The sequence below is a fragment of the Ischnura elegans genome, chromosome 6 (genome assembly GCF_921293095.1).
Source record: "Ischnura elegans chromosome 6, ioIscEleg1.1, whole genome shotgun sequence".
Taxonomy (NCBI): Eukaryota; Metazoa; Arthropoda; class Insecta; order Odonata; family Coenagrionidae; genus Ischnura; species Ischnura elegans.
The window spans coordinates 2,078,120-2,357,295 of record NC_060251.1 but is presented as its reverse complement, the minus strand read 5'-3'; the positions used below and the strand labels follow the sequence as shown (position 1 = coordinate 2,357,295).

The 279,176-nt window shown below is 39.7% G+C and overlaps 1 protein-coding gene across 3 annotated transcripts; it reads right to left on the bottom strand.

The window, feature by feature from the left end:
- Positions 1 to 37,683: 37,683 nt before the first annotated feature.
- LOC124160236 (zinc finger protein 628-like) lies at positions 37,684 to 208,196 on the bottom strand. Of its 3 annotated transcripts, XM_046536047.1 has the most exons (7): positions 144,823 to 145,088; positions 53,431 to 53,626; positions 45,831 to 46,014; positions 43,732 to 44,409; positions 42,745 to 43,340; positions 41,751 to 42,186; positions 37,684 to 40,587 (listed from the first exon to the last, which is right to left on the bottom strand). In XM_046536047.1, exons 2-7 carry the CDS (start codon positions 53,517 to 53,519, stop codon positions 39,664 to 39,666), a joined length of 2,907 nt encoding a protein of 968 aa, XP_046392003.1. In that variant the 5' UTR covers positions 53,520 to 53,626; positions 144,823 to 145,088; the 3' UTR covers positions 37,684 to 39,663. The 3 variants fall into 3 exon arrangements, with proteins under 3 accessions (XP_046392003.1, XP_046392005.1, XP_046392004.1); XM_046536049.1 differs by lacking the exons at positions 53,431 to 53,626; positions 144,823 to 145,088 and adding an exon at positions 206,680 to 208,196; XM_046536048.1 differs by lacking the exon at positions 53,431 to 53,626.
- Between the last annotated feature and the right edge of the window lie 70,980 nt (positions 208,197 to 279,176).

Here is a 279,176-nt window from a genome sequence, read left to right as displayed (position 1 = left end):
GTGGGTAGATTTCCAAGGGAAAATTTTCTAGTTTAAAAAATGCCACGTCAGTCTGCGCCTGTTTTCTTAAGTCCTGGGGAGTCCATTAATTACGTGATAAGGCGATTTTGGCGACTTTTGGACCTCTCTCCCCCATTAGCGAGATATCGTGAGGTTTGGCTTGACCCCACCCTTTAATCTCTGGTGATATTGTTCAAAATACTTATTTTCAGTGTAAATATGTTATTCTATGCTTCATTGTGTTGAATTAAAAAAAATTATTTTTAATACCAGAGGGTTAGTATTAACCCTTTGGTGCACGCGCCTGCAAGGATAGCACCAGTGCACGCTAGCGGCTTTTTTGCCGCACTTTTACATTTTTGATTTTCCCGAGTATAAATTCAAATTTGAGGGTATTTTAACGTATTTGGGTAACTTATAATAAATAAAAGCACTTATAATATTTTTCCCATTCATTTATAAACTAAAATATCGCATAATTATATGCAAATTTCTTGAAAAATACTTCGACTAATTTTTCTAAAGGAATTACAGACGACAATCTAGACAAAAGGAAATCTAGAATAAAGTCAAAAAAAGCACACACAAAAAAGGAAATGGATATGCCAAATCGTTAATGCAATAATTAAAATTTTTAAAAATGACAAACTATACAAGCAAAATTAATTTTTCAATTTTTTCATCCTTATTGGCCTTCACTGCCTCTGAAATGACATTTGGGACATTTTTTGACGCAGGTGGAATGATTATTGCATATTAATAGAAAACATTCGTATATTTACCGTCTTATAATTTTTACATTTTCCACAAGTAAAACAATGACCCGCCCTACATTGACGTTCATATGCAGAAGCAGATAATTCGGGGATTTTCCCAAGTCTAATTGCTAGAAAAGCCTGTGTGTCTGCTGGAAGATTACCTTTTTTCCCCCTGGACTTGAAATGTTTATCTACAAGGCTAAATGCGACAGCTTCCATGAACTCCATTCTTGGTCTTTGATGGATTTTTTTCAACATTCTTAGCTGCAAAAATAACGTGGTCGCTAAGAGTAGCAATATAAAAAAACCGAAGAAATTGTGATAGAGGCCACCTTCGTGTTCGTGTTGAAGGGGAGTAATTTACACACTTCTGGTTCACAGAATCGACACCTCCCTTGGTTGAGTTATGGTTCAGGTTCATTTCAGGTTTTTGCAGTTACTTTCGATGTCCTCTTTGCAGTGCAACATAGAAAGCACTTCAGAAGAATTTCACATATGTTTCGTTTAGTGCAGTACAGAACAAGAGTGCAGGTATCCTGGAAACCAAGAAATGAGGTTGCAGCCTATCGAATTTTTCAGGGTAGAAACTCTCTGTGGGTTTAAGGATTTTTTTTCACAGTACCTAATAAAATTAGACCATTTTCTAGCAAATAAATGGCTAAATGAAGACCTGAATAGTAATGATTTGCTGTTATTTTCCCATTCGAATTCATGAATTCCCGTTGCTATCCCGAACGCTGTTCTGCAAATCATCAGGTCTGTTCCATCTGTTTTAAAAGCTCTTCTAGCATCTCCCTTTCAACTTTTATTTACAGAGAGAGTGTATTAACTTCCAAATAAAGATATTATTTCTATACGAGAAGTAATGATGCAACCTCTGATTCTCGAGAACACATAAGATAACAGTTTTCCTTCAATATACAAGTTGGTATTCTCGACATTTTTTTCAATCACGTTCAGTAAAATCGTTTTCGGCAACAATTCGAGTTAGGTTGCGGCATTCTTAGGAAATGATGTTGGTCCTGGTGAAACAGGAACAATGTATTTAGCTTTTGTTTGGGTGTTTGCAAATTGTATCTAAGAGTTCAGCCAAAACGTTTCACCGTTTTCCGTTGATCTAGATAAACGTTGAAATTATGTGGGCGGCTAACAATATTATTATCATCAGACTGCTAACCCTCGCTGAAATGTAATGCGTCTTCAAAATAATTCTTCCTCCCCTTCACTTTCATGTGAGAAATCAAAAATATATTTTCCATATCGTGGTTTTCCTACCCTTCCCTCCCATCTTCATTATCAAGCTTTTGAAGCACTCGTCAGGGTGATAAATACGTACTGACCTTTGAATATCATATACTCTTCATTAGTCATCACCGGCTCAATTTGTTCACAATAGGGAAGTGCACTAGTGTTTCAAATGCACCAAACACATTTTTTAAATTAGAGTTTAGAATAACATAATGTCGTAAAACCACAGTTTAAATCCTAAAAGTGAATAATTGATTCGAGATAGCTGTCCGAAATATGGAAAAATTCAAAGGCCGCGAAAACGGGTGTCCATGTTGAATATTGGCCGTGACGTCACAAGGCAGTAGCAGAAGGCAGCTTCTACACCGTTTAGTTCTCCCACTATTATTGCATAGAAAAATTACAGAATTTGAGGGTATCTGTTTTTTGCTGTCATAAAATATCTTCAGATTATATATGTGGTTGCTTCTCTTTTGAGTAAACGACTTTATCATTGCGTAATATATTAATATCCATTTACGTGTCAACTTCAAGTTTGGAAAGAGTAGTACGAATAGCACATTGAATCTTTAATAAATGCATGATGGCATTTATTTTTCGCTGAGTATATTTTGGCACAATGCCGTTTATCATGCCAAAACTTTTTTTGTAAGAACCGAGTCAAACTAATAAACCTATTTCAGACGCTTGCTGCAAGACTTATTCGTTGCGTATGTATTCACGCCGGCCGGAACGTTCGCCCTTTGCTACTAGAATCATGGGATGTTAGCCTTATTTCCAAGCTGGCTGGTTGTTGCAATGGTTCGCTGTCCAGGATGGGTTCAAGAAAAGATAATCTTGGTTGGGAGAAGGAAAATTCCAACGATTTATAAATGGTATACCAAACTTTGATGTATTTATGGTTACTGAATTTTTGAATAAGGAGGACAGGTTCAACGCTCCATAGAAATGCCAGACGTTAAGGCTAACAAGGGGAGACTGCGTACCTTGCTGCATCTTTTTCAATTAGGGCGTTAGTTAGGCTGTAATTAATTAATTTCCATGCGTTACTTTTTACAAGTTATATATATAAATTCAAAATATCCACGATTTCCCAATGGGTCGGTTGGGGTAGTGGTAGCGTGCAAAAGTCAAAGGAAAGATGTTACCCGAAGGACCGTGGATCAAGTCTACGTCATGGCATTATTTTTTGTTGCCTTCATTGTGATCATACAGCGTCTAGTTTATCATTAATTATAATTGCAGTTATCATTGACATGAGAAAATTTTTTTATCGTCATTATGGCGTTTAGGTATTTTAGCAGTGTCATTACAAACGCCGAGATACGATGACTACAAGGGTTGGTGTGCGCTAAAATGTTAATTTTTTCTTTGCTTATACTGACCAACTTCCACATTAAAAATGAAAACCACTCTTGCAAGAGCACATACCATTAAAGGCTCGCGGCAAGCAACAATATGCGTACAGGCATAATTAATAAGAACACAAAGCGAATATAAAATGCCATATATCTCGAACACTTGTAATTCACATTACTCCAAAGGGAGTTTACTTACTCAGTACATACCTCAGTACCTTGTACTCAGTACCTACCAGTTTACCTCAGTAGCAGTGCTAAAAGAACCATTCTGAAATATAATTTCAACTAACAAATAGGATGAAATAAAAGTTGATAACCCTGGACCGGGCGCGCTGGCGTATAAAATACGTCAATCTTTGAAAACCAAGGATTTCGACATTGTGCGTACATTCTGGGCTATAATGGTCTCGTGTATTCTTACAATGTACTTTGACTGCCTATATTGCGAGTTTTCAAAGTTCGAGGTATTGTAGCTAATTTTTTAGATCAGCAAGATGAACCCGTCACCAGTGGAGTACAAATTACGCTGCGCGAACTGCCGTGTACCTTTATATCTGTATCACCTATAAATGTACTAATTTCAACAAATAAAGATTAACTTTAACAAAAATCGTTTGTTATCATATATGCACATATCATGGGAAAAGTATGCATTTTGCCCGGTCGTGTAAAAAAACAGTCGCGCCATAATTCTTTAACCAAACTACTTTCAGTTTATAAATTACGTAGGTCTACGCAGAAGATGCTATATTTTGACTCAACACACTTTCTGATGTGACTGAGGTACCTATTAAGTAAATTATTATAATATAAATATCAATTTGATCTTACAATACCTTCAAATGATCTTCAAAACAGAATATCATGGATAGGTAAGAGTCAGGAGCAGCCTTGAACCATTTATTCCGTATAGCTTGTGCTTAAGGCACGGGAATGAATATCTTCTCCAGGCTTTTGTTTCGACGTCGAGATGAAATTTGGAACAAAAAATCATTTATAACTGTATTTTGAATTCATGTTTTCGGTACTAGACGACGACGACGAAGCAAACTCCACCGATTCCCGGAAACTCTCGCCGCGCGAAAGCAGGCGACGGAATACAGCGATACTCCACTGGTGACTACTGCCTTGTGACGTCACATCTCAATCAAGATGGAGGCACTGTGTTTCAGCGCAACATGAAATTTTCCGACTTTCAAAACGTTTTAAAGTGCATACCCCAGATGCAGAAAATAAAAGTGACTATGCTAATGTTTCTTTTTTAGGCTAAACTTTCAAATTCAGCAATAAAAAAAATTAGTGCACTTCCCTATTCGATATAATCATTATACAATTTACGTCCATAAGGAGGTTACGATTCCTGAATCTTGATGTAATGCCTTTGCAGCATTATGTTCTTTTCCCGCAGGTAGATACAAAAAGTGCCGACCCTTGGCCTTCAAACTCCAATGCATAACACATTATAATAAACGTGCATCACTTATTTTTCGGTCACTAGATAAGTATATGTAACGCATTTTTAAATAAATGTAATGCATATTTGAGTATGAAGACAAATTTTTTAATTACGACATGTGGTTTGAGGTTGACATAAATTATTCAAATAATAATAGTAAAGAAATGATAATGCAAATGCTTACAAAAAATATAATAAATACGAGACAACATATTACCATAGTATTGCAAAAAGGATTATGCTTCCAAGTTTCCATGGTAACGACAGATTATCAGTAGTTCCTTAGTATCGTGTGAACACCATCTAGCGGTAAATCGCCCGAAGCTATGTCGTTCTCTGTAAGATTCTAACGCACTAGTTGGACATTGATGCAAACATATGTTCTTCTTGGAGGGAAAAATACAGAAATAGAATAACAAATTGTGCCACAAATGATCCATTCACAGTAAACGCACTATTTCGAATTTTTGAAAAATGCGGCAAAATCCCCGCCTAGCGTGCACCTAAGGGTTAATGAATACTAGTATTTAAGATGACTAATTAAGTGCTCCATTCAACCCAGTTTTCTCAAAATATAACACTGTTTCTAGCGGAAAAAATTAATTGATACTTGCCAGGACCCCCTCTCTCTCGCACTAGAGATTCGGGGAGAATCATCTTGAACCCCACTGGCCGTCATGTAATTAATGGAAAGCCCTTATGTGAGCCCTATAATTTATCCAGTCTGCTCTATCAAATGCTTCCCCCAAATCAAAATGCCTAGCGTGCATGCATTTGTTATATTTCAGGTTCCCATCCACTAGGTCATCAGCTGTCACAACTGTACTGCTGTCACAACACAGACTGACAGGCTGTCCTGAAATAAAACTGATTGTCGCCCCGATAATCATTTACCCTTGCCTCCCTTCATCTATTTATGATCCTCTGTACCAATTTTGCCTCATGTGATATTAGGCTTAATAGTCCTTTATCAATCCAGCATCAACAGTCCTTAAAAATAAATCCTACAAGTTTTACTCCTATCTCTAACGCATCCCTTGACTCCCACAATATTTTTTCTGCATACACAATAATCTGCAAAGGCGTTAGTGGATGGCTGTGTCTCATAGATTGATCAATCCCTGCCCACAGTGGCTCTGTTTGCTACCCTCCCATGAGTAATCTGAGACATAAATGAGTAAGACAGTTGGAGATGGGAGTGAGGTTCCCTGTGTGGGTGTAGGGAAAGAAAATGCACCTATGTGCGTGTGTGAAAGTGATGCAGTTGCAGTAGAGTTGTACTCAGGAGGTGTAGAACAAAAGGGCAGACTTTACAGCTGGAAAATCCTCCAAGATTCATTGCATCTGCTGGTAGTGTCACGATCCCCAGTTCTTCAGAACTCCAAGGTAAGAGCTTTAAAATTATTGAATCATGTAAACCCTTACTGTGTAGTAGGCACTGAGTTGTGGCTTAAAGAAAATATCAACTCGAAATAAATATTGCCTGAGAGTTTGGACGTGAGTAGGAGGGATAGGATAGAAGGGGGTATTCATTTGTGTCATAAAGTCAAACTTGTTGAAAGGCCTCGAGCTGTCCAGGGTTGGTTTTGAAATGTTTAGCAGGGCCGAATCAAAGGAGTGGCCCTGGCCGTCAGCCACTCACCAACTGTGAGCCTTCCGCCAATATAGAGGGAAATCTTTCAAAATTGGAAAAACGGGAAAGTTAAACAGTTATGTGTGAAGGGATTGGAAGTGAAGCTGGGTTGTTTTTTGGTGCTAATCAAGAATATTTCATCCGTTGGCATTGTGAATGTATCCCAGTCAACACGAAGGACTCACACATGAGGTCTATAGCTCAAGCATTTCCAATGACATCTCTTGTGTACCAAATGGCACGCAAGCGATGTCGTTGGAAACACAAGTTGCACGCTCAGCTCTTTGTGTAGGTATTTAGGGAAACGAAGAGCTCAATTTGGAATATTAAATTTGCTGAAAATTGTGTAACTTGCATTTTCCTTTGGTGCGTCACAAATTGCAACACCTTGAAACAGTGGGCCTCCCGCCAAAATGGTCCCCACGGGCCACCCTCATCCGCTCCTGATGCTTGTATTGTAAATGTATGTGTGTACCTGGGGAAAACAAAAAAGCCTGGAATATTTTTGCACTTCACTGAAAACCAGAGAGGGCATGAGCATCCTGGAAGCTTTGGTGGATTCGTTACATCCCGGGCTGTGCTAATTATGCGCTTATATAATTATCTAAGCCCATGACTCGCCCATAAATCCAAGGGTCCAAAATTATTTTGCTCGGAGTAACATTTGCTAATTTGTTTTGCTAAAAAAATATTGGATAGTGAACAATTTATTATCTAAACAATCCCTTTAGATCGCAAGGAGCTGCCTTCGTTTTTATTATGTTTTTCATCACTTGCACATTTGCTTTGATAGCTTGATTTCATTTTGGTTGCCATATCTGTTGGACTGCAAAGCGTCCGAATTAAGATTAAGTTGAATAATTTTACCTTTATTCTAATAACCGTTAGGATCGAAAAATATTGCAGTAGTAGCCTGCTGATTCTCTTAGGAATCCCCAATGTCCCTAATCTCATAGCCGGACGATACGAAAGAGGGCAGGCACGTCGCCTGAGCAATGGGGCTTGTGTGGTATGCGGGTTGCCTGCAATGATAAATTGCATTCTAATCACATGCATGGTGAACCCATTTATTAAATTAAATGAGCGATAAATTCTGGTCATATGTTTCTGTTATAACGTTTTAATAAACTCGCTTTGATATTTGTCATCTTGTCGGGGTCAAATCTTGCTACTCAATTTTAACCCACTTTCCGATTAGCTATCGAGCCGAAATTTTCAGTATAACTCAGATCCTGAAGACGAAGCAATATTCCAACACTCAGTGGCGTTACTAGGAATATGCTTTGGGGGGATGAGGGAGGGTGAGTGGGGGATACCCCCCCTGGAAACGCGGAGTTTAGGAAACATTTTTAAAATGAACATGCCTGACAATGCATTTTACATCATTCTGGCACTTAAAATTTAACTATACAAGCGCATGAAGTTATTATAGATCTAATCCAGAAAATATTTTTGAATAATTTTTTGATTTCTCTGATACATCCCCTCTTCCCCCCTCCCATAGTTACGCCACTGCAAACACTTCATTATGATTTTAACTGTCTCGATTGTTATTCAGAATTTAGAAATCAAATATGGAGATTAGTATAAAAAAAGGCCACCAAAATCCGATGGCGGCGCTGCGACCTTGGAAAGGCCCATAGATCTTTTATACAGATCTATGGGCCTTTCCATAGATCTATATGAAAGATCTATGGAAAGGCCTTGGGAAAGGAATGACAGAATCATGGCAACATATTTTTTTGCATCAAAGTTGATCGAAAAATTGGTTGAACAAGAAGTTACTTGTATTCTCTTTAGTTCGCGATAAAAACGTTATCTATGACAATTTATTTTTACTATATATTATTTACCACTTAGATGGCCACTGAAATTTTGACTGGTCTCCATTGCCTGTGGTTCCCTATCTGGCTGACATTTTGAGACATTTCATGCTTAGCGGCACGGACTAACTAATTCTATCTAATATTTTTAAATAAATATATATGTGCCCTGTTTATCAATAAATACCCTCGTATCGGGATTAAAATATTCTGAAAGCATCCCCAGCCAAAACATTCTGAAGAGATTAGGGGCGTTGCTAGGAATTAAGACAGGGGTGTGTGAGGGTATGGAATACCCACCAGGATAAGCGGTAGGTGCGAGATTAATAATTGCGGAATTTTAAGATAAATGGTTAAAAATAGTGAGTTTTACGGCTTTCTGAGGGATATTTTATTAATCCTTAAGCTATTCTATTAGTAACATCAATCCAATTAAGTAAAATGTATTAAAGAAAAATGTAATTAAGTAAAATGGATTAAACTTAAAAATTTCTCCGACCTCTGGGGGGGGGGGGGGGTTTAACCCCCAAAACCGCCCCCTCGTTGCGCCACTGTAAGAGATCGCTTAATAAATTAGTGTATCGTCAAATTCAAACCAAGCTGCATTGAGCAGACACGTATTTTTTAATTGTAGCTAAAACGAGGTCATTGAGTTCTCTGTCAGAGAATTTCTGCCTTCGGGCCAGTCGTATCTAATAGTGGCTATAGTGAACATGAGATACAAATCTTCGGTGGGCTGATACTCCGCACGCGTATGAAAAGATGGACAAACCGCTCATTAAATGGCTCCCTCGATTTTTTTCGCGCTAATGTCACGAGCGCCATCCAACGGTGAGCTGAAAAGCAACCGCTTGAAGATTCGTACGTTGCGCAGTGGGCTGAAATCGAAAAAAGCTGGCCAAAAATCAAAATGTCGACTTTTTCATTTCGAACCGGGAATAGTATATCATCATTTTAGAATGTCCAGGGCATGTAAAACTGAAGTTAATTTTTTGTCAAAATTTTTGTTTAATTTTTATAGCTCGCCTAAACTCAACAAAAATATATGAAATCGTGAGTGCGTGATTTATAAGAAAAAGTTCAACGTTTGTTCCCAATGCAATGGAATACAGTTAATAATTCAGAATATTTGAGTATATTTATTGATAGTACCACTCTTTTAGTTAATTAAGAGCGGGCTTTTGTTTTAGTCAATTGTTTTTTATGAACTTTATGATTTGTTAAAAATATCACTGTTTTTCGTTAATTTTTTACCTAATGTTCGGATAAAAGTAGTTACCGCCGCTTGCCGCTCCTAAGATATTTACACCAGGTGTTAGACTGAAGTCTATATTATTAGACGGAAAAGAAAAATCTTGCTCCAACTTCTCCCCTCCGATTTTTTCGTGGTAAAGCAAAATGATGTCGGGCGGTTGTCGCGCTCCATGACCCGCAATACACAGCGTAGACACTCGGGAACTTAGGATGACATGCGTCTTAGTCCGTTTGAGAGACTGGATTATCCCTTAATTGTGAGTGCATGGTACTCAACTAAATGTATTTGCGGTGTATTTATGGTTTGTACCCTCTTCTGACGATTATAACCCTGGGTCTTTCCGCAGGAGCCGCGTGCGGACGGCAATAAACCTAACGGTTCGCGCGCTCTCCAAGCCCTTTGTCCTCGGCGGCTACCCTTTATGCACCCAGATTTGTTCTTTTGCTATAAAAACGTGCAAGTGTATTCATTCTAAAAATTGGGTTTTCCCAAAATATGCCGTCTATGCGATTGGCACGCTTTCTAGCCGAGTGTTCAGCATCAGTCTCCCTTCAGTATTCCTTGTTGAAGTGGGTGCCGAAGGACGTTCACAGTTTAGTTGCCCAGTTTTGGATACAGCATTAGTGACTCGCCAATATTTACATAGTGTGATCTTGGCAAATAGAATGGGGACCATCGAGCAGAAGAAATCGTTAATATTGGAGTTTTTACCCAAAAAGAATCTTTTTTGGGAGGAGATGAGAAAATAAAAGTATTGCTTGCGGCCTTCATTCAAAAAGTGTTTTACATCAATACTTTCGAAAGTGGGTTGAGTGCACCAGTGTGAATAGTAGATTTCTGAAGTTGAATCATATTTATGAATGAATGAATGAATGAAAAAAATTGTTCAAAACGCATTCCTGTCCAGTATGGGTCTTACTGTTGATCTACCGAAGGCAGGTTTTGGTACGACCAATGACGGCAATACTGCGAGATGCTACTTCGTAAATCCAGCGCTATCAGCTGAAATTTAAAGTGAATTGTAATAGTTCCTTCCTTGAGTGATATGATAAGAGATACACGAAGCAGTTTATTCCAAAAATATTCTAATGTAAGAAATTGGAAGTTGAAATGAAAATTGTCGAAATTAGATATTGATTTTAAATGCCATAAAATAAATGGTAGTGGAAATAGTATTTTTACTCGTGGGAATTAAATTTTTCAGCTTACTTGGTTTTCTCAATCGTTAATGAGTCAGGATTTTATTATTACGTGAGTTGGTAAATTATTAGTAATCGACAATCATAACAGAACGCCATCTACAATTTTCCTCCAGGAATTTCTGTAGACCTAATTACCCGCTTCTTGGTAATTTTGAGAAGTGTCTCGACTGGAATTCGAGTAAATGATAAAATTTTCTCAGCTAATTGCCTTATAACTGCTAAAATCTATGTAAAACTCTGTCCATGGTTTCATATGCCGCCAACTCTTCACAAAGTTTAACTGCATGGAGCGGGAATTGTGAAAAATGTCATATTTTCACATTGGACAGCTTCCCGAAGAGGCGTTGGAAACCCGACACTAGTATACAAGAGAATTTCACGAAAAACATACCAGGGAAGCTTCTAGAATTGCCACAAAGTATCACCTTTTCCAATCGGCTTCTGCTTACGTTACATGCTTTCATTTCTTACTCTGCGGAGATTCCCCATAAAGTAAAAAAATTGGTGGTGAAAAATCTTTTGGTGAATAGCGAAAATATTTTAGAACATGAGGAATTTTTATCCTCAGTTTGAATTTAATGTGGCGTACCTTTGTTTTGAGAAATTTGCAATAAAAAATTTGTAAATGGTATTAATTATTATTATTATTATTACGCTTCAATGACCGAAATTTCAGGTTTTAAAGGCACAATCGCAATTTTCAATCATCACATACCTTATGAGAAGCTACGAGATAGCTTAAACATAGTTAAAAATGGAAGAAATTCTGTTTTTCCCTTGATATTCCCATATCAAAATTTCTACTTGCCCCTGGTAACAATGGTTCCCGCATAACTTTTCACTATTTTTAAATTTTATTGCCCTCCTAAACAATGTTCTGGACTAAATCATCCTAATTAAGTTTCATTGTGTCCGTAAAATACCCATTTCGCAAAGAGTTTCATTAATTTAGCAATACTTGATTAGACTACAGCGATTTTTAGCCAGCTTTTTTCGATTTCAGCCCACTGTGCGTCGCTGTAGATCTTATATTCTAATTTAAAAAGAGTTAGCGCTGAAAATTTTTAGACAACACATAATTGAGGCTATTATCTACAAAACTGCGTTAACATTACACCGGGGCCTTACAGGGGTATTTTTAATTCGAACACAACCATGTACCATGGTACCAGGTACCATGATTATATTTATATTTCTGGATAGTTTTCAATTGATAATAATTTCGTGTTAACCCGCGGATTGCGGTTTAAAAGTCGTCAGCTTCCCCCCCCCCTTGCTTCGCCACTGTTCAGGTCTAATTTGTTTCATTTTCATTCAGGACGGACTAAAGTTTAAACAACTTCATCTGGTAAGTTTATTTTCAACGGTGAAATTCTTCGTAGCAAGGATAAGTGTTGTCCAAAGGATATATTAAATATAAAGAGAAGTCTGTTTTATACCAATTTTCATGGGAATATCCCGTTATTATAATTGTCGGAGTCAATGATACTGGCGCCTGCAAGTGATCGACCAATTATGGAAACTCATGACGGATCCCGAATCGGACTAATTAGGGATTACAATCAGGGGTGGCCGGGTGTGATTGGGGCCTTCGGCTAGGGCTAATCATGGGATGATCCCTCCCGGAGGATTGGAAGGCCTTTCCCGGGAAACTATTTGGAAATTGCATGCCCAGAATTGGATTTTGACGATCTTCTGGCTCTTCATAAATATTTAAACAATAAAAATTAGCAATTTCGTAAGGAAAAATACTATGGAAGTGAGAATTTCACAGTACCTATATAAAATTTGATATGGTATTACGTGGTTCTATTATCTATTTACTTAATTTGTTCCTTGAAACTGCACTGAAATATTAAAAAAAACTTCTGAAATAACCTTTTCAAAAAAGCATTGAGTTCTTTTCCATCTTCTGACGCCTTTATTTTTTATTTAATGTTTTTTTTTTCACGGAGCGTGTTCTAAATATAGCAACTAGTAAAAAAACATAGTTTTATAATCGCAAAAAAAAACTTTGGCTCGAGCAATCTGAGTCTTTTTTATTACACCTTTCATATGTGCTTCTCGATAGACACGAGCGTTGAGACCCCCCTAAGATCGGGACCCTCGGCGATTGCCGACCTGACCAGACCGCCCCTGGTCACAATGGATTACTAACTTATACGTTTGACTTTTGTCCAGCCAGATCGGCCTCTCCGTCCCCTGTGCTACGATCCCCTCCCTCCTGGCTGAGTGCCTGCATGAGGCATCGAATCAAAGGTATACCAGCTGTTATCGCACAAAGGCATCTGCTCGCTAGGTGACTCGGATGACTGGGCGAGCGTTTGAGTGGATAGACCTGGTTGACTCGTGTGGGGACATTAGATTCGGAAAATTCAAATGAGCATGGAGTCGCCGCTTCCTAGGGCTCTGGGTGATAAGCCAGTGGAACTGGTATGATCGCTCGCTTTGAAAACGAGACCGTCTAGAAGACTGTACGCAATGAGGCCCTCTTGGCAGACGTAAGGCTAGGTGTGGTGAGTGTGAGTGCGTTGTTTTTAGCACCATGTTCATTTCAAGGCAGTCAGTCGTAGGCGAAGGTTGTATGGCTTTAATTTGGTGGCGGAATACGTAATGCAGGGGATCGGAAGCGGATTTTCTGGACGCCTCGTGGTCGATGCAGCTCCTGGAGACATCGCGGCCGACCGCACTGCGTTACCAACTCACTCAACAGCTGAGGTGAGCGCTCAAGAGATTCTGGGTTTTACAGGAGTAATGTGCAATACTTCAGGAGGTCAGTGGCGTAACTATGGGGGGGGGGGATGAGGGGATATACGAAGGTTGTACCAAAAGTAAAGTTCCCATATTTATTTACAAATACAAAGCTTTGTTTGTTGATATTAATTTTCACATCGTTGAAAAGCTTACACTTTTGCCTATTTTTCAACGTATTCTCCATTTTTTTCGACGCACTTTTAAAGACAGTGCTCCAGCTTTTCTATCCCTAAGTTGAAGAAGTCTCCCGCCAACCCGTTGAGGAAGTGTGTGACCTCTGCTCGGACTTCATCATCGCTCTTGTAGCATTTGCCACCTAAGAGTTTTGTTTCGGGGATATAATGAAATACAAACGCTTCATCTCCGGTGGCTATAGAGACCAACGGCTTCTCATTGTAGCCCTCCCCCTTAAAATTGTTGAAGAAATTTGCGAGCAGTGTCTAGGCGTTGCTCCGTGAGTCCGTCAGTCAGCATCCGCGGGACCCAGCAAGCACACATCTTGCGATAACCCAACGTTTCTGTTAAAGTTCTTTCAATTGTGCCGTGAGAAGCTTCAGGAATGCGTTCAACAAATTCACGGGCAGTGACCCTCCGATCTATGAGCAGCTCACTGTTGATCTTCTGGGCAATCCAAAACCGTCGGTCTTCCACTCTGTTCTTCATCGCGAACTTCCGTGTGGCCCTCAGCAAAAGCCCTGCAATATTTTCGGACGTGCTGAATGGACATGGACTCTTCACCATAAACGTCAGTCAGTTGCTGATGAATCTCCAATGGCGGTAACTTCCTTGGAAGGAGAAATCGGATTACTGCTCGATCCTCACACTTGGCGGGAACGGGGATCATCACTTCCATTGTTGACGGTTGCTAAGCCAATGATGAGCGACACAGTGAATCGCGGACTCGAGAGTAGGGGAACCACTGCACACCGCAATGTTGTGGGATTTAGCCTAGCACCTTCGCTCAACATTGTAGCTCATTGGGAACCTTACTTTTGGTACAACCTCCCTCACAAAGCCTATGAGAAATCAAAAAAATATATGAATATCTTGTCTGGATTTGATATATATTATAACTGCATCTGCTAAAAGTTAAATTTTAAGTGCCAAAATGCATATTCAAGCATGTTACTTTTCAAAGCTTTTCATGAAATCCCCGTTTCCTGGTGGGGGGCCTTCACTAACCCCCCTCTATCCCCCCAATGCATATTCATAGTTACGCCACTGCAGGAGGTGGTTGGGGAGACAAGCATTAAGCATTTTGTGACCATACACATGAGGTCGCGACTCCTAAGTAACTGAGATATGGCAACGCAAGCATCTTTTGAATGCACTCTGCAGTTACCATTGAAACGGGGTTCCTGGGTATGCAGCCTCTCCGATATTTTATTTAATACTCTGAATTTTTAAGGACATTAAATGATTGAGTTTGGAAGAAAATGTGCGATTATATCTGAAACAAATAATCTCTATATGGGTGAGATTGTGCAACCGTGTTGCTGATACTTACACTTAGTCAAAGCTCTCGTTTAATTTAGTTCAAAGTTTAATTTTTTCAGACAATTATAATCGCACATTTTCGTCCAACCTTAATTGTTTAATGTCCTTAAAAATCCAGAGTATTAAATAAAATGTCGTGTAAGCTTCATACGTATAGTGCTATTGCCTCGAAATCATAAGATGACTTGGTCCCAGGCCGATTTTCACTAAGCGTCGCGACGCTTCTTGCCTTTCTTTTGTTTTTGCAACGCAGAGCTGTGAAGGCACCCCGAAGCCTGAATCACGCGATCATTTTTTTCGTCACTTCGAGTGGTCATTATGGAAAAGATCGCCTCGCGCGTTCGTTTTTCTTCGATGGCTCCAATGATGAGGATACCCATCACTTTTTTCGTCACGTTGCTTTTTCCGTCGCTGAAACCATCGCTGGCACAGTCCTTCAGACAATCAGAACGCACGGCCGCTAACAGCTATATTGTAACGCTACGGTTGGCTTTTCATTAATTGGCAGTTGTCAATACGAAAAGTGACGGAGAAAGGAAAGTGGGACTGAGCGTGTTATTCAGTTAACAGCAGTGCTGTATTTGGGAAAAAATTTTGGGCGGTACTCGCCAAAAATTGCCAACAGCTGAACATGTATCGTACATCAGGCCGCGATTGAAACGTCAAACAACAACTCCTATACAGGGCAGGTATACAGACATAACTTCCTTTTTTGTAATACGCAGTATTCGGTCGGTTGGTGTTGTAGCAGCCCTAGTAGCACCAAAAGGATTATATCTGCATATTTTTAAGATTTCGATATATATCAGTACACAGATTTGCAAATCTTTATATTATACGTATTTTATACATGTCTGATGATCCACGGTTCTTGATGTTTGCCTGAATCTTGTATACTGCGATACGTATTAAATCTAGATATAATCCCTTTGATGTTACCAGGGAGAGCGCTTGTAGTCTTGTTCGACAGGCAGTGCTATAAAGTTTTGTCGGGGCTAAGTCCAGTCGCCATCATGCGTTGGAGTAGTGAGGAGCGTGCGTTTGCCGTTGAGGCCTACTTTTCGAGCGGATGTTCTGTGATCGCAACCAAGCAGGAATGTTACGGGAATTCTTTTCCCCACGGCTAAATGGGTTGGACTTGGGGGACATTTGGTTCCAACAAGACGGTGCAACTGCACACACTGCAAGAGCATCGATGGCTGTTTTGAGGGAATAGTTCCCAGAACACCTTATCTCAATCAGGGGCGATTTCCAGTAGCCAGCATGATCTCCCGATTTGTCCCCTTGTGATTTTTTCTACGGGATTTTCTGAAATCCCGTGTTTATGTGGACCCTACAAGATTTAAAGGACAACATCCAGGAAGAAATTGCCAACATAACGCCTGCTGTGCTTGAAAGGTCTTGACAAAAACCAGAAAACGGTATACTCAATGTATCGAGAATGAAGGACGTAATCTGCATGATTTGATCTTCAAGACTATTTAAAACAAAACTTTAGGTATTCACCTACATTTGAAAAAACAAATAAAAATTTTCTGGTTCATACAATACGTTTTATTAAGTTTTTAAAAAAGGAGGCTATGCTCCCCCACCCTGTATTAGTTCCAAGTTGCGCCGCGAGGTAACTCTGAACAAGTAAATAATCATTTTCGATTTTTCTTTCTGAAATCCATTGGACAATTTACAGATGGAACGAAACCTTGGGGCGGGCTCGCGGGTTACACTCCTGGGGCAGGGTCTATAAGCGCGAGCTTTTTACCTCTGCGCCCAGAAGCGGGAGGACAGAAAGGAAAAAGGATTGGAGGCATCGTCGCGATGAGAGCCCGACGATACCTCCAGGGAAAGGTCGGGGGAGGAAGGGCCGGGACGAGGAGTCCCGCACCGTCACAAAGGCGGGCGGGCCCTACTTTTAGCGAAACCAAGCGATACGCTATTAATATTCTACCAATTCTAGTAGATTTTCCTATAAGGAAGAAAAATCTATCGATCGAATCGGTAGATTGGACAATTTACAGTAGGGCTAATTTTTACAGATTTAAAAGTTAGTTTAACCAGTACGCTTATAATGAATTTGGATTTTAGGGGGTACGCCGTACCGGCCCAACTACAGCACTGGTTGCAACAGTTAACTGGTTAAACATCTTCATAATATCGCGAAATTAGTGATCACTCTGACTGTGAAATTCTATCATCTGACTTAAAAAACGTTCATTTGTGGAGCCAAGAGTGGGGACTCGAACTTAAACTGAGCAAATGTATGGCGGTACATTTCTTGCGGAAATCATCCAACTCTAACCATGTTTATGCTGTGGACGGTATTAACGTTAAGGCAACAGACGAAGTGAAGTACCTGGGAATTACGATAACCTCGAACCTCACGTGGGGAACACACATGAAGAATATTTGCGGCATAGCCCTGAAGAAATTAGGATTCGTCAAGAGTATTGTGGGAAGATTTTCGGATGAGAAAGTAAAAGAAAGGTGCTATTTCGCTCTCGTCCGACCGCACCTTGAATATGCAGCGAGCGTATGGGATCCGGCGCAGAAAGACTTAATCCACGAACTGAATAAAATACAAAGGAAGGCTGCGCGTTTCGTCAAAAACTGCTACGGGCGTACAGACAGTGTTACCCAGATGTTAAGCGAATTAGGCTGGGAGCCGTTGGAGACTCGGAGGCTGCTCGCTAGGCTTAGATTGCTTGAACAATTAAGAATGGATATCTTTAAGAGCGACAAAGAGAACATAATCTTAGAGCCACACTATATTTCCAGATCCGATAGAAGCGATAAATTAAGAGAGATGTTTTGCCGAACGGATAGATATGGGAATTCGTTTTTCCCCCGAACTATTAAGGACTTTAATAAACGCTAGTCCCAACCTCGTTAGAGCACTTCATTTTTTTTCTAGCTGTAAACGTGTCCTAACACCCCCTGCCACACGCCTTTTAGGCGGCTTGCGGGGTGTTATGTAGATGTAGAAGAATATCCTACGAGCCACCTGTAGGGTGTTTGGTAGGGGGGATCAATCACCTGCATTCTGTATGCAAGAGGACCGCCACATGCACACCGCACGGTCATAGAAATTTTAAGTATAATAGCAAAATATACGTGCATATTCATGCAAAGACAAAACTTGCCGATGGTTAATAATTCCTGTAATAGAAAATTCATGCAAGGATACAACAATGGCAGAAAAAATGTAATGAGTCGTCTTACTGTCTGTTAAAAAAAAAGCAAGAAAATGATGGGTTGAGCGATCACTCTTGCGTGAGCTATGATTCTGAGGGACGGTGAAAATGATGATGTAACTCAGGCTTTGCAATCATCCTCCCCTGCTCTTCTCATCTGCGAATAGGACCTGCGAACTGGCGCGATGGAGTAAGGGAAGCAGCGAGCCTTGAACCAGAGCACAGTGGGCTAGAATCGAAAAAAGCTGGCCGAAACCTCAAAAACGATTTTTTTGAGCTAGGAAGTTGAAAATTCGCATACATATTCTCAAATAAGTCGTGCATAACATTCCAGATTATTTATTTCCTGTGTTTTAACGTTAACAATATATGTGAGGTAAAAGTTGAACAAATTTAGCGAAAAACGACCACCCTCGATTTTTTTCTGAAAATTGCTAACTTTATCCTCGTGCAGTGGTTTCATGAATACTTTATCGACAAAAATGTTATACCATCTTAATTGACACTTCTTTTTATTCCATTTGAAGGGGTTTCAAAAATTCTGTTTCATCATTAACCATAGATATATAACAAAATGGCGGAGCCTGTTTCAGCCCATTTTTTTACATAAACATAGATAAAAAGTAGATATTACCACGCACTTCCACCAAGTGACTGATACCACGTCGTTTTATGAAGTTTTTACATAGTGGATTTAAAGTAAAACCTTGCACCAACTTGTAACCCCGAATTTTAAATCGTTTTTCGAGCGTACGGTCGACTCCGATTCTGGCCGGCGGCGGCGGAGATACAATAATGATAGAAAATAATCACCAGAAAGTAAAATTAATAAATATTGCTACGAATGACTCTTGTTATGCTATTGCTGGGCACTGCAAGAGGTGCACTGAAAGGCTTCTTTCTTTGAGTGCATTCCATGTACTACTGCGGAGAATGGACTTAAATCGTGTGGTTGAAGTAGGGAAACGGACTCTTATATTAACAAACAAACTCTATTTCTAAGCAAGGGCCGTCGATGATCCATGGCCTCCACTTCCTAACCTCCCATACATATTTAAAGGCCTGCTGACAACGGTCGTTTTATAGTATTGTTGAAATGCGGAGTCCTTCGATCTTGTTTTTGGTATGGTCTCCTGCTATCTGTAGAAGTTTCGAAAGGCATATTAGGTACTTACATCGGATAAATTATGCTTTCAAATAAATACAGTTAATTTTAATAAATGCCTTATACCCATTTTAAAGTATTGATTTAAATCTCTTAAGTTTATATCAGAGTCATTATTCTTAATTAACTGCGCTGCTGACAAAATCGTTATTTCTTAGAAATATTTTACCGTACAAACAATACATGAACAAAAATAACACAATTTACACTTTTCCCAACTAACATACTGCAATTAGCAATTACAGAAATAAAAAGTTACTGTTTTTAATTCACTATCTGACGAGTCCTTATCACTTTCACTATCTCAGCTCAAGCATGTTTTCCTTTTTCAAAAACAGATCCATTACCTACTTTTTTCGGCAAGGTGTATGTTTCTTCCAGTTTAATTGGCGTAATTTTTGCAATTATCAGATATGACGTTAGGACTTATGTCTTCGGAATAAATCCTGATTTGTGGCCAATCGTGATATTTTTCTAGTCTACCGTTCACGGAACTTTCTCGCGTCCTTATTGCGCGCCTCCATTGCTTCCCCTGACAGTTGTCCCAATTAAGATTGGACTCTTTTGTAATGTCAGCTCCGTGAATGAAGACTTTATGTACGGTCGGTGGCATACAATAATAGTTTTTAAAGTATCAGCGATGAATCTTTATTGAGGAAATCGAGAATAATTGTGATGACTTTTGAATGTATCATCCTTTACCTAACGAAGAACATCATTTACCTAAACAAGAAGGCACGAGGGTGCTCACGAGCAAGAATTCATGAGACATAGGCTCTCGTTCCAACGTGTGATTATATTACGCATGTCCTAACTGCTGTCAAAGCCGTGTTTGCAAATTAAAGTGCACTTTCTATGCGACGCGAGACTTGGATCTGTTGAAATGCTCGTTGTGATTCAAGACGCGGTATGTTCCAAAACCATTTTTGTAAACTTCATATATAGCCTCTGCTACAATAATTTCACTCGGGTGAATGGAATCCTATGCTCACCTCACTCTCTCATAACTGGGGTTAAGATTATATCCGTGGCGTTTCAGATTTTCGAAGACCCTTGTACTGAAATTTTGTGAGCTGCATGGACGCAATTACTTAGTGAGAGAGCCTCTTAATCTGACATCACATAAGACTCGGGGTTGCATTTTATTCACTTGGCAAGGGTTCTTCTTGCCTCCGAGGATGGTCACTGTATCTTCCTTTTGCATTCATTTTCCTCCTTTTAGTTCTCCCGCTACAACCCTGAAAACATTCGATTTGACGCCTACCTGCACTGGCTAAACTAAAGCAACATACACATTATACTTACTGCATAAGGAATAGTTATATATGACCTCATTTAATGACCATAATCGCCTCAATTCGCAATTAAAACCATATCTTCGATGCTGTGGCGGCTGGTGGTAATTTATCTAGGGTGTGCATTAGGGCGGATCGGAAAAATCGATTTTTTTCAAATCCATTCGGCCCAATGATAAAAAGTTGTGGGACCGATCAAAAATAAGGCCTGAAAAATTTGAGACCTCTAGGTGAACCCCTGACCCTCGCTCAAATGCAATTTAGGGGGGGAGGGTCGAAAATCGAAAAATATAGTATTTCATGGTCTTGACCTATAGATTTTGCCGAGTTACTGTCCCCTAGGACGAAAATTTCGTGCATTTTGACGTATCTGCCACCGTTTAGCCACAAAATGCCTAATTTGAGTCCGCGTCCGCGAAGAAAATATTCCAACGCCCACGCAGCGTCGCGGATAGAAGAGCCGCAGGCCGATCCCTTCCCCTCCACGCTCACTTCTCCCCCTCCCACGCCTCCAGTACAGCAAAATTCATCCCGCGCATGCTGCTAGGAGGTCGTTTATCTTTGATAATATAAATCGGAAGATGGTAGAAGGTAATAAAGGAAGCGTAGTGAGACGACTTGTCCCTTATTAGGCGCCTCGTCGGCGTTAAACAAATCGATGTTACCAACTTTTAGAGAAGTGATAAAATATTTTTAGATCCGAGAACGCAGGTAAGGAGCCTACGGTCTATGAAAAGTCCTCTCGAGTGGCTATAAATGTGTGCGAACTTTGGATATGCGCTTCAATTTCGGCATTGTCCGACAGATGTGACTAAATGGATATAGCGATACCACAGGAAGTGCTAAAACTTACGGAAAATGCGAATAGGCCAAAAGTAGGGTTTTTGTAGAAGTACAAAGCTCAAGGACTTATGAAGGAACATTTTAAATTATGCGATATATTTGCGTGTAAGTGCAAGAAGGAGCATAAGGTTCCCCCTAATGAAGAAGTATATTGAGATACCAGCGGACGAAACTAAAGATGATGGCTGCTGGATAAAGTCCTAAAGAAACTCGACAACTGTGGGAAAAAAAGGGAATCGTCGGAGAGCGTTGAGTCGACATCGTCAATTCTTGTATGGGAAAATAGTATCAAAAATTTTCTTCATCAATTCATCCGAAGAAAATTAAACTGAAGAGAAATCATCCGATTTTTATCTCTACGTTCCTCATGAAATAAACATTCAGGACTAAACTCAAACTGGAACTTCTGCGGGGAAAATGCGTCTGCCAAATGTGATAGAGGTATATGCAAGAACCAAGAAACAGCAATGATCGTCCCCGCAACTTTAGCTGACGCAAAAATAATAACTTTGTAAGATACATCCAAGGTAGTGTACCAGAATTACTTACGTAGACAGAAAAAGATACTAATCATTGTGAATACGAAAAGAGAGTTATCAAAGGGTGTCATCAAAGGGCTACATTTTGATGGAATGAAAGACTATACATTTGTCTGATGAAAAAAGGCAAGAGGACTTATCAATCCAAGTTTAGAGGGGAATGTGTGGTGTTAGTTGAAGAACCAGGGTCCCACTTGGGGGTTTGCCTCCCCCGTCGGAGGATTAGCAAAAGTTATAAAATCTGCAATTCTCGATTCCTTTCCTAGTGAAAATTAGATACACAAAATTAAAAAGGATTTGAATGCGATGGTACAAAGTGAATACCGCCCAAAAAGGAGGCATCATCCCTCTGCTACAAGCATAATTCCAGCATCCCTTGCTGTGTGAGTAAACTCTTCTCGGGATTTCCATCGGGTTAACTTTTCCATAATGGAATACCTTTCAAGCTCCGACTCGGGGCTCAACATCAGGGATAAATTTTGTTGAATCCCAAGAAGAATTTACCCACATCATTCGCCGAGAAAGCATCAAATCATAATTCATCCTTTACAGAGGTCTATTTGCTAATTTCACTAAGTTGACTTAGATTTGCGACATAAACATTGGGAGGGAAATCTAGGGACCGAATTTGCGTTGTTGCAAGGATGCGTTTGGCGGCCAATCCTAGATTTTGTTGACTGCTGGATTTTAATATCGACTTTAAGGACTACCCGCTGATAACATATTAAAGAGAGACCACAGTACCTGCGGCTATATCTGACCTTAGTGCTGTGGATTTTCAAAAATCTATTGATGAATGTTCAAATTTGAAGTTAAATATTTCTTTTTATTATGCATACGGACGAGGGATTCGTGAATAAATTTTCCAAAACTTTGTTGACAACAGCGAAAGACGAGGAATGACACTGACATAAGAAATACAGATTGGAAAGCAGATAATTGAGTAATTATTTCGCGATTGTTCCTCCACAGACGATACTGAAACATTAAATATTAGTTAGACTAACGAAGAAAGACGCACTTGGTGTGAATTTTGGTGGATTTGGGGCGTGAGAGAGGCGTGCGGGGAGGGGACGCGAGCGTTCTTCGCCAAAAATCCATTTAGTCACATCTATCGGACAATGCCGAAATTGAAGCGCATATCCAAAGTTCGCACACATTTATAGCCACTCGAGAGGACTTTTCATAGACCGTAGGCTCCTTACCTGCGTTCTCGGATCTAAAAATATTTTATCACTTCTCTAAAAGTTGGTAACATCGATTTGTTTAACGCCGACGAGGCGCCTAATAAGGGACAAGTCGTCTCACTACGCTTCCTTTATTACCTTCTACCATCTTCCGATTTATATTATCAAAGATAAACGACCTCCTAGCAGCATGCGCGGGATGAATTTTGCTGTACTGGAGGCGTGGGAGGGGGAGAAGTGAGCGTGGAGGGGAAGGGATCGGCCTGCGGCTCTTCTATCCGCGACGCTGCGTGGGCGTTGGAATATTTTCTTCGCGGACGCGGACTCAAATTAGGCATTTTGTGGCTAAACGGTGGCAGATACGTCAAAATGCACGAAATTTTCGTCCTAGGGGACAGTAACTCGGCAAAATTTATAGGTCAAGACCATGAAATACTATATTTTTCGATTTTCGACCCTCCCCCCCTAAATTGCATTTGAGCGAGGGTCAGGGGTTCACCTAGAGGTCTCAAATTTTTCAGGCCTTATTTTTGATCGGTCCCACAACTTTTTATCATTGGGCCGAATGGATTTGAAAAAAATCGATTTTTCCGATCCGCCCTAGTGTGCATGAGAGCAGATACGGGATGATTTAATTACACTAAGTTAATCCTAATTCATGAGCATCATATTTCGTCGTAATAGAATACATAGCAAGCAAAACATTTCACTGGTACATTCTACCCTTAAAATTGCATGGATAGAAATAATATTAGCGTGATAATGAAAATAATTATTCTAAACACACCTTTACAAGTGATGGTAGATGAAATTCATTCTCCTTTCCTTCTTCTGAGCGAACTTGTCTATCACCTTGTCGTTGAAACCTTCGATACAATCCTGGAACTTTTTTTCAATTGACAACATCGCCAAAGCAGTGAGCCTGTCCTCGTCCATCGTGCTACGTAAAAATGTTTTAACACGCTTAAGGGTTGAAAAACACCTCTCTGCTTCACTGGTTTTCATCGGAATTGTCACCAGAATTTTCAGTAGTTTACTTGTTTCACTGACTATGTTTTGAATGTTATTGTTAACAATGAATCCTAGTAGAGCAACGACACTAGAGACTTTCCGGAAGTCCTCGCGCATGTAAATTATTTCAAGCTTAGTCCACCGACGAACTTGTTCTATGAATGGATATGACTCATGTACACTATGCAAATACTTTTCTGGGAATTCCTGGTTGAAATTTGGGAAATTTTCGGAAGAGAAAAGGACCGATGCCATAAGATGGCCCGTAAAAGGGAATCGTTCCTTAGCCTGACTGAGTATTACATCACAAACCTCTTTTGCAGCTAGGTTTCTGGAGATGAAAGTGTCCTCACGTCTTCTTTTTTCATGTCTTGTCTCTGAGTTATCACAAAGATTGTCAATGCTCTCCCTGACACTCATTACTGCGGATTCGAAATCCTTAATGGCTGCATTTGCTGACACTGTGTCTATTAATTTCCTCTGTAGCTGATCGTACAGAATACTCACGTGTGGCATTACTCTATGGAAGACTTCTAGCCAAAACATAAAAACTGGCTGTTCAATCTTAACGCGTAATCCTCTTGCTTGAGCAATAGCACTACTTTGTCTACTGCTATTTTCAATCTTCTCCAAACATTCCAATAATGACTCTTTGTGGGCGTAAACGGTTTCCACTAACCTCGACTTAAAATTCCACCTCACATTTAACATGCCAGGAAAACGCTTTCCAACCACTTCATCTAATACGTTCACCCTCTGCGGGGAATTTGAAAAAAGGTAGGAATTTAATTTATATCAGCGAAAAATATTCTCACCGGGGTGTACTGACTGGTAGCTTGAGCCATAGTCAAATTTAATTTATGTGCGTAGCAATGCACATAATGTGCGAAAGAATAGTCCTCTTCATAGGCGGATCCAGGGGGGGGGGGGGCACGTGCCCCCCTCCAGACCCTCGAAAATATGCAAGATTTTTAATACGGTCCCATTATCATTGCGTTCGTTTTGTATTGCAAGATATCCTTGTGCCCACCCCTGAACAAAATCCAGGATACGGCCTTGCTTGTGCCCCCCCCTCCAGAAAGAATTCCTGGATCCGCCCCTGGTCCTCTTTCACCAAGGCTTGAACTCCACAGTGACGGCCACTCATTACACTGGCTCCATCATAACTTTGCGAAACAAGTTTTCTTTTGTCCGGAACCACTTCAGTCAACACTTCTTTGATATTCGCGGACGAAGTCAAAGCACTGCAGTCACTGGGATTTAAAAATGTCCAGAATCGTTCGACTGGTTTCCCATTTGGAAGAACATATCGAAATAAAACTACCATTTGATATAGCGAGGATAAATCTGTGGTTTCATCAGCTATAACCGATACATAATCAGCTTTATCAATTTCACTTTTTATTTCTTCCTGTCAAACTTGAAGCATGCATTGCAACAGGTCATTCTGGTTGTCTTTAGATGTCCCTTTAAAAACAGTAGCTTGGAGCAAATGATCCTTCAGAACCGAATCTAATTCTGCCGTGAAGTTGATCAGACCCCGAAAAACGCCCGGATTGGCGGATTCCGCAGTTTCATCGTGTCCTCTCAATGCCAGTTCAAATGCACCACAGAATCGTACACAATTTATGATCTGAGACAAGACATAACGATTTTTGGCAACTTCTGTATTTTGTTTTTCAAAATTCCGTCTGAAAGCACTGTCGAGTTGTTCTCTAATGTTGTATCTACCTAACATACTAAATTCTAATTCAGCGTTCATATGACTCTTAGAACTTGCATGCTTATCAGCCTTCTGTTTTAAATGACATAGATCGCAAAATCCACCATGCGTCCAAGTGGTGGATTTGTCATGAGCAAACATAAGGCATGGAAAACAGAAGAGGCGATTTGTCACATTACATCCACACAGCCATTCGTATTTCGCAAATGCATTTTCATTAAACTTCCTAGTCACATTCTCTCCTTTGCACTTTGTAGTCTGGATTAATTCTAATGTCGGCAAAGGTCTTCCATGCTGCTTTATTCGCAACTTTTCTTCAATCGTTAGTTGAGAAAAGTTCGTATTTTTCAATTCCTGGACCGTAACTGGATTCATGTTAAAAAATGTACCGGCACTAGCACGAATTATAACTATAAGCGAGTGTAAATATACGAAACGAAAGACTTTCACCTATTCCACGTAAAATTTAGAAATATCGACACTAATCACAATGCCGTATAGGAAGTACACCACTAATTGTAAGTAGCTACTACAATAGAAGCTAACGAAGGAAAGCATTTTTAGCATGAAGTTCAAATCATTGCCGCTAATTGGAACTGGATGCATTTGCAGGTTTGCAGACTAGAGTCCTAGAGTCCTCCGGATAATATATACACCCTATGAGGAAGTAGTGTAGAAAACGGCCATCCAGATGACTCTGTTACAGACGGAACTAGGATCCTGGGCGCAGGTAGTGTAGGTGGCGGCTACACCACTACACTACCTGCGAGTCAGTCACCAAAAATATGCGCGTGCGCACTCGCATCGTTTTGAGTCTGCTCCCATCGCCCCTTTGAACAGCACATACCCCCCCGCTTACTTCGTCCCGCCCCACAGTGGTCCGAAATCGGAAAAAGCCGGACAAAATTCCAAAATAGCGTTTTTTGAGGTAGAGACTTGAAATTTTAGGTGTATGCTCACTAATTATTGGTGATCATGAAACAATAAGTCGTTTTTCATAGATCTCATCCGTGGCTAAGATACAGAGGACCAAACACGACCAAATTTCCAAAAACACGCCCGATCTCATTTTTCTTCGAAAAACCTAGAAGTTAAGCTGCTCGTAGAGTTTTTGAAGGATTTTAATGCAGTAAAAAACATTATATTCCAGTAATATGATGCTTTATCTACATTTTACATTATTTTTAAATATTTTGGTTGATATCGAGGTGGTATAATGTCGCAAAATGGCGGCTCCGTTTTTATGGCAAAACCTGACATAAAGTAGACATTATCTTTAGTTTGAGAAATAATAGTTCTCCAATTTTTACTGAGAGTATTTAGTAGAGATAGCTTAAGAGTATAAAGCAAACATCTTGGAAAAAAGTTTGCAGCTGCGGAAATTAGCGCAACTTTTTTATCGCACTTCACGTCCCGGCTCCGCGACGCGGGGGCTTAGAGACTCTGAGACACTGTTGGATATTTCACTTTCTCTGGAACTTAATTATTTAAAGTCGTCGTTTTATGCACAGTAAATAGTCTCTATTGGCCCTAAATACTTAATTGAAGATACTGCTAAGATATTTGATCGATACACTATGTTACTGAACGCGTAAATCTGGTAAACATGCTTTAGTTTCCAAACTCAACGGAATCAGGTCGCATATTACGAACATCCTTTGAGTAGGATTGAAGTTTTCTCGCGTCGACTGACATGTACAATTACCAGGAAAGGCAACAAATGGCATTCTATCACTAATTAATTCCCTTTTCAACCTTGCCGTGGAGGTGCGTGCCAAAAAGGGACATTTTATCATGCCGCGCAGCCTTTGTTGTTATACAATGGATATTTAAGAAGACGGTTTTTCCGCTTCCTATCCTGTTTAGCATGCCATATAACCTACCACGAGGAAATTATAGTTATTAAGGGATAAAAACATGAATTAATAGCTTTTTTTAAAGAAATTTTTGTTATATAATTATAAAATGTGAATTCATGCAGTTAGTATAATTTTACAATTCAAAGTTTTACCTTTTTAAAATCCCGTCAGAATAGAGAATATATACAGTATATGCCTTATTCTATGCTAAAAAAATACAGAATGATAAAAATAGTGAAAACAATAGGAATAAAATGTTGAATTTAGACTCCTCGAGAGAATAGTTTGAAATCATTAATTTAATGAAACATTAATCAAAACAACTTAAATATAACTCCAACGTATGATTTACAATGAACTTGAAGGTTAGAGAACTAAGAAAGTGTACACAAATGAATTTATCTAACACCGCGCTGGTTTTTGTAATCATGGTCATAGTTTGAAACACTATAAATTCATGAATTCAGTCCTCCGAAGAATCTTGGCCATTACTACAATCTGATTCTTCTCCTTCACTTTCCTCTAAAACCAAAACTTCCCTCAATTCTTTAGGCATCTTCCTTGATATTTTTGGCTTTGAATTCACGGTAGACGAAATATACGGATCTGACGTAATCAAAAGTCTTTGGAAGATGTCGTGATTTGTGGCCACTCTTGAGTGCTTCCTGGTGAATCTTTGTCGAAATTTTCTGGTGTCCTTATTTCTTGCTTCTAATGCCTCTTCGGAAAGTTGCCCCAGTGAGAGAATTGCCTCCTTTGCAATTTCCCCTCCATGCATCAGTACTTTATGAACTGTGGTTGGCATATAGTACCACGGGTACAGCTCCACGTACAGTTCCGCCGTTCTCTGGCAGTATTGCGAGAATGCTGCATATTTTAGGCTTATTTCACAGGATATTGCCCTTAGACTTGACTTCCTTCAACTGTTCCATCATGAAAACTGCCGCCTATTCTGCTTGTGGGACATCAAGAAGGGTCAGCTGCTTTAGCTTGAGATACGGTACCATCTGAGCCCACTGCCTTCTCTCCACCTTTTTCTCGTGTGTCGTCACCTCGAGCCCCAAGTGTGTTTGGTCCGCCTCGTTAGTCCTAAGCGTCCTAAGCGAAGGGGCCATGTGCCTCGCTCTGCATTTATATTTTTATTTTTTTTACTGGACAGTAATCAACGAAGATAAGATTCCTCCTAAACAGTCAGCGTATACCAGGACCCCTTCGAAATGTTTTCTCGTCTCTTGATGGAGCTTCGCACGCGCTTCAGTCCACTAGAGTCGTTCATGGGAAATGAAGAGACTGCGTGTACTGGTGTGAAAAATGTGCAGTGGGATTATGTTTTGATTGCTTCAAATCAAGTCACACAACGCAGATTTTCTAAGGTAAAATCATTTGAATATTAACATATTGACGTTTGAAACATTAGCACGTGAATACCTATATGAAATGATACGGTAATTACAGAACAAATACGGAGAAATGGGCGGAGTGATAACTTTTCAAGTAGGTGTAACGGGTAATCCTATCGAAAGTATCCAATCTGTTATGAAATTTTCGACCCCAAATAGCTAAAATACATCATGTTTTGTATTTTAAAAATACATGGAATGTTGGAGACCTCAAAGCTTATTCTAATCCAAATTTAAAAATTTCAAAACTGAAAATTTATTCATGAGTTCATAGAAGGAGATACATAAACAATGAAAATTTATTCAAATCGAACGAAAAATTATTATATAGTAGAGCATTATATTACGCAAGTTTACAAAAATTTTCAATGATACTGATTGTATATTATGAAAGATATAAATTATTGAATAATAGTATGCCAAAAAGGTGAAGTCATTTAAATCTCATCCGGCCGTTGGGATGGGATTTAATTAAATGCCAGCCGCGCTTAAGGGGTTAAGTTTTGCGTCTGGTCGGTCAATAATGTGAAGAATGTTGCTCCGATTGATATTTAGCGGTAATTGAAAGAAATGTCGGGCTCAAAGTGTGGGGGCAATGGAATGACGAAAAACTGGAAGGCCTGTGTAGCGGAGACTATATTTGGGCATAAAAACAAAGCATGTTTACCAGATTTAAGCGTTCAGTAACATAGTATATCGATCAAATATCTTAGCAGTATCTTCAATTAAGTATTTAGGGCCAATAGAGACTATTTACTGTGCATAAAACGACGACTTTAAATAATTAAGTTCCAGAGAAAGTGAAGTATCCAACAGTGTCTCAGAGTCTCTAAGCCCCCGCGTCGCGGAGCCGGGACGTGAAGTGCGATAAAAAAGTTGCGCTAATTTCCGCAGCTGCAAACTTTTTTCCAAGATGTTTGCTTTATACTCTTAAGATATCTCTACTAAATACTCTCAGTAAAAATTGGAGAACTATTATTTCTCAAACTAAAGATAATGTCTACTTTATGTCAGGTTTTGCCATAAAAACGGAGCCGCCATTTTGCGACATTATACCACCTCGATATCAACCAAAATATTTAAAAATAATGTAAAATGTAGATAAAGCATCATATTACTGGAATATAATGTTTTTTACTGCATTAAAATCCTTCAAAAACTCTACGAGCAGCTTAACTTCTAAGTTTTTCGAAGAAAAATGAGATCGGGCGTGTTTTTGGAAATTTGGTCGTGTTTGGTCCTCTGTATCTTAGCCACGGATGAGATCTATGAAAAACGACTTATTGTTTCATGATCACCAATAATTAGTGAGCATACACCTAAAATTTCAAGTCTCTACCTCAAAAAACGCTATTTTGGAATTTTGTCCGGCTTTTTCCGATTTCGGACCACTGTGCGCCCGAGCACCTATAAGCAATCGCATAAACCGAATATGCGCCCGGCGCGATGCCACGGGATCTCACACTTGTAGAGCGGTGAATGCGAAAAGAGGATAGCTGTAGCGTTCGGAGGTTCATGTTTCTTACATATGTAGACAGGATTTTTATCCTTCTCGTTACAAAGGAATAGTTTTCTTTTAAAGTTCATTCATCTTTGGGTGTGCAATTGCTAACATGCGTATACGCACGCGCCGCCACTGCTTCGATGTCATAATCCCAGCTTGCCCGCCCTCGTTCATTTCCGCCATTTTGACTTCGCTCCTGACCGGTCCGAAAAGAAATTCTCGAAGCGAGCGTAGCGCCTATGGACGGTGATCCGGAGCACTTCCGTCTGTGGCGTCTGGTAGCGAAAGTAGCATTCATTGGACCAGGGGCGCAGCTAGGAATTAAAGCTAGGGGGGGGGGGGGGGTTTAGGCACAACTAATACTGGAGTGTCTGGGGGTGTGGAATACCCGCCAGGGTAAGCGGGAGGTGCGGGGGCTCTCCTTTAGAAAATTTTCAAATAAATGGTTCAGAATGGTGAGTTTTACGGCTTTCGGAGGGATATTTTATTAATATTTACACTATTTTGTAAGTAGTATTAACCCAATTAAGTAAAATTGATTTAACTTTAAAAAGTTTCTGAGCTCGGGGGGGTTTATCCTTCAAAATCCCCCCCTCGCTGCGCCACAGCATTGGACCGCAGCGTATGTTGCGTCGACGCGACGAGAGCTCCCGCTCCTTCAACTTTGCGCAAGTTTGCCCTCTGCGCAAGGAGACTGCATAGAGGAGGCCTAATTCCATCCCTTACAAGGCTGATTTCTGTTCTCGCCACTTCGGTGTCATTTTAATCGGTTTTCTAAAATGTCCACAGCGCGGTGATGAGTGCAATGCGATCCAATTTTTTTCCAATATTTTGGTGAATCATGTTTGTATTCGCGAGGAATAGCATTGAAGAGTCATGAATTTGATAAATAACATCATCATGAATGTAATTTTTGGTTAAAACACCGCTAATTATGCCTTATTTCCCCGTTAAAATCGGATCAATTTGTCCGTCGGCGACGCGAATGGCGACTTCTGTAAACCCATTGAAATGCACTATTATTAAAGTATTCTACCGATTACGGTAAGTTTCCATGGAGTGCTTTAGAAGAATTCTGGGAGCCTCCCCTTATATCATGCACTTCCCTCTTCAGTGCACAATAAAACCTACTACCTTTCAATCTATTTAAAAATCCTATTCTTTTCCTTCCCCTCCCTCGTTTACCTAGCATTCTTCCCTCTAACACTGTTTTCAACATCCCATCCCCGCTAAGTACTCGCTCCATCCATACCTTTCTGTCTCCTCTGTATCTCATCTAAAAGCTGTCTCTGCTCACCCACCATGTCCAGCACTTCGTCGCTCCTCCTCCTCTCCGTCCACTTCATCTTCTTCATTCTTCGCTACACCCACATCTCGAATGCCTCCAGTCTTCTCTCGTCCTCCTTCCTAAGTGTCCACGTTTCTGCACCGTAAAGCGCTACACTCCAGATCAGACTCTTCACTAACCTTTTCCTTAAACTCTTACATAGCGAACCTCCCAGAAGCTCCTTTCTGTTCATAAACGCCTCCTTTGCTAATGCGATTCTCTTCCTAATATCCTTATTACTGTATCCGTTTTCCTCTAACGTACTGCCTAAATAGTTGAACTGCTCAACCTGCTCAAGTTTTTCACCTCCCACTTATATCTTAAGTCTAACATTCCTCGCTCAAGATGCTTTACAAAACCGCATAACCTTGGTCTTCTTGTGATTAATCCTCATCCCATATTACTCGCAACGCTCGTCTAACGCATCCACTAGAGCCTGAAGCCCCCTCGCTGACTGGCTAATCAACGCCTGATCATCCGCGAATCTCACTGATTTGAACATCATTCCTCCCACTTTTACTACAGCTTGTAACTCATCCCACGCTTCCCTTACCATCTCTTCAGCGTACACGTTAAAGAGCAGCGGCGATAGAGGACAGCCTTAAGGATAAGCAATTGCTTCACTCCGCGGCCCATTCTTGCCCACTCAGATTCTCCGTCCGCTACCCTTACTTGCGCAGTCTGTGCCATATACAGATTACGAATCAGTCGCCTATCCCTCCAATCGACACCTATTTTCTTGAGAATATCCATTAGCTTTACCCAGTTCACTCTATCAAATGCAATTTCAAAATCCACAAAGCAGGCATACATGTTCTGGTTATATTCTAGGTTCCTCTCCATCAGGGACCTCAGTATCGCTATTGCGTCACGAGTTGACTTCCCTTTTCTAAAACCAAACTGATCATCGCCCAAATACTAGTTTTCCCTCGCCTCCATTCGTCTGTTCAATATCCTCAGCACCACTTTCGCCGCGTGAGATATTAGGCTGATAGTCCTATAGTCTCCGCATTCAACAGCTTTCTTCTTTTTCGGTAGCTGAATTAGAACCGTCATCACGAAATCTTCTGGCAAACACCCCTCCTCATAGATCCTTCGAACTAGCTCGAAAAACCTCTTCTTACCTTCCTTCCCTAGATTCTTTAGAAGCTCACACGGGATATTGTCCACGCCTACTGCTTTCCTGGCCTTCATATCACGAAGTGCTTTATCTATTTCCGAATCTAATATCCCCGGCCCAAGATTATCTTCCTCCACTTCACCTTCTTCCTCTAGAGTCACTCTCTCTGGTCTGTTCCTCCCTTCATAGAGATCCTCCACGTATTCCTTCCATCTAATCTGTACCTCTTCTCGCTCGGTTAGCATCCTTCCATCTTTAGCCTTAATTTTAGGCATGGTTTGCTCTCATTCGCCGCCCGATAGCGACTTAACTTTGGCATGTAACGCGCCTACCTCTCCTTCTTTCTGAAACTTTTCCATTTCCTCACACTGTCTTTTCCACCAAGCCTCCTTTCTCTCTTAGTTTCACGCGGTAATCGGTTATTAATTTGTCTAAACACTCTTTTGCCCTCTTCTGTGTTCACATTCTTCCACTTCCTCCTCTCCTCCATTTCCCTTATCATGTTCTCCGTTATCCACGGCTTCTTTATCCTTCTACTGTCAACGTAGCCAATGGACTTCCCAGCCGCTTGGACTATTCCAGTTTTAATATTATCCCATATTTCCTCAACAGTTTTTGTACTTTCAATCTCCCGGGTGCTATTTTCAGCAAGTTCCTGATATTCTCTCCTCATACTCCCCTTCAGAGCTTCTAAATTCCATTTCTTCGCCTTCCTAACTTTCATAAGTCTTTTGAATCTGACGTTGCATTTCATAAGTACTAAATTGTGGTCTGAGTCTGCATACGCTGCAGGGAAGGGGTGCGAGTTTTTCACACTATTCCTAAACCTCTACCTTACCATGATGTAGTCTATCTGATATCTCCCAATATCCCCAGGACTTTTCCATGTGTACCTTCACCCTTTGTGATGATTAAACCAAGTGTTTGTAAGGAATAACTTGTTTCTCCTTCAAAATTCTGCTGCTTCCTCTCCCCTGTCGTTCCGAATTCCTAATCCAAATTCTCCTATTTCGTTTCCATTCCTCCCTTCCCCGACTGAAGCGTTCCAGACCCCCATTACTACCAGATTTTTCTTACCTGGTGTGTCTCTAATTATTTCCTGGAGCTGTTCATACACCTCATATACTTCTTCTTCCCTATGATTGCTTGTTGGCATGTAAACTTGAACCACCACAAGGTTGGTGGGTCGTGCCTCAATTTCTACCTCAAGAATTCTATCGCTTACCTGCTCTATGCCTACCACACGCTTTCCCATCTTCCCGTTTAATACTAAAGCTACCCCTCGCTGACTTTCCTCCCCGCCACTATATGTAACCCTGTACCCATCACTCCAGTAGTCCCCACTATCATTCCACCTAACTTTGGATAGACCCAATATATCTATCTTCCCTTTCTGCTTTTCCCTTTTTATATTTTCTAGTTTACCCGCCCTCATCATTGTCCTCACATTCCACATCCCTACATTCATTGATGCCTTCTTCTTCTCTATGCTCTTGGTCTTCTTGTCCTGCTCCTGGGATGCTGCTGCTGGTAAAGATGATGATGATATGTCTCTGCAAGGATTTCCCATGATAAGGACCCTGAGGACCTTGCCGACCTCATTGCCACCTACGACATAGTGTGATCATGTTTTGCGTGGAGTATTAGATTGTGGTGGACTGTTCCAAAGACTCATTAGAGTATTAAATTAATCTTACGATAGGTACCTAATACACATTTGCACATTATGTATGCCACTACTATATGCTATTCAAGTGTTCTGTGGAAAGCAAAACCTGACCTAAGATCTTGGATTGTGGAGGCCCTCCTGTGATGTCCTTTCGAAATGAATTTTGTAGCCAGCCTCATGCCATGCATGTCCGGCAATTGTGGATCGGATTGAATGCTACTGCCTGTTGACCTGCACATGTTCCTCGTAACCATTCCTTGTCTCGTTTTTTTACCACTTAAGACTTCCCACAGGATGGATGCTTTCACGTATTTCTTGTGGGATGTTCTCCTCAGGTCCAGGCACAACATTTTGGGTTCTTGCCACACCATTTAATCTTGTGAGTACATCTATTTTTCTCGAGATTGTGGCAATTATTTTGTGGAGTGCCCGCGATTGTCAGGCATGCTTGATAAAGGTTTGTTCCATGCGTTTTTGTCAGTGGTATGGTGAATGGTAGTTCTAAATGTGTTCTGTCTATATTAAAATGCTAGTGATCGGGGGAGCATGTCAGCATTACCGAAAATATTGTTAATATCATAATAACTGTTGGAGTTGGAAATTGTATCTTGGTCTTGTCATGGCCATTCTCTTGTCGTGGCCTAGCTTCATCTCTAAATCGTCAATGAAAATGGTGAATGCTTGGAAGAGAGGTTGCAATATAGGTGTTTTGAGAGGAATAGTGGTGTAACATCACATTGAGGTAGCAGTTTGTGTTGGCCTTCCACCTTCTAATAAATGGCATATCCAAGTATGCCACTGCATTTCATATTAATCAGTGCGTCTACAAAGAGTGACTGACCTTCTTTCTCCAATTTCTTTGTGAATTAATGCTTTGTTGTTGCCTGTTCAGGGGTGCCAGGAACACACCCTCACTTCCTCTGCACAGTATGGCCTGATGATGAACATGCCATTGAAATTATGTAGCCTTAATTTTGATCTCTGGTCTTACCTGTTTAGAGTATCTGTCACGAAGATCTTCATAAAGGTTGACCTCGACAATGAGACTTCACAACACCATCCATGAATGCTTGGCTTCCTACGGGAGGGTCTTGGGTTATAATCTCGGGCGACGTCTTGGTACTCCCCTCAATCCAAAATCTACAAGGCACGAGTTAGCCCTGGGAGGAAAGCTGACACCGCTACCCTGAATGTATACATTCTTAACCTTATGGCTTAGAGTGTGAAAATTCCACAGAGGAAAAAAATCATTCACCTTGATTGGAATTTTGATCTCTTGTCATTCATATTTAGAGCATCCATCACAAAGTTCTCAATAAAGATCGACCTCGGCAATGAGATTTATAATTTTTCTCTGTGGAATTTTAGCACAATTTGTGCATTGGGGGTGACTCTGTGAGGTTGTCTCCATGTATAATCCCGGTATGCTTAAATTACTCAAGAGCAAACACCTCTTAGTGATCAAAGTTCGGGCTTTGCCCTCCAGCTGTGGTGCAGTGCCCACGACTTGGACTTCTAGCCGCATCATATGTTCAGCAGTCGAGACCATCTTGTCCGGCATAGCCCTCAAATTTCTACTCAGTTTCTTAACTGGCTAAAGCACTCGACCGGAAGTCAGGGAATCGGGGCTCGTATCCCGGTCAAGGCGTATGTTTTTTTTCCTCCGAGGGACATTCGCACAATTGTGCATTGTGGGTGACTCTAGAGTTTTCACCATGGCTACTCCCGGTATACTTAAAATCCCTAAAGTGCTTAGTTCAAAGTGAGCTCTACTCTCATCTATCCAAATCAACCTTTGGGTTTGTCAGGAATTAATGAGTGAGATGTGAATATTTAAACTTTTAAATGGAGTGATTGAGACAATAGAGAATTTTAAATATGGTTTACTGCACTTACTACTGACTCAAATCCTCATTGAATGTAAAAATACAGAGCATTTGAATAGAATTTGACGGAAAAATAATCGTGCATATGTGTGTGACTTATGGAAAAGTTCCAAATGTATATTTCACTCTGCCCGCATGTCCTTGCCTGCTGCTGAAAAATATTATTCCCCATGAAAACCTTATAACTTGCTGTATGAAGCGAATACTTCAAAATAGTTTAATCAAGATAAGATTTTTATGCACACATTATTTTATCTAAAAATTTAGTGCTTAAAATTATAATGAGTGAAATTGCTAAGAACAGTTTACCTGACGATACAACTTCTATAATACGGCTAAGGTAGAGCATGATCAGGTCATGTTTCAATCCCCAAAGAGGGAAGCAATGAAGAGTTGAAGGATTCAGAACTTTAATTCAAGTTTATGAGCATGAGATAAAATTAATGTAGATCCCGGCCAAGATAATCCTTTTTTTTAATGATTCCTTTCGTAACTACCCTTTCTTTGCACTCCATTTCATTTATTGACTAAGCAAGAGTCTTTGAGAGTAAACAAGATTTGAAGTCCATTCAACGCCAATGAAGTATAACATATGTTTGCGTACATAATTATGATTCCACCCTTTGATATACCAAAGAATGTAGTCGTGAATATTTGATCTTAAAACATACTAAGATTAACTTTATCGCCCCATTTTTTCAAATATGTGTATGGATGGGGGATTTACTTGCCAGCAGTAAAACAAGAATACATTTCAAATTCTGTATTAAAATATTCTTGCGGTGAGTTATTGGCCAGCATCTTAATGCAAGTGCGTAGGAACACTGTGAGATTAATAAGTAATAGTGAATTCCATGGTGGAATTTGTGGGAAAAAATTTAAATCCCTTGAAACATGAGCTTCAGAGATGAACAGTGGAAGAAGCCCTTAAAAATAGCTAACTTAGAAAAAGTCTCTGAACAATTAACAAAGCTCTTGAATTAAGAAAAAAAACCAGTTTTAATGTTTACTTTTTTCATTTTTATCATTTATACAACTAGCACAAATTAACAACAAAATGAGCAATATTCTGTAGAAACAACCAACTATTTACATTGAAAATATTATGCTCATTCACTCTTCGGTTTGAAAATTGATAATGGCTTACAATTAGTAAATATTTACACTCAACAATGCATCGGAAAAATGCAATGACTATCATCTGATTACATAGAAAAAAGGACGGATATATCATAAAACATAATCGAAAAATAGAAAAATTCTTGTCAACAATCCTTGAGCAATCTTTGAAGTAACCCGTTGTCCCGTGGTAAAATATTTCACCTCAATAAGTTTCACTATGCCATCAACTACATATATAAGTTGATATCAAGCTCCAAAAGCAAGTCAATTCCAGAGTTCCTGGAACACACTTTGGTTTTAAAATGCAATAGAAGTGTTGCTGGGATAATCATTTGAAGACCACAGTTACATTTTTCAGAGGCACACAATACAGGCTGTGACATAATAGAAGGGGGCGTAATCAACTTCATTATAGTCCACAGCAAATATGAGAAAGTTTATCCCAATATTAATAATGAAAGAATAAGTGGTCACTAACAGTTCCAAAAAATTAATGATTTGCTTTTGCTAGAATATTGTCATATTGGTTTCACAATATGTCCAATGCCTTTGATGGAATGTTAGCTGCTAAATTCTTAGAATCAATCAAAAATATGCTTTCCACTATATTTTGATCGTTGATGTAGTTAAATTTTCCATGGACGAACGAGGATAAAGCTCGGTGATGGATTTCTTGTTGCTTTAGCCATTGTCAGAGTTTTAATACATATGTCACCGGTATTCTTTAAAGTCTTTCTAGTGTGACTAAGACAGGTAAGTTTTAGCCATACTATGAGAATACTACTTAGCTGAGGACACAATTAAGTAAGGAGACTTTGCTGGAGAGAAGAGGAGGCTACCACTGATTGAAAGTCAACATTAGAAGACCACTCATTTGTACTTCTTCCATTGGATGGTGGCCTCACTCGGTGCAATATTTGCAGACTCAGCCAAATATTGTAGTTTGGTCATTCCATGTGGATTACGGCTACAAATGTAATCTAATGTTGGATAAAAATGTTAGACACTATTTTAATTCATTTTCCATTGAATTATACCGGTTATGTCTGTTCAGGATATGCTTTAGGATGTTCTCAGACTTCTGACGTTGTTGGCATTGGCGACTTTGTTGGTGAGTAATTGGGTGGCTAAGTGGTCCCTGGAAGCCACTGCTGTCATCCATATTTCACTAAAAGTGACGGTCCTTTACACTTTCAGCCATCACGTGTCATGGACCTCGAGCAAACGTATCCCTCTGCTGTTCAGGCAGTGTGGAGCATTTCCGGCCCTTTGGTGGCCCTTTGGAAGCCAGGGCCTGGTACAGTTACGCTTGGTTTAATGCTGCAGGCGTAGGCCGCAAGAGGCTTTGCAGGGAAATTTCTGACAGCAACAGTTGTCTTCAGAGCTCCATGTAGGAAGAGAAGCGCTGCACCTTACATATTCAACCATCACCCCTCCACTGCCATCTGCCGCCTTGTTCAGCTGCCCCACTGAAGAGATTGGCAGGGACACAGCCGAGAGACTGGCCTGACTATCTGAGGCAGTCATCACGCAGGTTGCAGCCATAGATCTGCACCCAGTCAGGCCCTGATCCTCGGTGCTCCTCTTTGGGTGTGTCCTTGTGTTGCTGGACCTGTTTAGGCACAGGCCTCCCTTGAAAGACAACTACAGTTCTCAAGTGATTTATGTCGGTGATTTCCACCAAAAATACTATACTGACAGTCAATTGATGTGCGCATCTTCAGCATATAACACTTTGCTGGGCTCTTTCCGCATTAGCCAGTGGGGTTGGCCAAAAGAGACAGCTAACTTTTTCAAATCGTTTGACCAGTGATTTAGCCTGGTCAATCCCACATATACTATGGTAGTGGTGGGTCTCTAGCTGCGGACGTCGTTGGCGCAGGAGATTTTGTGGGGGAGTTTCTGGGAGCCGCTGCTGTCATTAGAGCTTGACTAAAGGATACAGCCGGCACGATTGGTTGCCTTGCACTCTCAGCCCTAGCCTGACCAGGACTTTCTGTTTGCCCGTTGCTCTGCTCGCCGGCTGAAGTGTGCTCGGGTCGTTCGAGGCTGATGGGCGGCAGGGAGGCGGAGAGGCTTCCCTGGCTGTCTGAAGCCGCCGCCATCTCAGGGGTGGCGGCCGCGGATCCGCCCGGCCCCCCTTCTGCCGTGCACTTCTTCGCGTGCGTCCGCATGTTGCTGGACTGGCTGAACCGCAGGCCGCACTTTTCGCACGCGTACGGCTTGACGCCCGTGTGGAAGTTCATGTGCGTCTTGAGGTGGTGTTTCTTGGTGAAGGCTTTGCCGCAGAGGTCGCACGAGTGCGGCTTCTCGCCCGAGTGGAGCCTCGCGTGGAGCGCCATGTTGCTGCGATCCGCGAACGCCTTGCCGCACTGCGCGCACCGGAACGGGCGCTCCCCGGTGTGGGTGCGGGCGTGCTGCCGCAGCAGCATCTTGCGGCCGAAGCGCTTGCCGCACTCGCCGCACGCGTGCGGCTTCTCGCCCGTGTGGATGCGGACGTGCATGTTGTAGGCGACGCGCTGGTTGAAGCGCTTCTCGCAGTGCTCGCACGCGTACTCCTTGCGGTTGCGGTGGATTTTGAGGTGGGAGCTCAGGTAGCCGCGGTCGTTGAACTGCTTGCCGCACTCCGGACACGTGCACGCGAACTCGCGCGTGCCTTCGTGCACGGAGCGGTGGTACTTGAAGTTGCGCAGTTGGCTAAACTGCTTTCCACAGTCTTCGCAGCGGAACGGCTTCTCTCCCGTGTGCGTGCGGTGGTGGACCTGCGAGAGACGACGGAAAAAAGAGAGAGACGGATAATTGAGAAATTCTGGAAAATAAAGATGCTCATTGGTTGAATGCCAATACTTGGCGTGCAAACAATCGCTATATTTGCAAACTCTGATACTAAAAGTCACTACTCCAATTTTTTGACAAAAAAATAAATTTAGCCTTCTAAGTTACTCCTAAAATAAATATTCAAATCCACGAATGCCTTCACTTATTTAACGACATTGAAAAAAATTTGCTCTGAATTAAAATTATTAAAATTGATATTCATGCTCAGCTATGTCTCACTCGTTAATGATGCCTTCTGCTAATAATTCTGCTGATGGTAATTTATTTTTTCTTGAGTAGACGGCATTTTAGGAAATCCATAACATATTATTTGCACTTTTACAGCTGCATGTGTAATCTTTTCTACCCTAGTTTTAACAAAAGACTCAAGCATATTAAAATAATTGTCGAAATGCCTGGAAGAATAAATAAATTGGTGAAAATTATTCACTCGAGTAAGTGAAATCGCAGAGCCTGAAACAGAAAAATCTAAAATAGAATTAAATATATTATTATGCCCAATGTTTTGTTTCTATTTTTCTTATGTAAAGGTTTATGCTGAGTATCATTTCGTAGAGAGTCTATAAATGCGCTTACATGAATTTACAGTGCGCCTTTTAAAGTAGTAGTGACGAATTAAAATAATGGTGGTAATCAAATGAATTAATATGCAAAAATTTGGGTCTTCTTTTTACATGCTCCTACGTTATCAAAAAATCTCGAATCTCCACTTACGATAAGTACCACAAACTTCGTTTAAATGCATCGAGAAATGATTCAATGGAGAACTGAAGCTGCTGAAGTATTTGCAGAGCTCTCTCGAAAACCTTTTATGTACTGATTAAATTGTTAAAACTTTCGCGATCCATATATGCCTATTAATAAATCTTTTGGATTAAGGCGCGTATTATGGCTTAAAAATCAACATCTTTTCCCCTCTGCCGGGGACGTATTCGGGGTTAATTAACACATTAGGTCAATTAACACATAACACAATTAACACATCTGAAGAGGTCCCCGGGAAGACGCGTTAACTTTTAAGCCACGAGACGCGGGGCAACCCAAAAGTTTTATGAATGGTCTTCCGGGCGGTGTAAGCAGCGCTCACCTTGAGGGAAGCCCTGGACACGAAGGCCTTGTTGCAGACGGGACAGACGTGTGGTCGGGCTCCGTCGTGCAGCCGCTGGTGCACACTCCAGTGGCCGCGCTGAGTGAAGCTCTTGCCGCAGAGATCACAGTGGAAGGGCTTTTCACCCGTGTGAGTCCGTCGGTGTTGTTCCAGCAGCTGACGACGTCCGAACGACTTGCCGCAGGTCTCGCAAGTGTGTGGTCCGCCGCTCCCCGTGGGTGATTTGGCGGAGGGCGGGGGGACCTGCGCACTGCTACCGGGCGAGGACGGAGGAACCACCGCGAGGGATGGCAGCGCAGACGGCTGTAAAGGCTGCTGCGGCGATTCATTTCGGGCGTTGAAATCACCAACGTCACCCGTTGAAGTCTCCGGCGCGGATTGGGGCGGGGATACGATGATCATCGGCGCTTGGAACCTTTTAATCATGCAAGAAATAAGTGCAATTTTATTATTTTACAGAAACCGATGCATAGGTACGAATGTTAAAATGAATTAATATGAGCTAACTCATACGGAATTCCTATGGAGTTGTTAAAGAAAAATGTCGGGCAACGATATCAATCCAAAAAAGTCTCCATCAGATCCTATTATATTATTTGCCAGTCATCGATGCATAACACACAGGCAAGCATTATTTTATATGAGCCATTTCATAAAGAATTCCTTCTAGGAGTTAAGTGGGATGGGCTAAGAATTAGGATGGTCTAAAAATTATAGGATGGTCTTAAAGAAAATTGAAGCCTCAGCCTTTTTATGAAGAGTAACACCATGACCACGGGCGTCACAAGCTTGTGTTAATTTATATGGTATTCAATGAGTAGATAAGCTTTTTCTTCAGATCAAATGAATAGTAACTCTGAGAAGACACATCGTACATAAATTTGATACCAAGGAATTTGGAATTGTAGTGAATTTGCATACATCTCAGCGTTAACGACTCAACTTTGAGGAGCCATCGTGAACAAATACTTACGGTATCGACGGCTGAAACGCAGACTTCTTCGACAGTCTGATCACCGACTGCTCCATGGTGGGAGTCGAGGACTCCCCGGGCCACGGAGGTCTAGAAGGAGATGCCGAACCCATGGGAGAGTCCGGCACTATCAACGAGTCCTCCGCCTTGTTCTCCGCTGAAGGCTGGCCGATCTGCCGGTCGCCGCTCTGGGAATCGTCGGTGTTGGCTCCAGCGGACTGCAGGGATCTGTAGAAGTCCCGGAGTCGGCGCTGCTTGAGGGTGAATCGGGAGGGGGAGGCGGGGGGCGAGTGCTGGGTAGTCGGTGTTGAGGGAGTGGGTGCGGGTGGTGCGGGGTTGGGGGAGAGGGTGCGGAGGTCCGGGGACGCGGAAGGCAAAGGTGCGTTGCCCTCGGCCGGGGTCGCGTGGCTCTTTCCTCCGGGGACGACCGATAGGAGGGAGGGGGTTCGCGGGGACGCCAGGGACGGGGACGTGGGGGCCCAGGAGTAGGCGGAGGAGCACACGGACGAGGTGGAGGACGGGGAGGAACAGAAAGGCGAAGGGCAGAAGAAAGGCTTCCTCGGATCAGGCGATATCCCCGGAACAGACAGCAAATCCTGAAAAGGAAGAAAGATAATCAGTCCAACGGATTCAGGCGTTATGTAGAGGAGGTTCGACATATTGAAATGAAAGGTAGTTGCTCTTTTCCACTTTAATATGCTGCGTACAGTAAATGTGATCTGCTCATGTACTACACTGTCTTGTACCAGATGATGGCTCCGTGAGCCGAAACGCATCGTATGCATTTAATCATTGTGGGAAAGTGCAACTATCTTTCATTTCAGGAGATAGAAAGATTCTTCCCAGGAATATGAACCGGGACTGTCCCGGTCAAACCCGGGACGTATGTCCAATTCAAATATGGTGTGATTTAGGATTGCGCGTAACCCCCCGCAAAGGAAACTCGGCACAGAAATGGTTCTCGCGAGTAGCACTACTCCCACTTACCCTGCTGGAGGCTTGACAGACCACGGGCTCCACCCTCGGGATGGACGGCGGTGGCGTTGGAGGTCTGACGGGAGCTATCACCGTGGTAGGCCGCCATGGCGCTGGGCCGCCTTCCATTCTCTGACTCCACGGAGACTTGACGACATCCGCGGGCCGGCCCGGCGGTACCGGACCGGGTCTTCCCGGGACCGGCAGCAAACCGTCTCGGAAAGCGTGTCCCCACGAGTCCTCGCTCGGGTACAGCGACTGCTGGGATGCGCACGGCGACCTCACCGGTGCTCCGGTCGAGCAGTTCCGCCTTCGCTTGGGGCCGTTCTCGTAGCTCACCGATGCGTTTTCCGCCTCCGTCTTGACGCCAGAGGATTTGGAGAGGTCGTGCGGTTGCATGGGTTCCGGTGCCGCGAGGGGCCGCCTCGCTTGCGGCTGGGGGCTTTCCGTCTTGTCCGCCGTCTGCGGTTCGAGGTGGAAGGGAAGTTCCTCGGTGAGCGCGCGCTCCGCCCCCGGCATGAGCACGCTGATCTGCAGGGCGTGAGCGGCGCGCAAGAAGGCACGCAGACAGCGCCTGGGAAGGCTCGCCGACCCGGAGTACATGAACCTGAGCAGGGATCTCATTTCTTCGGCCCCAATGTCATGGAGGATTATGGTCGCGTGCTCTCCTGGGTTGTCCACGAGGACTTGCTGAAAAACGAAGGAAAACGATCGTTGATGCGAGAATAAGAAATAAGGAAGTGTTAAGAAGAGCGGGAGAAAAGGGAATTTCCATCGGAACCTTGAAGAGAGGACGGGAGCACTTAGTTGGCGAATTGTTGAGGCATGGCGGCCCAATGGAAACAATCGTAGACGGACAGGTGGAAGGGAAGAAAGGCAAGGGTTGGCCCCGAATGAGTTTCATGGCCCACGTTATAAAGAACGTTCAAGGGTAGAAATAAGTTGCTATGAAAAGGCTAGCGGATAGGAGAGAAGAATGGAGAGCTGCGTCAAATCAATCTTAGGATTGAAGACTAATGATGATGATGAATATTAATGTCTTGGATTCATTCAGCAAGTTCCCGAGAGCGGAAATGTGGTCATTTCATTTAAAGTTATCTTTTTAGTTTTAACACTGAATGTGCTATCGTAAAATATACCGATAAAATTATCAGTTGAAGACGATATGCAACTTTTTAGTGTCTTGTTAAAGTTCTAAGGTTAAAAGCATGTTTTACGGTAATATTTCACTACAATAGCTGAATGAAGTTTGCTTTCAAAATTGGTGATTTTTTCTGACTTGTTCATTGCGTATTTGAACAAGTTTATCATCGGGAGTCTCGCTTGCTTGAACCTGGCCCCTCCAGAATATTGAGTGCCGGTCGACCGTGACTCCCTTCAAGCCAGCGGCATAATCTCCACGTCACTTGTGCCTGAATAATTCATAGGCACTCCAATTGAGATCAAAGGAAATGTCTCCCTGGCCACGAAGCGATGCCGGAACAACGTCATTCATTCCACAGGACCATCCGACACGATTGATTGAAGGCATTGCGATGATTTTATTATCCCTATGTCCCTCTTAATACTGGAAATTATTTTTGATTAATTTATAAACGAAAGTTATTATTTTGGCTTACGCAATACAAAGCGTGCTTACATTTCCCTTCCGATGAAAAAGAGGAAACTTCATCAAACGAGCGCATACTCGCCGTATTTAAGGTTTTACCCACACGTCATTATCATTAAATTTGATGCCAAAATTATGTAAAAAAAATTATTACTTGAAGGATGATCTTATGTCCACTCAATTCTAGATTCTAGCAAATAGAAATTCTCTGATTTTGTGCTGGGTTTTAGGATGATTGACTTCAATTTGGGAGGTTGAATTTACTTCGAGCCATACTCGAAACCAGAAATCAAATACATTTTGGACGTACATAGATTTTTACACCCTTGGAAGGCAACCGCAGAACTTGACTTCAACCAAGCAATTTTACTGTGTTTCTTACACTGGCATGCACGTGAATCGTCGAGTAATTTGAATAGTCGCTGGAATCGAGTGACGAGAATTTTACCAGGTTTTAAATTCTAACCTTGGGTCAAGTGGCATTCGCTTTGTCGTTCGTTACCTGTAGGTAAGGGCTGCAAGCGGAGAGGACGACTCGGTGCGCTTTGAGCTTCTGTCCTTCACAGCACAACGTCACGTCCACGAAAGTCTCCGTCGCCTGCAGTTCCTCCAGGAATTTGAGGACGCCCTCCTGGTGGTGTTTCCACTGCACGTGCAAGTGGTTCTCCATGTCTCCTCCAGTTTGCCTGGGAACAAATAAGAGGTGAAAATAGCATTAAAATCAATGGGTAATTTCAAAACAACTACCATTAATACTGCACACGTGTATACAATACACGATTACCTTTAAAATGCATCGTGTTGCGACACGGAAATAAAATAATGCGGAGGAATCTTCCGTGCGAAAAAATGGAAAAAAAATCAGATACCGCATGTGTACAAAAATAATTTCATCGAAAAGCAATAAAATATTTAGTGAGAATCATGAAAATAATCGAGAAATGCAGGCTGATGCTAAAAAAAGCAGACAGAAATTATGAAGAAATGAGTACCGCAGATGCGACTCGATCTTGAAACCTTAGTATGAGAGTAGAGCACCGTAATCACGGGACCATGATAACATATTTTCATTTGTAGATGAGCATCGACACCTGCCGATCCTCGCGCCACTCGTGAAAAAATGTTTGAGTGCGCTTTTAAGGCGCGGGGACCAGGTTCACATTAGGACTGCACTTGTTACCTAAAGGGGCCTGTTAAAGTTAACATTATGGGAACTCTGTCGAGGAGGACCGAGTTCGTTCCGTAGAAGCAAGGTTTTTGCTGCCACTTATGGCGCATCTTAATCGGTTTTCAAAAATGACCGCAGGACGGCAAAGAGTATTTGAAATAGAGTAGGTACTCGTACTCACTAGGAAATAATGAATTAGAATAGATCACATCATCACTGTGCTACACAAATGATTTTTCACGTAATCACGAATATCAATGTCGTTTAAAAGCCCAAATTTATTTTCTCAAAAGTTTATTCTACTGTCTAATTGGGATCTCTTTACCGTCAGCGCCGCGAGTGGCGACTTTTGTAAACCGATCAAGAAGGCGCGGTGGGTGACAACATATTTAACGCTCAATTTTAATATTATTTTTATTGTTAAATTTATTATTTAAACCCCTGTCTACTAATACACTTTGAAACTGTCCTTTTATTTTTGGATTTAATACAAAAATTAGGGATTTTAAATTAAGAGTTGAGTTTAAAATGAAGAACTATTCTAACTGATAAATGGAATAATTAATATAAAAATGACAGTTGGATATTGAAAAAGACACTGAATAGAAATAGCTAGCGAATGCTAATAATCTATCGTGCTAATCGAGCATGATAGATCTTCGTCGATGATAATTCGTTAGGGTGAACTCATTGTTAGTGATATAGAGGAGATAATATCAATGCTACACATTTATATCGAAGTGCATGAGAAAGTATTCTATGCCTTAGTGGAGGTGGAGTATATTGATGGGCAATTTTTTTTTAAGTTATCTGCTCTCTGGGCTTGTGAAATACCGAGTCTGTGTTTAGGCATGGACGTAGCTTGCACTAAAGGGTGTTTATCCTAATTTTAGAATAGTCTTCACTCCTCAAATTCCCTTAAAAATCGTAGAAAAATATGTTTAAAAAATTTCACCCTATTTTAACTCTCAACTGCTGTCGCTTGGCAATATTAAGCATAAGTTTTTCCAGTTTTATTTTCTAATTACCTCCAAACTCCAATTTCTGACTGTGTTGAATTAAGTAGTGTTCTAAAATACAGAGAATCACTGAATTTTAGAAAATTCATATATGCTCCTTATATACCATCAATGAGAGAGGCTTTCTTTCCTTGAATCAATTCAAAAGACAAAACACAAGTTATTAAATTAAATTTAGATTAAAAATCCAATCCTCGGCAACCGATTCTGAGAAAGAAATACAAGCACCAAACTACTAAATGGTCCTTTTTTGTGATTCCACCGACCTTAAAGGTCTTCAGGTGAAAGCAAGTCTTTTTGATGTCTTATGCAGGACATTAGAAATTGAGCGTCCCACATTCGGCACGACAAAATGAACGCAAAGAATAAAAAAGGAAACGCGTTGCAACATTTTCAAATTAGGATCCAAATGTTATTTCCTCGGATTGCACGCGGCGCAAAAACATGCTGGCACGAGACAATCCGTGAACTTAAAAGAGGAGTTTGAAAAAGGCCTCACAGAAGCACTTTTTTAAAATGATTAGTGAAACTTAATGAATCCCAAATCCAATACCTTGTTTTTCTTGCAAAATTATTCTCGATTGGCTAAAAATGGGACCTTGCGTAAAAAAATATTCGCTTATCCGCCGAAATTATTAGCGCTGAAACACTCCGTGACCCCTTTCGTGAGAATATTCTTATTTTTTCTCCCAAAATACCCTTTTCGGATTCTACTAGTATGAAAGATGTCGGACATGACATCTGAACGCTGAAAACGTTGCTTTTCAACCTTTCTATTTTCACCTTAAGTTTTTATGAACAACGTCAAGACGTCATAATGAGAGCATTATCGTCCTCGGAGGCTTGCGTGTTGTTCCTCTGGGAGACAAAAGTGCGAGATTGGGGAAGAGAATTCTTCGCAAAGGTGGATGCCGTGCGATCGAAATGCTTGATTTCCTGAACTGAGGGCTGAAAATTCCGTCGAGCGAAGTGAACAACACACGGGCGGAAGAGGGCGCTTCGGCGACCAGGCAATTACGGACACGAATAGGGAACGCTATAATTCTCGAGGCATCAAAGCGTTTTGGCCGGAATTGCCCTGGAAGACAGCGACCAGTCAGGAAACACCAGCGTCCGAATATAAAGGGACGAGTTTTTCGAGAGAATCCGATGCTGTGACGTCAAATGACGATGGCGAGAATGGACGCCCATATGCACGCGATACCACGATCGCCATAAGTAGGGAATGATATTTTTGGCATAAGGGCCCTTTTCTACGATTTTTCAAGTATATTTCCTTTCCTCAGGTGAACAGTAAACTTGCGCACGGTAGCCATGGGTAAATTTTGTCGCGAATAGCTTCAAAAAAATAGGACGATCGCGATATATGGATACGGACACATTCGTACTTCAGGCTCTTTTTTCACTTCTGAATCGTATTTTCAGCACAGAGCGAATGCTATGATAGGCGAATAATTATGAATAGATAGTTATATGATGGGGTATCTTATAATAATATATATCTGGATAATATATCTGAGCAGATATTTTTGGAAAAGTGGAATGATCATGATATTTAGATTATGAATAACACGTTCGCATTTTGAGCTGTTTTTTTCCAGTTCTGAACCATAGTTTCAAAACAAAGATAGCAATTCTAGGCGAAAAGGAAGGAAAGTCAAAACGGCTTTTTAGTTACTCTACAAATTAGTTAATTAACTTGATATAGGCCAAATTCTGCGAAAATTCCTCAGAGAAAACCATTCACCTCGACCAGAACATGATCACGGATCCTCCAATTTTTGGTCGATTGCTTTAGCCAGTTAAGCTACCGAGGCGTCATTTCCCTCAGTGGAAATTTGTGGACTATACCGATGACACGATTTACATGAACACACCGAGTACTTGGAGATCTCAGGTGCTCGGAAAATATGATAAGCATTAATTATATTAGGAGTGAATACTATGGCGGTAGCAGGTAAAATAGTCTGAAGGAGTTTTTTTTCTTATTTGGAGGAGATCACTCATACGACTATATCGTCCGAACTTTTCGGGAAGATTTGAACCCTTTTTCACTGTGGTCTTCGTTAATTGCAATAATTTATTTATAACTAACGGGTAACCCCATTTATGAGTGATACACTAATGTACAGAGTACATAAAAATAGGAGTATAATAAAATAAATAAAAATAGCCAGACGAAGACACGATGTAAGGAGTCAGGCTAAGTAAGTTGCCTACTCTTAAGACTTCTCGACGAATCACAGAAGATAACGCCACCTGGATTGTTTTCTAGAAAGTCATTATCATAATACAAAGCATATCGCCCCGTTAAGAACTTCGAACCGTGTGACGTCCACCCATGTGGACTTAAATGGAAAAAGTGGAGTGTGTCTAGTTGCACGGGTAAAGGCACATAAATGTTTATTAAGTATCAGAGATAACTATTGCCTTCTCAATCCCGCCTGTGAATTTCATGGTGTTACAAAAATTCACTTAACAATGAGAGTTTTACCTGGAGCTGTTGATTAAGTTAACTAAGACGAAATTTATATCGAGGAAATTAATTCACTTATGGTAAACAAAGACATCGTACTGCCCACTACTTTTTTTTAACAGCTTACAACACGTTATTGCTACACAATCATATTCAGGTACTCAGGTACATCAGGTCAGGTAAACAGTAATAGCACCTGATGATGATCATGTAGCAATGGAAACAATTGTTGCAAGCTGTTAAAATACAATAATTGGGCCGTACTACATCTTTGTTTATCATTCGATATGTTATTCCACGATATCTCTCCGCAAAAAGTTAACTTAATTTACTAATGCCCAGAAATGTTTTTTATTTTCTCCAATTTTATATGAATCAAATGCCATTGTTTAAAATTTGTCGGTGTATTATTTTTCCGAACAAGATATATTAATGTTAGACAATTTTTTATCAGCGTTAATGAGAAAAAATAGCAATGTAATTTTGTTAATGATTGGCGTTTCCTGCAAAGTCCTTAAGAGTTTAAATTATTATTATCAGATGCATTTTAAAAAGATGAAGTGAAGTTGAATAATGAGCTAAGGAAACCAAATGCGTGCTCGGTCAACGAAACTTATGTTTAAAATGCATCTCTTCGCGCTATCGGAAGTCGGTTGAATGACCCTCTAGGGAAACGGGACACATGTCATCAAACTGCTTTGAATCCAAGCTTCGTTTCCTGTTTCAGCATTTTTGGGAATTTTATTCGTAATTGACGTCGTCTTGATGGTGTTAGAAATTTTCTTTTTAACTTTCGTAGAAGAGGAAATTCTTTTTGTCTTCCCAATAGCGTCATCCCTTTAGGATGCAAAACGCATGAATTTAGCATGTGAAAAAGCAAAACCTGGGTCAAATAAATATTGAAGTATTCAGGGTGCTTTAGGAGGATTCTGCAACACTTCGGGGGGTGGTAGGGGACACAATTTTAAGAATTGCTTGTTCGATAAACGTGGGGTCGCAACTCCTTAGTTACTGAGCTATGGCAAACGTATTTTTGATGTACTTTGCAGTTACCATGGAAACGGCCTTTCTTTGGTGTCTGGTAGCGCTGCGCGAGATTCTCGACCGCCCGAGACCACCTCGGCCATCGAGACGAGACTCTCGGAGCGGCGAGAGTCTCGCCTGGGCCTTGACGAGACTCGATCCATCAAGACCTCTCGACACCCATCGAGAATCTCGGGAAAGGCGAGAATCTCAAATGAGGATCACCATCAGTCGACAATAGAGTTTACAATGGCATCATTTACAAATTTGTTAACCAAATAATAATGTTTCGTTCGATGACTTTCCTTGTGCATCCATTTTAATAGTGCGCCGTCAAGTTGTAAGGAGAGCCTCACAGGTGGCCTTCCAATAACATTTAAATAGACTCTAAACGAATTATAATTGACGAAATTGATAGCGGAAGGGCTAAGGAAGTTGCCTCAACAGAATTATTTCTCCCGCTCCATAAAATAATCGCTTATGGCTGAAAAGAGAAAAAGTTACCACGCCGATCTGTGGTTTAAAAAATTAAATAACCACGAACATTTTTTAAGGAAATTCGGAAAAGTTAGAAAGGCACGTCCATCGAAAGTATCAAATGTATTACAAAAATGAAATTTAAATCAGCGTATTAAAATTATAAACCATCAACTCTCCCGGGCTAAGGGGAGACTCTCGCATTCAGCGGAAAAAATTGTAAGCCATTAAAACTAGATTGGAACAGCAAAGGGCACCAGTTTTTCCCACATAATTTCGCATAAGCCAGCAGAAAAGTTATTTCTTCTTGGTAACTCAATTCGGGCCTTGGCACAATATATTTTTCAAATATCTTATTGGATGCTCTATTAACTATTGCATAACAATCCAATAGCAGAAAATAAAATGGATTGTATTGGAAATAATATGATCATTAATTATTTGCAGTTTTTCCTCCCCGTATATCTAATATTAATAATTCTCCTGTCATGATTTTTTTTTGTCTTTTGAAAATACTTCAAAGCGGCTGGATCGAGTAGTTTTCCAGTAATTTTCTAGGTGGCCATGAGACCCCGTTCTTTCTTTCGTGTTAAATTTCATGAATTCTCTGAACACGGCGAAAAGGAAACCTTAGAACGTATACCGTCATGCAAAGCGACATTCCCCGCACAGTCATCGCTAGGAACTTGGACGCCACTGCCGAAATACACCCAGCTGCGTTTGCAGCGGTGGAGAATCACTTTTTCTGCTCGATGAGCGACGCATCCTCGCACGGCTTGATCCGCGCCGAATCGCCTTTATATGAACTGTGTCGATGCCGTAATAATTATGACATTCATCATGGCCGCGTTTCACATCTTGTGTCCATTGGGAAGATTTTTTTATGAGACTTGTGTCGCATAAATCGAGAGTTTGGATTGGTTCATCGGCTTTTTATGAGACCTCTCTCATATTATCTCGTGAACTGAAGTGAGGAATGGTGCGGGGAGGTGATGATAAAATTTAAATAATTCCGCTACATTTTCGGGAATTTATGAGCGTAGAAATTCATAGGGGCGATGCGAAACGGTCGGTGGAGGATATAAATGCCTCAATCTGCAATACAGACAGTCGCTCTGCGAGATGCGATGAAGCGCTGACCTTTGAAAATAATGCCTGTGTGATTTTAAAAATTCTAATGCTGATCATCAGATGCAGTGAAGCAGTAACATCTTTGTACGTACCTATGTGAGGACGAAAGATAATTATGAAAGGTTCCGATTGAAGTAGACTATCATGGAGCATTTTGATAATCCCCCATCCGTGTCCCCCTCCACAATCGATATGACCTATCTCTTCATATGAAAGTAAAGTAAAGCTTTTTATAACTTTATTAGGATGAAAAGCGTCTTCAGGGAAATGAGAAAAGTGATGCCATTATCATGGTATTCTCAGGTTCTAACTCTCAAACAAATTTCGGTAGTGAATGACCATATCTTAATTCATCTTCACCTCGTACATCATCTTCAAGGTACAAAATGAACCATTTGACCTTTGAAGGTGATATAGTAATAGCGAAACCTAGGTCGTAATGAATTTTATATCGAGGAAAATTGCGTTTTTATTTCAATATGGAATAATTCCACTCCATCACGCTCGGATTCGGACATTATATGTATTTCCTTACTTTCTTCCCAAAATTTCATTCGCATTTTGTACCCAACTTCAAAATCCCCCTTTAAACCAACTAAGCGAAAAAAAATGTCGTGAGGATAAGTCTAAAAAAGTTCATCATCGTAGTAAAAGTATATTATTAACTTTATTGAAACTAATAACTCAGAGAAAGAAAAAGGTACGATTTTCTCGGAAGGACTAAAGAAAAAACTCAAAAAAGTATTTTTTCTTGAATTATATATCTCATTTAAGATAGTTATGAGATTTGAAAAGGACCAATACTCACGGAATAAAGTATCGCGGGCACTCTCGTCGCAGTGCGTTGGGAAATTTTTCAGTGTCGTTTTCCTGCTGATTAATCAGATCATTTCTCATTTTGTAACATGAACCTCCCGGGAAAACGTCCGGAATCAATTTTGATGAAAATGTAAGTCACGCTCCGGACTTCCGTTAGACAGCCTTGGTCCTCGGATGGAAAACCCCTAGGTTACATAAAAAAAGAAATAAACGAGTTTGTTAAAAAAGATTTCCAGTGTGTGTGACGCATAGATTACCTGCACGAAAGTTGTGGCATTTTTTCGTACATCATCTGAGAATTAATAATACACTTATGGAAGTGATGAATAATTTAAAATTGCTTGTGCTAAGCATCCAGGAGATATTTTTAATTACATCACCTTATAATCATACCGCCTTGGCACTTGACGGAAGAAATACGAAAATAAATGGCAGCATTTTCAATATGCTTGCATTTCAAACAACAAATCCAAACACTTAGTATTGTGATCGGCAAAATGATCAATGTAAACGTATCTTGACTGGTAGAATACTTTGTTAACATTTCTTTTAAGAGACCGAGTTGGCTTCGTTCAATCACGAAATTCATATTTTAGTAATAGAAATTATATTTTATGTACCATAGTTTTTCCTGCTTGTAGTTTAATAGTGTGGAAGTTCTTTTAACATTTGTAATAGCACAGTATGATGCCATTTAAGTGGCTACACTTTTATTAATACTTTTTAAAATATGGACATAAGTTCACCGGAGAAAATTTCTTTTCCGGATGGCCCACGATTTTGGCTTCAAAGAACAATGTTAAACATTTTACGATAATTGAAGATAATTTTACGAAATTTAATTAAAAATATCATACTCGAATATGTGGATCACGGAATAACTTCTAAAGGAATTATGTATTTATTTGGTTTGAATTTGCATTTTGATGTTATAATATGAAACGCTGATTTAGTGAAGGTATTATCTTGACTGCCAATACATGATATCTTCATAATCAACAGTCACGAAAGATGCACCCACTTGTTTACCCACTGAAGTCGGCGGTAGCGGAGCATTGCTTGGATCTCGACCATAGAATAAATTTAAAAAATACGAAGGTTGTGTGCCGCGCGGATTATTGGGACCGCATTGTTAAGGAGGCGATCAAATTAACTATAAGAGACAAACGCTGCCAACTAGGCACTGCGTGGAATATCATAATAAATCACTCTATACGTAAACAAAAAATCAGGCCAACCAAATATACATAAAAATATATAAGCTAAATACATTTAAGAATTTTACTCTAGATTCTATCCCTGAAGACGAAGGCAGACGGAGAAAAACTAAAATTCTATAACAATCACGGAAATGAACCAAGGAGAAAGTAAGCTGAGGGACAACATTTCTGCGTCTTTGTTAGTACTGTGTACAAAACGAATTTAGTGACTAATTTACCACAAATACAATCCCTAGACTTCTACAGCTTCGTATTTTTTTACAGGTAGCACTTGTCGGTCTAAAACACTCATGCTCTGGAAGGGACTCGAGCGGGGAACGAACCCACGACCTCCAAAGCGATCAACACCTTGAGCAGAGATGAAAATCGTGAAGAAGAAGGGAGAACGAGGACGAATTGGTGAGTACTTGAAACGTGATACTCCGCAATTTATTGTCACCTTGCGAGGCTATGCGTCTATATGCAGAGGAACGTAAAACGACTACATATTGTAAATATCCCTGCTAGGGAAACTCGTATCGCTTTGTTATGCATGTGTTAATTATGTTGTGTTCATGAAGCGTCAATGAAGCGCCTAACTCTTATTTTCTTGGTAGCAGTAGTTTAGTGAGAAATTTATGCATTTTTTACCCTGTCTAGCAACGAATTTCTGAACTTTGTTGAAAATTATTCTTCTTTGAGCATTCTATACCAGTGAAATGTATTCTTTTCTGCATAATGATCGATAAAAGCCAGGGATGAAATAGGGGATTCAATGAAACTTCTAAAAATGAAATTCTGGTACCTAGGTAAATAATTCTTAATAGAATGGTGAAATTCGTTTTGATCGTTTAATTCGTCCACTCATACCTTTAACAACATTCAAGTCATCTTACAGATTATGAAAGTAACGTTTGATACGGTATAAACGGAAATGGTTCAGTTTCATTCCGCGGAGCGCCGTGACGATCGCAAATTGTTTTCTTTCATTGCTTACCGCGTGAGATATAGGTTCGCAGCATAATGTCTCGGAGATTTACTTAATAATTTATTATTTCAGTTCCTCCAACGATATACTCAAATAACAGGAAAAACATTAAAGCTATTACATATGAAAAATATCAAAGTTGCTCAGACCCATTGACTGCATGTCCTGACTTACATTAAGTAGATTCTCTGACCTTGGACCATATATGTCCAATTCTCTAGAATTTATCTCTAATATGTTGATCATCCTCTTGAGAGGGAGCTTGGAGACTTTGCAAATTGTTCTGGCCGCCTCTCATCCCATCCACGACATCCCTCTTCCGTTCACAATGAGGCTTTTTCATTTTCTCTATGAATTCTATCCTCTTCCTCCTCCTACCCCACCTGACAATATAGCACGCTTTTTAACATCCCCTGCCCGATCAGTGCTCGCTCCTTCCCAATTCCGTTTCCCCCCTAAGTACAGAAGCTTTCTCCTATCGCCCACCATGTCTAGCACTTCGTCATTGGCCTAAATCTCTACTCACGAGGAAAACAACGGTAAATTATGAAAAATAACGGCTTCATACCATTTAGTTTCGAGCGATAAGCATAGGAAAAAAACGAAATTTAGAAGCATTAATTTATCTTCGGGCCTAGATAATTGTGAAGTGATAGATATTTATCTATACTGGCCGACACAACTCCGAATATAGCACGAATTGCGCGAGAATGCGCTTTCTAGCCACTCATTTTTTCTTCTTTTTATCAGATCAAACTATCGGGCTGAGAGCTGTCTAATTACTGCACTCCCTTCCCTCCCCCCAATGGGACCCCGTCTCTTGATGACCCACGGCTGTTGGATAGAGCAGTTCTTTTCTCCCGCCGCCGAAACCGGAAACGCCGGGGCCAAATAAGGTGGCGAGGGGGATGGGGAATGACGTCAATTCACGGTGGACACCCGTTGGAAAAAAAACACATCAAAGAGCGCAGCAAAATGCCCCCTGGCAAGGAAGTTGAATGTATTCGGGCTTCCAGTCGAATGGGACCCGTTCGGAAGCTTGTGTGGTATGAACTTATAGCTGTCGGATTCGCGCTCCGATAAGTCTCCTCTATTCGTTCTCATACCTCGTATCCATTCCAACTATCCGCCTTCTCCGTTTCCCACGAATTAATTCCGTAACTCCTTGTTAACACCTTTCATTTCTCCCTTCCCGATGGCTATCGAGCTTTCTCAAACCCACCGAGTCACGGGGAAGACAGGTTTGTTCTTTTGTTTCTTTAAAAATTTAACCATTCCGCACGAGTACTGGTGAGTTCTCGAAATAATTTTTTTGTTATAGCTTTCGCATGCGGTGATGAGAATGCAATACTGGTTTAACGGATATTCTCTTAAAATAAATGATTTTCGAGTTTACCTTGTGGAATCGTGACACGATAGATTGAAAGTAAACTTCATATTGTATTCGACACAGTATTTATTTTATAAGATTCAACCGGTTTCAACCTTTTCAGATCATTTTCAAGAGGTAATAGCTGTTAAAGGTCGAAACCATAGAGATTTTTTAAATAATACTGTGTGGAATGCAACAAAGTTTACTTTTTAATCCATCGGGTATTTTCATCTTAGATGTCGACCTTTCCAATAAGGAATAAACGTTTTCATAAATGGAAACATTCCTTTATTTCAGAAAACGGCGAACATATTTCGTTTCGTGAAAATAGTGGCCAAAGTACTATTTCCTTGTATTGAATATATTTCATTCATTGAAAGTATAAATTGATGAAAATAGCTTCCGAAAGAAACACAACCTTAGTCAGCGGATTGAAGCAATCTTTATGAATTAAATAAGGTTACCGATAAATATTTCTGAACGACTTGGAAGTTGTATCAATCGAATCATTATAATCCAATTTTCTGATTCGAAATTACTCCCCTCATATTCTTCGCTAGAGTAGCGTAGTGCTTGTTGGGTACAATTCCTCACACCTTTTAAATGCCTCGCCGCATAGGAAGGTATCAGCCATAGCCATCAGTATCAGCCATCTGTAGGCAAACTGACTGGGGGAACTCTGTTTCTATAATAATTTCAGGAGATCTGATGACAATAATGAACGAGGAATTTAATAATGCCCGGGATGGGGGAAAATGGAGAGAAATATATTACACCAAATCTTAAGCAAGGAAAATGGCATTTTTTTTGTAGATACTGAGGTTAGAAACACCATCAAAAAGTTGATTTCGAAATGCGTGCTTGGGAAAGAAAGTATTAGCAGTCTGTTAGTAGCTATCAAGTGGATTGGTAATTTAAAGTTATTTGCACCATTAAGGAGAAAGTTTATTTCGGAGTCTTGCTGACACTTGCGACACGAGTTGACATTTTCCCGATTGCCTTAACCTTTTGCGTAAGAGATGAGACATTTTAGTTAGAGTACTTTCGACCACGCTGTCAAAAGGAAACGAAGGTGAATTTTCCATTGTAAAACTTTTACCTAAATAAATTTTTTGCAGATTCCTCTGCTGAAAATTTCGCTTTCATTCCAGCTTCTTTCGACTGGATTTTCTAAGAAGCTCGTCGGTCTGAAATTGAAAATAGCTGATAAATTAAATCAGGTTAAAGACAGCTACTTTTTCTTCTCCGAAACTGTTTTAATTTACTGATAAGCATGCGTTCCTATACCGTTGCATACGCTGCGATTGATTTCTCTAGAAGAATATATCTCTGATTATTTTGCAACGCTTTTTACGAAATTGATCGTATTTTTATTTGGATAAGGTTTATTAAGCTATTTTTTTTTTACTTAAATGAGGTAGAAGTTCCTATGAATTTTAATACTTTTTCAGTAAATACCAATCGACGTTTGAATACTTGAATTTTAACATATTTCTAGGACAACGGCTCTTTTAAATCGTTTCGATTAAGGAAAGTATATATTATTTCAAAGGTTTTACATCATAGCCGTGTCATTTCTTGAATCTGAAAATAACAGAATTCAGAATGGGCGCGGAGATGTGATTTTGCATAGATTTGCCCCGAAGTATTTGTTTCCTTGTAGGGACGGCCCCATCCTTACTTGAATCGTCGCGGGTCCGTACCATATGAAATCTCAAGGAGACACTTCAGTAGTGAGAAAGTCAAAATTTGCCAGTCATCTTTCAAAGCATTGGATTTCTCCTGCTGTATCGCCGTCGCCTTTTTTCAGAGAATACATTTTCATTACCATAGTTAACAGTTTTGGCATTCCAAATGATTCACTTAGTTTATTAATGTCTTATTCTTCCTCAAAGATGTCTTTCATTTGATAATACTTAGAGGATTGTTCAAATCACGGGTGAAGTCCTCGGACACACCTAAATATAGCTCTCCCTGAATACACCTGAGGTTTAGTTCGAGGTGAGCTTTATCCTCACTTATCTAAGCCAACCTGAATGAACCACCGATTTACTGAGCTTTTATTTCCGTGGTAATTATTCCATGATATACATATCAGCCATGAGATGGGGTAAATATTATTTTAAAATATTACGCAGCATATATTAACCTCGAAAAATATTTCACCGGACACAATGCAGGGAATATCTTGCATCAGCTGTAAGTGATCAGAATTTCTAAGTTGTTCAACTCACTTATTTTTGCGTATTACTGCGTATCCTTTTTCACATTGCAAATTATGGATAGTTAAAAATGTGGCACATTCGATGCCAAAGTAGAATACCAACTAGGCGCTGTCCAATTAAAAATGTAAAGGGGAAAAATTAATCACAGCTTACATTTTGAAAATCGTATTTCTCGCCACACAAATATTATTTAAAATAGAATAAGTTCAGATTTTATAATATGTATTTTCGAGTGTACTTGGAATGAAATTTGAATTAGAAATACAAACAATCCATTTAGTCTCTACTCACAATCAGTATAAAAAAATGCCTGAGCCTTGAAGGCTCGTGGATCATTACACGTGGATCCCCCCGTCCTTGGCTTCCATTCCAAGGCCTCGAATTTTCCAGACACGCATATTTTGGATATACATCTTTGAAGGGAGCGAATAAAAGTTGTTTTAAGAGACCCAGCTATGGCAATAAAATCAGAATTCAGATTGGAAGGTCATCGAAAAGCTATTGATTTAATATTGGAAGGGCCAACATTTGTTTTGACTGTCCTAGTCTCAATAAATTATGGCTAAATGATTATTTGTACTAAACAAATGAAACCTGCGATTTATTTAAGAAATAATGCTGTGTACCGAAAATATTACCTATTAATAGTATATCAGTATTTAAGATTCTAAAGGTGGGTTTTCATTTGAAATTTAATTTTCATTTCAAATTAAATATGACACAGGCGACCAGAATATTTAAAATCACAGCTTACTACTATTGCTTTTTGCCAAAAAAACTTACCCATTGGTAGAACATTATTTTTTCCTTAGTAAACGGAATATTTGAGCATAAGTGATTGAAATCTAACAGGACCGATAATTTTTGTTTGCTATTTCCACAACAAACCTTACATGTTGTTGACACATTAGTACTTCCAGCGTAATAAGAGGAACATTTTTAAAAGACGGATTTGACCTGAGAAGATAAAAAACCTTTTTTGACAGTTGTTTATCCTGCTAAGTATGTGAAACCGAAACAATATTTTTTTTGAATGACAGATTAGAACTCAGAAGAAGATAGAAGTATTTGATAAATACAACTTTTCGCTTAGGAAGGAAGAAAAAAATCGGTCAAATTCGTTTCACAGTGTCATGAATGAGGGCGTGGGTGTTTCTGAAATTGAATAGGAGGAAAGGACTCGAGCGAAACGTGGATTTTGGAGACCACTCTTTCACGCGTTGACACTTCTGTCATCCATTTCCCTGGAACCGGTCGAGAAACAAGCGGCAGTGATGCAAGTCCTGAAAATTAATCTATCACTTTCGATGACCACTTCTGAAGGAGGCTGATCCGAGAAGCGAAATATTTATTCATTTATTTATTTATTACTCCAGTTTCTTCAAAAACATACATCAATAACAGGAAAAAGCTGAAGGTGATTATCCAAAGGAAATAAAAATGAATTTTTATAAAAAAACAACGTTAATTGTACTATGTTATATATGACTCTATCATCTCGTTCCTTTGATGGAAGTGTTCGCAGTGCTGCCATCGGATTTTGGTCGCCATTTTTTGAACTAATCTATACATTTAATTTTAAATTCTGAATCACAATTCTCATACAGTTAAAATCATAATAAAATGTTAGAGTATTGCTTTTTCATCTGGTTCTGAACTATCCTGAAAGTTTCAGCTTGTTAACTAATTGGGAAGTGGGTAAAAATTGAGTTGCAAAATTTGATACCGAATAAGATGGCAAGCAATCGAGTTTATAAAAACGTTTTAAAATATCAATGTTACTCAGAATCACTTACAACATGTCCTGACATACTTTAGATTCTCCGACTTTGGACCGAATATGTTCACTTCTCTGTAATATCTGTTTTGCATATGTTGCACATTCTCCTTAGAGGAGAGTTTCGCCAAATTTAGTATTGCACCCTTTCCTCAAAAACAGTGTGCTGTTTCTGGAGCGCACACTTTGGGAGCATAGAAATCAACCATCTCTATCAATTGTGAGTCAGTCACACTATTTACAATACCATACAGATAAATTAAATCAATTTTTGGATGCTTATGCTCTCTTTTGTGCATCGCTCTTAGGAATCGTTTATGAACTTTCTCAATCACTTCAACATATATTTTGCATTAAGGGCACCAAATTGCAGAGCTATATTCCAACCTGCTCTTTACAAGAACTAAGTATATCTAGTACAATCAGGGGCACCTCCATGAAAATATTAAAAAAAGTATGCTCGATTTGATTCTAAAATTCCATTATACTCTAAAAAACACTATTTCTTATTTCAGGTCTAGTTGCGTATTGAGTGGGAGTTGTTGTTAAAGTATGGATTGTACTGTTTATTTTCTTTTGAATTTCATGTGTCTGTTGAAGTTGTTCGAAAGTTATTTTATTTATTATAGTTTTAAAATCGTAAAAAAACGCTAAATTTTTGTTTCTGTTAAGTCTTTAGGACCTAAAGGGTTTGCGACAATAATTATTACTCATTCAATCCAAAATCTCTTTAACCTCCGTGCCTCATACAGACGTTTACCTCCTCACCCACCATGCCTAGCACTTCGTCGTTCTCTTTCCTTCAGCCGAGTTGACGCGGATGAAGGCATTAAACCTCCATACCCTCTGCGTGATGCTCGCTCAGATAACTCATCCTGACCTTCATCTTCAGACCTGAATGTGCATTTTCCAAAGAAAATTTGCGCTTGCCTCATTTTTCTACATAAATAGGTCTAAAATATATTAATCCGCTTCAAAATGGTAATCTTAGCGATAGTCATCCCTTGTATCACCCATGATGCGTAGCAATAATGAAAAAATTACAAGAAAAGGGTTTTATGCAAAAATAAAAAAATGATGCATGCAAAGTAATGATAATAACAATAATATAAGGTCATGTTATTGAAATAATATCAATAAATAATAAAAAAGCATCAATAAATGATACTACCCTTTATTTAATAATGCCACTTTTGGGAATGCCATTTGAGAATAACAAAAAAACTGGAATATTTCGTCATCATCCACGCCTGAGATTCAAGAGAGAGATGGGAAACAGTTTAAGCGGTATGTTCAAACGCAGAATGTATAGAATACGATACAAAAGTTTTCCATATGTCGCTTTTTACGCGTCAACTGCTATGCAGAGACGTTTGTCAGGGAATGCCCGACAGAAAAATCTCACATGCTGCGTGGCGCTCTTTGGATGAAGTAGTGAATGTCCTTTTAAAACACTTTTCATTGATTCTCGAGCTTCACTCCTCATCATTCCGCGAAGTGGATCATTGCTACAGTTGGTTCCTTCATTGATTCATCTCCTAAGTGAATCCAGCAATTAAAAGTTTGGTTTTCTGCAGGCCATAATTCCTCCCTAGTAGTCAACTCCGAAATTTCTTCATTTCAGCACGAATCATAAAACTTTCGAAATATACCTCCCTGAATATTTCCACATTTCAAATCATCCAATAAACCTTTCCCTCCATTTCAATCTTCAGGAGATTTAAACGCCAGAGAATGAGACTAATTATTTTATTGCTCCTGCTCTTGTGAAGGAAAATAATAAAGCTAGTTTTCCACCAACTCTACACTTTCATTCGGCATAAATTATGCGATAGTTTTGGACAAGAGAAAGCGCTTGAAAATATCCCACCGTTTCTGTTAATAACTGGAAAGCAGGTATAGTGGTTATCCAGATTTAACACGTGCTATCATATTTCGCTTGTATTCTGGCAGGAAATGGGAGTAGACGTGATTTACCTATATATCGAATATATAAAATTTCCCTGTGATCATTGATATCGTGAACTCTAAAACATAGTAAAGTACAGCGATGTTTTGAAGCAAATTAACTCTTTCATGAATATTCAAAGTTATTAAACCCATTACTACACCTTTACCCCACTTTGAATAGATATTTTACTAAATGCAACATTTATTCGTAGGAAAAAATCGAAGACATACTTTTAGTAGCTCCAAGAAAACGCAATATTCCTGCCGAATGAACTTATGCTCTTTTGTTATTCATATATTGTTATAGCTTCAGTTTGTGTGAATATCCTATTCTTTTATTACGCATTTAAGGCATCAGTAAATTTTTGTCTTCAATAAATCCATTTCTTGGTGGCTTGAACTCTTCACAACTGTCAAAATTACAATTTTTCCCGGGTTAATTTCATTGCTAGCTGAGCACCTGTAGGCTTAATATGGATTTGCGGTAAGTTGAGAACCGAAGATAGTCTATTCCTAAGTAATTTGTCGGTTTAGACATTGGAAACATTACATTTGCCTAGCCCACAGTCCGTACAGAGAGTTTCACCGAATGCTTATAGGCAAGCCCAAAGGCTGTTTATGAAAGATTGCCTGAAAATTTTAGAGCAAAATGCATTTGTTATGTTACCCTTTCCCGGGAAATTGTTCGAGCGAATAAAAGACAGCTGTCATCTATGATAACGAGATTAAAAGTACGTATTTTACTCAAGATCTAGAGTTGTGTCGTGGCGGCATTGAAATTAATATACTATTCCAAAGCGAAATATGAAAAGTTTGCGTTACTTGGAATACCTTTGGATGAACCACGTTTTTACAATTGCAAACCACGGTTGAAAATTTTAATGGTAATACTTAGGTATAACTACTCAAGCATTACAACAGTAATAATTTAATTTACATATCTTTAAAGCAATGCATTATTCGCAAAACATGATATCAGATTGATTAAAATTATGTGTAGGGTTTTACACAAATAATAATTGTATAGTACTCAGAGCAAACAGAAATATCAATGACCTGTGCTGCAGCAAACAAATGTTCAGTCTAAAAAAAATCTTCTCGATGAATATCGAGAATGGACTGACACCGTTAAACATGGGATTAACATGAAGGTCAATTAGTGGATAGTAGTTTTCGAAGGTACCAAAAGAAAGCCGAAATATAATACATTATTTCAAAGCAGCTCAACACCTTTTGTACACCATTGAGCATGAAAATATCGTTCCCATCCGAGAAATCAAAGCATACGATCAGCCATAAATGACTCCTCGTGGCATCGTTTTCATGCATCAGAGATTTGAAGGTAAAGTTATTTCCTGCAGCAAATCGGTAGTGAAGAGCTTTAAAGTGTTCCGATCGGGATTTCCGCGGTAGGACAGTGCTTGTATCTTAATGGCTTACATCATGGCTGCGAGTGGTTGCGCAACAGCCCAATCAAATAGATGAGAGAACTGCCTCTGTGGGTACTTGACGTATCCCTTAATTATAACTCTCCAGTCTAGTCCTAACGCGCCAATTCCAGTTTTATGCGTCGGGAGATCCCGAGTTGTGTAGCCCTTACCTTGGCGCAGAATTTTTTGTCCATACTCAATAAGTTGGTGATTGAGGCTGGCTGGTAAGTCACTTATAAAAAGCATCCATATCGCTTGACCGCTGTTTTTTCGCTCCAAATTACTGGTGCAAAGATTTTGTCATCATTTTGAAAATTTCAGGATGTATTAATTTCGCTGTTGCCAATATTTTCCTCATCATAACTGGTTAAGCAATCTTAAGATTGGTTAGACGCAGCTCTCCACGTAACGCTCCCATCAGCTAACCGTTCCACACCCACGTATTTCTTCTATTACGTATTTTCTATACAATCCCTAAACAAGAGTGCTTTGCTATTGGTATAAAGAATGAGTCATAGAAATAACGTCAGAATGTAGAGTATTATGTGTCGGAGAAAACTTCAGATTGCAAGTCAGGGAAATAAAAAGTGGAAAATTTGTATGACCCTGTTTTATCACCTTATTTGAGACCACGCATTACGAAATACCGTAATGAGAATCAATCAGGCATATTAGAGAAGTACCTAAGAAATATCACGTGTAATTATTAATTTTTACAATTAAAAAAACTGGGGTTAATCTCTCTTTAACGACTACATAAGGACGAAAATTTTTAAAAGAGATAAGAGGTATAACACTGTTTATTTCAGCTCCATTAAAATATGTATCACGCCGTCCAAGATTAGATCCTACCTTAATTCGTATTGCAACTTTAGCTGATAGCCGTATCCTCACTGACCGGAGGCTTCTTAAATATTATTAACAGCAAATAAAGATCATCTGACCTTCTTTCTCTTTTCCCGCTTCGTGTTCCTTCGCGCACGACGAGGTTGAATGTCTTATTTCTTCGTTGTTTCGCATCTTTCTATCTCTAAACGCTCTTTTCTTCTTATCAGACTTCCTTCTCTCATGAACTCCTATTCCAAATGTGTTCCAAATTCCGATCATTTTTTTCATCCCTCATCCATTTTGCACCGTCTTTATCGTAATTTCCCCCCCCCCCCACTCCTCGCACCACCCGGTGAAGTCTACCACTCTTTGTTATTTATTTGTAAATACTGTTGAATATTATTTTGTTCTTTGTTGGTTACTTATTACCTTGGTTGGTTATTATTATTAGTACATTATTCTCTTGTCCTCTGTAACTGGCCTCGTGCTGTTTTTGGACTGAATTAAATAAATAAAAAAATCCCCTACATATATGGAAGCCAGACATAAGACAGATTCCACGAATGGCTTATCTTGTTCTTCCCATGTTCCCGAGGGGAGGATGAATGCATTTGGGAAAATATGTAGACCGTTATGTAGAGCGATTTCCGGAGAACGTTGATGTCTATCATAACATGGAGAGGCGTGAAGTTCAAAGTGCCTAAAATGCGAAATTAACCAAAGCAGAACTACTTGACAGGTCACATTTCAGAGCTTGTGAGCTTGCAATTAAGAAAATCATTCTCCTGGAAAGAAATAGAAGCCAAGAATTTACGCTCACTGCTTTCTCAAATAATCTTGGATACATTACAAAGAAAGCGGAAGCAGTCACTTTAATGAAAAATACTACGAGACTTTTTCCCAAGACTAATGGCATCGAGAAGACACGGGATGAATTATTATCCTTTGCATTATGACACTAGTAAATGACTAATAATTAGGATATTATTTTTCGTGTGACATTGCAGCTGGCTTGGGTAATTTTAAGAAGATGGCTTCCAAATGAGTTCAAGGGATCCACACCAATAAGGCACCACCCCTGTCCGTTCAAGCTTTATCATTGTTTCCACTTTGAGCAATTTTTATCAGTTTCTAAACATATCTGCGGTAAGCGTAGTGATGAGGAAATGTTAGTCAAATCGATTTTATTCGAAATGAAAAGCTTGTCTTTTCAACAAAAATCGTAATTTGGACAAAATAATCGGATAATTTAAAAAATAGACAGTTATTTTCTTTAAATGTAGTTCGTACAAAAAATGTTTATTATGCATTCGGAAAACACTAAAAATTCACATTTGAGATACAGAAAAAAATCCCAAAAATCTACTAAGCATCAATACGTGAATTATTAATAATAAGAATTTACAATGGACGCACATTAAAGTTTTGGGATCACCGCTTGGAACCATTCGGCTCCACTAATATTTTTAAGAACGATCAACTGATCGAGGCTGAATTCTTGATGGGGAGCCTTTCCAATTTCACCGGCCGGAGAAAAAAAGTCTTCCATATGCATTGTACGCATGACGCTATCATACGCCGGTAGGGACGCTACTGATATCCAACGAAATTATCAAAATCGAAGTCGAAAAATCGAGTTTTGATCGAAACTCGAAGATCATTGCTCAATCTCGATTTCCTCGTTCGTACATACATTCCCAATATTCACTACAAATAATTTAAAATCGTAAGGAATAGATTTGAAAAATTAAGAATTTAGATTGGTCACATGATGAATTATGCAAATTTCTGCTTGCCGCTGACGTCCTCCATTCATACTGCTTTTCATCCATAATTTCGACCGACGTTGACAGAAATTTGAAGGCAAGTATTAAAAATTTTGAAGCATCTCAAATAAGCACTGTCGAATGTTATAATTCTATGCGTACCAAGTGTGTTGTACAATTGATTTTGGATGCGACGAATTGATTAGAAAAATGCAATCGATATCATTAGGTAGGTATTGGCCGTAATGACTGCCAGCCGCACTGCTCAGCTTCCCGGAGTTTATCTCCGTGACGGGTCTTATGCAGGATTCTCATGCGTTGCTTGTGCTCGGAGCTGAGCGAGGTAAACCAGTAATCGACTGAACGAGGAACTAAGTCAATCATATTGTTTCAGACTCCAGGCTCCCGATCAAGTCTATATGTTAACGGTATTTCATTCTCAACTCCCAATTCATTTCAACACTTCCTCTATGACGCTAATATAGAAGATTGCAACAGTTAAAGATGAATATATTCCAGCAGGAAAGGATGGGTGTGGTATAACAGTTAAAGATGAATGTGCTACAACAACATTGTGTTCTTTTAAAGTGAGAAATTGTTCGTGCCACTGAGATAATGATGATAGTCCCCATTTTGAAGAGACAGTTGATAGAGACATTTCAAAGCGACAATTTATGATTAAAATGGCAAGTGCTGTCACCTCCGTAGGTACGCCCCACCGGTTTTGCTTTCCACCGGAGCTCATACCAGTTTAGATTCAATTTATTTACGGCCGGCTGTAATGCATATTTCATACTCGCTGAGTGGAACAAAGGATAGATCATAGATGAAAAAAAATCTCGATTCACTTTGTGAGTATCCACACAAAACAAAGGTAGAATATAAGGAATGCTTGAAGAGAAAAGTATCCATCATTGAGGATCGTTACATCGAATGTGGAGTCGACGCGGGGATTTTTCCGTTAACTAGCAGTTTGCTTTTCGACATTCTATTTTTTCATATCCACTACTCTTGAGCACTACAAATACTCATGCAATTTCACTCGAGAAACTCGTTTATAGATCTATTCCTACATATTTCATTCATATGCAGTCTTCATTTATAATTATTGTTATTATAAAGTCTGCCCGGTTGTATATCATATTTCTTTCTTGAGGAATCTTACAGAGAACAAAATCTTCCATTTCTTTTTCTAAATCGTGATCTTGCCTTATGTTTTAGATCGTTCCTACGTGGTGCTGGTGGTGTCAAATTCCGGTAATCTCAGCGATGAAACGGCTGCATAAGCCACCTCGAAACAATTCGTTTTAATTACCGTGATATTTGACGAATGAATGCTACTAAGAAACACTTTATGATGAAACTGATCCGTTTGCGTATTGCCTTTCTTAAAACTGTGAGGCCAAGAGATGAATTTTAAAAAGTTTATTTATTTTATCATTTTATGTATGAATAAATATCTATAATTATTACAGTCGTAATGAACGTTGATTATTGTTTTGGAGTGGAGGCATTGACGAATTAAATGAAAAATTTTTGGCCAACGTTTTGGTATATTTTTATACATTCAGTATCGCTTTTTTGCAATGAAAACGATTTGTTTATCACATACATTGCAAAAAAGCCTTAAAGAAAGTATAAAAATATACCGATACGTTGGTCAAATACTTTTCAGTGGATTCACAAAGAGCTCACTTCAAGACCAATGAACGTTAAAGCGGTTGAGGTCAGGAGAAAGAAAAAGGGCCGTAATGAAGACGCGAATGTCGGCAGGCGCAATCCTCCCATGAAATATTTTCCTTTTGAAATCGGATGGAAAGTCATAGTTGATGGATGTATGAAACACATGCATCCTGCAACATTCATGAGTGATCATCCAATGATTTCGACTGCAGATATAGGGCTCGCCATTCGCTCATTAGCGGGTTCTTAAAATATTATAACATAAATCATACTCGATGTTTCAGGAGGAATCTGCAATGCTTCAGAGGGCGGTAGGAGAGATAATTTTAAGAATTTTGTCCATAAAAATGGGGTCGCAACTCCTTAGTTACTTAGCTAAGCAACGCAAACATTTTATTGCATGCACTTTGCGGTTACTGTGGAAACGGTTTTTATTGGATATCCAAAGGCTCAAAGATTGATTTTTTCAGACAATTTTAATCGCACATTTTCGTCGAACCTTAACTATTTAATGCCCTTAAAAATCCAGAGTATTAAATAAAATATCGTAAAGGCTGGTAACTGCAAAATGCATACAAGAAAATGCTTACGTTGCCATGGCTCATTAACTGATGAGTTGCGACTCCATGTTTACAGGACAGCAATTATATGCTTAAAATAGCCTCCCCTACCACCTCCTCAAGCATTGCAGATTCCTTCTGAAACGCACTGTATACTAAAAAAAATGTTACCATAGAAGTCGCTTTGGCTCGAATTGGAACTAATACGACGGGATAAGGTCCAAACAAGAGGTCACGGGTTCGAGTCCCGCTTTGGCAAGTCGCACCTATCTGGGGCATGGATGTTCGTGTGCGTTTCATTATTAACTCTTTCCTTTTGGAACCTGAGAGAAAAAATGATTTCCGTGCTATGAGTAACACAAGAATATTTTCAACCTTTCAGTACTGAGCTCTTTTTTGGGAGGGAGTTGCTCAAGTATTATCGTCCCACCAATTTGGGATCAAGCTCAGCGGGGTGCTCGGCCAGCAACTCGTCCACTTGAATAGACCCTCCAATACCTATTTTAGAACGAGTCCACGGTCAACTAATTGCGTCAACAGTGTTTTTTAAAACCAAATATTGTTTTTCATTGTCAATAATTTACACTTCTATTAGAATAACTAATTTTTTTTCAGTATTGTAGAATTTTTAACGGATTTCTAGTCTTGAAAATAACAAAGTTAGCAAAAATAAAGTATTAATACCCTAACTCCAGAAGTTTGTAAGTAGCAACGCTAAAATTTCGTTTAAAAATTGCTTACCCACTTATAAAGACAAAGAATTCATGTCAATCCTATGAAATTAAATGCCATAAAAACCGCGATGTAAAGTGCAAATAGCGTTGTTTTCGGTGGTGTGGCATAAAAAATTCAAATATGCTGGCAAAAATGAAAAAAGGATGAAATTTGAAACAGTATGAGAGGGATAAACTTGCTACCATACGCTCGATTCTTGATTTCCAGAATCAGAAATCAATTCGAGGGTTGTTTTGATGAAAACCTGAGAAACATCATTAATAGGAAAACTGTATGAATCCATCGTTCATAACTATTGCAAGGTTTAAAAGTTAGAGATGCAGTATCTATTTCAAATGTCGGCTTGGGTAAAAGACTTGATACTTATTCGGCTGCAAATAAACGGATTGGATAAAAGTTTTGCCAAAATTAAGGAAAATGTCACAAGTTTTCTGGTCTTAATTTGATGCTCAGATATTTGGAGGAGATTACCGACAGCGAGGGCCATTTGTGGCGCAAGGGAAGGAACGGCGCACAGTGGTCCCAAATCGAAAAAAGCTGGCCAAAAGTCATTTTTTCGACTTTTTACGAGGAAGTTTTGAATTATGTATTCGGATTCTGCAGGATATGGCCTATAATATTTTGTACCTGATAGGTCTGTGAGATTATTATGTTGACCTATGTAACCCGTCAAACATGGGCATGTTCAGCCTAAAACGCCCGAGGCGTAGAAATAGTCGATTTTAGGGTAATTCAACTTAATAAATGACTATTTTAATTTCATGGGATTCATCTGTCAATTTTAACGGTAAGTTTGCATATTTTTTCACAATATTATGGTAAGTTTTGTTCGTTTCAGAATTTATTATAACTATATGTAATTATTTATAATGTTAGCTATTTTTGGGCCTATTTTTAGTCAAATGTGTCAATATAGTTTCGTGCCCCTCCGTGCCCCTCAAAGATTCCTATGCTTAATCCTTAGGAAGAGTATGTAAAACAAGATGGAGAAAAAAAATCTTGCCTATACTTGCCTATCCGACATCTAGAGGGTTATAAGTTGAGCGGTGCACCGCTCCGCTGAGGGCGGCTGGCCAGCGGCCGGCGGGAGACAGTGGCATTATCGCTCAAATATTCCTGTATCGGTAGGCAAACTTGCATGGTGTATAATTAGCATAATTCTACATCCTGTACGATTACATAAATCAAGTGCTTCACGCCTATCGTATGCACACTTCTCGTTTGTGCTCTCACCTTCAAATATTCATGAAACCAATGAGGGCCGGTTTTCATGCTCTTAACGAGAAACATTATGAGTGATCAAAAGTGACTACTCAGGTTCTCATGCGAGAACCTTACAGTAACCACAAGATGCTTTTCTCTGTAAAACTTTCCTCATATTTTTACAGAGAAGAGATCCCTTGCATGCTGTACAGCGTTGTCAGCACGTTATTCCGAAATAAGGTATTGGCGCTAAGAGAAATAAATGCTCCCTAATGCCAAGAATTATTCACAGAATCATTTCAACAGCCCATAGACGTAGATAGGATTGAATTCGGAGGGAAAAATTCGTCTAAACTCACCAATGGAGCGTGAATCTTGCTCGTGAATTTTTTAATAATAATGGAATGAGGATGACGGCCTCCCTCACCATAGCCATTGCATGGATGTGGTGAGCATTTCCCACTCAGTTTTACTCAATGATTTTCTATGTGAACAAGTGCTGTGCTCCGAACTGTGTTAAAACGGCTAACTCGAGAAACTTCTCCTGTCCAGATAATTAAAGCACTTGGTTTGCCAATGTTTGGCATGCAAATTTCAGGATACGCCGGAAACTCAGAGGCAAGTCTATATAAGCTTTATATCTTTTATTCAATGTCAAATCATAATTTCCGGTTTATTATTGGTTAAAAATAGACAACTTTTAGAAATCACATTAATCGTTTCAGCCGTAAATACTCCTGTTAAATTTGAATTATGGGTGCCGTAAATTTTTTCGTACCTTGCGGTGTACAATAAAAATACGGAGAGAAAAGAATATTAATAAGCGAAGAAGAAGGAATATGTCGTGGAATATTTGAAAACAAGAATTCGACTGAATGTAATCAAGCATGCAAAATATATTCTGACGCGTTTTGTGCGAATAATGTTTTCTCGAAATACCTGAGAAAGTGGAATCAAAGCTCGAGGATAGATGAGCATTGCAAAGAGATGTTCAAAAGCTGGTTGCAGAAGGAAATGAAATTCCCTCCAGAAGTGTATCAATATCTCCCTCTCGCATCTAGTGAGTGCAATTGATTACCGTGTATGCACATTCGGCGAATATATGCAGTGTATAAAAATAATCATTCATTGATCTCAAACATCATATTTTTAAAAGTGAAGTTTTGATTCAGGATTTCATTTCAGACAAGATGAAATTACGTGTAAATATAAAATTATAATCAATAAGTAAGAAATATTGGACCCGATTCTATAATTTTGAAAATTCTACGAATAAATGCTTTATGTGTATGAAATGTAATTATTAATGTGATTTGTAATTTTCACGACGGGTATCGATGAAAGACTTATTCATAGACTTTCAGTGATATTAAAATCTCTGTCCTGCGGCTATGAGATAAATAATGAAGCCTTCAGCCAGTATTGCATTGAAATAGCTGAGCTATGCATCGATTATGCTTGGTATTATATTCTGCTCATAGTAAATAAAGTGCTGATAAATGGAACAGCAATTTCCAAAGAATCCTTTCTTACAATTGAAGTTTTAACGGAGGAAGCATTGGAGGCCAGGAACATAGGCATGAGGAAATTCCGAGAGCATTGTACAAGAAAATACCCAAGAATGTTAAATTATGAAGATATCTTTCGAAGACTCCTGCAAATATTTGAATCATACATTTTAATTACATCAGGAGTTACAAAAAACGAGGTCAGCCTATCAGGCGAGGTGAAAATTTGCTAATTTTAAGTGATTCGCAGAACGACAATGATCCGATGGTGTGACATCGGGAGACGATTATTTTTAAATTTGTTCTTTGTGATACATGAAAGCCATTTTATTGCAATTCGAACATTATTTTCCTCAATGTTCTTAATATCAGTCATTTTATTTCATCTTATGCGACTTATCAAATATATGGAAGCCAAAAATGAGTGAGTGTGAGCACTTTTTTCCGATTTTGGCATCTCACCAACTATGCTGATGGTCGCGGGTTCGAATCTCACCAATTTCATGTCGTAAATTCTATAATGGGTTTTAACAACAATTTATACATCTTTTACCTTAAAATTATACTAATTTAAACTCTCCATGAACACCAAGTTATCACCAATCGCAATGACATCTATATTGAGATTTTCTAAAAATTGTTTAAATAATAACAGCTCAAATAATGATAAAATGAAGAGACATCGTAAAAATAATGCCAAAATCAGATTCAGACGATCAAAATCAGTAAGAGTTATCCACTTTTGTTGCTGTTTTAGCTAAAATTACGACGTTATTAATTTTGGCCAGCTTTTTTCGATTTGGGACCACTGTGCGGCGTCGGCATCAGCCTGCTCTTAGCGAAAAGCGTCAAGGGGACCACGGCTTAACGTCCCGTCTGGCGGACGGAGTGCTGTGCACGAAGATTCCCGGACATTCACTCTCGTCCCAGTTCCCTAAAAACTATTTTCCTTATCATACTTTTTACCTCCGAATGCCTTTTTTCCTAGAAGTAATTTACCCGAATGACCATTTACGCAAACTACGTATAGCGTGTGTTGCATGTCGACTGCTTCGCTCCCACGGGTTAAGTACAGGAAACCCTCAACCAAACCTCCAAACTATTGCAAGCTGATACCCCGGATGGCTTGGAACCGTTGGTGGGATATTTTTTCGAATTTCATGTCTTCGATCGCAGAGGAAGAAGATTCCCAGTTCCATTGCGGGCTGAGTACGAGTAGACTGACTTTGAACGGGCAGCGCAGAACCAACTACATAAAGCGAGGGTTGGCACAACCGGTTTCCACTGGTGGTTGGTAAAAACCGCCTCAATTTATATTCGCCTCTAAAGGAATTCCTGAAGGAAAACGCTAACACAGAAGCTCAAATTGTAGAGCTTAGTTCGGGAAAATCCTCCAAAGCAGCATCCGAAAAGAAATGGTTAAAGATGAAACAGCGGATCTGAAATATTGTTGAGAAATGTAAAAATCATCAGCCGCTCGAGCATCTAGAAGCGATTGCCCATTGCATCATTTTATAATTTCTTCGATTTTTATATTTTGAAAATAAATACATTAGGATTTTTTAAAATTCGGAAAATATTTTTTTGGGGAAGATCATGGAAAATGTCCGGTAAGGGTGTATGAAAGTCCCTCTACAAATTACTTCAGCGGGGATTGGGCAGTCTCTGAAAAATATTCGTCAACGCCGTGATAGGAACCGTGGCCCAGCAGCACTCTAGACACCACACCAACCCCATCCCTGTCAGAAACACTAGTTTTCGATTTTGCTGCGTCAGCACTTGAATGGACGGCTGCTTTTCGCAAGATGGCCACTGAGATTTGATTGAAGAAGAAAGCAAGCCCTTACAAATCATGACGGCTTAAATTTATTGGCCCGTGGCAATGAATTTTCTTTCAGTCAAATTATTCAAAGCACGAAATTTAAATTTTTAATTAGAAAAAGGGAAAACAGATTTCGACCTACCTCTCACGAATGGGTTCCTCTGCCATGACTATGGTGAAACGAGTGGAATTCAAGCCGCAGAAACGCGAGATTATCCACCACTCGTCGATTTTAACGGAGGCATTTGCGATGATTGCTCCAGCGATGCTGCTTGGCTACTGAGATCGAATAAAGGGATCGGGTAAAAATATCTCTTGGATTTCTTTGCCGCTCAGTTTCATAAGCCTCCGTATCGATCTCAAGGATTTGCTACTTTGCAACAGTGAGCTCTTTTTCAATTAGAAAAGCGTTGCCTTGGATGCGGAAGATGGGATTCCTGCATCGGCAGCACGTGGTGAACTCGCGGCGCAAGTATCCCGGCCAACGGACCCACACCCAGTCGAGGGAAACATCAGCACTGCCTTTACGTAAGCCAAGGAGAAGATGGAAAGGTGGAAACAATGTTTCTCACGACCAAAACGAATGCAGCATCATCGATTTCGGCAAGACAGGGACTGCAAGCATTAAACATTATTATCACGGACACACTAATACTGTATTTTCCACAATTTTTTCAACTTGACCTACCTTTTGATGAAGTCTTCACGGGAAATCAGCCGGGTCAAGATTCACATTGCTTCCAACGTTTCAATGGCCTTCTCTGCCATCGTCTTCAGGGCATCGTCGTCAGACGACGGCAGAGAAGGCCATTGAAACGTTGACAGCAGTGTCAATCTTGACCCGGCTGATTTCCCGTGAAGACTTCATCAACAAGATTCGCCGGGAAAGTACCAGATCCTTCATCATTGACCTACCTAGGTTTCGACGCCATACACAGTGTCCTCTCTAGTGGCCTGACCGAGGTTTGGACCCTATGAATTATGCCATCCTCAAAGGTCTCAAACTGAATCTCGTATTCCTGCGGCTAGATTCCGAATTTCAATGGCTTGAATTTCACACATTTCACTAGTCAAAAGGAACACATTGGAGAGAGGTATGTAGAAATCTGTTTTCTCTTTCCTATTTAAAAATTTAAATCTTTTGTTCTGAGTAACCTTATCGGAAGAAAATTCGTAGCTACGGGCCTGTAAATCCTAGCCGTCATGATTTAATATATACTATATCATTCTCACCTTTGAGAATGTTATAGTGCATAGTGTACAAATAAAAATTAAAAAAATTGTGGTACATACAATGTTAGAGTAGGTATCTGCGATTGTGTATTTTGTTACACAGTTCTACAAAATGTCGCCTTCCACCCCTAAGTTGGACTGCAAGCCACTGGCGAAGCATAGAGGGAGATTCTCGGCAACTTAACTTAGCGTGACTTAAGGACGGTTTACAGAAAAATTACAATTGATTGTCATTTGGGAGCGATTTGCGTGAGTATAAGTAATTATCGATCCGTGAAGGGAGGGAGGGGTTCGTGGAGAAAATTAGCGTAGATAACTTTCGGTGAAATTTGCCCAAATATTTGCTTAGGATTTGATCGATTTTGAATTTTAGGGATATTTATCGTTCATTTATTATTACTGCTATTTGTTTTGGATGTATATTTTCATAATGGGGAACTTGCATGAATTTTTTTTATTTCACAGGCGGACAGGAAATTATTTTCTTAATACAACAAAGAAAACCGCATGTAAATCTGAGTTTTCCTTCGCGAGATATTTAATGATAAATATAACGAATTTTAAAGCGCGGGAAAAACACCCTCACCCCCCAAGCCACTGCCGACGAAGCCTCGATGACGTCAAAGGTGCCTAAACATCACACGAAGCTATTGTTGTGATTGTTTGTAATAGTTGCCTGCCGTTGTGAGAGCTCCGTTTGTGAGACGTGTTGATTGTTTTCTATTTAAAGATAAATATCCGACAATAGAGGCTCGAAAGCCTCATATTTTGTATTATTTATAATATTAATATCTGAGTAAGGACATAAAATATAAAACTGAAGAAGTGAAACCAAATATTTTATAATATCTAATTGTAAGTAACATCGTTGTAGCAGTCTGAGCCACGGCCGTTGGAAGGGGGATACGTTAATTGTAAGTTGATGTTATCGACGGCATATCATTCATTTAAGTATGTAATTAGAACGATTTTGATGTTTACTATTGTCCGCTTAGCTTTTATATACAATAACTTCATCCGTTTATTCGTAGGTACCGGAGAATTCGTCGTTTAGGACTGTATGTGCTTGTATTATGGGGTGAATTCCAGTCAATGCAACTTTTGCTCGCTGATTGGAGACATCTAGGAACATTTTTGTGCCAAAATAGTGTTATTTTCAACGTGACATCTCCCGTTAAGCTACTACTAATAATCACAGTGCCAGTGGTTGTAATGCACAAAGTTTGACAAGGTTGAAAAATATCGGCCAAGAGTTATCAGTGTTCTATCGTATTTGAATTTGTAAAAAGTGCTATTACGCTATCGATAAATGTCTAACAGTAGTGTAAAAATTGTCAGTGGCGTGCTAATCTCCGTTGTTCACCGTAGATATGACATTTCACGATCACGCTATTGAAATAAAAACTGTGAGTGAAGTTTGTTATTCCATTATTTCAACGAATAGTAGTGAGAAAAGTCACTTGTGTGGGCTAATTTAAGGGTTTAAATCAGTGAATAAATAGTTGTTTTCATCATAACGAGTTCTGTTATTGTAAGTTGTACGTGATGAATATAAGAATGTGACAGTGACATCCAGTTTTTGATAAGAGCATTTGCCTATTTCCCACTATATTTTTATGGTATATGCTAGTATATTGTTTATGGATTTACCTATATTATTGAAATAGGTTATAGCTTGTGTGTGTGTTGGCAGCGGAACCGATTCGCGATCTCACATGTGGATTGTGAGCAGACTGTTTTGCTGTGAATTCGTACCGTAGGACGGATAGGACTACCTTCTCCGTTAATTCGGTGTTGCCAAATTCAACAGCACAGCTTACTCTAATGTCAACAGCACAGCTTACGATCGTTATCCTCCAGTATTAAAAGTTTCTTTTACAACTCGATTTGCCGCCGACGTATAGCAATAATTTGTCTTAACAAATTCCATGAGGGTCGTGGCATCAATTTTTGGTGTCCTAAAAAAAGGCTGGTGTCCTAACACCCCATGCCACACGCCTTTTAGGCGGCTTGCGGGGTATTATGTAGATGTAGATGAATTTCAGGTGTACTATTCGAACGAGTGGCAACGTTATCATCCATTTTTCTGATCACTAAAACATACGAAGTGAAACGCTTGTACTTCATCATCCCGATGCCGCATTATTAATATCCCAGGTAATAATTTAGGCACAATAGCAGTAGGAAAACTTTTCCAAGAATAACAGAACAAAATAAAGTGACGATGAGCGGCTAAATACTCCCTCAAAACAAATTTTACACCATGCGCTCAGCGTATTTCCCTACTCCCTACGGTTGTTTAGGCACCTATGACGTCACGCCTGGCCTCGGCAACGCTCGGGTGTCTTCGCGCAGTGGTCGGCTCAGAGAAATTTTTCTCGATTTTAAATGCAATTTTTTTATTTCTGTTGATGTTGAATGGAGAAACTGAAGGTATTTTTGCGAGCTAATGTATCCATATGACTTATTCAAAATAGTTTTTAGAGCAATCTACGACCCATGCAAGTTCCTCATTTGGGGAGTATGAGGCGAAATGGAAACTGAAAATTTACAAAAATACGTGAAAAATGGCGAAAAAAAGTCAAAATTGATCGTTTTTTATGTGTTTTTATTCATTTTACGGGGATTATTTCCCCCCCGAATCTACCTTATCACTATATAAGTTCATGTTTTAGAATTTTTAACCCCTCTAAACCCTTATAAAAAATTTAAATGCTTAAAATGATCATTTTCATCCCTCGAAATTATCGCATCGACTTCCCCCGAAAAAGGTGAGTGATGGAGGAAAGCGGATGTGTCACATTTGGATTCAAAAGGTCAGGTATATGAAGGAATGGCAAAGCTGTTCGATTTTTTTGCCGTAATTAGTGCGAACTTCAAGGGACGCGCTGGTTCATTGTGCTTTGTGCAAGTGTTTCAGGCTCTTTGTATCCGTATTTTATGAATTCTAATTGTGAATCAATGAAGAAGACGCCTTGGGATGAAAAATAACATGGATAAATAAGTTAACGATTTCATTATGAATAATATACATTTTTTCAATTTAAATTTGGTTATAAATAATAAACAAATGATATTCATTGAAAAAAGACCTGATGACGGTATAAAAATGTACCGAAACGTTGGCCAAAATTTTTCATTTAATTCTCTTAGTTACGTCCCCCGTGGACGTCATTCGAGAAAATTTCTCACTATAATTGAGGAACACAGGCAACACCTGGGGGGGGGGGGTGTATTGGGGTGAATGGGGTGAAGAAGGGGGGGGGGGCGTGGGGAGCGAGGACTGAGCGAGGACAGTGGTCTAAGGGGGGATGACTTTCCAGAAATTTTGAGTCCCCACCAAAGGCGTTTCGTTATTCTCCTGTTGACTTAAGTAAATCAAATTGTGACACCGTCCCACGTGTCCCACGTGTCGTGGGCAGGCAGTAAGCTTTCAGATGTCTTATGGAGCGGTTGTATCCGAGAGTTATTCCTTTTGTTTCGTAAAAATGCATCAATCTGAAGTTTGTGTTTAAATAGGGTAGTTCCTTCATCAAAGAAAACGAAAGGCATTGATTGCGATTCGATACCCGCCATTAGTGTATTCATAATATACAAATTATTTGGTTTTAGAAATTCCAGTTTAGACGAATGACAATGGTCAATTTTAACCGCATTTGAAAACGAACAGATTGGCACCCATGCGATGCCACTCCACGTGACGTCACAGGGGCCTAGTTTCTATACGAGTAGATAGGAGTATTACATCGTCTGAGATTACCAATGCATGCATGAGGCACAGAGCTCAGGGAAACATCTCTTAATAATCACCTATTAGAATTGCCTACGGTTGGAAAGTTTCCTTCGTTTGATAAGGTATTAATAATACTTATTTAAGCCCAGCGCTACCTGCTAGCAGGATACTCCGCTACTTCCTTGCATACTGTATCGTAGCGGCGCTCATAGCCGCGCACCAAGGTGGCCTCACACGGCGGCAGCCGGAACCAAAATGACGTCACACGGGCTTTTCCCATCAATTATACTTAGCCGTCGCGTTTTCGCGCGCTTGAAATTTTTCACTCTTCATTAAATCGCGAAAAATAGATATCGCCATTTAAAAATCTAAAAGCGTGAAATACGTACTCCAGTAGTAATAATCTTTCGATTTTGGCAATAAAAAATAATAAGAAACCATCCCATTATCGTGATTCGCATGGTCCTTCAGAATCGAATCTAGTATTTTTTTGCGTATATTTTGCTATCTTTCGCCCTCCAAATTTCTGAAAAATATTCGAGTTGGTTGAGGTTGTTGTTTTGGGCTCGTGTAGAGCGTAGTTGATTGACAAAGAATTTAATGAAGAAATGAAGACTTAAATTGAAGGTTTGAGAGAAGTTAAAATTGAATCCATGCCGAATGATAAATTTACATTCCTTTTGGTGTTGTGCTTGCACTCACGATATTGCTCGAATCTTTTAATTATGGTGTATTTCACTGCGGAGTTTCACATTCCGTTTTCTGTGACTTACTTCGCCGAGTGCGACGGCTTTCGTATACGATAAACCACAGGCTTTTCCACTGTTTTGTTTCTTATAAAAATGAATCCTTTCTAGAGAGTTTTAGTTTGTGAGAGCATCGCTTCCGATGAACGTTCCGTTAGATCACGTGTTTTCTGAAAAAGAATAACTTTCCCTCTAACGGCATCCACCTATTAGCATTTTCCTCATGCTATCTTTCCCAGTTTTCCGTGGCTGGGTTATTCAATCCATCAACCTCTGACGGCCTGTAAATCTTCATCCAGTAATGGCGGAGCGGCACCTGTCCACAGGCATACACACACTGCGTATCATTAGAGGGCGTTCACAGTCGGGCTGCATAACAGGGAAATACAGAGACACGAACGGAATGAACGTCCTTGATCGGAAAACTCGTTTTCCGCTGAAAGGAATTGGTCGACATTATTCACAGTAATGCAGCAGAATCCATTATCTGATAATGGGAAATTCTTTGATTGTGCATTCAATGAAACGAAAAGTATTCGCAAGATTTTGTGTGGCTTACCTTCGATCTAATGTCATGATTATCAGGAATGTGTGCAGAAAGGGTTCTCGGGGTTTCCACCGGATTTTGGCTGCATGTCTCCAATGTCAGCCAATTACCCGGGAATATATGAGATCTTACGTCAGGAATGGGTGTTCGAAAAATAGCTCAAGGTTTTCGCCACTGAGAGTTACGGAAAATTCGTGTATTATTTGCTGTAAAATAGAGGGAAAATTTGAAAAAATGTATCATGCTGATATAACTGAAAGAATATTGTGAAAGGCCTCTCATTTATTGCTATCTGAATTTTGGTATAGACTTAAGGAAATTATGGGTTTTTATGCTCCGTAGTTGTCAAATTTGTACATAGATTTTTTTTTTTAATTTTACGTAACATACTACTGCAATGTAACTTTTAAGTCAATCTGTCCTCTAATCAATGTGTGATTTTATAGAAAATTACGGAATTGGATTGTTTTTTATGCAATCCTAAGTAATCATTAGAAATGAAGTGGGCTCCACAGGGCAGAATTAACTCAGAATCATTAAAATCGAATAAATTTGCAGGATAAGAAACTTTCTTCTCGCCAAAATTGGCTCATAAAGTCGCCATTGTAGAGCAAATTCATATTTCACAAAGATAGACGCCAACTGTGAAAGTGTTTAATTGTTACGTGGGAAGGTAAGCGAAATTAGTGAAGAAGTCTGATTATTTCCACGGAAAGATTATCTTAAACGTAAGGAAAGAGAAGCTATGGATAGGATATGTAGGTACGGATTACCCCACAAAAAATTCAGGCAATGCCGAATAAATGAACGGAATATTGAAAAAGATGAAGAAAATCGCGCCAGCCCTTAACGGGAGATAGTCTAGTTCCAAAGTAAGACGTTTATAACGGTGGACTACACGTCTTTAGCTCATCCTCCATGAATCAATCCGCAATTCCCATCGCTTTCCTAAGGCAGTATTGTATAAGAATGCAATGAGCCATAAAGAAATTTTATGACATAATTTATTTTCTTTCCCGATTAGACGTCATCATAATCACTAGCTAAGAGGCGTGAATATTGAAGCAATACGGTAGCAACGAAGCACAACCATTACTGTCGCTATGGAAACTCTCTTTTGTGAATCAAACCCATCAATGGGATTGTTTAAATATACATAATTACTTACATCAAAACCGGATTTCATCAAGGAAAACTTGAATTCGTTCTCGTTTTCTTTTGAAATTGTTCCAAACCCTGCTTTTTTCCGTCGCCTTTTTCGAATCAAGATATGAAAATTGCAATATAATGGAGCAGTAATTAAGAGTGATACATGTCCTCGGTTCATAGAGACATTAACGGAGACAGTACTGGATAATATTTCACGAAAACAGCAGTTGTCCAACTTCCACGAGTGCATGTGTTGAGATATAAATAAATTAGGATAAGATAACATTAGTAAAGGGATATATGTGAAAGGGGTGTATCACACTTTTCATCTAGATCTACGTCTACATAATACCCTGCGAGCCACCTCCAGGGTGTTTGGCAGGGGGTGATCAATCACCAGCATGCAGCATGCAATTGGACTCCCACATACACACCACCCGGTCCAAAAAATGTCACACATACTAATAAATTATTCTACCATATGCTGTTAGAAATAATAAGAAAATTCAGGAACATGCATAAAGGTATACATACGTTAGTAGGCTACACTACAAGTCATCTAATCTTTTTGTGAGTCCTAACGCTGCCGTTATAATCTCTTATTGATCGAGGAAAAAAGACATTCTGAATCTGTCTGTTCTACAGTATCTCTCTCTTATTTTATTTATATGATCTGATATTCCGCAGTATGTTGGCGTTCGTATGATATGGCTAACTTCGTTAGAAAAGACACTGCTCTTGAAATTATCTAAAAGGTTTAGTCTATTTTTCAATCTACGGTCCGACAGAAATTCCCATCCGAGTTTATCTAAGAGGTCAGTTACACTAACAAGACTATCGTAACGACCTTTCACATACCTGGCAGCTCTTCTTTGCTCGCGTTCCAACTCTGTTATTAAGCCTTTTTTATGAGGGTCGCAGGCACTGGCAGCGTATTCCAAATGTGATCTAACGAGGGAAATGTTGCTAATTTCTCTCACTTTGTCGTCACACTTTCCTAATATTCTTTTACCTAAACCCATTTTACGATTAGCTTGACCTGTTATTTCCCGAATATGTTTATTCCACGATAGATCATAATTGAGTCTAAAACTTCGATATTTCTTTCGCTTTTGAATGGTTCTAAAACATAGTGAAATTTTAAGGCGGAATTTTTCAATCCTAGGGTGTGTCATGACTACAATATTTGTCAGTGAACAGAGCATTCTCTCTTTGCTGTTTTTGATACCGTAATAGCTAAGTCATTCAAGAACGGTGCACTGCGATAAAAATTGACAAGTGATACCAATTTATGCTATTTAAAAAAATAATACTTGTCAATAATTCAAAATTTCGCATTTTAATTCCTAGAGATAAATTTCATACGCTTCCGCCGAGAAGTGTCAATAACTATCGAAGAACTCGTTAGCGTGAAAAGTTTCTCGTTTCCATGTATGACGTATTCCATGCATGACGTATTTCATGTACGACGTATCTCGAAAACATGTATGACGTATTTTATACCCATACTTCCACCATCTGACGAAGGAACTTCCCGAAATGTCCAAAATAACGGAGGGAGCGGCATATGATAAGTTTTAGCACCGAAAGACCAATGCCTAACACTCTATTAACTTACCCACCATTCTCTTTATTAACAGTCTAGGTCACCAGCGAGGATATAATTTCTCACATCCAGCATCTTCAATTTTTTTATAGGTAAACTACTTGCAAAAACAGTTGTAATTGTTCAGCGTTTAAATAAAACATGGAAAATATGCAGCCAATTTCTCCACATTTATCATCTTGATAATTAGATATTTATTCATCCAGAAGTAGGAATTTGAAAATGCATCGAGTTGACTGCCAATACTTCCATTAATCTTACTCGCCAAACGGCGGACAAATATCCTTAGGATCTGGAGGGTATCCAGGAATAGTGATGTATTTACGACCACCCAAATAGTTGTATCCAATGCCGTCGCCCTTGATGGCACGAGTGATGGTCTAAGTTTAAGTTAAATTGTCGTGGAAAACGATAGCGCCATGCCATTGAATAGTGCCTTGAAATATATTTGCACATAAACGCTACTTTTGTTATGCACTAACTGAGGGAATAGTTACCATTTGCATGGCATGCTAATTTTTAAAGGCCTAAAGAACTGGGTGTTGATTCTCGTTCTCTCCTTTCGCCTGGGTCTTCGCTTCGCCAAGGCAACTCGAAGCGAAAATTTTCTCTGCGATTGTCGTCGTTCTTTTCGCCCCGCCTATCGATTCAGTTCTGGTAACTTCGTTCCTTGGCGAAAGACTGCGACGTAAGCTATGTATGACGAATTACCTATAAGTTAGTGGGCTTAAGATAATTTCGTCGATCAACACACCTCAGTTCGGAACTATTGAACAGCGCGAGGCACGTTGGTAAGTTCAAATCACATTTCTAAAATATATTATGCCATGTTTTGTTTATTCCGCGAAACTCTCAAATTGCTATATTTAGTATTGTTGAGCAATACCGCCAATTCATAGTCTTTTTTCATCGTTGAACATAAAATTTCTCTTTGTTTTTCATGTTTTTCGTTGATGTACACGATGAGTCCAAAAGTCACTCCGGTGAAACGTACTGGGTGAATATTTTCAATTTTAACCTAACCCAGATAGCACAAAATAAGATATATATCTATTTCTAATGGATATCTTACGGAAGAAAATGACAAGCAGCTTATCGTACGCCAAGGAACTTATGTAAGGCAAGGATAACATTAAGGGAAGAATGGTTAAGGAATGCAGTAGAATATTCTCATATTAACATAATTTGCTTGTGTGGGACGAAAACTAAAGGCGGCAGAACAGCGTAGGTACTACACATCCTATGCTGCCTACAGCTCTGCCAGACATGACTTTAAAGCCTGCCAGTGAGATTCAGTGAGTCTTTGTAAGAGCTGAACAATTGGTAAGAGATTTTCCTGTAAATAGAAAATATTTTGACAACTTTAAGCGACTTGCTGGTGAAGGTGAAAAGTATAATAGCCCTTAAAAAGTATGAGAACCCTTTTCTTGCGGTTGAGAGGAAAACAAGTGACTAAGAGAGGATTAGAGTTTACGACTTTAAGATTGGTAGCCAGCCATGCTATTCACTACACCACCATGTCAAGTACCAAATAATAATAATGCAGTTATATAGGAAAACTCCCGTCAATCTCTTTCTTATCGTTTCCGATAAAACGTTCACGAGCATAAGAACCAAAACAAAAAAAATCGCAAGAAATCCAACACATTAATATGCTTAAAATAAAATCACCCCCACAATAACACAATACGCTTATGAAACAAAAGCTTTTACGGTTCATTCAAATGCAAACCCACTTTTAATCCCATTTATTTAAGTACGTAGAACGACAAGGTATGTAAAACAACACACACAAAGGTTGTATCCCAAACCTCTTAGCAACAATCAAACTCATTGGGATCAAAAATACAACATAATAATGATTTAAAGCGGTACAATTACAAAATTAGCGGCAAATTTACAAAAAAAATAATACTTCCTTTGAGTGTTGCAATTCCGCAGGGAACTTGATAAATTCATTTTTAAGCCTTTTTCACGTCGTCATTAGAATTGCATGAACTTAAAGAACCGGCTTTATTGGTGACGACGCCCGTGACGCAACTTCCCGGCTACCTGTTAATGTGTTATTTTCATTCCAGACTGAATTTATGACGCACTTTATATAGCTGAAAGTGTCATGTTACACGGACGCTGACCCGCGGCTTTCCTTGACACTCTCTTTGACTGTGTACTTACTCGCTGGCGTAAATCGGATCTCTTGCTGCGAAACCAGAGGCCTTGGACAGACCACGCATAAGGGACAGATCATTTTATTGCGTGATTTCTGGAACACCCGACGGGAACTGAGTTTTATATTCTCTTTAAAAGTGAGTGAGCGAGTTCTCGAGTGCGTAACGACGTTATGTTTTACCGTCGGAGTCTCTTTTCCTGGGTGGTGAAATCACAATAGCGCGTATTGAACACGGTTGGGTTTCTTCTCGTCGTCAAGGTTACGAGTTCAAAACCCGCCTCATGACTGGAAGCTGGGTCGAAGGAGCTTGTCGATATGCCAGCTCAAGGTCGATAAACTGTCTCGGGCAACTATCTCTGTCTGCTTCGTGGGTTGAACGCTCAGAGATCGAAAAGCCTGCAACAGGGTGGTTTGCCATTATTTTTTTATGGCCTAAATCGAAAGATTATTACACCTGGAGTACGCATTTCACGCTTTTATATTTTTAAATTACGATATCTATTATTCGCGAGTAAATGAAAAGTGAAAAATTTCAAGCGCGCGAAAAGGCGACGGCTTAGTATGAATGCTGGGAAAACCCCGTGTGACGCCATTCTAGTTCCCGCTACCATCGTCCGAGGTGACCTTGGGGCGAGGATATGTTCACCTCCGCGATGTAGGCTGCTAGCAGGTAGCAGAGTACCCTGCTAGCAGGTAGCGCTTGGCTTAAATAAGGATTATTAATACCCTATCAAACGAAGAAAACTTTCCGACTACAGGCAATTTTAATAGGTGATTATTAAGAGATGTTTCCCTGAGTTCTGTGCCTCATGCATGCATTGGTAATCTCAGACGATGTAAAACTCCTATCTACTCGAATAGAAACTAGGTCCCTGTGACGCCACGTGGAGTGGCATCGCATGGGTGCCAATCTGTTCGTTTTCAAATGCGGTTAAAATTGACCATTGTCATTCGTCTAAACTGGGATTTCTAAAACCAAATAATTTGTATATTATGAATACACAAATGGTGGGTACCGAATCGTAATCAATGCCTTTCGTTTTCTTTAATGAAGGAAACTACCCTATTTGAATGTTACTTAGATATGCGATATCCATCAATTCTATTCACTTAATTACCGCGGATCTTTCTGGGACTTTAGGCATTATAAACATAATAGTTTAATTTGCAGTGAAAAATAAATATAAAAAATTGCAATCATAATAAGTTAAAAATAATTTCTTTGATTTCCTTGAGCACCATGAGTAAATAAATTGAACATCACTTTTAACATGTAATAGGAAGGAGTAATGCGAGAAAAACAACAATATGAAAAAAAGAAAAATACGAAAATCATTTTTGAAAATTTCAAATAATGAAGAGAAAAGAGGAGATTGAATAACAGGAAAAAACATGGGGTCTCTGTATCTTTCAAACCTTATCCTAATTGACAATACCTGGAAAAAATCCCATTCCGCTCAGTTGCAATTCCACTGCTTTTTAAGAGGACAATGACATTGCCATGGTTGCATAGAAACTGATTGCATTGAAATCGATGGAGCAGTTGGCACTGTGAGTGGCAGACGATTCGGAGCGGTCGAATCGGGAAGTGTGTTGTTCGTATAGAGCTCAGGCAGACGTGCGTGCAGATATACGGGAAGCCGGCTACGTCTCGTCCCGATGGTCGATTAAATGACGCGTTCGTTATTATCCCGGTAGCGCGCGAGTAACGCAGGTTCCGTTATCGCTCGTGGGCAGAATTACGCCACTGCGGCGATCGACGGTCCGTGACGAAATGGAGTGGGGGGGGGAGCTAAGTTGGGGGAGGGGGAGATTTACGGAGCGGGCGACAAACCCCGCCTCATGCGGCGTTTGGCGGAGGGTGCCAGGACGCCAGACGTTAAAAGAAAAATGAAATGCTCAAACGAAATTACGCCGAGCATCTATTGAAGTCCTTTCTTGTTCTTGCGAAAAACGAATATCCATACAAATCCGTTCGGCAAAGCAACTCTCAATTTATGGTTTCTCTTGGACCTAGAAATACAGGGCGGAGAAACATTTTGTCTCGAAACTTAACCCTGTAAAGCCGATGCCACCATTAACAAAAATTATTAATGCTGTTTTGGTCGAAAACGCACCTTTTTTAAACTACAGAAACTTTGAGCCAAGCGCTCCGGTTGGCCGAAGGTTTGCCCTATTGTCGGATACCTTTGATACGTCGTGATCTCCCGATTTGCAAAGCATTCGATGTCATGCGCTGTCTAGAGCATCCGGCAATAGAGCGAACTCGAGTTCCATTGGAGCACTTGGTTAAAAGTATCTGCAGTTTTAAAAATAATTGTGCTTTTTCTACCTAAACATCATTAGTAATTTTGGTTCCTACTGACATCAGATATCCAGGGTTGAATTTCGTGAAACCATTTTTCTCCACCCTGTATATAATTTATATGGGAATATTTTGCTCAAATATAATTCAAATCTCAGTCGGATCTAATTTATTCCATACAAAATTGCTCAGGCGGAAGATAAGAAGGCTATAAAGATATTTTTTAGATGGGATCCAAATTTTTGAATCGGAATGGACGATGCGTAAGCACATAAGCAGCGCTATTAACTTGAGGGGGAGCAGTGGCTCAATTAATCTCCCTGGACAGATTGCGATTCTGTTGAGCGCTATGGCAAATGCGGTTAACCAACGATCAGCTCTTTGCTTGGGGAATCAATTTAAAAGCAATTGAACGACGAGAGAGAATTTCGAATGCGAATGGAGGCAATGGTTGAAAGTGGTTCTCAAGTGGTCCTCATCGCATGAATAGAATTTGAATGGGAAACACCGTCGGTGTAACAAAACAGGGAGTCATCACCAATGTTGTCCAATTTCAAGCGTGGCCAACGACGCCATTCCCTATTCGTGATTCTTTATGCTATTTCTTCGAGAATACGTCTGTCATAATTTTGTATCGATTAAAAATATTATGACAAACGTTCGGGAACTTTATTTTTCCATGTTAAGGCTGTGAAAAAATAAGATAAAAATGTATTTTTATAAAAATAATATTAGAGGGTGAAAGCACGTCTCGCAATAATTTAGAATGCAAAAATGAAATCAATAAAATGAAATTTACTATTAGTTTAATCGAATAAAATTTATAATTTTCTCATATGCCTTTCATTTAGACAGTTTTTCTTTGTTATTAAAAGTTGCTTAACTACATGGCTACATAGCAATTCTCAACAATTACATTAAAATAAATTCTTCTTAATTTGTGGATCTTTTGTTCCTTCAGATCTTTTGTTAAAATTGTATTTGTTTTCGCGAATACAAACCATTTTCTTAAGTTATCATTTTGATGTATTAATTTATGAATTTAAAATTTTGGTATTTTAAAATTTGAAATTGTAGATAATCGAATCTCACTCATTCTTATGAGTGACTGTAGAGGTGAATTAATAAAAGTGGTGCGTAACAATGAACTTTTTTACTTCTTCATCCTTAATTAAACATTTATAGAGCAACTCACCAGCGTTTATAAGTAATATTTTCCGATTCAATATGAAAAAGTTAAAAAAAACTACAAAATACTCAATCAAATTTGAATAGCTGTTTGTATTCCAAAAATGACATCAAATTTGCTAAAAAAATACTAATCCATAAGGCGTCATTCTCGAGTACAAAGACAATAATCGTTGTAATAACCAATCCTCCCCTGCCTAGCGGATATAAATTGAGATTGGCCCAATTAATGTCTTTCTACTCGAGAATGACACCTTCTCGTTGAAACGCTTAAAAAAAACTCATTCACAGAAATCATTCAAATACTCAATATTTCATTGACAGCTTGAGCTAGAGTTTATAGTGTAAATTTCACTATTTATTCGTCTTCCCCATCAATATGTATAATTCAATCCGCTATACTTACTTCATACATTTTGACTCGCACGAAGACTCAGATTAAGATTGACTTTTTTTGCTTTGCTTTCGGCATCTTTTATGCAATAGCAAATATCATTAACGCATGATTAGATTTATCAAATTTTTATTTATATATCTATCAAATGAATACAGGAAGTATTGAAAGCAATATTTTCTTATCACTAAAAGCGAATATTTGTGTGTTACTAATATCATTTTTTTACCTTTATTAGTGTTATAATTCATTCCTCTACTTTTAGATGTCACCTTTTACCGTACCGTATTGACATAATCTTCGAAGAGGAATTGACAATGAGCAATATTTCCTTACCATTCAAGAATCATACTCATTTCTTTGCCGTTGATTGGCTATTTCATGAAAGATAGTTTTGAATGTGCCATCCTGAGTTACACGCTATTACGTTTTGTGTTAGAGTTATCTGTAAAAATTACATAATAGCTGATAGGGTATTAAATATGCAAAACTGAACAGTATTAAGGAGAATTAACGGTTGTTTTGATTTTTAGAGAGCAATTATTTTGGGTTTTCCCTAGCTGATGTTCTAATGCATTAAGTCTGCATAAATTCGATGGCGGAGTTACTTCGGTTCACGAGGATGTAATGTTGATAGAGAGATCTGGGAACTCACTCGTGATATTTCGTCAAGCAATTTTCTAAGCATCTGCTCCGTATTCTAAACAGGATATTCGTGCCTGCTTTCCATTTAAGGCGCAAGAGGCGTAATTGCCTAAAACTTTGGATTATAATTACATACAAAAGTGATTTATGGCACGAGACGTAAAATATTTCAATTAAAGTTAGATCACGGAGAAAATTAGAGTTTGAGCTGAAAACTCGGGAGCTATTAAAATTTCAGATGTAATAACGCCAGTCCAACCAGCGATTAAAATTCTGATTCTCTTAAGAAAGTATCATTCTCGCTCGACGGCCGCGTTTGTTTTTTATTTGTTCGCTAGGTAGTTCTCGTTTAAAACACTGCTACCCCTTTGGCATTTTTGGAGCATAAAGAAAAATCTTGTTAACTGTCAATAGTATGTCAAAAATTACGCACGTTCTATAAAAAATATGTAAATATTGAAATACAATTCACACATTTAAAAGACAAGGAAAATGTTGACTAAAGTCAGCAATAACATACATTGAAAATATAAAAGGCTATTGCGGAAGTTCTGACAGAGTAATAGATCACTAAAATGACCGGTCCAGCGGGAGTAATGCACCCTACCAAAGCCCAAAGTCAAGATAAATACTGCTAGATATGTAGATAGATGGACCATACGAAAAACATCATGAGGAAATTTTCCCCGTGCTTCCGACGATTTTGATTTCCAGCTACTCTTTTACCTTTAATTTGGTCCATTTCATTATAGATACACCGAAAAATCGCACTTGATGAATTTTATGTAAAAATCGATTTTTAAAAAAATAGATAAATACTATCATATTAATGGAGACTTTTTCCTGTATCGCGTTGTAATACCTCAGAATCCATATGTATTGTTACATTGGAATTTTGGAAATGTTGAAGATTCCTTTTTCTCGTTGTTTGTATTAACCATGTCACGTTTTCCTTGGAATCTTGGAATAGGAATTGAATTATGCTGATTTTTATGACAAGATATTTATCATGATATACCGTTCCGAACTGGTTAGTAAGTTAAAAATATATAATTACTTCAAACGAAATGCATCGTGATAAATCTGCCTGCACACAATAATGAATGCAATCCTTGACTTGTAATTTTATATATTTTTTGATGGAAAGGTTTCCAGTGAACCCATTTCAATAGGGTAGTTTCCTTCATTAAAGAAAACGAAAGGCATTGATTACGATTCGGTACCCACCATTTGTGTATTCATAATATACAAATTATTTGGTTTTAGAAATTCCAGTTTAGACGAATGACAATGGTCAATTTTAACCGCATTTGAAAACGAACAGATTGGCACCCATGCGATGCCACTCCACGTGACGTCACAGGGACCTAGTTTCTATACGAGTAGATAGGAGTATTACATCGTCTGAGATTACCAATGCATGCATGAGGCACAGAGCTCAGGGAAACATCTCTTAATAATCACCTATTAGAATTGCCTACGGTTGGAAAGTTTTCTTCGTTTGATAGGGTATTAATAATCCTTATTTAAGCCAAGCGCTACCTGCTATCAGGGTACTCTGCTACCTGCTAGCAGCCTACATCGCGGAGGTGAACATATCCTCGCCTCAAGGTCACCTCGGACGATGGTAGCGGGAACTAGAATGGCGTCACACGGGCTTTTCCCATCATTCATACTTAGCCGTCGCATTTTCGCGCGCTTGAAAATATACACTTTTCATTCAATCGCGAAAAATAGATATCGTCATTTAAAAATCTAAAAGCGTGAAATACGTACTCCAGGAGTGATAATCTTTCCATCTAGCCCATAAAAAATAATAGGAAACCACCCTATCGCACCTTGAAAAAGTGCATTCTCTTCCACGAATTTGACACGAATGAGGAGGGATAAGAAGCTGGCCAGAGTGCACATTCTTAATTTCTAGTTGAAGATATGATGGAGGAGTACCACCTTTCTGTTTTCGACTGCTGCCCTGCGCGCTCAATGCGGTCAATCCAGAATTTATCTCGTTCAAACCAGCTCCTGGAAATATCAACGATTCTGTATCCGCTTCAATCATATTGTTCGTTTTGTAAATTGGGATTTTTATGCGAAAGCCAGCCAGGGTTGAGAAGAAACCAACGGGTGAAACTGTGCAGGTTATTGACATTTTGCGCGGCATTCAAATAAATAAATCAGTTTCGAAAGGGAATTTTTATTTGAAAATTTTGGTGGACTCTATTATATATGTTGAAGTACGACAAACTCCTTCACTTTTGTATCAAAGTTATTCCGGTAGCACATGTTGAATGTTTGACAGTTAGGACTGTGGAGGAACTTTTTATTGAAGTCGTATTGAATCAAGATTTTTATTTGGGGGGCATACTTGCCGCATAACAAAATATTTTGGCAATAAATAAATCATTGCTAGGTTTAGGAGATATTGTTTGATAATACGAGGGTTGCCCATAAAGTAATGCACCATATTTTTTCTTGGACATTTATTAATTGATCGTTATGACAATCACACACACGAAAGAATGATTTTCAACTACACACCCTATTTTCTGTATAATCTCCGTTCCGTTCTATGGTCCTCCTCCAGCGGGAAACGAGGGCGCGTTTGCCCTGTTGGTTCGAATCCTCCTTCTGGTCACGGAGCCATTTCTTCACTGAGTGAATCACATCCTCGTTGCCCTCAAAATGTCTCCCTTGATGGTATCCTGTCATGGCCCTAGCATGTGGAACTCCGAGGGAGCTAGTTTAGGGCTGTACGGTGGATGGGGTGACACTGTCAAACCCTGTTTTGCCATGTGTTCAGCAGTCCACGAACTTGTGTGGGGCCGGGGGTTATCATGACGAATCAAAACATCTCCTCGGGGGTATGGCGCCAAAATCGCTGGAAGCACGTCTTGAGGCTTGTTAATGTGTTGCAATATGCTGTTGAATAAATGGTTCTGCCTCTTGGCAATAATGGCATGGCAATAGCAACATCAGCTCGCTGCAACGTGTCAAGTGCGACAGCCGTGGATAGTCTCCCTGACCGCTGCAAATCTTGGACCACCACCGAACTGCCTTCTGATGTCCTAGTCCTCTGAACCCAGCAACTAACTGTACACCTATTGACAGCAGATACTCCATTTACTCTGCACAAACATTTGTAAATATCCTCTACATTTTTTTCTCCTCAGTGAGAAATTAAAACACGGCAAGCCGCTTGTAACGTACATCATTAACAGATGCCACTTTGAAACAGTCCTACTGCTAATCTATCGGTCAGAAAAGCCGAAAACTTGGTGTGCGCACCCATAAAACTTCAGATAATGCATACGTAAAGTTTCGCATTCGCACCATTGTTGTCGGCTGAGAAAACAATTATGGTGCATTACTTCCTGGGCAACCCTCGTAGCTAACGAGTAAATGCTAATTCTATTTGGTATTAGAATGGATACACTCGATGATATTATATCCTCGACCAGTTGAAGCTTAAGAATCATCGAAAATCAAATTGTTATCCTCATCTATCATCATCATCATCATCATCATCATCATTAGTAAACATTTCCAAGATTGGTTTGACGCAGCTCCCCATTCCTCTCTCCAATCCGCAAATCTTTTCATAGTGACGTGTTTCTTCTTTTTTACATCCTTTATAAGCTGTCCTATATAACTCATTCGGGGCCGTTCGTTGCCCTTATTCCCTTCCACCTGTCCTTCTACGATCGTTTTCAACGGAAAATCATGCCTCATAATGTGGCCAACTACATTGTCCAGTATTCTCCTTAATATCTTCATCCATACACCGCATACTTTTAATCGTTATCGTCAAGTTTTATTTAGCAGTAGAATATTTTCGGCGTTAGCTTAGTCATCGCCTTTCTCCAGATATTTATGGACACTAGACAAGCGTAATTTTCTCCCGGAGTTGTACGACCCGTGTCATCTTTGAATTCTTTCAAGTCCACACAGAAAAAAATCATTCGTCTTCAAGGGGATTTGAACCCGGATCCCCCGATTGCCGGTCGAGTGCTTTAGTTTTTTTTTCCTCTGAGGAATTTTTGTACAATTTGACCATTGCGGGTGATTAAAAGTATAGTTATCACTGTGGTTAATAACGGCATACTTAAATTAGTGAAGAGCGAACACCTCGTTCTTTACGTTCTTGCACCTCTAAGTATTTACGTGCGGGCTTCACTCTCCGCCTCTGGCACAGAGAGCATGACTTGGGGCTGATAGTCACATAATTTGCTCGGCAGTCCAAACCATCTTGTCCGTTATGGCCTATGAATTTCCACAGAAGGAAATTACTGCTCTGTAGCTTAAACGGCTAAAGCGCTCGATCGGATACCGTATGATTCGATTTCGATCCATGAAATATTTTCTTCTCTGTGTATTTTTCGCATGAGAACGTCCGATCGACATACCACCGTTTTTTCGCTCATCCGGGGAACGTAATTAAATGTCTCGGCCTGCCGATTTATACCCCGAAGTCTGCAAATTTGTCTGCCAACGGCTTTATTTTTTCCAGCTGCCGATACATCGTATTCTCCTGTGAAATTTCTCACGGCGTGCACGCGAAAAAAAACCATAGATGGGTCGCCGATTAACGACGACCAGCGCCGTAACAAACGAATTCCAAACCTCCCCGACGCTTTTTGACTTTCTCCCGCTCACAGAGAAATCAACTGGTATGAGCTATTAAGGGGGTTGCCAGACGTAAAAAAACACATTTTTTTCACGTTATGTGTGGTCATAATCGAAACTAATTGTTCCAGAAATAATGATGCAAAATAAATATAAATTTTTTATACATAAGGTTTTTATCGCGAGCTAAAAGGAACACAAGTAAATTTTTGTTCAATAAATTTTTCAATGAACTTTGATGTAAACAAATTTGTTGCTACGGCTCTTATTATTCTCGTTTCTTTAAATGGTCGCAGCGCCACCATCGGATTTTGGTGGCCATTTTTTGATCTAATCTGGGCATTTACTTTTAAATTCTGAATTAAAATCGAGATACAGTTAAAAATAATAATAAAAGTATTAGAATATTTTATCGTCATCTGATTCTGAGTTATCCCGAAAATTTCAGCTTGATAGCTAATAGGAAAGTGGGTTAAAATTGAGTTTCCAGATATGACCTGAGCTACATGACAAACAACTAAGCCAGTTTAAAAAATATATAATACAAGAAACGCTGTATAAACGTTGTTGTTGTTTTAAAATATAGGCAGGCTACTTAGAATGCAATTGTGAGGTTATTCTCAGTTTATCTTGTCAGTATATTCTACTAAGTACTCTAATGTTCAACGTTTGGATTTAACCAGGCGCATTCTGGATAATCAGCTTGCGTGATTAGCATTTTGTAAGCACCGAATATCTTTCTCGCAAGAAGGAAACGCGATGGTGATAATTTGGCCATTATTTTTAACGTTTTTTTTTCTCCCTGCATTCAATTTTGCACTCATAGGAAACAAAAATTTGTGATAGTGAAGAAGAAATAATTTTGTTTAAAATATTTTGGCATCACAAAAAAATGTTTTGCTTGCGAATTATCCACAGGGTTGATTGGTTTATTGTTACCGTTCCTATCCATACATTTCATTTCCTCTTGAAGAAACCCTCATAGTCGAAAAAGGTATTCCTCGAATGCTACTTCGAGAAACAACGCGAATATAATTTCATGGTGAATATAAATGATAAATTTGAAACACACCTGGTAGCTTTTTACAAAACTTAAGGTGAACAGCTAAGTGTTTTGATTATTACCTGATGGTTACCTACGAAAAGACGTGTATTTGGTAGTTCCGCTAATTGAGATCTCAAGTTCCGGCAATCGCCTTATCTATTTTGTGCCACCATATATCACCGAAACGCGCGCGCGACACGGACAATAATACCGTGCCTCACAAATGAAGTTATGATAATTACAACCTGCGCTGAAATGATTAGGCATATAAAATCTCATAGATGTCTCCATCTTCTGGGTTTTCACCGCGTTGTTTGTCGTAGGTTAGGATATTTTCGCCGGGATTCCACCAGGTCGAAGTCTTCAGGTCAGCATATTCAGGAGGAAGTGCCAGGCAAATGTATCCAATCAAGAACGTCACGGAAGACTTCAAGACGTCATTAAAAATTCAATTCAGCAACACGAAGTAGGAAAACATTACCGTTACTTGTGAGCAGTTTCCGAATGCATTATTACATGTGTTAGTTTTGAAATAATTAGACATGAAAACTTCAATTAAAAAACGCGAAGAAGGAAAAACGTAACCTCAACATGTGCATAGTTTTTGGGCCAAAACACGGGGTCTCGTCGTGGGGTAATTTCACGCACTAGTCTGCATGTTGTTAGCCTTTCATAGCCCTGCGTCACGCCAAAAATACACGGGGCATGATAATAACCGGTTTGTGGTCCGAATAGTCCCTCCCGCGAGCGTTTAAACTTGATTTTTGGGTTTGGGTATGTCCCATAAAATACCCTGCCCGTCTGGTCCCCGTTATCTCGGGATCGACTCAAGGCAAAGCACCCTCTCTGCGCCGTTTCCCATTCGAGTGCTCCTCACTGCCCACACCTGCGAAAGTTACACATAAGAAAGTCCTCTGATCAATGTTCAAGTAAAAAAAGAAGCAAAATTAACGTTAAAATTTATTTTTTCAGTCATTACTTTGAAAAAGTAATCTCGACCCATTTCCGCCCACCGTATCCAAGTGACTGCCTACACCCGACCGTGCTGGACGAATGATGAAAAAATGCGTTTTATTTTGTTTTTAACTCGTTGCAAATATCCTGCTTGATTATTCGTTGAGCTAATCTGTCCATTCGATGATTTTTGAAGATGGTAGAAATAATCCCACTTGCTGACAGAGGAAATCGTAATTTCACTCAAGAGTTAATTTTTTCGATTGACTAAACTGATCAAAGTTCAAGTTAAAAAAGTAAATTTAGCGTTAGAAAAGTTAATTTTTTTCAGTTGCTTTAAAAAGTAATCTTAACCCATTTCCACCCATCGCACTGTGGCCATGTATACAAACCCTACCGTGCTTTGGGGGCCCTTGGTGAAAAAAATGGGCACTATTTTCTTTTCGAATTGATACAAATATCCTGCTTGATGCTGAGGAATTCTTCTCGGGTTCTGCATCAAGTTAATTCAGTCGATTATTCTAAGTCCGTGATTCAGTAGCATAAGCCGACGTTTCGGAAAACGACTTGTCTTAAATTTTCAAGACGTGTTACTCAATGAATGTCCAATTTCATACTTTTCACAATTTTCAATTAAAATCGTTTCTTCTGCTTGATTTTTTGTTAACCTAATCCGTCCATTGGTTAATTTTTGAAGCTGGTAGAAGTAATCCTAATTGCTGAAAGACGTAACTGGCACATCGTAATATTATTCCTAAGTTAGATTTGAATCAATTGATGAAAAATTTTAATGCATGCACGTTAACTTTTGTAAGAAGTAACTATTAAATTACACAGTAAACTACATTTTAAAATTTAATTTCAGTATGTAATTCGTTAAATCGATAATCTGAGCTATGCTCCTTCCTCGGAGTTGATATATTTCCTTTGGAACACCTTCTACGACGAAAGATAATTTGCCTTCACGTTAACTGAAAAAAATATAATTTTTTTATTCGAGTTTCCAAGAGAAAAATATAAAGTATTAAATTTCTTTAACATGTATAAAGTATTTCTTTAACATGACGAGCACCTGCGAAAGTTTTAACATAGAAAATTAATGGCGTTGCTCGGACGACTCTTTGCATGTTTTCTTACCATGGTTCTAACTTTGAATGGATTTGCTATAAGAATTACTAACCGTTGGAAAGTTTTGTCTTTTTATGAATATGTGCGTGTATTTTGTTATAATGTGTAATATTTCCATAATCGTGCGGTGTGCATGTGGCAGTAGTCCTGCATGCTGCATCCTGGTGGTTGATCACCCCCTGCCAAACATCCAAGAGGTGGCTCGCAGGGTATTATGTAGATGTATCGCCAAGGGTTGAAGGTCTTGCATGTCACTGTCAATATACACATCTGAAAATGAAAAACGGGAGGAATCTTCTGGCAGAATTAAACGCGTAATGCATTCCTCGGAAATGGCACGAATGAGAAAATCACTGTCATTTCTGTTTAATTTTGCTTTTTTGTTTTTCCCGACCATTTCAATTTTCCACCCTTATTTTTTGTTTCCCATTTCCCCCCACAGTCATTGCCCCCAGACACGTGCAGTTCATTATGAGGCCTTCTTCTCGGAGCCATCTCCCTGTGACGTCAAAGAGCGAGAGCGGGGTGTGTGTGGAGGTTAGGGAACGTACGTAAGTGGTGGTTTTGAAAGCGTATCCTTGGGTAATAAAGTTTTGAGTGGGGGTGACCTCTAATACCCCGAGGACAGGAAATCGACAATCAAATCCACGTAACTCGATCTGTTCATGATTTGAGACGGTGTATTACAATTCAATTATTTCTTTAATCTGTTTTAAAATGTCCGAGAGAGATTTTTTTACATTGGATTGACCACCAAGCAAATGAATAGCAGTAAGAAATCGTGAAAAATTAAAGTAACAGAAAAATGCATAAATTGAGGCAAGTACCATAAGGTCGGGAGGACAAAACCGATAAATACCAATCAGGGAGTAAACGGATGGCACTTTTCTCTATAATCTGAACAAACTCATTAAAATTTCTCATAAGATAGTCAATTATTTTTTAATCATCATATGCCCTTTTTTCAGTCAAGATAATGTATTCTTCATTGCCAAAATTCACTACTTCTTTCCAAATTGTCTCCGCAGTCCACTCGAATGCTTCAGGCATACAGTCAGGTTATTATTTAAGTATTGTACCGATTAAGGAAGGTCTTAATGGAGTATTTAAGAAGTATTCTGTCAATTTCTCTACGATTATGTACTTCCTCCTTCAATTCACAAAAAGGCCTAAGACCCTTTCATTCTATCTAAATATTCTATTCTCTTCCTTCCTCTCCCTTGTTTGCCCAACATCCTATCCCCTCTGGCACTGTTTTCAACATCCCCTCTCCGCTAAGTACTTCCTCCATCGATACCTTCTGTCTCTTCCGTATCTATGACTCCATGTTTTCAGGGAAGAGATAGTTGGTAGGGTTCCATTCCAAAAGTGTTTTTCTCGTCACAGCATCACGTGGACTACCTTTCGTCTGGCTCCTACCCTTCGACCTATCTTGCATGCGTAGCCCTATCGGGAATAATTGCGAATTAATACCCCGAGTGCAGCTCTAGGGGTCATAATGCCTTTCCTCCGCGACAATGCTATAACCCAAGGAAAATGATAAAGTCAGGTAAATTTTACAAAATTGGGACTTTCAACAGTCAGGTAAATTGAACTTTGACAGTTCTTATGGACCTTGATTGAGAGCTCGAATTTTTTTATTTTTGTCCGATTAGCGGTTGGCTAAATAGCATCAAAGAGAGGGAAATTCCATCGCACGGGTGGAAATCGCCCCCTTCGCCGCATTCCACCAGCAATCCATCTCTGTCCGCCGTGGCGTGGTAGGAAGAAGACAATGGAAGGCGGCGCGGCGTTCCACAGAGCACGAAAATCGGGTTCCTTCCGCCACGTTTTCCCAGTAACGTCGAAAAAAAGGGGCGGGTGACCCCTCGGAAATTTCATTCTCGAGAATTCTCGAGTGACGTCAATGGCTATCCCGAGATCTTCATTCGAGTGAACAACATAATTGAGGTAAGGCGTCTGTGCGTCCAGTGTTCCGGCCCGTGCAGCTCATTCGCCGATCCGAACAGATATCCAAAATACTTCCGCTGCATTGCATGACTGCACTTCAAAGGGAGGTGGTGCGGCCATAAAGGTGGCCGAATAATTTTATTCATTACGTGGGACGAACGTTGATTCTTCCCACTGATGCTATTTATCACTAATTATTACCACTGATTCAATTTTTTCCGTGAGAAAACTTTTTGTAACCGACTGTAAAAGGTACATGATCCACACGGAGTAGTAAATGACAAGAATCAGCAATTTTGGCGTCTAAATCTCTCTGGATCATTAGACTATCATAAGGAAAAAATCTTCGCTGGCGTCAATTCTGTCCATCATGCTTTAAAGCTATCTTGAAACGTGTTTGATACAGGGCCTTCGAATGTTCCCAACCAATATCATACGTGGGTTCTGAATCGCATCGATATCAATTAGTTAATGCGAAATTTAAATCAATGTCGAATTACTTGGCAGCTTACCAAGGCTTAAAGCATTATTGATGAAAATACGTGGAAGAAAGAGGCAAATGCGGCTAATAAAGTTAAAATTAGATATCATTTTTCAGTTCATTATGTAGTATAACTTTTCCCTTAAGTATCACAATGACATCAATGGAAGCGTTTTCATTTCTGTTCCATAAGGATTTCCGCCAAAATTTCATACAGAGAGCACCGTTTTCTCGACCCATTAAATGGTCGTATTTCCTTTTGAGGAATTCAGTGAAATTAAACGAGTACTTGTAACAAAAATATTCAATTTATATCGAAATCTCTTAGACAGATGAAAGTGTAAGGATTGGATCGTGTGCAGGGTGCTCGAGAGAAGGTATTTGTGTAAGCGAGAAAGGAGGATGATGAAGATAACGGAGTTCATGGATATAATGGTGAGTATGAGGTTTTATGCTGATTAGGTGAAGGGAATTCGATACGGGACAGTTGATAGGAAGTAAATAATTGTGCTGCATTACACGCATGCCTCCTTTCCCTTGGGCTACAGCCTCGTCGCGGTCGCGGTGAAAAGGCTTGCGCGTGCTTATGGCCCCTAAAGTGACACTGACGGGAGTGATTTTCCAATCTACCAGTAGGGCCACCCAATTCAGATAGATCGAAGGGTAGGAGCCAGACGAAAGGTAGTCCACGCGATGGTGACATGTGAAAAATAATTTTGGAATGGACGTGGGAAATCTTAAGGACTATCTCTTCCCTGAAAACATGGAACTGTATCAAACGAGCCTAAAAATAGAATGGCGGGACTCGGCCCTTGAGGGCGGGTGTCGAAGGCGGCAGCGAATTCGGCAATGTCCTTATCATGCGAAAAACTTTCGAAGATTTATCTTCATCAGCAGCAGTATGCAAGAAAGATGGAAAGAAGAAGGCGGAGAAGAAGAAGGCATCAGTGAATTTAGGGACGCGGAATGTCAGGTCAATGATGAGGGCGGGTTAGCTAGAAAACATAAAATAGGGAAATGGAGGAAGGGAGGATAGGTATCTTGGGACTGTCCGAAGTGAGGTGGAAGGATGGTGGGGACTACTGGAGTGATTGGGTTATACGCAATTCTCTTCCTAATGTCCTTACTGTTGTGTACTTTTTCCTCTAATGCGCTGCTGTTTCAACATCCTCTCCCCGATAAAGATTTTCACCATCCAAACCTGTCAATATTCTGCATAAAAATATTTTGCAACATAAAGTTATATTGATGGTTTCTGGTCCAGCCCTTGAGTGAAGACCTCTCGCCTCGAAATAAAATCCTCAAAGTTCGAGGTGGCCCAAGGGAAGCCCCCTTACCCTCAATACACCTGTGGCGAAGTCTTAGGTGAGCTCTACCCTCACCTATCCAAATCAACCTTCGACTGAATCACTTAAGTGAGCGATTGAATGTTAAGCTTTTTCCACAGTCATCTAATTCGTAGAAAAAGCGCTTCCAGTCCTTATCAAGTGGAAGCATTAATAACATTGGCTATAACATTTCCTGTTATTGTTATGAATTAATTGCCATAGTCTATTTAAAGTGAGATTTGTGGGACGCACGATAAGTGATATAAAGTATAAGGTACGGAGGGTGAAACTTATTGTTCTATCGATAGGAACTCATGGATAAGGACTGTACGCTTACATTCACAAATGTCATATATGTGTGTGTGTGTGTGTGTGTCAAAGTGCACAACAAGGGAGAAGAAAAGGCGCACATGTTTATAAAAACGTTGTAAATCGGAGTGAGCCCGTCGGATTTTCTAAATTTTTTTTAAGCCCTGAATATAATTAATACGCGGTAATAGCGATTTTCATGTTTAACAGTGGAAGATGCCGAGATATGGAGAGTGCACGGATAGATAGTCGATGGAAAACCATTTTCACGGTGCGTCGCCTCACGAACAGCACCTCGGGGTCAAAAGACAGGTTTTTGTTTTCTGTGTGAGGATCCTTCTACCCCTTCTGCCCGTGTGAATGCTTTGGCGGATTGAACCCAGTGGCCCATATTCCCAGAGCGTTCACCGCAGGCCGAACTTGTCACGACTCATCATGCACTTCACGTCACGTTTCTGAGGCATCGGCGCACATAAATCCTCATATGCTTGAGCAATTACAAGAACATATATCTTTCAGAGCGGCGTAAAATTCGGGGTTATCTGTATGAGTAGGATTTTACTCTTGATCCACAACGTAGAAGCTTCATTGATAGGCGTGATATAGGTCCCTTGACGGAACTCGGCGTAAGTATCTAATTTTTCTCTACGTTTATGCAAAAAGAATATCTTACAACAGGCTCCGCCATTTTGATAAAAACTGCTGTTAATAATATGATAAAATCTTTAAAACCCTGCAAATGGAAGATAAAGAAGTGTGTACATGGTAACTCATGGTCAAAGAGGCAATTCATGGAACCACTGAAAGAGGATAAAGTTGGCAATTTTCACACAAAATCGAGGGTGGTCGTTTATCGCTAAATTTGTTCAATTCATAACCCTTTGTCCCATACAACTCATTCGGGGCCGTCCCTTGCCCTTCTTCTCTTCCACCTGCTCTCTACGATTGTTTTCATCGGGCCATCATGTCTCATAATGTGGCCTACTAAGTTGTACCGTCTTCAGCTTAAGGTTTTTATAAGACATCTCTTTTTTTCCATTTCTTCTTAGTACTTCCTCGTAACTTTGCTTGGTCGATCGAAATTTCTTTTAAAAATTAGCAAATCGCGATTTCCGGTCTGAGGGAACGATCCTAATTGCATTTTTGGAAATTTTCATGAAAATGCATTTCATTACTCACTCGGTCGATCCATTATATCTTAATCTTTCTTTGGTTGCACCGCATTTCGAATGCTATCATTTTTCACTTCTCTGCTGCTGTCAACGTCCAAGCCTCGACGCCATAGAGAAATATGCAGCACCCATATCTTACGAACGCCAACATACATCGGAAGATCAGATCATATAAATAAAATAAGAGAGATAGACTGTAGAACAGACAGATTCAGAATATCTTTTTTTCCACGATCAATAAGAGACTATAACGGCGGCGTTAGAACTCACAATTAGAGTGGATGACTTGCATTTTAGCTTACTAACTTATGTATACCTTAATGCATGTTTCTGAATTTTATTATTATCTCCAACAGCATGTTTTTATGTGTTCTAGCATTATTGGCAGAAAAGCTTAATGAGTAGTTGGCAAGTTTTTCCTTTGAATGAATGCGGTAGTGTAATTTTTTAGTGTGCGTAACGTTTTTTGTGTCATTTGGTGTGCATTTGGGAATCCTTTTGCATGCTGGCGATTGATCACCCCCTGCCAAACATCCTCGAGGTGGCTCGCAGGGTATTTTGTAGACGTAGATCCACTTTTAGGTCGTAGTAACTTCCAGTTCTACCTACCGAATTCTTTTAATAAATAGCCATCACGATTTCCGGTCTGAGTGAGCGATACAATTTGCATGTTTGGAATTTTTCACTTGGTTTTGATACACTCATTGTCATTTCCTGCCGCGGCTACATCGTAACCTAGTGCAGAAAGGAGACCATCGTAGACGAAATAATGGCCTTTCATCCGAATTGAAGAGAGCCTCCTTCTAGTCTCATAAACTCTTCAGCGCTTTTCAAAGGCATCCTTTCCCACCCATGACGCAAGAATATGGGCCGACGGCCCATCATAAATCCCAAGAAAGATTTATTAGACAGGGAAGCTGGGCGTTGAAGAATCAGTGGTCCCCCGCAGGCTAAACTTCGTGTTCTCTAACAAGGTTCTCTTGTCGAATTAGGTGTAAATTTCAGTATATTCCCTCCCTAACACATTTATATACTACTCAATGTCAGTTAATTCGATCAACACTGAGCGTAATGAATTCCAAATTCATAATTCCTTTGTGAAGGCTTTCTTTTCTTCGGTAGACGTTGCTTAATACCCTTTCTATTAGAAATGCATTCGTATAGATACGTAAAAACCATGTAAGAAATAGTGAGAGCTATTTGTCGAACTATAATTCATGTCCAATATCATTTGCGTGAAAAAAGGAATATATATATCTTGAATTTATTGGACATAGGTCAGTATTAAAAAAAATACTGACCATTCACTACAATAATTAGAAGTTCTAGTGACATGGAGAGTTGAATATTTCGGTAATGTGTTATTTAAAAAGAAAACTCAATGCATGATGATGCAACTTAAAATTTACGCTACGATGGCAAGAAAATCGGATGATTTAAAAAAGTACTGAGCTATCTTAACAATGATATCAATTTATTTCAGTCAACAATAATCATCAGTCTAATAAGGGCAAAAATTATTAATTCATTGAAAATTTATGACACACTAACTTTCAATCCAAATATACATGCCCAATAATATTTATTCTACCCTGCCCATACCCCTGAGTGAAATTCCCTTTTCACTGGCTTACTACAGATTCTCTAACCGCTGTTTATAAAAACGTGTATTCAATTCTAGTTATCTAGTTCTTGCTCGAGAGCATTTTAATCCTCAGAATATTCTCATATTCATAAAGCTATTTACTCAGGCTACCCAACAGGCTATTTTTCTCACCTTTTTGTCGCATATTAATTGAAGCACGTAACGATCCGCAAATAATGTTAATTTTTTCACAAATTTTACATTTTTTGGAGCAATTAAGCTCAGACTGATTAAATATTAAGCACACACTAAGGTAATACAAAAAATCATCAAGAGATCTTATATTTATTTTACTATTGCCAAAATCAGAGAAAAGCCACCAATTAAACCATTCTTTAAAAGTATTATTGCGATCATCAGAAACCGAGAAATTACTCACATCAATATGTTCACCAGTCACAAGAGATGTCACCTGTTCATCTCAGCACATGAAAGAACAAGGGGCATTTACGAATGGTACCCCTTGTTTCATGGAAATAATTTTAACTTTTATAGTAACATTAAGAAGTTCAGTTGTGAAAATTTCTAATCCACTCATAACTAGCCAAATAATACATGCCAAACTTTTAAGATGGGAATTTTGAAAGATAAAGGCAAATTTAATGTATGATTTTGGGTTGTATCGGGGTAATGACGTTTTCAAATTTTTATCTTTTTAAGAGGGCAGATAGGATTCCATTTTTCCGCAATATTTACTCATGGATACATTAATCTCCCATGTGAACTCTTTCAGATTAAATTCCATCAGAGCTGCGCCATATTTTGGTGTTTGATGCGATACTAAACCAAAGTGTCAGGTTTTACTTTAAAGACCCAATAACCTCTCAATGAAAAAATCAGCTAGTCCACCAAGGTGATTCGTTATAAGTCAAATCTATTAATGGTAGTGGATAGAAAAAAAGTCGCTTAGGGATATATATATCATTGCGTTTCTTCTTTGATGAAGGTAAGAGCATTCTAGGCAACAATTTTTTTCTTTAAATCCTTCTGCTCCCCCATTGATGCTGCAGTTGGTGGGCGTGTAGGCGCTGCGCTGGAAAGATACCAAGTAAGCTTTCTCGGTTTGCATTTTTTCACATTTTTTAAAGGGAAATTGAAATCACTGGGATGGAATTGGAGACAGAATATCTTATGTCACTTGGTTGGCCAAGATTCAATGACAACGAGTGTTTTTTAAGGGCACGGTAATTTTTTTTCAGTATTTACCCGGAATGTTCAGAAACTGAGTTTCCTTTTTTAAAATTATGTTGATGTTTCTCTCATTATCTTACTAGGTTTGTCCGGTTTTTCTGGAGAAATGATTGGTACTTAACTATTCTGCACCTAAACTTAGGCAGTAATCCATTGATGTCACATTAGAGACGAACAAAAAACTATCTCGCTCAGTTTTCACGTACTTGGAATTTTTTTTCGGAATTTCGTTTGTTGCGAATTGGAATGAAACATATCATTTTTATTAGTGACAGCGGTAGTTAGACTTTTCCCAATTGTGTTTTCTTCCTTAGTTCGATAACGTCATTCTCCGCATCTTTTCCTCTAATTAAGCTTTCAGCTTCCTCCCTGGCGCAATACGTACTCACTCCATTCAAACGCTCTCGTCTCCTCCGTATTCCCTCCGACAGAAGTTTTTTCTCCTCAGCCACCCTCATCATATCAGCACTTCCTCGTCACTTTTTCTCTCGAGCCATCTATCATACCTTTTCCATTCTCTTTGACCACCAGCACTGCTCAACAATCCTAAGATTGGATTGACCACTCACTCCCCGTATCAGCCAATCTTTTCGAACCTACATATCGACGGCTAAATTCTAACAACACGTGTCTCAAAAATAGCGACTTTTCAGGAGAGCGAAGGAAACGATTTATATTTTTAGTTGTACTCTGAAATTAAAAACCACAAATTCATAAAACTGAAAAAGAAGCATACATCTCACATAAAGAGTTGTTTTTTTGCTTGAATTTTATTTTTTAAATGTCATTGCACTTTTTTTAAGATACCTGTATCAAACCGGTCGAATGTTGAGATACGTAGGGTTGTTGGAACTTAGCCATCGATATGCATTCTCTTTCACATCATTCTTTCCCTTTTCCATATATTTTATTCGAGTTTTTCTTTTTTCGTTCCTGCATTCCACTTGTTCTCCAAGGATTGTCGTCATCAGGTCACCATGTCACAGGATATGTATGCCTTTGAAGATGCTTCTCCTTTTCATTAAGGATTTCATAGGGGTTCTCTTCTCACCCATTCTTCTTTGGAATTCCTCATTGCTCACTCGGTCGATTCATTTTATCGCAAATTCCCTTCCATATCCACATTTTAACAGACTCGTTTATCACAACAAGAGTCCTCAATTGCATTGAGTGCGCAGGATATAGCAGTGTATACATAATCAGAGATTAAACAAGGTGGGTAGTGAAGTATTTCCCGTTTAACAGGAACGCATTGGAAGAACATGACATGTCTGAATCATGCGTTTATTCCTGGCGATTTCTTCCCCTCCAACCTGTCCCTCGTTTTTAGTTTCGTGGTAAAAGGGCCCGATCCAGTGAAAGCACTCCTGTTGAAGGACCCGAATAAATCCTGCTTCACAGGCTCAGACTGACATTCTGGTTATACCGTATTTCTGGGGGAAAAAACCAGCGTCGTCACAGAGAAAGCATCCGATGGAGAGTAGCGACTTTCACACTCGTAAGGCTTCTTGCCCGTTATGAATATCGCCTCTCACTCTCTGTCTTAAGGAATTGAGTGACAAGTGCAACTTATCGAGACTCAGAAAAAGCCAGGAAAATTAAAGAGAGGCCGTCACACATGGGAAATCATATCACGAAAAAGAGCTCGCGTATGAGAATAGTGGGTGGGCATCATTGTTAAATATAGGAGCTCAGAAACGGAGAATTTTTTTGTCGCTTTTAAAAGTGGGCTTATTTGCTGATGGTTTTCAGAATTTGTCACTTGTTAGGAGTAGCTGATAAAGACTTAGAAGTGAACTACCTACTGTTACAATAAAAGTTATTTTCATTTAATATTTTGAAAATGTACAAATTGGTTAATTCACGTAAATACACCGCGTAATATTTTTTCAGTAGACTTTTCAGGCACTTATCAAAAAACAGCAAATTACGACTCATTTATTCGTACAGTTCCCTGGAAAAGCAATGTTGTTCCAATACAGATAAATATACCCTTTTATACGACGCTGCGTCATTACAATTTTGAAAATGTGGCGATAGCTACTGTAAATTAAAGACAATACAATCGTCATAGGTGAACTAGTTACTTTGCCTCTGAGGTAAAAATATAGCTGATGAAAACACAATTTAAAATGATCCCTTATGATGAGGAGTAGGTACTTACCGCAATCAAGGAGTGGTTTCTGTGCGTATGGTGATGTTAAAATCTTTACCACTGTTTATTTTTCGAGTTGTATTGAAATTATTCCTTGAGCTACAACCTTGTCGCAGTGGAAAGGCTTGCGCGTTCCTATGACCCCTAGAGCTGCGCCGGCGGGATTACTTCTAAATAGGGTGGTTTCCTTTTATTTTTTTATTGCCTAAATCGAAAGATTATTACCCCTGGAGTACGTATTTCGCGCTTTTAGATTTTTAAATGACGATATCTATTTTTCGCGATTAAATGAAAAGTGAAAAATTTCAAGCGCGCAAAAACGCGACGCGTAAGTAGGAAAGTCCGTGCGACGCATTTCTGGTTCCCCCTCTCTCCTTGTGAAGTGACCTTGATCGAGGCTCTGAGCGCTGATAGGACGCAGGATGCTAGCGGATAGCTGAGTACCTTGCTGAATGGTAGCTCTTGGCTTAAAAAAGGTTTATTAATACCTTATCAAACGAAGAAAACTTTCCGACCTTAGCCAGTTTTAATAGGTGATTATTAAGACATGTTTCCCTGAGCTCTGTGCCTCATGCATGCATTGGTAACCTCAGACGATGTATAACTCCTATCCTCTCGTGTAGAAACTAGGTCCCTGTGACGTCACGCGGAGTGGAATCGCATGGGCGCCAATCTGGCCTTTTTCAAATGAGGATAAAATTTGACCCTTGCCATTCGTCTAAACCGGTATTTCAAAAACCAAATAATTTGTGTATTGTGAATACACTAATGGTGGGTAACGAATCGCAATCAATGCCTATCGTTTTCTTTGATGAAGGAAACTACCCTATTACTCTCGGTAGGACACACCCATGCCTCATTGGTCGAAGGGTAGGAGCCAGACGAAAGGTAGCCCACTTGATGGTGTCACGTAAAAAACACTGCTGGAATGGAAGTGGGAAAACCTACCAACTATCTCTATCCTGAAAACATGGAGCTTGATCAAACGAGCCTCGGATGGAGTCGTGGGAGCCGGCTCAAAAGGGTTACAAGAAAATGCGTATAGATTGGAGGGATAGGCGCCTCATTCGTAATTTGTAAATGGCCCAGACTGCGCAAGTAAGGGAAGTAGACGGAGAATAAGGGCAAGCATTTGCCGAGGAGTGAGGCAGGACTGCTACTTTTTCACGTCTATGCCGAGGAGATGGTAAGAGAAGCATGTAATGAGTTGGAAACTAGAGTAAAAGTGGGAATAATTATATTTAAAGCAGTGAGTTTCGCAGATTATCAGGCGCGTAGGGATTGCATTATTTTTCTCAACTCTTCCGAAGGCGTATAACAGGCGTTTTTGCTGTTTTATTTTTCTTTTTATGGCGTTCCTTAACGAAAGTGACGCTCGTTGATGACGCGGGAGGCGGCTCGCGAGATGCGGAAACCGCGACGGCGAATATATGTGCATGCGGACCGGAAGGTGAGGGTGCGGAGAGACGGTGGCGGAAAGAGAGAGGGGCGGGGGTTGGGGGGGGGGGTGAAAGGGGTGGGAGGGGAGGAGACAAAATGACGGCGGAAGGAAGAGAAAAGCGTGCGATGACGTCAATGGGTGGCCACCTGAGGAGGGGGTCACGCCCCCGCGGAGCCGACCTCTTTCAATGGCCAATCTCTCAATCTTCACTCTTTAAGGCGCCCACTCCCCCCCCCTCCCTCGTTGACCACGGCCAAGGTATAAAAGTTTCCACCATCAATATTCCCTGTTCTGCTTGGAAATGTGTAAGTACACAAAAGACAGTCACTATAAATATTTTAGAGAAAGATTGTCACACACTTAATTTCTAATGACCCACGAATGCTGATCGTTTGATTAATTTATCTGTTTATTGATATAATTAATGTTCATTGTTGCGTTCGAAGAAGCAATTTAGTCCTTTCTTTCACATTATTGTCTAACAACGTTGTTACTTGAGTTTTTTCACTGTTACTGAGTGACTGAGTTTTGCAACGTTTTTTTCTGGTTGAGTCGATTGATTTATTTGTTTATTGATGCGTTTATTTTAGTTCAATCGGTAAACAGATTAGAGCAAATAAGCCCCGAAGAAGATATAAGACATATATTGTAGCGTTGGCAAGCAGTTTTGCATTTTATTCTCAGACCCATACCCCAAGAAATTATTCGTTTTGATCCGTTTAGTTTTCATTTTTGTGTTAGAAGAAGCAATTAAGTTTTTTTTTCATATTGTTGACTGATAAAGAGGTTAACTTTATGCATATTGGTGACATTTACGGTGACAATTTCCCTAATGTGGTACCTCATCCTCTGATCGGCTTATTTCCGATTTTAGTTGTCTTCCACACCATTTTAAATCGATTCTTTGTTCGAAAGGACTCAACTCCAAAAACAATAAATGAATTTATAATTTTTGGTATTTTCCCGGCGAACAATTGCAGTGAAGTTGTCTAGGGTTTCGCACCGGTGTGAAACCCGAGAAAACTTCACTGCAATAAATGAATTTATCGTTTCTATTGCTAAAATATCATTGTCTCACCGGCCTCAGTGGCGCCGGGGTAAAGACCTCTCCTTCGAAACCGTAGGTAGCGGGTTCTATTCCTGCTTAGATGGGTTGCCCGGATCTACGGGATGGATTTTTGTGCACGTTCATTGTTATGTCACAAAAACCTCGATTTCAATGCTCACTAAAGTAAATTTTCGGTGGTGTAAACATAAATAAATGTATTTAAGTATACCGGGACTAGCCACGGTGATAACTTTTACGGGAGTCACCCGCAATGCACAATTGTGCGAAAAATCCACAGAGAAAATCATTCGCCTTGACCGGGATTCGAACCCGGATCCCTCGATCGGAAATCGAGGGATCCGGGTTCGAATCCCGGTCAAGGCGAATGATTTTTTCCTCTGTGGATTTTTCGCATAAATAAATGTAGTTGTGCTGCCATTTTTAGGACAAATATTTCTGACGAAACTTTTTGTTTTTCCCAATCAAATTATTGCTTAATTTCGAAAATAATTACGCGACACGATAGAAAAATATGAATGTGAAAAAATGCGAGTGAATTCACAAATATGTTTATTTTGTACGCAGGAAAAATCAGTGAAAATAAGTAATCAATCTCTGAAAAATTCTTTGACATATCGAGTGGAATTTTGCAAAGCCGCTCCAAAAATTTTTATCGAAAAATTGTGTAGCTCATTACTTAAATTTAAACACTGCCAAAAACCTAAACTATCCGACAAAATTTAAATGCTAATAACTAAATTATTCCCTGCCAATTTGTTAAGTGCATTTCTAAGGAAAATATTTCTTTCCAGTTCACTCTAGTAGCCCAAAATGTTTTTAATACTCGTCAATTTATTCAGAAACATTTCATTATGAATCGTTATACATGGAGTTTACGCCTCCACGCAGCTTTTACGCCCAGTTTACGCTCGCACGCAGATTCCCACGATGCCTCACACTAAAATGGTCTCTCCGTTCCATATCTTCCCTTGTACCAGAAAATAGTGACAGATTGTGTTCTTGATTTCGAAATAATTACTCACACAAAGATATTTGAATATTTTTCTTCCAAAAACGTCCCTTTAAATGTTAGTAGATGTTAACGTAGCATTCATATTTTACATATCAGTAAAAATAATTTAAAACTCTTCCCATAAAATCGCTTTTTTGCAAATTAAGAGGGAAATTTTCTTTTTTTTTCTGTTCCTGTATTAATAAATAGCTTTACTTCATTGAACATACTGAAATATCTGATTTTAACCATGACGCTTGTATCTACTAAAACATATAAATTGGCATTCATCATTAGACTACTACTTTGTTTAAAAACTTGCATTAGTCTACGAATAAAAAGGCGCATGTCAGGCTATATTTTCCTAAAAAAGAGTGACATTTTCATTCTATTCTATACAGTTTGTACACATGGATATTATTTCATTATGAATTGCCTTTCAACGTCCTGGAAAACAAAAAGTAAACATTCAATCCTTTTATTAATGGATTGCCTGTATATGGCTATGCATATTTCGTTGGTAACTCGTGGACCAAAATCTGGCCCTTGAGATCTCTTGTACAAGAATTCCCGGTCCATTGACTCGCTAATGCCCGCTCCCCTCCAGTGGCGCCTTTGTGGCCCTCGCGAGAACTTCTTGGCGCGCGTCGCCTCCATCCGTGTGATAACCGCGAACATTCGTTTCACGAGAACAAAGGTTCCGAGTTGCCCATAGAGATCTAGCGACGAAATCGAGGAGGCACAGCCTGCTGGCTTTGATGGATTTGAACTTCAAGCATAAGAAGTCCGTAAAAAAGTTAAAAAGGTTATTATTATAGTATTCTACCGATTAAGGTAGGTTTCCATGGAGTACTTAAGAAGTGATCTGGGAGCCTCCCTTAACTTGGGTCTGTCTCTGAGGACTTGATTTCAACAGACCCTATCTGCATGGATGAGGTCTCCAACGAAAGAGAAGAATATCAGGCTTAACACTTGGGCATTTCAATAAACAGTACTACTGCTTGATAAAAATTTTTACATTACAGAAGATTGGAATTTGGATTGGAACTCAAGTTAGAATTACTTTTTGTCAAATTAGGCGAGAGATTAAATAAGGGAGATTTTTACGAAGGTTATTGACCTTTCCTTTCATATGGAAGCTAAATTATACAATGAAGGGAAAAAGAGAAATTCATATCGCAGAGAATTCCATGGGGTTGGTGGTTAAAGGAGTTGATTTTGCTGCCTTTGGGACATTTTATGATTACATAGAATGTGCCGTTCAACCGGTCCTCCCGGCAGCATGTTCTAACGGCAAAAGAAAATCTCCAATGCAAACAGCCTCGTATTCGCGTGCTCACACTTGCAGAAATTCGTGACATTCCACGACTTGTCGAAAAAAACCTGTGTTTATAGCCAGAGGGCAAATATTAATTGATTTGGATTATTTGATATAGAAAATTAGATAGTTTTACGTAAGGAGGGTAGATAGAACGCTGGAGAACGTTTAATAACTGATCAATTTAAAAAGGAGAACCAATATCAGCCTCAGGCAGCGGTTCTTTCACGCACCGCTATCAATTCTCCAGAAACAAGTTTTGTGGCCTAATCTCCGAAAAGGAGAAGTCGGACGTCTGCAATTACCAATATTGTAGTTTGCTCCGAAGAACTACGGGCAGCAATACCTGAACCGCTATCGGGAAAGCCGGGTTCTTATCAGGGATGAAAACAGAAGCTAAACGAAAGTCAAAAACAGTAACATTTCAATAGTTTCGTCCCGGTAGCGAAATGTAGAAACGAAAGGGATTTAACCCCGGGGAGCTAAATGGTCAAATGGTCGAAACGAAATCGGAGTCGAAACTCCTTCGGGTCGAAAGTTAACTAAAACTCTTGGGCGATACGAAACACAGATAATGTTGGGCTTCGGAGGGACCGCGTGCTTCACCTTCTAACAGTTCAGTTTCGACCCACACACCCAGCATATACACGTACCATGATTGAATGAAGTAGGGGTTCGGCCCACCGCCATCAATTGCATGGGGCTCCCATATTTTTACCACAAACAGGAGAGCAGTGAACAGAAACTGGCCATTCGATTTTTAAGCTCAATGTGTTTCCCTATCTACACGAATGTCAAGCGTAATGGGTCGAACCTATTCCCTCATTTCCTCTTCCAATCAACTTTTGGGATCGAAACTTAACTACGAGCAGCGAGGTTTCGATTAATTTAGTTTCGTTCCCGGGGGTAAATCTTCGTCCCGGGTCATTTTAATATCGTACGAAACTGAACTTAGACCTCGTATTTTCGTTTCCCTCCGGGTCGAAACGAAACATTTTACAACACTACAGATAAAATTGTTACTTCGCACATTAAAAGAACAGTAACAGGTCTTCATACCGTTCAATACTCAATATGTTGAGATGCATGAATGTGACTATATCAACTGCCAGAATGCGCTTCGGTTTTACTGATAACAGCATCATAATACGCGGTACAGGATAAAATTTATTTCATTGAAAGTGGCATTCGTAACTCCAGGGTGCATTATTTTCTGGCGTAAGTGATCAGTATGATCCCTTAGTTTTATATCTATAACTACAAAAGAAGTGAAATTTTTCCTGCACCTCGAAATACACACTTTCAAAAGGTTCTGTAAATTAATATTAAAAATCTTCTTCGAATTTCTCCGTCTTTAACAGTTAAATCATTAGGAAAAAACTGCAAAATGTTCAAATATTTCGCCTATATTTCTGCACAAATATTTCCATAATTTTTCCATTAATTAACACGAATAATATTTGTTTATAATAATCATAATATATTGTTTATCAGACATGTGTTCAACATATTTTAAGTATTTTTTCAGATCGTGTCCTTGAGACATCGTGAATGGCAATTTAAAAAAATAAACACTCTCTAAATACCTGGAAAGTTCCCAAGAAAAACCGAATCTTAGCTGTTGAGAATCAAATTCGTGAGCTATTACTTCTCATCAATTTACGGCCACAATTGTGCGTGGATAGTTTAATTGATTTTTATTATCCTCCATTGACGTCATTCACAGGTTACACTTGCGTCATGCCACTCAGCACTCATCCAGGCTGCTTCATCTTCACATCGGACACTGACCTTATCCCAAAACAGGATTTTAAGACGAGCTGCATCTCCAACATCATCGAAAAATGTCGTTTGTTTCGTTATCAGCGATTTTTTAATCGTTGTATGCAATTGTATTTTGTGAGTTTTAATTCTTTTTGGATTTCGGAGGTACTGCTCGATGATGGTTACCTGCGCTAATTTTTGCACGTTGGACTAGATTCTTAAATTTCAAGTGTACCTCCTTTTATCCCAATCATTGAATGATGGCTAAGGCAGATAAAAATTAAGGAATTCAAAATTAATGATGTAGTAAAAGATAATTACTTCTTTCAATTAAAAAAATATCGCTAGTCATAATTTCAGGGCCACTTTATGACCTTTGGATTTCAAATTATATGTTATCAGCAATTGCGTGGTAAATTCGATAGATTGAAACACTAAGGTTTGCTGCACTAGTTAATGCGCAAAATGGGCTCACCAATGCACTTTGCTTCGCTGCTTTGCAAAAATTTGATGCATTGAATAATTTATAGTTAACTACCTTATTCACGACCAGGACGATATCATCAATAATGCATCCATTCATCTTCTTTGCGATTCTTTGATCGTAAAACCGGTAATTTTGTAGTGATTGGTAACAGTGGTTATAACTCAGGTAATTCAGATCAGTGCATTTCAATGCCATTAGGATGAGAAATCGAGGGAAAACTGAAAAGACGAAAAGAAATATAGAGGACATATTTCAATTCATTAATTACGCGCTCGTATATTACAAAAGAGGATCCTCAAGTCGTCCCGTAGATCAGTTGTCACCCAGCGTGCGTTTATATGGGTTTGAAAGTCACCAATGGCGGTCAATGCAAATTTTAAAGAGGAATAAGCTATAATCTATACTGTTAACCGAAATTTATATTCGGGATGGCGTTATCTACCAAATTTTTCAATGCCATTTTTCGCGATTGAAAATACGGTTTAATAAAACATCGGAAAATTGAATCGCTCTGGACTCCGTGAACATTTTTTTAAAGCGATCATAAAAAGACCGGACTGGCAAGAGCAATCAACCTTCAATGGGACAGAATGGGGTCTTTCCAATGCACTCCCCTCGATCAATCCACTTCAAAAGGACATTAATCGATGAAGATTGTTTAGCGTGGCAAAGATTAAGCAAATAATTATAAAACACTAGTAAAGGAACATGATGTTATTATGTTAATAAGGTGCTACATAACTGGTACTGTTATATCATACTTAACATTTGTCTTTATTGTAAAGGCCTGGTTACACTGTACATTAACACGTACAAGTTAAAGTTTGTGTGAATGATTTTGGTGGACCACGGAATACGTACAAATTAATGAATCAAATTAGAACACGTTCTATTTTCTGGGCATGCATTCGCATAAGTTGGGTGCATTTTGGCGTTCGTTCGCGCGTTCATACATTTAGACATTAAACCGTACGTTTTAGTGTATAGTGTAACCAGGCCTTTAGAAATAATATCAAAATGTTCCCAATCAAGCCTCAATTCAATGAGGAATCGATTTCCTTACGATGGTTTCGACATCCTCTGGCCCTTCTCAATGTTTTCACCATGAAAATGCGTCTGTAATGATTTCAACACAGTGGAGAAAATTATTTTCACGAAATTTGAGCCCTGGAGAGCTGATGCGAGTGGGAACCAAAATTACTAATAATGTTTTGGTTGAAAAAGCACCATTTTGAAACTAGAGTAATTTTGCACCAAGCGCTCTGATTGGCCGCGAGGTTGCCCTGTTACCGGATGCCTTGGATGCATTGCGATATCTGGCAGGCAAACCATTCACGGAAGTCGTTCGTTGTCCAGAGAATCCGACAACAAGGCAAACTTGCGGCCAATCGCAGCGCTTGGATTAAAGTTTTTGCGAATCAAAAATGGTGCGTTTTTGACCCAAAAGTCACTAGTAATTTTAGTTCCCACCGGCATCAGCTATTCGGAGCTGAAAATTTCTGACAATTTTTCTTCACTCCATGTAATTCGGCGCGCCGCAGCGTCGGAAACACATCGTCTACATCAGCGGTTCCAATTTTTTTCCCTCCCGTACCCCTCTATATGTATACAGCTAATATTGTACCCTAAATAGTGTAACGTGCACATTTTATTAGATAATTTCTCTAAGGGTAGGTGACACTTTTAGTGATAAATAATTGTGTAAGTAGAAACTTTGTTTTAAATACCCCAAGTAATGAGTATACATTCTTCCTGGTTAAAACTTACGACGCGCCACTGTTGCCAGGCTACCATTAGGGAGCGTATCGTCTGCCATTACCCATCATTTTCGGCATACCATCACCCCGACTGGTTCGTCGCGTACCCCTCAATGGGTACGCGTATCACCGGTTGGGAACCGCTGATATATATTCTTAGTTCTTGGACGGGAACGGCACAATCAGGAAGACATTGATCCGTTCAAAGTATTTGAAGGTGGGGTTTGGCGTGCACGGAACATGATTCATTTCCTAAGGGGAGAAGTAAAAAAACAAACAAGAGTTTGGGCGCCGAAATGACTGACTGGTTTCCTTGGGACCCGTCTGACCTATATTCGCCCCTGCTGCTGCCAACTCTAGTCTCACTTGCATTTGTTTCATGAAATTTTCAACCAGGTCATCATTATTCGGTTACAAGTCCGACGAGTACCGTTAGCGAAATATTTTTCTCGTCCAGTACAGATTCCATCCATCCCTGCTGATTATATGCCGCGTTGAACATGAACACGGAAGCGGGAAGGGAATTCCAAAGTCACGCTGTTACACGCCAGCTTCTATTCTGAATCCTCAACTTTTTTCCTCAGAAATGTATAAACTTTAAAATCCGTAAATGAAAAGAAAAATAATTTTTACTCCACCAATTTATTTTTAGGTATCCGAAGGTGAGACCGATGTGTCGAAACCTATTGTAGATACTTGAAAATAAATTGGTTGAATATAACCAAGTTTTTCTTTTCCTTTTTCGATAAAATGAAGTTCTACATGGTTGAGACGATAGAGGTAGCGTAAAATCCATATTAATCTGCTGTATGTTGAGAAAATGAATTCATGAAATCGATCGGATCAGTTACCGAATAGGAAGTGATAGAAAATCACTGAAAATATGTGGAAAATGTTTCAAATAAATAATGAACTATAACTATCGAAACCAAGAATGGTCATCCATGAAGATATTGTGCTAATATCGATTATAGAATACTAAATAATAGGGAATAGTTTCTGGCCATCGTTATGAGCGAAGGATAGAAAAATTGTAGGCGGTGTAAAGTTAAAGTCTAATCCATGATGCAGTCATACGTTTCGTTTTGGAATTAAATTTCGTTGAAGGAATCAACGAGGGTGTTAGTATTTCTTCGAAATAGAGTCACTACTAGAAATATTAATTAAAATGTCGTGCTCCCCTGATCTTCGAAGTCTTTAGCAACCAGAAAATCTGAAGTCATAATTTTGTTATGACTATCAATGCAATGCGTCTGGCGGAGAATAAAGTTCTAACTGCGGACAAGGAAAGCAGCGATGAAGCTCACGGCGTGGTGGGCGTGGTCAAAGAAGATAAGAAGAAGAGAGAAAGTACATGGATCTTATGCTGAGACGGCAGAATATAGGTAATGAGGACTGGGATTGAAAAATCAACGATATTCGTCTTTGTCAACCAATAAGGAGGAATGAAAAAGAAGAAGTTATGAGAAGAGTAACAGAGAAGAGAAGTCTCATGAAAACCTTGACAAGAATATTGAACAAGCTTATAGGCCATATCTTGAGACATGATAGCCTGATGAAAACAATCTTCGAGGGATAAGTAGATGGCAAGAACGGAAAAGGAAGACCTTGAATGAAATATTTACTATAGGCAAAGAAGGATGTGAATGAGAAGAAACAAGTGGGCGTGAAAAGATTATCTGATGGAAGAGTTGAGTGGAGAGCTGCGTGAGACCAATCTAATGATTGTTGATGTGATGATAATGAAGGAGGAAAATAGTGCCAATATCTCTCGATTTATCTCATAGTAAGCACAATAACTTCTTCGCTGAAAATCATTTGAGTGATCCAGAGACAAAGAATTCTGTATAAAAATGCCTATATCAAAAGCTTTGTAAATACACGATATGAGCTCAATGATTATTTTACATTCACAGCATTTTATTCTGAATAAAATTTGTCTGTAATGTCTGGACTGTAGGGCGTAAAATTAATACATACAGTTATGCTACACCACCACATATGCTACACGAATAGTTAACAAAATTCAGCTTGTACCTCCAACTATTGATGGAGAAAAGACCCCAACGTTTTTCCAATCACATGCGGAAGTGGATTCTAATCATAAGTATTCCATGTTTTGCTTGCCTTATTGTTCTTGCAATGTGAAAAACATATTCTTCCTGCCTGCCCAGCAACTAATCAGACATTATTCCATCGGAATGTTTAAAAATTCCTTTCGAGGAAATACGGAAATGGAATCCGACGGACTGAGAAGGAGATGGTATATTTGGTTTTCTTACAAAAATGAGCCTGGGAGAAGAAAGATAGAGGGCGTGATGGAGTGACTAAGCTTTCACAACCGCCTTTATGGATAGCTGGTCATTTGTGGTCGCCGCTCCTTCAACCGGTCCCACGCCTTCAACTCTATTCAACTCGATCTTGCAGTAGTACAGAGCTACTCAAAACTTCTGATGCAAACGGTGTTGTTTTATTTTCTGTGTGTTTTAATACATCTCCGCATCACCAATAAGACAAGCAGGTTATGTTGATGAAGACGAAAAGGAATTGAAACTGCTTGACACCCAAATTTTAATGTGAGCATTATGAAATTGAGTTTTTCCCCAAATTTATTCAAAAATGAAATCCAACCTTTCAGATACATATGAATATCATCCTTCTCAATAAATAGTAGTGTTTATTTATTTATTATCCACCGAAGAGAATATTTCCCCTTACTACCACAGTCAGTATTAGGCGCAGTATTACGTATTGTGATCTTAATCGCTTGTATTTTATTTTTTCAATGCATTCCTAATCGATAAAATAAAAGGCTAGTGAAGAGTCTGAGCTGGAGTGAAGCGTTTTCGGTGTAGAAACGGGGACACTCAGGAGGAAGGACGCGAGAAGACAGGAGGCGTTCGAGATGTGGGTGTAGAGAAGGTGATGTCCACGAAGAGGTGCAGGAACGAGGAAGTGCTAGACATGGTGGGTGAGGAGAGGCAGCTTCTTGATGAGATACAGAGGAGACAGAAGGTTTGGATGGAGATAGTTCCAAGCGGGGAGGGGTTGTTGAACACAGTGTTAAGATGTAGAATGTTGGGTATGCATGGGACGGGAAGTAAGAGAATAGGAATGTTGAAAGGACAGAAGTAGGTGGGCATTGAGGATTGAAGAGGGAACTACAAGTTGGAAGGCGAGATGGTCGGTGGTGATCGGTAAAATGGTCCTTCATCATGTTTCTACTTTTTGAAGAGACCGTCTAAGTGGATAAATGCTTTGCCAGGTTGAGGTTCCGCTTGTAGCAATTAACTTCATCAAGCCTCTCTCATCAAGCAACTCTTGATGTAAAAACAGGATTAGTGAATTAATTGAGGCTACATTTTATCGTATTGTAGTTATTACACAAATTGCTTCCCTTCAGGTTGTGACAATGATTAGGGCGTGAAGTTGAAATGAATTACAATGCACACTTCTCACAACGACGTCGACATAAAACAACGAAACTCTAGCTACATCATACTACCAGCTACACGAGTGACAGAGATGAGTTAAACCAAATATGGCGTGGGTCTATACGTCTTCCTCTTGATTGGTGACAAACTTCCTGATGCGAAGTCACGATGCCGTAATTCAATTCTTAAAAATTCTCTATTATCTTTCAGCTTTCTCGTGAGAATAATGCTATGCGTATTCAAGTGTGGTAACTTCTCCAAATACGTCTCGAGGTGGCGATGAGGAGAAAATATGAACGTTGAAGGTCTTTGTCCCTGTTGATGCTACTTTCTTCCATCTTATTTGATGGATCCTTTGGCGACTTTATCTCTTTACCCACAGACATGTCGAAAAAATTACCGAGTCACCACCAATGCAAAAATTCCGCCGATCAATCATGAACAACTCATCAATCATGAAATTTTCCTCGTGAAGCGCCCAAGCCCATCCAAGACTGTCCAACAAATCTCCTCTTTGTCGGCCTTTATTGTGTGTAGACGCCGGCCGAGTAAGTTCACGAATGCGCTCGCATTGAATGTCCTGCACTGAGGGAGGGGCGTTGCGGTGTGATTGGCGGCCCTCGGCTGGGGCTCATGATGGGGGCTCTCCTTGCATGGGGCTCGTATTGGGGCCCTCCTTACTTCCCCGGAAAGTTTTATGAAATCGCATGCCTGGAAATGGATTTTGACGCTATTCTCGCTCGTGAAACAACTAGATAAAAGTTAAATAATTTAATATGGTTCCATGATCTAATTAGTGAATTTGGTCCTTTAAACTGTGCTGAAATCTAAAATAACCTCTAAAAAAACCTTTTCGGATGACCCTTTCAAAAAGCATTAGGTTCTATTTTAACTTTATCGCATTTATTAGTTTATCTAATATTTTTACATAGTGTGCTTTAAAAAAATAACTAATGTAAACGCATAATTTTATAATTACAAAAATTCAAGTAATCTGAGGCCAGACCGCCCCTGCTCCCACTCCAGCATTAACCGCCGTGAATCCATGCGAACTCCATTCTTTTGAAACTCTTATGTCCACATAATACCGGTCAAGATAATCGTAAAATGGGTTCGGTTAAAAGAATATTAGGAAAGTGTGACGACAAAGTGAGAGAAATTAGCTACTTTTCCCTCGTTAGACCACATTTGGAATACGCTGCCAGTGTTTCTGACCCTCATGAAAAAGGCTTAATAACACAGAACGCGTGCAAAGAAGAGCTGCCAGGTATGTGAAAGGTCGATACGATAGTCTTGTTAGTGTAACTGATCTCTGAGATAAACTCGGATGGGAATCTCTGTCGGACCGTAGATTGAAAAATAGACTAAAACTTTTAGATGAATTCAAGAGCAGTGTCTTTTCTAACGAAGATAGCCATATCTTATACTACGGAAGATGAGATCATAAAAATAAAATAACAGAGATAGACTGTAGAACAGACAGATTCAGAATGTATTTTTTCCACAATCAATAAGAGATTATAACGGCAGCGATAAAACTCTAAATACTTGTAGTGTAGACTATGTAAAACTTAATGCATGTTTCTTAATTTTATTATCATTTCTTACTGCGTGTGGTAGCATAATTTGTTAGAATGCGTGATGTTTTTGGACCGCATGGTGTGCATATGGGAGTCCATTGCATGCTGGTGATTGATCACCTCCTGCCAAACACCCTAAAGGTGGCTCGTAGGGCAATTTGTAGATGTAGATACTAGTTTTTTTATCGTCGAAAATTCATTGGTGGCTTGATTTTCTACAAATATATTAATACTTATAGTAACTAAAGCTATGGATTTGACAATGAAAAATAGGTTCGGCATCATGCATGCGTCTATCTTCGTACTACATAGCAAGACACCTCGATAGGCGTGTGGCGGGGGATTTTTGATAATAGTCGTTTACGAATAAAAGGGAAATACTATAACGAAGTTCCGCTGAGCATTCAAATGATGGAGATTTTCATCCATATTGCGCCTTTGAAGCCGAAGAGCCCCATTTTCCATTTGATATTTACCTAGTTTCTTCAGAATGTCCAAAGCTGAGGGATATCATAATTCAAGCTGTTTGTTTTTTTTAAATCCACCGATCGCTCTGCAAAAACGGCGTGCAAGCGACAGACGGGAACGTACTTGATCGCAGAGGGCGACTGCGCCTCCTCCGTACCACATGCCCACTTATTTGCGAGCAGAAGTCGTCTATTTAAGGTTATTAGGAGTCTTATTAACAAGGTCGCCTCAATAGATTCTCCACGCGTGAACTCGACAGCCGCAAAACTCACCGAATGACTCCAGCAATGACATGTCCCGACTTTTATGTCTATGAAAGAGAAAAAATCCGAGGACGAGGATAAATACAGCTGCTCATTTTGAAACAGTATGCCGATAGAGCAGAGCCATTCCAAACAAAATAAGAGACATTCCGGCTGCTGGAAGTGTTCTTATACATGGCAACGCCCGTCCTCTCAGCGCTGGTGCAGCTCAACTGATCCTTGAGCAATTTCAATGGGACAACCACCCGCCGTGGAATTCCAACCTGGCGCCGCGTGACTCCGATATTTATGCTTAAATGAAGATTTGGAAGGGAGAGAATCGTTACTAAACGCAATATGAGCTTAAATGCCTCAATAGCCGAGGCGATTACATCGAAAAGTGACCAAAAGTGCGCTCAACATCAAGCAACAAAACAAATGCTAATCATTCACTTTGTCTTCTATTCATAACCTCTCGGAGGTTGAAAAAAAAACAACCCTCGTATTTATGGGTCCCTATACATTTGCTAAGGAAACAGTGACGAAAGTTTGGTGAGATGTTCCTCCTATGACCACACATAAGCAAGCGTCGTTGCAGTAACACTAAAGGTTATTTGAAATCTAGCTGGTTGCGTGTTGGGTAAAAAATACTCAGCCCCTGGCAAACACCCTCCAGAGGTGGATAGCATGGTATTACACTGATGTAAGTGTTATAATTTCCCAATTTTGCCTGCTACGTTTGACCCTCCCGCGTTCTGACACGTGCCGTACATTTCATTGAGATATTCCGGAGAGTCTGAAAATGAAACTCGGTGGGGTTTATGAGGCGTGGAAGACCAAACGAACCGTTCCTTTGCGTCATCAGACAAGCTTTGTCGAACAAGATACGCCACAATTTAACTGATGAACTAAATGGCGAATACGATATCTTTACGATTAATCTCTTGGAATTTATGGCACATGATTGTGATTAACTGTAGCGATACCTTTTTATTCCAGATAAAATAATTGAATTATTAATTTGTCGGATATAGTTTGATGGCCAAAGTCTTGGAAAGTTTGATGATTGTTAGCTCTAAAGCGGTTCGTCTCCTTATACTGAATTCACTACGATCATGCGAAGAACATTTTTTCCACGGTCTGCACTACATCTACGATGTCTAGCTGTTAATATTGTCTGGTAAAATTATTATATATCATAGGAATTTGGATAGATTTATTCGTCTCATTGGCTTTTCCGTTGAAGCAAGTTGTTTTCTGTTAAAATTTATTTAGTGGAAAAATGTTTTCATTTCCAGAAAGTGACCTTAAAATTGTCGAAAAATATTTTCTGCTCCGTCCCTATCTCGTCCAATGGTTTGTTCATTTAAACGTAAAGAAAAATAGCATAGATTGTCCATTCAGATAAAAAAACTCCGCCATTGGACTTTATCTGTCAATCCCTAATCATTTAGACCTTCAATAATTCACTTCAATCTTTATTTCCCTTCAACGGAGGTTTCTTACTCTATCTATCTTATCTCCGGCTATACTCTCGCGATGATATGCATGTTTTTTACGCCTCTGTCGCGACTAGGCCTGGGCTTATAAATATGCCAAGGTAACTCTTCCATTGTGTTGACCTTTTTTTACCGCCTAGCACCATTTGTCTACTCACATAAAAAACACTTAATGGAAGATGAATGAAACTTTCGATCCTTCAACTTTCATCATTGGAAACTATGTGGTTTAACCCATATACCATGGCTTTTTTCTGAGTGACATTCAAGGAAGACTTTTGCCTTAGCATGAATGTGCACGACTATTTTGTTATTGTGAGTAATATTTCATGACCGTGTGGTATGGATGTACCGATCATCTGGCATGCTGCGTGTTTGTGATTGATCACCCCCTGCCAAACACCCTAGAGGCGGCTCACAGGGTATTATGTAGTTGTACGGTGCCGAGAGTTTCGTATTCGCAGCGCGTCGAGAAGGAAGGCAGGTCATGAGGGAGTGATTCTTCCTCTTTAAGTTTTTTTTGTCCCTCGAAAACAATTTTTAACTTAACCGGTTAAGGGATCGGAGTGCCATAATAACTTGTCGCATAAATAACAGTTGCGTGTGGTGACCCTTTAGACGTGCATTCACGCAGGGTCACGAGCAGTGCATTGTCGACCCATTGACCCAGTGGCCGTGGCTTCTAAAAACGTTTCACTTCCTCGTTGCACCCGCGACGAAATTGCATTGTCGGAGGACTTGCATTCTGGACAGGCAGACAGGCAAGGGTGGCTGCTTGCGTAACATCTCTCTCGCCTCCATCCCCGCTACTACCACGCTGAGAGGTGAGTAATCGCGTTTTCGAGCCTTCCTTCCAACAGCCACTCTCGCCTTCGTTTTTTCATGACTCACGTTTGAATCTCTTTCTTATTTTCCACCACGTTAACTTGCGAGCGTTTTCGACGCGGTGTGCCTTAATAGCGTGGTGTACCCGTCGCAGTAAACTGCTTCAGCAGTAGCTACAAAAAGCGATGTCTAGACACTACTATCAACACAAAAGTATTCTAAATAGTATAATGCCTCGTTCACATTACGATTGTCCGAGCTATCGTCCTAACGATAGTTGCCCGAACTAGCCGTGTGAATGCATGACATCCTGACAATAGTTCACGTAGTTCCGAACGTTGCCACTTTACGATGGTTAGGCGCTGGGAGACCGGAAAAGGAAGCGACAAGAGAAAGACGAAAAGTTCGTTAAGCTCCCTCCGCTCTACTTTTTTTCATAGATTTGTCCAAGCAAGGAAGAATATGGGCGGAAGAAAAATTGTTCGTTAAGTACACGTTGACCACAGTAATATCATGGCCCTGCATACCTCAACAGCCTTGCTAACCGTCAATGTTGTCTTGGAGTCTTCCGTGGCGTACAGAATTAGTGGATTTCTCCATTTTCGGGTTATCGCCGCGTTTCGTGGTCAGAGGTGACGACAGTTTCGCCAGGATTCCACCAGGCGTCTTCAGGTCGAGGTGGCCAGCAGTTCACTTCGACCTGAAGACGCCTGTTGGAATCCTGGCGAAACTGTCGTCACCTCTGACCACGAAACGCGGCGATAACCCGAAAATGGAGAAATCCACTAATTGCTAACCGTCAATTTCCCGTTCACTTTAGGTGTCAGCCCTAGAGGGCAGCACATGTTTTAAGCATCGTTGTGTGAATGCACGATAGTTCCAACGAATGCTGGAACAATCGTAATCTGAACGAGGCATTAGACTTGCTGCTTTCCTGGCGCACGTTGTGGATGATTGCTTAATGCGATTTCCACCAAGTGAGCTGTTCTCTCAGAGTCGTCTTGTCAATGGCTAACTCTGCCATCGTCCTTAGGGCTGTGAGTGCTGGGTAAAGATTAGTCCGAATTTATTTGTCCGTTGTCGGACTTGTCTTTTGGGATTTTGAGTAATGCTGTGTCTGGAGCCGAGGTTTTCGGAGTGCGCGTATGACGCAGTTTTAGGGTGCGGTCCGTTGAACGCTACATCTACATCTACACAATACCCTGCGAGCCACCTCTAGGGTGTTTGGCAGGGGGTGATCAATCACCAGCATGCAATGGACTCCCACATGCACACCGTACGGTCCAAAACGTCTCGCATACTAACAAATTATACTACCATATGCTGTTAGAAATAATAATAAAATTAAGCAACATGCATTAAGTTTTACATAGGTTAGTAGGCTACACTACATGTCATGCAATCTATTTATGAGTTCTATTGCTGCCGTTATAATCTCTTATTGATCGAGGAAAAAAGACATTCTGAATCTGTCTGTTCTACAGTATCTCTCTCTTATTTTATTTATATGATCTGATCTTCCGTAGTATGTTGGCGTCCGTAAGATATGGTTAACTTCGTCAGAGAAGACACTGCTTTTGAATTTATCTAAAAGGTTTTGTCTATTTTTCAATCTACGGTCCGACAGAGATTCCCATCCGAGTTTATCTAAGAGGTCAGTTACACCAACAGACTATCATATCGACCTTTCACATACCTGGCAGCTTTTCTTTGCCTTTTTCCTGAGGGTCTCAAACTCTGGCAGCGTATTCTAAATGTGGTCTAACGAGGGAAAAGTAACTAATTTCTCTCACTTTGTCGTCGCACTTTCCTAATATTCTTTTAACAAAACCCATTTTACGATTAGCTTGACCGGTTATTTCTCGAATATGTTTATTCCACGAATTCGAATATGTTTACCAATGCCTCGGAGCGCCACCGACGAGCTCCCAAGCGGTTCGCTTCGGAGCGCTACAGTTTAAGATGTGACGTCACGGCAAACTTCATACACCCGTTTTCCGCCTCGCTTCAGACGCTCCTGTGAAAACTAGGGTCAGCGGAGGAGCGAGTCATTTTTTGGTGGAAATTCGAAGCGAATGCACTGAGGCAATGGAGAGTTTACTCACGTTGCAGTTGTTGGACGCTGAATCTGGACGCCTTTTTTCTATAAAGGTGACTACGAGGTAACGGAGTAGGCGCACATAGTAAATAGATGTAAATTTAATTGTGATTTAAATAAATATATAGCAAGCACTATCTCTCCGTAGACATTCTCGTATCTCCCCCAAAATGAACTGAAATGTCTCTGGAAGCAACCTTTACATTCAAAAGGCAACAAAAAAATATTAAAAGGAGCATGTAGTGTAAGGAAGGTTTGTAAGAACATATATCGACACATCAACTTTGCCATAAATTAAAATCTGAAGAAAAATATGATATACATGGAATGGATTAATGATTTATAATAGTCGTTAGCCATAATAAGTTAATATATTTCAAGTGAGAAAACGGTAGAGTGCCAACGTTTTCCTTTACTAGGGTAATGAGTTTCAATCAGAAGGGGTAGGCAAGGGTAGGTGTGAGAAATACGGTCCAAAGTTTCTTGCTTTACTTAGTGGAACCTCGATATTGGAAAATAAAATTCATTTTATTTATTTATTTATTTATTTATTTTACATACCACCGAAAACAGCACTGTTCGGCCTTTACATCGGGGTTGATAATAGTTAACAATCACAAACATCCATGCCCTGGATAAGGGTAACTTACCCAGGCGGGACTCGAACCCGCGACCTTCGGGTTGGCAGGCGAGGACTTTAACCCGCCTTTTAATGAAATTCGAACATACTTATCAATATCAATGACCATAATCGCCTCAATTCGCAATTAAAACCATCTCTTTGATTTCATAATCCCAGTTTGCACACCCTCGTTCATTTCCGCCATTTTGACTTCGCTCCTGACCGGTCCGAAAAGAAATTCTCGTAGCGAACGTAGACCGGTGCTCCGGAGCACTTCCGTCTGTAGCGTTTGGTAGCGAAAGTAGCATTCATTGGACCGTACCCTTAATCGGAGCTACCGATTACTCACGATTGACGCGGGCTTTTTGAAGCGTCTTTTTTTTATATTTCACTTTGTTCGCTTTCTTGTTTTTCTTTTGTGTTTGCCCTTGCCGGCAAAATATTGCTTCTCAAATTTCAACCACTTCCTGATTAGCTAGAGCGCTGGAATTTTCCGGATAGCACAGAACTGGATAACAATGCAATGTTCTATTACTACAATCGGAACCGTTTCTCGAGTAATATTCAGAAATAAAATTGAATTATGGCGATGAAAAAATGCCCACCAAAATTAAATGGAGGCGCTGCCATCACTACAGGTGGAATGAAGTATCCTCAGAGCTCTAACATACGAACGTCCGCTGCAACCCAGATGATAGAGTGAAATAAAATTTATACTTGCTGGTCAATAGATATCATCCTTATCTCTTAGAGGTAACGAATATAATCTTGCATCCGCACCGCGTTTTTAGTTTATGAAATGTTCTTCTTAATCTTATTGTAACTTTGTCATCAAGCATATTTGAAATTCTCAATAATTTAAGGGGGCGGACTGTAATTTTATTCTTTTTCTACAAAACATAACATTTTTTGGAATTCCAATATTCTAAACTTGCTTTATTTTGGTCGTCTTGTCCGGCTCAAATCTTACAGCACAATTTTAACCCGTTTTCCGATTAGCTATCAAGCTGAAATTTTCTCAGAATAACTCAGAAACAGATGCCAATGTAATGTCCTAAAACTTTTACTATGATTTTAACTTTTCTCGATTGTCATTCAGAATTTAAAATTAAATATATAGATCAGTTCAAAAAATGACCACCACAATTTGATGGCAGCGCTGAGATCTTCAAAAGGAATGAGTTCGTTTGCCACATTGAAATTTGTACTGCAATATGAAATGACTTCATATTATTTCATTGTACATTGTGGTTCTCTCTATAAGAAATTGATCAATTAAAAGATTTTACCTAAATATAAGTAGGAAATAAATAAAAAATGTTTATAAAAACACCGTTTTTCTCGCGAACTAAAAAAAAATGAAATAACTTTTCATCAAGCCTGATCACCACTGCTTATTTACCTAACATTATTTTTCCCGTGTATCTGGTTTTCCCTTCATCGATTCATTCCTTGGTTATCAGAGTCAAATTTTTCGGCTTGGAAAGTTGCAGTAGAAAGGAAATAAGTTTGAGAGCTATAGCACTTATAACTCTAAGATACTAATTTTCTATTCCTTGCTAATGCTGTATCGTCTTGGTGAAGGAGAGCATGGCGTCATTATAAAATTACTGCAGGAATTGCATTGATAGTAAGTTATGGACGTTGTAATCAAGTTAGAAGCTAACAACTTGTGCAGCTTCATTATATGCAGTGAGGTAATGGAAAATTAATCACTACCAAGAGAAGGGATCCATACCCTCAGCTACCAAGTCTTCGACCGGGATCCGTCAATCAAAGAAATGCACCTCCGCTGCAACGATGACTATAACAAATCAGCCGTCATGCTTTGCCAATTGGTTGATGCGTCAGGGAAAAAATGTCCTTGATTCGAACCTATGTTTACAGATTTCCAGACACCAATACTACGAACAGCCTAATTCATTTTCCATGATATTGTTTGTTGCTCACTCCGAAGATGTGACTCTATTTGCATGGGATAGTAAAATAGGTAAGAGGAAAGGAGATATTAAACGCCATATTTCGTTTAGAATTATTTATTAAAGTTTTATACCCATTAAAGTAGGTTTGCATGGAGTATTTACGAAGCAAACTAATGTACCTACTCCCTTTATGGACTTCTCTTCAATTCACAATAAGGCCTACTCCATTTTAGTCTACCTGAAAATCCTATTGTTTTCCTTCCTCTCCCTCGTTTACTCAACATTCTACCCTCCAATACTGTTTTCAACATCCACTCCCCGTTTGTAATGAAAGGTACTTTGTTTCTTCCACAAGTTTATGAAAATGTCTACTTTATTACCGGTTTCGGCTGTTACACCATTATCAAATACGGGTTTAACATTTGAATATGGCGTAACAGCCGAAACCGGCAATAAAATAGAAATTTTTATAAACTTGTGGAAGAAGCAAAGGGCGTTTCATTATTACTATAGTGTGAGCCCTTCCACCACGTACGTGCTTCAAGTATCGATTTAATCCCCTCCCCGTTAATTACTCCCTCCATCCATACCTTCCATCTCTTCTGAATTTCAACTAAAAGCCGTCTCTCCTCACCCACCATGTCCAGCTATTGGATGTAATTCTTCTTCTGCTCCATCAATAACTATTAGACACAGTATTAATGTAAATAATTATCTTAATAATCTCAAATTGTACACGCCGTTGTAGTCTCTTTGACTGATTGATCTTATCCTATAACTAAGCATCAACTTTTGACCCTTGGCAACCCTTTTGCTTATTTTAAATTAGCTATTGGTTAATGCACTAACTTCAACATCAGCACTTCGTCGTTCCTCCTCCTCTCCCATTTACACCTTTCAATCATACTACTGAGGGAAGTTCAAATTGAGTTTTAATCGGTACGGTCAAATGTTTTATCACATTGTGGGTGCATCTTTTCTTATGAATTCGTAGATGCATTTTCTAGCCATGTTGGTTATCGGATGGTGCACAGAAATCAATGTTACCTGACGCAAATTCACTCTCTCTATGCTGATTCATAAGATGAGATCGAACAAAATCATTTTCATTTTATCTCGTTGTGTCATTTCTTTTTTTGTGATGCTCAATTCTATTTATTATGTGAACTAAATGCTCTTATTCAAATATTAATACTTTTCTATTCCATTTCAGGTAAGTTTTCCTGTTGGACTTTCATTCATATTTCCATAATGTGTCGCAGCCTGGCAAAGTGAGTAGCAACTGTCACTACGACGTCATGAAGAAATATTGTTACGACCCGCAAGCAAGGCCCTGTGAAAGAAACGCACCTAAAATAGACACTTCCGTATGGAATAATTAGCGTTGAAACTCATTGAAATTAAAATAAACCATGATTTGTGAGGTTTTTAAGTATATCGGGACTAGCCACGGTGATAACTTTTACGGGAGTCACCCGCGATGCACAAATTGTGCATAAAGTCCGCGGAAAAAAAACCATTCACGTACAGCTGGATACGTTATCCGGTTGTGTCCACAAATATCCACAGGCGCTCGACCGGAAAACGGGGCATCCGGGTTCGTATCCTGGTCAAGGCGAATGGATGTTTCTCTGTGGATTTTTCGCACGATTTGTAAGTATAAAGATTAATTATCCACTATTCCTAGAGTCTCCCGTTTAATTCAGACAAAGCTAGCCAGCTTTTTAAATAAACCAAACCATTATCCCCAAATATGAAAAAAAACTATCATTCAAGTATCTTCTCGCTTTACTAGATTGGGATGTCTTAATCAACTTGTCCTCCTCCGTTGTAAAACTATACTTGACTTTCACTCCTCATCTAGTTCGTTATTTCGTTGATCTTTCCGTCACCTTAATTTAATTTCACCGCGGGAAAGTTCTCTTTCTAGCTGTAACAATATTAATTAACTATATTACTTAACATATCAGGGCCCTTAGAGTGAGTATCATATTCTCCAATACTCCAAGCGCTTTTTATATTGAACTATTATTTCAATTGAACTTAAAAAAGTTATTCCATTTGATACTATTTTTCAACCCAGAACGATGTATCTCGTTTATCTATTTAATTTTTCTTCATTCCATCCAAAGAATATCCGAAAGTACAAAACCGCGTAGGCTGTTTCTGCTTCACCTCGAAAGTTCCGTTTCCATTTTATAGAATATAATCGAAATGCTCGAGAAAGAGAGATCTTTTGAGGCAGCAGAACCTTCTGGAACGCCGTGGCACATTCTGTCCACTTTGAGAGTTTCCGAGCGATCTTGAAAATATTTTCAACATTCTGGAATGTTCTACACGATACCAGAAACTTCATTACGTTAGCATTCTAGAATATTCTACAAAAGTATCCATCGTTTCGCAACATTCTGGAACATTCTACGGTATTCTACGCCATTCTCTAACATTCTGGTAAATTCATTGAGGTATTTTGTGTATCGTGGAAGCTTCAAGAACAGTGTGTCTAATCTTGGCCACTTCGATTTCGGATTCTTCGCGACTTTCCCAACATTTTATTCCATTGTTACAAATGGATGCCTTTGGACCACTCGTACCACGTTAGCCAAACCCTTATAGTTTAAAATTGATCTCATCTGCATATATTATTCTGAGCTCCCTGTCATTAGTGTGGTGATGCAAGGGTAGTAGTTAGTGGTGGACGGGAATTTTAATCAATTACAGTTCGACGAACACTAAATCAATACGCATAGGATTTCATGATAGAGAATTCATATAAATACTCACAGACTGTGCGATAAAATTTACTTTAATGATGAGTGAATGGTACCAATCCTCCTATTGCACCATTAAACATGGCTTTATTTATGTACTGCCTCAGGGTTTTATCTACTGCATACTGAGAAAAGGGCTTGGCACTGGTAATTCCCATGATATAATAACCAGTCGACCATCGCATTATGAAAACAAGCCTTCGCAAACCAAAGATTAATGAATGCACTATATGCAGTAGTTTAGGGGAGTAATTACGAGATTTTTTTATAGAAAGAGAGTAAAAACATTTTTGCCTGTACTGTTAAATGGTTACCCGAATAACTAGCATTTTAATAAACAGGCGAAAGTAATGTTCGATTGAAATGATATGACGAGGTGTATCGCCCTTGAATGTGGAGCATCAAAATGGAATGCATAGCATTGAATGCGCATGCCGATCGAATGAGATCAATGAAACGTCGCCGATGGCTTAGCCGGAGGCGCTGGCGCTGATGGAGAACGTTTTGAGAGGACGATTTACATACGCAGCCCAAAGAGGCTGGGCAAAATGCCTCCGTTGAATGAAAACAAAAGTGAAAGGAGGCATGATCAGTCAGGATTTGCGCGTCGATAAGCGGTGTTCTTGGCAACCAGTTTTGATAGGGTAACAAATGATCTTCCTACAGTGAAGGATGAAATTGGAATAGTGTGAAATCTAATGGTATTCGCAATTCTATTAAATGGGATATATGAAATATAAATATGATTTTATCCAAGAACCTATGCATCACGGTATAAAAAATTAAAGTCTGCTCATCAAATATCATTACTACCTACACGAGAAACCATACGCAACTTACATGATGAAAATTTAGATAAATTAACTACGAAGAGAGACAGAGTCGTTAAAATGGCTTGTTAGTTGGCTTCCTACGCTGAGAGTTAAAGGTTCCACTCCCGGCATGGATAGAATTTAATCAGAAGACTCTCCAGTCCCGTTCGTACGCTGAATCGATAATAGCTAAAAGTTCAGCAAACCGTCCGTCATGTGGGACGCATGATTCTGGTCCCCTAGGCAATTTCGTTCGTGTGCAGTTCAGTTATCGTACAAATTTGATCATCTCTAATTAGTGATCCAGGTTGTCGAAGCCCTTAATTAACAAATAGTGGGACCAAGAAAATTCAATGAACCATTTTTAAAATCAATATTGATAAATTATTTTATCTTTTTATTTAGTTTCGTACGAGAAACTAAATAGGTGCATATCATTAGAAAACTTCAAAATTTCGTCGCCTAAATATATATTTCTTCGACTGACGACCACAAAAAAAATAGGCTTCTCGTGCATTCTTGATAGCTGATTCCGAAATTTCGTTACATACGTGGTGATTGCTTTATTCTTCTTAGGGCCCCCGCGCACTGGCAACTTTTACAAAGCAACTATTTAGTTGCTTTGAGGAAGTCCCATGAAACACACGGCAGTTGCGGCAACTAAAAAGTCGCCTGTGCGCGGGGACACAGTCAATTTCATGTGTTTCATTTGAACATCCACAAAGCAACTAAATAGTTGCTTTGTAAAAGTTGCCAGTGCGCGGGGGCCCTTACCCACAACAACGAGTTAAACTTCGTGGAAAATATCAAACTCATTGTTTCATATTACTTGGCGTGCATATTTGATTTCTAATATTGAACGATCATTCGTAAGAGAAGTATAGATTAAGCTGAACACTTTAAGTTTTCAAATGACGGACACGTTTCATCTTTCTTTCTTTCATGCTAAGAATCTCTTATAGGTGCTTATTATAAGTCGCTAAATAATTTTTTGGTGAAATAGTATGATTTGCATCATTGTTTACATTCGTTTTCCATGAAAATTCGATCTATCTTCACGCGTTAAAATGATTATTAAACTTTCAAATGGTATACTAGACCATCGAATGACTACTCCTTTTCTCCGCGTTTGATTGTAACATGGTTTTGATGGCATAGGGCTAGCTCCTTTTTACAATCTCAGCTATCCAAGAGTAGGCACTTGAGACATTGATTAATATCAGTGGAAATTCCATCATATATTCACGATTTAAAAAAATACCTATCACTTTTCCTATGCGTAGTTCATCAATGATTACATGCCAGAGTTACATATGTTTTCATTCTTGCGCTTCTCAGTGACATGATTTTATTTATAACGTTCAATTTAGCATGTCAAAATACGTAAAACTTTGACATTTATCATTGACGTTTATAACTTATCAGACCATCTATCTCCTTATTTTTCTTGGGTGCCTACATCAGGATGTTAGATCGTTTTTATTAACGATAGAAATTTTACATTCTCATTGTTTTAAAAAGTAGAATCCAATGGCCTTGAGTACAGCTGTTCTGCCAGGTGCTTGAATCATACACCTATTCACATCTCTGACAGTTTGAATGGTCTCGTAGTAAATTAACTACGCCGAAATTTTAGACAGTAAGATTATATTGAAAAAAAGACTTTTCAAAGAAATGGTTTACATATCAAAAACAAAAAACAGTTGTAATAAAAAAACAGACATTGATAACCTGGGTAAATTTTATTTTTATTTAATCAATCAAAATTGATGGTAACTAGGTGTGACAATACCTTAGTAACACAACATCAATAAATATGTACAAAGTTAAGAGGTATGTCAAAAACTTTTGTGTATTCTATTCTGTTCTTATATATACATTTGTATACTTTAAATTATATTATTGTATAAAAAACGCGATCGTAACATTTTTATGTAAAAATATTGTATATCGTTGTCATCTTTGTATTTTATATTGTTCATGTTTTCTCTTTCATAGCCCTGAGGATTATTTTAAATAAATCGAAACTTAACTTGGTTTACATTGACCTATACTCCATGAAATATCATAAAAAGTTATTAAAAAAGGTCAAGAATAGAATAGGAAAAGTATTAATAATACTAAATTTCAAAACTAGACAATAGTTTTCCATAATAAACGATTTTTATTTTCCCTGGTGAATACCTCTGACGAATATTTCTCGGGTTTGCAGCCAGGTTAATGCTTTTATACAAGCTGACGTTTCGAAAGACGACTTGTATCCCATCTTCAAGGCCGTGTTACTTTATGGAAGTCCAATTTCACACTGAACTGGATCGACCGTTTACCGAGGACAACAATACGGCTCAGGTGTCGTCCGATTGGCTGTAGGTCTTTTGAAATTCTTTACGTTTAACCCTAATGTTTTTCATACAGCTGATTACAGGTCTCCGTGTATTGCTAAGATGAAAGCCGGTGTCTCTATTGAAATTTTTGGGATTGAGGCGGATTTCTATTGCTTCCTTAATTATGCGGTCCCAGTAACGTTGTGCGTGGCTAAGGATTTTTGTATCTTCCCATCTAATAGCATGGTCCTCATTAATGCTGTGTTCCGCCACGGCCGAACGTGCGTCGGCTTGCATAAAAGCCTACATAACCTGACTGCAAACCCGAGAAATATTCGTCAGTTTTCATAACTTTTTATTTCTTTGCGGCTTGGGGGGGGGGGGGGGAGGAATCTATCCCCTCATCTCCCATCATATTTACGCCACTACACCATACCAGACCATACTAACCCGATCGCACGGGATGAGGTCTTTCAATTATGCTCTTTTCCAAGGCTTTTCCCAGTAGTATAGAAATAAGACGTTCATTCCTAAGCTTGTAATCGCTCTTTCTCTGCATCTCTTATGCATCTTTCTTCCTAAAACAGGTCACGCCTAGTAGAGTTAATACTTTTATTTGTAGCCTTAAGAATGTCTCTGATTTTTTTTTCCTTTTCCTTAAAGTATAAATAATAATTATATTTTTAGTTCTTCATTGCCTCTTTTACCTTCGTTATTTTATTTTATTGCGTGGATCATACTTGAAGACAATGGCATTGAACGAGTAGCCCATCCCAAAATAATTGACAAGCAGAAGAACTCGAGAAATCATCTTCTTACAATGATTGATCGCAAAATATGGAATATGTGGGTCTTTAACTCCTAACTGTTTGCTATATTTTCCACGAAAAGCTTACCTTTGGTATTAAAATAACAGGGAGTTCATGAATTTAGCTTTCTCTGCGTTTTGCTCTGAGGCGTTTGGTTTTATTAAAAATTTCAACTCTTACCCATTTTCTGTTCAGATTACCCGTTTAAATACAAGAAATGTGGTTGTTTAGTGGCTATGCTACCGATCTGGACGAAGAATATACAACTGAAAAATTGGAAATGGATAATTGTGTACCCTACTTAAGGGTTTTCTAAACAATGACAGAAGTTTTTGAACATCCGTCCAAAAATTATGCTATGATAAAAGGAGAATTAACCTTCCAAGCAAGCAATATTCCAAAGAGAGAGCGTTATACTCATATAGAAGAGGGTACTACATCAACGCAATAAAATCGATAATTTTATGGGGTCTTTCATGGCTTAAACCCCGTCGCAATATCTACAGTGGTGTGTAAGTATTTGATATGTTCATCATTTCCGTAGAATGGATTTTGAAGCCGGAATCAAAAGTGTAATGAGCAGGGTGCAAAGTAGAATCACGGATTTTTTTAGTTTGCTTGAAATCCGAGCGTTACCAGCTCCTGATTTGGAGACTAATTTATCAGACGTCTGTGGTTCTGCTTCCAAGAATTCTTGGGAAGCCCGTTTCCTGGAGGCAATTGACGGCGCGGCGTGGGAAAAAGGAAAGGTGGCAACAAGTGCAATGCACACGAAATGCAAATCGCTTCCGTGGAACAGGTGCGTGGCAGCGCGTTATGCCATCTCTCTCTCTGTTATCATTGAGTAGCAGGGCTTTTATTGTGTGACGTATTCTCGTGTGATTCCCGTAATGTCACGAGGTCAATTATGCCAGTCTTTGACTTCTGTGAACGTTGTACTGGCGAAGTAAAAAGCGAGGTTATGAGGCGACGTGGGAGTGGGGCATTTTCTGACCCTTTATTGTACCAAGTGATTGCCAGCATAAATGCGTGATTAAATGTCATAAAGATTGTCGTAGTTGTTATGGTAATTCTAGTACCGGCTCTTGAGCTAGTGTTGCGTTCACAGTGGTGAAGGGAAGTTTTCGTAGAATATCCCGGGATAAGTGACGTCGAATACTAAGAAAGGGAAGGGTTGAAACCTCTACGCCTACATGTCTGGGTTCAAATCCTGGGTGAAGCCTGGAGACACTCAAGAATATCCTCCAAGTGCGTGGCGACACAAGGAAAGTAACTGGCCCCATTGCCCTTAATGTGTCGTATCAAGTGAACGTTACTTTGCCTCGAGTAGCTCACCCGTGCATGTCAAGCCGGATTGAATCGATACGTGACCAGAGCAAGAAACATTATCGCAGAAGTAATCTGATCAATGACTGGAGAACCAAATATAAGGATCAAGGAATCTCTCCATTGAGATCTAAGGAGATCAGTCCTACGTCCGGATATTACTTCTGATTTCAATTATGATCATAGTTCCTGAAGAAACGAAACCGAAACACGCAGTGACGAAATTCAGCAGTTTACCGAACCTCAACTCTGGTTATCAGTCCTGATTTCTTCAATCGAATAACACCATCAACCCAAAAATTCGTATTTAAACCTAAGGCCCAAAAAATTAACAAACATTAAACCCATTAGATTAGTGTATTTCAAGAGAGGCATCCATTAACTATGTAGAACTGCAAAGAGTCTTGATCAAATTGTTTTCTTATATTTCTTCTCCTGTATTCAGAATATTAAAATATCACATGATTCGGAAGACATTTCTTTGGAGCAATGGAAAAAAATCATTGCTATGGACTTGTACAGTGGTATTATCTTACCTATATCCTTTATATAATCATAAATACTAAGAACTCCTTATCGGTGTATGCAGAACGTTAAAAATCTAAAATCATCTTTCAAATTGAAATTTTCTTAAATGTTCAATTCTTTCTTGGAGTAATACTAGTGATTGATGGTAGAAGTAGGTAGGGTGCACTGTATAGTTATGAGTAATAAAACTGTCCATTGCAATTTAATCAGGGGATTGTTGACTATTAAAGCCTAATAATTTCATTGAGCTGAATTTTCTTGATAGCAACACATGAGAAACTTTGGTCGATTGCATACTAGTTAAAATATTTTTTTTAAGTAGCGATATCGTTCTTCTCGAGTTATTCACTGTCGCCTCATTATTTCTCTGCTTCTACTCTTGGCATGGAGCTTCGGAAACAGCAAATTTCCCCCTCGTCTTCGCTTCTCGTTGAGCAGCGCAGAAGCGATCCAAGGACGGAAAATGCGCGATAAACGCACATTTCCCTGAAGTCCGTCCCACCGCGCGCTCGGGGAATTCCTAGCGGGTGTCAAGAAATGTCACGTTGAGCGAAGGGCTAAAGTAATTCTCGACGGCAGCAATATTTCATAAAAAGTCGTATTAACATCTAACTAGTAGCAGATGAGCCGCCTCGCGGATGCTTAGCATATTGTGTCAGGAGAATCACTTGATGTCAAGGCCGTAGCCAGAAAATATTTTCGGGGGGGGGGGGGGGGTTATGGAATAGTAGACAAATATAAAATATAAATATTTATTATAAAACCTTAAAGTAAAATATAAAAATATTATTATAAAATTGAATTTAGCCTTCTAGCTTTTTTTGCAGCGACCAAATGAATTAACTCCTCGGTGTCGATGTCAATTCTGCGGTCCCTCAGGAGGCTCATAAGTCACTCACCTCTCTACTAATTCACAGCACTATTATTTCACACACTGCACTACAACTACGCATACTGCACCTACAAATTCGCTTGGATAATTATGGACTTAAGTCGCATTGGACTACTAGATGTCCCTGCGCCGCTGTATAATATCGTCGTGTGAGCACCAAGCGAGCATAAAGTATCTATCCAATTTTTTTCATTTCGGGGGGGGGGGATCAATCCCCCTTGATCCCCCCCTTGCTACAGCCTTGCTTGATGTAAGCATAATACATATGGTCATTGATATAATATTATAATACTTATTTTATCAAAAATTGATCAACCAATTATCAGGGCCCGGTTCAACAAAGTTTTTCCTTATAGTTTTATATTCCAAAGATGATGAAGCAGTTACTTCATTAAAATAAAAGAAGTAAAAGATATTCTGCACCTTGAAAATCGTTTTGAAATTTGTTGCATTGACAATGAACCTTCTGGCCAGTTACAACCTGCTGGTAAAATTTGTTCCACTGTAATTTTGTTGAAATTACAATAATTCTTCCCGAAAATTACTTCCTGATGTTATAATACAATCATTTGCACCGATAAATGTGAAAAAACTAATAATTCCTTAGTGGAGTAAGAATGAAGAGCCCAGTGGCATTTTAAGTCGATATTTCTGCTCAAAGGTCAAAGAGTGCCGGTTTTAAATCTCGGCTGAGGTCTTTGGACACTTGAATAAATATCGCCTCGGAGGTAGATGACACAGGAAAAGGACCTGACGTATATATTTGGAATTGGGATTCTTACGCTGTGAAACCGATTTCAAGGAATTGGGAAATCACCCAGATCTTATCCACACCGTTTTAAATCACTCTCTGGCCGAGGTAATCGACAAGCCTACATTAGGAAATGATATATTAGAATTTTAGCAAGAAGCCATCTTAATTTGGTAAAAAGTCGACTTCCTTGGCTATGTAATTGATCACAGAGTAATTTTTGCAACCTTAAAAATTGGAATAGAGTCAGCAATAAAACCAAAAAGCCATATTTATTTACTTGAAAAATGCAACTTCATTAAAGTTGGCGAGATGCTTAATGATTTATGCCAGGAATTCGTGGCTAAAACACATGATGAAAGCGCTGCCGTCTCATGGAAATTTCGACTCCGGAAGATTTTCGGATGAAAAAGTAAATTCGAAGTACCGTTTCGTCCGACCACACCTTGAATATGCAGAAAGCATACGGGATCCATCACATAAAAATTTAATCCGTGAACTTCATAAAATACCAAACAAAATAGCACGATTCATCAAAAAATGTTAAGAGCGTACTATAAACTTTATACGGATTTGAAAGAGTACTTGGGAGCCGATATTCACCCGTAAAGGCTTGATCTGTGGTTAAATCTACACTTAGTGTTCTATATTAAACTTGAAGCTTTGTGCATATTAAAAGAAATATATTACTGTTCACGAAAGGAATGATGTAATATTGTTAAAGGAGAGATTGAAACGATCGATTTGTTATCGATCAAAGCAAATGAAAAATTCCTATTACTAACATTATTTCAAGTGAAAATTTTAATGCCTACTGTTGCTCACTCCGTAAATTACTCATTAAAAATTATTTAATCAAACATCCAATAACGACCAATTATGAGGGCCCGGTTCAACATCGCTCAAACGTTTTCTATAACAAAGACGACGAAGCAGTCACTTGTTTGCCGGCCTCGGTGGCGGCGGGGAAAAGTCCTTGCTTGCCAAATAGGAGGTCGTGGGTTCGAGTCCCTCCTGGGTAAATAACCCCTATCCATCCAGGGCATGGTTGTTTGCATGCATTAATATGTTAATAACCCCGATGTAAAGGGCCGTATAGAGCTGTTTTCGGTGGTATGGAAATAAATAAAAAAATTTAAACAAAGGAATTGAGAGATATTCTGTACCTGAAGTCTTGTGTCAGTACCTCAATTCCCATATTTCCTGTGAAAAACAGCGATAATTTACTGCCATCATTGGTTTTCTCGATGAAATAGCGATAAATGCTTAATTAATGATTTTTTAATCGGAAATACATCGTTGTTTTTAAATTTTACGTGAGTTTTGATCGTTTTATTATACAATAATGATTGAAACTAATATTTGAAGGCAAAGATATGAAAACTTCTCATTTTGAGAGGTTTAAACTGCTAGTAATCCTTCCCTGAGTATTTTAGAATCTTTCTTGATTATCTTAAGGGTTTACTAATGGTAATAGTATCTTATAGGCTTCCTTGAAGTTAAGCGTAAGGATACGTCAGCGGCAACATACTGCAGTGGAAAAATATACATGTATATTTATTTTTACGACATTCAGCTTTTTATTAGCTCCGACGTTGATCAAAAACAGTTTGAAATCTGAAAATCCGTTGAAATCAACCCGCCACGGGACAATTAAAGGTATCGCATCTTAGCCGCGAAAATTAATGGTAGTAAGCAAACACTCAAATATTCTTGGACGCACATATGGAAAATTGTTATAATATTCCAAATATTTTCTGGCGTCCGTCTTTGGCAAAACGAGAAACGTTCGTTAATGGATAAATATTTGGATTTTCACGTCATTCCCTCTGTCGTGAAATTTGTCTTTCCATTAAATTACACTTATAATTGAAGTTACGGTGTATTTATAAATAGAAGGCCGGTAAAATTGTTTTTGGTACGAGTTGAAATTCCATAGTCGGGCATTGAGATCCCCAAGGGTGGTAATCAGGTTCCATTGCTTCAATAAGAAAACTCTTAAGATTTCATTCCGTATTTTCGCTTGATGAAAATTTTGAAGGATTTTCACCTTAGGTAGAATATCGTGCGAAATATGATAATTTTTATGAATAATCCCGAAGTAACTTTATTTCTTGGATAACTTCGTAATATACACTCTACCTCCGTCCTTCGTAAATTTTACCGTAAACTTAAAGTTGACGTTTGTTGCGAAAAAGTTGATTCGTGTGAAAAAAGATATTATTAAGCTTAAAAGACGGAACGAAACTATGACAAATATTATGACAGGAAATGTTGAGCAAAATTACCACGACATGAGTTCAAATACACGAATATCGAAAATGTTTACATTACCAAATAACGGATCCCATGTTATCTTGAATGAATACGTAGTTGATAGTGAAATGTAATAAGTATTGTCCTGCTTAAGCCTGTCTAATAAAAATAATGACAATAAAACTTCAATGTTCAAACCGAGTTCCGAGTTTACGCACAATTGTCTTAACGGATATGTCCACCTAGTGGTTCTAGCGTGGTAACATACACTCGCGTCGACTGAATGTATTTTCGCTGATCAATGAGAAAATTTTATTTTCTTTCAGTTAATATATAATATGAATTATCTCACACTTTAGTTTCCGCATTTAATGTAATTGTCACTTATTCTTTATTTGGGATATTAAATGGGCGTTATGACCTGAAGAATTCTAACAGTATGGAGACGACTGTATCCCCTTACATGATTTGAAGCGCTCTTAAATACGCCTTATTTTACTGAGTAAGTAAGGCCTCGAGATTCTTGACTTTGCAAAAAGTATTTATCTACGCGCCGATATTCAGATGTTAAAAACTGGATCGGCGCATCAGTATCCATTTAGGTTCAGGTTAGAGAGCGCAATAATAAAAAAAAATATTTCCAACTTCCCAAATAGAAGGAAAATGACAAAAATTTGCATGCGATTTGGTTTCAACCACAAGAGGCAGTAGACGGGGCACTGACAGATTTCCTATGTTGGAATTAAGACGAAATGAATAACCATTGGTAGTTTTCCGTTGATATTACATTTTCAATTAGGACTAGTATACAACTTGATAATGATCGAAATCTTGACTGGCATTACAGTCAATTAATAGGTGGAGAATTGAAAAGCATGGTTAGTGTATTCTTTTCGGGGTTTCATCGGAGTTATAGCAATCTCCGTCACTGTCAACGCTTCCATGAAATCCTTTTCCATCGTCATCGAAACTTCGGCAGCGATGGAGATTGAGGATATTATCCGAATGTTACTTAGCGAAGTCCTACAATTGAAAAGTATTCTTTTAATATCACGGGATAAAAATCGGAATTCGGCGAGCTTTTTTCGACCGATGAGCGTGGAATATTTTGAGAAATTTTCCACCAACGTCCGGATGACCGTCACGTCAACCTGTTTGGAAATATATCCGTTCGGACCGATCCCACAAACGCTTGGCTCAGCAGTCGATGCGCCTCGTGGTCATCAGCTAATCGCAGTCATTGGCTGCACTGCAGAAACGCCTCCCGAAATAGCGAGGAGGCATATGAATGGCCGGAAATGCACTTCACACTCACTCCCCCCGTCCACCGCACTCACCACCGTGAAGCACTGCGCGCAGGCGAAGGCGTTCCCTCGCGGATTTCAACCCGGACACATCACCCACATGCCTCCGTATCGATGGCAACGCCGGTCGGATGCTGTGCTCAATTTGCGGTGATTTTCTCCGCAACCCTCCGTGTCCACCACTTAAAGCTTCCGAGGGCTGACGAACTGGAATTAGCCGCTCCTTCAGGGTTTTCACCACGTTTCCTTCGTTTTACGCTGGATTCTCTCTTCCGAACTCAAGTAGCTGACCTCAACGTCGGCGAAAACGTCTTCCGAGAAAAAATTGAGAAACGGCGGGTTATTGAGACTTTTTTTCAGTTTTTGTCCCACTCTGTAAGCTTCCGTGGAGTGAAAAATAATGATTTTAAAGTTTCGTGGAAATTCCACCATACGTTTGGTTTCACGCCAGTTTATCCGGGTTTGATGTTAAATTCGACTTGAAGAAGGAGACTTCAACGCCGGATATAGTCGCCCATTCAAAAATGGGCCAACGACAGGTTATTAAAAGGCTGTTGGTCCATGAAGGATGAGCAGAATCGCTAAGGATTAATTCCGGCGTTGTATTATCCCATACGAACAATATTCTTTTATTGGCAGAATCCGTAGTCACGAACTGCCAATCAATCTAGAATGTACAAGCATGCCTATGAAAAGGTCTAACGGTTATTGAGAAAAGCTATTCGCTTTTTGGAGTTAAAATAAGACGAGGTTTTCACATTCTTGCCGGAAATTTCACGAGTGGAGACGCCAAATTCACGTGAACCACTGCGCGCAGTTCATTCCAAAAAGTATAATTTTTAATTTAAAATACATCCTTAAATCATTGCGTAGATCACAGAAATAAACAATCGAATGAAAATTATGGAAATAAACTTTGTAAAGCTAATGAAATGAAAAACCTTTGTTGTATTCCAATTTATTTTAAGGCACGACTAGTTTGGACTCTGAGATCTCATCCCCGGTGCGTCGAAACTAGTCGTGTCTTTAAATTAAGTGATGGGATACAACAAAGTTTTTTTAATTTCATCAACACTTAAATGAGGTTGCTCAGAGTTGAGCCTGAGAAAATAGAGATTAAGTGAACTTTGTAGATCTGAACTGATACCGATATTAACTATAACTTTATGCCTTTATATATCAGGGTTGTTAAGTCTTCGGCTAGGGAGAGGGAATGCCAGCTGTTTCTTCACCAAGACGTTCCGAAAACCTATACGAGTTCTTCCGTGGACGAACGCGGTTGAAATCCCAGGAGAGACCGCCACCTTCGCACTAGTGGGTCCATCACATTTTCCCTCCGAGTACTCACTCAATTTCAGCCGAGATGGATAAATCCTCGCCCGGCTTGGATCCCCGGAGGACAAGAGGAAGGCGGACCAACGCTCCACGGCGGCCCGACCCGCCGAAGCGTCGAACCCCGTCCTCTGGCGGGGAGGGAACGCGTGCCAGTGGGGTGGATTGCTTCGAACCAAGTCCCAAGAGCAACGCGTCTTCGCATACAGTGGGAACAGCGTGCGGCAATGGATAATCCGCCGGCACCTCCGGCACCACCGACACCACCGCGATGTTTGCTGGGGCAGGGACAGAGGGGAACTGAGAGTGGTCGGACGTCAGCGCCCCCTCCACCGCTGCAGCGGCGTCCTTGCCGAGCCCCCTCACACCGCCCTCCCCTCCCCTCTCCGCCGTCTTCCCCCCTCGCCTCCAGAACGATCGCGACTCCTCGCGCTCTCGTCATAGCACATCGGGCGGGTGGGGCGGTCGGTTCCGCCGCCGCCGCCGCTGCACTCACCTGATGATACGTTGATGTGTACGGCGAGCGAGGACGTCACGCGGGTGCATCACTGAATGAACTAGGTGATCCACCTCAGTGGTTGCTTGGCGGGGGGCATTAGGACACCACCCGTTAAAGAATTTGTACTTTTATTATCTAAGTGTTCTATCGATCAAGGCAGGTTTCCAGAGAGTAATTAAGCATTCTGGCAGCGTCCCTTGCCTTCATAAATTCACAATAAGGCCTACTCTCTTTCATTCCATCTAAAAATTCTATTCTCTTCCTTCCTCTCCCTCGTTTACCCAACATTCTACCCTCTAACATTGTTTTCAAATCAGAACGTACCTCGAGGCGGAAGTTTTAGAAATATAAACCAAAGCGAATCGCTCGTTGCAGCGTTGAGCTACTAAGAGAGACTAAAATCCGATGATCCAAGCGTTATGGAGTGGAATGTTTCCATATTGAAATAAACACTCGAAATTTCCACGATTATAAGTTTTATTCCGGTATTCCGGTATTTCCATGCTTATAAATGTTTATTTAACTTTTTCTGGTATAAAAATTCCAATAAAAATAAGCGTCATAAATGTGGAAAAATGTTCCGAAATAAATTTTCCAATAGTGAAATATTTCAAGTGTTAATTTCAATCGAAAATGTACTATTAAAACTTTAATTCTGAAACACTTTCGTACATCTTTATGCGGGCGTGAGCATAAGAAAATGCATGCAATGCTACCCAAACACCATGTATTTCGTCGAAAATTTTGGAAGCTCACGTACACACCAGTTAAACATATAAGTCAAATATTAGGAGATAAGTTTCGAATGCGAGTATTTTAATCATATAAAAACCATTATCAGCCTAAACGTTGATCTCAGGTTGATAGCATACTAAAAACAAACAATATGGTCACACATTTGGACTATGTCCACCATGTTTCTTTAGAAAGGCTGTTTTAGGTCCGTAGTGCACCTTCAACTGTATCAGCCGTACTGCATTTTGTTTACATCATGGAGTTCGCCCAAAGTCGAAATAAGTGACGTCACTTCCGTAAACGGGAAATTTATGAACGTCTTGTATACCCCAAAGTGGCTGGGTATTTGGCCATAGAGGATACTTCGGGAGACTTTTCCTTCAAGTTTTCCCGCCAACGTATTCCTGACGAAAATGCTGTCTCATGACACAACAATCCTATGATTGTGAATTGCAGCCCTCCATTTGTTCATCTCCCTAGCTAGTTTCTTCAATTCTCCACTGCTATTTTTCTCATGTCCTTCTTTGTCTGCCTTAAGTACTTATCTACAGGTCTTCCTCGGGGCTTTTCCTTCAATTTATCCCTTCATCGTATTCCTCTCGTGATCGTTTTGTATATTGCCTTTCCACCTTTGTCTTTCTCTATGGCACGCATCAATGTGCAAGGCTCAATAAGTATTCACTCATGGTATTTGGAGGAGAGGTCCGACAGCTGATGTCATTTGCGCCATGAGGGAAGAGTATGAAAGGAAGGGTGGAGAGAAACCCGGCGTCGGCAATAGCCTACTCTTAACGAAAGGACCACGGCTTACCGTCCTCTCCGACGGACGGAGTGTTGCGCTTGAAGTGCCCTCCACAAGACACTCAAGTGGGGATCAGACAGCCTCTGAAACATCTCTCCCACCTATCTGGTTTTGAACCCGCGCCCTCGGGGTGGGAAGCCAACGATCTAGCCGCCGCACCAACCTTATCCCCCTTAGCCTTCCCTAATGCTTCCACCTGAAGGTTGGTTTGAAGACCGTTTGGTCATTTATAGGTTTCAGAGAGGGAACTTAAAGGCACAATAATCCCTTGGGCAATTATTTAAAAACCAATAGCTTCTGGAGTCAAATTAGTGGTGACAATAGCGACTCATGCTTAAACGGGCTTGTTAAGATTGGTTTTCAAGGAGAATTTTACAAATCTATCCGGCCAGTATTCCCCCTCTTCAGTCTACCTTCCTACTATATTTACTGCAAGACCTATTTCTTATCATTCTGTCGATAAATCATTTTCTCTTCCTCTCTCGCTTAATCTATTTCTAGCTCCCTCTCCCCGCTTATTACACCCTCCATCCATGAGTAGCCCCAAAGAGCCCTTGCGACTGCATACCCTAGCAATTTATTATTTGCCGCTCACAACGCAACTGGAACCGCATATTTAGGGACAATACTTGGACACCTTTAATCAACAGCATGAAAAACGTAAGGGAAGTACAGAAATATTTCGAAAGCACATCATCCAGGCAGACGATAGCGGAGCTTTATTGCTGAACTCGTCGAACGGTCAATACAGTTCAGAGTGAAATCCTACATTGGAACAGTGATACGCCTTGATAATTGAAAATAAGTCGTTCTCCAAAAATTCTGCCATTAGGATTGCAATAAACTGGTGTAGAGCTAGAGAGGAATACTAGAATTTATCCTCTCCCTTCTTCTCCGTCCAGTTTCCCTTCTCCATTTTCCGCCACAGTTAACTTTGAAACGAATGCAAACAATCACCAAAACATTTTAACTTGACACGCTTGTGCACGAACGCTTGTATCTCTTTCGTCAGCGTCCACGCCTCGACCGAAGAATCAAGCGGCGGCAACACATGAAATTACAGTCTTGAAATGAAACTACAGTCTAGAAAACATGAGACATTAATGGGGATCATGTAACGAGGATCAAAGCAGTTTCCCAGCAAACGGAGTTAGGCCACAATCGCTTTCGTTGAAATTTCACCTTGAATTTTCTCTTTACACTGCAAGTTATTCCTAAGGTTCGTTGCGGAAATTTGCCACATTTACCCCAAGTTAATTAAGCATACGGATTTCAAGTTATAGATGCATGTTATCTTCCAAATCGACGCATCAATATTCGTACACAATGAACGAATTTGTTTGCCACCAAAACACTCTCACACTGCGGCTCACTTGCATCGAGTCAGTGCTGCGCTGAGCGGTGTGGAAATGGAGGAGATTTTTGGGCGTGGATAAGGAATAATGGACAGAGAAGAAAAGGAACCAGGAATTGCTTGACAGAGTGGGTGAGGAGAATGAGCTTCTAGAGAGGATACGGAAGAGACAGAAGGTTTGGATGGAGAGAGTATCAAGAGGGGAGGGATTAAGGGATTGTTAGACAAATGGGGTGGTTGTGAAGTAATTTGGGAAAATAGGTCATACGGAAGTGATTGCGCCTTATTTGTCAATGGGGTCGTACACTCGGGCTTGAGAGCGTGATTCAAAGAAAGAAACCGATAGCTAGAATGGAAAGACAAGCCAAGACAAAAAAAGATTTCCCCATTTAGCCATTCACTCATAAACTCAGAATAAAAATACGAAAACTTTAACTTTCACTTTTCATGAGTTGATGACGTTATTATAGTTTACGCTCATTTACTCGTTGAGGTATAATCGCCCATGAGGCGAAGAATCCACTTAGAAGAGCGTGAACAACAATAGGGTAGTTTCCTTCATCAAATAAAACGAAAGGCATTGATTGCGATTCGTTACCCACCATTACTGTATTCATAATATAAAAATTATTTCGTTGTAGAAATACCGGTTTAGACGAATATTAATGGTCAATTTTATCCTCATTTGAAAAGGGCCAGATTGGCGTCCATGCGATGCCGCTCCACGTGACGTCACAGGGACCTAGTTTCCATACGAGAAGATAGGAGTTATACATCGTCTGAGGTTACTAATGCATGTATGAGGCGCAGAGCTCAGGGAAACATGTCTTTATAATGACTTATTAAAACTGGCTAAGGTCGGAAAGTTTTCTTCATTTGATAAGGTATTAATAATCCTTATTTAAGCCAAGCGCTACCAGCCAGCAGGGTACTCAGCTACCCGCTAGCAGCCTGCGTCGTATCGCTCGTCGCGCTCAACTCGCCTCAAGGTCACCTCACAGGGCGGCAGCGGGAACCAGAAATACGTCACAAGGAGAGAGATTTCCCGGCATTCATACTTACGCGTCTCGTTTTCGCGCGCTTGAAAATGTTCACTTTTCATTTAATCGCGAAAAATAGATATCGTCATTAAAAAATCTAAAAGCGTGAAATACGTACTCCAGGAGTAATAATCTTTCGATTTAGGCAATAAAAAATAATAGGAAACCACCCTATTATACACGCGATGACGAGCGTAGCTTAGAGGCGATGAACCTGTTGGCATGAGTTTGTGACGCTTCATCTATTTTTTATAAGTTGATGTCGTCGTTATAGTTACGGCTTATTAACTCGCTCAGAATGAACTACTCGTAAAAGGAAGCTCTCGGTCGCAAGAACGTGAACTACTAGCCACGCGAGTTCAATTGTTGTGATGAGTCGCGGCTTAAAAGCGGTGAGGCAGTCAGCACGACGCCATCAACTTATCGGCGAAAGGGACGCATATTATTCGCCTTCAATAGCTCGAGTAGGAAAGTGGCGTACGGATTGAAAAATGGAAAAATGCGGGTCTCTTTAATTTTTCAAACAATGTGTCAATGGGTCAAAGAGCTCGTTGGCGCAGTAATAATTTAAGATTTATAAACAATGCTTATTATTGGTTCATATCTTCCTAAAAATTTACCGTACATAGATTATTAATATGCAAGAGATTCCGTGTGTATGGGGGTCTCGTGACATTTAAAAGACCAAATGAAGGATATAGCTGAAAATGCGTATAAGGGCGCTCAAAGCAAGACTATGGCACTCTTAGGATGATGCTATCTCGTAATTACTCGCGGGGTAGAAGTTCTGAAGCCAAGACCTATTTGTTCGGATTGTTGTGGCGGCTAGTGCTGGCTCTCCACCCCGTGGGCTCGGGTTCAAATCCTGGGAGTGGCGTAGAGTTTTCAGAGCCTGCCCAATCATTGTTTGGGTGCTTTGTGGGTGGCTCTTGGAGCACCGTATTCCGTCCATAGGATGTGTCGTTAACAGTGACTTAGCTACGGGAGGGGAGGGGGGCGGAGGGGCTTTCGATTACACTCTTTGAGCGATTAAAATAAGCGCCAACAACTAGTCGGATATTACTTTTTTCAAAATTACTGTTTTGGAGTCCTAAAAATCACGTTTTCACCATAAAAAATCCCATTAATTTTATATGCAGCACCCCGGACCCCTCTTTGCCCCCGGGGTGTTTTCTATACACCCCGGAAGGGCCTCGAAATCTCCGGTAACCCCCGCCCCCCCCCCCAGATTCAAAATCCTTGCTACGCCACTGGTCGTTAAGCCGTGGTCCCCTTGGCGCCTCTCGTGAGGAGCAGGGTAATGCGATGTTGTGTTTCTCCCCACGCTTCCCCCCCCCCCTACGTCCCAAATAACCCCAACAGTCGGTCGTCCCCCCCAAAATGCCACATTATGTATTTACGTCAGCACCGGCGAGAGAGATGCTTAAAAATCAACTTTCATTCAACCAGCAAATATCCGATGCGCACAAAAGCGAGTCCTTACCTCTCCCCTCGTCGCCGTTGGGGGCGCCGTCCATTACGGACGTTCGTTTTTGCACGCGCTCCTCTCCTCCGACCTTCAGACTGCGTTGGTTCCCTTGTATCCCATCCTCACTCACCACGCCACCTTTTCTCTCTTTCTCTGTCTTCCCCAAGGGGGGGGGGGGGGGGGCTCCGTTTCGGCACTTCGCAAGACTTATGCCCTCCACCACCAAGCACGCCTCCCCCGCCTTAATCCTGCGCAGCCGTTCATCCCCTGATCCCCTTGATAAGAACGTCCCGAGAGCTCCGCAGTCGACCAGACACACGCAGGCAGAAATTTGCATCGGGGTGGGGGTGTGCCTACTGCGTAATTATGTTCTCACTGTCCATATTCCACAAAGTGATGGAAAAACGTCCATTTTTCGATTAAAAGCTTCTTAAATCGGAATGAAAAGCTCGAATTTTCCATTCGAACCTTTCGGTTGTACGAAATTCTTTAAGAAAGATCAACTGATTAAGATGCTTCATTGATGATCGAGGGGGTCATAGGCGGATCTAGGGGGGGGGGGGTAGGGCGTGGGGACACGTGCCCCCCTCAGACCCTTAAAAATATGCAAGACTTTTTATAAGGTCCCTTTATCATTAAGTTCGTTTTGTATAACGAGGTATCCCTGTGCCCCCCCAGAAAAAAATCCTAGCTACGACCTTGCTTGTGCCCCAACAAGAAAGAAATAATGGATCCGCCCCTGGAGGGGGCCCCTCTCCAATTTTATCGGGCTTAAATAAAAGTATTTCGCTCGGGACCAATGACCTTAGCATAGGCCGGAAGTGACGCTGTTAAGATCAAGCGAAATGGTCATGTTTGAAGCTGAAATCGAGTTGGTATCGATACCAGAACATCATTTCTCGATCTCAATTTCCTCGACCCTTGACTATTAAAACTCTATTTTCGATTTTAATTAAAAACTATTTTCCATTTCTAACTCCACAAACAACCCATTCACGAACTTCTCGTCCCGTAAACTCGGGCTGTGAAACGCGGGGATTTGCGAGCCCAACCTTGTACGTAATCGAGAGAGCACCCGCGCTGGCGAAATACGCACTGAGTAGTTGACAGGATTTTTTTCCGTTAAAACAATGCATTATCCTCTCTCGAGCAGTCATTTGTAGAGAACATTACTCCTTTTCAATTAAACTTTTATATGATTTTTCAAGGGTGTACATGTATTTTTTCTGACAAATCTGAAAAATATTTCCTCGGTATCATTATGTCTTTCCACTCTATCTATCACTGCCTTTCACTATCACTTTCGTTCTTGTGCATTCTCTCTAACGTGAAAATTTAATTTTTAAAATAACTGCAAATGGACCTGAAGGTCTACTCTGCATCGCCTGAAACTTATACTATGCTAAGTATTGCGTCAAGAAAAATACCCAAAATACGCACCGTGCTATAGAGATGATACGTCCTCGCAATGAATTAACGTAGATAATAAGAAAAACGAGAGGTAATATTGGAATAACGCATGTGTGGGAGACTATGGGGATGTGGGTGCAGAGGAAACTGGTGAAGTTGAAATGGATAGGGTGACATAGGGAATAGGAAGCGGAGGGACCCAAAGGCTTGCGATCAATGGAGTGGAAAACATTTTATTTCCCCAAAAATGCTGAGGTAAAATTTGGCATTTCAATACATAGGGGAATGGTTAGCACGACAAACGACATATCCGCATTCATCGCAAATAATCTAAGCCTAGGCTACTTGCTAGACTGATTGAGCAATTAAGAATAGATATTGCAGGCCTCGGTGGCGGCGGTGTAACGTCCTCGCCTGCCAAACAAGAGGTCGCGGGTTCGAGTCCCGCCTGGGTAGATTTCCCCTACCCAGGGCATGGTTGTTCGTGTACGTTTAGTTGTTAAATTTGTTGAATACCCAGATGTAAAATGGCTCAATATGAGCTCTATTCGGTGGTTTGAGAATAAAATTAAAATTAAAAAATTAAAAATATCTTTCAGAGCAACGAGGGGATCATCTATGTATACAAAAAAGGGTGTCTGTTTGTTTGTCCACTCTGAATTTCCATACGGCTGGACGGATTTCAACCAAAGTCAGTTCGTAAGTGCATCTCATGCTCTCAAAGGCCTAAGTGCTACTTTCGGTTGCGTCCAACGCGTCCTTTGATTCGTTTTCTCATTACCATTTGTTACGTCACGTCGTACAACTTCTGTGGTTGGAAATCCTGCCGGGTAGACACACCTCTTTACTCGCTCATAGAGAAAACATAACTCAAAGGGTACTACACTTCTCTAATAATCCTCTCGATGCAAATCTTTTTTGCTGGAGTCTGAGTTCACAAGACGCTCTTGGTCTACATACATACGGACACACATCACGATAAATGTCGTGGAGTGGGTTATAAGCTGATCCCGTACGCGTTTTGCGGAAATCGTTTTTGCTTTTGATGCTGTTGAGCGTGCCTATGAATCCTGCTATGTGACCATTAATTCCAGTATTCTTCCGGTGAGGGTAGGTTTCCTAGGAGTACTTGAGGATGATTCTGTCCATCTACACTTGACTACGGAAAATCGTAGGATTTTTCCTCCGCATAGGGAAATCTTTCTTTTCTGTAGAAACAGCAAGTCATGGTTTCGCTAGTAGTGGGCCCCGTCGTTTCATTAGCGGCGTGGGTATCCTCTTTCCTGCCCTTTCTTCCCCAGGAGTCGTCGTCGGGCTCCTGTCGCGGCGGCGCCTCCTTCCTTTTTCCTTCCTTGTCCTCCCCCTTCTGTGGTGCAGAGGTGAAAAGACAATCGCTTCAGACCTCGGCCCGCACGAGTTTAAACCCCGCGGGCCCGCCCTAGGAGTCTCTTTTCCGCTGTCCGTCTACACTCTTCTCTTCAACGAACAATGTGGCTTTCTTTGCTTCCACCTATAAATCTTATTCAGAGATATGTTTCCGAACGGATAGGTACAGAAATTCGTCTCCCCCCGAACAATGAAAGACTTAAATGCTAGGCACAACTTTGCTAGAATATTTCCTTTTTATGCGTAAACCGCTAGCGTCCTGACCACCCCTGCCACGTGCCTTTTTAGCCGACCTGAGGGGTAGTATGTAGATGCAAGTGTTTTGTATTAAAAGTTTTCTCACATACCGTTTCCCCCGTTAGATAATTACTGCTGAACTTTGACTAATCGACGGACTTATAATAAATAGGTTTTTTTCTTTTTTCCAAGCCTGATCAGTCATAAAATATAACCACTGTGAAAAATGTGGGGTGCTCTCGTGGAATATCATCGTTCATGAGCAGTTGCAATTTCGTAAAGGTTGTGCTCGGTGGGTGCTGCGCCAGTTACCGGAGAAACGCAAACTGAACAGAATGGTGAAACAAACAACAGTCTATCCATTCAGCATCTCATGGTAATGCCCGCCCTCGCTCAGCTAGGCAAACGCAGGAGCCGTTACAAACATTGCATTGGGAACTCCAGCGTACAGTCCTGACTTAGCCCTTAGAGATTTTCATCTGTTTGGGCCCCTAAAAAATTAGAGGCTGTTGTCCTAATGCCTCGTTCACATTACGATTGTGCGAGCGATCGTCCTAACGATAGTTGGCCGAACTAGCCGTGTGAATGCATGACATCCTGACAATAGGTCACGTAGTTCCGAACGTTGCCACTTAACGATGGTTAGACGCTGGGAGATCGGAAACGGAAGCGACAAAAGAAAGAAGAAAAGCTCGTGAAGCTATATTTTCTTCATGGATTTGTCTTAGGAAGGAAGAATATGGGCGGAAGAAAAATTATTCGGTAAATACACGTTGAACACAGAAATATCTTGTCCCTGCATACCTCAACAGCTTTGCTAAGCGTCAATTTCCCGTTCACTTTAGATGTCAGCAGTAGAGGGCAGCACAGCACCATCGTCGTATGAATGCACAATAGTTTCGACAATCGCTGGAACAATCGTAATGTGAATGAGACATAACATCCCGCCCCTCCACACGCCTCTTGAGGTTAGGGTTATTACGTAGATTTAAATCTATGTATTGTGTCATTTTAAGTTGAGTGCATATTTTCAAAACGAGAAACACGTCTCAAGAAAATCCCTCCGGTTCATGGTTACCTACATTTGGTTCTCACCTGATTTCATTCAAAGCCACAAACGCCTTGAGAATGTTAACAGTACTTTTGAGTTCATTCACTGGATCCGCATGGGCCGATAGAAGGTGCTGCCGGCTACGTCGTCATTAGTCATGATGCCGTGCTTTGGGTCCGTTCGGCCTTCGCAGCGGTCGTCAGTCGATATTCTACGCTCCACTCCAGCCATTGACCTCAGCTGCTGACATGAGTGCTCCACCTTCCCTCCTCCTCCCCAGCGGCCGCTCGACGCTTCCAGACGCTCTTCCCCAACCGAAAACAAATCCCCGTGTTTTTGTTGTGACTCCTCCTCGCCTCGGTGTCACACCCGAGCGAGCAAAACGGGAGACGCGCGCACGCCTTTTGCCGAATGCAAGAAGCAGGAGCACACACGCGGAAACTGGGTCTCCGGGCGAAAGACGAAAGATTGTGAGACGAAATGAATCTACTAGTCCAAATTCACTTTAAGTTTTCCTCCCTTTTTACAATAATTGTGATCATATAATGACTATTGATACATTTGATCCTTCGATTACATTTTTATTGCGTTTTTTTACGACAGCAATGAATCATTTTTCATTATGTAAATGCAAAACTTGAATCCTAGAGCCACATGACGTAACCAATAACTGGTCGCGCAATCCATTTTGCATTTAGTGGCTAATTCCGCAAGTATTTGAAGAGTTAATCGAGGCCTCTAATTCGGATAAAATCGTCATAATGATCCAAGAAGACTATTTACCGTAACGGTTGCGGGGGGCAGTGCTATTCCGTAGGCCATCAGTTCCAACATCCACGCGACCGCAATAGGCCTACTATAGGATGTGAGGAAGACTGCACTATCGACTCATTACATTTGTACAAGGCAGACAACAGAATTTCCTTCGTTTGAGTGGAATAATTTGCATGCAATACCTACTTCACGGGGCGCACCACGAATATTCAGTAGAGGAAGTCCACTGCTAGAATTTTTGTCCCTCCACGCGTATTAAAATCAGATTTCAGAATCACCACTCGCGGCGCTACCAGTCATCTGTATACACCTTTCACGAGGAAGTACACGGCAGTAATACGCAAATGAGCAGTAAATCATTTAAACCACAGAATAATCGCAAGCGAGTTGATTATCAACTAAAAGAAGACCTCTTCCTCTGCGACCAACAGCGAAAGTCTCACTGCTTGGGATACCGCGGCCATCTAGTAGTGGCTCCGCCGAATAAAATGCGCGCGAAACGGCAACAGATATAACGCATAACCACCATAACTACGACTTTACAAAATGAGCAGTTTTCTAGTCAACATTAGTGGCCAAAAAAAGAGAGGTAGACTCTTCCATAGCCGAAAATTGGTTTAACCTTTACCGGAGGATCAACGACCTTTTCATGCGTTTGACCGCGTTCGCCTGCCGCTCCTCACAAAGAGTCGTTAAACACATTTTTTTATGGTGCCGATTGTGAAAGAAATCGAAGACAAGAGACCCGTATGTTCGGATTCGGTTCCGTAGCCCACATCTTGAGTTATTAGGTATTGGTGAAAATCAACAGCCATAATTCTTTCGCATAGGAGTCGATGACGTCAGGAGCTCATGCCTGGCTTGTCATTGTTTTTCTACAACTCCTATGTTCCTCCTCGCGTGTATCTCCGTTTCTTGTGTGTGATTGTGTGTAACACCCTTGTGTGTGATTGCTTCCCTAAATGAGTGATTCTTCCAGTACGAGTTTACATTGGGAGAGCGGCATCGGATGAAGGCACGTGATGTACTCGGGCTACATATTGTTTACGCAAAGTAGTCGCAAAAAATTTAAACAAAAGAAAAAATAATTAGAAATGAAATTTGAGTGCAATTGTGCACCTCAGCACAATGCAAACGTCAAAACTTATTTTCTAAAACGTATTTTCAGTAGTTAACTTGACTATTTTCAACACTGCTACGAACCTTCGCACACTCAACCGTTGGCGAAAAACCTTAGCCAAAAATATTCGCAATCTAATAGGTAAATCCTATATAAATATATATTTATTTATAAACATAAGATATGTTTATGTAAAAGACGGGAAACTAAATATATTTGCTTAACTTAGGCGAAGTTGGTGTAGTGGTTTTCGTTTTGCGGTGATGGTACCAGAGATCCCGGCGGCCATCTTGCCAGGTTCAGGCGGTTTTTCGCAAATATCTTTCTTATTTCATCATAAACTTATACTTTCCCATACATATTTAGATTCGTCACAACACATTGCCTCTAATGAGTGCCGTATCGACAATGTCTTGTCACAAACAGCTTAGATATCTCGGAAAAACCGTACTTCTTCATAAGAGCCCACGTTAACTTATTCAAATTTTACCATCAAATATCTCCAAAAAGGGCCCATGGGAATTGCTTTCTCTTTCGATCATTGAAAGTGTGCCTGTCAAAGAATATGCTACCAAAGTTTCATCAAATCCTTGTTACTTTTAAAAAAGGCGCACTAACCACCTTAATGCACTTACTAGAAATTAACATACAAATAAAATCACTCTCTACGTCCCCCAGAAATTCTTGGTAATGGCTGTGTAACCTATTTCCTCCCAGAAAACTTTCTGCTTGCGATTGGAAAGATATTTAGGTACGTTGCTGCTACGGTCGTCTTTAGTAATTAAGGGAAATATTTCGGTGATATATCAACTGTTAAATTTATTTTTTAAGTCTAGTAGTTAACTTATGAGAAGGAGCTAATGTTCAAAACACCAATGGCCGTCGTTTTCTGGGAAAATTGCTCAATTTTGGCCCCGAAGATATTATTTATATGCAGTCAAACGAAGCACTAAAGCTATTACGCAGTGTGAAAATATTAATTGGGAATAGGGAAGTGCACTAATTTTTTTTATTGCTGAATTTGAAAGTTTAGCCTAAAAAAGAAACATTAGTATGGTCACTTTTATTTTCTGCATCTGGGGTATGCACTTTAAAACGTTTTGAAAGTCGGAAAATTTCATGTTGCGCTGAAACACAGTGCCTCCATCTTGATTGAGATGTGACGTCACAAGGCAGTAGTCACCAGTGGAGTATTGCTGTATTCCGTCGCCTTCTTTAGCGCGGCGAGAGTTTCCGGGAAGCGGTGGAGTTTGCTTCCTAAAAATGTCGTCTAGTACCGAAAACATGAATTCAAAATAGAATTATAAATGATTTTTTGTTCCAAATTTCATCTCGACGTCGAAACAAAAGCCTGGAGAAGATATTCATTCCCGTATCTTAAGCACAAGCTAAAAGGAATAAACGGTTCAAGGCTGCTCCTGACTCTTCCCTATCGATGATATTCTGTTTTGAAGATCATTTGAAGGCATAGTAAGATCAAATTGACATTTATATTATAATAATTTAGGTACCTCAGTCACATCAGAAAGTGTGTTGAGTCAAAATATAGCATCTTCCGCGTAGACCTACGTAATTTATAAACTGAAAGTAGTTTGGTTAAAGAATTATGGCGCGACTGTTTTTTTACACGACCGGGCAAAATGCGTACTTTGCCCATGATATGTGCATATATGATAACAAACTATTTTTGTTAAAGTTAATCTTTATTTGTTGAAATTAGTACATTCATAGGTGATACAGATATAAAGGTACACGGCAGGTCGCGCGGCGTAATTTGTACTCCACTGGTGACGGGTTCATCTTGCTGATCTAAAAAATTAGCTACAATACCTCGAACTTTGAAAACTCGCAATATAGGCAGTCAAGGTACATTGTAACAATACACGAGATCATTATAGCCCAGAATGTACGTACAATGTTGAAATCCTTGGTTTTCAAAGATTGACGTATTTTATACGCCAACGCCCGGTCCAGGGTTATCAACTTTTATTTCATCCTATTTGTTAGTTGAAATTATATTTCAGAATGGTTATTTTAGCACTGCTACTGAGGTAAACTGGTAGGTATTGAGTACAAGGTACTGAGGTATGTACTGAGTAAGTAAACTCCCTTTGGAGTAATGTGAATTACAAGTGTTCGAGATATATGGCATTTTATATTCGCTTTGTGTTCTTATTAATTATGCCTGTACGCATATTGTTGCTTGCCGCGAGCCTTTAATGGTATGTGCTCTTGCAAGAGTGGTTTTCATTTTTAATGTGGAAGTTGGTCAGTATAAGCAAAGAAAAAATTAACATTTTAGCGCACACCAACCCTTGTAGTCATCGTATCTCTGCGTTTGTAATGACACTGCCAAAATACCTAAACGCCATAATGATGATTAAAAAAAATTGTCTCATGCCAATGATTGCTGCAATTATAATTAATGATAAACTTGATGCCGTATGATCACAATGAAGACCACAAAAAATAATGCCATGGCGTAGTCTTGAACCACGATCCTTCGGGTGAGATCTTTCCTATGAATAGTGCACGCTACCACTACCCCAACCGACCCATTAGAATATTATGGATATTTTGAATTTATATATGTAACTTGTAAAAAGTAACGCATGAAAATTAATTAATTACAGCCTAACTAACGCCCTAATTGAAAAAGATGCAGCAAGATACGCGGTCTCCCCTTGTTAGCCTTAACGTCTCGCATTTCTATGGAGCGTTGAACCTTTCCTCCTTATTCAAAAATTCAGTAACCATAAATACATCAAAGTTTGGTATACCATTTATAAATCGTTGGAATTTCCCTTCTCCCAACCAAGATTATCTTTTCTTGTACCCATCCTGGACAGCGAACCATTGCAACCACCAGCCAGCACGGAAATAAGGCTAACATCCCATGATTCTAGTTGCGAAGGGCGAACGTTCCGGCCGGCGTGAATGCATACGCAACGAATAAGTCTTGCAGCAAGCGTCTGAAATAGGTTTATTAGTTTGACTCGGTTCTTACAAAAAAAGTTTTGGCATGATAAACGGCATTGTGCCAAAATATACCCAGCGAAAAATAAATGCCATCGTGCATTTATTAAAGATTCAATGTGCTATTCGTACTACTCTTTCCAAACTTGAAGTTGACACGTAATTGAATATTAATATATTACGCAATGATGAAGTCGTTTACTCAAAAGAGAAGCAGCCACATATATATTCTGAAGATATTTTATGACAGCAAAAAACGGATACCCTCAAATTCTGTAATTTTTCTTTGTAATAAAAGTGGTAGAACTAAACGGTGTAGAAGCTGCCTTCTGCTACTGCCTTGTGTCGTCACGGCCAATATTCAACATGGACACCCGTTTTAGCGGCCTTTGAATTTTTCCATATTTCAGACGGTCATCTCGAATCAAGTATTCACTATTAGGATTTAAACTGTGGTTTTACGACATTATGTTATTCTGAACTCTAATTTAAAAAATGTGTTTGGTGCATTTGAAACACTAGTGCACTTCCCTATAGAGGTATATGCGATTTTTCTCCTTCCTAGTCGAAAAAAGACGTTTCTAAAGGTTTTGGCCGGCTTTATTTCGATTTCTGCTGCCCGCATGCTATCTACGGAAATACATAGAAATTTCCTTCCCCATTGGTAATTCTTTCCTTCCTGTAAAACAGAATCACTTTTAAACTAACAAACCACTTTTAAACTTTGATCCAAATGCTCCGATTGGACGTGAGTTTTTGATATTTCCGGATGCCTTGGATAAAATCATGTACAGTGACGTAATGGCAAAATTAGCAGTGCCGGAACGCGCTTTCCTCAACTTTTTATGGAACTGAAATTATACTCTCTGCGTTTTTTTATTACAAGTTATTATTTGCATTTCATTACATTTTTTGTTTTGGTTACGAAGACATGTATTACGAATTTTGAGGCATCGAAATTGATAAAAGTGTTATTTGATTATTCTGCCTTTCGTTAACCACGGTCTGGAACGGCGTTCCGGCGCGTTTCAGCATCATGGCACCACTGAACATGTATGAAGTGAAGAGTTGTCCAGATGATCTGGCAACAGGGCAAACTCGCGGCCAATCGCAGCGCTCGGCTCAAAGTTTCCTTTGTTTAAAATGGTGCGTTATCGATCTAAATATGATGAGTAATTTTGGTTCCTATTGGCCTCAGATATCCGGGATTAAAGTTTCGTGACACTATTTTTCTCCAGCTTGTATTTCCATTGTCTTCCTTTTTCGATTCCTTTTTGGCATGACGGCAAGCGATGGGCATTTCTCGCCATATGAGAACTAGGGAGTAAATGGATAGAAGGTGAGGAAGTTGTTGACTCATCGGGGTGAGCGTTGTGCTTCTCATCAAAGGGTCTCCGGTTCAAATCCTGCAACAGCTCGGGGAAAGAAATGAGCTGGCCACTCAGACCCTCAATGAGTGAAATTGGCATGCCAGTGGCTTGGGTTGAGGTGAGGTTTCTTTCTTTGAGTGCATTCCATGGAAAATGGACCTTTCAGTGCACCTCTTGCAGTGCCCAGCGATTGCATAATGAGAGTCATTCGTAGCAATATTTATAAATTTTACTTTCTGGTGATTATTTTCTGTCACTAATATATCTGTTATCCACACATAAAAGTGAATGAGACCATATTGCATCCACCCGCTTGCCGCGTCGCCGTACTCTCCGCCGCCACCGGCCAGAACCGGAGTCGTCCGTGCGTTCGAAAAAACGATTTAAAATTCGGGGTTGCAAATTGGTGCAAGGTTTGACCTTAGATTCACAATATAGAAGCTTCAAAGAACGACATGATATAAGTTACTTAGTGTAAGCCGGTGATAATGTCTACTTTTTTTCAACGTTTATGTAAAGAAATGGGTTGAAAACAGGCTCCGCCATTTTGTTATGTATCTATGGTTATTGATGAAACAAAATCTTTAAAAACCCTTCAAATGAAAGAATAAGAAGTGTCAATTAAGATGGTGTAACAGTTTTGTCGATAAAACTATTTATAAAACCACTGCACGAGGATAAAGTCGGCAATTTTCAGAAAAAAGCGAGGGTGGTCGTTTTTCGCTACATTTGCTCAACTTTGACCTCACATACAGGCATCCCCCGAGTTACGTGAGAGATGCGTTCCGGCAGACTCTGCGTAAGTCGAAATTTACGTAAGTCGAACCTTTGCGTTAGTGCTTCAGAGATTGCGATCGGCGCGGTGAAATTCTCAGCGGAGAAATGCGCGGTAAATTCTCGGTGAAGTTTCATTCAATTCACTGCGATATTCATGAACTCTACCGTGTATTCTTACGTTATTAGATAATAAATCGATAAACATTAATATAGTCTGAGAGTTGCATCTCCAGCATTGCCAATCAAAATGCGTAATATTATTCCCAGAGTTGACATCGCGTGGATTCAGGAAAGTGCGGTATCTCAACGCTACATTACTAAATTGAATACTTAAATTCATTCATTGTGTTATACAGCGATCTAAGGCCCCAAAGAATGCATTGTCTACCTACCTATAATCATTATATCTTCTGCCTTTTATATATTACGTTGATCGATGAATCTGGTGGTTTCACTGTCACAGTTAATACACGTAGGAGTGTCTAGGATTACGAGCAAATAACACACAAAAAATACCAGTAACTTACTATATTCTTAGATTCACGCACATACACTCAATCTTTCATGCACGGAAACATACTGTCATTCTCTCGATTCTCAATAAAATAACGTGAAAATATCATCATTTGAATATTTACTTCGCTGGAAACATCGAAGAGTATTTCCAAAGCACGAAGCTAATTAAAAGTGAGCATTTATTCAGCCAACTCCGTCATAAATGTGCAACAAAGTTAGTGGGGAAAGCTATCAATGACGCAATATTAATTAATTTACTGTTGCACACAATATGAGAGAACGAGAAAATGCAGCTTAATAAAATTTTCCGCCAGAAGCATGTAAACAATTACGCAATTAGTATCGTGTGTCAACTTTTTCCTAACTTTTTCGCGGCGTTCATTGCCAACACTCAAATTTCAATGCCGTTACGTGGTTACTAAACAATTCTTTTCCGCGTTAAAGATTTCTGCTTGAACTTCATTTTCTTTTAATTCCATAGATGGAAATTTCCAAACTTAAGGATACAATTTTAAAATCGTTGAAAGTCTGAGTTCGGGTGTGCATGCTGTATAACAAGTTGTATCGTACAGGAATGAGCGCAACCACATCCATCGCTAGAACTGCAAATTTTCACGTTGATTGTTGGCTTGGGATTTATAAGCAATTTTTCTACATAAATTAATGAAAATTCTTTCGAGGAATGACAAAAATGGGTCACTTTGTTATTTGTAGCATGTAAAGAACTCGATAACTATTCGATATTTTTTCTACCATAGGTTGTACGAGCGAATATATATTTCTTCCTGCTCGCATTCGAAAATTAACCTAATCATTTTAAATGCGGTTATCGCTTACGTAAGTACGGATTTACGTAAGTCGAGACATACGTAACTCGGGGGATGCCTGTATATTGTTAAAGTGAAAACACAGGACCAAAATAATCAAGGTAGTTATGCACAATTTATTTGAGAATGTGTATGCGAAGTTTCAATTTCCTAGCTCAAAAAAATCGATTTTGAGGTTTTGGCCGGCTTTTTTCGATTCTAGCCCACTGTGCGGCGTTATATAATAAAAAACGAAGACGAAACGAAAAAAAAAATAAAACTACGTTATCTGGTGAATCGAAAAGACAAGTTGACGCACTATTTCTAGATTTTAAGAAAGCTTTCGACACTGTACCTCACAACAAACTTTAATACAAATTACAGTCATGCGGATTAAACGAAACAGTTGTAAAATGGATACGCGACTTTCTCAGAGATCGTAAACAAAAAGTAGTTCTTGACGGAATTAGCTCTGATGTTGTAAAAGTTACATCAGGTGTTCCATAAGGAAGCGTAATCGGCCCCCTGTTGTTCATTATATACATTAATGATCTTTGCTCCCGCATTAGCAGTAAAATACGTTTATTTGCTGACGATGCTGTCATCTATTGCGAAATTAGTGATCACTCTATGAAAGTCTTTCATTGAACTCAAACAACGTTCATTTGTGGAGCCAAGAGTGGGGACTCGAACTTAAACTGAGCAAATGCATGGCGGTACATTTCTTGTGGATTCCGTCCAACTCTAACCATGTTTATGCAGTGGGTGGTATTAACATAAAGGCAACAGACGAAGTGAAGTACCTGGGAGTTACAATAACCTCGAATCTCACGTGGGGAACACATATAAAGAATATTTGCGGCATAGCCCTGAAGAAATAAGTATTCGTCAAGCGTATTGTGGGAAGTGTTCGATGAGAAAGTAAAAGAAAGGTGCTATTTCGCTCTCGTCCGACCGCACCTTGAATATGCAGCGAGCGTATGGGATCCGGCGCAGAAAGACTTAATCCGCGAACTGAATAAAATACAAAGGAAGGCTGCGCGTTTCGTCAAAAACTGCGACGGGCGTACAAACAGTGTTACCCATATGTTGAGCGAATTAGGCTGGGAGCCGTTGGAGACTCGAAGGCTGCGCGTTAGGCTTAGATTGCTTGAACAATTGAGAATGGATATCTTTAAGATATAATCTTTAAGACACAGAGAACATAATATTGGAGCCACACTATATTTCCAGGTCCGATAGAAGCGATAAATTAAGAGAGATATTTTGCCGAACGGATAGATATGGGAATTCGTTTTTCCCCCGAACCACAAAGGAGTTTAATAAACGCTAGTCCCAACCTCGTTAGAGCACTTCATTTTTTTAGTTGTAAACGGCTGGTGTCCTAACACCCCCTGCCACACGCCTTTTAGGCGGCTCGCGGGGTATTATGTAGATGTAGGCGGGGAGGGGATGAAAAACAGTATTAGAGGGTAGAATCAGGGATGCCGACTTACAAAAAATATTAGGGGGGGCCCAAACCCCCGGGATCTTGCCCCGGGAAATTTTATAAGTTGTGGGTTTATAGTTTTTTAAAAGCATTTTAGAAGAGTAATATGATCAACATTAGAGCCCTGATAACTCGAATCTCGGTATCTGGACACTCCGGGGAAAATCGACCAGCCTGACACATTTTTTCCTCACGCCCATAACGAATTTTTGAGGGGGCTCGGGCCCCCTCAGGCCCCATGGAGTCGGCGCCACTGGGTAGAATGTTAAGTATATGAGAGATAGGAAGGAAAAAATAGGATTTTTATATAGAATGAAAGAGAGTAGGCCTTATTGTGAATTGAAGAGGGAAGTGGTTGATGGGGAGGGAGGATCCCAGAATTCTTCTCAAGTACTCCATGGAAACCTACCTTAATCGGTAGGGTACTTTATTAATAAGCGCATTTGTAAAAACTCATGCTTGAGTAACGTATTAAAATTTCATGTACCATAATGTGGAATAAATATATATTATTATTATTATTAAGCAAGTTTACAAAAATTTTCAACGATACTGATCATGTGTCATGAAAATCATCAACTATTGAATGATAGCGTGCCAAAGAGGCGAAGTCATCTAAATTCATCCGGCCGCTGGGATAGGATTTAATTAAATGCCCGCTGCTCTTAGGGGGTTAACATAATTTTTACATTTATCTTTCTTCTTCTGTGGATTTCTCTGTGTTAAATTTGTGTCTACATTCCCTTTTTAGAAATTATTCGTTTTAAGCAGAGGCGGTCTATCCAGGTCGGCGATCGCCGAGGGCACCGAGATCAGGGGGCCCCCAGAGTCCTCTGGATTATCGATAATACGCTACATAGTGCATAACATTCATAACGCTACGAGGGACTCGTGTAGAGAACTGCCATTCAGAAGACTTCGGGGGCCCCTACAACGCTTATACGAATATAATGAAGCGGCCGCCTAGCTTTGAGGCGCTGATGGCGTCTCTTCTCTCTCTTTCCTGTCCCACGCTTAGGCCAAATTCGACGACGAGTTCGTGTGAATATCCCTTGTGAGATGAGACCACGGTGGCAACAGCAAGTGTGACCTTGTATATTTCTGTATATATTGGGGCAACTACGGATCATTTGACATGCCATTTTTTCCCTCGTCCACTCTTCCCAAAATCTCAGTTCCGTCGCGAAACCCGATATCCCCGCAAGTAATGGATACCGTAATTCATTCATCCAGAAAAAAATATCAGATAATTTGTCTGGGTAAAGTTACCCATCTCACTTGTCTGATTTTTTTGAAGGGGTATCTATTACCGTGGGAACCAGCGCTAAGTAGTTCTCCCAGGACAGGAAGTAGGGAAGGAAGCGTTATTGGAGGGGGAAAGTTGCGCGCGCACAGCAAAAAATATTATCTTTTTTTTCCTCACATAGATCGCGAAATCCTTATGATCCCTTGGTAGTTCAGTGAACGCCGATGGTGAATGCTGGTTCGACAAGTGAGAGGGTTTCATGCTCAATTTAAGTGTTAATATGAAACGTGTTCACAAAAGCGGTGCGCAGTAAAGAAATGAGAAGAAGAAAAAACTCTTTTATGTTAATAATATCTCAAAAGCGTCAGTGCTTGGCTGAACAAGAACAGTGGTTCGTGTATCGGTTTACTACACCATGAGAGTTTAGATACAGATTCAGGTACGTTGGAATATTTGTATTTTCATTTTAATAGTTAGAAAAATACCGTCTTGTGACGCGCTTCGAGTCAACTTCCAGTGCGGTTCTTTCTTCTCTCCGTAATACCTTTTAATTTTTAGTTCGTTTTGTACATGCATTTTAATTATATGTGCGCTTAGTTTCTATTTTCAATAAGTATACATAACGCAAACAAAGGAAAGAAACGATCTACTACTGCAAAATCTGGCGTTATACACCTGATACCAGAGGCGGATCTAAGTACCGGGGGTCTGCCGAAGGGGTTTGGTAATATGGGATAGTTGGAATTTTATAGACTCGAAAACGGCGGATTTTGGCTAATTCTTTGATAAATAAAGACTACTATGCACACGTAGTAAGCCGATGCATTAGTAAAAGTTTTATGCTGGTCATCTACATCTGCATACTATCCCGCAAGCTGCCTCAATAGGCGTGTGGCGGGGAATGTCAGGACCCCCGCCGCATCCATTTATAAAGGAAATGTGTTAACGAAAGTACACCTAGCATCTATTTGTCCTTTGCTATTTAAGTCCTTTGTCGTGCGGGGGAGATAACGCATTCCCGCACCCATCCGTTCGCCTAAATATCTCTCTTATTTTATCGTTTTGGTCGTACCTGGAAATGTAGTGGGGTTCTAATATGATGATTTCCGTGGCACTCTTCCAATTTAAGATATCTATTCTCAATTTCTCAAGCAATTTAAACCTAGCGCACAGCCTCCAAGTGTCTAGCGGCTCCCAACTTGATTCGTGTAACGCTTATGTACGTCAGCAGCAGTTTTTGACGAGTCCCGAATCTTGATAGCTTGGAAGGAGTGAGGCCTTCAAGAGGACGGACTCCACGGGAACCTCTGCCGTCTATTTTAAATCTATCTTTGAAATAAAATGATCCGAAAAAGCTCTGAAATTGATCTCCTGAACTATTCTTCTGGATTTTCTGCGGGCACGTTGCTTCCCGTTTCTTTGACGCATGCATTTTCTCCGTGTTGATATATTTAAAACCCGAATTCATTTGCCGCTTGAAAGGAGTTCTCGGATAGACTTTTTAATTCAAGTTCGGCATCGAGTCAAATATCAGCAATATTTAAAGAATGTCAATAGTGTAGAATTGACCTTAATTGCTATTGTTTTACTTCTTACCTTAAGTGTGTAAAGTTGGTTGTATTACTACAGATATAATTATTTATATTGTGAATATTTTTTGTGAGTGCCAGAACACATAATCACTTAGTAAGGGAAGCACAAAAATAATCGAATTATTGATTGGGTCCATTAATATTTTACAATTACTGACCAAATACATTTTTCTGAATACAGCTTCTTTAATACAAAGATCAAAATAAATGAAAAAGTTAAAAACGCATCCTAATATTTTTCCTGTTATTTTCTTCTCCACCCAACAGTTTTAATTGGATAGCTGATTTATATGCACGAAACAAATTGTTACACATTATCCTTAGAGAAAATAGTTTGAGATATGTTTGTTGATTCAGGTTTAAATTTTCTACGAATATAGTACCTCAATTTTTGCACAAGTTTTTTGTACATTTTAAAACAATTTTAGCCATCGAGTATGGCTAAAAGCTACGTACTTGTGACTACATCTATATGTCATGCAAAAATTTATTAGACATAATTAGGAAACATAATGAAATACACTTTTGTATGTTCCACAAGAGTTTTTAATCCCGACCTAGGTTTCGGCAGTACACACTGTCATTATCAAGGTGAATATACAAACATTTTGCGAGCTTATATAGCTTAGGGAGAGGGGGTTAAGGCAGGGAGGAGGTGGTGATGGTGGGAGGGGAAAGCTAACGAGGAATAGTTTCCTCAAGGTCAGTGGGTTTACTTGCCGAGTCCAGCAGAACTGATAATAAAGGGGAGGAGTTGGAGGGGTACAAAAGGTCGTTAACCACCCTTACATTTTTGTTTCGACATGCTCTTAAAATTTCCAACTGCTCAAGAAAATCCATCTTTCTACCTTTACACACATTGTGGAGAACCTTGACATTGAAATCACTGCTATGGTTGCAGTCTAACAGATGTTTGGCAAAATTAGAGGTTGAATCGCCTCTTACCCAACACTTCATATGTTCATTTGTTCTAGTTTTTATGGCACGTCCGGTCTGACCAATATACACAGAATACAATAGAACTATCCACTATTAAGTTAATTGCTGTTCAAAACGGGTATAAATCTGTTACCATTGACAAAATCCTTAATAAGAAACTTAAAAAGCACGCAATGAAGACCGTCACAACGTTACCCTCAACATCTCATAACAGTGATAGACCTGAAACTTCTTGGGGGAAAATACCATTCCTTGGCCCCCTATCCTATCGAGTGACTAGTATGTTCCCGAAAGATAAATTAAGATTAACATTTTATAATATGACAACTGTTGGCAATTTTTTATTCAATTCAAAACCAAAATTTATTGACAAGGACCAAAGCGGTGTGTATAAATTGTATTGCAATAAGCCTAATTGTAATTCTGTGTATATTGGTCAGACCGGACGTGCCATAAAAACTAGAACAAATGAACATATGAAGTGTTGGGTAAGAGGCGATTCAACCTCTAATTTTGCCAAACATCTGTTAGACTGCAACCATAGCAGTGATTTCAATGTCAAGGTTCTCCACAATGTGTGTAAAGGTAGAAAGATGGATTTTCTTGAGCAGTTGGAAATTTTAAGAGCATGTCGAAACAAAAATGTAAGGGTGGTTAACGACCTTTTGTACCCCTCCAACTCCTCCCCTTTATTATCAGTTCTGCTGGACTCGGCAAGTAAACCCACTGACCTTGAGGAAACTATTCCTCGTTAGCTTTCCCCTCCCACCATCACCACCTCCTCCCTGCCTTAACCCCCTCTCCCTAAGCTATATAAGCTCGCAAAATGTTTGTATATTCACCTTGATAATGACAGTGTGTACTGCCGAAACCTAGGTCGGGATTAAAAACTCTTGTGGAACATACAAAAGTGTATTTCATTATGTTTCCTGCGAACAAGTTCCACCAAATATCGCCATCCAACCTTAAGCTAGACATAATTAATACATAACAACCAAGTCTTTTTCTGGCCCCAAAATATCTTTTGTAATATTGTACATTTTTACTTCTGCTGTTTGAAAGGATTATTCGATAAGGTTATTTTAGACTTTCATCAATTTCAGGGCATTTTCAAGGAACAAATTTACCACATATGTAGTTCATAGAACCATAATACATAATAAAATTTTATAGGCTGTGAAGTTCCTACTATTCATATTATTTTTTATTACAAAATATTATTTAAAAAATTTTATCTTGTATTTTAGAGCCAGAATAGCGTCAAAATCCATTTTGCGGGCATCCGTAATCCTAAAATTTTCCGGGGGAAAATGGGAGGGGGGGAGTGGAGGCAAGCGAATCCTCCGGTTAGGGGGGTCCCATCATGAGCTCCAGCCGAGGGCCCCCAATCACTCCAGACCGCCCCTGGTTTTAAGCTACAAGTTTATTCATTGATTATCGATAATTATTTTACTAGCATTGACTTGATTGGTGTCCAGATCAATATATATTTAAAATTTCTATCAAGGGCTTTCTTGTTTCGAGGTACCGATTCAGCGATTAAGTACGCAAAGGAAACGGCTTTTATGGTGCTAAATTTATTTTGGGGGCAACGAGACGAGACTGGGGTTCACGAGACGAGACTCGAGACGATACCCGAGGTCAGAAAACGAGACTGAGACGAGCCTGGCGCAAGTCTCGTCTCGTCTCGCGGCAGCACTACAGGGGACCTAGTTTAGAATATATTTTATTGTAATTCATGCCTCTATCGGGTAATTTTGGGCGTTATATAGGCGGATAAGGTAAAAAAATACTCAAAATTCAGACGAAACAATGCGCATGCATTGTCCGTATCTTTCGCATATTTTATTTTTCATAACCTCCGTCCTACCCTCGACTCGTAATTATATGACACACGTCGCAATACGGTCATCATCTCTGTTTCGTGAATTACTGAGCGAATGAGTGAGACATGAGTTAAAATTGAATTTCAGAAAACTAGTGACGTGTCTGATAATTCTAGCCAGAAGCAATGAAAAACGGAAATTCTCCGCTTGAGTCCGTCTCATCCCTGAAGGCATTGTTTATTGATCGGTCGAGCGTTTTGTGTGCCCATCCGATGTTTCCTCAACCACCACCAAACTTCTCGCCTTTCCGAGAGCCCCCTCCACGAGCCATCCTACCTTCAAAATCGCCATCAAGCCGAGGCTAGTCCACCAGGAGTTCTTTTTTTTCCTCGTATGTTTGTGGCCACAAAAAAAGTGTCGTCATCCCGAGAACAAAATGATTTGAGCACCCGCGTCGGGAGTTTGTGCTGTGTCATGCTCACCGCTGGTGATTTCGGGAGAAAGGATACTGCCGACCCCACCGTGTTTACTCTTCAACTTTGAAGCCTCTGCAAGTTAGATTTCTCCCTCCAGTCGGGAATATTTCTCCATCGCTGCTTTGTCGATATTGGCTCTGGACAAACGTAAACGCACTGATACTTTGGGGAATAGGAAAGAATGCGTGGTCAAAATACGTGTCGAAAATAACACTCAAGATTTTACACCTAAGATGTTGAATATCTTCTCTCTCCTGGATTTTAAAATTATAATACCTCTTCGTTATTCCTCATAATTTCAAATAAAATATGCTTAATCCGATATAAATATGCCGATGGACAGCACTATGCTAGAGTCGCCGAGGGAAATCTAAATTCGTAGACGCACTCTGAAATTTTAGGAAGCACATATTGACACCCGCAATTGACCCCGACGGGAAAGAGGTGGCAGGATGAAGAATGTAAAGGATCCCGATCGTAATAAAGACATTAATAAAGTGATAACTAGGGAAATGTATTTCAATGGAAATAAAACCGCCTACTAAGGTAAAAAAACAGCCGCAATAAAGAGAAGAAAATCTGGTTTTGCTACGCGGATAAGGGGACGGGGGATGATCTATCCGTTGCCGCTCATAAAAATCATTAGTATAGGATGTCTGTCCACATTAGAATTAATTGGAATAAGTATGAAGAATATTTCAGATAAATGGAAGTGACAATACACCACGTAGGCAAAAAAGGAGTTGGATATGTTTTTCATGTGTAAAAAAATCTTAAAATGGATACATACGTAAGCCTTTACGTGCATATATATCGTCATTGTACATTTGCATACTTTTGTATGTTTTGCTAAATATTAGTGGAACCTGCCACGCTGTGATGTTATTTTCCATCGAGTACAAACAGAAACAAATTTAATGAGGCAGTTGACTAATTTTTCAGTAAGATCCTTCACGATGGTAAAATATCAGTTACTTTACGCATAGTGTACATTGTATATGGCTGTGGACTACTTGCTTCCTGTTAAATGGATTTGACTTGACATATCGATACTATAATACACGATCAAATAATCTTGCCAACTCGCCAAACTTTATGAAACATTTTTTTCATTTTCCGATCTTTGACTTTGAAGAATACAATAAGATAGGAAATGTGTTTCTCACTAGCCATTTGCGACTTTTTTACGTATTCTATACTTCTAGGGGAAAATCGATTATTCTTTTGTAGAATTTTAAAGGAAATAATTATGTGTTCTTGTAAATCAAGGCTTAAAATGAAATTTAAAAATATGGAATTGCTAAAAAATTAGAACTTTCGCTCGTGGATAAAATTAAAATGAAAAAATGTTAAACCTGTTGTTTTAATGTCTTTTTAATTTCTGGACAGATATAACACAGATTTAGGTAGCGTGGCAACCTGAAGCCAAAAAGAGAGGAATTTTTGGTGGCCTATTTAACCCATATCGTGATTTTTTGGTCCACATATTAGCTTCGTAGCATTATGTGGGAGTATCGTGATCATTATCTCTTCTCGTACCTCACCCACTATTAAGACCTGAATGGTGTGACGGTTTTAGCGATATTTATCCTCTGCTGTGTCACAAGTTTTCTAACCTCTTTGGCACTCGACTGGAAGGAAGTGGTGTGCATATGACTGCATATGATATGTTAATGAAACAAGGGAGGTGGAAACTTTTCCATACTGACGCCATTGAGTATGAATGACACTCGTGTCGAATGGGAGTGATTCATCTACATCTACATGCTACAACGCAAGCTGCATAAATATACGTGTTTCAGTGCACCAGTCGTTCATAAAAATAAAAAGAAATGCTCTAACGAAATTATGCCTTGCATTTGTTAAAGTTGTTTGTTGCTCGGAGGAAAAACGAATTGCTATACCTATATGTTCGCATCTCTCGTTATATTAGCAAAATAATTGAGATTGTATAACTAATGTCTCCGTGGATGTTAAACCTAAATATGGTATATTTAAAAAAAATCCTTTTTGAGTTATATTCACCGTTCAGTTTTCGGAGATCTTTTTTTAATAAATACTAATTGGTATCTAGAAAGCTGTGCTTATTAAAGAATCTGGCTAGAAATCCCTGAACGACCATGGAAACGAATGGAATTCGGGAGAACTTTCTAGAAGATTTTGGAAACAACACTACGTAGAATATTCTCGAACTGTATAGAAATATTCATGCTCAGGTGTTTTTTCACTACTCTAGAAAAAAATTCTAAAGACCACTGAAAGTCAGCGGATCGTATTTTAAGAAAGCGGAGTTGGAAAGTCATCTAACTTCATCAAATATCGAACATTGAAGCTTGTGCGTGGTGGAGGGCTCCATATTAGCAATGAAAGATACTTAGTTTACTTTACAACAATTTATTTAGAAATTACAACCGGTTTCTATTACGTCATTATTAACTACATAGATTTATTATATGTACTTACTTATTAAGTTAAAGGCTTATGTACTTAAGAATGGCGTAACTGACGAAACCAGTTGTAATTTTTAAATAAATTGTGATAAAGTAAACGAAGTACCTTTCATTGCTAATTGCTTATCATAGTAAGCGATAGAGAGCGTTTTGATTCATTCCAACGCATGCTTACGCACATATTTTATTACATTCTTATGAGAAAAGTATTCCAATTAATAAATTTAATTTTTACGGAGGGTGCGTTTGGAATCTTCTGATACAGCGTCACAATTTCATTTTTTATATTTTCCTGATTATCACTAGCATCAATAATTTTATTTTTTTCACCTCTACAGATTATTGCCTGTTCCTGTTTGTAAAATTATGGTCAGAGTTCATAACTTTACAACAATTAAAGAAATTATGTCGATCAAGGGCGAAAAATACATATGTGTTCTGAGCAATTTGATAAGTAAAAAAAAGAAGGTTAGAAAATGTTGATCCGTAGAACCATGTCATTGAAGTTGTAGGAACATATTTTAAAGTAATACTCATTCACTAAGTGCTAAAATATTCAGCCAATGGGTCAGTTGGAAAGACTCCTCGCAATACAGTTCAGAGCACGTGGTGAAGGATTTCAAAGCGAAGCGTTACAGTAGTGCATATGCCTTGAATTAGAAATTTACGCACGAATTGTTTCATCCGTTGGAAATGTGCACGTGACCTTTGGCTAATAGACGGACGAACATTGAGGATTTTTATTTTCTTAAGGTCTGATCAGTCATAAAGCAAATCACAGTGAAAATTAAAATTATTTTATCTTCAGCTTTTAGATACAACATGTAGCTACTTCTCTAAATAAATATCGTTTGGACTTAGAAATGTATAATATCTTAAAATGCAGTAAAAAATGATACAATCTCGTAACTTTAAAGAAAAAGTTGTGATATTGTATGATCAAATTGTTTCTGTCCAATCGGAAATTTCCTGACTTCAGTCGCTGGTTCGTTTTAGCTCTTCTATTCGTAATGTGCTTTTCACGCGCTCAATAGCAGTCTATCTTCATCTTCTCCTTCACTTGCGCTGAAAAGGTTACACTGATATCATTACACGTGTCGTGCTATTTGTACCCTTTGTGCTTTAAAACGCACGTTTATCCACGCTGAAGACGTGGTTTCATTACACACCAGCAGAAGACCCTGCGCCCGAGTATATAACTTTGGAAGAAAATTGGCATGATCCCGTTACACCCAATCACTTCCGGTGTCCCTTAAGGCTCCATCCCCTCCCCATTCCTTTTCAACATCTATATCAATGATCTACCTTCTCACCAGAGCACCGAAACCTTCCTGTATGCCGACGATCTCGCCAGTATTTCCAAATCCTTCGACCCAGACACGGCCGCGGACCGGATCCAGGATCACCTCGACGATATAGAGGACTGGATGACAAATGGAAACTAAAATTGAACCCTGCCAAAAGCCAGGTAATGTAGTTTGCCAAAAGACCAAACGGTCACTTTCAACCCCCATATACTACGGAAACACCCGAATAAGTCGCAGTAAAACTAAAAAGTTCCTGGGCGTCACACTGGACGAAAAGCTCACATGGAGCGCCAATACGACAGCGGCGGTTCAAAAGGCAAAAAGCGCGTCTGCAGCCATTTTCCCCTCTTAAAAAGTCTCCACCTTGGACTACACACAAAAAAGATTTTATATACGGCTACTCCTCACCCTGCCTGGGGATCCATAGCAAACACACACACAAACTCATAGTCTTACAAAATAAAACACTAAGGACAATCACGGGCGCACCCTAGTTCGTCCGCAACACGTACATTCACGGAAACCTAAAAATAAAATCAATGGCACAATGCCTTAACGATAATGCAAAATCACTCTAAAATTCACTCAAAAAAACCCAAAACACTACAGACACCGCTTATCCACACTTTAAATATTCAAGATCAAAAACCGCAATTACAAGTCAAATACAGTAAAACAAAAAAACATAGCCAATTAGAACAATAACGCCACACATAAAATAAAAAGCCAAACGTCGATTACCAGCATCGGCTGAACATCGAAAACATAACTGATAGCAGTTATCATATTTAGCGTAGCGTAGATGAGAGGATTGTCGCTGTCGTTATTTGTCGTAGCGTATTGACAATATTCCGATATCCCCGTCATGGGAGGTAGTTGACTCTGCTCTCATCCAATACGTTCGCAGCTCCTTGTCTGTGGCGAAATGGTTTTCTCCCAGCCATAGATTTATACACGAATATTACGACAGAGGATCCTCATGTCTGCATCTAAATACGTTGTCAACCACCCCGCATTTAAGTGGTTTTACAAAAGTCGCCACTCGCGTCCCTGACGGACAAAATGATCCGAGATTCACGGGGTAAAAACTATAATAAGCAATTTTCACCGAATTTTGCATGTATATAATGATATGGTCTATCTATCAAATTCATAAAAGCTCAGTGCCATTCCTCGCAATTACAAACATTGCACCGCAAAATATTGGAAAAAATTGGATCGCGTTGCACTCATCGCCGCGCCGCGGACATTTGTGAAAACAGATTAAAATTCTCCCAAAGTGGCGAGGACAGAAATCACCCATCAATGGGATGGAATAGGGCCTCCTCCGTGCAGTGCCCTTGGTTTCATGTGAGCAAGGAGGTGAAAATCACGGGGCGTCCATCCCTCGACGCAGCAATTGTGAATAGACGATCCTCTCGAATCAACTGATATAGTGATGGAAAAATCGATTTCGAATGAAATCGGAAATCAAGTTTTAAACTCCAAAGCTCGAGGAAATTGAGATCGAGCCTTGATATTAAAGTTTCGATCCAAATTCGGTTTTTCAACTTTGAGCTTGACCATTTCATGTGATCTCGGCAGTGTCACGACCGGCACACGATAATGTCATCCATCCTACGAGGAACGCTTTTCTTTGAGACCGATAGCATTGGAGAGCACGCCCACGATCATCAAGGAAACAGCGCCATTAGTTGATTTTGGTTAAAAATTTTAGGGAAGCGGAATAGGGTAGTTTCCTTTATCAAAGAAACCGAAAGGCATTGATTGCGATTTGTTACCCACAATTACTGTATTCATAATATACAAATTATTTCGATTTAGAAATACCGGTTTAGACAAATGGCAATGGTCCATTTTTATCCTCATTTGAAAAGGGCCAGATTGGCGCCCATGCGATGCCTCTCCACGTGACGTCAAAGGGACCTAGTTTCTATAGGAGAAGATAGGAGTTATACATCGTCTGAGATTACCAATGCATGCATGAGGCGCAGAGCTCAGGGAAACAAAATATAATAATCTTTATTAGCCAGTCTTAATAATCACCTATTAAAACTGGCTAAGGTCGGAAAGTTTTCTTCGTTTGATAAGGTATTAATAAACCTTTTTTAAGCCAAGCGCTACCAGACAGCAAGGTACTCAGCTACCCTCTAGCATCCTGCGTCCTATTAGCGCTCAGAGCCTCGATCAAGGTCACCTCACAAGGCGGGAGGGGGAACCAGAAATACGTCACACGGAGAGATTTCCTTACCCGTCGCGTTTTCGCGCGCTTGAAAATTTTCACTTTTCATTTAATCGCGAAAAATAGATATCGTCATTTAAAAATCTAAAAGCGTGAAATACGTACTCCAGGAGTAATAATCGTCCGATATAGGATATAAAAAAATAATAGGAAACCACCCTATTGTTCCGAGTGGTGATCCTAAATCTTATACGTAAGGGCATTTGTAAATTTTTACCGCCACTAATTCAACCATGCATCCTATGCACGTTTTTTGGGATTTATTCTACATCTCAAATGTTTATTTTAGTGCTTCTCGATAGTATAATGTTTTTTTCAAATTGTGTTTAAAGAAAAGAACCGTCTGTTTTTTCGATTAATCGATCTTTCTGTTCAAATTTAGATGTTTGTTGAAAAGTCGATGTTTTAATTTCGATAAAAAATCGATTGCTTGAAAACTGAAGGTTGATCGAGATTCTTCCATCACTAACCTGATACACTCGCTGAACACGGTCATCGGTTGCCCCTCGCATTCTTCCCTGCCGCCTGCATTATGACCATCTGTAATTCAAGGTTCCACTGCCGTACGAAAGTTTACTAACGAAATGTTTACTAACGAAAGGTTCACAGTATACATTGCTCACTCGTCGACGGATTTCTTCAATATTGTACACCTCAGCTGGAAGAAGTCAAACCAGGGTGCGCGCTTCACACTTGCCGCTGTTTATGTAGGCGTGCTTAAGTTGTCACTGTGCGCTCAAAACTTACTACTGCGAAGTGAGGATTGTCACTGTGCTTTTAATTTTGCGATCGATTGGACCTTTATAAAAGTAACCCTCGTGTATTCCACTAATGCACGGTAAGAAAGCTAATTCTTTTCCTTTGGCATATTTAATAGTTGACAATGAATGTCGAAAGGCATTTGAACTCGGAGTAGTTCAAACAGTACAAATATTTAATCAAATATCCAACACTCGCCTCGCCAGTCCACCAAGCTCACGTTAACACTCTGACACTTCTAAATTAGCGAGAAAACTGCGGGCAAAGTATTTATCATTAATGCGTAAGACCTCAGTGCCCTATCCACTATTCCGAAATCAATAGGTACTCGAAATATGGGAAACTACGAAGTCTATAAACGATATGTGAATTATTTTCAACCAGTCATTATATCCATCATACTTATACTAGCTGCAAGTGAAAAAATATAATCTAAATGCTATCATCAGATCATTTCACAGCCGAATAACTATTTGATCTCTATTCTGAAAGCTGGACTACAACGCAAAAACGCTATTGAACGTTTTGGAAGGCTGGTATTGTTTTTGCTTGGAATTAGTTTTAGATTTTGCTGCCTCTTCTGATCATCTGACGATTTACGTATTACTTAGTATTTTCCTAAATAAAGAGTTGTCTTTGATGATGAAAAACAAAAACTGCTTGTCTTTGCATTTTGGAGATTTCAACTGGCGGTTCTTTTGGAGATGTTAACGCTTGCAGAGTTATAATGAGGTTATGGGAGGTTTTGAATTTTAGTGGAACCAATGTTCCAGCGTCAGCAAGGCATTTAAACATTTAGAAATTTTTGATATTTTGGGTCCATTTGTGTTGTAATTTGACCAAATAATTCATGTTACGCAAAGGAAAATATGGTAGATATTTCTTCTCACGAACTTTAGTATCTGGCATAGGTTCCTCTCGGAACAGAACTAGATGTGAGCATTTTCATGGCAATCCAGTATAATAAGTTCATCAGCGCAGCATATTATGATATTTTAACTCTTCAGTCCTCGTCATTTTATAACCACTGCATGAAGGAGATGATTGAATGAAGGCGGCATTTGTGCAAGTGATGTAAGCCTTAAAATGCACTTCTCATGACAGGGACGATTTCTTGTTTGCTTAGTGCGATATCCAAATACGCCTCGTTGTAGTAAATGTTAGCCAAGCGCATTCATTTTGACTCTACTTTTTTTAAAGCGTAATATGCCAATATTTACTTGCTCATTTAAAACGTGAGCGGAAAAATCAGGCTTTGCCGCTCCGAGTTGTGTGATTTTCCTTTGGACAAGCCATTAAGAGCGCACATGGACATGTAGGCCATAGTGACTTAGTATCTAACTAAAGGGAATATTAAGTAACCTGAACATTTCCACTGAACTGATTTGGAGGAATAGCCTCTTATTTGTCTGTGACGCAATAGAATTTACCTAAAGTACAAATTACTACCCTCACACTTACGATTTCAAAAGTTGGTGATTTTATTTTATATCTCCATCATTATACTTTGCGGACTATTGATTTATCTACTGTCAAATACTACTGAATTTCCATGATTAATTTTTCTTTGGACTAATAGTCTACTGAATGCCCCAAATATTGCGTAAACAAAAAGAGGAGGTGAAGAAGATTAAGCATAGAATATTTAAGTAACCTAATATATTTCTACTCCCTTTTTGTCACTTTATGTAGTTTCTTTAAGTGATAGCGAGTGTAGCCGGTTCTACCAATGTTTTATAAAGACCTTTTGTGTTTTCTTTAGTGACTTTTCATTTCTCAAATTGTGGGTGAGGAAGAATATAAGGTTTTCTTCTTTCAGCATAGACGCAAAAGTAGAAATAATCACATATGATGCTGAGAATGAAGTATTTTGATAGGGTATATGCTTCAATTTCATCATGAAAGTAATAATTTATTTATGCTATCGCATTCTTTTAAAGTGGTCGTTCTCAGTTGTCGAGATTTTTTTCCACCAACAAAATCGTAAAAAAGCCCTTGTTAAGTACCATTGAGGATGGATACCTACTTGAGTTTTGAAGAAAATATATAAACTTGTTAGCTTATATTAAAAATATTTCCATGATTTGAAATTACGCAGGTATAATATTGATTGTATGGATCCAAAATTCGTTCACCTTTCTTGTTGAGCAGGAAATTTGAAGAGTCTGAGCACCCTTTTTGAGCCTCGCAGTTTTAAATGGACGACATGTCAAAAAGTCGAGATTCCAACCAGCTGACCAGTCCCCACCCTGTCTGCAATTATTTTGGGTCGTGCTGACGCGTTAACCCACTTCAAAAGGAAAGCATTTGGAATCAATCGCGGAGTTGTCCAGTGAGAAACGCGAATTACTCATGGCACGACTTCAACTGAAATAAATTCGCATCCCCTTTTAAGTGTCGCTAACTGCTCTTTCAAGAACGTTGGCCATGTGAAAGTTTTATTTCATGAACGTGGATATTTGGATGGTTTGATACTGTTCTTTTACTGAATCTCAAAAACAAGTAACTTCCCAAGCAGATGTCACTAGTATACGACATATTTCTGGAGTTGAATTAATTTTTAAAATTATAAAGGTGAACTTTTATTCTTCCTGAATTAAATTACATCTTATTGTTTTCTAATTTTCGAAAACGATGGGGAAAATAACAGTCTTCTAGGGCCATTAGCACATTCAACTCCTCTGCCCCCATAATATTTTTCTCCTTATTATAAATCCATTATTTTTATAATACCAATGCATAAACTTTTCCGAAATTACAATAATCAAACAAACAATTTGATAAAATTACTAAGCATTATTTGTCACGAAAATAAGGAGAAGTTCACGAATTGGGCTGCACCTCTAAATAATTTACATTACCTCCACTTTAGCGTCAGTATGAATTTGGCAAAACCTAGGATTTACAGTTCCTGGATAGCGACAAAATCAAATTAAATCGCAGTTCATCTGATGCTGAGTTTGACTCCCCAATTCGTAATTTAGATTAGAGCATGCATTAATTTATTCTGTCCTTACAAATTCCGTTGCAAAGACTAGTAATTTTTTATTCTATTGACGAAAGATGTATCAGGATTTTTACCGGTAAGAGTAGTCAGGGCAGAACTCCAGAGGCCTAGGAGGCAGTTAATCGTGGCTGGACATGTTAAGCATTACTTCGTTCAAGCTTTGAGGCGATCATTTTGTTTTCATTCTTAGTGAGAAATATGGGAATGCTACTTGGTGCATATTGACTTCATTCCTATTGCTACAAAGTAATACTACTTGAGTTTATTTCTACGAGTTACTATTATTTCAAAGTAAACTTTGCTTCATACAATCATATAATTTCTCCGTATGATTCCTGAATGCGACTGACTAAATATTGATATGAAGTAAGGGAAGTTTTAAACATTGAGGCTGGGAATCAGAAAAAAACTGAGGGAAATTGAATGTGGAAAATTGATTTGAACCCTGCTTATGTTTACCGTGGAAAACTTTGAAATCCACGGTCTCTAAAATCGATACCGATGTAATGAAATTCATCACCGTCCCTTAAATGTTGAATTAACCTCATCTGTTTCCATCTTTACATGATATATCAATACCTGGTTTTGTATTATAGACTAATCAATCAATCTCGGACACCTCTGACTTAAGGAAAATTCTGGCTTAAGGACTGTATTCAATTCCCCGGCTGAAGTATATACACTTTTATAAGGACAGAACCTCTGGTATACGAACACTCTCACTTACGGACACGGACCCGATTTTTTGCATAATCTTGCTCTTTTCACAGAAACCATCGCTATAGGCTTTCTGAACGATCTCTCGCTTGTAGTAGCTGTTTGTTTTGACATGGTCTTTGCAGCCTTATGCTTTTCCCAGCCTCAAGCCGACAGATCAGTGGCGGATTATTTGGCATAGTTAAGCAAAAGTAATGGTACAAGAAATAAAAATAATGGCATCATTAGCTAAATGAGTTAGCAGAATAAAAACATTGATCATATAGAATTCATTCGCTAAAATACATTACATATAATAATACTTAACAGCCCAAAGAGCTCGTGAAATAGCTGGATTGGTCCGGGGCCGTATGACGGTGTGCAAAGGGGCATCTAAATAGCAAATAAGGTATCATTTTATTATTATTTTACACTAATAACGGTGGCTTTAACTTGAAAGGTGCGTCATGCTAAGATTTAATAATGTTTTTTCACATCTGTGCCTGTCGGGCAGATTGCGCCTCAACTCAGCAACTTCAATATTGCGCCTGACGAAAGGTTAAGCGTAAAAATGAGGTTTTATTAAAGTCACGTCTTACTCACGGACACCTCTCACGCATTTGTGAGCACATTTTCGAGCATCTTTTTGTGCCCGTGAATGAGGGGCTTCACTGCATTTCGTATTATGAAAAATTTGGCAATGCGCAGCCAATTGTGACAAAAAAAACTGTGAAAAATAAATGCAACTCGTATCTCAATTGAATTCCATGAGACAAGTGCGAGAGCAGAGGGAGTAAGATCGCAATATCCGATGAAGCTCCCTCTACGCCCTCTGTCCAGGTGAACACGTGATCGAGTCTCGTGACCTCATTTCGGCTGTTCATCGAAAGGGAAGGGAACGCGTGATTGGTCCACACGGCCGCAAAACAACATCACGTCAATTACGCGCGCCCTTCATTCACGTGGCAATCATGTCGATAATATCGGTTTAGAGATCGATTAGGGTATTGATCGATCTTGAAATGAGCACTGTTGAAGGTACTCATATTAAAGACTAGCTCAGAAAGTATGGATGGACGGCAAATATATATATTTTAGAAATTTAAAGGCGCGGTGTTTTGTTCAGATTATAGCCTGATAATAATTACGATCGTTAATTGACGAAAACTATCACATATCCGTTATTTATAGAATTTCTTTCCTTTTTATCGTTTCGCCCATTTATCATGTGCCAAATAGTTCAGTTGTGTAGATTCAAAGGCGATAGAGGTGTTGAGTGATTTCATCATCACAATTGATGTCGCTGATTGAGATGGTGCTAATAATAAGGATAAGGAATAGTGATTTAACGGTCTTCTGCACATACGCCCGTAATATACATATCTGAAGCTTCGCGACCTGCCGCCAGACCACTTAACTTTTATGAATTGGGTAAACTTTCTGCAGAAGGGCAGACATTTGATCAACAACTCAAAGCAACCACCTCATTTCTCGTGTTGAAGGTGGTTTTAGAACACCAGCCATTTGCCTAAAATATATAACCTAGGTACATATTGTTGAAATATTATGCGTGGTTCAATGTTTTTGCAGTCTAATTATTATGGAGCTTTTAGATGAGATACGGAGGAGACAGATGGTATGGATGGAGGGAGTACTTAGCGGGGAGGAAATGTTGACAACGGTGTTAGAGGGTGGAATGCTATGTAAACGAGGGAGGGGAAGGAAAAGAATGGGATCTTTTTTTAGATACATTGAAAGGGAGAAGGTCTCATGGTAAATTTAAGAGGGAAGTTCTCGAAGCAAAGGGACGTCAACAGAATGCTTCTTAAGAACTCTATGGAAACATGTCTTTTCGGTATAATACTTTTTTGAATTATCACGGCGGTCGTTATGATGAACGAAATCCTACGCATATCCGTTCGGTAAACAATTTCTCCCCCAAAATCTTTTGCATCAAACTTAAAATATAGCATGGTTTCAAAATCATCATCTGTATCTGACGGAAAGGCATATTTTTTCGGTGTCTCGAGCAATTGCAGCCTATTGTGTATCATCTAAATTAATCGCGTCCCGGCCTAATCCGTGTTTAAGTTGTATAATGTGATATCTCCCGTTGTAGTTTCCCTGTTTGCTCACTACACAAAAAATAGTCCGCTTTCTATAATATTCCATCTACGTTAGTTTACACTCCGCTGACCGGTTAAATTATTCATACTCGAATATAAATTCCTGCTATTTGCTGGTTCTATCCATATTACTATTAAAATTGTATCAGTGAGCTTATGTCTTTTGAACTTTCCTTCATTTTAGGTAAATTTAGGTCTATTTTCATGGAATATGTGTAAGGATTTGAATGTAAAAAACTAAGTATAATTAAAAGTTGTACTTTCCGATGAAATTAATTTCTAAAGTAGTATTGGTATTATTCCGATTGTAGCATTGTGATATTGCCGAAGTAGCATTGTTTAAATGATGGACGAGACTTTCTTTTACGTCGCAGCCTGGTCTGGCTTCCTTTTTTGCGCTAACTTTGAGGTAAGCTCTTATTTTCACTCCCAATAGGAGGTCATTTTCTGTTTCATCATCCTTTCACCCGTATCGGAAGGCCGCATCACTTGCATACGATGACGCTCAGCGTTGCGGTGTTTCATCGAGGCTCCGAGGCCAATCTTTTCTGACAATCCCAACTAAAAAATGAAAATAGTGACGAATTTCGAATATATTTCAAATATCCGTATCCAATTAGAGTTTTGATGCTTTTTAAATATGCACCTGAACAGTGGCGCAGCGATGGGGAGGGTTGGGTTATAAACTCCCCCCCAGAGCTGAGAGAAACTTTTAAGTTTAATCCATTTTACTTAATTTGATTTATGTACTTATAGAAGAGTGTAATGATTAATGAAATATCCCTCAGGAAGCCATAAAGCTCACCATTTTGAACCATTTATCTTAAAAAAATTCTGGGGGAGGGCCCCCGCACCTACCGCTTATCCTGGCTGGTATACCATACAGCCCAGGTCTAGTTGCGCCTAAAATCCCCCCTTGCCTTAATTCCTAGCTGCGCCCCTGCACCTGAATGCATTTTCTACGCAAAATGAAGGAATCGAGTGATTAATAAAATTCCATTCACTGGAGAAGAGGAAGGAAGAGTGGCACAAGTACTTATCTCACAGCTGGTTTAAAATGCCTGATAACGGTAAAGGAGAAAGTTTTTATGACGATGGACTTGTGTATCCTACTCTATTACAACGGCATTCGTAGGAGTGAGAAATGCTTCCTTGATCCAGACAATAGAGAAAGGTAGCCATTCAGGTAATCCAGCCCTCAAGCATCCATCGGGATTGTTGAACTGTGTGACGAATTCATTGATACTCACACTTATTGGCATAAACCTTTTTTGTGAAACAATTCTTGAATTAAAATTTCTCGTCTTCCTTCCCCAACATTTTGGTTTCCGTCGCCTCTTTTATTGATGTCGCATTCGTGGTCTTATTCTTTGTAATCTTCAACTGCGCTCCTCTTGTCGTCTCGTTCTTTTTTCAACTATCAACTACAATTTTGAGGCAACAATGTTTCTGATGAATCCTTGAGTTTCTGACGAGTCCTCAAGTATTAGTCTGGATACTTGAGCAACCAGACGAATTCATTTATCCTTACAAGAGTAGGTATAAACATTTTTTTTTGAGGAACAATTGCTTGAATTATCCGTGAGCACTCGATCACCTCGACGGATACAACTCCATGAGTATGTCTTATACCGCCGCGCACTCATCAATTTTCCGGGTTTCTCGAGTTCCCGTACACCACATGTAAATTAGAATACCAGACTTTGCATTCGATTATCTATCTCGCCACTCGAATACTGCATGAATACCCGAATGCTTGTGCTTCAGTATATTTGGCTTGCTCTAAGGCGCAACCTATTAAGTGACGCTGAGAATACAACGTAAGTATTTCATTTAACTTTTTATTCACTACCGGACATTGAATTTTTGAACGTGGATTTCAGCCTCCGAAACTTGAAGGCAAAAGTCGCCCATGGAACAGGCTTAGAAGAGAGCGTCACTGTGCTCCAGTGTATTTGGCGTACTCCTCGGCGCCACAAAGGAAATGCAACGTATTTCATTCATCTTTCCATTCATTCCCTGCTGGACGTTGGCTTCTCTACGTGGATTTCCGCTTCCGAAAACTTGATGGCAAAAGTCGTCCACGGAAGAGGCCTAGAGAAGATAGTGCTGGCAGTGCGATAAGGGCATCATCAACCGGTTGGACGGGGTTGGGGGGGAGGTAATGGGGGTTTGGGGGGAGAGGGGAGGGAGCTGGCAATAGCCGGTGAGGGGAAGAACGAAGAGCCACTAACCTATCTCTACTAGCAGTGTGGAAGGGAGAGGAGTGCAACGAGGAGAAGAAGACGCTCCGCTCCTTGCCTCACAGGGTCAGGGACGACGACCACCCCGCATTGTCAATCAATCAACCAGTCGAGGCGAGTTCCTCCGCCTTTGTTAAGCGATATGACCATTCTTCAACGAATTCAGACGACTGGCAGACGGCGGTATAGAGCGCTGAATGAGTTTCGATGAGGTCTCACACCTGTCTGCTGATATTTCGAAACCTGTCTGGGTCATTGTCCTCGCGACTTCCCAATCTGACACGATTTAGCTGATTGCTTCGGATCCCTGTCAGTCAATGCTTTATCTAGCACCTGAGTAGTATCTTTCAGGAGACACTGCGAAATGTGAGATACTTAGCAAAGCATGCGATTCCAAATCTTAAATTTTTTGTTACCAAGTTGTGAAACGTTGGCTCTATCTTGTTTTACATTGACCTAAACTCCAAGAAATATCATAAAATGTATTAAACAAGGTCAAGAATAGAAGAGGAAAAAAAAAAATTTATTATTATCTATTATTGAAAAATGGATGACCACATTAAGTATTACAGAAGATATATAGATGACAGCTATTCTTAACAGTTAGGACTGTATGGATCATGAGGCGCCAGCCCGTAACATCTCCATCGTGAATTTTCTCATTAAGAGGGCGCGTCACTCTCGCTTCAACACTCGTTTGTCTCTGTGACGTACGAACAACCGTCTTAATCCTTAAGCAGATTATATGACCCGGAGGTATATGTATTTAATGAATAAAACTTACATTCACTTAAATATTTTTTTCATATTTCCACCCATGTTATCTCATAATGTACCTACGTCTTTCTTTCAATGCCATTTTTTGTCCGGATATTTTCTTCATGTATCATAATTTAGCGTATTGACACGACGCGAGTGTTTACTTATCGAACAATACCACTTTTCGCATTGTCGCGAGCGCTTGTGATACGATTTTGATATACGAAGACAGTGTTTGCAAATTATCTGCATTGGACGACTGTATCTCACAGAAATAAACAATATAAAATTCATTATTTAGTCTCAGATTTTTATTACGAAAACCCAGATTTTATTTCCAGTCATGTGACCATTATTACTTTAAAGGTTTAAATTCTGGGTCAATGTGACCCGACGTGTGTAGTTACAAAACATTATCTCACGCGACTACTTAATGATTAAAAAGCTTATGATTTCGTCCAGAAAATTTCGGACTGACATAGATCTGATCGTAATAGACAATTGATTACATCTTGATTTTGAAATATTTAGGAACACTTTTCCATCAGTCACACGGCGGTCAACGTGAGGTTTTGCCGATTTCCCTAACGTCTCGGACGAATGTCGGAACAATAGCCATCCCGCAAGAAAAGAGTTCTTGATACTATGTATTACAATCTAGCGATTTGATCGTTGGATTGTTCTTCCTCATAGGATAATCCTCTAAAATCGCTGGCACAGTAATGGTTTTCCCAGGCTTCGCTAGCAGTAGTAGTATGACCCGCCCGCCTTTGTGACGGTGTGCAGGATTTCTCTTCCCTTCCCTATCCCGTCCCAGGAGGCGTCGTCGGGCTCCTGTTGCGGCGGCGCCTCCTTCCTTTTTCCTTCCTGTCCTCCCCCTTCTGCGGTGCAGAGGTGACAAGCTTATATGTAGCTTCAGACTTCGGCTCAAGTGAGTAACCCCGCGAGGCCACCCTAGGGTTTCGTATCCACAATGTATTACAATGCTGCTATATGTATGCTCATAAGCAAAAGTAAGCTTGAAATATCATGTTGGCAAGCCCTGAAGAGGAAATTTGCTAATCAGGATTCATTCTGTACATGTACATATCTGAAACTACTAACATTAAATACCCATTGTACACTGCCATGAAAAATAAACTATGTAGTTCTGCATTTAGGTTTTTCCCAGGGCCCTGAGTATATGGGCGGAGTTTTTCGGGACCAAGGGGGAGCCTGGCCCTCCCAAATTTAATAGTAATTTGTACGAAAAAACTGCGAAACCTGCGCATTCAAGTAAAATGAAAACAATAACATCAAAAGTTAAATTAAATTTTAGTCTTAGATAATACTTCAAATGTTATTTTCAGAGGCTAGTTTAAGTAAAATTTTCCGGGAGTACAGAACCAGGGTCTATGGAACACCACGTTTCACTGGGGGCTGTTCTATAGACCTGAACCCCCGGCAGCATTAATACCCCCCAGCACAAAACTCTAAACCTGGCCCAACCCTTTGACACGTTGACACGGCATTGACACGTTGCACAGTGGTCTCAAGATCCACTTTCAAAGCGAAAAATCGTTTTTGTCACATTTTTTATTTTAGGTCTTAAATTTTACTATTATGAATACAAATGTTTCATTCAATTTGAACGTGAGGAGTTTACGCCGTTTGTTGACTGCCTTTCGAGATAAACAGACTGGGACATCAGCGTCACCACTCGAAAATCGTTTTTCACGCTCGTAAACGGGATTAAAATTATGTCACATTAACCTACCGTCAACTGGAGTAACTCTGGCTTAACTTTTCATGATTTCTTGGAAAAAATAGGTTATATGAGTCTAAAATTAATAAACGATGTACATAAAGTGGTTAAAACTATTGACAGGCCATGTATCTTCAATTTAAGGCTGTTTCTGAATGTTTTAACAACCAGGATTTTTTCATTTTGGTCAAAGTTATCTTGCATTGGGGTAAATTTGGCCCCGTATTTCTACATCAATGCTGCAAACTTGAATCTACAACGCATAAAGCAGCGATGAAATCGATGTTGGGAATTTTTTATGTTGCATAACTTTTCTTTCACCTCTCAATCTTACAAAGCTAGGTCTAAACCATATTGGATCAAAGATTCCCCACACATAATATAACTTAGTGTACTATTTTCACGTGTCCCTTGATTTTAAGCCGTACATTTATTTTATTTGGATCCCATCACGGTCCTTAATTCAAGAGAGAATCGAGTAATGCCAACTGTCGACTGATGCAAGAAGCTTCATCAACTTTTTTCATGCAGTGCTTTTAGAAGCAGAGCGACGGAGGAATAATGACAATTTGATTTTTTGTCATGAAAGGAAACGATTAAATAATTCCTGGAGTATAGGTCATGTCATATAATGCAAAAATTGTTTGCCAACGTTTTAGTTTATATAAAAACATTCGTCAGGGCTTAGTTTTGCACAAATTCCTCATCTCGACTTCACGACTGTTTTATGCGTTATGGACTCAAGTTTTCGGCATTGATGTTGAGCAAAATGGAGAAAGGTAATATAGGGGAAGAAGGAAAGGAACGGGGGAATTGCTCCATAAGACGATGGGAGAAAAGTGCAAGATGAAATAAGTAAGAGAGGAGAGGTTCTGGAACATCGTTGCTGAGAGCGAAGATTTGCCGAAACATATCCTAAGAGGAACACCCAAAATAAGAAGGGGGCCTGCCATCCCAGGCGAAACGGAAGTGTTGAGGAAGTGTTGGGGAAGCGTCGGACGGAGTGTTCGGGAAGTGGCGGGCAAGTGTTGGGGTAGCGTTGAGGAGGTGTCGCGGAAGTGTTCGGGAAGCAGATTATGGCCCACTTGGAACGCTTCCGCGGAAGTGTTTCGGAAGCGTTCGGGGAGTGTCGACAACGGTCGCGGTCGAGTGTCGGGGAAACGTCCAGCGAGCGTCGAGGAAGTGTTTCCCACGCTTCGGAAGCGTTCCGGGAGTGTCGGGGAAACGTCCGGGAAGTGTTTCAACCACGAAGTGGCGAGGAAGTGTTCGGCAAGCGAAGGGTCGACAGTCAGGTAGTGTTGAGGAAGTGTTCGGGAAGCTGCCGGGAAGCGTTCACGTACCGTTAAACGCTTCCTGAACACTCCCGCAACACTACCCGGACACTTCCCCGAACGCTTCCTTTTCGACAGGGATACTCCCAACGCTTGGACATGACCGTGTGGTAGGGATGTGGGTCCTTGTATGCTGGTGATTGATCACCCCCTGCCAAACCCCCTAGATGTGGCTCACAGTTATTATGTAGATGCTGAGTAATGTTGCGCAGCTCATTATTCTTATTTTTTCCAACCGCAGCTTCCTTATGACTTTGACCATTGAAGAATTGTTTCGTTTCTCTGGAGAGCTGGGGCCTCTTCACTTCACTCCCATCATTGCGTCGATTGCACTGCTGAAGGGAAGGGTAGGGTGAACGTGGAAAAAGAGGAAAGAGTTTGTGCAATTGGTGAGTTTATTGCGCTATAAATTGAGCTAAAGGTGACCGTTGAGTGAAAGTCTGTTGAGTGAGAGTCTTCTGCTATGAATTCCTATAGATTCTTATGAGCCGCATGGCTAGCTAATCTATCGTGAACGCCTTTTTCACTTTTGAGAAGAGAACGGCGTTAATTGTAGGGTGTTTCAGAAAGAATATTCGTATTTCGAATGCATGTATTTCTTATACTTTAAGACGTACGAATATGAAACTTCACGCTCATATTTACAAACCTCTAAAGTTTAGGTTACAGAGGTTGATAAAACAAATGGATATTATCGACGGTATAAGCGATCACAGAGTAATCCTTGCAATGTTAAAATTTGATGTAGTGTCAGCCGTAAAACCAAAACGCAATATTTTCTTATTTGATAAATGCAACTTCAATAAATTTGGCGAGATGCTTAACGACTCCTACACAAAATTCGTAGCTAAAACAGAGGATAAAAGCATAGATGTAACATTGAAACACTTTTCAGAAATTCTGCGCCAAGGAATCAACGTATCTATTCCGAAAAAACCGAACAGTGATATTAAAGAACCACGCTGGTAAAAGAGCGATGCCAGAAGGGACCTCAGGAAACAGAGGAAACCATACAAATTGGACATCACGTTAGGTCATGAATCGAAGAAACTCGAAGCAAAAGAAAGTTATGTTGCACAACGCTCAATAACTAAGGAATCAATGCGAACGGTATTAAAAAAGTTCAAGAAAAAAGTACTCGGTGAAGGAAAATCTCAAGGAATACTCAAGGAAAATCAGAAATCTTTTTGGTCGTATACGAGAAGCTTCAAGAAAAATCTTCAACCGTAGATTCGTTATTTGATAAAAATGGTAAAATTGTCACCGAAAATATTGACAAAGCTAACACGTTAAATTCCCACTTCGAAAGTGTATACACTACTGAAGATACAGAATTTCATTTAGACATCCCATGTACTGAGGAACCGATGGAAGAAATTTCTATACAACGCGATGGGATAACTAAACAACTGCAATCGATAAAGAATAGTAAATCTCCGGGTCCGGAGGGAATACCCACGCGTGTCCTCCAGGAGTTAGCTCCACAGATCATATTCAAGAAGTCACTAACGAAGGAAAGTTACCGCTAGACTGGAAAATTGCAAGCGTTACACCAACATTCAAAAAGGGAAACAGACATGACTTAGGGAACTGTCGGCCGATTTCGTTAACATCGATTATAGGCAAGATACTTGAACATATCGTCGTTAGCAATATAATGATTTCTTGGACAGGCGTAACCTCCTCCATGGCTGTTAGCACAGAATCCGAAAAGGTAGATCATATATGACCTTGAATATGCAGCGAGCGTATGAGGCCCGGTACAGAAAGACTTAATCCGCGAACTGAATAAAATACAAAGGAAGGCTGCACGGTTCGTCAAAAACTGCTACGGGCGTTACCGAGACGTTAAGCGAATTAGGCTGGGACCCGCTGGAGACTCGGAGGCTGCGCGCTAAGCTTAGATTGCTTGGACAATTGAGAATGGATATCTTCAAGAGCGACACGGAGAACATATAATTAGAGCCGCACTATATTTCCAGGTCCGACAGAAGCGATAAATTAAGAGAGATCTGTTGCCGAGCGGAAAGGCATGGAATTCCTTTTTCCCCCGAACCATTAAGGACTTAAATAAATGCCGTTCGTAATTTCGTTGGAGCGTTTACTTTTTATGTACAAATGCCTGGTGTCCTAACACCCCCTGCCATACGCCTTTTTGGCGGCTTGCGGGGTATTATGAAGATGTTCAATATGTCCCCCATCAACAACATGGGCAATATTACATTCATACTCAAATTCCTCCTATGCTCTGGCAGGCATGCCCTTCTTGATTGATGTCACGGCAGTACAGATCCAGTTCCTCACCTCTTCAAGGTGTGGTGGTGCAAAAACGTTGTATTTAACACAAATCCTCTGAAATAAGTGTCAGGGTGTTGTTGTATGCAGTTCTAACTCCTGACTGGCAAGACGAGTTGATTTTGAAGGTCTACGCTGGGAAGAATAGCAAACTTTTCTTCATAAACACGAGGGCGGCCAGGACTCATTCCGTTTCATGTGCATCTTGTAGCTACAAACTGCCGATACCATCTGCAAATGTTTCGTCCTTTCGAAGGATCAATTTGGTACCCCAGTCTGAAACGTCTTTGCTTTGTAATCACGGTATTGCACTTCGCAAACTCGGACGGAAAACGATTTCTCCTGCGGAGCTGCTATTTCAAACTTATGACGATTACCAACCAAAAAAGAAGACAACTAACATCTAGCGGCTATTAATATAAACTAGACTACATATTCGTATATCCATTACCCGAGCTGAGAGGGAACGATTGATAGTTCGAAGAAAATTATTCTTGTGTCATAACAAAATTATATAATAAAGCACCCTGTATTTAGAAAAGTTAAAGATCTCCGTAATTTTGCCTAAAATTTTCATTATTATTTCCATTTTAAGGTAAAAAATGTTAATGCTATGGAAAAAAACGGCCAATCTACCAAAACTTTAGCTTCAGATGCTGTCATTTTTTAGGTTCTATCCGGCCTAAAGGAAAAAACCGTACTGAGACTTTAGGTATGCTTTTCACAATTATTTCATAAAAGACAGATATAATATGTAATGTTTATATTCACTTTGTGGATTTATTCCATGCTCTTTCGGAATATTCTCCAGAACATGCACTAAAATTAAAATTAAAATACTGCAAATCACATATATTCATTTCAATAGCCATTTCTTAGCAAAAACGCTTTTAATCTTCAGGTGGCCAACATTTTAGAACCTGTAATAACAAAATTTTATTTCGAAGCCATGGTCTTAAGATATAATCAAATGAGCAATAAAAAGTTCAATTTAAATTTTTTGACATGAAGACATGACTAAGTCGTCAAAAATAGTCAGCGCAGAGACTTATGTCTCTTAGAAAACCATTAATTTTTTTTCCAAAGAATATAAACTGATTGATTTCACAGCGGTCATTCCAAATAACAGTTTTGATTTATCAACGACCACTTTTGCATTAGTCGACAAGGTTGGTATTAATTTTCCACCACTCTTCTATCCATAAAATTTTATTTACCCGAATAAGAATCGGTCACAAATTTTTTTTCGGGACGATTTCCGGAAGCCATTATGACGCACGAGTCCAAAATTGGGATTCAGTCAAGATTTAGGCAACTTGGTGGATTGGGAACTCTCTTTCCGAGGGCATTGACCCCTGGGGTTTCTGAGTGGTGACTGAACGGACGGAAAAGACTACAGCGCCAATGATCACGTGATCACCAACTGCTTTGGTATGTTAGTGCATCTACGAGCAGTCAAGAGCCCATTTGAAAGCTGGGAAAGTTTGCTATCTTATCTCGATGGCACATTTCTAGAACAGACATTAAAAAATTGAAAAAAATAAAGTTAAAAACATCAGGGGAGGTATAGATGGTGGCATGCATGTTTATGACTATTGATATGAACTTTGTACTTCCACGGGATATTTAATTTTCGACCGTAAAAACCGTTTTCATCATTACGGCTATAGGTATCGTGAACACTCTCGGCACTAGAAACGTTGTTAAATAATAGTTCGCCTAATAATTCATACTACAATTTGGGATTAATATTCTTTTCCAAAATGTAAACAATTTTGCTTTGGCACCGCTGAATGTTAACCAAAAAATATGAGACAATTGGACTATTTTTATACAACTTCGCTTAGAAGCCTGTCCGTGGCTAAAACTACGCTGTAGACGACATTTTTATTGAGCGAATAGTGCCCGCTAATTGTCATCGGTCGAGAATTTTCCCATGTGGTGATACTTTGATATGCTCTAACTGCATGTACACTTCAAGAACCCACACTGAGAAATCTCCTAAAAGTTGCATTTGTCATATTCACAAGCCCTATATTCAGTTAATACAACATCGTACAGTTATTTCTTCCGTCTTATGGTACTTAGGATTATTTTAATCAATATTTATCAAAAATGAACCTTATTTTATATTCTCGCAGCATTACTGGCCTAATTTTTACGCTAAGTTCTTGAGTGGCGTCACGTTCAAATAATGGCAGGATTTCGAATCGAGGGTACGTTTGGATGAATTAAACCACTCCAATTATTTTTTTTAGAATCATAAAGGCGTTAAGTTATCTTCGAATATTATTGTCAAGAAAGAAGGTTGCTGAATTCAATTCCTAATTTTAAAGCTACTATTATCCCAATATTTTTGGAATGTTTTCAGTAAAGCAACCTTCTCGGATTGAAAAAGTTCAGACGTTGGCCAGAAGGGAACTCAGTCCATACAGTTGCAAAAATATTCCCTTAAATTGAATCAAAATCGTACATGTGTTGTTAGTCATTTAAAATGAAGCCACTCACTAGAATGTACACAGGATAGACATAATCAATCTCCAATGCTGTGGTTAAATTTTTCACTCAAGTCTTTTGGTTCAAATAAAAAAGAAATTTTTACTTTAATGACGGAGAAAATGATCCCAACGAAACAAAAAAATCACTCCTTAAAAGGCAAAAATTATAACTTTTGCAAACCCTTTACTCTTTAAAACACGGGCAATAGTTGTTTCATCCATAGATTAACAAAAAATATAGAAATATTTTGGCCTTGTTTTCTCTTCCCTGGCATTATGTTATTTTTTCAATTGGCAAATGAAAACTGCATTCCTGTTCATGAGAAAAAGATTGAAGTAAAACAAATTGCTCTCCACTGAAAATCTGTACTCACAGCCGAAAAAAAAACGCTCAGAAAAAGTTCGGGGAGCGAGAAGTGATTTTAATCTCACAGACTTCTCGAAGTAAGGTCAACGGGGCAATGAAAGGGAAGGCCATTTATTACTGGGAATGCAGCTCGCTGAGGGTAACCTGCCAAGAGCAGACGCGATAAAATTTTCAATTCGGGTTTCAAAAATAAAAGAGAAAATGACATTAAATTCGTCACACCGCTCCCACGAAAGGCCGTTAAATATGCACTCTGCAATTATGCGTTTCTTCAAAGTGGTCGCGTGCACTGTTATTAAGGCCGCGCGTTGGATTCCGCTTTGCACGATGTTTTTTAGCGAAAGAGAAACGAGACGGGTACTGAGCGATGACGGAAGATACTTCCAAAGATAGGATTGATAAAAAAATCCATTTCACCACAAGCTATGTCGGCTTGATTTTCCGGAAAGTCAAACTCTCAGTAGCTCATCGAGTTTTGGGCATTTTTAGCACATGTTATTTTTACATCGTTTCATAAGAGACTATTTTCGTCCCCGGTGCTGTCGTAATAAAATCAAGTATAACATATCCTTGACTTTATATATATAACATATATAAAGTCAAGGATAAAATCACTGTCATTTTTATAGTCTTTGGAGAAGGAAAAAATGTATTATGAGGACAGCCAGGAAGTTTCGAATGGTGAATAAACGTCTGATTATCGCTCCTGTAGTATTCTAGTATTACTCTATTATAGTAATTCTAGTATTTTAGCTCAATACCTTTGTAAAATCCCTACGTATGAATGAGAGAATCCAGGAAATATAGCAATAAATAATTGTTACTTTTTATCGTGTTGTACATGGTTTGATGGGGGGCTGGAACGCCTCAGTCGGAGAAGAGAGGGATGCAAGCGGAATAGGTGAATTTGGAGTGGGGATACGGAACGACAGGGAGAAGGTGAATTTTGCAGAAGAAACAAGTTATTCGTCACAAACCGGTAGCGGATACAGAAAAAAACTCAAGGGGGGCGCGAAGGATATGTTGAGCTACCTTTACTTTTATCGTAATGAAAAATTAATCAAGCCACGTTGCGAGGTTGAAGAAAGTTGTATTTGAACTCATTATACACATATATAAGACAATATCTTACGATACATAAAAATTGCAATAGGAAGGTTTCCTATTATTTTTTTATTGCCTAAATCGAAAGATTATTACTCCTTGAGTACGAATTTCACGCTTTTAGATTTTTAAATGACGATATCTATTTTTCGCGATTAAATGAAAAGTGAAAATTTTCAAGCGCGCGAAAACGCGACGGCTAAGTATGAATGCGGGGAAATCACCGTGTGACGTCGTTCAGGTTCCCGCTACCGCAAGTGAGGTGACCTTGGGGCCAGGGTTTGAGCGATGATACTACGCAGGATGCTAGCAGGTAGCCGAGTACCCTGATAGCTGGTAGCGCTTGGATTAAATAAAGATTATTAATACCTTATCAAACGAAGAAAACTTAACGACCTTCGCCAGTTTTAACAGGTGTTTATTAAGAGATGTTTCCCTGAAGTCTGTGCCTCATGCATGCATTGGTAATCTCAGACGATGTAAAACTCCTATCTACTCGTGTAGAAACTAGGTCCCTGTGACGTCACGTGGAGTGGCATCGCATGGACGCCAATCTGTCCTTTTTCAAATGAGGATAAAATGGACCCTTGCCATTCGTCTAAACCGGTATTTCTAAAACCAAATAATTTGTATATTATGAATACACTAAAGTTGGGTAACGAATCGCAATCAATGCCTTTCGTTTTCTTTGATGAAGGAAACTACCTTATTGTGGTTCTACAATGTTCGGCAATGGGGGCGGCCCCCCATCTGCATCCACCACCGTCACAAACGCGTGGTTTAACCCTTCACTGCATTTTGTATCACATATTTTCCATTAAATTCATTGGCGGTTATTTCTGAAGGGCATGATTCTTCCTCCCTAACGCATATTGTATCAGATATTATAGTAAACACCCAGTCGTTTTACGATGCTATGTGGTTCTCGAAGCAGTCAGTAGGTAAGTGTCAAAGGGGATCAGCTTCCAATTATGTTGAAGGAAGTCAGCTCCCCTTACGAGAAACGAGTAAGAGGATTTACTCAAGTGATATGTATGTAAGTAGTATTAAAGCTACGGGCGCCAATGAGAAGTTTTCAATGAGCATGTGAAATGAAAACCTTTTGTGGAAAATTTCAAAATCTGTAATACATATCTACTTAAGGTGAAATTTGTCTATAACGATAATGCTTCATATGTGATACATATTAAAATGTTTCCTTAAAATAAAAAAAAACAGCAGAAAAAGTTATTAAAATGTAGTAATTGAAGCGCTTCTGGAAATATTATATAACGAAAAATTTTTGGCACGCATTTAGAAATTCATACAGGTCAGGGTTCGTCATTAAAAAGGCTAAGGTACACATTTCCAGGGAATTTGGGGAGATATCAGATAGACTACACCATGGTAGGACAGAGGTTTAGGGATTCACGCAGCTTCCTTGCGGAGGATGCGGATTGACAATGAGACCACGACCGGATACGGAGATAGACACAAATGCTTATGAAATGCAACGTAAGGATAAAAAGACTAATGAAAATTAGAGGAGCAAGGAAATAGAATGTAGAAGCTCTGAAGGGGACTATGGAGGGAAAATATCATGAACTAGTGGAAAATAGCATCTTAAAATACATTGGGAGATTTAATATTAAAACTGGAATAGTCGAAGTGGTTGAGAAGTTAATTGGCAATATTGACTGTTGAAGAATAAATAAACCAAGCCGTTGGTAACGGAGAAAATGACAAAAGAAAAGAAGGAGAGAATGAAGTGGATGGAAACAGATGAGGGCGAAAGGACGTATGAGGTAAGTGCAAAAGATTCAAGCCAATACAGACAACGGTCAGGCAGAAACTGCGAGAAGAAGATAAAGTAAAAAAATACACGTTTCTGACGGAAATTTAAGGAAATGTTTTTTATAGCTTTTGTTCTAATTTTTATCGAAAAACTATTAACTTCAATGAATGCAGCATCTCTTTCTACATTAGAATGCAATTTTTAATCAGTGCATAACGCAACATTAATTTTCGCCATGTTATTGACAACACCGCGCTCCTGGTCTTATGGAGATTAACATGGGAAACGATTCTCCATAAGAGCCCATACTGTCAACTAAATGTGGAACGCTCTATAGGGTGCATTACTCCCGCTGGACCGGTCATTTTAGTGATCTATTACTCTGTCAGAACTTCCGCAATAGCCTTTTATATTTTCAATGTATGTTATTGCTGACTTTAGTCAACATTTTCCTTGTCTTTTAAATGTGTGAATTGTATTTCAATATTTACATATTTTTTATAGAACGTGCGTAATTTTTGACATACTATTGACAGTTAACAAGAGTTTTCTTTGCGCTCCAAAAATGCCAAAGGGGTAGCAGTGTTTTAAACGAGAACTACCTAGCGAACAAATAAAAAACAAACGCGGCCGTATTTATTATATAAATAAACTTTATAGTAAAAAATCGACTGCGTCGGAAAGCGAGAGGGTGGGGAAGGCTAGATGGAGGATATACATGACTACAAGGAGAGGCCAGGAAGATTGGAAATAGAGGAGGAAAGTGCAGTAGAGGATGATAATCTTGTGCCAGCGACGCGGGAATCGAGGGATATCTTCGTGATATGAGGCCGGTGATAAGAAAACGGTGGAGGTGGATCCCGTCCCGTGAACTCCTGAAGAATCTGGGTGAGGATGGTAAGATAAGGTTTATCGAACTGGCACGCAGGATCTATGAGGAGGGCTATTTCAAGAGGATTTCGTAAAAAGGTTCTAATTCGGATCCCGAAAAACGAGATGGATGTAAAATGCGGAGATAATGCGACTTTTAGCCTAACATCGCACGCGGCGAATGTGGTACTGTTGATAAACAACAATTTTAATGAGATGAATTTCCCTGGACCGGTAGTTGAACCACGGACAGTTGTTATGTGAGACATTTAATGGCCCTTCCGAAAACACTTGGCATGGAAAGCTAAATATTTTTATACGACAATTTTTTGAGCTCGAAAAGAGTATCTATATTTCGAAATTTTCACGGAAATGACATTTGGTTCGCTTCTTAGTGGAACCTTCTCGAAGCGCAATTCGAAGAAAATGGTGACGGAGAAAGTGGCGTTCAAACACGTAAGGAAGTGAAAGGTAGAGCAAATTAAGCTTTTGAAACGACATAAATTGGACTTGTAAGTATGAACCGTTGGAGAGGACAATATGGCGAATACCTATAATGTAGAACTTTATAGATATGATTGCTAGTAATGGACGCACTGTATCCCCACTTTTGCATCCAAAACTCGACTTTGCCAATTTTCCATATTTTAAGTCTTGTTGTAATGAAGAAAAATGATTGATTCACTGTGAACGCAATGAATTTGCCTCGCTTGTTGGCCAAGAGATATTGACGTACATCTTTGCCATCAGCGCCACAGCTCCAAAATTATTTCTTCACACTCTAATAGGGAATCAAGTTAAAAACCATATAACCCTTTTTATTTATTTATTAAAATCGATGTGTTGTAAGTGTGTATTTGATAATTTGATTAATTAAATTGTCTTTCAGTGTAGCAATTATAACAATAGAAAAGATTTTTCTACGCGTTGAAGTACCACGCATTTTATCGGAATAAATCGGGCAATTAAAGAGTATCTAACAACCTCATATTCAAAATATTTGAGAAGGATAGAAAATGGACTTGTATCTGTGTGGCAGTAAAATTTTGATATGAATAAAGAAGGACTCATCAAAAGTGATATGGAATTATTAACAACTAATAAGGAGCTACTTAGATTGCGAGGAGGCTTTAAGTCGGCAGGAGGTTGCCGTTGCCGATTCCGACCTGGAGTATTCAACACGAAAAAAATGAAAAAGCTCAACGTCTCGATTGGGGTTCAGTTCCGTCAACGCGATAGTTAAGTCTCATTGATCGCGATTACTCTTAAGGAGAGGGACACCTCTTATTGAGATTTTCCTTCAATTCTGAGACGCTTATCATGAAGACGCTAAACGGCGATACCGGAATTCGGATCTATTTAAAAATAAGGATCGTAATATCACAAATATTTGCGTCTAATTTGCTAACATTTCTTCGACAGTTTTTTAAAGATTCAAATTGTGATTTTGTATTTCCTCAGCATTATGCTCGTCAACATGCGCATTATTTGTGCTCTTAAGATGAAAATAATTGTGTGTGTGTTTTACCAATTGTATGAAGAAAACTTCAGACACTTGTTTGAGTATTTTAAATTAATTAATCCGTCTTTGTATTATACCATGAGCGTTCTTATATGGTAGCAAACCGGGTAGGCACTAAGTCGAGTTCGTGGGTCGAGGAATATTTATTTAGTGGTTAGGGATACCCGTAAAACTGCGAATACATTTCATCGTGTAGAGAACTGGTAGGGATCTCTTTGCACCAATGTACTTACTGAATCCGAATAACGTTTCCATGTTTACTTCAGTGAATACGCATCGTGGATTCATATCAAAAATAGTGATGGTGATAGGAAATTACGAATATGATAAGAGAAATTTCGAAAATAATTTTTTTATACATACAGGGTGCAGTTATTGATCCACTTTCTTTCAAGACTAAATGTTTAGGACGTGGTAACTATATGAATTTTGCACATAAATAAAAGTTTTAACCTGAGGAAACATTCTGCACAAATGAAGCTGCCAAAAATGATATGCATATAAGTAATAAGAAACTAATACTAATTTGTGAAGATATAATTATTTTTCAGAATGAGCAACGCTCCCGATTGAATTCAAGTTTTTATCTTTCCTTTACGACGCAATTCTCGTAGAAAACTTAAAATTTGGTCTTGAAATTATTAGGATATACTTAATGGACCTCATTATTAACATATTCTACCGATTAAGGTAGGTTTAAATGGAGTATGTATGAAGTACTCCGGCAATATCTCCCCCTTCATGAACTCGTCCCTCTTCCATTAACGGAAAGGCCTACTACTTCTCATTTTATCAAAAAATCTATTCTCTTCCTTCCTCTCCCTCGTTCACCTAACATTCTACCCTATATCACCGTTTCCAACATCCCTTACCCTCTAAGTACTCGCTTCATCCATGCTTTCTCTTTCCTCCGTATCTACACAGGAAGCTGCCTCTCCTCACCCACCATATCCAGCACTTCTTCGTTTCTCCTCTTGTCCGTCCACTTCACCTTCTGCACTCTTCTCCATATCTGCATCCCGAACGCCTCCAGTCTTTCCTCATCGCTCTTGCTAAGAATCTATGCCATTTTATTCAAGCTCTTACGTAACGATCATCTCTAACGGGAAAGACCCTGAAAATTTTAAATGGTAATTTCAAAGCAGGCTGAGTATACCTGCTTGTATCGCAAATGTAGCATTATTAACTCAGTTTGATGGCTGAGGAAAATCTCTCATATTAAAATGTATCAGCAAATTCTTATGGTCAGTTATAAGTCATTGGTGGAAATTATCGTTTCAGTTTGTTATCAGTGATATGCCACGAAATTAGACTGGGCGATCTGGGGATGAGAGCACCTCTATCGGCCTACTCTGAAATTAAATAAGAAATAAAAACCAGAGAACTGGCGCATCGGCATTCGCCAAATCTTGACAACGCAGCCTCGTACACTAACTCATGACCAAATACCTAAATTGTGATAAAATTATTGCTCGGCTAGGATGCTTGGTCGCATTTCTCAAGAGAATCAAATCTCGTTCGATCTATAACAATGGTGACCAGTTACTTAAATAAATATTTTCCATTATTTAAAAATCCTTTCCAGCCTCTGGCCAGTAGTGCCGTAGATTAGCAAAAATAGGGTAGTTTCCTTCATCAAAGAAAACGAAAGGCATTGATTGCGATTTGTTACCCAACATTAGTTTATTCATGATATACAAATTATTTGGTTTTACAAATCCCAGTTTAGACGAATGGCAATGGTCAATTTTGACCGCATTTGAAAAAGGCTAGATTGGCGCCCATGCGATGCCACTCCACGTGACATCACAGGGACCTAGTTTCTATACGAGTAGATAGGAGTTTTACATCGTCTGAGATTACCAATGCATGCATGCATGAGGCACAGAGCTCAGGGAGGCATCAGTTAATAATCACCTATTAAAATTGCCTATGGTCGGAAAGTTTCCTTCGTTTGATAAGGCATTAATAATATTTATTTAAGCCAAGCGCTACCTGGTAACAGGGTACTCTGCTACCTGCTAGCAGCCTGCATCGAAGCGGCGCACATACCCTCGACCGAAGGTCACCTCACACGGCGACAGCGGGAACCAGAGTGACGTCACGCGGGGTTTTCCCAGCATTCATACTTAGCCGTCGCGTTTTCGCGCGCTTGAAAATTTTCACTTTTCATTTAATCGCGAAAAATAGATATCGTCATTTAAAAATCTAAAAGCGTAAAATGCGTACTCCAGGAGTACGTACTCCAATATTTCGATTTAGGCAATAAAAAATAATAGGAAACCACCCTATTATGTGGCCTAAACGAAGTTAGCTCTTGTAGCCAAGCACTACCCGTCCATGAGGTTATTCCATTATTTGCCATCGTATCGTACTTCGGTCGAACATGCTGTCCCGGTAAGACAGGTTTTTCGTGGGTTGTATTCCTTCCACCCCGCCTTCATTACTCCCTACCTCTCAGTCAGAGTAATTACGTCAGCTGTTTATTTCAATTATTAGAGATTAACGGACGAGTGCTTCGTAAAGAAGCGATACTGACTTCACCTCGAACAATAGTAACCAGTTGTCTCTTTGGATAGTTTCCATAATTTACCCTTGTCGACTTCCGGTCAGCAGCGCCGTAGATAAGCGATAGTGGTGTGAATGTATCAAGATTAAACTTTGTTATATTCCGCAAAGTTTTCATGAAAAAACTTTACCGTTTTCGACATTTCCAGGTAGTTATCGAGGGGTAACAGAATTTTGTGATGATCTAAAGAGAGAAAGGTAGAGTTTTTAGTGATTTCTGTGAAGATAGTGGCAAAGTTTATTTTTTATCATATCTTATCACCATTTCATGAGTGAACTCTCGAACCGTTGATTTGATAGCAATATGGCCCTAAACTTAGTTTACCTGGCTTAGAGGTATCGGTGGGTACCGCCATCCATTATTTGTTTCCGCCTATCCCTCAGTCTGAGCAATCGCTCTAGTTATACTGTTGACTCCCATTATTTAATTAATGGTTTGCGTTTTTGCCGCTCTATCGCTCCTCTGCGACACTGCCGCAGAGGAGCGATAGAGCGGACCTGATTCAATCTAGAACAATGGCAACCAGTTACCTCCATGGATATTTTCCATTATTTATACACACTTTTCCATTTCCGTTCACATATTTATGACTAAATACCTACATTTTGATGCCATTATGGCTTGACTAGGTATCTTCATGGTATTTTTATAGAGAAGTAATACTTGTTTGACCTAAAACGATGGCAACCAGTTACCTCCATCGATATTTTCCATAGCTTACCTAAGGAGAAAGTAAAAAAAGTTAATAATTCTATAAGAGGGGGGGGGGGGAGGAAAGGGAGGGGCGAACGGCTCAGGTACCTGCTTCGCGGGCCCCTTGCGCCAACTTACGGTATACATACCATAAGTTAGCTCTTGTGGTGTCGACCATTTCTTTCCATGGAATTATTCCATTATTGACCATCATCCCGAGTGTCGATCGGCCAGGGGCGGTCTGGGATGATTGGGGGCCCTCGGATGAGGCCGCCGCCCTTACGGGGGAATCCGAGAGTCCTTCCCCCCAAAATTTTTAGGAAATTGCATGAAATGGATTACAATGCTATTCTGGCTCTTAAAAAGTATATTACATTTAGTAAAAAAATAGCAATTTCGTAAGAAAAAACACGATGAAATTTGAGAATTCCACAGCGTATACAATTTAATTATGAATTACGGTCAAATTATCGCTTATTTTGTTTGTTTCCTTGAAACTGCGCTGAAATCTAAAAACTCTATAAATAACCTTTTCAAATAGCCCTAGCATAAAAAGCATCAGGTTCTGTTTTATCTTCTGGCACTTTTATTTATTATTTATATAATGTTTTTACATCGAGCATGCGTGCAGTGTAAATCAACTAGTGAAAACATAGAATTTAATAGAACAAATTTGGCACAAGTAACCTGAGTCTTTTTCATGATACCTTTCATATAGTCTTCAAGAGAGGCTTGAGCGTTGTGGGGGGCCCTGAAGCTCGGGGCCCTCGGAGATTGCCGACCAGCCGACCCGGCCAGACCGCCCCTGCGATCGGCCACATGGACATGGATTATCAAGGCGTTAGAGTTATCGGTAGATGGCCCCTTCCCTTATTTCTTTCCGCTAACCTCTCAGTCTACGCAATAATTATAACATATTAATGTTTTTATTGATTCCTGAGGACAAGTTTTGTACGAGTATGGAACACGTCATTGTGCCTATTTGCCGTCAGCAATGTGAGGAATGCTATGTTCAATCACTCCTGTTATACTGTTGATTTCTATTGGTAAAGAACCGTTAATGTTTCACGGTAAAGAATGTCGCAGTATGTAGCCATAGGAACGGATTCAACCTAGAACAATCGCTACCTCCATGGATATCGTCTACCCTTATCCGGTCAGCACTTCCGTTGACACTGATGTGGTCGTGAACTTACGTTAGCTCTTGCGGTGTCAAGCACTTCTTTCCGCGGACTTATTTACCATCTTCGTGAATTGAATCGGTGGGCCATGTCGTCCAGTTGAGACAGGTATCCCAATCCTCCGTTCCCTCCCCTCCTTCCACCCGGAGAAGGGGGATGAGCGGGCAGAGGGGTGAGGGAGGGGGTCCTCCTCCACTCTCTATACGATTTGCCATACGATTTCCACGGGAGCGTGCCGCTCATCACGTACACACCTTTTGGAAAACGGCCTCCCGGGCCCTGGCCGGCTGCCTCCTCCGTCTCCCTCTCCCCGAACTCAACTGCGTTCCTCTCAAAGAAAACTCTTCGCCGGCTCATATATGTATGTGTGTGTGTGGTGTCCCGTTAAACAGTGTAAAGTCCTGGTTACACCATACATTAACACGTATAGGTTAATGTCTAAATGTATAGACGCGAGAATGAACGCCAAAATGCACCGTGTAACCGCCCAACTCGTGCGAATGCATGAACAGAAAATAGAACCTGTTCGAATTTGGTTCATGCATTCGTACATGTTCCGTTCCACCAAAATCATTCACGCAATCGCACATTAACTTGTACGCTTTAATGTACCGTGTAAACAGGCCTTAAGAGAGGACGAGTCACTCCCGCGCGACACATCGCATTCCTACAAAAAATATCAACTCATCCAAAATAAGGATTAACGAAAAATTTAGCCAAAATCGACCAACCATAACAGAAAACTGCCTCACGAATGACGTCGAAGTTTAGTATCTTAACCGCATCCATTTCTTTTCCGGAGTTAGCTTCAAAATTCCATTTGCTATCCATTATATTACTCATTCCTTTTCCATGATTCACGAAATAGAAATAACAAAAAAGGTCGCGTAGCGCAAGTAAAAAATTGAATGCGGCAGCGCGCGTTCCTAATTTTCACTGTAATGTTTTTGCAACATCGACCCAATCCCTTCACGCTAATTTTTGCTCTGATTTTCACCTTTTTTTTTTTTTGATCCGATGCGATATTTTCCATAAACGCCGGCATTGACGCATGGCGCTGGAATACCACGCTGCGTGTGCTCCGTACGATTGAGTTGCTGCTATTACTTTCTATACGACGGACTTTAAGCCCCGTTCAGTTGGAGTTGCAATAGATTTAAAAAATGAGAAGTACGGCTTGTGGTTCACAACGGCTTTAAGTGGCATAACTCATCTTTGAAAGGTCATTACTTGAAATAAGATCAAATATCTATTTGAAGTCGCCGGAAGCAAGTAAAATAATAATATCTATCGACAGCCTTATGACTCACGCATGATTAGTACGGCATTGGGGAATTTATTTCTTTAAACCGTTCAACGGCCGTAGTTCGTTCAATCACTTATAGCCTTATGACTTATTCATAGATCTCTAATGCCTATCGATTCTCGATTGATACACGAACTGCACTTTGATTGGTGGGATATTTCACTTATAGGTCTGGGTGATAGGCTTAGGCTAAGACACGAGTTGCTGTTAATTAGGATTTCTGTGGGGCTATGTGTTGATGTGGGACTCAGCTACAAAATCTTGGGGTATGTGGAGTATATCATTCTCTCCTTATTGATTTTTTTGCTCCTTACCGATGATTTATAGCTATGTAAACCAGACTTAAATCTTTTTTACTGACACATAACCATCGTATTTTGACTTATTTCTTAGCGTTGAGATTAAAAAAATAGGCCATCAACTTAAAATATTTCAGGTTACAAGCATCAAGAATAAGAGTTTTGTAGTTGGTAGAGTTTGACTACTTACCAAAGGACTTGGAGTTCGTATTGCGGGTGAAACCAGCATGAAAAATGCTTGTGTAGCGAGTCAGCACAGGGAAATGAATAAAACTCTCTCCTGCGATATAGCCTGATGTGAGATTTGACTTCATGCATCGGAAACACTCTTCGAATTGAAGCACTGAATGGCTGAAAGCGCACCTCAATCGTCACTTGACCACATCTCAGCCGCGAATAGTTATACAAAGAAAATTACCATGGTAATCTTTCACGTTTGACGCACAAAAATTTAATTACGAAGCTCTGCCATACACTACCAACCGTGAAAACTTCGAGCTAATGACGGAGAAATGAAACAAGCAATTCGAAATGAAAAAAAGACCAGTCTGGCGGGAGCGACGCGTTCTCTTAAAATTCTTCCTTTGCCATCACTCCTGCAGACATCCTTTACGAAAGCGGTACAAACACACCCCAGCCACGCACTCACGAAAAATACACAGAAAAAAAAACAGCACGCATGACGTTAACATTTTTAGCACTGCACTCGACAAACATAAAAAGCCTCCTCCTCCACTTGATGCACTCCTCGACGAGATGGTCGTAAAACAAAAATATCGCAAATCGAAAAAATAAGTGGTAAATGTTTGTATTTTATATCTTGCTCGGCGGCGACCACTGACCTTCACAAAGGGCGACAGGATCCTCCGGCAGACGTATTTATCTCTCTTCCCTTCATCCTACACTTGGTTTTTCCTTCCTCTGATGCGTTTCCTCAGGACCCCTTCGCTCACTCCTCTCGACGTTCGCACTTTCTTCGCAATCAGTTGAAGAGGTTTCGCGCATCGCGGGTGTAATCTAAGGGATGAAAAGTTATTGGTTGATATTTGGATGCTGTACTGATCGAACTGAGCTCAATACTTATCTCTATACTTCCTCATTTAATACTATCAGACTGAGCCCTCGAAAATTTATGGGTCATCAGCTAATCCGCTTTGTCAAAGAGTGTAACGTTCCGAGAAAATTGTTCTAACTTCTAATCTAGGGGTTGAGAAAGATCGGTTCATATTCACATTCCGTCTTGAATGGATCGAAATCGTGTCAATCGCTGTAATGGAGCGTTTGAGACTAAGCAAACTAGTGGGCATGATCCGGTTTATCGCGAATGTCCGAGCTTGTAGCCCATTAAAGTGAAACAATATTGGTAGAATATTCAGAATAACTGTCCTCGTATCGAATCTAAGAGGAAATCATGATCGAATCTTATAAGTAGAAAGCCTTTAATAAGACTCTCATAAATGTACCATCGTTTAATGTACCTTCCACCGTTCTAAAGACAACTAAATCTCAGGCCTAAATGTTCACGAATCGTTTTAGTATTAAATCATTGTTAAATAGTCCGATGCTTACCTGCTTGATGATATTATTAATTGATAAAAATGTGACTGATTGCTACGAACAGGTTTGACAAATTGATATAAATCTCAGATCTACCTCGATCTTCTACACATCGTCATTTGAAAATCAGCTGCGCAAACCCTATCACAATTCCACAGTATAATATCTCGAGTATAATTTCGTTGAAAATATCTGGAACTTATCGATAGCAAAATTGGAAAGCTATGCGAATCAAATTCTTTCACGAAACCCGTCCGCCCTCAATCGACACGGAGCAAACGAACGAGTCGCGAGAGATGAATCGGTCAGCTGACACGGATACATCAGTCTCCTCAAATGAACGGACGGGAAATAAAAAACACAGTTCATCCCACCACCATTTGGTACCTAATGAATTTGCGCCGCTTCATTTTGGATTGAGGATTGTAGACAGTAGAGAAGGACACTTCCCCTAGGTATATCCCTGAAGTGAACGAGTGGAGGTACACCGGATTCGGTAATTGACGCGATTCGTTGAAACTTCGCGAGAACCGATCGCACGCAGCCGATTCGCGATTGTTTCCGGAATCGCCGATGACCACAGTCCACACTGGGGGAGAGGGGATCACTGATGAGCGGGAGATTTCGGCTGGGGGAAATGGAACCACGGCGATGCACAGCCGGTGTGGTACGTCTAACACACGAATGAAACGCCCCACGGGACATGCGACGCACGAGAAACGAAGCGTTCTAGCTAACAAGAGAGGAGATGTGGACGTGACTAAGACGGCATAGCCGTTCCGGGGTTGAGAACCCGACTGAAGGACCCCGGAGATCCTTCCTCTCTCCTCATGAGCTAATGGCATCATCATCCACACACGCACGCACCAAAACAACACTCGCCTCGCCACGCAACAGTTCCATCTCAAAAGTTCCCATAACGGCCGCCCGGGCGTCAACGCCTTCCCAGGGCCAAGGTCTCCCCCAAAGGCGCGCGCTAGAGGACGAGCGTAAGAACTTTCCCTTGCCTCGGCCAGCCATTGATCCCGGCCAACTGCGTCTCTCTTCCGAGGGCAAGCTCTGCCTAGGAGGGGAGAATGATCACCAGGAATGCATTCCGGGCTGTGTTAGGGGTGCTTCGCTATCAGCTGATCGGTGAGTAAAAATGTCTCTTGGGGTGGAGACGACAAAGAGCGTTCCTGATGACTGCTTTGACAGTTGTGCGGCCAAAAATTAAATTTTTAATAATTTTGGAAAAGGTGAATAAATTACTAACTTCATTGTCAAATGAAATAAAATAACTATGTTTTATTCCACACTTTATTTTAAATCGAACGACCGGTTTCAACATCTAGTGTTATCACCTGATGATAACACTAGATGTTGAAACCGGTGGTACGATTTAAAATAAAGTGTGGAATAAAACATAGTTATTTTATTTCATTTAACATGAAGCAATTCCACAAAGTAACGCCTGAGACCGTGTCTTAAACTTCATTGTCATTATACTATTTATGCGTTATACTTCATCCTAAGAAGAGTCGGAGTGATGAGAAGTCTCATGAAAACTATAATGAGATGACGGAACAACCTTATAGGCCATATCTTGAGACATGTTGGCTTCATGAGTAAAATCGTCCAGGGACTTGTAACCACCTGTGTAATTTTGTATCTGTATCATCTGTAAATGTACAAGCTTGGACTAATTTCTGCTAGTAAAGATAAATTTTAACAAAAATCGAGTGGTATCATATAAATGCATATATCGTGGACAATGTACGGCACGCGCCCAGTCGTGTAAAAACATCCGGTGCGCTCGCTCGCGAGTTAAAATCTATAAGCTCAGGCATTATCAGTGGAATTTTTCAATCATTATGAAGGAAGAAAACAGCAGCATTAGCAGTTTCCGACGCTTTTATCAAACAAACACGGACCCAGGTTTCAACGCGTAACCGCCATTCTGAAGGTGTCGAACGTTGCCGCAGTTGAGAATGACGGTTACCCATTGAAACCTGGCTCCGAATTCGTTTCATTCAAGTGTCGGGAATTGCAAAATTCGGTCTTTTCTTCCATTCTCACAAGCAAACTGTATTTATCACCCTCTTCCCATCAAGTGCTCCCTCCATCCAAACTCTCTGCTGCCGATGACGTCCAGCGACGTATTATCCCCTAAAAGCGGGATCCCCAATGTACTACGCATCTTGATAATCACAATAAGTATTAGAGCGTCGACGAGTGCGAGATGGAAGACGGGCAACCACTGCAGGGGTCGCGCGTGTTCTTGCATTCTAGGGGCCCTGGCGGGGATTCGCACTCACACACCCTGCTTGTCAGAGGGCCCTGTCCATGAGCTCTTTTCTTCCACACCTCCCTCCTCGCTTATGCCCAGTTTACACTACGTAAGTACTGACCACGGTCCGTACCATCGTAGCCTCAAAACGCCGAAGGTTTTAGTACCTAACCCTGTCAAACTTACGATGCTTTGCGCTAGTGCGCCGAGAAAAAAGAGTAAGGTAATGGAGATCGATGCATGTACAATACTTTAGCGCCGTTGCAATCTCCAAACGATCATAGATATTTCATAAATGATTCCAATATATCAAAGATCAATGGCAAAGATTGAAGAACGTATTGAGCAGGTAATGGAAGGACATATGGGGAAAGTTTTTTTCTGATGCTCTATTTAGCAAATAATGGCGGATATTCTATAATAAACCAGTTTTATTTATTTATTTTCGGGTTAAGCCATTAACCATATTCTTACATTAAACTTCGCAAATTATGGGAAATAATAAACACACATATGGTACAAACCAATTAAAGTCGTTATATACATGATTGCACCATAATCTTGTCACAAATAACTGTTACATTTAGATAAAGACTTGGAGAAATCAATTCTTGAACCTAGTTTATTAATCTATGCCTATCTTAGTTAAATAATAAGAACTATATGTACAGTCCTTATTGCGTGAATATTGTTAAAATATTTGACATGGTCACTTGATAAATCTTAGATTCTTTAAGGCTTCACCGACAATTTGGTCCTGTTTTAGTTTTACCTCATCATTCTGTATAGTGGGGAATTGATGGCATAATTTGTTCTATTGTGATTCAACAAGCGGGTGAGGATTTCAAGAACTATGACAATGCCCAAAAAAAATTGAGTAATGAAAAGAGGCAGAAACGTTCTATGTATATACGAATAATAATTTTTTAGAGGAATAGGGCATCGTTGGAAGATCGTCTGTTGTGTACGAGTTTGAAATTTGCTAGGGATAGAAGATATGAAGTGTTTTAATCAGACAGTGAGGTTCCTAACTTTGCAATTATTAAATTTTAGAAATTTATTTTGGACGCGTTCAAGCTGGATTGAGTCTGTAGTATAATAAGATGACCAGTTAACAACAAAGTATATTCTAATTTGGAACGTAGCAAAGCGATATATCTACTGTCCTTATCGCATTAATATAGTTAAATTTTGGTCAAATTCTCTTAATGAATGTTAATTTCTTAAAATTTTTACACAGGGTTCGGTCTAGTGTTAGTTTTAGCACATGAAAACGCTAATATCCTTTCCCTAGGTACTTAATTTCCTGAATTTCAAATTCCTTGCGTTGTCACGTCGTCAGTTTTTAAGCGACCAAATTCCACAACGAGGGCAGCACTGTGAGTTACGATGGTAACTTTAGACGTGTAAACGCGCGAGTAGTTCCGACCGTGGTCGCTACGTGCGTAGTGTTAACATTAGGGCTTTAGCTTTCCCTCCATCCAAATTCTATGTTACCGTGGACGACGTAATGTGACGTAGCGGAACTTTCGCTTCTCGCCATCATTTGACCTTGAAAGATGCACCGCTAACTGCATTCTCTCGAAGGGGTCTCCCGTGACGTCACCAAGCCTCGCCTCGGAGGGGGAAATGAAGGCGGGGGATGCTCTGTGCTGTAACAGGTGCCCAACGGAACATATGCGCGGTGGATAAAGACTCTTTTGCACGGGTCATGCAATTGCGCAGGTTAGAGCTGCATTGATTTCTAAAATGGTGTTGAATTGCGCGAATGCACGAACGAAATTTGAAAAGGGGCTATTTCGCCATCTCACGTTCTCGCATGTGCTCTAGCAATTCAGGACGCAATTTAGACTGCGCCTTCGTACACGCGCTAGATTGTGCAATTACGTGCCCCGTGTAAAACAGCCATGATTAAATTTGGTCCTAAAAATCGGATGGAAACCTCTTAATCATCACTATTTTAAGCTAATACCTGTTATAAAGGTAAATTTTCTTTAAAAACGTTTTATCTTTCCCAGGCCTACCGATATACAGAACTTGTTCTTTAAAGGAATGAGAACCAAATTATTTAAATAAATCTATCAGAGATGTCGCCACAAAACGCTGATAATCGAAATATCCTTGAGATCATGCGCGCGAGCTGCTTAGACCGTATAAAGGGTCATACGTGGCTTCCATTGAGGGCGGTTATCTCTTTTTGGGTTTGAGAAAAAAACCTGCCGGGGTAAAATAAGGACTATATGAAGGCTATGGAAGCGTCACGATGCAATTTTTTAGCCAGGCGCTTGATAACCACGAACGCTGAATGTTGTCGTAGTGGCCGGCACTTTCAGGGAGTTCACTTCTAGGGAGGGTCTTCTTCTTCCTTCCAGGATTAGGCCACTATACAAGCCTGTTCCGGCTCCACAGTACCATCATTTTCTTGGTCTTCCTATACTTATCTTGCTAAATGGTTGATATTCCATTGTTTGGAATTCTTCCAGGGAGAGTATGAAGCGTAAAAAACTCGACTTCAGAAGTGTTGGATGCTTAAGCAGTGTGCTTTGGAGACTATTAGTTTATTTTAGTGATAGCTCTTCTTGACGCTAGTGCGTCAGCGCTCGAATCAAATGTGCTCAAAATAGAAATGAGACCAATTTGACTCTAGGCACGGTGAAATATCCAATCAACAAGAAAATTGAAAATATCGAATTTAAGTCTACGAACAATCACAAATGAAAACTATCAAGTGAAAAGGAAGTCTTTGACTCGAAAATATTTCTTGTGTAATAGCTATTTTTATAATAAATGTTGAAAATTACTTATGGTACTTATCATTTGCAGTATATTTTTATTTTACGCATTTAAACGAAAACAGGTGCGAAATTATAGGGTATCTTCCTCGAATCCGTTCTAAGCGTTGCATTTAAGGAAAAATGAACGTAGTCTTCTAGATTTAAGACGTTCTAAGTATCCATGCAATTTCAACCCCAAAAAGAAATGTACAATCAAGTCACGGGGGTAAGATTTGTGGGTGCCTAGACTGTCGGATTCCCACCTCATGGGGCCGGGCTCACATCCTGAACATGTCAGAGATTTTTCGGAGACTGTCCCACTCCTGCTTGAGTGCTTTGTGGGGGGCATTCCAAGTTCATCACTCCGACCGTCGGATGGGACGTTAAGCCGTGGTTCACTTGGCGCCTTCCCTTAGTTTCTCTCTACTGGCCCTTTCCAATGGCGCAAATGGCGTTCAATGTCGCTCCCTCCTCCACATACCACATTTTACCATTTCATATAAGTAAATACTAGGTACTTATGATGTTTTTAAAATTCCTCAGTCTTATCATCATCGGCATTAGTTAACTATTCTAGATTTTACTTTGAAATAAATACTTGCAATTTTCCACGACTATAAAATTTATTACCACCAAGGCTTCGATTTTACAACGTAATCTTCAAGGCGATGTAGTAGCCTTGAAACCTGAGCCGTAATTTTATAATAATGGAAAATGGAAAATATTTGATTCAATATGATATATGATTGGAATTCATCTGTTCCCTTAAGGTTCGGGTTATCCATGTTCTACTTTTATTTATCATAGCCCCCAAACCTAGAGTGTTTACCATGATGCGATTCGTGAGCGGGGCCAACCGCGGAGACTCAGCGAAAACTCATGCATATTGTAAATTAAGCGGGAATGGCAGAGTGGGGATGAGACGTAGAAAGTGACCTAAACCTACAGGAATGGAAAAAGTGGGACACGATTGACGTCATTGGAACCACTTGATGTCACCGCTTCGAAACAGCAGGAGCAACAGCCACTTGTTACGCGGTTCTGGAGCCGACATGCGAAGCCGACAGCCAATGAGTGACGACGCCACACAAATCGAAAGAAGCTGGCAAAAATTTCTAACGTCATTGTTTTACCCAAATTAGCAACAAAAGTGGCTGTTTCCTGTTAACTTTGGTGGCCTGAATCTGATTTTGAAGTCATTTCCACGCTATCTCTTCATTTTTAACATTTTTGAGCTATTATTATTTTTAAAATAATTATAAAATCTCGATATAAAAGTATAGCAAGTTGCCAGTACTAGTTTTGTATAGAGAACTTTAAACAGTATAATTTTAAGGCAAAATATAAATATATTAATTGCCGTTTATAGCCATTATAGAAATTACGCCGTGAAATCGGCTGGATTCGAACCCACGAGTGTCAGGACAGTTGGCGCGCAACCCAAATCTGAAAAAGTACTACATATTTATTAAAATTATCGCTTCCTTGTATTTGGCGATTTACATGAAATTATATAAATTGAGATAGGTTAAGGATACCGAGGAGAAAAATGTTTTGACTTGAATATAATCACATTCATTTTATCACAAAATACAAATTCAGAGAGAGTCGTCGTCAGATGTCACCACATATGACTCTTTGTCTCTCTCATAATCTCTTTAAATTAGCAGATATTTCAAATCAACTGGTATGCTGACCGCGTTTTTTTTATGGAGTTCTCGATGTAATTGAGATGCATAGGTCACAAATTAATAGGAGTCTGCGAGGTGTATCTTCATCATAAGAAAACTTTGAGGATTTTCTTGCGTGGTGCTCTCAGACTCCCCTCTTGTCTCTGGCCTCCTCCGATAGTGGATCAATGAGGAACTTGCATGAATTTTTTTTATTTCACAGGCGGACAGAAAATTATTTTCTGAATTTAACAAAGAAAACCGCAGTAAAATCTGAGTTTTCCTTCGCGAGATATTCAATGACAAATATAACGAATTTTAAAGCGCGGTAAAGACTCCCTCACCCCCCAAGCCACTGCCGACGAAGCCTCGATGACGTCAAAGGTGCCTAAACATCACACGAAGCAATTGTTGTGATTGTTTATAATAGTTGCCAGCAGTTGTGAGAGCTTCGTTTGTTAGACGTGTTGATTATTTTATATTTAAAGATAAATATTCGACGATAGAGGCTCGGAAGCCCTCATATTTTGTATTATTTATAATATTAATATCTGAGTAAGGACATAAAATATAAAACTGGAGCAGTTAAACCAAACATTTTATAATACCTAAATAACATCCTAGTCAACACAACAATTATGGCCACAATGTGGCCACACTATGGCCATACTGTGGCAAGGCACTATGGCCATAGTGGGTTGCCATTATGAAAGTGTGGCTAGCCATAATGTGGCTTTAGTGTGGATATCCACACTATGGCCACATTTTGGCTAGCCACAATGCTCCACTACTAATATATTAATATTTATACATATAATAATTCCTTTTTACTAGTATTATTATGCCTCCTTCAATCCTAGCTATGCCCATCAATGCAAAAGTAATGATTTTTTGGAAAATTAGATGCGAACCAAAAATTTTAATTTACCATCAATTTAAATAATAAATACGTTAAAATACCCTCTGGTTGGCACCCCATACCTCAAGTAGCACTTTGCGATATAGAGTATTAGAAAGGTGATTGCAAATAAAAGTTCCTACTTAGTAAATGATGTTTGTAAGTACTTTATTATTGCAGTAAATTCACCATCAATAACATAATATAACCATTAATGATCGCCTAGGTTAGCCACTAAAAAAATATAACAACATTGCAAATAAGCTAGTATTACAATATTGCCTTGGATTTGAGACAGTAACATGTTACACATCCACCTCAAGTTATTTTAGCTGGGCTTATGGACCAATCTGTAACAAGTAAAATCATATATTTAGTCATTACAAAATTTACGGTAGTCTATCTAATCTTCCCCACATTTCAACATCACAGTACTCACGGAAAGACGCCGAAATAGATTAAATCAATAAATAATGTGGAAGCCTTTAATACATATTATTCTTTCTTTAACACTTTCTTTATATCAATGAAATCAACCATCTCTCATTTTGATAACTCATCAACAAGTCTGAATCTATAGCAACCGTAAACAAACTTTATCATCTGTGGCAGCTGTGGCTTTCCAAAGTGTGGCCATAGTTGCATATGTGTTTGGCAAGCCACACTATGGCTTGCCACATGGCAACCACAGTCTGGCCATGGTATGGCAAGCTGTGGCTAGCCATAGCCATAGTTGCCACAGGTAAACCACAGTTCGGCCACACTGTGGCCATAATTGTTGTGTTGACTGGGGTCGTTGTAGGAGTCTGAGCCACGGCCGTTGGAAGGGGGATACGTTAATTGTAAGTTGGTGTTATCGACGGCATATCATACATTTAAGTATGTAATTAGAACGATTTTGATGTTTACTAAAGTCCGCTTACCTTTTATATACAATAACGTCATCCGTTTATTCGTAGGTACCGGAAAATTCGGCGTTTAGGACTGTTTGTGCTTGTATTATGAGGTGAATTGCAGTCAATGCAGCTTTTCCTCGCTGATTGGAGACATCTAGGAACATTTTTGTGCCAAAATAGTGTTATTTTCAACGTGACATCTCCCGTTAAGCTACTGCTAATAATCACAGTGCCAGTGGTTGTAATACACAAAGTTTGACAAGGTTGAAAAATATCGGCCAAGAGTTATCAGTGTTCCATCGTGATTGAATTGTAAAAAGTGCTATTACGCTATCGATAAATGTCTAACAGTAGTGTAAAAATTGGCGCGTTAACCTCCGTTGTTCACCGTAGATATGACATTTCACGATCAAGCTATTGAAATAAAAACTGTGTTTGAAGTTTGTTATTCCATTATTTCAAGGAATAGTAGTGAGAAAAGTCACCTGTGTGGGCTAATTTAAGGCTTTAAATCAATGAATAAATAGTTGTTTTCATCATAACGAGCTCTGTTATTGTAAGTTTTACGTGATGAATATAAGAATGGTAATGACTTTCAGTTTTTGATAATTGTATTTGCCTCTTTCGCACTATATTTTTATGGTATATGCTAGTATAGTTTATGGATTTACCTATATTATTGAAATAGGTAGTAGCTTGTGTGTTGGCACCGGAACCGATTCTCGTCACATGTGGATTGTGTGCGCACTGTTTTGCTTTGAATTCGTACCGTAGGACGGATAGGACTACCTTATCCGCTAATACTGCGTTGCCAAAATCAGCAACACAGCTCGTAAGCTTACGATCGTTATCCTCCAGTATTACAAGTTTCTTCTACATCTTGATTTGCAGCCGACGTGTAGCAATAATTTGTCATAACAAATTACAAGAGGGTCGTGGCATCAATTTTTGGTGTCCTAACACCCCCTGCCACACATCTTTTAGGTGGCTTGCGGGGTATTATGTAGATGTAGATGAATTCCAGGTGTACCATTCGAACGATCGGCAACGTTATCATCCATTTTTCTGATAACTAAAACATTCGAAGTGAAACGCTTGTACTTCATCATCCCGATGTCGCATTATTTTTTTTTTTTATTTTATTTTTATTTTTAAAGAGAAAAACCCTGATATTACAATATTTTAGAATAAAAAAATATTTTTACAATTAGGAGACCTTCTGAGCCAAAACAGGCTCATCAGCAGGTTCTCCATAATTCATTTACAAGAAGTTAAAAACATCTAAAAACAATGAAAGAAACGATAAAAAAACTTATGTCTTAAAATTAAAAATTAAAGTCCTCAAGTAGATAATTTAAAAGTTTACTTTTGACATCCGAATATGTGGTTAAACCATGCATTTCTTTAGGTAATTTGTTAACCCAATATAGATATCCCAAGTAATAATCGTGGCACAATAGCAATAGGAAAACTTGCCCAAGAATAACAGAACAAAATAAAATGACGATGAGCGGCTAAATACTCCCTCAAAGCAAATTTTACAGCATGCGCTCAGCGTATTTACAGACTCCCTACGGTTGTTTAGGCACCTCTGACGTCAGGCCTTGCCTCGGCAACGCTCGGGTGTCTTCGCGCAGTGGTCGGCTCAGAGAAATATTTCTCGATTTTAAAGTCAATTTATTTATTTATTTTGATGATGAATGGAGAAACTTAAGGTATTTTTGCGAGCTAATGTATCCATTTTACGTATTCAAAACAGTTTTTAGAGCAATCGACGACCCATGCAAGTTCCCCATTGGAAAAAGGGTTTCCATGGCAGTCGCTGATTAAAATTAATCAACGGTCACGTGTGAAGCTAAGTGTAGAAACCTAAAACTTAATCTGAGCAAATACACTGCGGTACTTTCTTTTGCGTAGATTATCCATCTAGACCTTTGCATATGCTATGGATGCGACAGATGAAGTGAAGTATCTGTAAGTTATGATAATTTCGAGCCCATCGTGAGGAACACGCATAAAAATATTTGTAGCAAAGCCCTGAAGAAGCTAGGATTCGTCAACCGAGTTGCGGGAAGATTTTCGTACGAATGAGTGAAAGAGAGGTGATTTGTTAGAACGTAGGTTTCCGCGGCGATGGTTTGATCTCTGCATTTCTTCCGGGTTTCCTTCCACGTCAGATTGTTCGTAGACAACAGTTTCGCTGGCTATCCTGCCAGCGTCTTTTAGGAAGACGCTGGCAGGATAGCCAGCGAAACTGTTGTCTACGAACAATCTGACGCGGAAGGAAACCCGGAAGAAATGCAGAGATCGAGAGGTGATTTTTCACACATGTCCGGCAACACCTTTAATGTGCAGCGATGTATTAATGTTAAAATGCATTGTGTAACTTGGCCCAAAGGCAACGTTCGTCAATGATCAAAACTCGAGTGTCCACGAAATGGGGAATTTATGCGGTATATATGTAACAGAATTTTTTCAACTCAGGAGCACCACTTATATTTTATAAGTAGGGAAGAATGGTGTGCCTAGGAAAATTTGCAGCTACCGGCAAGTTCTGCGACCTAGCGGCTTTAAACAAAGCTATTATGTGAAAGATGCGATAGAGTGCCAAACAGGTCAATTATTATGAGTCCATTTGGGTTATCCTCACAAAGAGGAAGCTAGTTCGAAGTTTTTGTCGCTGAAAATTAAATATTTTTAGTTTTATATCTAACAATAAGTCTTTTACCGAAAATCGATCGCATCAACAGTGGTTACCGTAGCACAGGTGAAACTGACATATAATTGTGAGTAGTATTAGCTACTTATTTTGGTATTTTAGACGTAATATTAACGAGAAAAATCAGCCGAAATTAAAAATGGCTACCTGTTGTACCATGAAACAAAAGCCCATGACGTACCCAGAAACATGTTCCTATGTTTTTGATTTTTGTATTCAGCCGTAATTTATGGTCTAATATTCTAAAATTTACTTTTTTGTGTTTTTAATTACTGTTCCCACCAATTGTGTTCCTTGGTACGATAGGTAGTGTTCCTAGGTACGTGGACATGATGTACCTGGGAACCTTTTTAGAAGTTTAAATTAGATCCATTATTGTAATGGTGCAGGTCTAAAGCTTAAAACATTTGTAATCCTGATGGATTAAATTGTTACTATTAGACTGAATCTTCAGTAAATATATTTTGCATTATCTAAAAAATTGAAAAGGTGTTCCATGGTATAACACTAAATGATTTCTTATTTTTGACGCAAAGGGCACTGATTCATTGAATATTCGAAATATGTTGCGATACCGTTGCTTAACTTTATTTTAATGCTTATCCATGTTTGAAATCATAATTGGCCATTTATTGCAACCGAATGATCAATGTATACAGAGCATGCTGAGAAAAAATGAGTTCATACTGCTATTACTATGTCTGCCTGAGCATCAAAGGTCTTGAATTTATTTTGATCTGCAAATCCTACCCATAATACAGCAATTGAGATGGTGAGATAAAATTGTAACGTATTCGGTGGTCTAAGTTTGAAAGATACAGACTGTTTCCATGATACAAAAGTAAGAATTTATAAATTGGCATTACTGGTTCTAAGTGCCAATGAGGATTACGTGGAATATTCGGAATAAAACGAACACAACCGTATGCAATTGGGATTCAAGTGACTATTGCATTACGTAAGTCTCACAGCAGATGGAACTGACTGCCCAAATTTTTCATTGTCTGGTGGACGGGAGTTGGAATAATCACATGCCTACATCGTCTTACGCAATGCTTGAGTGGCCGGAAAGAAACATCTCTGCCATGCCTCGTTTAAATTTAGCATGTTGAAACTTTAAGATGTGATGGAAATGCTAAAACAAACGGATGAAAATGCACGCTAATGCCAACAATGTTGCGTAAGTATAAAAATACGATCGCTCGGTTAAAATAAGCATTGAGTCAGATACCGCCAGAGGCCCGACATTTTGAAGCTTAGGCCTGCGTGACACTCATTTTTCCGCTAATTTCTCAAGTCATTCTGTTGAGCCAAAAAAAACTTTTGCACTTGAAATTGTATATTTGGTCAGAAATATCAGATATTTTTTGGATTTATGGGCTTCATTTGTATGATTATATAAGAGGAATGTCAGGCCTATTATCTTTGATAAGAGTTTGCTCGATTCTGAACTTCGAAGACTCCGAACCTCAGAGGTGTGAAAAATTGAGAAAATGTTAGTACGCATGCATCTGACCCAACATGCTTGTTGAGTGAATTTGTAATGCTTTTTCTGAAACTGCTTAAGAATGAAAGGTTCACGGATCAGGCTTATTTGAGTAGGTCACCACGACTTGTGCTTTTCCTCCTAACTGCTCCATTTAGATAACCTATCGGCACACATTGAAAACGATGGAACCATTTTGTGTGTATAGAATCATATGAATATCATTTGAATTAACGCAGTCTTCGAAGAGCATCAAAGGTGTATCTGATTCCTGTCCATTGTATAATATGTGTTTATCAATCCTCCCTGCTTTCCTCCTTAAAACAATATTTTCTCCCAACTTTCCTCTCAAGACCTATCCTCCCAACTTTCAGGGAGTATGGGGGTCGCTCGTAGTAGTGACATATTTGTGATCTCATTCCCGTGTATTCACCACTGTTTCCTCTTCAGTGATATCGGCGCCTTAATTATATTACAAACACTCCATTTGAAAACGGTCCAGAATAAAAATGCAAACATTGACGCTTGAAAGTGTCATAGTTAAGGCATTACAGAGTGGAGATTTCAACGCTGGTTTGTCAATCAACGGACACAGCTGAATCTATTCGGAACGATGCATCGTGATGGCTATAAAATCATGGAGATTTCAACGGCTCATCCTATAAAGCTAAAGCAGCTGTGGCGCGGGCTTTACGCGTCCGGGTCCAAAACGTTTTTGTTCGTTTTTTACCTAAATCTTGTGACGACAGACCATAATATCTCATCAAAAGTTTGTTTAAAGCCGTAAACAATTACTAGGTTGTGGTAACGTTTTCGCTTGTGGAATCACCCACCACTGCATGTGATGTAAAATGTGCGACGTAGAAGCGGTGATGTCAGGCCCCGCGGACATTTTCCTTTTCGCGAGCGTAAAGAAAACTTTGATTTGGTTTCATTGGAAAGGCTTCAGATGTCAAGTCTTCAAAGGCAATCTCCCTGACCACGTTGTTTGAAATGAAATTTTCTTAAAAATCTCATTGGGGGCATAACTATCTTCGCTGTCATAAGTCGTTTTCCCAGCCTGCTGGCCGTATACCTCCCACGACCCTTTACTCTTTCAACAGTTCCTTGGTGCCCTATGTATCTTTTCCCCTCCGATTTCCCATAGAAAGTCACAATGTCAGCTTCCCCTCCATGTCTTTATAGTTTCCGAGTAGCGAATCCTAATGAAACTTTTAAATTTTTGTCTAATAGCAATCATGATATATGCTTATTAGGGCTTTGTTTATTTTTTAAATACTCCCACACATCTTAAAATTTTCTATTGGTAGCAAAATCAATACGCTAAAAAAATTAGTTCGAATGTTTGACGTGTAGTCTTTCGTTGTTTAAAGTTTAGCTCAAGATCCCTTCGCTCAATATCCCTAAACCCTTGTATACATTACGATCTACGGCAGGCAGAGCACTCGAAGTCATGGCTTGTCAAACAGGAGTATCCGGCAACAGAGTAAACTCGCGGCAAATCGAAGTGCTTGGCTCAAAATTTATGCAGTTTAAAAATGGTGCACTTTCGACCTTAACATCATTGCTAATTTTGGTTCATATTGGCATCAGCTGACTAAGGTTAAAATTTCCTGACAAAAATTTTCTCCACTCTGTATATTCCTCGGAACTTGCCTGATGCCAACTCAAGATTATCACTGAATATGTACCACGTTAAATCAAATCTGATCAAGCAACGCGCTACTTTTCCGCTGGTACGACCAAATCCTCGTAATTTGTTTTCTTCTTGAGTGACGTCATAGACCTTAGGCAGAGTAATCTCTCGATAAATGCATTCATTATCTCACTAACGCTATACAGAAAATGGCCTAATTGTGGAGAAAATATTAAATCTATCTAATTAAAAAAAATAATTACGATATTGCTGTATGATGTATCAAATTGCGGCGGGGTAAAAACAGTTGCCGAACAAGGAGGATGAAAATAGAAATATGATTTCATGGTGATTTTAATCGATTCCCCCTCCTATCCCACTTCGAATATGGTCAAGTGTTGCGCCAATACAAATACGGAATCGATGCATCCACGTGTAGGCCTCAATCGACCACAGACGCGCCAAGGACGGACGGCGCGGCGTTCGCTCAGCATCCGAAAGGAAGGCGATCGATCGATGGACATTTGAACCGCCGCGACGGCGTGTGCGTGCTCAAACGAGACATGAATGGAGGCGTGAGACGCGGAAGGAACCTTGGGTCGTACACGCGCGTACAACTCCTCCCAGGCGACGATCACTCCTGCGTGATTGCAGAGCTAGCTGCCGAGTTATCGTGGAAAACGCTACGGAGGTGGAACCGGTATTCGGCTACTTACCCAATGATCGCGAACTATAAATTCACTCCACGACTTACTTTATGTACCCACATCTCGTGGTTGTTCGCCTTATTACCACCTATTAATGTCAATCCACTCATTTTATTGCTATTTGTGGGAACATGGGGATTTCTCATCGGAAGATACTAAATACTGAAACGAAATGCTGATTTTTTTCGTGCCACAGCAAATTTTATGTAAAAACAGTCGAAATATTTATTGAAATGTTTTAATAATAATTAGCTTTGCTTTATTATTGAGTTTATAAAAAAGAATGAACGCGGACCAAATGTCATTTAGCGTAATTGTGGGATCTGATCATGAACGTTTATTAACCCTTTCAACGCTGAGGCTATTTTTTGTATGGCTTTTCCCTGACTGAATGCATTTTTTTGGGTTTTTCTGTAATACTGTACCTAAGAAACAATTGCTCTTCAGGAATTAAAAAAAAAAAAATTTTTAATGCTAAAAATTTAAATTTTTTCAACGGACGTGAATTCACGTCCTCAGCCATACGCTTGAGGCCGCTCTTAGTTATGCAGGGTAGTATCAACGCCCCTTTACGATCATATATCCCTCTTAAGTTTTTAGCTATCCCTTTTGCTGGGAAAAAATGCAAAGCCTTTCAAATATAGTAATGCAATATGATGTCTTATTTTTATTTTTATTTAAAATTCCATAGATTCATAATTTATCAATTTTGTAATTATTTTGCAAATGCTGATATTTTTCTGCTAAAAACGCGATCTGCTAAAACTATAACGGCTAATTAGCTATTTCCCGCACTCGTTCTTCTGTTCTGTGAAATAATAGAATGAAATATGTTGTATGTTATTTTGACATTTGAATCTAATATTTTTATAAATTTCGTTACGAAATTTTGCAGAAAGAACTAACACAGTTTCTAGCAGGATTTATAAAGGAAAAAAACTTTTAAAACTGGTATAATTTATTTTTACATAGCGCTAAACATATAAATAATATGCACAAAATGCAATCGCACAAATTCTAAATAAACACAAAATCCTTTCACAATACTTTTTACAAATTTATAAACGTAAAAATAGAACAGAAATTACAACTTCATCAGACTGCAGAGCAAGAAAACATATTAATTATACACAAATAAAAAAATACAGTTTCCATCATTGAAATTATTATGTACAAATATTTACAATCACATATTTTCATGGAAAGCCATGAAACATGTGTCGACGCAGAGGGAGGGTGTCCCTCGCAAGCAGGGCAAAAGAACGTTGTGTCTTTTCTTATCCCCTTCTTCTGGCATTCCCGGCACCTTCTTTGCACCGTTCTGTCCCTCTTGCTTTTTTCGTCAATTGGAAGGGTGTGAGGGAAATGCCTTGATAAGCCTACGCCTGTGGAAGGGACTGAAGGGGAAGGGCCTGAAGGGCGAGTGAAAGCAGGTGAAAGTAAAGATTTGATTACCGAAAGCCGAAAGTCATAAAATGAATATCTGGGATGCAATTTCTTATACAAATAATAGCTATTGAGGAGGAGAAGGCGGAAGATGTGAATGCCCAACTTCTTGTAACACTTGAGAGTTTTTCGCTCAATTGGATAATAGGACATCATCTGAACAGTGTGATCAATGCCCCCCATCGCCTCGTTGTATCTTGCAATTGCCTCAGGTTTGGGAATGGTTCCCCCTCCCCTTCGGCGGGGGACATCGATCATTTCGCCGCTATACTGCGAAGTGATCATCAGTACTTCTCTCTTGTCTTTCCACTTCATGACGCAGACACCGTCACCAGTGTAGGCATTCACAACTTCCCCTTTCTTTAATTTTTTTGAATTAATTTGGGGAGGATTACCCTTCCGGTTAGTTCTCAAAGTTCCGGTACATTAGGTCTTCCGCTCCAGTAGTTGGTGGGCCAAATTGACACTGTTGTAATAATTATCCATAAATAATGAATGGCCAGCATCAAGGTGACCCTCCATTAGCTTATTCACAACAGTGTCAACAGTGTCAGCAGCCTCCGGAGTTCCTCCGTGAAGGTTATTACTCCCGAAGCTGCCATTCTCCTCGACTTCGGTGGAGGAATGTCCTCCGTAATATCCTGAGGATCAGGAGTACGCAGGGGACTGACTTGAGAAGTCGAGGGTCGAGGACTCTCACTAAGGGTGGATTGCTCCACACCTCTTGTTTTTCCTCCCCGAGTTTTATTTTAACCATTCTGAAACATGATAAATGAAAGCATAGTATGATGGCATACTTTTATGGACTAAAAAACATTTTGGATGATAATATAATTTTCCACTATTTATAAGATCTCGATTAAAAAAATATAGACCTGGTTTTAGTAACATATTGGTTCAATGATGGATGAATAAATTAGCAAAAATAGCAAAATGATCTTTGTTTATTTATAAAAAACTATGGCGAGTTTGGTGTCGTTTTCCATCATTTTAAAAACACTTTCTAAATATGGTATGTATAGCATTCATTAGAAAATATTTAGCTTGTATCGCTATGCTATTGAATGCCGAAGAATAACTCAGATCTACTCCACTCCCATTGTCATAGGCCGGGGTAGGGCGTTTGCCTGCGGAGGATTATAAGGGTCGGACCTGCAGGTACCCGGAGACCAGCGGCCGTCCCGTTTTGCACAGAGCATGGGCAGAGCTATTTACCGCCGGGAGATGACATGCATTCCGAAATATTCTCAGAGGGAACCCCCGAGCCAGTCGGTAGACCATTGAACTCTGCTTCATAATAAGAAAATATCCTCTGACGCCATCCTGCTTGAGGGTTCTTCCGCCCCAACACCCTCATCCCTAATGCTTTTCACGTGGCAATAAACCCTCTTTGTGTCTGCGAAACTTCCGAAAGCAGGGCCAAGAAGGTCGCGCGCCACCCCGGCAATTGATCAAACAAAAGAATATACGGAGAGAGTGAACCGTATCTGAAAAGAGTGAAATGTCGAAGACTACTAAAGATATTGCTAGCGACCACTTCAACTCCAACTTTCAAAACATCCTTTCCTGAACCGCTAAATCTCTAACGGGAATGACAACACTTCCACGGATAATTATTTTCCTTGATTTCCCGATTATGCAGATACCAAGAACACAAAGTTATTGTCATTCGCAATGAAAAAAGATATTTTGTTACGCAGCAAGCGAGGACCGCAAAATTTTAACAAGAATACCAAAATGTTCTTTGATATCGTGTCTTTTTTTATGTTTCCAGCATTATGATAGTGGTAATTAATCACAAATAACAGCAACAGCACTTCCAACCTTCAGTAATGAAGGCATTATATGCTTATACTTACTAGTAATAGGAACGAGTTTACGAAGAAAAATTAACAATTTATGCATGAATTTGTAATGCACTGGTCCGAGGATTAAATATAAAAATTTAGGAGCGCATAAGTGTCATTTGAAAAATAAAATAAATGAAAATGTTACTTGAGCAAAAATAGAAAATAGCTACGTTTCGCCAAAAAATATTTCGAAGCAAAAAAAGTATAACATAATTACTCAATGACTCACCCAAATTGAAGGGAGACGAAGGAAACAAATAATATCAAAACACAGGATCGGGATATTTACAGATCCTGAATTCTGCAATCGATTGTTTGATGCTGCAGTATCTTGTGTAGGGAGTAATAAGAAGAAATAATGAATACACGGTACATGGGTGTTTAAAATAAAAATAGGATCTATGCACAATAAATGATTAAAAAAATGCATTCAATGCTTCATCATGCCATATTTCATCGCTAGTTAGTGAATAATATTCAAAGAATATTTTGGATAACGACAATTTATCGCCGTAAAAGTCGAAAAAAAAATTAACTGAAAATTTTCATTTTTTTTACTTGAAAAACGTAAACCTAGTTATCAAAATACATATCTATAACACATATATCAACAAACAATTAGGTAAATAAAAGGCAAATCACGCATATTTACAACAGAAAATTAAATAGAACAAGGAAAAAAAAATGTTTACGTACCTCCAAGTGAAAGCGTCTTCGACCGTAATATTCACCCCAGCAAGAAGAACTGACCTTCCCCAAGCGATGGTAGGAGTGTAACTGACGGCTGTGAGCCCGCAAAAGCCCCTACGAACGACTTGGACGCAGTGGTGCCGCTATGAAAGCCGCCGGGTATGGGACGTGAATTCACGTCGGGCCGCCATTAGCTAGGAATCGCTGGACGTGAATTCACGTCCAGCCGCGCGGAAAGGGTTAAGAGACTTTTCGAGGTCCTTGGGGTGTGTGATCTCGTAATACATGTCAAAATATGAAAAGAGCACTGCATAATAGCGATGAAAAGAATAACGCATAACGATTCTGCACATTCAAAACATTTCACTCTAAATCACATTCGGCAGCAAAAACACACACCAATTTTTCCGTTGGCATTACTCCTCGTTATTTTTTCTAACCATTGACCTTGAACAGTCTAACCTCTCGCTAAAGGCACACGATGGTCACGCTTTTGCTAACGCTTACAGAAACTGTGCCTATGAAACAAGGCACAAAAAGACATTTAGTTACTTAAGTATAATAAAACTTAATCCAAAGGTGAATTTATGGGCTCGTGGAGGTGATTCACCTCAAATAAGCAATAATATTACTCTACTCAAATTACGGCTATTTTAGTTGTAGGAAACTAAAGTTGTCTAAATTCTAGTAGGAAACTTTCTAGTCCATTAATTTTCAATCAAAAACTTTACAAAAAGAATTAAATTTACCAATTTTTGGCAATTTTTTTAAAATAACGCTGTCTGGAGATAATAATAGCAAGTATGTGATCCAATTGTGATCGCAATTCTTCACCTTCCTTCCGTATTCCTCACCGATTAGTCTTCACCTTTTTTTCACTATCTCTACGATCCCAATGAGTTAGTGTATTTAAGATGACGTATGTATTTTATCTTTACCTGATGGTGTCACACCGTGGAAAACGGGTCGTATAAAATTAGATGTGCTTATTTGAAATTTATATATATTTTTTCAATTTCAGCGCGAAGAAATTTCACGATAAAACGCCTCAAGCTATTGATTTCAAATCAAAACTTTGACAATACACAAAAGAAAAGCGCTGAAATATTACACGGCGGCACTGATCACTCAAAAGAATTTCTCGATTCCATAAAATCGATCGAACCTTGCCGTCAGGTTTTTGGTTATGTACCTATCCAAGTTGAGCGCAAATCACTTCTATGAACGTCATATTTAGTCGGCGTACTGCGATCGCATTTTCCTACATGCCATTCCATTTATTGCTATATATTTTGCGAAATCCGGCCTTTAGTGTGGTAAACTCATTTGAGGGAGAAACAGCACATGATCTAGTTATTAATGCGCTTGACGGATTAATTAATGCACATCTGGAGGTAGTTCACCTTCTATCCGCATTCATGTATTCCACTTATGATACTGATTCTTAAAGATTCTCTGAGCTTCTGTTTTGCGACGCTCTCTCTGGTTTTCATATGGGTAAAGATTTTGGCTATTATGGACGTTTTCATGGCTTAATTCGTTACGAAAAGTGGTCTCTAAGTGTTTTACAGTAATAAAATCCCGTGTGCCGAAGATGCGTGTTTTCCCCATATTTTTTTTCAATTCCACTTTCGTGAGCACTCCACGGAAAGAGTCAAGGTACTGACCCTGTGAAAAACCCGAGAAAACTTAATAATCATTTTTATTCTGGAATGCCCTTAGCCAAGTTATGAGACGCTATAGTTGGGAGGTTGAACCAAATGCTGATACAAAACGCTATTTCTTACGACACACAACCAGGTAAAAATATATATTATGCGGTCCTTTAATTTCACAATCATCATCATCACTGGTCAACAATCCTAGGATTGGTTTGACGCAGCTCTCCACTCAGTTCTCCTATCAGCTAATCTTTTCACACCTACGTATTTCTTCTCTTTCACATCTCTCTTTTTTCCATATATTTTGTTCGGGGTCTTCCTTTTCCATTCTTGCCTTCCACTTGTCCTTCGACGATTGTCTTCATCAGGCCATCATGCCAATTTCACAATACTAAATAATGATTTCCATCCTAGAACTCTCTTAGGGTGCGATTCATAGACGACACTGAAATTGTTCACTTTACAAAGTCTCTCTTTACGGTAAAGTGAGACTTTAGCTAAAGTTCGTTTCATAGTCGTTGCAAGGATCTCACTTTGTGAAGTGGAACTTAAGCTGCTAAAGTCTCGATCAGGAGTTGAAATTTTGAGTGTTGGCAATGAGCGCTGCGAAAAAGTGAAGAAAAAGTTGACACACAATATGAATTGCGTACTTGTTTACATGTTTCAAGCGACTGGGTTTCCGTGTTGTATTTTGCTAAGATTTTATTACGCTGCATTTTCTCGTTCTGTCATATTGTGTGCCAATGTAAATGAATACTGCGTTATTGAAAGCTTTTCCCCACTAACTTTTTTGTACGTTAATGACCTAGTTGGCTGAATAAAAGCTCTCTTTTAATTAGATTCGTGCATTGGTAATGCCCTTCGATGTTTCCAGTCAAGTAAATATTCAAATGCTGATATTTTAACGTCATTTCATGATCATCTTGTATGATTAACTGCATACGGTTGTTTGTACTACATGTTAGTCGAAGTTTGAAGGTATTCGTTCATTGAAGGTGGGTGAAATTCTCTAGCGATAACTTGAAACTGTACCAATTAATTTGAAGATTTACCAATCAGTGGTTGTCTCTGGTGGATGCATATTTTGAAGGAGTAATGGGTGTATATTGAATTCTTACATGCTTACCAATATTTTAGTTCTTGGAGTGTTGACCTAAGGCGTTATATAAACTAGAGAAATGGGCATTGAAGAATACCTATATCATCAAAACCAATGAATTAATGGCCACGCAATGAAACATTTTGAATGTGAGAATAGATTTTATCAATGAATATCTCTTTGTCTACTTCAAATGATGTCTCGACATACGTGAATACCTAACTCGAGTATCCATTCACGAATTTTGCAGTAAAAAATGTCAATGAAGTCTGTGATGCTGTGTAAATAAAATTTCATAACAATCCTACATCCTCGAGAAAATATTGTTTTGCTGCAGATAATATGACTATGAAGGAAAGTATGTTTTACTTTTTATTGCTGCCTTTCATGACGAGATCCTATATCATCATTGTAAGCATTCAAATGCATAGTCGAAAAACGAAAGTTTCAAAATGACAGAAACATGTTACACGTGATATGGAGGCATACGGAAAGAGTACATTAAGCAATTATGGAATGAAAACGCTTAAAATGCAATTCATCGTATAGAAACTAGCATTTGGCTGGCCAAACGACATGAAAATCAAGTCTTTGCTTACGAAGACCATTGACGCCAATGTAAACAGAATTTTGCTATCATATTCAAGTATCTTTATGGGGTATTCTAGAATGTAAACTCATAAATAACCTAAGAACTTAACAATTAGCTATATTCAAAATCAACATAAATTATGCCAACCTGTTCAACCACTTACTGTGTTGTAATATCACATAATCATAAAAATTTCCTTGGTAGTACATATAATGACCGATAGAGTTCAACTTCAATATATAAGTAATGGGTCATCTCCATCAATACCGAGTTGATATATTATCAGGGAAAAGACATATACTACGTGTCTGGTGATTTCTTGAAACGCGCCAGTCTGCTGCTGTGTTCTCACAAAAAAATTAGTTCCTATTCATTTTCGTAACCCAAATATCTACATATTTCAACTTCAATAAAAGCCGGTGCGGCCATATTTATTCATCCTTAAAGGACACTTAAGCCCTAAAGTGAGCTCCGGTTGGGCACTTTACGGTAAAGTGACGATTCGGACATTTTTCTTCTAAAGTGGCGTTTATGAAACGGAGAAAGCAGACTTTAGTCCGGCTAAAGTTTGCTTTAGCCTAAAGTACCGTCCATGAATCGCTATCCGACGCGGTAGGTTTGACCAATTACTTATTCAAATACGCTATTTTTGTACAACCCAATAAAATATATTAAGTTGTAGTACTTTAATTTACATTCCTTTGTAACCATTTAAACAATGGTTAAATTAATTAGATGCATGGATGATTCTTGCTAATTTGAAGCTAGTCAATCAACTAAGAGTTCGAAATGTTAAACACGAGATTGGATGAAATATTAGCAACATTTTTTACTGCCATAAACGTATAGGGTATGCAAAGACTGAAACTTATTTCTATGCGGGGCACCCTCTTGGTTTTGGCTTTGGGGCACCCACTTCTCAGTTGGGGCACCCACTTCTCAACAACTGAGAAGTACCTGAGATAGTTGAAAAATAAAATTTCCATGCACGATAATGATTTGAATTGATAAGCAAAGCCTCCTTTTAATGATTGCAGTCAAATTTGTTTGTTTTTTTCAATCAATTTCAACGAAATCAGTAGCAACATATGAAGGGTGGAGATGAACGGAAAATGGCCAAATTAAAACATGAGTGAAAGTGACCCTAGTTTTCGTTTCTAGTTGACTTGAAATTATATTAAATTACATTTAATATGCATTAATGATATGATGGTTCCACGGGAACTAACTTAGACCAGAAAAAATCGTCTGTTGGATACGGTAACATTTTTTGTTCTCGATGTAACTTGATGTCATAAAGGAACTATCATTCTACTTAGTCCAAGCATGAGCGTGGTTAACATTCGTTTTTATTAAAAAGTTTTGGGTGATAAATTAAGAAGTGTCAGCATACTGAATGGGAATTGGGAATTACTATTGGGTTACTCATCGTGAGTAAAACTCACGCTTTTACATTTTAATTCTTTCTCAATGATCAAGAGTTAGAAACAATCACTGATCAACAACCCTGAGATTGGTTCGACCCAACTCCCCATTCGACTCACCCCTCTGCTATTCTTTTCACATCTTAGTACCTATTTCTTCTCTGTCGCATCCTGCTTTACATATTCCATACATTCCATTCGAGCTCCTCCTGCTTTGTTTCTGCCATCCACTCGACGATCCTCTCCATCACGTCTCGAGATATGGCCTATTAGTTTGTTTGAAGTTAGAAATTGTACAAAATAATCGTTAGCATGGAAGAAATTTCAAACCTGATTGAAGCGAAAATTGCACTGCAGGAATAGAAGGATCAACAACTTTGCCACTTCCACATGGTAATTAATTGAGACCGACCATGGTTTCGTTACAGCATAACATTATCTGTACATTCAGTATCAGAGTAACATAGGTGACCTTTATATTGTTACTCTGTAACGAAACCATGGTCGGTCTCAATAAATTACTACGTGGAAATAGCAAAGTTGTTGATCATTCTACTCCTGCGATTATGGATTTCCACCCAGTTACGCCCGCTGCTATTAATGGAATTGCACCGCATATCATTCAAGTGGTCACTAGCGGTCAATCGTAAGGTTTCTCGCTCAGTTAAGTCACCCCTTAGGAGCTGAAAACCAGATATTCCAAATGCTCGAGTGGAAACGAAAGATCATATTTGATTGATGTGACTCGTATACTTTTACCCGAAATGTGATATGCTGACCTGGATCTCGATTTAAAATCTGCTTGTCGTTTTGAGTTATAATCATTAAAGTTATTCTACCGGTTAAATTTTCTTTGCGTAGGTACAACATTTTCTTGATCACCCTTTCCTCATTGGCTGGGCTGTCACTCTTTCCTCAACAAGCTCCTCCCTTTTATTCGCAATGTGACTTCATTTGTTTTTCCCTCCTCTTCTCCCGTTCTTCTCTTCCTTCTTGGCCGCTTGCTTAACACCATTCCCGTCAACGCTGTTTTCAGAACCCAATATGCTTTCAAGTTTCCTATTCCTCTGACACCCCAATTTCTCCTCCATTTCCATCCATTCCGACTTCGCCAAAATCTGCAGAATATTTCTGGTTTTAGACATTTTCATCAATAAGATGCTCTCGCTCCAGGGTCAACTGTTTGTGTGTGTAAACCACGTTTTGTTCCTCCTGACAAGAATATAACTCGTAACCTCATTGATTTTTCCAATTATGGATTATTGTATTCTAGTAGATAATGATTTAACAAATGTTCTTGAGATACGTATTCATGGTTAACATCTTAGATTTTCATAATTGGATTTATATTCTGTCTTCGCAGAGATTATCATGTTTCTGAGTACTTTGTTGCCTTAAAGCGGCTGCCTCTTAGCTCTCGAAGAAACTACTTCCTGGGGCCTTATCTGTTCTCCCTCTTTCATACTCATACGGGGTTTGTCCGGAAAGTAATAGGACTGATTTTCTTCCGCCGCGACTGTAATTCGGAGCGTGCGCGCACCGCCTGGATTCGGTAGAGGGTGTTCATAGCTAACGAACGAGCGGATGGTCAGTGGTCTCCGAACACCGGGAGAGTCAGGACAGACATTTTTGCCCGACGTGTTTCTGTGAGTGGTGCAAGCCGAAAATGCATCGTTCGTTAGAGCAGAGGTACGTGATTTAATTCTGTGTGAAACTCGGTAAATCTGCGACAGAGACGTTTGATATGATCAAGCAGGCTTACCCAGATGTTGCTTTAGCAAGAAGTGGTGTGTTTCGGTGGCACCAGGCCTTTTTGGAGGGCCGGGAAGAGGTCGCTGATGAAGACCGTGCTGGAAGACCTGCGACTTCGACAAACACCGACAATGTGACTCGTATGCGCAAAGTTTTGAACTCACACCGTCGACTAAGTATTCGTTTAATTGCCCAGATGTTAAATTTATCAAAATCTTTGGTTCATGACATTGTGACAGAGCATTTGAACATGCGCAAGGTGTGCGCGAAGATGGTCCCAAAAGTGCTCACTGACGACCAGAAATTGCGGCTTACATCGCCTTTCTTGTGAACAGCTACCAAACCAAGGCCGGCATCCCAACGCTTCTGCAACTGCCCTACAGCCCAGATGTGGCCCCCGGACATTTTTTTGTTTCCTTGCCTGAAATGGCCGATGAAAGGCAAGTATTTTGAGACGACAGGAGGGATCCAAGCAGCATGCACCTCGGCTCTCAAGGCTAATCCGGAGAATGCCTTCCTTGACGCCTTCAATGCTTGGAAATTGCGCTGGCAGCAATGCATCAACGCAGAAGGAGCCTATTTTGAAAGTTGTTAAAGAATTGTAACGATTGGCTCAATAAAATCGACTCAGTCCTATTACTTTCCGGACAAACCCTGTATATGCCTGAATACCTCTACAAACTATTCACTCTCAGGAATACAGTTTCCGTCTGAGGAATCCAGGCAGACTTTAACGTTTCCTACTCACCCCTAGCCCGACCAAACCAGTACCAAAATTGCATCCTTGCTAAGTTCTGGCATTCATTACCCCCCTCAATGAAATGCTCCTCCACCCCGAAATCATGTAAGAGGAAATTGTATGAATATTTTAAACCGTAGCTTTGCTCTTTGTAAAAAAATGAGCGTTGATTATTTTGATTTTTATTCGATTTTTTGCATTCATTTACTCTTGTTTTTATGCTCATTTCATATTGATTGTATTTTGATCAGGATTTTATATTTACTTTGGTTTCTTTTGCTTTAAGCGTTTCCCAGAGCATGATCAATAATCCGTTCATTCATTCTTCCCAGTCTGTCCATCACGTAGTCCCATCTTTTCGCTCGTTTCCCCAATTTCTCCTCCATTTCTATCCGTTCCGACTTCGTTTACAACCCCAGAATATTTCTGTTTTTAGATATTCGCCTAGATGTATAGATGCTCTAGTGTCAAGCATTTCCGTGTGTAAACCAAGTTTTGCTCCTCCTGCTGGGAACGTTCAGCATTTGAAGCTCATTCCACGCAACAGAACACCCGAAAATGGATTACGCTAGCCCTTCCAGAATATTCTCATCCCCCTTTCTTAATGACCACGTTTCCAACTTAGTATGTACATATCCTAGTAATTGTGAGAGCATAACGCTCTGTCCTGAGTGAATGGATATTTTGTTAAAATTTGAAATCTCATTCCCAGGTGGCTTCTATGCGATTTCAAAAGCTTTGAGAATTTTGCACGGAGTTGTCACAACGAAAAAATTGAATTTTCGTGAGAGAAGTAGTTCACCGGGCGTGGCGAAATTGTTGAAGCACATAAATTACTCTGGCTCTTTCGAAGAACTGCGATTTTAACTATGACCGGTTTTGACACTCGATCATTACACAAAGAGGTACTTAGGTTAATTTCCCTTGCGCGTCGCGAGCTTATTTTCATTCCATCTTTCTTGCCGATGACGATGTGTTTTCATCACTCACTCCATTTTATACACAAATTCGCCATTACAATTTGTCTATACCGGGAATCGAATCCGGATCTCCCGATTGCCGGTCAGGTATGCTACCACTTACACCACCAAGCCCGGTAACTGGTAACATATGTAACCGGCGCTCAGGAGATCCACTTTCCTGATCTGATCGAATCCCGGCTGAGCTAAATCATTTTATCTTTTTTATTATTAATCTTTGAGCTTAATTAAACGAAAGCTTTGAGCGAGTAACAACAATGCGATTGGGAAATCTCACCCATTTTGAGATTAATTGCTTCAGGCGATTATTATTCCACAATATCGTCCAGCATCAATTATCTAATCTTCTTAAAAATCCAGAGTATTTGATAAAATGTCGAAAAGGCTGTTAACCCAAGAAAAACCGTTACCATGGTAACTACGAAAGCCATCCAAGAAAATGTTTGCGTTGCCATAGCAAGCAGTAACTAAGGAGTTGCAACCCCTTGTTTTTTGGACGAAAAATGCTTAAAATTTTCCCCCCTTACCACCTCCTGAAGTATTGCAGATTCCTCTGAAGCACCCCGTGTACATTTACATTGGTATCAAGCAGATCCTATGAGCAAAATTACACCCTACTGAAATCGGTGAATGGAAGGTCCGATGCCATTTCTTCAATTCTTTCCGCTTATGAAGCGACAAATGGTCCAGCTGCCTGTGTGAAGGTTTTCCGCCTCTACAGCGGAATCGACTCGCACCTGACTGCACGAAGGGGAAAAACTAGCAAACAAGTTTTAAGTGACCAGTTTTATTTTCCCAAGTTAAGTGAGTGAGAAGATTTAAGATGGGCCACTATGAGCGCGTAAAATCTTCACGCACAAAGATATCATTTAAAAACGATGCGTGAAAAGCTGTGATGCGTACTCACACGCTATTCGGTTGTAATTGCAGCCAATAAATGTAGTTTTGAGCATTAGCGACAAGAAACGGTGTCGCAAGATTATCGTGGGTTATTACAATTTCCTCGTCCAAATAAATCAATTTATGAGTTGAATCAAAGCTCATGTGCGGATTCCGTCTGCAGTTCGGAGTGGAAGGTACTGTGAGGAACTATGACTATAAGCCGTGATCAACCAACTCAAGCCCTTTGGACCACTTTGCGGTGGGACATACAAACCCACCGTCTTACGCAAAGAGACTTCGGCGATGCAATTACTGCGACTCTCTCCCGCACGTAGAGACCGTTCTCGTTCCCACCAATTCTTACATTTGACGTCAGTGCGATCGGTGTACCGAATCATTTGAGACGAGAAATAAAACCAGAAATCAATCATGGTCCCTGGATCCATGCAATCGAATAGCTATTAGCCGTCTGTAATTATTCGTTTAAATTTTCGCGATCACTCGCCGTATTAGTTACAAAAAAACTTTTGGGTTATGTCGTCAAGCCAATTTTCGTGTGGCCTAGCGACTCAGAGATTGCTTTAAAAAAGCGACTAGCATCGACCCCCGTTTCAGATTGCCTTGATAAAGCGACAAGCGTCGGCCAAGAAACGTTTGGGCTACCCGAAAATTGGCTAGATGGCATAGCCCAAAAGTTTTTTTGAAACTTGCATTAGTCATCTGCTTATGGTATGGTTTCCTATCAAGTGGTTGCGAGGAATTACAGAATCCGGAAGGCTGGATAGTTTCCATTGATTCCAATACTTCCCGGATGATGACGGAAGTTAGAATTGCCTGATAATGAGCAAATTCTATTTGCTGTAAGCACCATGACGTAAAATATACGTCATGGTGCTTACAGCAATACGTCTTGCACAATAGAGTGGTTTCCTATTATTTTTTTCTTGCCTAAATCGAAGGATTATTACTCCTATTACGTAATTCATGCTTTTAGATTTTTAAATGACGGTATCCATTTTTCGCGAATAAATGAAAAGTGGATATTTTCAACCGCGCGAAAACGCGACGGCTAATTATGAATACTGGGAAAAGCCCGTGTGACGTCGTTCTGGTTCCCGCTACCGCCGTGTGAGATGACCTTGGGGCGAGGGTATGTGCGCCGCTGCAATGCAGGCTGCTAGCAAGTAACAGAGTACCCTGCTATCAGTTAGCGCTTGGCTTAAATAAGGATTTTTAATACCTTATCAAACGAAGGAAACTTTCCTATCATAGGCAATTTTAAAAGGTGATTATTAAGGCATGTTTCCCTGAGCTCTGTGCCTCATGCATGCATTGGTAATCTCAGACGATGTAAAACTCCTATCTACTCGTATAGAAAGTAGGTCCCTGTGACGTCAAGTGGAGTGGCATCGCATGGGCGCCAATCTGGGCGTTTTCAAATGCGGTTAAAATTGACCATTAACGTTCGTCTAAACTGGGATTTGTAAAACCAAATAATTTGTATATTATGAATACACTAATGGTGGGTAACGAATCGCATTCAATGCCTTTCGTTTTCTTTAATGAATGAAACTACCCTATGGGAATGTATGGATTTTACACTCCTTATAATTTTCTGTGTAGATGGGAAAGATCTTACGATTGACCGCTTTCGGCCGCCAGCATTTTATATGACACAATTAGCGCCCGAGCCACTTTTCAAATTACTTCAGTTTAGCACTACGGTTACTAGAAGCTTTAGATTGAAAATTTTGACATTTCTTCTTCCAGAGGGTCAAATGTTCTTCACTGGTAATAGCAATATTTATAGCTCTGTACAGATCTCTTGATAGTTGTTCAGTCGAAGATGAGGTGGCAAAGTAAATGGATGACTCATGGCGTTTCAGGAAATATTTGCGTGCTAGAAGTGACTATTCTGAGCATTTTGTGTTCCATAAAAAATTCTTCTCTCCCTGCAGTTATTCCCGATAGGGGTTGCTGTTCCGAAATGGTTGCCTTTAATTCCCTCTATCCTTGGCATCCATTTCAGTCAAACGCTCCTTCCTCAAATCGTTTTCACGCAATCACAATTTTAAAGAAGCACAATCTTCCCTATGGTCTTCCCTTCGTTTTCTTCCCTCTTACCTGTAAATTTCGATTTCTGTTCCCCAAATTAGTCATCCCTTCTTAAAATATGACCAAACCATTGCATTCTTCCCTCTTGCACCTTTCTTGAGATCTCTACGACTGTTTGACATATCCCTCATCTCGTCGTATCTTATCTCTTCTTGTTTTTCCCATCATCCATCCCAACATCCTCATCTCAGCCACATCCATTTCCTCTTCGTGGGATTTCTTAGCAGGGCCAGGTTTCACTGCCATATGAGGGTGCCATATGACCTGTGCGATATCCTCGAAAGGGATTGGGCGAGTGTATTCGCATGTATTGATTCCAATCCCAAGAAAATTTCTTCATCAAACTGTTGTTTTTATGTATATATTGATGTAAATTCCTAACATGAACTTTTGCAACAGCACTAGTTTTGCCATAAGGATAATAAAATTCTGAACTGAATTATTATCGTACATAAATATTTTCTTAATTTATGAAGAATAATTTGTAGGCACTCAATAGGCCATTTAATGCTCGGATAGATATCTAAATTATCACTTTGAAGCCCGTGGTATTTTCGTATGCGGGCTAAGTGAAACCCAGGATTTTTGAGGTTCTTTTATTGTAATATCCAGTACATTTAGAAGAAAGTACTTTAAGGAGCTGCTAAACGGTAGCACCCTCCACACAAGAAGGCCAGGTAGCTACAGAGAGAGGCCAGATCGTTTGGTACCGAGAGATACGCACGGCATATTTTTCCTCGGAATCAAATTCGACAGCCCGAGCTCTACTCGGGCTTGGGCACGACCACCGAGAGAGAACTCTACGAGAACACGGTCGTGGCTTGGGTCCCTGGCGGAAAAATATACATAGGTACCGAGGTGTACTCGGACTTGGGCTTCGAAGTATTAATGATCTTGCAACACTCAAATCCGCGGGTGAATGTCTCTCACTCCTAAATTTGCTCGAACAACTTCCATTTACGCACATTGAACTCTGCCCAGATTGTGCTGCTATTTCCATCGAGTGGGAACGCGCGTTCGGAAGCAACGGCGACAACCTCGACCTTTCCCCAATCGGCCTCCTCCCGCCCCGAATTTTCCTCAGTCACGGAGAAGGCTCGAGAGCCCTGCGCATAAGCATCGATCTCTTTTCGCCAGTCCATGCTCTTTATTCTCATCAATTATTATCGTTTAAGACTCGAATTGTCACTCTCAAAAATTTCAAACAAGCAATATAGTGATGGAAAACTCGTTTTCGATTACAGTCGTAACTCGAGTTTTGAATTCCAAAGATCAGAGAAACCGAGATCTACGACATTCGATTCCAACTCGATTTTTCAATTTCTCTCTTGACCATTTCGTAAGATCTATGCAGCGTCACTATCAGCCTATGATAACGTCATCCGTCCCACGTGAAAGGCTTTTCCCTGAGGCCAGTAAATTGGAAAGCACCCTCTCCAATATCAAGAAAGCATCGCAATCTGTTGATCTTTCTTAAAATGTTTAGAGAATCCGAGCAGTTCCAAGCGGTGATACCAAAACTTTAAAAGTGTGTGCATTTGTAATTTTTCTCTTCTCGTAACTCACGCTTGTATTATAAGTAGATTTTTGGGACTGTGTATAGAAATCTAAAATGTGTAATTTGAATGTTTGTCGGATGTATAATAAGCATATTTTTTTAGTATAAACTGTATTTGTTTTAAAGAACCGTCGATTTTTTTTCGATAAATCGATTATTCGGTTCAAATTTCGATTTTTTTCTAAATTTAAGCTTTTCATTTCGATTAAAAGCCGATTTCTCGAAAAATATACCGACATTTTTCCACCGCTGACGGAATAAAAGGCACCAGACTCTTTATACCTTTAGCGATGGGTGGCGAGGGAGGGCAACACCCTTGTGACCCAGATTGGAGATGAGTTGTTACGATAAAAAGGGCAAAGTTTAAAATACTTTGGGCGAGCTAGATGTATTAACTTTACTGAAGCGTAGGGCAAAATGTAGGCTGGATTTACTTATTTAATTCGGAAAAGATTTTATCCCAGACGACGTGAAACATATCATTCGTTCACCATATCTTCGTACTATGGTAGACGTAATCCCGAGAAGAAAATAAAGGAAATAAGACAGCAAGACTGCTGGTAGATTTAACATGTCATTCTTTCCTCGTATTGTTAAGGATAGCTACCGAGTCTCGATTTATAAAATTGATGACGTCACTCGCTATGGCGGCTCATACCATGTTTGCCTTTTTTTTCATTGTTGCAACCTTGTACAGATTTACTGTAGGAATTGCTTATCGCTGGAAAGTTTTTATTTTCCATGAATGACAACGTATTCTTTGTTAATGTGTGCATTATTTGAATGGCCGCGTCGTGATCCTCTGGCGTTCTACATGCTAGTAATTGGTTACCCCTTGCCAAACACCCTAGAAGTGGCTCGCACGGTATTATGCAGATGTGGATGTCACCATTTATTGATATATTATGTACGAAAATTTGCAAATAAGTATTTCTAGGCAAGGAATTGTTTTTTGCTGGTGACACAGTTAAATGTTAGAAAGAGTTTACAGTGTGTATTCTGCAAATTTTAAAATTATAGCATCAATTCTAAGCGAAAAATTTGCGCTTGCGAGTATAAATTTGCAAGTAGTCTTTCGAAATTTCGATTTTTAAAATTATGCTATCGAGATATTAATCAAAAATCCGAAAACTTTACCTTATAGCAGTATTAGTAATCTGAGAAGAAAATTTTAATTTCAAGTAAAAAGTTGAATACATTTGTTACTTTAGACGGAGACTAGTAGCTTGACTTGGTTATTCTATATCGAGGATGTGACTGGTCAATATTGTGTTTTTAATACAATATTTACAAAGAGCTTGTAATCCTCGTTTGGTTGAAATGCGCAGGATTGGCCAAAACTTCTTTAATTCTCATCATTTCATGAAAGCCTTGATTTATTTGGTTGATTCTTTAAAATGCTCTATGAAGACTATCAAATACAGCGTTTATTTTCAGGAAATGTCCCAGTATACTTTAAAGAATACTCCAGATTACTTGCTACCACTAGGAACATGGTCAGCAAATTATTGCTTCATTGCAGTCTACCCTTGTTAATTAATATGCTTAAAATATTTGAAATCGTAGCTTAGTAAAATAATAAATTTAGGCAATGATTTCCTATCAAGGTCTTCCTCAACAAATGGGTTGAAGGAATATTCAGATCTTGCGCCTTTTCATGAAAAGATCTTAACGCGTCGCACCAGGGCTAGTCGTTGGCACCGGTTTCAATTTCACGTCTACTAAACGGCAATTTAGTCCACATTTGGTGGCCGAATGAAACCGTTGAACTTGGGTCGGTGGGCAGCCTGGAGTATTCTTCAGTTTATGATTCTAGGTTCCGCTCTCTGATAGCCGCCCTCACTCTCTTTAGCATAGCATATCTAAGGAAGACTTTCCCTACCTAATTCCCGACTGGTCGTTGACCGCCTACGGAAATATTTTGTTTACGAATGGAGCCACTATCCGCCAGAACTACTTTTCCATCGCTTAAATTTACCTCCGCTACACTCATCAGCTGTGTTTAGGAAGGAGGTTATAAATAAAATTTTCACTATGTTTTCCAGCTGCACAAACTTCTCTCAGATGTTTACGAATTCCTCATCTTGAATCCACTCCTGAATTTTTCATTAATGCTGCCGTGGGATTTTTTTAAACTACTCCGACTGCTTTTCTTGGCTACATTCATCAAAGCGCTTTCTCTATTTCGGTGTCTAGTATCACCAGCCCTGCGTAGTCTTTTCCTGGTCTGTCTACTTCCGCCTATTAATTCTTGGTAAGCAGGCTTTGTCTTAAATTTATCAGCGAATTCCTTCTCCTTGCCTGTACCTTTTTTTCCCGAGAGGCTGTTATCTTAATCCGCGTTCCACCTGATTACAGTGAGAGTTTCTCCTCTCCCAAATACCGATAAAACTCTAACCTTTGCTTTAAATGTGAGCAATTTCTTCTCTTCCTCTGTCCTTTACATTTAACTTCACATTTTTAAACTGAAGGGCACGCGGTGGGCAAAACATTCCCCAAGGCATCACCTGATAAATTCCAAGTAAAAAGGTATAGCCAAATCCATCAGTTTATCAAAATTCTTCAATGAAGGAAACCTCCAGTATAGTTATTTGTTATTTTAACTTGATGTTTTTAATGAGTAAAGTTTCTAAAACTAATGGCTTTCATTTTATGGAGGAAAACTCCAATAGGGTGGTTTCCTTCATCATAGAAAACGAAAGGCATTGATTGCGATTCGTTACCCACCATTAGTCTATTCATAATATACAAATTATTTGGTTTTAGAAATACCGGTTTAGACGAATGGCAAGGGTCAGTTTTATCCTCATTTGCAAAAGGCCGGATTGGCGTCCATGCGATGCCACTCCACGTGACGTCACAGGGACCTAGTTTCTCTACGAGTAGATAGGAGTTTTAGATCGTCTGAGATTACCAATGCATGCATGAGGCACAGAGCTCAGGGAAACATGTCTTAATAATCACCTATTAAAACTGCCTATGGTAGGAAAGTTTCCTTCGTTTGATAAGGTATTAATAATCTTTATTTAATCCAAGCGCTACCTGCTAGCAGGGTACTCTGTTACTTGCTATCAGCCTGCATCGAAGCGGCGCACATACCCTCGCCCCCAAGGTCATCTCACACTGCGGTAGCGGGAACCAGAATGATGTCACACGGGCTTTTCCCAGCATTCATACTTAGTCGTCGCGTTTTCGCGCGCTTGAAAATATTTACTTTTCATTTAATCGCGAACAATGGATATCGTCATTAAAAAATCGAAAAGCGTGAAATTCGTACTCCAGGAGTAGGTATTAATCTTTCGATTCAGGAAGTAAAAAAATAATAGGAAACCACCCTATTATTTCCCAAAAATTGTATTTTTACATAACTTAACCCAAAATGTGATAGCGTTGCTATCATGTTGCGTCGAAACTTAGACCTGTGATATTTCAATCCTTCCGCATGCACGGCGGTGAAGTTTAAGTATATTGTCATTGGAAAAAATTCTCATCGACCGGGAATCTTTGACGAGGGATCTTTGACTTTATGGGTCACTGCGCAGACCACTATGCTACCAGTTGAGAGCTTCAAATCTGCGCCGAAGTCGCGCATGGCGATAATATGTAACATATTATGTAAATTTGACAGCGTCTTTTTTAGACCTTTTGGCAACATCTAGGAGTGTCCCCCGTCAGATACTATAGCAATCTCATATGAGGGTGTGAGAAGCGAAGGCGTAACAGTGATTTTTTTACCTAAACAGAGATGGATATAGAAAATAGGTGAAGAAAACCAACAAGATCAACTGAAAGTATAGCAGTGTATAGCAATTTAATTTTCCAATCATGTCAGCACAGAAGAGAGACTCACTCGTATCCCTTAGCAACCAAGTTATTGTATACTTGTTTCATCAATTCTGTACGTAGTTAACTATGTTTATAAAAAAATGACTTTTACCACTGGGCATCTCACCCTCTCATATAATACCTTTTGACCAAGTTCAACAGATTCAGGCTTCAATTGGTGAAAGTTAGACATATTTAAATAAAGAAAAGATCATAGCACCTTTCCAAAAGATTTTTTAATGCGTACATAGATCTGCGCACGCAGGAAAGGAGACTACGGTCTATGAAGACGCCTCTCGAGTGGCTATGAAGGTGTGCGAACTATGGTGACGCGCTTCTCTTCTATTAATGAATGTGACTAAATGGATTTAGCGGTACCACAGGAAGTTCTAAAACTTACGGTAAATCGTAATAGGCCAAAAGTAGGGTTTTACGTATTGAAGTATAAGACTCAAACAATTTTAAAGGAACATTTTAAATTATGCGATATTTTTGCGTTCATTTTTTTAAGTGCATGGAGGAGCATAAGGTTCCCCCAATGAAGAAATATTTTGAGAAATAATCTGACGAAAAGAAAGATGATGGCTGTTGGATTGAACCCTAAAGAAACTCGACAACTGAGGAAAAAAGGGAATCGTAGGAGAGCGTTGAGTCATCATCGTCAAAACTCTTACGGGAAAATAGTATCAAAAATTTTCTTCATCAATTCATCCGAAGAAAATTAAACTGGCGAGAAATTAGCCGATTTGTATCTCTACTTTCCGCTTGAAATAAACATTAAGGAATATAAACTCAAATTGGAACTTCTTCGGGGAAAATGCGTCTGCCAACTGTGATAGAGGTATATGCAAGAACCAAGAAACAGCAATGACCTTTCCCGCAACTTTAGCTGACGCAAAAGTCATAACTTCGTAAGATATATCAAAGCTAGTGTACCAGAATTACTTACGTAGACAGAAAAAGATTCTAATTACTGTGAATAAGAAAGAGAGGTGTCATCAAAGGGCCTTATTTTATTGGAATGAAAGACTATACTCTTGTCTGATGAAAAAAGGGAAGAGGACTTATCAATACAAATTTAGAGGGGAATGTGTGGTGTTAGTTGAAGAAACAGGGTCCCACTTTTGGAGGTTTGCCTCCCCCGTCGGAGGATTAGCAAAAGTTATAAAATATGCTATTATCGATTCCTTTCCGAGTGAAAATTAGATACACAGAATTAAAAAGGATTTGATTATGATGGTACCAAGCGAATACCGCCCAAAAAGGAGGCATCGTACCTTTGCTATAAGCATAATTCCAACACCCTTGCAGTGTGGGTGGACTCTTCTCGGGATTCCCACCGGGTTAATTTTTCCATAATGGCCAACATTTCAAGTTCCTACTGGGGGCTCATCCTAAGGGATAAATTTTGTTGAACCCGAAAAGAGTTCACCCACATCATTCACCGGGAAAGCATCAAGTCTTATTTCATCCCTTACAGTGGTCTATTTGCTAATTGCACTATGTTGACTTGGATTTGCGACATAAACGTTGGGAGGGTAATCTAGGGACCCAATTTGCGTTTCCTGCAAGGATGCGTTTGGCGACGAATCCGAGATTTTTTAAAATGCCGGATTTTAATATCGACTTAAAGGACTACCCGCTGGTGATATATTGGAGAGAGACTCCGGTTCCTTCGGCTATATCTGAGCTTAGCGCTGTGGAATTTGAAAATCTATTGATGAAAGTTCAAATTTGAATTTCAATATTCCTTATATTATACATACGGATGAGAGATTCGCGAAAGAATTTACCAAAACTTTGTTGACAGCAGCAAAAGACGAGGAATTACACTAACATAAGAAATACAGTCTGGAAAGCAGGTAATTGAGTAATTCCTTCGTGATTGTTCCTCACTGGACGATGCTGATACATCAAATATTAGTAATCACTAACGAAGAAAGACGCACTTGGTGTGAATTTTGGTGCATCTGCGGCGTTCGAGAGGGGAGCGGGGAGGGTACGCCGGCGGCCTTCACCCATATTCATCCATTTACAATGATTGTAGTCACAGCTGTCGGACAATACCGGAATAGAAGTGCATAACCTAAGTTCCCAAACCTTCATAGCCACTGGAGAGGCGTCTTCATAGACCGTAGTCTCCTTTCCTGCGTGCTCAGGTCTAAAAATATTTCATCAACTCTCTAAAAGTTGGTAACATCGATTTGTTTAACGCCGACGAGGCGCCAAATAAGGGACAAGTCGTCTCACTACGCATCGTCTTTTGCTTTCTACCATCTTCTGATTTATATTATCAAAGATAAACGATCTCCTAGCAGCATGCGCGGGATGAATTTTGCTGTATTAGAGGCGTGGGAGGGGGAGAAGCGAGCGTCGAGGGGAAGGGATCGGCCTGCGGCTCTGGTATCTGCGACGCTGCGTGGGCGTTGGAATATTTTCTTCGCGGACGCGGACTCAAATTAAGCATTTTGTGGCTAAACGGTGGCAGATACGTCAAAATTCACGCCATTTTTGCCCTAGAAGACCAGTAACTCGGCAAAATCTATAGGGAATGACCATAAAATATTATATTTTTCGAATTTTGACCCTCCCCCCCTAAATTGCATTTGAGCGAGGGTCAGGGGTTCACGTACAGGTCTCAAATTTTTCAGGCCTTATTTTTGATCGGTCCCACAACTTTTTTTCATTGGGCCAGATGGATTTGAAAAAAATCGATTTTTGCGATCCGCCCTACTGCACAGCCCTCCTTGCCATACATTTTTCCACGGCTTTTCGTGACGAAATTTACGGCTTCATCTACTGGTCAACTATCTTAAGATTGGTTTGGCGCAGCTCTCAACTCAGTTGTCCTAACCTTTCTCTTAATAATTCTCTGAAATAATAACCCTAAAAATCAGTAAATCTTTTCACACCTACGTATTTCTTCTCTTTCACATCCTTATTTACTTATTCCATATATTTTGTTCGAGGTCTTCCTTTTCCGTTCTTACTTATCCACTTGTCCCTCGAATATTGTCTTCATCAGGCCATCATGTCTCAGGATGTGGCCTAGATGGTTGTTCCGTCTTCTTATAAAGATTCTCATGAGGCTTCTCTTCCCTCCTATTCTTTACTAGTTGCTGACTTTTCTTCAAAACTTCGTCCCTTCTGTGTTGCTCTCCCAATGAATTCATGTTCAAGTCCCGGGTAAAGGTGGACACTCCCAAACAATAATCTTCGTCGTATGGGACTCAGCGACATAAACTAGCCGCATTTATTTTAGCAATTTCACGCCCCTGCGACCTATTCCAGGATGAGCTCTAACCGCATCCATTCAAATCAGCCTTAGGCTTGAATAACTGACTGAGCGATATCTTCTATCCTCCATTACTCTTTTAAGCAATTTTTACAGCCTTGGCTTTCCTATCTCTAGAGATATTTTCCTTTGTTGCCCATTTTTTTGTATTCATATTTAGCTCATCCCATTCTTCCTATTAAAAAATCTTTCTTATTGAATTATCTCTTCTCCTGTGTGATTTTTCTGCATTCCTTCCTTGCATTACCGCTAATTGATTTATGCTATCCCCTTTTTGATACTATTTTTAATATCTTACTACTTGCATCTATTTTTCACTTTTCTTTCTCCTAATATTTAATCCAGCAGGAGGTTTAGCCAAAGTAACATACTGTTTGGGATTACAATTTTTATCCGTATCGGTTGCAATTCAGAGGTGATAGAACAGAATAAATTGTCGCAATAATTTTCTACCCACCGCCATGAATAAATAAATTTTATCTTTTCTTTGGTTGGCCAATTTACTAGCTCTATTTATCCCATTGGAAAAGTCTTTACCTTTGTCCCCTAATTTCTCTCTCACAAAAAATCTATCTCGCTAGTATCAAAATCAGCATTCATTTCACCCCGTTCTATGTTTCCTGCTCATCAAATAGAAAGTATCAAGTTATACCCATAGCTGCAATATGAACTACAGGTCTACATTATGATAAAATGCGATTCGCGTAATTGATAGCTTGAGAGCTTCATCTCTGCACGACCATGAGTACCTGTCTTGCATGGTGACCCTTATAGGAGAAATTTTCGCCATAGGTTATGTACCTCCTTTTTTTCCATAATTGCGGAAGTAACGGAATTATCTCTAATCAGTGTATCAGATATCTAGGTTACCTCAAAGGGCATGTATTAACGTTATGTATGTATGGAAAGATATTTAAGGGTAAATAATCTCTGTTGTGAAGTTCATGTAACCATGTCAATATGTGCTTAAAGAAGCTTGTGTTTGACTCATTTTTTTCAATTCTGGAGAAATACCAGCGTCTAATCTGGGAACTTAATGGAGATCGTAAACCCTCTATATAATTCCTTGCCTCTTGTTATGAATGATAGCAACCTTGAGACCATGGGAGAGTTCGAATGTAATTCCCGATTAGTGTCTCAAAATTGATAACCAGAGGTCTTCACAAGGACAAGGGCTACGTGACTTCCAGCTCGTAGCTTCTTCCCTCACTCATTTTCCTCGCCGTTTTTTTTTAGATACGCTCATTATTATTCATAATTTTCGCGCCATACTGTGAGCATTGCAAGTGGAAAATTGCACTTTTTCAACTCAGCTTTTCGTAATTCCCTTTATTTGATTGCCTCTTCATGCGAAGGATACAATTACATTAACACATATTATTTTTATTCCTCGAATTGGGATAAGTCATGTAGGGCTACTTCTGTGAACGGGCACGTGGTTGCTAAAAATTTGGCCTCTAATTCCTTTTAGCGGGTTTAGTAATCTCAAAACTGCGGGGAATGGAAGAAAGATGAATCATATCATAAATAAGCTCTTATAAAATTTTTTTTTTTAAAACCAGCCTTTATATTTAGATTACAGGGGATGAGCAACGTTTATATATGACGCAAAGCAAAAAAACTCAGTGACCCCGAAAAACCAAAAGTGACGTATTAAAAAAGTCACTATATTTATTAAATTTTCAGTGAATGGTAAGCCCCCTATGTTTCAAAATGCCACCCCTATGCTTTTAAATGCCTACCCCTATGTTAAAAATGCCACCCCCCTATGTTAAAAATGCCACCCCGTACGTTTTATGTAACGGTAAAACAATATTCAAACATTTACAAAACCTTACAATTGTTAATAAATATATGAAGATCATAATTAGCTGTTGTACAGTTTTCACAAATTAAATGTATATGTGAAGTCGCAAAACACGAAAATCGACCATTTGGAACTTCTTAGATCAAAAACATGTTTTGGGGGGCTAAAGGTTAACTGGGGGGTGGTTAAAGGGGGGTTGGAGAGAAAAAGTTATATTTTCATGTATTGTCATCGGAAATGAAGAAGTGTGCAAAATTTCAGCGTTTTTGCTTCACAGGAAGTGAGTCAAATTTGAGTTACAAGATTTGTACCAGACAAACAGACAGGTTGGTGAGTTGATATAAAGGCTGTAAAAAACGAACAAATCCCTCATCAACAGTAAATATCATCCATATGACTTTATGGCCGCATTACCAAATTCATTAGTTTGTTCATCAGTTATTAAGCACAGGTTCAAATTCACGAAAACATATTCCAAACCAATGGTTACTATTCGAAGGCGTTGAGAAGAGAAAAATGTGACTTTGACCTTATGAATGCAATTACTCTGAAAATTTTAGTAGCAACAGCAAAATGAGTGGATGAATAGAAACCTCATTTTCATTAATTTAAGAAAGGGAATAGAAAAACCTCTGCATGACCCCAATACTTTCTTCCAGAACCATCATGTTTTCGCGGTGGAAGATGGAGGCCCACTGGAGGGCCTTCCAGCCCTTCAGTTGTTATATAAGTTATAGGTGAACCGGGTATACCAATGATCTTCCCCTAAAATTTATATTAATCAGTTCGATAGTTTGAGTTAATCAGTTTGAGTGATTGAGTAACAGACAGGCGGGCACCATTCTATTTTTAAGCAATACCCGCCTCGGTGGCGAATGGGAAAAGTCCTCGCCTGCCAAACAAGGGGTTAGGTCGGGTAGGTTGCCCCTATCCAGAGCATGGATATTCGTGTACGTTACCTTGTTGAAAAACCCCGATCTTTAAGGCCAATACAGTCCTGTTCTCGGTTGTATGGTAAAATAAATAAATGATAGTGCAGATTTATTGGTCTTTCGCTCTATTTTGTAGAATTTTGGTCTCTGAAAAGCCATGAGTACATTGAGTTGGTTACGATGGTTGAGCGAGTTTATTACGGAGTGATGCTGGTGATTTCCAGAACCTCGACTTTTTTGTCTTAAATCGATAGTTTTATTTGTCTCTACCTTGTTTGGGTCTCGCATTGACGGTGTATACAACCACACATATTGGATGCAATAGCTTCATAATATTATTCAGTTGATCAGGAAATTGTGATGAACAAGAACTTCCTCCTCGCTGCACTCGTGGAAAACCATCTTTCCTGTTACACCTTGAATACTATAATCGTGTATAACATGCAAAAAATGTGGGTACTATCTTTGCAATAGAATGTGAAAAGTTTATGAAATGGTCCTAGTATGCATTTTTGGCGATGCAAAAATTTGATGTAAGTAATTAACCAATTCACTTTATTTAAATTTTCGTTTATTTTCGATTTCGTCCGGTATAAAGTATCATACCAAACATGGAAGAATGGAAGCGTTCAGTGGAAGGAGAGGAGGTGGAAGGCCGAAGTGCTGCACATGGTGGGTGAGGAGAGGCAGCTTCTAGATAAGATACAAAGGGGACAGAAGGCATGAACGGAGTGAATACTTATTGAGGAGGGGGAGCTGAAAACAGTGTTAGGTAAACGAGGAAGAGGATCGAAAGGAATAGGATTTTTAGATAGAATGAAAGGAAGTAGGCCTTATTGTGAATTTTAGAGATAAGTCAACGAAGTGAAGTGAGACTGCCAAAATACTTCATAAATATTCCATGGAGACCTACTTTAATCGATAGAATACTTTTATAAACATAGGTAAAACTAGAGGCCAAGGAAGGAGCATTTGGCCGATCATTCCGGCTTACCTCCGCTCCCATCATGTATTCTCTCTCTTAAATTCGGAATAAGGCCTACTCTCTTTCATTCTATCTAAAAAATCCTATTCTGTTCCTTCCTTCCCCTCGTTTACCCCAACATACCACCTTCGTCGTTCTTCCTCCTCTACGTCCACTTCACTTTCTCCATTCTTCTCCACACCCACATCTCGAATGCCTTTAGTCTTCTCTCGTCCTCCTTCCTTAGTGTCCACGTTTCCGCACCGTATAGAGCTACACTCTAGATCAAAATCTTCGCTAACATTTTCTTTGTACTCTTACATAGTGATCCTCTCATGAGTTCCATCATGTTCATCAGCGCCTCCTTCCCCAATGCAATTCTCTTCCTTATGTCTTTTATAACTGTACCCGTTTTTCTCTTTTACCCTCATTTTACCCTTTAACAACTTTTTTCAACATTTTTCAACATCCTCTCCTCGTTAAGTAGCTACTCCATCCATGCCTTCTGCCTCCTCCGAATCTCATTTAAAAGCTGCCTCTGCTCACCCACCATATCCAGCACTTCGTCGTTCCTTTTCCTCTCCGTCCACTTCACCTCCTCCATTCTTCGCCACACCCACATCTTTAACGCCTCCAGTCTTCTCTCGTCCTCTTCCCTAAGGTCCACGTGTCTGCACCGTAAAGCGCTACACTCCAGATCAGACTCTTCAACAATGTTTTCTTTAAACTCTTAAATAAGGATACTTACATCAGCTCATGCACGGATATAACCCATGAGGAAAGTTATGAGGATTACCCGTAATAATTATACTATCGTATCTGTTTGTTAGGTTGTATTTTACATATAAATGCACATATTATTCTGCTTGCTATGTTTTCCAGTGCCATTTAACTTCTTCTTGCCCTAGGGTGGGCACACAAAAAACTTAAAGATTGATAGAAAAACGAAAAATAAAATAAAAGGGAGGAACTTACGGGGAAAGGTTGTTTCTACAAATTTTCGATGGGATATTTATATTACGTGCCACGTGCATTTCATATTTTTTACTGTAGTCCATCAGCAAAACTTGAAAACTCTGGTAGAACCGTGTAACTGCAGGACTCTGTTATTAGTATCACTGTCAAACAAGACGAGACGGACTGGGAATCCAAACTCCGTTTCTGCTTAGGAAGTAGCGACATCACAAAATTGCATAACTTGAGGAGGAAGCAGGACGCGTGGAAGAAGTTCTACCGCTGAGAATGGAACGGGGTAGATATTCGTCGAAAGAAACCGACTTACGAGTCTTTCCCTCACTACTCTCCATTCCACTTCCATTTTTAATTTTTCATGGGGCAGCAATTTCCGTGCCTACAACGTCAGACACGCATCGTGGCTAGTCTCTTTCCTTTTCGAATAACGCGCATATTTGTAAGATTTACGACCGCTAATGGTCCGTCAGAGGAAGTACAGGGAACAGAATTTGAAAGATTTTGTGAGGTTAAGACCATTCTTTATTGATCCCAAGTAAATGTTGTTCTCTCTACATCCCGCGATCGACTGCCCGCTGCCAAGCTGCTTACTCTCCCAAGTCAACCTTAGGCGTCCCCGCGTGATCGGCATTCACCTCTCCGATTCGTTGCCATCGCCGTGGCGTGTGAGGCTCGTAGGTCGCTGATGTTGCAGTACCTATTGGTGGGAAAGGAGCGACCGGAAACCAGAGGGATGTGCAGGTAAGGTGCAAGCAGAGGAAAAGAACGGAGAGAGCGTGGGATGCTTAGCGTGGGATGCTTTCGAACATGACGAGCCAGTATCCGCCCTCTTACATATTAATATTATTTCAAATCAATAATTGTTCTATAACAACGGCTGACAGCCATTGTTTAATACCACTGGGCTAATTAGGAGACCCATGTATCAGTAAGCCGCCATAAACGCTTAGAAGCAGGTGTGTTGTAAAATATCATATAGCGAGAAAGGGAGAGAGGAGTTACACACGTTTCTAATACTCTCGCGTAACTTGATATTTTCTTTCGAAGCTAATGATGCATGGCCTTCGTGACATGCGAGCCATGGTCAGGGGTGTCGGTGGCTCTTTGGGTGGTGTTCTTGAGGAGGCAAAGGTCAGAGGGTTTGGGCTGATGGGAGCGGAATGGTGGATTTTGGGAAATGTGCAACGTAGATATCCTACGTAGTTGAGTTTCTCCCGATGGTAGTTCCACCTCTTGGGTAAGATTCAAACTATGTGCCTGTTGTATTTAGCCTTAATTCACTATCAACTTCTCGTTCATCGATTCTTGATTTATGTCCATTTCATTTATTACGTAGAGTTGGAAATTGGGCTATTTTGACCATACTTCATTTTTTAGTTGTATCATGTTCGAATAAGTGTACTTTTACATTATAGGTGTATTCTCTGTCTCTTTACTTTGTTCTTAAATAAGTAGACTTTTCATTCATTTATTCAAATCTTATACTGCTAGCCGACAAAACTTGTAGCTATATGCAGTGGCAGATCTATGGGAGGGGGGCTAAGTTGGGTCTCCAGTTTACACTAGATAGAATGGTATTTTTTCAGACACCCACAACTGCTGGGAGATTACCCCACTTAACCCCCCCCCCCCACTTGTTACTATCCTGGATCCACCACTAGCGATATGTAATAAATAGATAAATAAAGCATAAATTTTCACAGAGAAGGGTGGCTGGAAGAGAGATGATATGAAGCCAACAGGTTATGCATGACGGAAAGGTAGAGGCAGGTGGTGCGCCTTGCTAAGAACTGAATCCGTTAAAAAAAAGAAGGAGGGTGTTTGCAGAACATGGAGAGAAACTCCTGATTCCATGAAAACCGACTTGAACCGGTGCATGCGGACCTCAGTATCGGCCGTGGACGTTTGCCGATAAACTGGAGGACGCAACGCACGCAACGGAGAAAAGGACTCGAGGAGAGCAGGGCTAATGAAGAGCTGAGACATTTTTGTTTCTTACGGAAGGCTCCTGCCCTTCTGGTCGTCTTCTTTTTGGTGGAGTGCTACTCGATTGAAACCAATTCCATCATCTTGGCATTCTCAATGCATGTATAGTAGTCCTTGTTAATCGTGCGTACGGTGCCACAGCCGGAGAGTAAAGTCCGAACTTTGAACACATATAGGTGTTCTCTCTTTGGACTTGGACTTGAGATAGGAGATTTGAACTGCTCGTCGCATAATATGCTCAGCAGTCCATACCACCTTGTCCGGTATAATCCACAAATTTCCACAGGGATGAATGACGCCTCGGTAGCTTAAATGTCTAAAGCACTCGGCCGGAAATCGAGGGATCCGGGTTCGAATCCCGGTCAAGGCGAATGATTTTTTCTCTGTGGATTTTTCGCACAATTGTGCATTGCGGGTGACTCCCGTAAAAGTTATCACCGTGGCTAGTCCCGGTATACTTAAAATTCGTCATCCAGGATAGTAACAAGTGGGGGGGGGGGGGGGTTAAGTGGGGTAATCTCCCAGCAGTTGTGGGGGTCTGAAAAAATTACCATTCTATCTAGTGTAAACTGGAGACCCAACTTAGCCCCCCTCCCATAGATCTGCCACTGCATATAGCTACAAGTTTTGTCGGCTAGCAGTATAAGATTTGAATAAATGAATGAAAAGTATTTAACTCAACGTTTCGTTCCACTTACTGGGAACGTCGTCAGGAGAATGAAAATATAAACACCTATCATACCGTTGGAAAAACTGGTCCATTGTTGTCAAGGTATTTAAAAAAGTAAATAAAAATAAAATAAAAGCCAACTTCTTTAAAAAAAAAAAAACATCTAATATAAAAAAAGGAAGATGAAAGGTGGAATATTGTAATTAAATTTTCGAAATGTATCTCTTCCACACATGGCTTAAATTATATCCATCATCCCTGTTAAAATTCATTGGTCGTTTAGAAATTTCTATCGCCTCTCTAATAAGCCGTGGATAATATGCAGATTTTCTTGCAATGGCTTTGGCCTCATCCAGGAGGATCTTGTGTCCTGGCCCCGACATAAAATGATCGGCGACAGCTGAAGTTTCCCATTGCCTTGCCTTCAGCGCCCTTTCATGCTCTTTCAGCCTTGTCACTATCTTCCGTTTGGTCTGTCCGATGTAACTAGACCCACATGAACACGGAATCTCATATATGCCTTCCATTTGTAATGGGGGAACAGCATCAATGACGGATGGAAGTAGGTCTCTGATCTTCCTCAACGTGCCAAACCTGGTTTCAACGTTGGCTTTTCCAAGGATGCGAGCAATCCGGTCCGTTGTTCCTGATATGTAAGGCAGAACTGGAAAAGCACTTGGTTTTGTTTTCTCCATCGGGGCCTTGACTTCCCTTAAAGCTCTCCTAATGAATGAATTAGCATATCCGTTTCCTTTTAAAATAGAAATAAGATGTTCCATTTCACTTTCTACGCTATCTTCATCAGAAACGGCAAGGGCTCGTTGAGTTAAATATTAAGCACGCAGACGTATTCCCGAAAATGAATTATAATAGTGCATCTAATCGCTGCGAAAACCTTAAAACTAAAAAATGAATGAAAAGTCTACTTATTTAAGAACAAAGTAAAGAGACAGAGAATACACCTATAATGTAAAAGTACACTTATTCGAACATGATACAACTAAAAAATGAAGTATGGTCAAAATAGCCCAATTTCCAACTCTACGTAATAAATGAAATGGACATAAATCAAGAATCGATGAACGAGAAGTTGATAGTGAATTAAGGCTAAATACAACAGGCACATAGTTTGAATCTTACCCAAGAGGTGGAACTACCATCGGGAGAAACTCAACTACGTAGGATATCTACGTTGCACATTTCCCAAAATCCACCATTCCGCTCCCATCAGCCCAAACCCTCTGACCTTTGCCTCCTCAAGAACACCACCCAAAGAGCCACCGACACCCCTGACCATGGCTCGCATGTCACGAAGGCCATGCATCATTAGCTTCGAAAGAAAATATCAAGTTACGCGAGAGTATTAGAAACGTGTGTAACTCCTCTCTCCCTTTCTCGCTATATGATATTTTACAACACACCTGCTTCTAAGCGTTTATGGCGGCTTACTGATACATGGGTCTCCTAATTAGCCCAGTGGTATTAAACAATGGCTGTCAGCCGTTGTTATAGAACAATTATTGATTTGAAATAATATTAATATGTAAGAGGGCGGATACTGGCTCGTCATGTTCGAAAGCATCCCACGCTAAGCATCCCACGCTCTCTCCGTTCTTTTCCTCTGCTTGCACCTTACCTGCACATCCCTCTGGTTTCCGGTCGCTCCTTTCCCACCAATAGGTACTGCAACATCAGCGACCTACGAGCCTCACACGCCACGGCGATGGCAACGAATCGGAGAGGTGAATGCCGATCACGCGGGGACGCCTAAGGTTGACTTGGGAGAGTAAGCAGCTTGGCAGCGGGCAGTCGATCGCGGGATGTAGAGAGAACAACATTTACTTGGGATCAATAAAGAATGGTCTTAACCTCACAAAATCTTTCAAATTCTGTTCCCTGTACTTCCTCTGACGGACCATTAGCGGTCGTAAATCTTACAAATATGCGCGTTATTCGAAAAGGAAAGAGACTAGCCACGATGCGTGTCTGACGTTGTAGGCACGGAAATTGCTGCCCCATGAAAAATTAAAAATGGAAGTGGAATGGAGAGTAGTGAGGGAAAGACTCGTAAGTCGGTTTCTTTCGACGAATATCTACCCCGTTCCATTCTCAGCGGTAGAACTTCTTCCACGCGTCCTGCTTCCTCCTCAAGTTATGCAATTTTGTGATGTCGCTACTTCCTAAGCAGAAACGGAGTTTGGATTCCCAGTCCGTCTCGTCTTGTTTGACAGTGATACTAATAACAGAGTCCTGCAGTTACACGGTTCTACCAGAGTTTTCAAGTTTTGCTGATGGACTACAGTAAAAAATATGAAATGCACGTGGCACGTAATATAAATATCCCATCGAAAATTTGTAGAAACAACCTTTCCCCGTAAGTTCCTCCCTTTTATTTTATTTTTCGTTTTTCTATCAATCTTTAAGTTTTTTGTGTGCCCACCCTAGGGCAAGAAGAAGTTAAATGGCACTGGAAAACATAGCAAGCAGAATAATATGTGCATTTATATGTAAAATACAACCTAACAAACAGATACGATAGTATAATTATTACGGGTAATCCTCATAACTTTCCTCATGGGTTATATCCGTGCATGAGCTGATGTAAGTATCCTTATTTAAGAGTTTAAAGAAAACATTGTTGAAGAGTCTGATCTGGAGTGTAGCGCTTTACGGTGCAGACACGTGGACCTTAGGGAAGAGGACGAGAGAAGACTGGAGGCGTTAAAGATGTGGGTGTGGCGAAGAATGGAGGAGGTGAAGTGGACGGAGAGGAAAAGGAACGACGAAGTGCTGGATATGGTGGGTGAGCAGAGGCAGCTTTTAAATGAGATTCGGAGGAGGCAGAAGGCATGGATGGAGTAGCTACTTAACGAGGAGAGGATGTTGAAAAATGTTGAAAAAAGTTGTTAAAGGGTAAAATGAGGGTAAAAGAGAAAAACGGGTACAGTTATAAAAGACATAAGGAAGAGAATTGCATTGGGGAAGGAGGCGCTGATGAACATGATGGAACTCATGAGAGGATCACTATGTAAGAGTACAAAGAAAATGTTAGCGAAGATTTTGATCTAGAGTGTAGCTCTATACGGTGCGGAAACGTGGACACTAAGGAAGGAGGACGAGAGAAGACTAAAGGCATTCGAGATGTGGGTGTGGAGAAGAATGGAGAAAGTGAAGTGGACGTAGAGGAGGAAGAACGACGAAGGTGGTATGTTGGGTAAACGAGGGGAAGGAAGGAACAGAATAGGATTTTTTAGATAGAATGAAAGAGAGTAGGCCTTATTCCGAATTTAAGAGAGAGAATACATGATGGGAGCGGAGGTAAGCCGGAATGATCGGCCAAATGCTCCTTCCTTGGCCTCTAGTTTTACCTATGTTTATAAAAGTATTCTATCGATTAAAGTAGGTCTCCATGGAATATTTATGAAGTATTTTGGCAGTCTCACTTCACTTCGTTGACTTATCTCTAAAATTCACAATAAGGCCTACTTCCTTTCATTCTATCTAAAAATCCTATTCCTTTCGATCCTCTTCCTCGTTTACCTAACACTGTTTTCAGCTCCCCCTCCTCAATAAGTATTCACTCCGTTCATGCCTTCTGTCCCCTTTGTATCTTATCTAGAAGCTGCCTCTCCTCACCCACCATGTGCAGCACTTCGGCCTTCCACCTCCTCTCCTTCCACTGAACGCTTCCATTCTTCCATGTTTGGTATGATACTTTATACCGGACGAAATCGAAAATAAACGAAAATTTAAATAAAGTGAATTGGTTAATTACTTACATCAAATTTTTGCATCGCCAAAAATGCATACTAGGACCATTTCATAAACTTTTCACATTCTATTGCAAAGATAGTACCCACATTTTTTGCATGTTATACACGATTATAGTATTCAAGGTGTAACAGGAAAGATGGTTTTCCACGAGTGCAGCGAGGAGGAAGTTCTTGTTCATCACAATTTCCTGATCAACTGAATAATATTATGAAGCTATTGCATCCAATATGTGTGGTTGTATACACCGTCAATGCGAGACCCAAACAAGGTAGAGACAAATAAAACTATCGATTTAAGACAAAAAAGTCGAGGTTCTGGAAATCACCAGCATCACTCCGTAATAAACTCGCTCAACCATCGTAACCAACTCAATGTACTCATGGCTTTTCAGAGACCAAAATTCTACAAAATAGAGCGAAAGACCAATAAATCTGCACTATCATTTATTTATTTTACCATACAACCGAGAACAGGACTGTATTGGCCTTAAAGATCGGGGTTTTTCAACAAGGTAACGTACACGAATATCCATGCTCTGGATAGGGGCAACCTACCCGACCTAACCCCTTGTTTGGCAGGCGAGGACTTTTCCCATTCGCCACCGAGGCGGGTATTGCTTAAAAATAGAATGGTGCCCGCCTGTCTGTTACTCAATCACTCAAACTGATTAACTCAAACTATCGAACTGATTAATATAAATTTTAGGGGAAGATCATTGGTATACCCGGTTCACCTATAACTTATATAACAACTGAAGGGCTGGAAGGCCCTCCAGTGGGCCTCCATCTTCCACCGCGAAAACATGATGGTTCTGGAAGAAAGTATTGGGGTCATGCAGAGGTTTTTCTATTCCCTTTCTTAAATTAATGAAAATGAGGTTTCTATTCATCCACTCATTTTGCTGTTGCTACTAAAATTTTCAGAGTAATTGCATTCATAAGGTCAAAGTCACATTTTTCTCTTCTCAACGCCTTCGAATAGTAACCATTGGTTTGGAATATGTTTTCGTGAATTTGAACCTGTGCTTAATAACTGATGAACAAACTAATGAATTTGGTAATGCGGCCATAAAGTCATATGGATGATATTTACTGTTGATGAGGGATTTGTTCGTTTTTTACAGCCTTTATATCAACTCACCAACCTGTCTGTTTGTCTGGTACAAATCTTGTAACTCAAATTTGACTCACTTCCTGTGAAGCAAAAACGCTGAAATTTTGCACACTTCTTCATTTCCGATGACAATACATGAAAATATAACTTTTTCTCTCCAACCCCCCTTTAACCACCCCCCAGTTAACCTTTAGCCCCCCAAAACATGTTTTTGATCTAAGAAGTTCCAAATGGTCGATTTTCGTGTTTTGCGACTTCACATATACATTTAATTTGTGAAAACTGTACAACAGCTAATTATGATCTTCATATATTTATTAACAATTGTAAGGTTTTGTAAATGTTTGAATATTGTTTTACCGTTACATAAAACGTACGGGGTGGCATTTTTAACATAGGGGGGTGGCATTTTTAACATAGGGGTAGGCATTTAAAAGCATAGGGGTGGCATTTTGAAACATAGGGGGCTTACCATTCACTGAAAATTTAATAAATATAGTGACTTTTTTAATACGTCACTTTTGGTTTTTCGGGGTCACTGAGTTTTTTTGCTTTGCGTCATATATAAACGTTGCTCATCCCCTGTAATCTAAATATAAAGGCTGGTTTTAAAAAAAAAAATTTTATAAGAGCTTATTTATGATATGATTCATCTTTCTTCCATTCCCCGCAGTTTTGAGATTACTAAACCCGCTAAAAGGAATTAGAGGCCAAATTTTTAGCAACCACGTGCCCGTTCACAGAAGTAGCCCTACATGACTTATCCCAATTCGAGGAATAAAAATAATATGTGTTAATGTAATTGTATCCTTCGCATGAAGAGGCAATCAAATAAAGGGAATTACGAAAAGCTGAGTTGAAAAAGTGCAATTTTCCACTTGCAATGCTCACAGTATGGCGCGAAAATTATGAATAATAATGAGCGTATCTAAAAAAAAACGGCGAGGAAAATGAGTGAGGGAAGAAGCTACGAGCTGGAAGTCACGTAGCCCTTGTCCTTGTGAAGACCTCTGGTTATCAATTTTGAGACACTAATCGGGAATTACATTCGAACTCTCCCATGGTCTCAAGGTTGCTATCATTCATAACAAGAGGCAAGGAATTATATAGAGGGTTTACGATCTCCATTAAGTTCCCAGATTAGACGCTGGTATTTCTCCAGAATTGAAAAAAATGAGTCAAACACAAGCTTCTTTAAGCACATATTGACATGGTTACATGAACTTCACAACAGAGATTATTTACCCTTAAATATCTTTCCATACATACATAACGTTAATACATGCCCTTTGAGGTAACCTAGATATCTGATACACTGATTAGAGATAATTCCGTTACTTCCGCAATTATGGAAAAAAAGGAGGTACATAACCTATGGCGAAAATTTCTCCTATAAGGGTCACCATGCAAGACAGGTACTCATGGTCGTGCAGAGATGAAGCTCTCAAGCTCTCAAGCAGCTTGGCAGCGGGCAGTCGATCGCGGGATGTAGAGAGAACAACATTTACTTGGGATCAATAAAGAATGGTCTTAACCTCACAAAATCTTTCAAATTCTGTTCCCTGTACTTCCTCTGACGGACCATTAGCGGTCGTAAATCTTACAAATATGCGCGTTATTCGAAAAGGAAAGAGACTAGCCACGATGCGTGTCTGACGTTGTAGGCACGGAAATTGCTGCCCCATGAAAAATTAAAAATGGAAGTGGAATGGAGAGTAGTGAGGGAAAGACTCGTAAGTCGGTTTCTTTCGACGAATATCTACCCCGTTCCATTCTCAGCGGTAGAACTTCTTCCACGCGTCCTGCTTCCTCCTCAAGTTATGCAATTTTGTGATGTCGCTACTTCCTAAGCAGAAACGGAGTTTGGATTCCCAGTCCGTCTCGTCTTGTTTGACAGTGATACTAATAACAGAGTCCTGCAGTTACACGGTTCTACCAGAGTTTTCAAGTTTTGCTGATGGACTACAGTAAAAAATATGAAATGCACGTGGCACGTAATATAAATATCCCATCGAAAATTTGTAGAAACAACCTTTCCCCGTAAGTTCCTCCCTTTTATTTTATTTTTCGTTTTTCTATCAATCTTTAAGTTTTTTGTGTGCCCACCCTAGGGCAAGAAGAAGTTAAATGGCACTGGAAAACATAGCAAGCAGAATAATATGTGCATTTATATGTAAAATACAACCTAACAAACAGATACGATAGTATAATTATTACGGGTAATCCTCATAACTTTCCTCATGGGTTATATCCGTGCATGAGCTGATGTAAGTATCCTTATTTAAGAGTTTAAAGAAAACATTGTTGAAGAGTCTGATCTGGAGTGTAGCGCTTTACGGTGCAGACACGTGGACCTTAGGGAAGAGGACGAGAGAAGACTGGAGGCGTTAAAGATGTGGGTGTGGCGAAGAATGGAGGAGGTGAAGTGGACGGAGAGGAAAAGGAACGACGAAGTGCTGGATATGGTGGGTGAGCAGAGGCAGCTTTTAAATGAGATTCGGAGGAGGCAGAAGGCATGGATGGAGTAGCTACTTAACGAGGAGAGGATGTTGAAAAATGTTGAAAAAAGTTGTTAAAGGGTAAAATGAGGGTAAAAGAGAAAAACGGGTACAGTTATAAAAGACATAAGGAAGAGAATTGCATTGGGGAAGGAGGCGCTGATGAACATGATGGAACTCATGAGAGGATCACTATGTAAGAGTACAAAGAAAATGTTAGCGAAGATTTTGATCTAGAGTGTAGCTCTATACGGTGCGGAAACGTGGACACTAAGGAAGGAGGACGAGAGAAGACTAAAGGCATTCGAGATGTGGGTGTGGAGAAGAATGGAGAAAGTGAAGTGGACGTAGAGGAGGAAGAACGACGAAGGTGGTATGTTGGGTAAACGAGGGGAAGGAAGGAACAGAATAGGATTTTTTAGATAGAATGAAAGAGAGTAGGCCTTATTCCGAATTTAAGAGAGAGAATACATGATGGGAGCGGAGGTAAGCCGGAATGATCGGCCAAATGCTCCTTCCTTGGCCTCTAGTTTTACCTATGTTTATAAAAGTATTCTATCGATTAAAGTAGGTCTCCATGGAATATTTATGAAGTATTTTGGCAGTCTCACTTCACTTCGTTGACTTATCTCTAAAATTCACAATAAGGCCTACTTCCTTTCATTCTATCTAAAAATCCTATTCCTTTCGATCCTCTTCCTCGTTTACCTAACACTGTTTTCAGCTCCCCCTCCTCAATAAGTATTCACTCCGTTCATGCCTTCTGTCCCCTTTGTATCTTATCTAGAAGCTGCCTCTCCTCACCCACCATGTGCAGCACTTCGGCCTTCCACCTCCTCTCCTTCCACTGAACGCTTCCATTCTTCCATGTTTGGTATGATACTTTTGGCACACGGATCAGTCGTGCATGTTTAATCGATTGGATTACTTTTACCACAACCACTCCCTGTATTTTTTGATCAAATAGTTCCAATATACATCCTTGCAATGATAAAGATAAAAAAATGTTTATTTCCACAGATTTGATTCCTTAGCCCACCTAGGTCTTGGAAATATACACTTTCATCATCAAGGTAAGGTAAGTTTCGAAACCTAGGTCGGTTAAGTAATAAAATATGTGTAAATAAAGCAACTGTTTTATCTTTATCACGATATTGATTCTCGATTTCCGCCTGAGACGTTAAACTCAATACTATGCATTACCTATTGTATCGCCTACCGCTGAAAAAATATTTGACTTCTGCGTTTTTTCGTAATATCACAAAATATTCCCAATGATATTGGTGGTTTTTCAACGTAGGCGTTTTTCAGTTTTCATTTTCACCCCGTGAAAGGCAATTATCCTACATCTTTATATCTTTGTGTCAAAATTGCTTCCCTCTGGCACGCCACTGCTTTCACCGCTTCTGAATTTATGGTTTCTGCATCTATGCGTCCACTGAATCAATCGAAATCGAAGTGGCGTCCCTCGAAAATTTTAATTTCATCTGTCAGTTACATCCACTCATAAATCAAACGGCAATTATTCCACCAATGACTCGCGTGTAGATTGAGTAGACAGCCTATTCAAAACCAGTTTGCATTAGCAAAGCATCAAGAAAGCGACTGATGTATGGTTAGACTGTCACGATTAGACAGTAATAATAATTAAAGTAAACATCAATTGAAGAATATTAGTTGAAAGATAGAGATGAAGACATATTGCTCGTATAATAATTCACTGGAAAATGAAATGGGACCTAGAAACACTAAGTGTGACATGTCCGCGAATAAATTTGTTTATTAACTCCTTAGATAAATTTTTCGACATTCCTTTTCCTTCAGTGGCGAAGTTTCTTAGTTCCCATGGAGATAAACTTGAGAAAACGGCAATTCCATGCAAAATGTGTAATGCACCGCATGTGTTTTATTTCACCGTAGGGTGCATTTTCACCAGTCAGGCGACTTTAAAGAACCCTAATTGGCGGTTTCTGTCCCCATGTTTCCACCGCAGCGATATACTCCGATCTCATAACTGCATTCCATTTTAATCATCAGCAAAAGGTATTTTGTAGTTTCGTTTTTAAGTATTACTGAGGCAGATATCGTTTCTTTGAAGACCGCTTTGAGGATAAAGTTACATAAACTTAAAATGACAATGGAAAAATTTGAGGTGAAGTTTTGAGATTGAGAAACGTTGCAATTGCAAGGGAACATGAATTATATTCTTATGAATATAAATATAGTATTTTTTGCGGTTCTCAAACGAAGCACAGTGGTCAGCCAAAATCAATCCTTAAAAATGGCATCACAAGTTACTGTGGATTGAGCTAAAACATGCGAGGAAATTTTGAATTCAGTGTTTGAAGTTGTGCCTTAAATGTGAATACTCATCTAGGCGCCAGCAAATTGTTAATAAGGCTATTTTTTCTTGGTGAATATACATAATTTAGTTAAACTTTAGTATCACTCTGGTAGGAAATTTTGAATTCAGTGTTTGAAGTTGTGCGTTAAATGTGATTACACATCTAGGCGCCAGCAAATTGTTAATAAGGCTATTTTTTCTTGGTGAATATAAATAAATTAGTTAAACTTTAGTATCACTCTGGTATACCATTTACCACTGACAATGAGTAAAAAGTTAATCGGGTACCCTTTCTTATTGGTTGCTAATAATTCGTTAGGGGACTAATTGGAAGATTTATCATGATTCATTTTTCATGAAATATGCGTATGAGGTATGCTTATTGTGAACTTCCAAAGAGGCTTAAATTTTTCTCAACGCCATGCGTAGGAGATGGTCTTGGTGAGTTTTCCACGCGTGAAGTGAAAACGGCATTACTACGGAGTGTTTTTTTGCTTCAGGTCCAGCACTAACAGAGGGGCTAATCGCTGCGCGGCGTCGAGGGCAAAAGCTGGTTTGGCAGGCACCAAATATTTTATAGCCCAAGGTGGGCGTATCCTGAATGGAGAATTCTCAGCCATGTAACGCTCTGAGGCATCCGTGCCCATGTTAATCTGGCAGCGGCCGTGGGGTTGAAATTCTCAGAGACGATTCAAGAACTAAAAACAGGTCGATAGGAAAAAAATAGGGGCATGAAAGGAGCAAGGTCTTTCTTAAGGCAAGTTTGTGCATTAGCTACATGCATCACATGTGATTTGCTTAGCTGACACACAGCTATCGTGTATTGTACCGTACAATGTCTGCAATGATCCGTCTGCAATCTGATGAATCTTGAAGCCACAACTAAATATGTTATGCAGCACATACGCTCTGAAGGAAAAAATATTTTGTTAAAAAGTTTTGTTTTTAAATTAAAAAATGTAAATACAACGTGGTACAAGGGATAAAATGAACTTGTTATTCGTTTAATAAAAGTAAACTTCATTCAAAGAATCAAAATCTTTGGGCTGAATCTTAAACCAATAATTTTTTAGAGATAGTTTCTCTAGGTGATTTTGTTGCTCCTAATATGTTGTCATAAAAATGGGTATTGATAATAAAAATTATGGAGAGCTTTGGACAAATACTGTTGCCGTACAATCTCTGTAATCCTTGCCTTGCGATAATCGGACACGCCCAGTAATCCAGCGTGTTGGGCTGGCGACCTCCCTTCGTCAGTTTTAAAGAAAAGATTTTCCAATGCATAGTAAGTATTAATTTTATTACTATGTATGTAGGTGTTCATCAGTTCATAATTTTCGTGACGCTTGGTCACGTGACCCACGGAATCGGAAGAAGAAATGTTCCTTGCAGGGTTACAATGTTTTACAGGGTTTATTGTACCTTTATCGACCATGATCGTTATTATTAATTTGGTCATCTACCTTGACTCACACTCCAAGCAGTCACGAGAGTTGGCGCCGCTATATGTATTTAATTGCCGAATTATATCTTAAAAATCTCTTTGAGCATTGCTATGTTTCCTGGACGCTTCCAATAATCCGGCGTATCCGATAATCCAGCTACGCCACGGATGCGTATGTGTTGGATTACTGAGATCACGCTGTAGCCTTTGGCTGAAAATTGTGGATGGTCGGCCTGGTGTGGTAGCTAGAGAGTTGGCTTCCCACCCTGTGGGTCCGAGTTCAAATCCCAGCGGCGGCGGAGATCTTATATTGACTGCCAGATCCCTACTTGAGAGCTTTGTGGAGGGCATTTCAATTCCAATACTCCGTCCGTCGGATGGGACGTTAAACCGTGGTCCCCTTGGCGGCTTTCGCTAAGAGCAGGCTAATGCCAACGCTGGGTTTCTCTCCATCCTTGCTTCCACACCCTTCCGTCTTGGCGCAAATGGCGTGAACTATTGTTCGCCTTCTCCAAACATCCTACCTGAAAATCGTTTAGTCGAAGGAGAGCGCATAGTATTTAACAAATAATCTCCTGAATCATCCCTCGCCTCTTGCATGCTATCGGCAGAAAACGTAGAGTGGAAAACTTTGTGAAGTACGTATTAACCCTTAGGCTGCGGGAACGTTTTTAAACGTTCTGCATGGTGAGTGCGGGAAAAACGTTTTTCTACGTTTGACCAGATTTTCTTACCACTGGCAGACTTTCCTAAGGATTTTATTGCCATCCTTTCCGCGGTTGCTTGAACTCGGCCCAACCTAGTGGCAGAGAGCACAGAGGCGTCTTTCGAGGACTGGGCACCCTCACCACGGGGAGCGCTACCCAGATTATCCCTTCACCGAGGGAGAGAGCTCCCAGCTCTCCGCGGCACATTCACGAAGAAAACAATTCCAATGAATCCTTACATTTCCTAGGAATTTTTTAATCTTGTCATTGTCCATTAGCCGGGGAAACTTATTTGAAAGCATTGGTTATTCTTTCTTATACTTTCGGTGGTGGGTCAGTCGTACCTGCGTAATTACCAAGGACATTTCTTTCCTTTGAGTATTATAATCTCGTTCTGGATTTCCCACCGAATGGGTTTCCCTTCGAATATCCTGTCTTTTCCACATGCTCTATTGATCTTTGCTCAGTTTTTCCAGAGTTTCGGTGGTGTACGTTTGCTCCTAATCAAGTACCTACTCGAGTGACTACATATTGTGAATCTCTTCATTTATTGTCACTATGGATAGTGAAAATTTGCCATCTCGGCCAAAAAGGAGAAAGGTTTCTCTCCAGGATGAAGTTCTCAATATTTTATTCGACTCTGATTGTGAGAGTGAGGATGGAAATTTTTCCGATGTGTCTGTGTCTACCAGGGATACTGAGACGGATGAGGATGATGCAAATGATTCCGGCGATGGTGGTCCATTCAATTTGGCTGAAGACATTGAATCCGCATCATCTTCTTGGTCCAGGACTGATGATTTTACTCCTCAGATTTTCCAGTTCGACAGCTCCTCATCTCGTGTAATATCGGACCACCTTCATGAGAATACCTATTATAACCTTTATTATCCATTACCTTTACCTACCGCATCCAAACATACGTTCCAAATGCTCCCCAAAGTTCAAATCGGCTGAAGTATGGTTGAAATATTGAGAAATATGGTTAAAAATCAATGGATTTTATTACTGTTTGATATCAAATCGCTCATAAAAATGTCATGCTGGCCAAATTTGAGGAAAAAAATTCATTTACATTCAATTTAGAAAAAGTAACGATCAAATATTTCAATTCCAATTGTTATTCTTTGAAAGGGCTCAATTGTATTCATGGTCTGTCGTCAGGGGGTAGGGTGGGTAGTCCCGGATTATGAGGGTCCACTACCTGCTAGACACACGCCCGGGGTCGACGGAAAAATATCTTCTCCGTTTATGTCCCGCACACAGTGGCAGAAAAATTTTGACGCTCCCGCAGCTAAAGGGTTAATATAAAAACACTTATTTCAATTTAACTTCGAAAGTACTGAAAATTGGGGCGGCATTAAACATTTTGCACTTGAAATGATTGAGCATTGAAGCACAGCTCAAAGAAGCGGACTTAATTTTTTTTACATATATCCTATGCGGATGATATTCCCCAATTGTACTGTGGGTCGTAAGAGATGTTTATAAAAGAAAGTGTAACCATTCTAGACGAAAGGCTATTGACACACTCCACACAAAGGCTCGCTTCATGGGTCACAATGAGGTTATCTTTCGTAATTTATTTATTTTTTAAAATTTTCTGGAGGATAGTATTAGTTCACGACTTCTGACCGCGGGGAAGATTCTAAAGACCCTCTTTAGAAAACGAGTTTGGTGAGTCTATTTTTTTTCTGTCCCCCCATTCCCCAACGCTTACTCTTTTACTGCAATATTGTATCCCAGAAAATCCGGAGCCATCTTAAATTATATAGTACTGAAGCACGTTGCAAGAAAATTTAAAGGCGCGAAACATTTATATGTTCAAAGATATTTGCTGTGATTTTGTGGAGGTATAGTTCGATCATGATTCTACCGCATTTAAATTTAGCCCAAATTAAACTTTGGTTTCTAATAAAGCTTGCTTGCCTATTATGATATCGTGCTGTGCATCCTCAAACAATTTTATCTTAAGCATCATCTGCATTATTATTTATCTAAATTTTTTGTTTTCCCCATGTTATTTGAATCCTTAAACGACATTTTTATTCTATATCGCTGACAATGATCTCGGTAAACAAACGTTTTAATTTAGAAATATAGTTCCTAAAGTTGCTGCAATATGGTAATATTAGATATCTATAGGAACAATAAAAATGATTTGAAATAGTAAACCATATTGTCAATGACATTACGATGCTTACGTTGAGTGTAAAAACTGACTTGAATTGTTCGTATTTCTAAACTTGGTTTGGATATGTAGACTTCTAATTCGAATTAGGTAATTTAAACGTTGCGTGACCCGTAAACACCCCGCAAAAATTGCAGCGTTTAAGTAGGTTATGCATAAAATCATTTTCCCAAAATACACCTGGAAGTCAATAAATGCTTACTCTTATATTTAAGAATGATTTCAAAACTCCCAGAGGTATCTTCAAAGTAAGTCGCTCTTACTCCGGAGAGGACTTCATGAAACGCCATTGAAAATCCCGGAGCTCGCTGTAGTCTTTTTTTACGTCTAAAACTGTCCACTTATGTGTGGAAAATTTTTGGTTAGCTACAATCTACCTCTGATAATCTATAAAAATGGCGTGCTTTCCGCAAAATATTAAAGTACCTCCATAGAATTACTTTAACTGCCCTGAACTACCCTGAAATTCCTGGAATTTTCCAAGACCTGGAACTTTCGGCTTTAAATGTACTCATCCTCATGCAATTTTTGTCTCCTACTTCCCTCAGATAATATTTTACATAAGTTTAATTTGTCCTATCAAGTTAAAGGCAAGGCAAGGGAATATGAAACTTTATCAAATTCGAAAAACTATGCAACTTCTTGAAATTAAAATTTGAAACTCAATATAAAATCCCACCATGCAACATTTTGACATTACAAATATCCTTATTCAATGTAAAATATGCGAGTATTTTTGTCACGTATTTTACATTGGAATTTGAAATTATTGGTAATCGGAATTATCCTGGGATCTTTGAAATTTACCAGGGTGTTGCGGCTGATCTGTACGTATCACATTCATCGTAGTCATTAACATTTATTTCGAAGTTATATCTCCGATTCTGGTAAAAACTCATTGCTATGTTTTTCCTCAGCCAAGTTGAAGAGACTCTAATTGATTCACCTGGAATAACATTTTTTTTAAAGATTAAAATTTTAAAGATTAACTCGCGGCTGAGCCTAAAGCCACCGAGTGCGTTCACCGGGTTGCGGATGGTGGGTCGACCTTTAGATATAGAGGTAAGCTGCGAGATAAGCGAGTTCTCTCGTCGAATAAGCAGTCGTAGACAAAAAGCGACGGTATTTTGAGGGGGTATTGGGCTACCCTTGGGTAAGGTGGACCATTTAAAATATACCAAAACCTGTGAAGATACCGTGACTTGGCGACTGGGGGCCGCCAATAATTATGCTTCTCATCACCCGTGGGAGAGGGCAGCAGCTCTTCTTCACATGTGCAAAGGTGGAGATCATACTGGTCGGTACAGCGACACACAATCCACTACGGGCGTGGTAACATTTACTTTAGCGGCTGTAGTACTGCGATGTGGAAGGCAAGGGGAAACCACCACATTATCATCCCGAGGAGTCACAGCTACTCCATTCAATTTATATGATGACATGATGGAATTCTCTCGGGTAAAATATTCCGGAGGTTAACTAGTCCCCCATTCGGATCTCCGGGCGGGGACTACTCGAGAGGGTACATCGGTCAAACAAGATAGAATGTTACGGATAGGAACATGGAACGTCAGATCACTTCGTACCTGCGGTAAGCTAGAGAACTTGAAGGTGGAGATGCGAAGAATGAACCTCGATGTATTAGGCATCAGCGAAATGAAGTGGCCCCAGGAAGGAGACTTTTGGAGTGGAGGCTACAGAATGATACACACGGGATCGCTAAATGGTAATGCTGGAGTAGGCATAATGCTTAGAAAGAGCGCCGAGAGGGGAAGAAAATCTTATTATTTTAGGTGACTGGAACGCCGTCGTCGGCGAAGGTCAAGACGGAATAATAACTGGGAAATATGGGTTGGGTAACCGAAATGAAAGAGGAAAAAGGCTACTTGAATTCTGCACGGAGCACAGGCTAGTGGTTGCCAACACTTTATTCAAAAATCCCCTGCAAAGAAGATACACGTGGAAGATGCCAGGAGACCGTAGAAGATTCCAAATCTACTACATTCTAGTGAAACAAAGATTCAGGAACCAGGTGAAGGACTGCAAAAGTTATCCAGGGGCAGATATCGATAGTGACCATAATTTAGTTATGATGAAATGCCACCTTAAATTAAAAAAGTTGAAGAAAGCCGTGAAAAACATATGGCAGGTTGAAAAATTGAGGGAGGTTCAGCATCAACTAGCTTTTAAAGAGGCTGTAGAAAATAAAATAGGGGAGGATACGACCAACAAACCAATGGAAGAGAGTTGGAAAACCATTAAGGCCGTTTTACACGGTACACGGAATTGCGCAGGTTAGAGCTGCATTAATTTCTAAAATGGCGTGGAATTGCGCGAATGCATGAACGAAATTAGAACAGGGGCTATTTTGCCGTCTCGCATCCACGCATTCTCGCATGTGTTCTAGCAATTCACCGCTTTACACGACGCAATTTTGATTGCGCCTTCACACGTACGTCAGACTGCGCAATGCCGTGTACCGTGTAAAACGGCCTTTAGAAGTGGTCTGCAGGCGGCAGCTGAGTAAGTTCTTGGTAAAAGAAGAGTCGTTATGAAAAAAACATGGATCACGCAGGAAGTATTAGATCTCATTGAAGAAAGAAGAAAATACAAGGCTGCGAAAACAGAGGAAGGACAGAATCGTTACAAGAGGATAAGGAACGAAATATGTCGTAAAGCGCGGAAGGCTAGAGAAGCGTGGATGAAAAGCATTTGCGAAGACGTGCAAAACAATCTTAAACATGGAAAAGTAGTGGCCGCTTATAGGATAGTGAGGAACCACTTTAAGGAAAGGGGGGTAAGATGTAATATCCTTAGGGACAAAAGCGGAGAACTATTGATTGAAAACGAAGAAAAAGGGAAGATATGGAAGGAATATCTGGAAGATTTGTACAAAGGAAGTCGCCTCAGAACGAATGCTATCGAAAACGAGAGGGAAGTGGATGCCGATGACATGGGAGCCCCAATTTTAAGATCGGAATTTGATGCGGCTGTAAGAGACCTCAGGATAAATAAAGCGTCTGGCATTGATGACATTCCTGCAGAACTAATCAAAAATTCAGGAGAGAAGACGTTGAACCAGCTATACAAAATCATTAGTGAAATGTATACGACAGGTGAGATACCAAAGGATTTCGAGAGGAACATTATAATCCCTATTCCTAAGAAGAAACGAGCGGAGAAGTCCGAAGATTTTAGGACCATAAGCCTTACTACACATGCATCAAAGATACTGACAAGGATCATCTATAGAAGGATAGAACGAAAAGCAGAAGAGTACTTGGATGAGGACCAATTTGGATTCAGAAAAAACAAAGGCACAAGGGAAGCAATATTGGCCCTAAGACTGCTCATAGAAAAGAGAATGGAAAAGAACAAGCCAACATTCGTTGCGTTTGTGGACTTAGAGAAAGCATTTGACAACGTGGATTGGAGCACAATGCTTGGAATCCTAAAGGAAATTGGGGTTCTTTATAATGACAGAAGAATCATCCACAGTTTATACAAAAACCAAGTAGCCGTGATAAAATCAGGGCCCAGCTGTGAAGAAGCAAGAATTAAGAAAGGAATGCGACGAGGCTGTACATTGTCACCCGTAATTTTCAACGTTTACATTGAAAAAGCCATTAATGAAATCAAAGAAAAGGAATTGGGAGTGAATATCCACGGAGAAAAAATTAGCATGCTAAGATTTGCCGATGACATAGCCGTTATAGCAGAAACAGAGAAGGATTTGAAAAATATTCTGGTTATTATGGGTAGGGTAATGAGTAGATATCAACTGAAAATAAGCACGAAGAAAACCAAGATCTTAGTATGCAGCAGAAGAGAAGAAGTCAAGACCAACATTAAAATAGGGAGGGAAAAACTGATAGAGGTGGATGAATTCTGTTATTTGGGAAGCAAGATAACTAGTGACGGGAAAAGCAAGAAAGAAATTATCAGCAGAATAGCCCAGGCGAAGAGAGCATTCCACCAAAAGAGAGACCTGCTTACAGCGGGAAACTTAAATATAGAAGTAAAGAAACAATTTATAAGAACCTACATCTGGAGTATGCTCCTATACGGAAGTGAGGCATGAACAATGACCACAGCGGAGAAAGCAAGGATAGAGGCCTTTGAAATGTGGTGCTACAGAAGAATGATGAAAATCAAATGGATCGACCGAGTTAGTAACGAGGAAGTCCTAAGAAGGGTAGGAGAGAAGAGAAGCCTCATGAAAACCTTAATAAGAAGACGGAACAACCTTATAGGCCACATCTTGATACATGATGGCCTGATGAAGACAATCGTCGAAGGACAGGTGGAAGGCAAGAATGGAAAAGGAAGACCTCGAACAAAATATATGGAACAAGTAAAGAGAGATGTGAAAGAGAAGAAATACGTAGGAGTGAAAAGATTAGCTGATAGGAGAACTGAGTGGAGAGCTGCGTCAAACCAATCCTAGGATTGGTGACCAGTGATGATGATGAAAATAGATGAATTGGTAATTACGTGAGAAATATAGGACAGGGGATAATTTGTATGAAAATTTCACCGAGAAATGTAGAGAGGGATACTTGCGGAAACCGGAGTCAGAAAACGTGAAAGGTATTGATGAAATTAGCTAAGTGGGAAAGGTCGAAATTCAGGGCTGCAGTTTAAAAGGACTTCCATGCACTTCCAGTTATTTTGTATTTTATTTCTCATTTGGACAAACTGTTTATTTCTTTATTTACTGCGATCAATGCGAATTGAATATGGTCAGTTGGCAGAGTAAGGCTCACATGGATTACCATGAAAAACATTTCCCGAACCACGGACCTTTGGCTTTCTAGGTCACTGCGCAGACCACTGCACCATCAACGCTTCTGATTTCCCACATCAATTGCACCGAGACTCTTCGTACTAGAACAGTGACGTAGCCAGGAGGAGGGGTTCGGGGGGTCCGGACCCTCCACTAAATAGAAAATCACAATTATTTTCCTTCATAAAAATATTGAAAAATCATAAATTTACAAAATATTTATTTAGCAAATGAAGTTTTTTCGATTATGAAAAGTTAAAATTAGTTTAAAACCCATTACTTAGTACCCACTTTTTAATAAATTTCCCCACCTGTTTTTAGACCCCTTCCGAACGAAATTTCTTGCTACGCCACTGTAAATGTTATGACCTTGCAAATTAAGGTTTCATCGTAGGTTATGAAAAAATATCATGTTATATAAACATTACATTTCGTAAATGATGCTAATCAATGACCATGCAAGAATTAGTCATATTTATTTTTAACGACCATATATTATAAGGAATGGGTTTTAACTAGTCTTCAGTTATATGGCTTCGTGTAATAATTGTTTAGGAATGAGCACTTTTTGACGAGTGGTTTTTGTGTTTTCTGTTTCACTTTTTCAACTTTGCCAAAGAAGGATGGCTTTAGGAGTTCTTTTCGAAGATCGATCCATTCCTTATCGTTCTTAATTTTTCCTTGTAATCGGTTAATTTATTATTAAGGTGTTCCACCGATTACGGTAGGTTTCCATGGAGTGCTTAAGAAGAATTCCTGGAGCCTCCCCTTCCATCATGCACTTCCCTCTTCAATTCACAGTAACTACTCCCTTTCATTCTATCTAAAAAATCTATTCTTTACTTTCCTCTCCCTCGTTTACCTAACATTCTTCCCTCTAAAACTGTTTTTTTAACATCCCCTCCCCGCTAATTACCCGCTCCATCTATACCTTTTGACTCCTCCGTATCTCATCTAATTGTAACCGGTATATTGAACTTATTACAAATACCTACTTTTATTAGAGAAATGTGAACATAAACAGACAACGCGCAAAATAATTTAAATAAATAGTGGTGTCAAAGCGCATCATCTTCATCAATGGTTAGCAATCCTAACATTTGTTTGGCGCAGTTCTCCTGTCAGCTGTTCTTTTCTTTCGAGGTCTTCCTTTTCCGTTCTTGCCATCCACTTGCCCCTCAACGATTCTCTTCATCGGGCCATGTTGACCCCGGATATGGCCGATTCAGTCATTCTTTCTTATTATTACGGTTTTCACGTGGCTTCTCTCCTCTCGAATGAAATGCTAATAGTGCTCACTTTTTGCAATTCCGTTTGTTTGTTTTCTTCGACAATAGTGGATTGTAAAATTACTATTATAATAGTAATACTCCTCTACTACTATATACTACTCTCTTACCTCTTTTAAGTCTTCCTCATTGCGCACTCGCCAGGCCTCTTTGATACTCGTCATTCTTCCATTGCACCACATTTCGAATGCCTACATCTTTAATTTATCCGCTGCTGTCAAAGTCCATGACCCGCCGCAATAGAGAAGCATTCGCAAGCAAATGTAAGTGCTGATGAATTTTTTCCTTACATCTATGTTTAAAGTACATTAAAGAAGTGACAAATATAGTGTTCACTCGTTTTTGGGCATTCTAATGGTGCCCCAGTGATAGATGTATTAACTCTTTAGAAACTTCTAATTTTTCCGGAAGAATCCGCGGATGAAATTAAACCTGGCCCATAATCTGTCCAAATGCCATTCCATTCAACGTTCTAATGGTGCGAATCATTCGCATCTGCCAATCACATAAAAGAGCGAGCATAATCTCTGAGTGACTAAAGTAGGCAAATGACCCGATGATCACTAGGCAATAATAGTTAACCGAGGAAACATATTACCTCGTTTCCGACGAAGGAACGAGCCGAACATTTTGCCGCAGCATCGTTGGACCGCCCCTCCCCACTGGAAGTTATCAATGGCTGACAGTTTTAAGGCCTCGGCCGGGTCGTGAATTGTACCGTTGGCAATCCATTTCGAAAAGACCGGGGAGCCAACTTTCTTCTTCCGTGGAAGGGATGGGGATGAGTCGTTCGTTCATGAGAATAAGTCGTCCAAAATGAATGATTCATCGGGATGAACCCAAGTCCTCCTTGTGGCGCTGGAGGCGGATGTCGTGCTAAGTAAGCCTCCATCATAGAGATAACCCTACTATTTATTTTGTTACTATTGAGCAGATGCATTTTTAAAGCACTGCATATAACAAGTAATTTCGTGCGCAGTCGTGTAAACATTTTTGGTGATGACGACGAAATTCAACCTAGGTATAAAATTGGAAAAGTGCGCTTGAATTCGTGCAGAGTCACTCGCTGCATGCAGTTATTTTACCCTGATTTTATCCGCTACCCTTGAGATCTGAAAGATACGTCACTTTATTTGAACTTCTAAAATACACGCCTTGAAATTTTGCGGGATGGTGTATGTTAGACTTTTAAAATTACGCTTTCTAAAAGTGATATTTATATTATATTCTATTAGTTGGATGAGGCCTGGGTAAGAGGCGCTCCTAAATAGTTAACCGACTCTACTTTTAAAAGCTTTGCTCGATTGATTGATTACTTTTCTTTGGTAAAGTCTTCCTTTTCATGGATAAAAATCATGACTACACATTAGTTTTGACTTAACTCTAATTGTCACGCACAAATATCTTAAAGCATTGAGATCAACCTTACGCACAATTCTGTCGGACTCGATGTTTATATCACTGTACGGCAGTGGGCCGTCCGCGAAAAGCCGAATTTTGCCAAATATAACGGTAGTGATATCATTAATGTAGAAAAGGAATAATAAGGTTCCAATAACACCTCAGGGGTAAAGGGGTACACCGGAGGTGTCCATCGCCGTATGTGAACCAACGTTATCTAGAACTACCCTATGTTCGCGGTTGCTTAAGAAATCTTAATATGATATCGGTATGTATTCCATAGACTTCTAGTTTAATTAATAATGTCGCGTGCGGAACTTTATTAACAGCTTTTAAATCTATGAACATCGCCTCTACTTGAGCATGCTTTTCTTCAGAAGGAATTCCATATAGACAGAGGCCAGCCTAGCCTCGCACGACCTACCTTTTCGGAATCCATGCTGATTTTGACTTTACAAGTTCACGCTGTCTAAATACCTACCTCATCACTGAGCTGACGAATATATGCTCTAGTTTTTTGCATCAGATTGACGTGAGAGAGATAGGTCTATAGTTACTGGAATAATCTTCATCACAACTCCTAAAGGCAAGCGTAACGTTGGTAATTTTCAATTTTGAGAGACGCGATACTCCGCGAGAGATTTATCTGAAATTAATAAAAAAAACGGTGCGATTTCAGTTTATTGCAATCTTCATAAACTCTGGCGGGAATTTAAACGGCACCTGGAGATATTTTGGGGTTGATGGATTTGAGATGACTTTCGATACCGTGACCAAAAACATGGATTGTCTGCATTGAGTTTTTTACTGGATAGGAAGGTTTGCGGTGTATTTCTGGGGTCAAGTGGTGAATGCACTTTGGAAGGAGTTATGGATATTCGTTTTAACTAAGTTGTCGCTTGCTCTTTCCTTATGGTCGTTTTTGAGTTTCCTTATCGTAGATTTATTACTTTGATCCTCCCTCACGTAAGACCAAAATGCCTTCGGATAATATTGCATTTCACCTGATATTTTACTCTTAAATTCCATCAAAGCTCTTCTCACGGCTGACTTTGTTGTTGATTTCGCTCTTCCTGTATTTCTCACATAATTTCTCAGGTTCCTCTATTGGGAGATCTCTATTAACGTTCTTCGTATTTGAATGAATGGTTCTTGGTCGCTTCAGGCATTTACGAAGTTTATTATAATTCATATACCCCATCGGTTCTGCATTAATTTTCTTTTGTTTACTAGGTAATGCGTTATCCACGGATAATTGGGTGAAACTACCAAAAGCATTCCAAATGTCTTTTGTGCTATGGTTTTTTTTTGTAAAACCTATTAACTTTTCATTGCTATTAACTTCTAATTATTAGCTAATTCCTACTTTAGAGCATCGAAATCTTCCCATTGGTATAAATATAATTATCTCGTATATTTGCTATAATTTTATCAGATTTTATTTTAAAACTATCGCTTTCAGCTTTATGATCACTCATGCCATCTATGGCAGAAATTTTAAGGACGCTTTCATGTATATTTTTCTCTAAAAGATCTAAAATTTTAATTTCTCTTATCGGTATTATTATCATTTGGTGCTAATAGTTGGACATAAAAGTATCGGGCAGTATTTCGCACAATTCCTTATCCTTCCCGCCATTTTTTCAACCGTATGTCTTGCAATCCATCCAGGGTACGTTGAAATCACCTTTCATTGCATTAGAATCTTTATATTTATTCATGAAATGCTTAGCCTGACGTTAAAAAAGCATGATTGTGCTTATATTTGAGTCAGGTGGTCTATTATATTTGCGCATATAAAAATCCTTTTTGGCGACCATCGGATGGGACGTCATGCACTTTCTGTGTCATTATCGGGAACAGTATGAGCTCTGCTGCAGTCTCTTCTTTTACAGCGGCAAATAATCCTCCTGCTATCCTCTTCGTTCCGTCTTTTCTATATACTGAGTTAGATTTAGGAAACCAATCGGAATCTGCTATTTGACTCGACAACCAACTCTCAGTTCCTATGACTATATCAATTATAAATGGTGAAAATCAACGATTTTTTCAATGATGTTACGGCCATCTACTACTATAATAGATATTGGTTTATTATTATAAAATTTTCTCTTGCTTATGCTTATTAGAAGTATTTTTGGAAATTGGTGATGCTGAATCCGAGACGCTGTCTTTTTTCCGACACTCTATACTGATTTCTGGAGGAGTCTTTGTTGCTGAAAACCTTTCAATTTTATTTATCAACCAACCATAAGAGACCTCCACACTGGCTTACTCTGTGCTCTGCAGTGCTCAAATATACAACCCACCACGCATATAACTGACTAGGTCGTGTAGTGGACACCCGAGTGGTTATGAAGGTTCCGACAAGATCGGATTACGGATCGGTCTAAGGTCAACGAAGGAGGACGCTCCAATGGACGTGCATAAGAGACGCAGCCTAGAATCACCAGTTTGGCTTCACGCTGCGGCAACTCACCTAAAGAAACTACAAACAACTGAAAACGTAATTGTTCGCAGAATTGTCGGTGCTCTGTGGTTCATCAGCTATAAAAACCTTCGCAAAGATCTGAAAATCACTCTCCTACTGCCCTATTTAGAAAGCTCTCTCCATAAATTCGCAAAATTACCGCCTCTGAATGCAAACGAACTTTTCTCTCACCTCTAGGACTACAACCTGCCTGCAAAAACTAAACACAAAGTTCCCAAAACCGCCTTCCTTCCATCCCACATTCTTTCCCCCTAAATCTCACTACCAGACATGCAATGATTAAAAATTAGCCAGAAACAATAAAAATAATGAAATAAGTAGTAGACAGCCCATGGCTGACAAGAAAAGAGGTGAAATACGTTGCGTGCGTGGTTTATGCCTTCCACTTGGCTCCCAACCAGAGGACCGCGATCGATCCTCGGAGCGAGGCTACAAACCACCAGCGATATTTCGACCCCTCGGCACCACTCATGCGTTTCACTTCGAAGTCGAATTCTCGGAATGAAATTAGAATCTCCTCGGATCCATAATTCTTGGCGTCGTTCGATTTCAAGATTCCAATGCTAACTCGGCGAACATATTGGAAACACTGCTCTTTTTATCGTAATAACTCATCACAAATCTTGCCGCAGCGCTGTAATTTATTGATTTAAGCTTTCAGTCCCACTTTATTTAGGGTCCTACACGCCAGTTGCATATTCCAATCGAGGTCTTCCTATAGTCGGGAAGATTATCTCTTTCACCTCTCAATGGTATTTTAAGAGAATTTTTTTTACAAATCCCAGTTTACGGTTGGCTTTCCCTCATATCTGGCGAATGTATTTACTCCACGACAGAACCTAAGTAATGGTGACCCCTAATTATTTTACGAACACGGCATTCAATAGCTGGATCCTTCTTCCTGATGAGACGTCTTTTTTCTAAATATTCATCTGTATACACTTTTCCAGTTTTAATTCTAACTCCCAAGTACTGTACATTCATTTATGGCAGCGAGGTCCTTTACTAACTCCAATTTATCGCAATGGCTGTCAGTTTCTCTGTACATTTTGTCATCATCTGTGAATTTTCTGCTGAGACGCGGATTTTGCTCGTGACTGCGGTGGTAACGTCATTAATTTAAAGAAGGAACAAAAGAGGACCTATAACATTGTCTTGGGGTACAATTGAGATTACCTGTGCCGTATCCGAGCTAACTACATACATCCAAAAGTACCCTCTGTTCCCTATCACCCTCTGTTCCCTATCACACATCAACATATTACTCGCTTATTTATACTGCATACTTCCAACTTTTGACTCATCTATGCGGAACTTTATCCAATGCCTTTCTGAAGTCTAAAAATATAGCGTCAACTTGAACATATTGGTCACCCGCGGCAAAGATTTTGTGAACAAAGAGAGTTAACTGGGTTTCACAAGAACTTCCTTTTTTAAATCCGTGTTCTTC

Coding starts and splice junctions, on each gene's coding strand:
- LOC124160236 (XM_046536047.1), bottom strand. CDS start 53,519: ATGAGAAATGATCTGATTAATCAGCAGGAAAACGACACTGAAAAATTT. Junction 44,410..45,830: donor CTTGCAGCCCTTACCTACAG/GTAACGAACGAC, acceptor TTCGTTTTTCAG/CAAGTCCTCGTGGACAACCC. Junction 43,341..43,731: donor TCTGTCAAGCCTCCAGCAGG/GTAAGTGGGAGT, acceptor CTTCCTTTTCAG/GATTTGCTGTCTGTTCCGGG.